Source organism: Schistocerca serialis, chromosome 5 (genome assembly GCF_023864345.2).
Source record: "Schistocerca serialis cubense isolate TAMUIC-IGC-003099 chromosome 5, iqSchSeri2.2, whole genome shotgun sequence".
Taxonomy (NCBI): Eukaryota; Metazoa; Arthropoda; class Insecta; order Orthoptera; family Acrididae; genus Schistocerca; species Schistocerca serialis.
This window is the reverse complement of record NC_064642.1, coordinates 532,680,066-532,968,423: the sequence shown is the minus strand read 5'-3', so window position 1 is coordinate 532,968,423 and position 288,358 is coordinate 532,680,066.

The following is a 288,358-nucleotide window of genomic DNA, read 5'->3' as shown; positions in this document are numbered from 1 at the left end:
GGATTGGTACTCAAGCGTCAATTTCAGGTTACAATATCTCCGGATGTAATTAACATTTTACATTGCAACAAACGGCACTGATTACGTATTTGTTTATATGTTCAGATGTGCTAACAAAGCTAACGGGGTTCCATTTAAAAAAACGTAGGTTTGTGTTAAAAAACATACTTCCGTGCATTTTTTATGGTTTGCATTAACCAATTACACTAGCCCCTCTCCTCACGTGCGGTCTGTGGAATCGATTCGTCAGTATTTGATGTGGTTTACGAAATATATCCAGCGGTAACGTTAGGTGACTCACCCTGTATATTTGTTACGACAGTCACATTAAAGTGGAATTTATCAAACACGGTTTTCCCAAATTCCTTCACCAAACAAGATACAGTAAATATTTCAGAATTCAAATCAAGGGTAAATGCCAGTGTAACCTAGATGTAGATACCCTCGCTACAGCGAAGCAGCTTAAGTCGCTTAATAAAGGTAGTCTTCTGATCCAGATTGAGTACCAGTAAGGTTCATTTCGGAGTATGCTGATGTTTATGACATTTAGCAATCACATATAAGCGACATTATGAAAAACCTCGAAGAAAACGCTCTATTGATACAAAGCCAGCAGCGATTCACAAAATATCGATCTTGTGAAATGCAACTGGCTCTTTACTCACACGAAGTAAAGAATGATATGGACTTGTGATCTCAAGTTGATTCAATATTTTTTGCGACTCGTTCCTCGCAACTGGCTTCTAATAAAATTGCACACCTATAGGGTATGCACTCAGTTGTGCGAGTGGATTCTTGATTTCCTGTCAGGAAGGTCACAGTTTGTAGTAACTGACGAGAACCCATAGAGTGAAGCAGAGGTGATACCTGGGATTCTCCAAGGAAGTGTTATAAGCTCTCTGTTGTTCTTAATTTATATAAATGATTTCGGTGACGATCTGAACAGTTCTCTTAGATTGTTACAGATGACGCTGTCATTTCCCGACTAGAGAAGCCGTCAGACAATCAAACCCAATGGCACTTGATCCTGGACTAAAAGAAGTGCGAGTTCCTCTGCATGAGTATGAAAACAATTTTGTCAAATTTCGGTTATACGAAAAATCTTACAAACCTTAAGGTTGTCGATTTATCTACAGGGTGGCGCACGAAATGTGTTACCATTTTGTTTTTTAATATAAACTTTATTGTCAATACAATCTGAAAGGAACATATACTGCAATGAAGAGCCGTCCATGGAGATTTGTTCTAACTCAGCACATGCTCAATATGTACACAATTTCGTTTCCTAACGTCCTTCAAACGAACACTGAAGTTAGTGATTACCCTACGGCACATATCTTCCGTAATTTCACTGCAAGCTTGAAGAAGAATAAGTCTTCTGAGCTCCATTAAATCCCGTGGACGTTTCGGGAAATTTTTTTTCCTTTAGGTACCCCCAAAGAAACAAGTCACATTGATTGATGTCTGGACTACTGGAGGGGGCCAATTTTGTCCATCATTGAAGAGACCTGGAAATCTGAATGAAATGATCCGCATGTCGAAATGCTCGTGTAAAAACTCCAACACAGTGTTTTGCAGTATCTGGCCTTGCTACATCTTGCATGAACCACTGCGTGTTGAAGTGCAAGGCAGTAGCAAGAAGCTGTGGAATGAAGCTATTGCGAAGCATGCTCAAATAACGCTCACAGTTTCTTCAAAGAAAAAGGTCCAATAAGTCCGTGACTGGAAATTGCTGCCCACGCTGTAATCCTCTGAGCATAATTTTGTCGTTCATGAAGCACGTGTGGGTTTTCAGTGGCCCAAAAGCGTACATTTTGTTTGTTAAACACACCGTCTAAATGAAAATGCGCCTCGTCTGAAAACCAAACGACGTTGAGAGTTTCTTCCCTATCCTCTGCCCACTGAGCAAACAGTAGTCGCTGCTGCTTGTGTTCTTCAGTGAGCTTCTGTGCACAGGTCTTCTTGTATGGGTACATATGGAGATCACTTTCAAGAATGCGTTGAACGGAGCGTCTGGATATTCCCAGTTGCACTGCTGCCTTTCTACACAATTTCCCGGGACTTCTCTCTGCAGCAACTCGTACCGCTTCAATATTCTCCGGCGAACAAACAGGCTTAGGCCGAGGTCGCTTCGCTTCCAATACTGTTCCTTCCTGTACAAATTTATCGTACAACCTGTGGATGGTCTTCTTGCAAGGCACCCATCGTGTGTTAAACTGTTGTCGAAAACGCCTCTGAGTCACAACAAGGCTTTTCGTTTAATGAAAAAGTAGCAGAATTGCCGATCGTTGCTGTGTCGTCAGTCTTCCATTGTCAGCCATTGCTGTTTACTAGTCTCCTACCAGCGGTATCGTGAATTACACGTCATTTCGTAACTCATTTGTTTTTCCAAGCTCTGCTGGTACTGCTGTAGAGATCCCAGCGGGATAACTAATGTGCGTCGTAAATTGTGGAAGAAACAATTGGCAACACATTTCGTGCGCCACCCTGTACGTACCTAAAGGTTACAATTACGAATAACTGAAGCTGAAACTACGATATAGATAAAAATGTGGGAGAAGCGAACCAAAGACTGCTTTTATTTGCAGAACAAACAAATGGCTCTCAGCACTATGGGACTTAACAGCTGAGGTCCCCTAGTACTTAGAACTACTTAAACCTAACTAACCTAAGGACATCACACACATCCATGCCGGAGGCAGGATTCGAACCTGCGATCGTAGCGGTTGCGCGGTTCCAGACTGTAGCGCCTAGAACCGCTCGGCCACACCGGCCGGCATTGGCAGAACACTTAGAAGATTGACACACATACTAAGGACACTGCCTGCATTAGGGTTGTCCATCCTCTTCTAGAGTATTGCTGCGCCTGTATGGTACATTGAAAAAGTTCAGAGCCGGCAGCTCATTCTGCGTTATCGCGAAATGGGGGTTAGAGTGTCTTGGACGTGATATGCGAGTTGGGGTGTCAATCACAAAAATAAGGGCGTTTTTCGTTCGGTGGTCTTTTCACGAAATTTGAATGACGAACTTTTTCTTCCGAATACGAAATATTTTGTTGACTCCGATCTACATAGAGAGATATTCGAGTATGGTACGGTCGAAAAATAAGTCTGAAAGTTGTTCTATAAACCTTCAGCCAGGCACTTAAAGTGTGAATCATGTAGACGTCGATGTTAGCAGTGCTTTCTCAAAAGCGACGTTACTCAGAATGTAATGGGGAAGACCGCACATCGGAAAAAGAGACTCGGGAGTACAAACATTTCCTCTTGCGCTGTAGCGGTGGAGTACGGAGTGCATAATTTTCCGCTCGCGGACGGGGAAGGTTTCTGTAACACGACACCGCAACGAGACACCGCCACCAGCAGCAGCAGCACACCTGCGACATGAAGCTGCGGCGTGTACTGCGGCTGCAGTGGCGGGTGCTCCCAACCCGCTCACCATACTCCGCCACGTGCCGTGCTGCTGGCAAACAACCTAACCTACACCGTATATTCAGCTGCCGACGTAACCACCGATCGCGGTTGTTCAGGAGGACCAACGCTCAAATCGCTGTTCGGCCATCCAGATCTGGATTTTCCGTGCTTTTCCTAAATCGATTAAAGAAAATTCCAGGCTGGTCCATTTGAAAGTAATACGGTCAATTCCCTGAGTTATTCTTCTCCTGCCCAGAAAGCTCTCTGTCTCCAATGACCTATTCAACGATGAGATGTGAAACCCTAATGTTACTTCCTTCCTTTCAACTTGTGAATGTCTGCGAAGTTTAGAAGAAATGGGACCGTTTGCTGGTGAATAATTTACGCACGTTACTCTACAGACCTTTCGTGCAAAATGTTACACTAATTACCAACAGCATTGACAGGTTCGTTCAGGTCTCGATAAATTCAATATAAAATGCTAAACGTAAATACTAACAAAGAGTTCATTTTCTATTAGTATAAAAGAATAACGTTGTTTCATAAAATAAATTCATATGTTAACCAGCAAACACATAATAGTATCATTTATTGATTTTAGAAAAGCATTTCATTCGGTAGACTGAGAAACAGAACAAGAAGAAATGTATATCTAGAAAAAGCAGAACCGAAACACTATTGCACAGTGGTAGGACTAGAATGTTTATATGGATGTGAATGTCTAACGGTGAACTAAAAGCTGGACAGAATAGAGGTACTTGAAAAACGAGTTACTAGAAAAATAATGAGTGCAATGCAAACTGCAGATGGTTGGAAAATGAGAAGTAATGAGGAGATCTACAAAAACATGGAAATAATATCAGAAATAATGGCTAAGCGAAAATTTATCTTTTTGGACACTTCTACAGAATGAGTGAGAACAAAATGGCTCTGAGCACTATAGGACTTAACTTCTGAGGTCATCAGTCCCCTAGAACTTAGAACTACTTAAACCTAACCAACCTAAGGACATCACACACACCCATGCCCGAGGCAGGATTCGAACCTGCGACCGTGCGGTCGCCCGGTTCCAGACTGTAGCCCCTAGAACCGCTCGGCCACTCCGGCCGGCGAATGAGTGAGAACAGGCTAACGATACAAATATTCCTGTATTCCTGGAAGAAGAAATCGACAAGAGCATGGATTACTGAAATAATGAAAGAACTAGAGAGAAACAGCATCAAAGAATCGGAAATAACAGATAGATGTCCTTTTAGCAATGAAGTACTAAATTTAGAAGGTTTTCAATGTGCAAAAGAAATAAGAAATCGGGGACAACATGGACAGAAGAAAGGAAAAGACAACATGAGGAGAAGATGGAGTACTGGAAAAATAGGAAACAACAACAAGGAAAGAAGAGGAATTGAAGTTGTTGGTACGCTATCATGTTTGGACAGTAGAAAATAAAAAGAAACTTCATACGTATTAATATTGACACTGAAATGTTTTCATCTGGTATAAACTACTATGAATAACTAATGTAAGGACTCAATAGAAAAGGCGAACGCTTAACCATTACGAGCTCTTTGCTAGTGTAAAAATAACGAAACGTTTTGCATGCGGTCCGCTCCAGCCATATACAAGGTGAACCAGAACCTCACCGCGTTTTCAGAGATGATAGTATGGACAAAAAAAAAAAAAACCGACAAGTAGACATGGTCCCTAAAATGCTTGCATTTAGGGCTATGAGTACTTGTTCATCTTTACTAGTATGAAAGGCCTCTCTTCTACTGAATAAATGCTTATACTTCTAGGGTATGCATTTTAGAGCCCATGTTTATTAAACATTTTTGTGTTGTTCTGGTTCTTGCTACCACCTCTCAAACTTTGTCGATAGAGTTCTGGTTCAGCCCGTATATGAATCGCGGGAATTTGAGCACAGCAGTTGGTCGGCAGTGAGGATACACCGAGTCTATGTCGCTCGATTCTCTGATCCACGGAAGGTTACAAAGTTATGACCAGTCATACCTTGAAAACTTTTCAGTTTCTGTTTCTGGCGAGCTGCATCGAATAGACATTTAGAGCAGATCTGTGGAGCGAACTTTGATTTCTGTGTGTAGACTTTGGTTCTGAACAGTTACAATATGTCGGAAGTAAATTATTTTGATTAGATGTGCTCAAGTTTAGCGCCCAATGGAAGGGACACGGTTTCGATTCCTGGCCGGATCGGGGATTTTCTCCGCTCTGGGATTAGCTGCTGCGTTGTCCTTACGTTCGTATCACCATAACTGACATTCAACTGTCGAGATGGTTGTATGGGAATCTACCGAAAGCCAATAATTTTTTTAAAAAAGTGTGACGCTCTGAACACTACGTTCTGTGCTACAAAAAACACTTGGCCGCACTATAACATTTCGTTCGTATTTTAATGACGAGCAAACGTTTTATAGAATTTTACTGTTTTATATTCTTCAGCTGATGGGGTATTAGTATTTTAATATATTTTACATTAAGTTGTTCCGAGTAAGAATTGATAGTATTGACGAATATACGAACTATTTTACCACAAAATGTGCTTTCCCTCACAATCCTGAGTCGTTATCCGCATCCTGTTTAATAAGTTCCAACACAAGCATCGTAGTTCTGGCTAGGCACAGCGTTTTGCCGTTTCTTCCTATGCCCTTGTTAGTTTGGAAGCATACATCACACGTCTATTGGAGAGCTGAAGATAAACTGAGAGAGATAATAGGTAAATTAATAATTATTATTACAACTGCACCCCCGTCATCAAATGTAGAAAGGACGGGGACAGTGCTTTCAAAGAATCCATCCCGGCATTTGCCTTAAGCGATTTAGGGATCACGGAAAGATTGCATACGGATAGCCGCACGAAGATCTGAACCACCCTCCTCCATAATACGCGCCCATTGCCAGACGAGAACACCACCGTCCTCGTTGCGCGTGTATTTGGACCCTCGGCTGAATGCTAGTAACCAGAGCAGTACCGACAGCCACGAAGTTTCTGAGATCAACATGCGCGAGAGTAGCGTCTATGAGCTCATACTTATTTTCGTCTACAGTGTTTCCGTAACGAATTAAATTCGGCACGAGGCGTGGAGCGCGAGGCAAAGGCAATAACAGCTATTTTACCGCGGTTAGTTACGCTCAAAGTCTATCTTAAATACGAAGATATTTACTATAAAACACCGTAACTGCACTCAATTTCTGCAAAACACTGTCAAAGGAAAATGGAGAATGTCATTAGTACCCGTCTTATGCTAAATGGCTTGCCTGTTATATCTCCGTCTTCGATCCAATTGTGCACTTTCAATCGCAGATGATAACTTCTTTTCATCAAACCATATAGTCTATAAACAACATAGGTTCTGTTCGGCTAATTTTCCACCTTCGTCTAATAAAACTTTAAAATTTTCCAGTATTATCAGTAAATAAGGTTTTGAGGGTTTCGTGGTTGTATGGTAAAACACATCTTCAAACAGCCGCCACCCTCAAAATTTATGACATACATTTTAAATATTTTGTTGTTATTTGTCCTTGCCGGTTTCGAACATTTGTTTATCATCAGACAGCTGCATGGCAGGTATTATTACTCAAGCGTTGAATATTTGAAGTGCTGTGATGTCCTATAGCTAGAAACTATTTCGAATTGAGAAATATTCGAAACGAAAGTTAAAATCAAGGGTAAATTAAATGAAAAACATTGCCAAAGATGGAAAAGTTTTGAGCATGGCTGCTTGGTTCAGTGACCGTTTATAAATTAAGTTTGAAACAGATGAGCCCTCGGTCACAATTTTTTAGTCTTATTTACCGGGTTACAACACTTGTATCGTTAGTCAGTACTTACACTTTTTATATAAAAATTTTTTTCTTCCCACAAATTTGTAATTATGTTTAGACCACATTAAATTCTGATGAAGGCACTCTTAAAAGTGTCGAAACCTGATAAATAAGACAAAAAAATTGTTGCCCAGGGCTCATTTGTTTCAATTTTAATTACTAAAGGTATTTAAAATCCTTCTGTTTGTGAAACTACTGGAAAATGTGTATTTATATTATCATACGTGCGTTTAGTTTTATTTATATTCGTACGAAGCATCGTCAATGGTAGCACTTCGTGTTCGACTTTCGCTTACGTCAGCCTGCTTCTATACTTTTTTAAATATTTCTTCGTTTGGGGCCCATGTATTTTGTGCAACCTCACTTTGGTTTACAGCACTACACGTTTTCTGATTTGAAATACGACACAATATAGAGCCACTAATGTTTGTTTGCACACTCGTTGTACGGTTCTTACAGCTTAGATGTCACCTCACATTTGCGTTGACTGACGCGTAACTGAAACTGTAGTGAAAAGCACAGCATGCGATGCCAGGCCACAAAACCGCTAGAGAAGGGATGCTGGAGTAGCGTTACTAGAATCAGAATATAACAGAACAGAGGGGTGCGACTGGGAGTGAGGACTGCGAAAGATACTGGAGTGTTGTATAAACACTGAAGTAATTAACAATTCTAGGCAGAGTACTGAGGGCACAAGATAGAAGTGACTCTTGAATAAGAAAGGTATTGCATAGGGTTTATTTTAACGTAGTGATGAACAGAATGAAAAAATGTAGGGTAATTAATGGAAGTCGTTTCTAAAAGTATGGAGTGTAGCCATGTATGGATAACATTGGTGCGAAAAACAAACTGGAAATGGTAAGTGATAACTCAAAAGATTTTAGATCTACATTTAGTTTAATCGCTTACCTTCGAATCAGGTTCAAGAAAAGATCGATGGCTCCAAACTGAGTTCGTCTTCATCTTAAAGGTAGCTCAGAGCAGTTTACATGCACGTGTGGTAAAACGCTGTTTGAACATAAAGACTCGGGAATTTCAGTGATCCAGACAGCAGTTTGCAGGTAGCAGATTCTTTCACAAACATTGCATAGCAGTCAGATTACATCATACGAACAGATATAAGAATCCACTGTACAAATAAACATCTTAAAAGCATCACTTAAAACTTCAAAAATCTTAAAAAATCAATAGCATTCATGTTACACATGATGTCACAAGCTAGGATAAGGAAATCTATATATGGCGTCCTATGCCACTATAGGGCGGATTATATTTTATTTCCCGTGTTAGAATTTTAACACAATTAAAAATTATAAACAGTTTATAACGAAAAGGCACGTTATATCACTTCTAAATGTCTCTCATATTTCACGTCTGAAAACGTGTAGTGTTGCAGACTAAAGTGAGATCAGGGAAAAAATAGCAATGCTAGACGAAGGAATATCTCAGCAATATTGTGTTGAAGTAACTTCTTGATGTAAGCAAAAATGGCACATAAAATGCCGCCACTGATGATATTTTGTTCCAAAAAATTCACATGTGAATGGTGATATAAATACACATTCTCCATTGGGTGCCCAGATGTTGTGTACATACTTGCAAAAATCGTAAATCAATTACGGATACTGTGTCTACACACATTAATGAAAAGCAGTAAGATAAATATCTTGGACGCAATGTAGGAAAGGTGCTCGTGAACGCGAATTAAGAATGCATTTCCTCTATAGGCTGCTGAAGAATATCCCAACGACAATACGGCACAGCATTCATACACTACTGGCCATTAAAATTGCTACACCAACAAGAAATGCAGATGATAAACGGGTATTCAATGGACAAACATATTATACTAGAACTGACATGTGATTACATTTTCACGCAATTTGGGTGCATAGATCCTGAAAAATTAGTACCGGGAACAACCACCTCCGGCCGTAATAACGGCCTTGATATGCCTGGGCATTGAGTCAAACAGAGCTTGGATGGCGTGTACAGGTACACCTGCCCATGCAGCTTCAACACGATACCACAGTTCATCAAGAGTAGTGACTGGCGTATTGTGACGAGCCAGTTGCTCGGCCACCATTGACCAGAAGTTTCCAATTGGTGAGAGATCCAGAGAATGTGCTGGCCAGGGCAGCAGTCGAACATCTTCTGTGTCCAGAAAGGCCCTTACAGGGGCTGCAACATGCGGTCATGCATTATCCTGCTGAAATTTAGGGGTTTCGCGGGGATCGAATGAAGGGTAGAGCCACGGGTCGTAACACATCGGAAATGTAACGTCCACTGTTCAAAGTGCCGTCAATTCGAACAAGAGGTAACCGAGACTTGTAACCAATGGCACCCCATACCATCACGCCAGGTGATACGACAGTATGGCGATGACGAATACACGCTTCTAGTGTGCGTTCACCCCGATGTCGCCAAACACGGATGCGATTATGATGATGCTATAAACAGAACCTGGATTCATCCGAAAAAATGACATTTTGCCATTCGCGCTCCCAGGTTCATCGTTGAGTACACCATCGCAGGCGCTCCTGTCTGTGATGCAGCGTCAAGGGTAACTGCAGCCATGGTCTCCGAGCTGATAGTCCATGCTGCTGCAAACGTCGTCGAACTGTTCGTGCGGATGGTTGTTGTCTTGCAAACGTCCCCATCTGTTGACTCAGGGATCGAGACGTGGCTGCACGATCCGTTATGGCCATGCGGATAAGATGCCTACCATCTCGACTGCTAGTGATACCAAGCCGTTGGGATCCAGCACGGCGTTCCATATTACCCTCCTGAACCCACCGATTCCATATTCTGCTAACAGTCATTGAATCTCGACCAACGCGAGCAGCAATGTCGCGATACGATACACCGCAATCGCGATAGGCTACAATCCGACCTTTATCAAAGTCGGAAACGTGGTGGTACGCATTTCTCCTCTTTACACGAGGCATCACAACAACGTTTCACCAGGCAACGCTGGTCTACTGCTGTTTGTGTATGAGAAATCGGTTGGAAACTTTCCACATGTCAGCACGTTGTAGGTGTCGCCACTGGCACCAACCTTGTGTGAATGCTACGAAAAGCTAATTATGTGCGTATCACAGCATCTTCTACCTGTCGGTTAAATTTCACGTCTGTAGCACGTCATCTTCATGGTGTAGGGATTTTAATGGCCAGTAGTGTATATCAGCTACTACTGTTGTAATTTCATCCTCTTAATGCCCACGATTGTTCACATTATTCTCTCATGGCAACCAGTCAGTTTAAGAGTCCCAGTGATAAAGCGAATCCTGCTTCTCCTCAGTTCGAAAATAAAATGCACAGTTGCCCCATGAAAGAGACCTCTCTCTCTGCAGACTGACTCCCCCCACTTCCTCAACGCCCCCAGCTGCGCCGTTCGTTATATAATTATTGTGTCGCTTCTACATGATCGCATCCACTTGGTGACACACAGCCTCTAAATCGCAGTGATGCGATATCGCCGTAAGTAGTTGTGTGAACTGTAGTGTCCGGTATTGAAGAAATTTGTGACGCCATCACAGTTTAGTAGGCAAGGGAACGTACACTCCTTTATCATCATGTTGTGTGGCAATGTTTTAATTTAAATTACAAACTCTTTTGTATTGTTGTATAAACTAATCCCGTAAATCATTCTTTCTTCTTATTTCGTCTTCCTTTCCGGTCATTTGCAGTTAACTACTTTTCCAAATGTTGCGTTACTTTTCCATATGACACCGACTGGTGAGTGCCTTGGGATACGTACAGTACTAGCATAAAATTATTTTGCAATCGAATACCTTAGGACTCTTCAATACATTTTACTGTTAGCTGCTTGACAACGATTCTTATGCAATTTCGTTCACGTTACCGGTTTACAAAAAGTTCTTCGCGGTGTAGCAATTTTAATGGCCAGTAGTATATTTGCTATTACAGCAGAACCTCAATTATTCGATCTTCGATTAATCGACTCCTCGGATTATCCGACCATGTATTCGACCACCTGTCTGCGCTCTGCATCGAACAGCGTGCCAGCGCTATCGACAGATTTTACTGCCGTCACTCCAGGTGTCCGTCTGAGTCACGCTCCTCACGCCTGCTCAGTAGACAGTTTACTGAACTGCTTGGTTGTACGCAATACTGTACTCTTTATTTTGCTGTTTAATCTGTGCGCTTTGTAAGTTTATTACTGTATTCCTTTTAATTTTAAAGTTGCAGTGTACTTTTATACAGTTCTAAGTTGCGGTTAAGATATGTAAGGGCTGCAGAAAGAATAAAAGTAGATACAAATTGGAAAAGGAAATGTATTAAGTGCACAATCGAACAGAAATTAAGTGTTCTGCAAAGACATGAAAAAGGCAAGTCAGTAACTAAATTAACATCTGAAATCGGTGCTGGAGTGACAACCATTAAAGATTGGAAAAAGAACCGAAGAGATCTCGAAGCTCCTTCGTTAACTGTAGATGGTGAAAATAATTTAAAAACTGGTAAAGCACTGAAAAATCGAAACTTAATTTCTTGGATAACGCCTTGTGGACTTTATTTTGTCGGGAAAGGCGTAAGGATACCCCACTTTAAGTTCCTATTGTAAAAGAAAACGTTTTCTAATATTACTTATAATCCGTCGTGATTACAAATTTTTTTTTATTCATATAACCGGTTTCGGTTCATTCAGAACCATCTTCAGATCTGACAGTTCAGTTACAGGAGTAACGCGTCCAAATTCAGCAACTTTCATATGCTGCGTGTCAAAGTTGCTGGATTTGGACTGGTTACTCCTGTAACTGAAATATCAGATCTGAAGATGGTTCTGAATGAACCGAAACTGGTCATACGAATAAAAAAAAATTTGCAATCAAGACGGATTACAAGTAACATTATAAAATCACTGATTGCTGTTATCCCATCAGACATTATATCTGTTTTTGGAAAACGTTTTCAGTTCCACGAAAAATTGGGGGGCAAATTTCAAGCAACTGAAGGTTGGCTTCATGTGTGCGAAAATTGTTACGGTGTTAGGCAAGTTGTTATTTCGGGTGAAAAACTTTCTGCTACTGATGATGCATATAGGGTATAGTTGAAAGTTTGAAAAAATAGATCATAAAATAAACTCCTAGATGATCAATAGCACAACTTTGACGAGAAGTTGCTAAGCTATAAAATGCTCCTAAAAGAAGGAAATAGTCACAGGCACTATACAAACAAAGACAGGCCGACCATTGCAGCAACATAAAGTCCAACCCCGACTAAAACTACTAATAGACTGCACCTTCTACTATGAACCTCACCTATGAAAGTCTCATGTGCCCGCCGAGTAAAGTGGCGCAGTGGTTATAGCACAGCCACAGTGGACTTGCATTCGGAAGGACGACGCTTCAAAGCACCCTTGATGTCCCTAAATCGCTCCACGGAAATGCCGGGGTGGTTACTTTGAAAAGGCACGGGCGATTTCCTTTCCCCATGCTTGACACAATCCGAGTTCGCACTCCGTCTCTAATGACCACAACGTCGACTAGACGTTAAACCAATCTTCCTTCTTCATCCGCCCCATTTTAGCGTACGCCAACAGTGTTTGGATTTCCCCTAAATGCTACAAGTCCCCTGAAATCCTGAGAAGAATGCAGCCTCGCCTTCTGTACCCGCCTACCTTCCGCAAGTCGCATAGTATGCTAACTTATCCACTTCCCACACCTTCTCGTCTTGTTAGAGCGCCGACCAGAGTGGCCGAGCGGTTCTAGGCGCTACAGCCGGGAACCGCGCCACCGCTACGGTCGCAGGTTCGAATCCTGCCTCGGGCATGGATGTGTGTGATGTCCTTAGGTTAGTTAGGTTTAAGTAGTTCTAAGTCCATGGGACTGATGACCTCAGAAGTTAAGTCCCATAGTGCTCAGAGCCATCTGAACCATTTTTTTTTGTCCCGAGATATATCCTCCCTTTCAGCCGTTCAGTGCACACCGTTCTTCCACTTTTCTCCCTCCTTCGTCGTTCCCCTCAGTGACATTAAGTCGCTACCTGGGGTTCCACAGGGCTCCATAGTCATACTCATCAATTCACCTCCATCATGAAGATGAGTATTTCATACACTACAAGTATCACCGGTATACCATTAAAGTATTATCATCAGTCATTTATTTTAACTGTAATATAAAATCGTCCAAAAAGTTTCAAAAGTCATTAAAATTGTCTACCAAAGCATTTTTACATCATTTATTTTCTTCTGTTTCTAACGTATTTTTAAATTTCTATTAGTATATAAAATCTTTGGCTTAAGAGTGGGTTTATCCACTGTCAGCCCGTCGCTTCGTGGGGAACTGAAACGCGCCATACGAGCCCATTGTTGACGATGTCGATGTCCCTTGGATTCTGTATTGGATTCTCCTTTGGATGGCTTGGTACTCTGTTCTTGACGGAATTTGCTGTGTTTACAGAACGAGTGGCTCGCAACTTCTCCTGTGAAGTCTCTTGCCACAGCTCCGGGCAACTCTGAAAGAAATCCTTTACATTTTACAACTAATCCTTGGAGGTTTAGTGGATGTGGACTCCAACCAGAGCACCGCTTTCTCCGCCTCAAGTTCTATCAGCTATGAATTTGGATCTGAGCACTGCTTTTCATCACTTTGGTTCAGCGCACTTAACGGACAGTGTTTGTTTCTATGTTGCAGGATACGCAAACTGCAATATTTTAACCATCCTTGTGCCAAATCTGTCTCAGCTGGGATGCGCTGCGACAAATAGTATCTGACAAAAAAGATACGAGTGTGGTGCTTTGCACACTCTCGTAAGTTAAGGGATCTCCGGGATGTTCAAAATGGCTCTGAGCACTATGGGGCTTAACATCTGAGGTCATCAGTCCCCTAGAACTTAGAACTACTTAAACCTAACCAACCTAAGGACATCACACACATCCATGCCCGAGGCAGGATTCCAACCTGCGACCATGGCAGTCGCGCGGTTCCGGACTGAAGCGCCTAGAACCGCTCGGCCACCGCGGCCGGCCTCCGGGATGTATAATCAAAGATGATTTCATAAATACTCTGTCCATCATAAACTGTGTCAGGACGAAACTGAAATATGAATGTGAGAAAAAGTCTTTAGCATAGTAATATTGACTGCATGTTCTGTCTTGTCGACAGAGATTCTGCAAAACGGAAAAAGTTCTCTACTCACCTGCTCGCATTGTGGCATAGATGGCCGACAGAGAAATTACTACAAAAACATCCACTTGTCTGTGTCCCATGTGAAAAAGGAAGACGCGATGCAGCGAAAGGCCAGAGATTGTCCACCGTATCAGCTGTTATTAGATCGACAAATTCAAATAATTGACTATGGATAGAAGGTGATACAAGGCGTATAAAATGGCCATTCGTATAAGACAGCGGGCACGTTGTCACAGCAACTGAACAAAAGTACTAACATTCAAGAAAATAGTCACTACACCAGATTCAGACAATTATAACGAATTAAAAATAACCTGTGGCAGGTACAGCATATACAAGGAACCGAAGGGGTGCACCCAGAGATGAAAGCTGGAAGTAGGTGTCCGCAAAAACAAGCGTAATCTACATTGAATAAAAACGGAATAAACCGAGCCCTTGGCACTGTCTTGCGGGCGGTAAAAAGCCCAAAAGGAACAACCAAAAGAAATAGGAGGGTTTCCCATAAGTTCAGCACCAGAAAGATATCCGGAACTTTAAGATCTAGAAACTTTGCTACCTTTTAGGTTATTATTTTTGTATTATCTGACATGTCCGTAGAGATCAGTTTTAAAAGACACGTGAAGTACTACTAAATATATCTAATAAAATGTGCTATTATCTATAAACCAGTCAAAACTTTTGTAATTCCAATGAACATTTACGCTGGTGGTATCTTCCAGAACTGTAGCATAAGCTAAAGCAACTTCGCTGAGAAAAAAGATAGAGACGATTTCACTATTCTTTGATCTTCCATTTTTGTCTTTCCTTGATAGTAGCTTATACGTAATAGATGTAAGTCGAGCGTAATTCTGCTGGCTTAATAATTATCTATTTCGCCACAATTAGTGGAGTTCATTATGTCACAAGGATACCCAGCCTGTCTCGACAAAACTTGATAAATTTATTTTCTTCTTTTTAAAATGTGTTTCTGTGTAAAAATGAGACAGGCGATGGATTGTTCGGAATCGGGCAACCGAACACTATCCGGGTTCTTTCGTCAACTGCCTTACAACAGGAAGTCAGAGCCCCCTGAGATACATTATGCGAACATTTCCATTGCTGACGTAAAAATGTATTGCGAGAATTTGGTAGGTCTGATCTGTTACCGCTTTCTAACAATGACGCCGGGCAGTCTGTTCACTGGTCCGATACAATGTCAATAAAAGGAAGCCTTCTGATGATGGACCATAATAAGGTAATGTTTCAGTTAAAGTAAGAGAACTATTATCTAAAGAAATTGTCCATCATCAACGTGGGTTGCCTCCATGTCGTGACTGTTGAGTTATGCAGAGTCGTCATCATCATCATCAGTGTTCTGCCAAGAGGCAGGTTTTCACATGGTAGTTCTCCAGGCTGTCCGGTCTTCTACCACCCTCTTCAGGTCCGCGTAATTTCCTCTTCCCTTTATGTTGCCTATCATTTTCTATCTCCTTCTTCTTGCCCCGTTAGCTGAGTGGTCGAATGCAATAAGTACTTGCCCTCGGCGGCCGAACTTTCCCGAACGCTCATTTCCTTCTTCCTCTCAGTCTTCTCCCACAAATCAGTCCTTCCAAAGCACCTGCTAGCAAGCACTCACTTCTCAATGAATGTCCCAACCAGTTCTTTTTCCTTTCTCTTATAACCTTCAGCAGGCATCTCTCACCAACCCTTTCCAATACTCTTTAATTACTCACTCTTTCCATCCAGCTTATTCTCTCCATTCTCCTCCACATCCACATCTTAAATGCTTCTAACCTTTTTTCATTATCTCGTCTCAGCGTCCATGTTTCTGCCCCATATAGTGCCACAGTCCAGACAAAACATTTGCCAAGCCTTTTCCTTAGACTTTATCTAATTTGCGACACAACAGTCTCTTGTTTCTGTTGAATGCCTCTTTCGCTATGGCAATTCGAGTTTTCACCTCCTGGTGACATCTCAAGTCTTCAGTTATTGTGCTTCCAAGATATTTAAATGCACTTACTTGGCTAATGGTAGACTGTCCTATTTTAATATCGGACAGTCTCCGTCTTGTACTGATGACCATACTCTTTGTTTTTGCTGTGTTTATTTGCATCCCATATTCCACACAAGGTTGTAAGAGGTCCATGATTAACGAATTTGTTGCTAGCACACTCGAGCAGATGTAATTTCGATGGATTGCTCACGCGCTGTCTGCGATATGTAAGCTGCAAGAGAATCTCAGACCAAAGAGCAGTGTTGGCTGCAGTAGGAACTGTGTGGTAGTAGGAGTAAGACGTTGCTAGCAGTTGTGTGTATGGAGTTGGCTGAGCCGGTCGTGGAGAGCGATGGCGGTGCCTCAGCGATGTAGTATAAGGTAAAAGCAGTCTCGCGCATATGTACTATTGTTATATCAATTCCCATGTAAATGTTTTTAAAAAAATCTCTTAATAATAATCTTTCTTATAAAAATTAACTTTTGACAATCATTCATCTCAATTTAAAGAATTTACTAATTTCTCCAATCCATGGTCATCCCGATTATTGCAAAGAAAAATCAGTTGTTTCTTTTTATACATTACAAATCTATCGACCAGCATTGCACTGGGCTGCGCCAGAAGAATTTCCTATAGGAGTAGATATATGCACGTTACCCGGGGACCTTATTGAGGTAAGAGTTTTCAATTTATTCAGAATGATCTTTCAGGGCCATGACGCAGCACTGCTGACGTCCAAATTTACCGGTTTAGATTCACAAATGGTTCAAATGGCTCTGAGCACTATGGGACTCAACTTCTGAGGTCATTAGTCCCCTAGAACTTAGAACTAGTTAAACAGTTAAACCTAACTAACCTAAGGACATCACACACATCCATGCCCGAGGCAGGATTCGAACCTGCGACCGTAGTGGTCTCGCGGTTCCAAACTGCAGCGCCCAGAACCGCACGGCCACTTCGGCCGGCTTAGATTCACAGTCAGTTAATTATTGAAAGGTTGTAAGTGAGCCACAATTTTATTGAGAGGTTAGTCACGTTATTATTCCCAGGTTATGGAATAATAAACTGTTGGTAGGTTACGGAATTTATTTATTGGGAGATTACGTTAAATGTGTCTGTTATACTTATTTTAACTGTTGGGAGGCTACACTTTTTTTGGGGGAGGTTACAAGCTTCATTCAGATCTTTCAACATGTTATTTACTGTCCGCTCACTTTCTGCCATTAATACCATGTCATCAGCAAATCTTATACATTGTATTCTATTTCCACCAATACATATTCTTTTCCCATCTAAGCCTTTCGCAATAATCTCTTCAAGGTATGCCTTAAACAACAGTGGGGAAAGGCAACAACCTTGTCTAACACCTCGTCCAATGCTGTTTCCTTTTGACATTTCATTTCCAACCCTTATTCTGCAGTCATGTATCTTGTTAAATACTACCTAATGTTGCCCCCTTTGAGAAACCTTCGCAGAAACTGACAAACAAACAAGTGGAGGTTGCACGGTATGGTATACGGAAAGGAAATGTTCAGTGTTAGTATGCGAGAGGCCGAAAATAGGAATATACCCAGTGACCTGGAGTCTCTGAAATTTTACGAACGTGTGTCAGTTTTCCGCAAGTGTTGCTTCTATTATCAGGTGGATCACCGGAACTGCGTCTGGTGTCTTTATCTTTCATAAAGTCCAATCAACGTCATCTAACAGGACCTCGAATTTCTTAACCATACTGCTGTATATTATTCTGATCAACAACACGAAGGTACGCGTTCTGAAGCCGACTGTGCAGTAGCTCTCGCATTTATCTGACTTGCTATCTCTAGGGCGGCGTGGATGATAGTCTTCCGGAAGTCTGATGGACTGAAGAACAACGTTGGGGGTCAAGAACAGCTCTCAGTTACGCCATGTATCCATATAACTGCCTCGTATGTCGTAATGTTGCCGGAACACATTTTAGTAGTACTGTGCTTCAGACGCGAAGAGCTTGAGCAGTTTACGTCTCTGCTCGAAAATCTAGGTTATTGCTCGACCTGTCGATCGCTCCGCGCTCAAGCGACTTCTGTTGGTACTAACTCCACGACGTGTCTCAGCGTTAGTAATGCACTATGTATTTTAACAATACAAATAGCTCTGACGCATTGGCTGTAATATCTTCTAGAGCCTAGATCATACGAATAAAACAGCAGCTAATAAATGAATAAAAGATCTAAATCACGATCCAAGGCGATTCTAGAGCTTTCGCTCATCCCGCAGTCTAGTGATATTTGCTAGTGCTATATCCACGACAGGTCTTGTTTCTGTAACTTATTCTTGCGATCACTATTACGTCAGTTTAAAATGATTTATTTCGTGTATTAGACATTTAATTCATAATTAATTTCCTTCCCTGTTTCACATGAATATTACCATTTTGCTTCCAAGCTTTATTATCACTTATTCGAAGAGGTGAAAATGATCGAATGCTCTTTTGTAACGCACATGGTAAATTATTATAGTCTCTAATAATCAAGTAAAACATCGAACTGTGTTCAGAATCAAGTAATATATTTTGAAGGGTAGCATTTTCTCGTTTGACTATCAGCTTTACTTAAAACCACCATAAATTTTTGCATATAAATAAGTACTGCAAGAGAAGTTTTATTGCAAACTTATTGCAGCACAATAAGGGTTTGTACAGTGGCACGATTTAATGCTGTTTACTCCCGCGTTTCATGGATTTGTCAGATTCTAGACAGAGGCTTGCTGTCATGGTTAATTCGTAGTTTCTTGCGCATCGCTTCCACTCGCGCAGGGCGAGTCAAATGTCACGTGACTGTTCGATTAGCGCTCGATTCCATATGCACATGCTCGTATCCTGCAATGGGGTGGTGGGGGGGGGTTGGTCCGCTGGTCCAGCCCAACGTTTGAGAACCGTATTGCAGGAACGACTTTCTAGTCAAAATCGACTACTCGAAGTGCCTGCATGTAAATCAGCAACCAACCACTTAGCGAGTTTGCGAGGCTGTGGAGCGTACGTCACAGCACGTGACACTGCACGTCTTACGAGTGCCAGCAGCCGTCTATGGCGGGGAGAGAGTGACTATTTCAGACGAGTCTAATAATTCTTGACTGCATGTTTGGACGCATCCAGTCTCTCCATATCACAAGATAAAGTTAAGGTCTTTAGCGGGTACATTTTCATGTACATATTGATTTCCCGTGGGTCCTGCACGAAGCCGAGCGTTCGCGAATTATGGCGGACAAGGCGACTATTGTGACGTCACAAGTTCGTTACAGGACCTGTATTTCTCGTGCGCCCCGGCGAGTTTGTCTACGGAGTCAATTGTCTATAGATTGTGGAGTTCTAAATTTCCAAGTATGCTACACACAGCGCATGTGCACAAACAGGTTACTGTGGCCGCGTCTCCTAACATTGGAAGTCAATCTATTGCGGCCCGGCTCACTGATAATATAGAAATGGAGTTTTTGCTTTTGTGTCTTCCTAATCTTTATCGTGTTGTTTTCTTTTTTCGTGAAAAGTTAAAAATTCCAGGTCTCTTACAAGAGAGATGAAATATCTGAAGGAAAACAGGTATTTACGTTTTGCAGAGAACAGTTCTACACTACTCACAAATAAGAACGTGATGAAAAGTATTTCAACAGTAAGAAGTCAGAATTATTTGACGAGAAAAATAAGTTTCGATGTTATTTGGTACTCAGCAAGAAAACAAAGTGCAATTATTTGTTCTGTTCTAAATCCAGATAATTAACATTGATCTAAATTAATTACCTGATAATAAACTTGTTATTCGTTACTGAATTTACAACAACAGAAAATATACCCTGGATCGGCGTGAAACCATTTGCGAATGTGTTGAAATACGTTAAAACGCAACTCATAAAGCAAAAAGGAGTTCTAGATATTGTATGATGTATTTGAAGGTATACACACTGATAGAAAAAATATTGCAACAGAAATAAGGAGTAGTGCGATATAACGGAAAATCGATAGACGCGCTTCTACATCTAAAATATGAAGTCTATTTAAATTGCTCGCCAGTCTCGTAAGAGTGGCACTATTAGCGCCAGTAGGGGGATGCAGTTTTGCTTTAAAAACAAGCTGTAACGATTGTGAGCATTAGTTACCTTTGAGATTGGACTTGGTGAGTTAATGTTAACCGGCTGGAGTGGCCGTGCGATTCTAGGCGCTACAGCCTGGAACCGAGCGACGGCTCCGGTCGCAGGTTCGAATCCTGCCTCGGGCATGGATGTGTGTGATGTCCTTAGGTTAGTTAGGTTTAATTAGTTCTAAGTTCTACGCGACTGATGACCTCATAAGTTAAGTCACATAGTGCTCAGAGCCATTTGAACCATTTAGCCAGTTACTGTTAGTCAAGAACGCCTCTAAGGCGACGTACAAGCCATTGTCATCACCTCACTGAGTTTGAACTAGGTCGTGTCATAGGGCCACGAGAAGCTGGATGTTCCTTCCACGATACTGCAGAAAGTCTTGGTAGGAATGTAGCCACTGTACATGATTGCTGGCAGCTGTGGCCGGCTCTGGACGGCTATGTGGCACTATCGAGAGGGAAGACCATCGTGTTCGGCTTGTGGCTCTGGCGCACCACCAACATGAGCAATAGGTGGCACAACAGGGAAACAACGAACTGTTACAAATCGATTACTTCAAGGACAGCTCCGAGCCAGATGAACCGTAGCATGCGTGCCACTGACCCAAACCACCGCCATTTGTGACGTTAGTTGTGTCAAGCAAGAGCTCATTGGAGGGCAGGGTGGAGGTCTGTCGTGTTTTCTGATGACAGCTGATTCTGACTCGGTGCCAGTGATGTCCGTGTGTTGGTTAGGAGGAGGCCAGTTGAGGACCTGCAACCAGCCTGTCTGCTTGCTAGACGGACTGTACCTACACTTGCAGTTAAGGTCTGCAGTGCTATTTAGTATAACAGCAGAAGGACTTCCGTGGCTATCCCAAGCATCCTGACTCCAAATTTCTGCATCAGTCTGGTGATTCGGTCTGTGCTGCCATTCATGAACAGTATTCCAGAGGGTGTTTTCCAACAGGATAACGCTCGCCCACATATCGGTTTTGTAACCCTACATACTGTACAGAGTGTCGACATGTTGGTTTCGCCTGCCTGCGCACGAGATCTGTCTCCGATAGAACACATATGCGACATCATCGAACGGAAGCTCCAGCGTCATTCACAAATAGCGTTAACCGCCCCCGTATTGACCAAGGAAGTGCAGCAGGCATGGAACTGCATCCCACAAACATCCCACACATGTACTACACTGTGGATACACATTTGCATACCTGCATTCAACACTCTGGTGGTTACACCGCTTATTAATGTAGTAGAATTTCACATTTGCAATGCCTTATCTCGTGCTTACATCAATCTGTGATTCTGCCATTTTAGTCACTCAAGAATGTTACGTAGACAAACGTATCCCGGGAATTTTATTACTCTACATTGATTATTTTTTTAGTGCTGCGATTCCTTCTGTCAGTATTTTTCCTCGATCAAATAAAATTATGTGTTTTGTAATATTTAGCCGACACTTTTTCTATTCTTTTAGTCCTCAAGGGTGTAGAGAATTTGCCGCACGACATTTCACAAGAACATCCACTATGAATTTTGCTTTGGTCATTAATAATTTCTATTACCATTGCTTGTTCCTATATTTCGATTTTTTTGCAGAAGGGACAGTACATCTTAACCTAGATGTCAAACTGCACAGCAGACAGCTCTCAAAACACACGCAGTTCTGGCGCGGACGTGTAAACGACAATGACCACTCGAAACAGGCGAGACTTAGTGCAGGAATAATTTGCCAGGGGCGCTGCAGTAGTCACGATCCACGAGTAGTCAAGCCTGTAAACGGGGCTTTAGTACACACAGTCTGTTATGTAAGACCATGATCGCCTTAATCAGTCGAAAAACGTATTTGACAACAAATTAAAACATATACATAAACCATATATGAACAAAAGACAAATGCGATTACGATTACTAACGCGTCCAGTCAGCCGTAGTGTCCCTAACTGCTTGGCATTCGCGGGGTATGCTCGAATCCAAGTTTTCCACGCACTCGCGTGGAAGAGAAATACGTCGAATTCGCGTTGACAGCTGTTTGAAGGTGAAGATCTTTTTTCCTTGCAACTTTTTTTTATGTAAGACCATACATTTTCAATAGTATTAGCGTCAGACGACTGTGAGGGCCAGTCCAGTCGTACCTGCAAACCTTTCTCCTTTTTTTCAGTCGCTGCAAAGCCTGCTGCAGTGCTTCGGATCATTGTCCTCTTGCAGTATACAATCTTCATTTTTGTCGATGAACAAACTTTTGGCAGTCGACATAAACGCGACGCGTAACCTGCACTTATGTCTCTTCTTGCGTATCTCAGTCAAGCATTGAAACTAATGCTTTATGGACATTTCATGAAGGACAAAGGTCCCTTCTGTTGGGTTGTGAAAGAACTAAGGCGATATATTTTATCTGTGTTTAAGCCAACCGCGCTCTTACATAAAGACTTGTACCTATTGTGTGTTACCCTCCTCCTCTAGCTTACTCCTATTTTTCTCGGATTTTCGAACACGTTGCACAAATTTACGTTGTAGAATGCTTTTTCTAGGTCAACAAGTCATACGACATTGTCTTATTTTATCTGATGTCTAGCTTCTATTATCAAGCGCAACATCGGGACTTCTTCTCTGCTGCCTTTACCTTTCCAAACTGATCGTCACCTAACAGATCCGCAGTTTCCTTTTCCGCTCTTCTGTATATTATTCAGCAACTTGGATGCATGAGCTGTTAAGCTGATTGCACGATGTTTCTCGCACTTATCTGCCCTTGCGATCTTCGGGATTGTGTGGATGATATTTTTCCGAAAGTAATGGTATGTCTCAAGATCCATAGATTTTACAAGCTTTTTCACAAAGGTATGTTATTTATGCCTTTCGCCATATTTGATCACAAGTTTTCCAAAGCTGTGGTAACTTCTGACTTCGAGAGTAGATCCACTATGTCTGCCACATCGACTCCTATTTTCTCATCATGTCCGCCTGCTTAGCTGTGTGGTAACGCGCTCGCTTCCCAGGCAAGCGTTCAAAAATGTTCAAATGTGTGTGAAACCTTATGGGACTTAACTGCTAAGGTCATCAGTCCCTAAGCTTACACACTACTTAACCTAAATTATCCTAAGGACAAACACACAACCCATGCCCGAGGGAGGACTCGAACCTCCGCCGGGACCAGCCGCACAGTCTACGACTGCAACGCCTCACACCGCTCGGCTAATCCCACGCGGCCCAGGCAAGCGGGCCGGGGTTCGAATCCCGGCCGGGTTGGAAATTTTCTCTGCTCGAGGGCTTCGTGTTGTCTTGTCCTCATCTTTATTTCACCCTCATCACCGGGGCGCAAGTCGCCCACAATAGCGTCGAATGAAATAAGACTTGCACTTGGCGGCCGATCTTCCCCGAATAGGGGCCTCCAGGCCAACGATGCCATACGCTCATTTCCATTTCTCATTTATGTTATTGAACAGTTTCTCCCCGTCGGTGACGCCTTCAATGCTTTCTTTCCATTTATCTGCTGTCTCCTGCGCGTTTCACAGTGGGATTGCTCTTGCGCTCTTAATGGTGAGGCCTTTGCTTTTAATTTCACTGAAAGTCGTTTTGACTTTTCTATATACAAGTTCCGATCTTCCGTCGACCACTTCTTTGTCAGCTTCGTGGCATTTTTGCTGCAGCCATATCGGCTTGACATCTCTGCTCTTCCTATTTATTTCACTCCTTACTGAATTATAACGTTGTATTATTTTCTTTTGCTGAATACTTTTGTACTCCTCCTCTCATCGAGCAATCGGAGCATTTCTTCTGTAACTCAAGGAAACCTGTACTTGCATTTCTATGATTCATGAATCCAGTGCTGTCTGTTCCTCTTCAGCTGAACTGGTATTCATTATCTACAGCCTTAGGGAACTACAAACACACCTTAACATTGTTGAGGACTTCACTATCCAACTTAGTTCTACAACGAATCATCCAGGCGATTCTTCCAGACGATTCATACAGACGATGGAACGTAAACTGCAAGCTCCAACGTCAATTGGCGAAAACTCTGGGCAGGTACAACTCTAGCCTCAGAGCTCCAGCGTACTAAAACCGATTAATTTACTTCACAAAATGTGAATAGACGTTGATGACAATAAGGAACATGGAGACGCGGTTGGCATTTCTCGTATCCGGCCAGCTCTCTCTGCTAATGACCTTGATATCAAAGGGAGACCGAGCGAGGTGGCGCAGTGGTTAGCACACTGGACTCGCATTCGCGAGGACGACGGTTCAATCCCGTCTCCGGCCATCCTGATTTAGGTTTTCCGTGATTTCCCTAAATCGCTTCAGGCAAATGCCGGGATGGTTCCTTTGAAAGGGCACGGCCGACTTCCTTCCCCATCCTTCCCTCATCCGAGCTTGCGCTCCGTCTCTAATGACGTCGTTGTCGACGGGACGTTAAACACTAATCTCCTCCTCCATCAAAGGGAGATTACCGATCGAGGTGGCGCAGTGGCTAGCACACTGGACTCGCATTCGGGAGGACGACTGTTCAATCCCGCGTAAGGCCATCCTGATTTAGGTTTTCCGTTCAAAAATGGCTCTGAGCACTATGGAACTTAACTGCTAAGGTCATCAGTCCCCTAGAACTTAGAACTACTTAAACCTAACCAAGGACATCACACACATCCATGCCCGAGGCAGGATTCGAACCTGCGACCGTAGCGGCCGTCGGTTCCAGACTGTAGCGCCAAGAACAGCCCGCCACACCGGCCGGCAGGTTTTCCGTGATTTCCCTAAATCTTTCGAGGCAAATGCCGGGATGGTTCCTTTGAAAGGGCACGGCCGACTTCCTTCCCCGTCCTTTCCTAATCCGATGAGACCGCCCGATGACCTCGCTGTCTGGTCTCATTCCCCAAATAACCCAACCCAACACAAAGGGAGATTAAACACTAATTTATTTACTTATTTTCTTTTTTTAATATCAGCTGCGAATCCTCGCAGCCACGTGCTCCCTCCCTTCGCGAAGCCTCGCGACATGGTGCGGTGGTCAGGCCCGCCAACGCACGTGCCGCCTGGTGGGCGTATTGGAGGGCCGGCTCTGCTACAGACCGGCCGCTGCCAGCTAGGCCCTGAATCAGCTGGCAGCGCGCGGGCCTGCTGCTGACGTCACAGCCGGCCAGCGTCCTATGTGGGACGCGCTCCCGATTCCTCCCCCACACGCGCCGCGCCGGCCGCGTCCGCCACGCCTGACCTGCGTGCTCTGCTCTGTCACCGCACCAGCGCGCAAGTCGTTCCACTGTACATTCGTGCAGTGTGCGATTTGCAGGGGGAGGGGGGGGATTTACCCCCCCCCCCTCCTCTGCATCAGACCATCCCCTCCTCTTGTTTTAGTTTATGCATCCCTACCTGGGATGTTTATTTCCCACGCACTGGAGTAAAACGTTACATATAATTTAAATTTGTGGAGCCCAACACTTAAAGTTTTTAATAAGTCTTACTATTAATATTATTAATATGTTTCAGTTTTCTATCATCAGAATAAGTACAACTTTTCACAAATGTGCCTCTACTTTTTGAATTCCCCTCGTATATCTGTACCCGTATGTAGATGATTTTCTAAATAAGCTTTACTTATATGTACTTTTAAAGATATAACAAGGGATGGCTTTTCTGATAGTGCATACGCGTCAATAGTGAGTTTCGGCATTAACATCTATTTATAAGTAGCTGTTTAACCACGCGTAACGCCACGGTCCAAGCTAGCTAACATATATAATTCTAATAACCCCCTAAGACATCGCCCCCACTGGTAAAAGCACAAATCGCACCCTGCATTCGTGTATATGAGTGGAGGGTCTTGGAGATGTGCGAAGCAACTTGAGTAAAAAACTATTCAGCAAAAGACAAGAACACAAAATTATAATTCATTAAGGAGTGAAATAAGTAGGAAGATCAGAGCAGCCAAGGCGAAATGGCTGCAGCAAAAATAAGAAATAGAGGATGTCAAATTACATACCTTTCAGCCGTCAATTTTCAACCTTATTTTACACTACTCGCCATTAAAACTGCTACACCAAGAACAAATGCAGATGACATGGGTATTCATTTAGACAAATACATTGTACTAGAACTGACATGTGATTACATTTTCACGCAATCCTGAAGCCACGTCTCGACCCGTAAGTCAACAGATGGGGACGTTTGCAAGACAACATCCATCTGCACGAAAAGTTCGACAACGTTTGCAGCAGCATGGAATATCAGCTCCGAGACCATGGCTGCAGTTACCCTTGACGCTGCATCACAGACAGGAGCGCCTGCGATGGTGTACGCAACGACGAACGTGGGTGCATTAATGGCAAAGCGTCATATTTTCGGATGAATCCAGGATCTGTTTACAGCATCATGATGGTCGCATCCGTGTTTGGCCACATCGCGGTGAACGCGCATTGGAAGCGTGTATTCGTCATCGCCATACTGGCGTATCACTCGGCGTGATGGTATGGGGTGCCATTGGTAACACGTCTCGGTCACCTCTTGTTCACACTGATGGCACTTTGAACAGTGGACGTTACATTTCAGATGTGTTACGACCCGTGGCTCTACCCTTCATTCGATCCCCGCGAAACCCTACATTTCAGCAGGATAATGCACTACCGCGTGTTGCAGGTCGAGTACGGGCCTTTCTGGATACAGAAGATGTTCGACTGCTGCCCTGGCCAGCACTTTCTCCAGATCTCTCACCAGTTGGAAACGTCTGGTCAATGGTGGCCGAGCAACTGGCTCGTCACAATACGCCAGTCACTACTCTTGCTGAACTGTGGTATCGTGTTGAAGCTGCATGGGCAGCTGTACCTGTACACGCCATCCAAGCTCTGTTTGACTCAATGCCCAGGCCAATCAAGGCCTTTATTACGGTCAGATGTGGTTGTTCTGGGTACTGATTTCTCAAGATCTGTGAACCCAAATTGCGTGAAATTGTAATCACATTTCAGTTCTAGTATAATATATTTGTCCAATAAATACCCGTTTATCATCTGCATTTCTTCTTGGTGTAGCAATTTTAATGGCCAGTAGTTAAGCCCATGGATTCAAGTTCCTACCAAAAATAATACGCTGAAGGACGGAAAAGAAAACAGGTAATGTTAGGTAGATCTTCAGGAAAGAGAAAGACACCAGAGACGCAGCCCTGATGCTGCGCTTTATAACAGAATCTAGACTTCAGAAAACCAAAACATACTCATATGATTGGTTGACACATAAAGATCGTTCGACAATCTAAAATGCCGCAAGATCTAAGAAATCCTGAGAAAAATAGGAGTAAGCTATAGAGGAACGGGAATAATGTACAATATGTACAAGAGCCAAGCGGGACCAATAATGCTGAAGAATAAGAAAGAAGTGATAGGATTAAAAAGGGTTATGGATTTAGTTTTTCATCTCTGCTGTTCTATCTATATTACGAAGAAGCAATGAAAAGAAGTAAAAGAAAGGTTTAAGAATGGGTTTAAAATTCATGGAGAAACGATATCAATGATGAGATACGCTGATGACATTGCTATTCTTAGGGGAAGTGTAGATGAATTACAGGATCTGCTGAATGGAATGAACAGCCTAATGAGTACACAATATGGATTGAAAGTAAATCGAAGAAAGACGAAAGTAATGAGAAATCGCAAAAATAAGAATAGTGACGAATTTAACACTAAAACTGGTGACCACGTAGTAGAAGATGTTAAGGAATTCTGCTACCTTGGAAGTAAAATTAGCCATGATGGACGGAGCAATGACGACACAAGAAGGAGACTATCACAGACAGAGTGCATACCTGGCCATAGGCTTTCACAGTTGGCAACATCGGCCTTAATTTGAGGAAAAAAATTTTGAGATTGTATATTTGGAGTACAGTATTGTGTGAAAGTGATTCACAAACTCAGGAAAAACAGGAAAAGAAAGGAATTAAAACATTTGATATGTAGAAATACACTCCTGGAAATGGAAAAAAGAACACATTGACACCGGTGTGTCAGACCCACCATACTTGCTCCGGACACTGCGAGAGGGCTGTACAAGCAATGATCACACGCACGGCACAGCGGACACACCAGGAACCGCGGTGTTGGCCGTCGAATGGCGCTAGCTGCGCAGCATTTGTGCACCGCCGCTGTCAGTGTCAGCCAGTTTGCCGTGGCATACGGAGCTCCATCGCAGTCTTTAACACTGGTAGCATGCCGCGACAGCGTGGATGTGAACCGTATGTGCAGTTGACGGACTTTGAGCGAGGGCGTATAGTGGGCATGCGGGAGGCCGGGTGGACGTACCGCCGAATTGCTCAACACGTGGGGCGTGAGGTCTCCACAGTACATCGATGTTGTCGCCAGTGGTCGGCGGAAGGTGCACGTGCCCGTCGACCTGGGACCGGACCGCAGCGACGCACGGAAGCACGCCAAGACCGTAGGATCCTACGCAGTGCCGTAGGGGACCGCACCGCCACTTCCCAGCAAATTAGGGACACTGTTGCTCCTGGGGTATGGGCGAGGACCATTCGCAACCGTCTCCATGAAGCTGGGCTACGGTCCTGCACACCGTTAGGCCGTCTTCCGCTCACGCCCCAACATCGTGCAGCCCGCCTCCAGTGGTGTCGCGACAGGCGTGAATGGAGGGACGAATGGAGACGTGTCGTCTTCAGCGATGAGAGTCGCTTCTGCCTTGGTGCCAATGATGGTCGTATGCGTGTTTGGCGCCGTGCAGGTGAGCGCCACAATCAGGACTGCATACGACCGAGGCACACAGGGCCAACACCCGGCATCATGGTGTGGGGAGCGATCTCCTACACTGGCCGTACACCACTGGTGATCGTCGAGGGGACACTGAATAGTGCACGGTATATCCAAACCGTCATCGAACCCATCGTTCTACCATTCCTAGACCGGCAAGGGAACTTGCTGTTCCAACAGGACAATGCACGTCCGCATGTATCCCGTGCCACCCAATGTGCTCTAGAAGGTGTAAGTCAACTACCCTGGCCAGCAAGATCTCCGGATCTGTCCCCCATTGAGCATGTTTTGGACTGGATGAAGCGTCGTCTCACGCGGTCTGCACGTCCAGCACGAACGCTGGTCCAACTGAGGCGCCAGGTGGAAATGGCATGGCAAGCCGTTCCACAGGACTACATCCAGCATCTCTACGATCGTCTCCATGGGAGAATAGCAGCCTGCATTGCTGCGAAAGGTGGATATACACTGTACTAGTGCCGACATTGTGCATGCTCTGTTGCCTGTGTCTATGTGCCTGCGGTTCTGTCAGTGTGATCATGTGATGTATCTGACCCCAGGAATGTGTCAATAAAGTTTCCCCTTCCTGGGACAATGAATTCACGGTGTTCTTATTTCAATTTCCAGGAGTGTACTACAGAAGAATCTTGAAAATTAGATGTATTGGTGAAATAAGAAATGAGAATGTTCTCTGCAATGTAAGCGTGTAGAGAAATATGTGGAAAACACTGAAGAGTCTAATGATAGGACATGTGAAGGCATCAAGGAACAATATTAAGAGTACCAAGGAAACTGCAGAGGGTAGAAACTGTACAAGAAGGAATATATCCATCAGTAACGGGGACTTAGTGCGCAAGTGGTGCTGTGAGATGAAGCGGTTGGCATAGGAAGGGAATTCGTGGAGGGCCACGTCAAACATATCAGACATTGATGACATTTTAATATTTCGTAGCCTGACGCATTTTCTAAGCGTTCTATACGTTACAGTTTGCTGTCGTTATTACTTTTTTATATGCAGATGACATGGGTATTCATTTAGACAAATATATTGTACTAGAACTGACATGTGAATCTCTCTGCCCAACATTTTAGGAAAATTGTGACGTGAAAAGTAATCGTTACCAGTTCAGTAATATCAAATGTTTGTGATGTAGTTTGGTATCAAACGTTCGTTAATTCATATGACATTAAATTAGATTAACGTGCTACTCTTCTGAATGAAATAAGCGTTGCAGTGTGGCGTTGGAAACATATTTAAGAGGGATTAACTCACTTACATCGTTTATTATTTATGTTATATGTGAAACACAAACAGGAATTAGAACATGGAGTGATAACTGCAAACTATGGAACTACAAACTATGGAATGTCTTGAATAGATTCATATTGCTTTGTGGCAGCTTTTACTAACTGCATATGACATAAATGAAAGAGGAATAATTTGGATATAAATGCAGCTGCTACTACGATGAAAATAGGATGTACACGTAATAGCATGGGAACGCTGGAAGGAGGACATGTCCTCATCTTTTGGCCCTGCAGATTTCAACAACATATATGTTCTCTTGAGGACGATGTGCGTTACAGTTGAGATAATGGCACTCCGTCCCGAATGGGTACGATAGTGATCTCTTTCTTAATAATAAATTTAAATTTTTCCAACTTTTTAATTGCTTCCCTCACCTGACAAGGTACGTATCTCAAATGAAAGACATAATGTCCACAGGGCACCATGAACAATTCCAATGTACAGAAATACAAATACCTAGGTCATTATTTATTTCATTGGATAATCTAGTCGACTTTTATCGTTTGGGTGGGCTAGGTGTTATGATATGGGGAGCCATAATGTTCCGTGTGCGTATTGACCTCCAAATCTTTGAACATGGTACTCTCACAGGCCAGTGTTACTGTGACACTGCTTCTTCCCTGTGTGCGTCTCTTCAGGGGTGCATTCAGTCCTTTGGATGACAATGCGTGGCCGCAGCGAACTGCGTAGATGGAGGAGCCCTTGGGAACGGGAGGATATTCGGCGAATAGACTGTCCTACCCGTTCCCCCGACTTAAATTCAACCGAGCACGTGTGGCTCGCACTTAGGAGACATTGCACCAACGACCATCTACCACTTGTCAACTACACTGATCGAGGCATGGAATGTCGTACCACAAGAACTCCTTGTGGCCAACATGCGAACACGTTTCAGATTTTGCGTTGCTGTCCATGGTGATCAGACACTATTAAGTACCATGTCTCGCCATTTGTAATGTCCAGAAGATCATCGCCAATCACGGTGGCTTGAGTGTTTTATTGTCTTTGAATAAAAGTGTCATGCCTGCTTGTCTCATTGCCTATTTCTTTTAGTTTCCTTCTGTACTACAATTTAGCACTTCTTTTTATGTATGGTTCAAGTTTCATAGAGCTATATTATTTTGTAGTGGCACATCATGCGAAAGTTACTTTCGTCATTAAGTTGTGCATACCAGAGTACACAGGTAAACAAAGCTGAGGCATTTTCAGGAAGAAGGGTGCCCTTTTCGGGAAATTGTTTAAAATTAATCATGGTGTTATGAAGAATATTCTACCAAGGTTTCGTTTCTTTATCTCAACGCTACGTGTCAGGGCAGCGTTTTCTCTATGCGTGTTCTCGTAGCACATGTCATTGAGTTTAATGTAGCTAATGCTTATATGCAGATGATCTTATTTGGAGCATCGGCAGCTTGTTCACTACTAGACACATTAACATTCTGAGGTCCATATACATCGTTTCGACATTGGAAAAAGAAAAAAAGTACTGAAAAAACTCTCAAAAGTGGCATTTAATCTAATGAAGTCAGAAAAAGGAAAGTAAGTCGTTGATTTATTTAAGTACATTGTAGTTACACAATATGCCTGCAGATAGTCAGCAGCAATCAGATGTTTTTTAGAGAATAGGCATCCATGCAGGACAAGAAAAAGAATTAGACGAGAAACAAGGTCCTTCAGCAGCTAGAAACTATACCAGAGAAACTGTCGATCTTAATGTATGGAACACATTTGTGTAGTTGTTGATCAATTTACTTTCTGTTATTTTATTTTTGTATCTTTATGAGGGTCGTCTGATCGTAGGCGTTATTACTAATAATATTACTGCTATGTTTCAACGTGTTATGAGAGTAAAAATAACATTTTATGAAAGAAATGTTTACTAATTATAACCTACTGACACTGGCTAATACGAAACGAACGTAAAGAATTTCCAGAAGTAGTGACAGATGAGGTGTATGATGTATTCGAGCTTCGGCGCCGAGAGGTCAAAACAATGGTTCAAATGGCTCTGAGCACTATGGGACTTAACATCTGAGGTCATCAGTCACCTAGAACTACTTAAACCTAACTAACCTAAGGACATCACACGCATCCATGCCCGAGGCAGGATTCGAACCTGAGACCGGAGCAGTCGCGCGGTTCCAGACTGAAGTGCCGAGAACCTCTCGGCCACGCCGGCCGGCACCGAGAGGCCATAATGATGTCCAAAAATAAATATTTATTAGAAATATTACTTTCCATCTTAAAAAAACTTGGTTTAAAATCTAGTACTACGAAAAAATTTACTGAAAAGTAGTACACCTCCTATTAAAATATGCTTGTATATCATAATCATGTTATTATTCAAATATATTGAACGTAAATATTTAAACTGTCCTTTCTCAAATAAAAATTTTTCCTGTTAGCCTTTCTTGCGGAAAATACATCACTTCTTATCTGTAGTATTTTTCTATTTATTGTAAACATAATGCACACAGTTAGGTTCTGTACTTTGTTTTTAGAGCTTAAGTTGGTTAACTTCTGCAGAAACTAGTCGCAGCGAAGAAAACAGAAAGTGCAACTGAGACTGCAGAATAGACATTTTAAATATCAAAACATTTGCTGAAAGTATAGCGACGAATGTGTCGGCGATGGTACTTCACATTTATATGCCCAGATGTTCCACTATACACCTTTAATTCCAGATGTCTCCCTGATTCTGCAGTAGTGGGTATGTCTGTTTGTTGTGTGGTCTGCACGACCGGCCGACAGAATGTAGCAAACACCTTTCTCAAGGCAACTAGAAACAAGCACGTTTGCACGCTCAACCTGCTACAGGTTGTGTCATCTTGTGACTGCCGTCATTCGGTCTTCTGTAAGCTTGTCCATTTTAAAATTTTTGTAAAATGTTGCATATTAATTTTAATCTTTTAGGTATATATGAATCTAAACTTTATTAATCAAACAAATGGGATATCAAATTGACCAGCATGGGGGTCTACTTTTGCAAAGCAAGTTTTAATTGCTTGAAAGTAATTGGGGTAGTTAAGAAAAATTTAATTAGTAATTAGAGGGAAAATTGTAGTATTTCATAAACAGCTGCTGCTATCTATGTAAATGAAGAGGCAAAAAATGTGTCTCTTCAAGTCATAACCATTTTGTGCGTAAATAGTTACATTGTTATACAAATTGTGAAATTCTTTCTTTCGTGTTGAAAATAGTAAATAAATATAAAATTTCAGCATGAATGGAAATTTCTCTGTTTTCTCTTTGAGTGTGCGCTTTCAATAACAATATTTTATGCTCTCTGAACAAAACCTGAAAATAAAAAAAATTTGAAAAATCGCCCAAATTCAAAACGCATCGCTTCATGTTGTTTCATCTTTATTTTGGATTCTGCCTTTGTATTTACTTTTATGGCTCTTACGACTGCCTTTATACAATTGCGCACCTTTTTCTTTCTTTTGAGTAATTAATGCATCTGAGGATGACCTAAAAAAGGGTGAAACCGGTAATCAAATTTAAAGGAGTGAGCTAGAAAGTATTTGTTTTCTAGTAACAGTGACTTAAAACATTAATAACTGTTACCAGTTTTGCAAAATTGCCTTCTTTTATAGACAATCAATAAATAACTACACAAGTTCCTCTTGTTTTAGTTTACCTACAACTTTCACCATTTCTCCTGAGACATCATCATGACCTCTCGACGCCAAAGCTCGAATACATCATACACCTCATCTGTCACTACTTCTGGAAATTCTTTACGTTCGTTATTAACTGTCTGTGAACGTGATTGACGTCTTTAATTACACAAACATTTACAGGTATTAGTCAACAGAATTCAGTAAATGCTGAAGATTGTACAATAAATTTAAAAGAATTATGAATTTTTGATTACTAACAACATCAAATAATTAGAAACAGAGACTGACTTCAAATGGACAAGGGTAGAGGGAGATATCAGTCGTAGTACTGTAAGGATCATATCCGGATGAACTACACTACTGGCCATTAAAAATGCAACACCAAAGGGATAGCAAATAACGAAATTTTACTTATTCTGCGTACACAGTGCAGTATTAACCACACTAACCCGAATAGGAATGTAATCGAAGAGAGTTTAAAAGATGTACACTGATGAGCCAAAACATTACGGCCACTGCCAACCGCGAGGTTGAATGCTTCCTGATGGTGTTGCTGGCACGTGACGCAGTAAGGAACGGACGTAAGATGAAGAGAGACGGATGGGTAGTCACTATAGCGGAAATCCTATAAGCGGTTCTGACGAAGGGCACATTGTTGTGGCACTGCGGCTCTAAACGAGAATCTCTGAAACGGCGAAACCGCTCGGCTGTTGGCGTACTACTGTCGTGAGCACATACGGAAAATGGGTGAATATGGTGAAATAACGAGAGGCCATATCGTATTGGACGACCACGTTTCATCACAAAACGTAGAAATCGGAGAATCCCCCCACTGTGTATAGGCAGCGATCTGTGGAGGACCTAACGGCAGGCCCTAGTGTTTCGGAACACACCGTTCAAAGGCCGTTGCTAAATATGGAGCTCCAAATTATACGGCTCGTACGTGTTCCTGGGTTGACCCAACGACATCGTCAGATATGAATATCGCCAGTTCTGACTGCAGTGGGCACAGTATCGCTGCGTTTGCACCTTGGATCAATAGAAATGTGTCACCTGCCGGATGAATCGCACTACTTGTTGCACCAGGTTGAGGGTCAGGTCCTTACATGCAGTCATGCAGGCGAATCGCTGCAGGGAACGTGCACCACACCACAGATGCAGGCCAGTGAGGGCAGAATTATGCTACGAGTTACACTGAGTTGTGCTTCCATGTGTGCTGCGTTGGTAACCGGAGGCATCCTGACAGCAGACCGCCTGCGAACCGCCTGCATCTCTTCATGCTTGAAGTTTCCTCCTACGGTGATCAGATCTTCCAGCAGAATAGTTCTTCGCGTTGCAAGGTCAGAATCGTACTACAGAGGTTCGAAAGGCATAGTGAACTCGCATTGATGTCTTGGCCAGCAAATGAACCTGATCTGTATCCACTGGAACACATACTGGGCGCCAGCTGCGTGCTCATAAACCACCATCCCGTAATTTGCGGTAATTGCTTGACCTATGCCTGGACACCTGGTGCCACATACGTCTGGAATCCTGTCAAGCACTTGTAGAAACCATGCCAAGTAGAATCTCTGTTCTACGCTATTAAACAGTGGGTCATAATCTTTTTCACTCATTGGTGTTCAAATGGTTCAAATGGCTCTGAGCACCATGGGACTTAACATCTGAGGTCATCAGTCCCCTAGAACTTAGAACTACTTAAACCTAACTAACCTAAGGACATCACACACATCCATGCCCGAGGCAGGATTCGAACATGCGACCGTAGCGGTCGCGCGATTCCACACTGAAGCGCCTAGAACCGCTCGGCCACACCGGCCGGCGGCTCGTTGGTGTAAATAGGCCTTTCTCGTAGTGGCTGGCGAGTTGTATCAGTGTCTCGGCGGTTCATGGGTGAGAGACATGGAGAACCTATCGGCCAGGACAAAAGTCGACCACCCTCTGTGTTGAGGTAAGTCAGGACTTGACCCAAACAAATACAGTCTGGCAACACTCCATCTCCGTGGAGTCCTCATACGTGGATAGGTTCATCGAGATATTGTAGACAGTACCGAGTCTCGTCTGAAAATACAACGTTGTGCCTCTGCTGTGTCCAGTGTCGTCAAGAGAAACCAGAATAATGGATCCCTTTCAGGCAGTCCGTGGTGTTCCAGGCGTCATCGCAGTGTTCTTGTGTGCACTTGTCTTGCTGCAATCAAGACCATTTTCTGACTCCAAGTGGGATCCTGTATGGCTTAGTGAACATTCTGTCTCCTGTTATGGGTACTGTACACATGAGACTAATAAATACCATGTGGTTAGAATTAAAGAGCACCTATTCACTGATGTCCAGTGTGGGCTGTGATTATCATATGGCAGCGAAACTTGGTAGATATTCTAATGAGTAAAGCGGCCCCGATTTACGCTGCAAAAAAATTAGTTCCAATTTTGGGCGCTACGTGCAAATCTGGCCCTGTGAATGTAAGAGAGACATACAGAAATATTTCTGTATGTAATGGATTAGGAACGGGACGTGGAAAGTAAAGGCCAAACAAATGAGAAAGGCATGATGTTTGTTTTATTATCAACTGCTGCTTACACAGTGTGTTCACTGTGAGCACTGGACACGTCTACGAGATGCTGTACAGCACCAGTTTCGCGCCTGGTGCCCAAAATTGAAACTAATTTCTTTCCAGTTTGAATTTCCAAATGAACGCATTAGAATATCTATCAAGTTTCGCTGCCCTGTGATAATTACAGCTAACACGGCACCTCCATGAGTGGCTGTACTTTAATTGTAACCACCAGTTACAAACTGCTCACAAAGATTACGAAATGTTGCCACAAATGAGAATATATTTGACTTCAGCTATATTAGGCATGGAAATCATACCTATTGATGAAACATGAACATTTATGCCGGACCGAGACTCAAATCAGCATTTCCTCCTTATCACAAACAGTCACCTTAACCATGTCGGTTACCCCTGTACGCTGCCAGGACTGATTCAAACCTCCACACGTCACAGTGTCTATGCCTCCATTGCACACATCTTACCTTGATTCCTGCGACGGGGTTAATGAGACGAATGTGTTCGACATTAGTATTATCGTCATTTTACCTGTATAGCCTGTAGTACTTACTACTACAAAGTTTGTTCCTTCAGACACGCATCCATTTGGGGAAACGTCGGAAAGCTTAAATGAGAAAACGAGTTCCATCCAAATACCAGAACAATATCTTACAAGGGTATCCCTCTATAGATCGCTCTCTGACTCAGTCGAAACTTCGCAGAGTGAAAGGAAAGTGAAAATAAAGCGAAACTATGTTGAGTTAGGTGGCAACACCCCCGCACTTTCGGACAAATTTCGAGGCCGCTTCGTCATTCCGCTCGCTTGGTGTATAAGAAAGTGAGTCGGTAATGCTAATGCCGAGAGTAGAGTTCCGAATTTTCGCGCCCTGTGTTCAAATATCATGGTTTTTTTCTTTCCTTGTCACGAAAGTACATGACCACATAATGAAATACAATGAAATTATTTACAGAAGAATGAGCATTTAAAATCTTAAATTTTCCCGGCGAATTGAATGTTCAAATAACTTACGGGTTTGACGCCGGCTGACGTCGTCGACCACAGCGGATATTTCGACAGAAGCACACCCTGCCACTCTCAAGGCGCAACTGCAGGGAGGAAGCAATGTGCAAGGGAATTTAATACCGCGGTTCACAGAGGAGAAACAAGGAAGAGACCATACACAGAACAAATAACCGCAGAGTCAAGACACAAGCAAAGATACCAACGTCAGATATATCGATAGTGACTATTAATCAACATGTGAGGTAGCACTAATTCTGTCCCTCTGCTTTTTGATGAGAGACAGAGCCGAATTCCAAGAAACATTTAAACAAAATCCACCATCTCTGTTTATAAGGTTGCTTGATAGTTTGATTTCAACAGCTTCCTTTATAACACTATCCCAATAACTGGACGTGCAAGCCGGTTCTCCGTGTTGTTGTATTCCATAGAATGAGCGGTGTCAAGGCAATGTTCTGCAATAGCGGATTTGCTCGGCTGTTGTAAGCATGTGTGACGCTTATGTTCATGACACCGGTCTTCCACAGTCCTGATTGTCTGACCAATATATGACATGCCACAACTGCAAGGAATACGATAGACACCAGCCTTACGTAAACCAAGATCATCTTTTACGGACGCCAACAGGGCCATAATCTTAGAAGGTGGTCGACAAACACATTTCACATCATATTTCCGCAAAATTCGGCCAATCCTGTTGGAAATGCTTCCTGCGTAATGCAAAAAGGCCGTAGACTTAGGTGCCACTTCGTTGCTATCGTCACTTACCCGTTGCACAGAAGGCTGATAGCGCAACGCACGTTTGATCTGCCTCTCATTATAACCATTCTGACGAAAGGTGACTTCAAGATGTGATAGCTCAGTTGCCAAACTTTCAGGGTCTGAGATAACGTGGGCCCTGTGAACCAAGGTACGAAGTACTCCTTCACGCTGAGCTGGATGGTGACAACTATCAGTTCGTAGATGCAAGTCAGTGTGAGTAGGCTTCCTATAAACAGAATGTTCCAACGTACCATCAGTCACATTCTTTTGTGTGAATGTCATTACGAATAGTAGCCTCGTTAACGTTGCTAAATATCTCGGGATCTGGCGATAATTTTGCGACAAAACGTCAATAGCGAAGCATTTTCTCGAAATCTGGAGTCTCCAGTTGATAATGGAGAAACGTATGAGTTTTAATTGTGTAGCTTCTAGTTGTGATTTCCCTTCACTGTGCGATGAGAATTGGCCACTTCTGTAATCGGCAAGGGCACTTCTTCACCTATCGGTAATAGTATATGTCGCACGGTTGGCTGAGCAACATACGATCTGATGGAATTATTTTCAGTGAACATATTGGTAATCCGATTTCGTCGATGTAGACTAATCGCTTAAAGAAGGGAATGCTTTACGCTTCTCACGAGTCTAAAACAAACGGAAACTGCTCCACCTTAACCTAAGTTCGCAAAATTTTGTCCATGAACTAATGAACTTTCCAGATTTTGTAGCTTCAGGATACACACCCTGAAGCTGTTCCATTGATTGGTACTGGTTTTGTTGGACTTTATATGGGATGCATTCAGCTTCGATTATGCCAACTGAGGAGCTACTTGACCAAACAGTAGCGGCTCCATGGTCCTGAATTTCTGCAAATGACCGGGAAAGTGATGTGCTGACCACATGCCCCTTCCTACCGCATTAGCGGGACGCTGCAAGGCTGAGGATCAGACGTTGTCTTCACGACATAGATGAGGAGCTCGTTGTTGGTCTGGAGGACCAAATTTGCCACTGACTTGTTGGTGAGAAACAAAAACTGTTGGCAACAGTTTCCTGTGAAGTGTTAATCTGTGCTGGACAGCGTATCAGTGCCGGCCGGTGTGGCCGAGCGGTTCTAAGCGCGTCAGTTTGGAACCGCGTGACCGCTACGGTCGCAGGTTCGAATCCTGCCTCGGGCATGGATGTGTGTGATGTCCTTAGGTTAGTTAGGTTTAAATAGTTCCATGTTCTAGGGGACTGATGACCTCAGTAGTTAAGTCCCATAGTGCTCAGAGCCAGAGCCAGTGTATCAGTATACAAACTCACGAGTATAAAACTTCTATTGCAGCGGATGAGTCACGTAACAAGAGGCGCACTGAGTCGAGGTAAACAATAAATGACCATTTGGTATATAAAATCTGTGACGATAAAATCAGTTTTTAAAGGATTTGAAATGCTTCTTTCTTTTGTCAGTAATTCTGTTGTATGTCACGAAAAAGTTGGTTTGAACACGGGGCGCAAACATCCGATACTGTGCTCTTAGGCACTGCACGACCGACTCACTTGTTCGAGCGAACTGCTGAAGTGGCGTTGTAACTTGGACAGTCATTTTGTCAGGAAGTGTCGAGTGCTGGCATCTAAACCAGAACAAGTGTCCCCTTAGCCGGCCGGGGTGGCCGAGCGGTTCTAGGCGCTACAGTCTGGAACTGCACGACCGCTACGGTCGCAGGTTCGAATCCTGCCTCGGGCATGGATGTGTGTGATGTCCTTACGTTAGTTAGGTTTAAGTAGTTCTAAGTTCTAAGGGACTGATGACCTCAGAATTAAGTCCCATAGTGCTCAGAGCCATTTTTTTTTGTCCCCTTATTTTCACCATTCTTTCACCCTGTGAAGTTTGGATTGTGCCAGAGAGGGAGCTATGGTGGGTTCCATTGTCAGTCAATGTGTCAACTCGACCGGAAAGAAGTTGTTATATTTAATGCATGAAAATCGTCTGTGAGATGCCCCCCGTTAGGCAGATGGTTTTTCTCCTGGTGGTCGCGCTACTAATATTCGTGACAGACGCAGCCGTATAGGCAGGAAACGAGCACCTTGTGTAAGAGAAACATGATGGAGAGTAGCGCGGGCGGATTTAAGCAGTGGCGTCAGCGGAACGTGACTGGCTTGTGAAGGCAGGCCAAGGGTCAGCTGCAGCGGCAGCAGCCGCGGCACTTTAAGCGGATAACCGTCTCTGATGCCTCTGTGGATAGGGGCCCCGGCTCGACATAAAGGGACTGGCCGGACAGGTCGTCTGGCTTGTTCAGGGCCTCCTCAAAGCGGCGGTTACAGCTACCGCTGTGTTCGTATTGGGTCAAGGGTGTTGTCAACAACTTAACACTGTGAAACTATAATGACTGGTAGAAAACCCGCAAACAAAACGAGTCTAACAAATACAATAACAATAATAATGTCAAAGTAAGCTCATCAGACAAAAATTAGTTTGTCATAATGGCGTAAGTACCTCCAATAATGCAATGCACCTTTTACGTAACTTACGCATGATTCGTGATGAATTAGACTTCAGTTATCTGGAGCAAACTGTATGTAAATCGAAGAAAGTTGTGCAACAGGGACCGACCGAATGAGGAAGTGAAATTGCTAAGAAACTGAATTGGGTTTCCGAGGATGGCGTTAGCTCTGTCCGGCTACCCTGATTTAGGCTGTCCTTTATCTTCCCCAGTCATTTCAACATGATCGCGGGCGACCACCTGTCTTATCCTCATATAAACATTCTTTTATATTCTGGATGTGTATGTACATATAGAGTTATTTGTTCCCAATGTATCATGATGATAAATCCTGTATCACTGTGAGACGGTCCGTGGATGAATAAGCAATTGAATAAATAAATATACCATTCCAGCAGGAACTAATGGAAGATGACAGCAACATTGATCGACTGTCGTCTTAGATGTTTCACTTGGTGCTCCACGTAGCGCTTGCCTGAAGATCATACACCGTAGAGCCAAAGAAACTGGTATAGCCATGCGTATTCAAATACAAAAATGGTTCAAATGGCTCTAACCACTATGGGACTTAACATCTGAGGTCATCAGTCCCCTAGACTTAGAACTACTTAAACCTAACTAACCTAAGGACATCACACACGTCCATGCACGAGGCAGTATTCGAACCTACAACGGTAGCACCAGCGTGGTTCAGGACTAAAGCGCCTAGAACCGCTCGGCCACAGCGGCCGGCTATTCAAATAAAGAGATAGGTAAACAGATAGAATACAACACTGCGGTCGGCAACGTATATATAAGACAACAAGGGTATGGCGCAGTTGTTGGATAGGTTACAGCTGCTACAATAGTAGGTTATCAAGATTTAAGTGAGTTTGAACGTGGTGTTATAGTCGGCGCACGAGCAATGAGACACAGCATCTCCGAGGTAGAGATGCAATGAGGATTTTCCTGTACGACCATTTCACGAGTGTACCGTGACTATCAGGAATCGGGTAAAACATCAAATCTCCGACATCGCTGCGGCCGGAAAAAGATCCTGCAAGAACGGAATCAACGACGATTGAAGAGAACCGATCAACGTGACAGAAGTGCAACCCATCGGCAAATTGCTGCAGATTTCAATGCTGAGCCATCAACAAGTGTCAGCCTGCGAACCATTCAACGAAACATCATCGGCATGAGCTTTCGGAGCAGAAGGCCTACTCGTGTACTCTAGATGTCTGCACGACACAAAGCTTTGCGTCTCACCTGGGACCGACAACACCGACATTGTACTGCTGATGATTGGAAAAATGTTGCCTGGTCAGATGAGTCTCGTTTCAAATTGCATCGAGCGGATGGACGTGTACGGATATGTACACAACCTTATGAGTCTGTGGACCCTGCATGTCAGCAGGTGACTGTTCAAGATGGTGGAGATTCTGTAATGGTGTAGGGCGTTTGCAGTTGGATTGATATGGGACCCATGGTACATCTAGATACGACTCTGGCAGGTGACACGTACGTAAGCATCCAGTCTCATCACCTGCATCCATTCATATCCATTGTGCATTCTGACGGACTTGGGCGTTACCAGCAGGACAAAACGACACCCACACGTCCAGAATTGCTATAGAATGACTCTAGGAACACTCCTGTTTCTTGTTAGTTTAAACACTTCCGCTGGCTGCCAAACTCCCCATACATGAACGTTATTGAGCATATGTGGGATGCCTTGCAATGTACTGTTCAGAAGAGATCTTCACTCCCTCGACCCCTTCGGTTTTATGGACAGCCCTGCAGAATTCATGGTGTCAGTTCCCTCCAGTACTACTTCAGATATTAGTCGAGTCCTTGCTACGTCGTGTTGCGGCACTTCCTCGTGCTCGCGGGGGCCCTACACGATCTTAAGCGGGTGTACCAGTTTCTTTGGTTCTCCACTGTATATGCTTCACAAGCGAGGGTATGATCTAGATTAATGGAAAAATAGAAATACAAATAGAAATACAGTTTCAAACAGCCAAGGTCGCTGTTGTACAGCCACTATTGTGATGACCGGTTTCAGCAAACTACGTTGCCATCATCAGATCTCCTGCACTACATTTCACTTAATCTTGATCAAACGCATTTTATGTCGTATCATATTACAGAATCCTATTTCAGTGAAATGTAGAGCAGAAGATCTGATGACGGCAACGTAGTTCGCCGAAACCGGTCTTCACAATAAAGGCTGTACAATATCGATCTTGGCTGTTTGAAGTCCAGTCTGAAGGCCAGTCCACGTGTGCAGCTGTATCTGTATAGGACTTTTACTAAAACGATGAGTGAAGAACACCTCTTTCACAGAAATCACTTTTTTTAGTGGCGAATTGACCACTTAGTATCAAGCTACAACTTCATTTTGTCCTCCTTGTCCGTAGTTTTCCTCGCGGTGGATTAGTTATTCCGGAGGTAATGAGAGATTTATTTGGGTAGTCTCATTTTGTCCATTCTATACAGGTATGTATTAGCTTCCTTTTCCTCATGGTCTCCGAAACCCTGTCCACATTCTGCTGGACTTCTTTCTTGTTTGAAGTTTCCAGCCGGTCGCAGTCTGGACTGCAGACACGATTTTTCGTAGGATTATTTTTCCATCATTTCCAACTTTTCCAGTTTGTAATTCATCGAGAGGCAGTCACTGGCTTACAGAATTCTGCGTTGACAGCAGTATTATAGTGTCTTAAACTGACATTCTAGGGCGTAGACTTTTAGTTATAAAAGTTTTTAGTCAGCGTATATGATTTCTCCGCTTTTGAGACCCGATCCCTATCGCAACTGTTTCTACTCCATTTCGTAGTATGGTCTCACAGCGCTGCTTGAATTTCTTTGTCGCAGTAAGTTGTCCTATTCTCTTTCAAGGAAATTCGTTTTATTGTTCCTCAAAATGATCGTTTGTAAAATTTATACACTTTTGCAAGCGTTCGAGTCACTTCTAGGTACACATTTTCTACTCTTACATTGGTACCTCAAATTTTGGAATGAATAAACAGCTTTTTGAGATGGTGAAAATCGTATTTCATGTATGTAGGATGTAGAGCATCGTACATAAAATCAGTCAGACTGCTACACAGTTGTACAGCTCCTTCCCTCGTTAAAGAGTATACAAACGAAGCTTATCCGTTACAGCACAGTTATAAAAACATCGTATCGCACTTCTGACCACTCTGATATCCACTAATGAGATACCTGTCAGCGTTAACATCAGACCATAGTCTTTCTTCCCCTTTTTCATCGTCCTCAGGAAATAATGAACAGAGGAAGTAAGAAGAGAGTGAGTAAAAGAATTGATTCTCTTTTTATAAATGCCACTTTACATGTAAATGTCGAACTTATTTAGATGAGATAGATAAATCCTGAAGGCATCGTCAGTTTGGTAATGGAGGTGAATGTGGAGGGTAAAATTGTGTACAGTGAGACCAAACGTATGCAGGTTACAGCAGTTCAATGGCGATGACAAGACTTGGGCAGGCCACAGTAACATGGAGAGCTGCGTCAGACCAGCCTTCGGGCTGAGGACAGCAACAACAACAATAACAAACAGACGTCAGACCTAGTCCCAGATGAAAACGAAGTGCTATTTTGGTGTCTGAGTACAAATCCAGTCATGAACCTAGTACGTCTTGTTGACCTACATTGCGCAGATGTCTGCAGAATAAAAGCTTGTCGAAGACAAATAATAAATGGATACTGAAGTGTTGGCGGAAGAGCCAACACCGTGTTGCTAGAGGAGGCCGAAATGCACGCTTTTAAACTCACGCAGTCTGGCGTGAGGTCTGGAACAGGTCAGAGAAATAAGACTAGCAAAACAGGAGGTAACTGGTAGAATACTTAACTTTAATCCATAAGTGGTGTACATCGGTCTGACGGTACAGGCATCACAAATTAAATATCTATTGATAATGGCGCCTTGCTAGGTCGTAGAAAATGACGTAGCTGAAGGCTATGCTAACTATAGTCTCGGCAAATGAGAGCGTATTTGTCAGTGAATCTTTCCTAGCAAAGTCGGCTGTACAACTGGGGCGAGTGCTAGGACGTCTCTCTAGACCTGCCGTGTGGTGGCGCTCGGTCTGCAATCACTGACAGTGACGACACGCGGGTCCGACGTATACTAATGGACCGCGGCCGATTTAAAGGCTACCACCTAGCAAGTGTGGTGTCTGGCGGTGACACCACAGATACATCAACGGCTTCCAGATATCCTAGAAACCAAACATAACTCCGATAGAGCAAGAATGCTTTCCGACAGAAACTATCTTCGCGGGTGTGTATGTCTTTTCATGACGAAAAAGAGGACGTTACAGAATAGCACCAAAAGTTTCTTCCATGTAATACACTATGTGATTAAAATTATCCGGACACCTGGCTGAAAATGACTTACAAGTTCGTGGCGCCCTCCATCGGTTATGCTGGAATATGGTGTTAGCCCACCCTTAACCTTGATGACAGCTTCCAGTCTCGAAGACATACGTTCAGTCAAGTGCTGGAAGGGGAATAGCTGCCCATTCTTCACGGAGTGCTGCACTGAGGAGAGTTATCAATGTCAGTCGGTGAGCGCTGGTACGAAGTCGGCGTTCCAAAACATCCCAAAGGTGTTCTGTAGGTTTCAGGTCAGGACTCTGGGCAGGCCAGTCCATTACAGGGATGTTATTGTCGGGCAACCACTCCGCCACAGGCCGTGCATTATGAACAGGACCCTGCCATCGGATCGCCACATTCCGAGCCGTAATCCGTAGGTAGCGGTCATCCACTGCAGTAGTAGCCCTTGGGCAGCCTGAGAGAGGCATGTCATCAACAGTTCCTGTGTCTCTGTACCTCCTCCATGTCCGACAACATCGCTTTGGTTCACTCCGAAGCGTCTGGACACTTCCCTTGTTGAGAGTCCTTCCTGGCACAAAGTAACAATACGGACGCGATCGAACCGCTGTATCGACCGTCTAGGCAAGGTTGAACTACAGGCAACGCGATCCGTGTACCTCCTTCCTGGTGGAAAGACTGGAACAGATCGGCTGTCGGACCGCCCTCCGTCTAACAGGCACTGCTCATGCATGGTTGTTTATATCTATGGACGGGTTTAGTGACATCTCTGAACAAAGGGACTGTGTCTGTTATACAATATCCAGAGTCAACGTCTATCTCCAGGAGTTCTGGGATCTGGAGTGATGCAAAACTGTCTTTGATGCGTATATTAAATAGCGATTTTCTGTAGTGAGCACCAAGTAATAATTACCACAGACCTGCTTACAACATGACAGATTAAAACATTGGTTAGGTTACAACACAACAAATTAAAATCCAGATTACTGAAATTAAGAGTCAGGTTCCAAATAATAACACACATATACAAGTCGTCAAAGTGGCCTCTACAGTGTGTTAACAAAAAAGGGCATTTTTGTAGAAACATAGATTTGTTACGACAAGCAGCCAACATAACTAAAACATACACATTTGCTACGTGCAGTAGATATTGATTCGAATGTTAACCAAACACGACCAAAGTGTGGTCACAGCAGTGTTCAGAGACTGACATGAGAATGCACATAACTCGACTTTCAGATGTAACCATGGCGCGTGAACGATATAAGTAGTACAAAAGTTCTCACTGCTTTGTGGAGGACTTGGTAGAAGAAAACCACTGGCACGTAGAATCTAGAGAGCTTATCTCTACACCAGCTAGATTTCACACGGTGGTGACAGGATACTAGAGTAAGAATAACTGACAAGACTTCTGCAATAGTCTGCTGCAGTGTCACCAATTCATTGCAGACGCCGGCCGCGGTGGCAAGCGGTTCTAGGCGCTTCAGTCCGGAACTGCGCGACAGCTACGGTCGCAGGTTCGAATCCTGCCTCGGGCGTGGATGTGTGTGATGTCCTTAGGTTAGTTAGGTTTAAGTAGTTCTAAGTTCTAGGGGACTGATGACCTTAGAAGTTAAGTCCCATAGTGCTCAGAGCCATTTGAACCATTTTCATTGCAGGCTCCACAAGAGCCCGCTCCACAGAATTCAGAATTAGCACACAGCTCTTGTTGTTGTTGTGGTCTTCAGTCCTGAGACTGGTTTGATGCAGCTCTCCATGCTACTCTATCCTGTGCAAGCTTTTTCATCTCCCAGTACCTACTGCAACCTACATCCTTCTGAATCTGCTTAGTGTATTCATCTCTTGGTCTCCCTCTACGATTTTTACCCTCCACGCTGCCCTCCAATACTAAATTGGTGATCCCTTGATGCCTCAGAACATGTCCTACCAACCGATCCTTTCTTCTGGTCAAGTTGTGCCACAAACTTCTCTTCTCCCCAATCCTATTCAATACTTCCTCATTAGTTATGTGATCTACCCATCTAATCTTCAGCATTCTTCTGTAGCACCACATTTCAAAAGCTTCTATTCTCTTCTTGTCCAAACTATTTATCGTCCATGTTTCACTTCCATACATGGCTACTCTCCATACGAATACTTTCAGAAATGACTTCCTGACACTTAAATCAATACTGGATGTTAACAAATTTCTCTTCTTCAGAAACGCTTTCCTTGCCATTGCCAGCCTACATTTTATATCCTCTCTACTTCGACCATCATCAGTTATTTTGCTCCCCAAATAGCAAAACTCCTTTACTACTTTAAGTGCCTCATTTCCTAATCTAATTCCCTCAGCATCACCCGACTTAATTCGACTACATTCCATTATCCTCGTTTTGCTTTTGTTAATGTTCATCTTATGTTCTCCTTTCAAGACACTGTCCATTCCGTTCAACTGCTCTTCCAAGTCCTTTGCTGTCTCTGACAGAATTACAATGTCATCGGCGAACCTCAAAGTTTTTATTTCTTCTCCATGAATTTTAATACCTACTCCGAATTTTTCTTTTGTTTCCTTTACTGCTTGCTCAATATACAGATTGAACAACATCGGGGAGAGGCTACAACCCTGTCTTACTCCCTTCCCAACCACTGCTTCCCTTTCATGTCCCTCGACTCTTATAACTGCCATCTGGTTTCTGTACAAATTGTAAATAGCCTTTCGCTCCCTGTATTTTACCCCTGCCACCTTTAGAATTTGAAAGAGAGAATTCCAGTCAACATTGTCAAAAGCTTTCTCTAAGTCTACAAATGCTAGAAACGTAGGTTTGTCTTTCCTTAATCTTTCTTCTAAGATAAGTCGTAAGGTCAGTATTGCCTCACGTGTTCCAGTGTTTCTACGGAATCCAAACTGATCTTCCCCGAGGTTGGATTCTACTAGTTTTTCCATTCGTCTGTAAAGAATTCGTGTTAGTATTTTGCAGCTGTGACTTATTAAGCTGATAGTTCGGTAATTTTCACATCTGTCAACACCTGCTTTCTTTGGGATTGGAATTATTATATTCTTCTTGAAGTCTGAGGGTATTTCGCCTGTTTCATACATCTTGCTCACCAGATGGTAGAGTTTTGTCAGGACTGGCTCTCCCACGGCCGTCAATAGTTCCAATGGAATATTGTCTACTCCGGGGGCCTTGTTTCGACTCAGGTCTTTCAGTGCTCTGTCAAACTCTTCACGCAGTATCATATCTCCCATTTCATCTTCATCTACACCCTCTTCCATTTCCATAATATTGTCCTCAAGTACATCGCCCTTGTATAGACCCTCTATATACTCCTTCCACCTTTCTGCTTTCCCTTCTTTGCTTAGAACTGGGTTTCCATCTGAGCTCTTGATATTCATACAAGTCGTTCTCTTATCTCCAAAGGTCTCTTTAATTTTCCTGTAGGCGGTATCTATCTTACCCCTAGTGAGATAGGCCTCTACATCCTTACATTTGTCCTCTAGCCATCCCTGCTTAGCCATTTTGCACTTCCTGTCGATCTCATTTTTGAGACGTTTGTATTCCTTTTTGCCTGTTTCACTTACTGCATTTTTATATTTTCTCCTTTCATCAATTAAATTCAATATTTCTTCTGTTACCCAAGGATTTCTACTAGCCCTCGTCTTTTTACCTACTTGATCCTCTGCTGCCTTCACTACTTCATCCCTCAAAGCTACCCATTCTTCTTCTACTGTATTTATTTCCCCCATTCCTGTCAATTGCTCCCTTATGCTCTCCCTGAATCTCTGTACAACCTCTGGTTCTTTTAGTTTATCCAGGTCCCATCTCCTTAAATTCCCACCTTTTTGCAGTTTCTTCAGTTTTAATCTACAGGTCATAACCAATAGATTGTGGTCAGAGTCCACATCTGCCCCTGGAAATGTCTTACAATTTAAAACCTGGTTCCTAAATCTCTGTCTTACCATTATATAATCTATCTGATACCTTTTAGTATCTCCAGGGTTCTTCCATGTATACAACCTTCTTTCATGATTCTTAAACCAAGTGTTAGTTATGATTATGTTGTGCTCTGTGCAAAATTCGACCAGGCGGCTTCCTCTTTCATTTCTGTCCCCCAATCCATATTCACCTACTATGTTTCCTTCTCTCCCTTTTCCTACACTCGAATTCCAGTCACCCATGACTATTAAATTTTCGTCTCCCTTCACAATCTGAATAATTTCTTTTATTTCATCATACATTTCTTCAATTTCTTCGTCATCTGCAGAGCTAGTTAGCATATAAACTTGTACTACTGTAGTAGGCGTGGGTTTCGTATCTATCTTGGCCACAATAATGCGTTCACTATGCTGTTTGTAGTAGCTTACCCGCATTCCTATTGTCCTATTCATTATTAAACCTACTCCTGCATTACCCCTATTTGATTTTGTGTTTATAACCCTGTAGTCACCTGACCAGAAGTCTTGTTCCTCCTGCCACCGAACTTCACTAATTCCCACTATATCTAACTTCAACCTATCCATTTCCCTTTTTAAATTTTCTAACCTACCTGCCCGATTAAGGGATCTGACATTCCACGCTCCGATCCGTAGAACGCCAGTTTTCTTTCTCCTGATAACAACATCCTCTTGAGTAGTCCCCGCCCGGAGATCCGAATGGGGGACTATTTTACCTCCGGAATATTTTACCCAAGAGGACGCCATCATCATGTAATCATACAGTAAAGCTGCATGCCCTCAGGAAAAATTACGGCTGTAGTTTCCCGTTGCTTTCAGCCGTTCGCAGTACCAGCACAGCAAGGCCGTTTTGGTTATTGTTACAAGGCCAGATCAGTCAATCATCCAGACTGTTGCCCTTGCAACTACTGAAAAGGCTGCTGCCCCTCTTCAGGAACCACACGTTTGTCTGGCCTCTCAACAGATACCCCTCCGTTGTGGTTGCACCTACGGTACGGCTATCTGTATCGCTGAGGCACGCAAGCCTCCCCACCAACGGCAAGGTCCATGGTTCATGGGGGGACACAGCTCTTCAGGATGCTAAATAGGGGCCTTCGAGACACACGTACCTCCAGCAATGGCACGTCGGACCACGCTACTAGACAAGTGCAGTAACAGCCACCTTAGACCCACTGCAGCCGACTGCCCTGGCGCCTGTCGTCACAGTCTGTGTCATTTCCGGCATCTCGACCAAGAAGTTAGAAGGCGCAGAAAAACCGTTGCAAAAGAATTTGATAAAAGCAAGCCGAACGGCTCAGTCCACACGGCTAACAGCCGTGTTAATCCAGGGTTGTAAAACGTCCACAAATCCCACGTGAGTGTGTGCGCTTGCTGCTCCTACTTTCTACAGGTCACATATTATACTCTAAGTTGATATCCAGGCTCTTTCCTGCTGCTCTTACTGTAAGTGCCTGGACCTCTCCGACGCTGAGAATACAGAACATCTTCCATGCAGTGGCTTTCTTCTCGAAGAAGAATAATAAACCTAAGGGACATATGTTGTTGTTACAAGTATTAGTTTTTCTCTCTTGAAATGATTTTTTTTTTTTTTGTTCCACAAATAGGTGACCATTTAAAAGAGCGTCTGTTGAAATAACGAACGACCGATGACAAACTGAGAGTATTATTCAATTAACTGCTATAAGAAACAATACTACATTTCACAGGTGAGTCGTATATGTCTTCTCTTCCTACGAAAATTCAAAATTGAACAGTTTTTAGTTGACACTGCGTGACTTCTACATTCCTTGTCTCACCTCCAAAGATGCGGGCGCTGACGACCACGCAGTTGAGCGCCCCACAAACCAAACATCATCGCCATCATTACCATCCAAAGATGCTTCTTTTCCTTAGTACAGAGAAAGTGGAACGACAGATCAGCACGGGTCAAAAAAAAAAATGGGTCAAATGGCTCTGAGCACTATGGGATTTAACTACTGTGGTCATCAGTCCCCTAGAACTTAGAACTACTTAAACCTAACTAACCTAAGGACATCACACACATCCATGCCCGAGGCAGGATTCGAACCTGCTACCGTAGCAGTCGCGCGGTTCCGGACTGCGCGCCTAGAACCGCTAGACCACCGCGGTCGCCGATCAGCACGGAAATGAAAGTGGACCTACATACCTGGTGCACGTGGCTCACAGTCACCGGTGCTGCTTCAGATTACGAAACAGAAGGTGTTTCCCTCCCACTGCAGTCCTCGAGTTCGAAAGGAAGATCTTGGTTTAACGTTCTGTGGATGACGAAGCCATTATACTCAGAGCATAACTTTGGACTTGGGAAGGATGGGAACGAAATCGCCCGTGTCCCTTTCATAGGAGCCATACTTTCCTTAAGCAACTTAGGGAAACCCGGAAAACCTAAATCTGTATGACCAGAAGGGGAATGAACTGCCGTCCTGCCGAATGCGTTCGTCATACCTCTACAGATTGTCCTCGATTCTTGTTCCAGTTGCTCGAGCCGGTCGTTGTGATCGAGCGGTTTTAGGCGCTTCAGTCCGGAACCTCGCGACCGCTACGGTCGTAGGCTCGAATCCTGCCTCGCGCATGGATGTGTGTGATGTCGTTACATTAGTTAGGTTTAAGTAGTTCTAAGTTCTAGGGGACTGGTAACCTCATATGTTAAGTCCCATAGTGCTCAGAGCCATTTGAACCCAACAGCCGGTATGTCAAATTTTGGCCCAGATAACAGCGGCGACGCGTCGTGGCATGGAAGCAATGAGGCCCTCGTAGGTCGCTGGAGGCAGTTGGCACTACATCTGCTCACACAAGTCCCCTGATTCCCGTAAATTCCGGGGAGGAAGCGATGAGCTCTGACGCCACGTTCAATAATATCCCAGATGTGATCGATCGGGTACAGATCTGGTGAGCTGGGGAACAGCACTTCAGATGGAACATGCCACTGTGTTCCTCGTTTCACTCCCATCACACTTCTGGCCTTGTAACATGGCGCATTATCTTGTTGAAAAATGCCACAGCCGTCGGGAAACGTGATCGCCATGAAGGGGTGTACGTGGTCTGCAACCAGTGTGCGATACACCTTGGCCGTCATGGTGCCTTGCATGAACTCCACTGGACCCATGGCTGCCCACGTGATTGTTCCTCAGAGCGTAATGGAGCCACCTCCAGCTTGTCTCTGTCCCAAAGTACAGGTGTCGCGGAGCTGTTCGCCTGGAAGATGACGGATTCGCGCCCTCACATCGGAATGATGAAAAAGGTATCGTTATTTATCAGACGATGCAGCGCACCGCCACTGTGCCAACGTCCCGTGCCGATGCCCATGTGCCCATTTCAGTCGTTGTTCCCAATGTCGTGGTGTTAACATTGGCAGTTGCATGGGTCGTCGGCTGCGGAGGCCCATCGTTAGGAGTGCTCGCTGCACTGTGTTTTCAGATACACTTGCACTCACCACGTATTGAAGACACTCTCCAAAGCAGAAATTGCAAGTCTAGCAATTTCCGAAATGCTCGTGCCTTGCCTCTGGGTCATCGCAATCTGCCCTCGGTCAAATTCGGCCCTCTTCATTCTACACACGGACAGCACGCTCACTCATACTACAAAAGGCGTTCAGAAAGTTTTGCCCAGTCGTCTCTACTTTTATTATTTTTTGCAGGAGGAGAATGAATTTTTTTGTGAACATACTTGGAGTATTTAGCTATACGTTGATATACAAAAGTATTTTCTTTTATTTAAAAGGGAGCCATAATGAATCGCGAAATAGATGTCAGGTTGCGACAACGGTCGGTTATGAGGTTCCTCTTCAAGACCGGCGATGACTCTGCCACATCGATTCACAGGAACTTGCTCCCTGGTTATGGGGAGGACACAGGGGATCGCAGCAGTATTCAGCGGTGGGTGCAGAGGTTTAAAGAAGGTGATTTCTAACTACTGAATAATTCACGGTGCGGTAGACCATCGACGGCGGTGAGTGATGTGAATAAGGAGACCATTGATCAACTCATCCAAAATGACAGATGTGTGACGACACGACAGCTTGCTGAAATGACTCGTTTGTCATTGGGTAGTGCGGTATCACTGGTACAGTCACAAGGATACAGAAAAAACTGTGCACATTGCGTGCCTAGATTATTGAAAAAAGAAATGAAAACGATGAGGAAGAAAGTGTGCGAAGGTGTCATGAAGACGTTTATTGAAGAGGGGAAACAGTGTTTTGACGGCGTCATTACCAAGTATGAAACATGGTTGTTTTTGTCCAAACCTGAGTGCAAAACCAAATCTATGGAGTGGCGTCATCCGGGTTCCCCTCGGAAGAAGAAACCAAGACTTTCACGAACAGCAGGCCGAAAGGTGATGGTCTCCTCCTTCTGGGATCAGTGGTGTCATTTCCATTGACTTTTTGGAACCTGGCTCCACAGTTAACAGGGACCGTTACTCTTTGCCACTGTACAAGCTGCGACGTGCCATCAAGAACCACAGACCACAGCTTCAGGATCAGCTCATCAGACTACACCATGACAATGTCAAACCTCATACAGCCCTTATGACGCAGGAGAACATCAGGAAAATTGGTTGGAAAATGGTTCCTCATCCTCCCTACAGTCCGGACTGGGCTCCGTCTGATTTTTACCTCTTTCGTCGTCTAAAAGCTAACTTGCGCGGTAAAACATTTGATAGTGAGAAAGACCTTATTTCCTGTGCCAAGCGATTGTCTAAAAGTCAATCCCCAGAATCTTACCAAAGTGCGTGTACATCCTGGAATAACGTTGGGCCAGATATTTCACAGCTGATGGAGGCTACACTGAGTAGGCTCAATGTATAGGTAAATCTCCTGCAAAAAATAAAAAAATGAGGGACGACTGTGCAAAACTTTTTGAACGCCAATTGTACATGCACCGTGGGTGTGTCTGACTTGCAGTCATTTTTCGCGAGGTGACGCTGCTATCGCCTGGCTGGGCTTATATCGATAGTAGATCGGTGGTCATAGTGGTCTATCTGATCAATGTATTTCATGTTGCGGTGACCGTGTACTGCCACGTCTCCGCCACAAGTTCTAATGATGTTTAATTATTTTTTATTGTAAATCGTTAATTCTATAATGGTTTATAGGTTCACCTCATTCGAGGAAGAGTAACGTGGGTAAGGAAAAATACTTTTTGTTATAATCTTTAGCAGAATTTGTCGTAATATAGTCGTTGATTTTGTTCTTGCGTAGACAAGCAACGATCATATCTAATCAATCGCGCAGCTAAATTGTGTGAATCACTGGTTTTATCGCTATCACTCACATCTGAAATTAAACGTTTCCACAGTAGCGTACTTTAAGATAGTGTTAACAAATTTATTTAATCCACATTCAGTTATTACTTCACTCTGTTCTCTTTAAAACAGCAAAATATTCGCTTTGCAGTATGCTTCGGCGAATTATTTTGAAACCATAGATATCATTTATCACTTGTAGTGTTTCTCTCAATTTAAATTCTTTTTCCAATATAAGTTATCATTTGATGAAAACTTCCTTTTAAACTATATTTTAAAACAAACTTCTTCGTCCGTACACCAAGTGATATGGATAGCTCAGTGACAGTTCATTATCTTCACAATAATTATAAGTGGGTTTGTTCTGCACCAGATTTTACAGTGTAAAAACTTCAGTCAAGTAATAAAACCGAAGTTGGCTCTAGCGTGGCCAAAATGGAATTTCTTACAACGTAATGACATTCAGTACATTCACATATATTGCAATTATTTTTATTGTATAATCATAATCGTCACAGGAGGTGTGATACAGCTTCAGATTTCATGTTGCGGTGGATGACCGCAGATCAGGTGAATGTTGAATCCAACGGCGTAACATTCCGTCGCCGCGCCAAGATCATTCTTCAGCGCTCGCAGACCTCTGCGGTGTACATGCAAAAATAAAAAATAAAAAACACCTTTTATTTTTTATTAAATAATTATAGCTACCGTAAAACTACTATTTCTTACACGACAAAGAGAGCAGAGACAAGGAAAAATTCAGTTTGCAGCAGAACAAGCAATACTCGTTAAGGAGAAAGTTATCTGATAATTTTATCTGTTCTGCGGACAAAAATAAATTTAGGTTAGCTCAAAAATATTATCGATAGGCAGCATGAAGTGTAACCGGTCTCTAAGACAGATGGACGTTGCGTTCTCTAAGGAATACGAAATTGTCCCAAGTGCGAAACCGAGCTCACGGAATAGTAATCGAGCTTTATACTTCAGAATATACTTAAGAAACGGGTAGTGGGTCCAGTTAATGGTTGTCAATCAGTGCCTCCCAGGCGAATCGTCGACGATGATTCGTTCGCAGACACAAAACACACTTTGAACTAAATTACATCGTCGGCTAAGGTAAACAGTCCAACTGACACAATTGACTACAGAGTAGAACATACAAATTAATAACGCCTTGGAAATTAAAATGTTAATTATTATTTCAGAACAAATACAAAAACATTTTTACAACAGGTGCTGTGCCCAAATCGTTCTCGACAAAAGAGTACAATAGAATAGTAACAGTAATTCACATGTTTTTAGATCAAATGTGATGCACCTAAGCCACCTCAAAGATCATAACGAAAGTGCAATCTATGCTCTCTTTGTGAAAGCGAAATGGTTGTATTAACATTCAACTTTGAAAACTTCTTGGAAGAATAAAATACTGTCCTATGAAGCTTTACTACACTATGGTAAAATCGTTTTGAAAACTTCTTGGAAGAATAAAATACTGTCCTATGAAGCTTTACTACACTATGGTAAAATCGTCAACTCGACAATATACTACATCGTTCCGAGTATGATGTAGGCGGCAAAGTACTCGGTGATGCAGCACATCTTTTACATGGCTGTAAGGTACATAAGTTGCTGTAGAAATGGAAATTTCACAAACGCAACAATATATCTGGGATGGGTAAAGCGGTTGGCAACAAAGCTGAACATGATGTACGAGGATGGTTTGATAAGTCTGGTAAAAAGCAAGAAAAATTTGTTTCGTAAACAGCTACTCTTATTTTTCGACAGTCTGTTTTGAGGGATATACAGGGTGAAAAGTATTTAAACCGACAAACTCTGGGAGGTTGTAGGGGTCATCAAAACCAATATTTTTCCCTAACGTCATTTTCTCCTATGAGGAGTATTTAAACCGGTACAGGAAGATTTCTCTGGCGACAAATTAATTAAATCAACAAAAAAGTCCAGAGGGGGACATATCTGTGGATCGAGCAGGCCATGGTACCGTACCACCTCCGCCAATCCACGTTTCTAGGAACCGTCGGTTCAGGGATCGACGCACACGACGACTGAAATGTGCCGCCGCCCCGTCATGTTGGAACCACATGCGTTGTCTTGTAGGGAGCGGGACGTCTTCCAGCAATTCTGGCAATGCCCTGGCGAGAAAATTGTAATAGTGCCTGCCATTTAATAGCCTAGGTAGCAGATACGGCCCAGTTAAACAGTCCCCAGCAACACCGACCCTCACATTAACGAAGAACCGCACTTGATGAGCGCTAGTAACTGTGGCATGTGGGTTATCCTCACTCCAAACATGCGAATTGTGCATGTTGAAGACTCCATCACGAGCGAACGTTGCTTCATCAGTAAACAATACAGAGGATGGAAATGTAGGATGCATTTCACATTGTACCAGGTACTACTGCGAAAACTGTGCTCTTGGTGGATAATCAACTGGTTCCAGGTTGTGGACACGCTGTAAGTGTAATGGACGTAACAAAAGCTCTCGAAGGACTGTTCTTACATTCGTCTGATTCGTCCCCATGTCACGTGCAATTGCACGAGTGCTGATTGAAGGATCCCGCTCCACATGCTGCAAGACAGCTTCCTCAAATTTCAACGTTCTTACCGTGCGACGGCGTCCTGTCCAGGTAATCTGCTAAATGACCCGGTCTCACGCAGACGTTGGTACACAGCAGCTAAGGTCGTATGATGCGGGATACGGCGATTAGGATATTGTTGTTGATAAACCGGCTGTGCAGCTCGTCCGTTGTGGTGCGCTACGTAGTACGCACCAAGCATGTCAGTGTACTCACTCCAGGTGTATCGCTCCATTAGTAAACAGAGACTATGCACTTCTACACTGGTGGACAGCAGTTGCCTACAACTGAAGATCGTAATACGGCCTCTAACAACTGAAGAGCGTAATGCGCCCTCCACGGGTTTAAATACTCCTCATAGGAAAAAATGACATTAGGGAAAAAATTTTGTTTTGATGTCCCCTACAACCTCCCAGAGTTTGTCGGTTTAAATACTTTTCACCCTGTACAGGGTGTAAATTTTAAGATGGCAAACCAGAATAACTCGAAAAATAAGCTTCACACGAAAAAATGAGCAGAATCCAAAGTTGATTATTTTCAAAGGGGACATCTGCTGGTGCTAAAATTAGCCCGCCACCCCAGCCCCCTGGGGTGGGGCGGGAGGCAACTTTAAAATTTCAATTGGGAACCATCATTTTTATTTGCAGAATCAGATTCTACACAAAAAAACTACGTACAACTTGTCTTAAAAATTTGTTTTCATTCTTGGTAGTTGGCGCTGTAATTCAAGAAAATTCACTTTCTCATTTTTACGTGGAAAATGATTACAGATAAATAAAAAATACTTACTTACTTCGTAAATTTTGATTCCCTAACACTAAAACTCTCCCTCTCTCCCCATAGGGTGGGGTTTGAGAGAGAGGAATTAGAGTTTTACAAATGTTGACCCAAATATTAATTTTTTCCGCAGATTCCGATAAGTTTTGTTTGTTTCGTGGTCATTAGGTCACACAACTTTTAATTATCAAACAAAGCATGTGACTAGCTAACTAACTAACCTAACATCCTCATGACGTCCAACACACCATTTTCATAGATCTAGGTTTAAAAATACTTTAGTAGGTACTTCTTTAATAATGATTTATTTCCAAAGAGTCGTTCACCTCCTGTTTTACTCCCATAGGGGTTAAATTTCAACAAATGCTGAAACACGTATTTATTTATTTCCGACCGAGAAACCAAATACCGATTTTTGTCCGTCTAGCTACAAAATTACCTTAATAGCGACGTGTTTCCAAAAAACCATAGCGGTGGAATTTCGAAAAATCCCTTCTTAAACGACACCTACAATATAAATCAAACCCTCTGCAAATTTCAAGTTTCTATCCTTAGTGGTTTGAGCTGGGCGATGGTGAGTCCTTGAGTGAGTGAGTCAGTCGGGACATTATCTTTTATATATAGAGTTTATTGGTTTTATTCAAATCCGTAGAACTTCAGATGTAAAGTACCTGTATGACTAATCTTCCCGGACTACCGCATTTACGTCTTCTGAACATATAAAAAGTATTCACATAAACTTTAAATCAGTCGGCAAATGACCGAGTCGATCAGAAATAAAGGGCTCCCCTGCCAAAACCTTCGCTTAAGAAATGAGGCATCGGTAGATTCAATACTGGTCATAGAGCATCAGCCTAGCATCAGTACAGCGTGGAAATACGAAATGAGCAAATGTCAGAAGTTAAGCTGTAATGAGGGGTAGTGACTTGTGACTATACAACTCGAACATCGTTTTATGCGCCCCAGTTGTATCACAATATAGACACAGTAAAGAACATGTTACGTCAAATTAATACAGCCGAAGAACCTGCAATAAGAGTTAAATGCCATCTGTTATAAAAGTCTATCATGTTAAATATCACTACACGAGTGGTACGTCACTAGTAGGGTGCAAAGACTCTCTATGCACTATTCTCGCCTGCTAGGGAAATTAGATCTTTGACTGCATAGTAAAAGCATGTCTGCACTGTGTATTTTGAGCGCAGAGCCCTACTTACCAATCAGTTAAAAGTTTGATTTCACTGGGCCATGCGTACCACACAAAGGTACTCTTCCACTGACCCTGGAACCTGCATGTACGCTGTTTCTTCGAATGGACACCACTTGCAGCTAACGGTTCTATTTGTTAAGTTTAGACAGTACTGTCTCGCGTTTTGCAGAGGCGGCTGCTTCTGAGCTGTAATATTCAGGAATTTAAGATGAGAGCGTTGCTTGCTAAGAGTGCATTGGCGTAATATTCGATTACGTGGTTCTTCACCTCGGCAGATGTGTTGCATTGTGACCAAAGGATAGGCCTGTTGTTCCGATCGAGACTTCGTTCACTGTGCAATATCGCTCCTTCATTAAATCATCCATGGGTATAAGCTATAGTTCAATTTATGTTGCAACTCATTTAATAATATCGCTGGTATTTGAGAAGATGTGAGGTGGATATTTGGTTCTGATTTTGATAATGCGCAGTAGTGTATTACAGCATGGTCCCTTGGAGGACACGTCCCTACATGTTACTGGAATTTCATGCTTATCTACTGAATAACAAAAGGAATTTATTTCAAATTTTTACTTAATTATTTTACCCTTAAATTGTTTGTAAAGTTTTACGATTTTTATGGTCACTTCCCATTAATACGTTGCCCACATCCGTGGTTGGTGCGAGCTCAATTCGTTGAATTCACTGTGCTTTCGGCGGAACTGCTATCACGATAACTGCCATAGAATTACTTGACGTGGGCTTTACTAAATTGCAGCGTCGGGTTATTTGTGAGATCGTTGCTCGCTTGCACTGCATTGGCATAACGCCTTATTAAATGATTTCTCCTTTGCTGCTGGGAGAAATGTTTTTCAGTATCCATGTCTTTTATGTATCCATGTGAGCAAGATTACGTCTTTGTACAGTTTGCGCCATTGTTTGAATACGATAGATTCAGTACCTATTTTTCAGTGAATCATCCGCAGATAAAGGTCACTCTCTATGTATTATTACGGGGATTGTAAAACATATGAGATTAATTTTCTGTTCCTTGTGTGTGGGTGGAATTTTCTGCCCATGTGGCGCATTAGAAGGGAATTTGCATCACTCCAGATCCCAGAGCTCCTGGAGATAGACGTTGACTGTGGTTGTTGTATCACAGACACATCCCTTTGATTGTTCAGAGATGTCACTAAACCCGCCCAAAGACGTAAACAACCATGCATGAGCAGCGCCTATTAGAAGGGGGGGTCCGACAGCCGATCAGTTCCAGTCATTTCACTAGGGAGGAAGTGCACGACTCGTGTTGTCTGTAGTTCAGCAACGCCTAGACGGTCAATACCGCGGTTCGATCGCGTCCGCATTGTTACTTTGTGCCAGGAAGGGCTCTCAACAAGGGAAGTATCCAGGCGTCTCGGAGCGAAACAAAGCGATGTTGTTCGGACATGGAGGAGATACAGAGAGACAGGAACTGTCGACGACATGCCTCACTCAGTCCGCCCAAGGGCAACTACTGCAGTGGATGGCCGCTACATACGGATTATGGCTCGGAGGAACCCCGACAGCAACGCCACCATGTTGAATAATGCTTTTCGTGCAGCCACAGGACGCCCTGTTACGACTCAAACTGAGATCAATAGGCTGTATGATGTGCAACTTCCCTCCCGACGTCCATCTTTGCAACCACGACACCATGCACCGCGGTACAGATGGGCCCAACAACATGCCGGATGTACCGCTCAGTATTGGCATCACGTTCTCTTCACCGATGAGTGTTGTAAATACCTTCAACCAAACAATCGTCGGAGACGTGTTTGGTGGCAACCTGGTCAAGCTGAACGCCGTAGACACATTGTCCAGCGAGTGCAGAAAGGTGGAAGTTCCCTGCCGTTTTGGGGTGGCATTATGTGGCGCCAACGTACGCCGCTGGTGGTCATGGAAGTCGCCGTAACGGTGTACAATGCCTGAATGCCATCCTCCGACCGATGTAGAACCATACCGGCAGCATATTGGCGAGGCATTCGTCTTCATGGACGACAATTCGTGCTCCCATCGTGCACATCATGTGAATGACTTCCTTCAGGACAACGACATCGCTCGACTAGAGTGGCCAGCATGTTCTCCAGACATGATCCTTATCGAACATGCCTGGGATAGATTGAAAAGCGCTTGTTATGGACGACGTGATCCACCAATCACTCTGAGGGATCTACGGCGAATTGCCGTTGAGGAGTGGGACAATCTGGCTCAATAGTGCCTTGATGAACTTGTGGACAGTATGCCAGGACGAATACAGACATGCATGATTGCAAGAGGACATGCTGCTGGGTATTAGAGGTACCGGTGTGTACAGCAATCTGGACCACAACCTCTGTCGCTCTCGCTGTTCGGTGACACAACATGGAATGTGTGGTTTTCATGAGCAATAAAAAGGGCGGAAATGATGTTTATGTTCATCTCTATTCCAATTTTCTGAATAGCTTCCGGAACTCTCGGAGCCGAGGTGAGGCAAAACTTTTTTTGATGTGTGTACATACCTATTTTTTGTGCAATTTTTCAGTCAGACAAGATAATTATGACTTGCAGAGAATTTCAAGACACGTGCTGCACAAGTAATGCTTCGAGACAGTACATCGCTATGAACTATTTGTTTGTCGTTAGATTTTACAACGTACCATGCACAGTTATATCTGCATTTACGCAGATAGGGTAGTATTAGAATGGTTTAAAACCTTTGTTGCAAATTACTCTCCTTTAATTTTCGTTAAAGGCCCGTTTTACAGTTTCTACTGCACTCTGAAAGTTTGCCAAGAACCTCTTATTTCATTAACTGTTGATGGCGTTATTGTCCATTCATGGGTCCAATTTCATACAAAGGAGACTAATTTCAGGTAGGCAATACCGAAGTCGTAATTTACTATATACTAATGATACTTTATTACAGGTACTAACGGTTTTCAAGTTCTAACATAAGGTCTTTTTTGTGGATACGTGCTTTTTATCCTTGTGATCTTATCTAAGGTGCATCACATTTAATACGACGCTTTTATAATTACTGGAAATTTTGCGACTTTTACTTCCATGTAAACTAGTATTTCCTTAGCATTAAGTAGCAAAGCTGGTTGGGCGTTGTGGACGAAGCTGATTGTTTCATGAATTCATAACGTATAAGGAATTTGCGGACAGGAGTGCGTTTCCATTGTGTTCAAGAAACTGCCACAAGATTCATTTAGGCCTGAGACAATAGGCAGCTGTCGCTGACGCAGAAGGCAGTTGCGTGTAACCGGTTACCGCGTATGGCGGCGTGTGCGGCGGACGCTGTGACAGTCCCAGAACCTAATACGACCATATGGACCCAGAGACAATACATCTACATATATGCTGCACAAGCCGCCCTGCAGCGTCCTGTGGAGGTTGCTTATACCAGTATCAGCGATTTTCTGCCATGTCCCTGTCGCGTACTAAGCAAGGGGAAAATGCCTGTCGGTGTGCTGCTGTACTAGTCCTAAGCTTTATCACCATAGCCTCATGGCTGGATATGCGAAGGTGGCAGCTGAGAAGTCGCGTGCTTTTCCTCGAATACTAATTTTGAAAATGTAGGCAACAAGGATTCGCGACAATTACACCACCCTTTTTACAAGGATTCTTGTTTAAGTTCCTTGAGCATCTCTATTACAGTGTCATTTGTCACCCTGCCTGGAGCGTGCCTCTGAATTCGTCCAGTCTCTCTTCATACCTGCTTGAGAAGATCTCCAAACGCTAGAACAACAAATTATTATATGAATGCGGGGTGTCTGTTCTTTCGAACATGTCCGAATAAACAGACACCTCGCATTCGTGTAAATGAACTGCCTCTATGGGCAATGAAGCCACCACCTTCAGTCCGGATGCAAAACTTTACGGTCGACCTCCTGTGGGAATCTCAAAGTAGCGAGCATGGAGAACATCGGCGGGGTCTGCGGATACGTGGCGCTAGATGGGAATGTGGGTCGGCCTGGTGGCTTTTCGAGATGGTACGCGGAGTGGGACTAAACACTGTGTCTGGATGGTGCAGTTGTTAAGGCAACTGAATAATCAGCAGGAGATTCTGGGTTCGAATGCCGGTCCGGCATGCATTTTCACTTGTCGTCGATGATTCCGCGTAAACTCTCTCCTCCAACCTCAGTTCACACAGTGGAACTGGTTGCGGCAGATTGCTCTATGCGATTTTCTTTACAGATGCATGCTACGTCCCCATGAACGTTCTGACAAATCTGAGTCTCCCATTTGTCTTCTCCGATAGTGATTTTACGTGTTCGTCCCGTTACATGTAGTTTTTTAGTATCCGTTTTTTTATCTATACGTCAAAACGCTTACCCAATCACTCCCCCCAACCCCTCCCCAGTTGCGGGTTGCCTATATAACGTCTTCTAGGGGCACAAAATTTTAATTTTCAGTATTTCGTATAACTATTAACCGAATTTAAAAATTAAAAATGCTGTAACAATCTATCTATTCCTTTAAAGGTTTAATACACTGAGAGAAGTATTAAAGCCAGAAACTGTGTATGTTTTGAGGCAGCGAATCTCACGGCGCACACATTACCCAGACTACGAAGGTCGCTCAGAAAGTGATGCCCCTTTTTTTCGCAGGCGACATCAATGTTGCGAATGCTAAACGTTAGGTATGAATTCTTTAAAGCTCCTGAGCGCACGCCCAATATTTCCATTTGCCCGATAGTGTAGCGTGTCGTCATAGGATTTCTCAGTGCGGAAAAAAAACTGTGAGGAATACACAAATGTGTGCGTTAAGTCTATGGAGCATTCACAGTCAACAGGAGTACAGCTGATCGTTGAGACAGAGTGTGAGGCCATCAGGAAGCCGTTCGGTGCATCGTGATTTGAAGCAAGCGGGGAGACCATCCACGATATTCCGTCAGTCTGGACTTCATGACTGTGTAATTGGTACTACTGCTGTCAATCAGCAAAGGAAGTTTTGATGCAAAAACCATTATATTTTTCATCCTCTACACCTACATCTACATGGATACTGTGCAAATCACATTTAAGTGCCAGCAGAGGATTCATCGAATCACCTTCACAATTCTCTATTATTCCAATCTCGTGTAGCGTGCGGAAAGAATGAACACCTGTATCTTTCCGTACGAGCTCTGAGTTCCCTTATTTTATCGTGGTGATCGTTCCTCCCTATGTAGGTCGGTGTCAACAAAATAATTTCGCATTCGGAGGAGAAAGTTGGTGATTGGAATTTCGTGAGAAGATTGCGTCGCAACGACAAACGCCTTCCTTGTAATGATTTCCAGCTCAAATCCTGTATCATTCCTGTGACACTCTCTCCCTATTTCACGATAATACAAAACGTGCTGCCTTTCTTTGAACTTTTTCGATGTACTCCATCAGTCCTATATGGTAAGTATCCCACACCGTGCAGCAGTATTCTGAAAGTGGAAGGACAAACGTGGTGTAGACAGTCTCCTTAGTAGGTCTGTTACAGTTTCTAAGTGTCCTGCCAATAAAACGCCTTTGGTTAACTTTCCCCACAACATTTTCTATGTGTTCCTTCCAATTTAAGTTGTTCGTAATTTTAACACCTACGTATTTAGTTGAATTTACGGCTTTTAGATTGGGCAAATTTATCGTGTAACCGAGAAGTTTAACGAGTTTCTTTTAGCACTCATGTGGATAACCTCACACTTTTCGTTATTTAGGGTCAACTGCCACTTTTCGCACCATTGAGATATTTTTTCTAAGTAGTTTTGCAGTATGTTTTAATCTTCTGATGACTTTATTAGTCGATAAACGACAGCGTCATCTGCGAACAACCGTAGACGGCTGCTCAGATTGTCTCCCAAATCGTTTATATAGATAAGGAACAGCAAAGGGCCTATACCTTGGGGAACGCCAGAAATCTGTTTTACTTTCCGTCAATTACTGTGACCTCTCTGACAGGAAATCACAAATCCAGTCATATAACTGAGACGATATTCGATAAGCACGCAATTTCACTACGAGCCGCTTACGTGGTACAGTGTCAAAAGCCTTCAGGAAATCCAGAAATACGGAATCGATCTGAAATCCCTTGTCAATAGCACTCACACTTCATGTGAATAATGAGGTAGTTGTGTTTCACAGGAACAATGTTTTCTAAACCCATGTTGACTGTGTGTCAATAGACGTTTTCTTCGAGGTAATTCATTACGTTCGAACACAGTTTATGTCCTAAAATCCTATTGCATATCGACGTTAACGATATGGGCCTGCAATTTAGTGGATTACTCCCATTTCCTTTCTTGAATATTGGTGGCAGCTGTGCAACTTTCCAGTCTTTGGGTACGGACCGTCCGTCGAGCGAACGGTTGTATATGATTGGAGCTAATGCATCAGCATACTCCGAAAGGAACCTAATTGGTATACAGTCTGGACCAGAAGGCTTGCTTTTATTAAATGATTTACGAGTAAGTTGCTTCACTACTCTGAGGATATTTAATTCTACGTTTCTTATGTTGGCAGCTGTTCTCGATTCTAATTCTGGTATACTTGTTTGACATGCTCAAAATGTTGACCACTAATCTTGTGATCGGATCCATCGGGCTCTCTCTCTTTATTTTGGGAATTATTTTAAATTTATATACATTTGAAAAGTCCAGCCATTTGTTAAACCAAGTGGAAATTTTGCTACAGTATTTCTACTTTTCCTTATGATTGTCGAGTGACATTCCTGTAGACAACAGCACTTTCGCCGAACAATTGTAAGGTCTAGCTTATTAAGGTCTAGCTAATTTTTAATATCCAATGTAAGTCATATCAGCGCTATTTTTATTCGATATGTCATACTTCATATGTGTACACTGGCTATTTTTCAAACAGAAGTTTTCAATAGTCTGTATGTTACGCCACAGAGGCTGAGTATAAGCAACGTGATCTGTGGTTGTCAGTTGCTCTGTCGCTCCCAGTGGTACTCAGTGAGAAGTAAGTGTGGGAGTTGGATGTTGCTAATGAGCGGTCTGGAAATAGCTAGCAGAACTCAGAGATGCAAATGCAAAAGATGTTAAATTTTAGAAACATGTTCTTGTAAAGATTGATATGTGAAGCGTGAAGATTGCCACGTAATGCTTTCGCTATATTGCTTACTTGCGCTTAATTTATTTGTTTGAAGAAGGCAAGGTTTTAGGATTTTTCTTTAGTGCTTCGATTGTCGAACCGTGATTAAGGAATGTTCTGTTCACACGGCTTGCACCTAGAAGATATAAATTTACTACTTCTTTATCATTTCAACGTCTAAGCTCATAGCAGAGTAATATATTTTTGTATAAGTGATTTTTGTAAAGATGATCGCAAGTGTTAATAAATATGAGTTTCTACATAGTTTTTGAATACTAGTCTCTTTAAGGCATTTAATAAGTCGCTCTTCTATCGCCGCCTCCTCCCGAAAATTGTTTTGTAAATAAGTGTCGCTGCATTGCGCTGAGTGGAACACAGTCATCTAAAAGTAAAGAATGGTATGCTTAACACAACTGCATGTCCTATCGTTGCACTTGGGCAAGGCCTTCTTTCCTTTAGCTAGTTTTCTGCTGCGCAGTATTTATAAAATGGCTCTGAGCACTATGGGACTTAACATCTATGGTCATCAGTCCCCTAGAACTTAGAACTACTTAAACCTAACTAACCTAAGGATAGCACACAACACCCAGACATCACGAGGCAGAGAAAATCCCTGACCCCGCCGGGAATCGAACCCGGGAACCCGGGCGTGGGAAGCGAGAACGCTACCGCACGACCACGAGATGCGGGCGCAGTATTTATATTTTCATCACTTTCGAGTAGTGTCGAGTTTCCCTTGCCTGAGGTAAGTCATGACAATTTGGTAGGGCCAGTTTAACACAAGTCAGAAGACATTTAGATCATATGTAAATTTACAGGGTATTTTTACAGAATCATTTTGAACATTTATTCTTCCAGAATTCGATCCGTAATATTATGAAGCATTTTTACACTGTTGGCTTTGTGTGTTGAAACTCCAACTCACACACGGTGGCATTACACGTCGCAGCAGTGTTCACTGTACTGCACAATACGCAATCTCATACAACAGCTTTTTTAAGGTACAGTTATACGTTTTCTGATTATTTCTGGCAAAAATTCATTGCAACACAGTTATAAGATTTGACATTTGTCGATTCTTTATCAGATAGGAGTTTACGCAATTAGACCAGTTGCACTGTTCATAGATGTGATACAATGTCAGCTTCACTTAGGAAAGTGGAAAGTCAGGAAAACTAGGAAGACACAGTCTATCTGCTCAACTGCATCTACTGTTCGCAATATATCGTATACGAATAAAGAAATCTGTGTTTCAGACGACCTATTCTTCCTGTATCCCTGCTGATTCCTTGCAATGAGCTTCTGTTACTACAGAAGCGACGAATATTTGAACTTTTAGTGTGGTCTATGATCCTGCAACAAACGGACATCAATGATATTGGCCTTTACTTCAGTATGTGCAATCTTCAGCATTCACTTTTTTAAAAGGAGGAAACTATGCTGTTTTCCAGTCACTGAGGTTTACTTGCTAAGCAAGAGAATCTTGATAAATCATGCATAGGAAACGGGCAGTCTCCAGTGTATTAAATGTAAAATCTAACTGGAATTCCATCAGATCTACTGCCTTGTTGGGTTTGGGGAATGTTAATTACTTTCCAGTACCTGGCATTCTTATATCAGCATCTCTCACTGCTGAGTCTATGCACTGGTCAAACATCAGTATAGTATCTGTGGGACGATGTATCGATACCGCCTCAAAGGCGTCTTGGCAACAGAACTGCAAGTTTCCGCCTGACGCCGGTAGCAGTCGCGCAGGGTCTGGCAGGCCTAAAGCTCTGTATAAGGAAACTATAGCCATCCTTTCCCCTGTGTTTGCGCAGTCCGCAGTTCAGAATTGGCTGAAACCGCGTCACGTGACATTAACAGCCATTGTAGGCCCAAGCATTACGTGTGAAGCATAGGAAGTGTTGCGTATCTTCGAAGCCGCTGTGGCCGAGCGGTTCTAGGCGCTTCAGTCTGGAACCGCGCGACCTCTACGATCGCAGGTTCGCATCCTGCCTAGGGGCATGGATGTGTGTGATGTCGATAGGTTAATTAGGTTTAAGTAGTTCTAAGTCTAGGAGACTGATGACCTCAGATGTTAAGTCCCATAGTGCCATTTGAACCATTTTTGAACTGACCTCAGGAGAAAGCCATAGCATTCGTCTGCATTGCCTCGTCCAGTGAAATTTCCTACATGCTGATGTGCGGCGTCCAATGAATTGAAACTATTGGGAGATGCTTTCTCGGTCTCAGTTCGTTGTAGTTTCTGATACGTATCAGTTAGTGATTAGCATTATTGCGGTACTTGCCGCCTTCTTCGCGATAAAGGTGATACTTTCAACCAACTTCGAACAAATGATGCACATTCACGTTCATTCTTGGTGTAATGGTCGTAGCAAATCCACCCGTGATTAAGCAGCAAATACGCGCTTGGCAGCGCGAGAAATTAGCGTCACGCTACCTTTAATATTAGAGCAATGATCTTTGTCGGTCTTCCCCTGTCTGTATGCTCGCAGTTCGTGAGTACTAATGACTCATTACTTTCGCTATTGATTCTAAATTCTCAAGATTCTTCTCTGATTTTCTGACCAATATTCTGTCTAGGAACATGACAAGTTATTACTTGCAAGAATTAGCGGAGGAAATTGTAAATAACGTCTTTCAGAAAATTGTTAAGGGTCGCTGCAAATGTATCACTAAATTTTGAGAAAGCACAGTATTACAACTCTGTACAGTACACGCATAGTACCATTGATAAATATGGACTTTGAAAAGAAATCTGTTGCTAAGGCAGAATGTTCAAAATTTCTGAGTATATGCATTTATGAGAAATTGTATTGGGAGAAACACACTGATGATCTGCTGAAACGCTTACGTTCAGCTACTTACGCTATTAGTATTATTACCAATTTTGGTGCTAAACATATAGTAAATTAGCCCACTATTCCTTTTTTCATTCGCTGCTTTCATATGGCATCATATCTTGGTGTAATTCATCATTAAGGGGAAAAGTATTCATTGCACAGAAGTGTGTAATCAGAATAACAGCTGGAGCCCGCCTAAGATCACCTTGCAGACATTTATTCAAGAAAAGCGGGATATTCGTAGTGCCTTCGCAATACATGTATTCACTTATCCAGTTTGTTTTAATACCCTATCTCAGTTCATAAATAATAGCAACCTGCGCAGCTACAACACTAGAAGAAGCGATAATCTTCAAAATTCTGGATTAAATCTGACTTTGGCATAGAAAGGGGTGAATTATACTGCCTCAAAATTATTTGGTCTTCTACCAAATAGCATTAAAAGCCCTGCATATAGCCAATCATCATTTAAAAACAAATTAAAAAAGTTTCTGAATGACAACTCCTTTTACTCAACAGATGAATTTTTAGATATGAAGTAGGATAAAGACTTATTGTGTAAAGAAAGCTTACGTTAAGCTGACACGTTCCACACTATTACCAAATTCGTAGTGGTGATCTGTGCAAAAAGTATTAATGTAATGTAATGTAATAATTATTTCTAAAATGTTTTTGTGTCTTTTTATGAACGTTTCGCTTGCCTGCAGATAGCTGTGTAGTTCACAATTGTAGGCTGGCAAATTCTCATTTTATATAACGAGACTGTCTCCAGTTTCTGTGTTTCAGTAAGAATATACCAGATTTAACTACAGTTGTCAATCTGTTACTGGTCTGCAGTCTTCCCCTGATTCCTTCGATAGAAGATCTACTCTTTTATCTCGGCAGTTGAGTCCCCTGTGGTAAGAGGTCAGACACCTCCGCAGTCCAGGCAGTAGAAGATTATCCGAAAAAAATGGCTCTGAGCACTATGGGACTCAACTGCTGAGGTCATTAGTCCCCTAGAACTTAGAACTAGTTAAACCTAACTAACCTAAGGACATCACACACATCCATGCCCGAGGCAGGATTCGAACCTGCGACCGTAGCGGTCGCGCGGTTCCAGACTGCAGCGCCTTCAACCGCACGGCCACTTCGGCCGGCGATTATCCGATGAGGTTAATTTAACCTGATGGTAGACAGAGCTCATTTACTTCATTCCGTTCAAATATCTAGAATTTCTTTTGAACCCATCTGCAGACACGAATATGTGTAGGTTGGTCTGAAAAATTTAACCCTTGAACAATAAAAAGTTTGCAAGGATGCAGCTGCAGATCCTTTTTGACAGTGTTCCGACATGACGATGTTTTATGTCCCACTTGCACAGCAACATAGCGTTACGAAATTCTGAGACTATCGTACAGGCTAACTTCCACTTGAGCAATTTTTTCTCGTACTCGGGCTCATTTCGGGTGATTACAGTTCCTACTTTTAACTTTTCGGATTACGTCCCACGAAATTATGAAAATATTTTCCGGCCAGTTTTATAGTACGTTTTTCATTTTCCGGCAGTATATACGCACATACAGTCTAATCCGCAATAAGAAGAAAAGTTATTCGACTAAATGGTAATGGTAATATACTTGTCTTGGTTGCCAGCTTGTTTTTTATTTATCTACTCACGACGCGTTTCGGGAGAAACGCATAATCTATTCTGAGGTATCAAACATACCATATAAGTTATTAAAAGGTATTCATCGCAATCGCAATAAAACTGATACACATGGCTATTAAAATCAATACAGAGTATCTTGAAGCTTCCTACTCCGTTCCGTAATACCAACAGCGCCCAAACTGACATAGGGACTGACATGGTACAGGGTAAACAGTTTTGCCAGTAGGTGGCATTAGCGACAGTAATGGTTATAACATCAGGAATAACTGTAATACGACAACGTTTATTAAAAATGTACATGTTTTACTTGATTTTATATATACAGAGTGAATCATCTAAAACTTGTACCGCAAATATTGCGGAAATGAAAAGTGCTATTAATGTGCGGTTTTCACAAAATGGTTCAAATGGCTCTGAGCACTATGGGACTCAACATCTTAGGTCATAAGTCCCCTAGAACTTAGAACTACTGAAACCTAACGAACCTAAGGACATCACACACACCCATGCCCGAGGCAGGATTCGAACCTGCGACCGTAGCAGCCCCGCGGTTCCGGACTGCAGCGCCAGAACCGCTAGACCAGCGGTTTTCACAGAATTGATTAGTAGCCAGGGGCTCGTATTGTAAGTCAATCAACAGATTGTAATAATAGTTAGAAAGTGTATTTTTTGTGCAAACATATAATTTGCCAAATGGAACAATGCCTACTGACATTAACAAATTAAAAATAGGGTAAATTTGAATGTCAGAGATGTTTCTTGCAGGATTCTAGTGCGAGTCGTTTACGAGACATCGTATTTGGAAAAGTTTCCACACTGGCACTTGTTTCTACCATTCTGCCTGCATAGAGCTTGGTATGATGTCCTTACGTTTCCTTATAGTGTGCTTGTGTGTTCCTTGAGAACAATGCGACTTAGTAGTCAGTCTGTGGCAGTCCAAGCACCAGGTTGTGAGTGAACGAGGGATTTATCTACATCTACGTGATTACTCTGCTATTCACAATAAAGTGCCTGGCAGAGGGTTCAATGAACCACCTTCAAGCTGTCTCTCTACCATTCAGCCCTCGAACGGCACGCGGGAAAAACGAGCACTTAAATTTTTCTGTGCGAGCCCTGATTTCTCTTATTTTATCGTGATGATCATTTCTCCCTATGTAGGTGGGTGCCAACAGAATGTTTTCGCAATCGGAGAAGAAAACTGGTGATTGAAATTTCATGAGAAGATCCCGTTGCATCGAAAAACGCCTTGTTCTAATGATCGCCACTCCAATTCACCTATCATGTCTGTGACACTATCTGCCCTATTTCGCGATAATACAAAACGAGCTGCCCTTCTTTGTACTTTTTCGATGTCATCCGTCAGTCCCATCTGATGCGGATCCCACACCGCACAGCAATATTCCAGAACAGGGTGGACAAGTGTGCTGTAAGCAGTCTCTTTAGTAGACCTGTTGCACCTTCTAAGCGTTCTGCCAATGAATCGCAGTCTTTGGTTTGCTCTACCCACAATATTATCTATGCGATCGTTCCAATTTAGGTTATTTGTAATTGTAATCCATAAGTATTTAGCTGAATTTACAGCCTTCAGATATGTGTGACTTATCGCATAATCGAAATTTAGCTGATTTGTTTTAGTACTCATGTGAATAACTTTACACTTTTCCTTATTCAGGGTCAATTGCCACTTTTCGCCCCATACAGATATCTTATCGAAATCATTTTACATGTCGTCTTGATCATCTGATGACTTTACAAGACGGTAAATGACAGCATAATCTGCAAACAATCTAAGACGGCTACTTACATTGTCTCCTATGTCGTTAATATAGATCAGGAATAATAGAGGGCCTACAACACTTCCTTGGGGAACGCCGGATATTACTTCTGTTTTACTCGATGACTTTCCGTCTGTTACTACGAACTATGACCTTTCTGACACGAAATCACGAATCCAGTCGCACAACTGAGGCGATACTCCGTAGGTACGCAGTTTGGTTAGAAAACGCATGTGAGGAACGGTGTCGGAAGCCTTCTGGAAATCTAAAAATATGGAATCAATTTGACATCCCCTGTCGATAGCACTTATTACTTCATGAGTACAAAGAGCTAGTTGTGTTTCACAAGAACGATATTTTCTGAAACCGTGCTATGTGTCAATAAATCGTTTTCTTCGAGGTACTTCATAAAGTTCGAATACAGTACATGTTCCAAAACCCTACTGCAAATCGACGTTAGTGATATAGGCCTGTAATTCAGCAATGCAGAAAAAGCCGACATGCTCATGGTGTGCGGAGACTGTATGAAAAATTCAGTTCGTTCTTGAACGGTGTATGCGGCAAGAGTTCCCAATAGACGTCAACCATCTCGGCTATGATTTATCAACCTCTTCAACGAGTTACCTGAAAGTGGTAGTGTAACACTTAGATGGTTCAAATGGCTCTGAGCACTATGGGATTTAACATCTGAGTTCATCAGTCCCCTAGAACTTAGAACAACTAAAACCTAACTAACCTAAGGACATCACACACATCCATGCCCGAGGCAGGATTCGAACCTGCGACCGTAGCAGCAGCGCGGTTCCGGACTGAAGCGGCTAGAACTGCTCGGCCACAATGACCGGCTAACACTTAGACAACGTAACAGAAGGAAATGAGCGATGGCAGAAAAGGGAGAAATTGAAGTTCTCGCTGCTGTTACAGTTGATCCGCAAGTTAGTTTCCGCACAATCACATGAGTCAGCAAGTATTCTACACATTCTCTATCGACAGAGGTTCCATCCCTAACGCATCTCTCTGCATCAAGAGCTGTATCGAGACGATTGTGAGAATCGTGTTGACATCTGTACATGGGCATTAAGACAGGATACTACAGATGTATCATGTATCTTGTTTAGTGATGAAGCCACATTTACCAGTTATGACCATGTAAACCGCCGAAACTTGCACTACTGGTCTGTTGACTGTCCACGTTTGGGATAGCGAACCATTAGCTCATAGGCCCGTTTTTCATAGACGGAACACTGAACACGCACAAGTATCGCAACCTATTAACAGACCATCTTCCACGGATGCTAGAAATCGTTCCTCTGCATATTATGAAAAACCTGTCGTACCAACAAGATCGCTTGGCCCACAGTGCACGAAGTACTACAGCATGCCTTCACGAATTGTTTCAAAATCGTTGGATTGGACGCATAGGACGTATGCCTTAGCCGGCGTACCCCAAGATTTGACGTCTGTAGACTTTTTTCTGTGGGGAAAGCTGAAAGACGCCATCTACAGTACAAGGACATATCAAGTACACCTGGTGAAATGCAATGACGAATTACTGCAGCCCGATCGGATATCTCTGCTGAAATGTTAGCACGTGTGCAACAGTTGTTTCGTACCAGACTGGAAGCGTGTGTTTCCGCTGCTTTGGTTATTTTGAACACAGCATGTGATGGTCAATTGTCTCGTTAATGGTCAGGATCCACATAACTAGTGTATGCACTTCTATTGATCTTTAGTTTGTGTTACCACAGATATTATACGAGATTTGGTATGGGAACTTTTCTGAATACGAAATCTCGTAAACGTCTCGCACTACAATCCTGCAACAAACACAACTGACATTCTAATTTACCCTGTTTTTTGTGTGTTAATGTCAATAGGCACTGTTCAGTTTCAAAGAATGTATGTTTGCTCAAAATATGCACTTTCTAAGTATTGTTACAATCTATTGATTAGCTAACAATAGGGCCCCTAACTATATCAATCCATTCTGTGAAAACCGCACAGTAATAGCACTTTCTAAATGGCTCTGAGCACAATGGGACTTAACATCTGAGGCCATCAGTCCCCTAGAACTTATAACTACTTAAACCTAACTAACCTAAGGACATCACACACATCCATTCCCGAGGCAGGATTCGAACCTGCGACCGCAGCGGTCGCGCGGTTCCAGACTGAAGCGCCTAGAACTGCTTGGCCACACCGGCCGGCAGCACTTTCTATTTCCACAATATTTGCCCTGCAAATTTTAGGTGATTCACCTTGTATATACAGTCATCAGACGCATTTTCTCAGACATTTTGCCAATATTTGCAATTTCGTTTCTGCAGTGTGTACCGGCAGTCATCGTAAACAAATACCGCTCACTATACCTTTCATGTGGCGCTCCTTGTCGACAGAAAGCATCGGTTTGTTTGCCGTTACAAACATGACGATATTTAAAATGACATTTTACGTACCCATTCTATAGAGCGGTCCAAAATTAGTCTAATGCGACATTTGTTTTATCGACATGTACTAACAGGGTCAGTAGAGCCCGAACAATAACCAGTACTCCAACAGCCACAGCTCCACCATGCAGTATGCTGCTCAGTGACTGCTGCGATACTGATTATTCTTTGTGTTTTTCTTTCCTTTCTGATACATATCGGTGTAACAATTTGGGTTAGCTCTATCGAATGAGCACGTAAAATGCCGCTTTAAAATACACGTTGTTTGTAACGGGAAACAAACTGACGCTTTCCGTTGGCAAGCGTCGTCGCGTCAAAGACGGAGTCACGGAATGCAGCAGAAACCGACAAGATTTTCTGTGCTGATTTTAACAGCTTGCATCTCAGTTTCATTGCAACAACGCATGCCTCATAATATCTTGTCTTAAATGTATGTTGCACACCACAGATCTGATGACGAGTCTCTCCTAAAACGCGTCAAGAGTTGGTAAATAAAAATAAAGTTTTTGGTAAGTACGACGTGTTGCTACTTAGTGTCAAAGACGGTCATAGACCTCCAGAGTAGCTTGAAGTCTAAAGCGACAAAATCTTTAAGTGCTGATATGTTAACCGGAGCAGTATATGGAAAAAAAGTTCAAGTTTAAAATACCATGCTAGTTGAACATCATTGTCTTGGTACAGAAATAATAAAAGCGTCAAGACACACGTCGCTTCCAGGATGCCACAGTGTCGCTGAGCGGTCCTTTCTCCTACAGGCACGACTGATATCCGCCGGCATACCTCGCTGGCAGGATGTAAACTCTGCCAAGAGATGCTCTGCGTCGTTGCACCTTATTATTCGACAAAGCCAACTGAAGACCTGCCCTGGATGAAAGCACCATCGTGTTTATGCTACGCCTGTAAAGTAAACATGCAAACTGAAGCAACGCATGAAAATTTATACCGAGGCCCGGATTCGAACCCAGGTCTCCTGCTCAATAAGCAGATGCGCTAACCACTACGCCACCGTTGCACATCGGCTTTACATGCCTGCGTTGACTACCCTAGCAAGCTTCCAGCCTCGATCCAAATTCCCATTCATGCCTCAGCTGACTTAGTATTCCCGCTAATGGGAATTTGTATGGAGCAGGGAGGCGTGCTAGAGTAGTCTGTGCTGCTGCGTGCAAAGCCTCAGCGCCGGGGTGGCGTAGTGGTTAGCGTAGCTGCTTATTGAGCAGGAAACAAGGGTTCGAGTCCCGGCCTTGCCACTAATTTTCATTCGTTGCTTGAGTTTGCATATATACACACGATAAATGTTCGTCACTTGAAAAGGCCTCTGGAACCATATTGTTTCGTCTCACTAAAATTTTGTGCCATATATATAGATACTGCTTAAAGATATATCCCTTAAAAAGTAATCAAACTTACCAATACCCCAATAAATATATTTATTTTACCTAACGTCATTACTGACACACTAATAACTTTTCTTATGTCTTGACCACACATCATAGGTAAGATACACAGTGCAACGGCTAGAATATAGCTTTCTAGCTTACCAGTGTTATGTCAATCATATAAAATTGTTCATTAGATACAATATATCACGTCAACATTCTCAATCAAGAGACAAGCGCAAACTGCTACCAAGGGAAGATTTTGGAATCCAAGTGAACTAAACCGCAAGGCGACATTGGATACGTGATATACGCTGCATTTTGCTTTGTTTACAACCACGATTTTCATCGTTACATCGTATATAACAATTTTTATCAGTAAACATGGAAATCAGTTTAAATGTTTGACATAGGGTATAAGAATTTACAAAATATAAAACTACCAACTGATGCATATATCATTCGTTTATGAGGAATTGGTGGGGCCCATGCTGTTTCCCCTAGTGGGAGCAAATGCATGTCTACGTAGGAAAATCAAATAATTTGAGGCGCTATCTTGCAGTCTCATACATCAATTTCGCCAATAATAAACTGCAAGCATCCCAGATTTCCTTACGTAACTGAAACGACTTAACCCTCAGAGTACAAAGTACCATCCACAAAACGATAGCCGTGCTGCACCCACGTATAGGTTAAATAGGGCTCTCAATGAAAGACTTGAAGAGGCCTAGAGTTTTGAGAGGTGCTTTTCTTTGAGGCGCTCATGCCATTTTGTACAAAAGACAAAAGATTTAGTCCTTCCAGAAAATGCTTACCTACCCTCCTTGGATATTGCTAATCTACATACTAGCATACCATTGATATTATCAACTGTAATTTGTTAAAACATAAAAAAATTCCAAGGTAAGATAATAGAATTGGTCGATATAACAGTTTCCTTTGTGTTTCATCTTACCTCTGTTTCAGTGGTAAGTATTTTAATCAACCAGTAGGCCTTACTATGGGAGGCAGTTTGTCAGGCACAGTGGCGGAGATTTTCATGGGTCGCTTAGAAAACAGTTTGTTTGCCGAACAGCCAGCAACGTTCTCAATTAAAGTAGACATGTGGGTGACACCTTCCTAGTAGTAAACTGAAATGAGGAAGCGAAATTTTGCAGTATGCACCCCAACATAGAATTTACAGTTGAGTACGAAGTTGGACAAGATACAAATTTTCTCGATTTGACTATAAATTACTCTACCTGAAAACTGACATTTGGCATTTTTAGGAATCCAACGTTTACAGATGCCATTATAACAGCGGACCCATTCCACCAAGAAGTGTGTAAATAGGCATGTTTTTGGGCTATGCTAAATACCGGGTGATCAAAAAGTCAGTATAAATTAGAAAACTTAATAAACCACGGAATAATGTAGACAGAGAGGTCAAAATTGACACACATGCTTGGAATGACATGGGGTTTTATTAGAACCAAAAAATAAAACAAAGTTCATAAAATGTCCGACAGATGGCGCTGGACAGCAAAACGTCAGTGACTGCGCATGACAGTCGTGTATAAAAGGAGCTGTAATGAGAATCAGATGACCCAGCAGTCGCACCATGTTGACGTTACCTGAAAAGGCGCTTTTAGTGTAGCTGATTATCAGAATGGGGAATGTGCTAGTTCAGCGTTACGATCCTATCGCCATAGGAAGGGGATTGGAACGGGTAAACGTCGGTTGACAAATGCAGCTGTGGCGAGAATGATTTCGAAGTTCGAAGCCACGGGATGTTTAGACGATAGACCCCGTAGTGGCCGACAGAGCACAAGGCGTAATGCTGCTGAGACAGTTCAGGAAGAAATGGAGACTCTATCGGGTTCGTCTATGCACGGGGAAGTCAGCGCTCGTACAGTCGCACGTCGCACCGGCATCCCATACACCACTGTTTGGTTGGCACTTAAGCGTGCCCTCCGATGCTATCCGTACAAAATCCATCGGCATCATGAACTGTTACCTGGCGATTTCGTGAAGCGGAGAGCATTTGCCGTGTGGCGTTTCAAAAGATGGCGGAAGACGACGATTGGTTGAGTAACGTGTTGTGGACCGACGAAGCTCGTTTCACGCTACGAGGGTCTGTCAACCCCCACAACTGCAGAATTTGGGCTACCGAAAATCCTAGAACTGTCGTGGAAACTCCATTGCACGACGAGAAAGTCACGGCATGGGTTGCATTTACCACATCTGCCGTTATCGGGCCTTTTCTCTTCAAGGAAATGCGTGATTCTGGTTTTGTAACTGCTACCGTGACGGGTGAGAGGCACGCCGATATGTTACAGAATCGCATCATCCTCAGCCTGGCTGATAAACACCTGCTGGAACGTACGATGTTTATGCAGGATGGCGCTCCACGCCATATTGCTACACGCGTGAAAGATCTCTTGCGCGCATTGTTTGGTAATGATCGTGTGCTCAGCAGCCACTTTCGTCATGGTTGGCCTCCCAGGTCCCCAGACCTCAGTCTGTGCGATTATTGGCTTTGGGGTTACCTGAAGTCGCAAGTGTTGTAAGTAAGCTGTTTATGTTTTCTCTATGTAAGTAGGCTGTTTATGTTTTCTCTATGTAAGTAGGCTGTTTAGGTTTTTTATTGGTAACGCCACCTCTGTATGACAATCACTGGCTGTGCTGTGTGCAGTCTGTGGCTGCTTTGCATTGTTGTAATACTCGCCATTGTAGTGTTAGGCAGCTGGCTGTGAACAGCGCGTAGCGTTGCGCAGTTGGAGGTGAGCCGCCAGCAGTGGTGGATGTGGGGAGAGAGATGGCGGAGTTTTGTAATTTTTCATGAACTGATATATTTATATGTGATGATATTAAGGTAAATACATTGTTTGTTCTCTATTAATATCTTTCATTTGCTAACTATCCCTATCAGTAGTTAGTGCCTTTAGTAGTTTGAATCTTTTATTTAGCTGGCAGTAGTGGCGCTCGCTGTATTGCAGTAGCTTGAGCAGCGAAGATTTTTGTGAGGTAAGTGATTTGTGAAAGGTATAGTTTAATGTTAGTCAGGGCCATTCTTTTGTAGAGATGTTTGAAAGTCAGATTGCGTTGCGCTAACAAAATATTGTGTGTCAGGTTGAGCACAGTCCCGTGCATAATTGTTCAAAGGGGACGTTTCATATGGCGACCCTGCCAGGATACCTCACTGGAATCTTCTGATTTTTTCTTGTAGTTTGTGTAATTAGTGTAGATTTTGTTTATTGCTAGCGCGTAATTATAGAGAGAATTTCCTTTGTAGTTGTAGTTTTTCTTTGTTGTACAGTAAAACAGTTGTGGCATGCATGTAGATTTGCAGCAAGTATTTCGCAGCTGTAATTAACTAGATATTATTTTCAGTGTTATGTTAATGTGTTCTCTTATTTTTGCTCTTCAAATTGTGTTTTTCTGTGTTATCGTGTGAAATATTGTGACAATTATGGCGTGTGAAAAACGTAACACTAGGCTCCAAAGTAAACTGAGAAATGACAGTGAAGACGAAGGCAGTGTGTTAGCGCCGCAGAGTAATGAATTAACAGACATTCAAAGTAGTAATTTGGTAACTGTTCATAGGGAAATGGAGCAGGCGGCAAACAATGGCACGGACAGTGAAACAATTAGTGAAGAGGGAAGCATTATCGATCGATCGGTCGGCAACAGCTCGCCTCAGGAATCGGGAATGACAGGACACAATTTCGCAAATACTGTAGATTCAGGTTTTGGGTTATCACCGTTTTCTCAAATAAGTCAAGACGCATTTTCTGCTTGTCAAAATGTGAATGTTGCCGGTGCAAATGCACTGCCGAAAAGCGTAGAGAAACAGATTCCAGACACTAATACATTATTATTGCAATTAATGCAACAAATGGAACAAAATCAGAGACAAATGGGACAAAATCTTAAAAAGTTAGACACAGTGGAACAAAATCTCAAAAAGTTAGACACAATGGAACAAAATCAGAGACAAACACAGCAAAAGCTTCAAAAGTTAGACACAATGGAACAAAATCTTCAAAAGTTAGACACTACACTTGAACAAACACGTGAAGATTTAACCACTGAGTTACATAACATTGAATCGAAATGTCAAAAAGTCTGTAATGACGTAAAAACACAAATTTGTGAGCATTTTCAACCTATTTTTTCGCGGCATGAAAATGCATTACAGAATCACGAAGCAGCCATAAAAGAACTGCAAGCCATTGTTCATGAAAATCATGAGACCTTGTGGGCTAAAATTGACTCAGTTGCATCTACCGATTCGGTTACGCAACTTGCAAAAACTCAGGAAAACTTAAAGGACACAGTAGATACTCTGAAACTTGGTTCAGAAAAACACACTGAGGAAATGTGTTCACTATCGGAGAAAGTAGCCGAACTTTCGGATCAGGTCACTAACTTATCTACAAAGGTAGATGATGATCTGAATGACACAAGACCTGTAGCCTTCACTGACACTGAAGAGTGCGAACAAATTAGGAAATTCAAACAAAATCAGAATCAGATTAATACGCAACACCAAAGAGAAATCCGGGAAGTACAAGATCAGCTGACACAGTTAATACAAGAATTACGTATTTCAGAGGATACTCGTGCCCCAACTTGGGAAGAGGGACTTAGAAACACGGAAAAGCCACAAAATAATAACACAGGGCATTTCGGTAATTATGAAAGAAATTGGCAAGGTACACCGAATTTTGAGATGGAACCGCCGAAACGACGTAACAATGACCGATATGCGACTCGCCGACATGATGACTTTGACTATAAGCTGTTCATTACTACACGTAAATTCAAAACATTTAAGAATTCTGGCAACGACATTCATCCACAAGCATGGCTCTATCAATTTTCTCATTGTTTTCCTCCCAACTGGTCATTGGAGCACAGATTAGAATTTATGTGTGGCTACTTAGAGAATGAACCAGCTGTAAGAATGCGATCGGTCATTCACGATTGTCACAGTGAAGGAGATTTTTACCATGCCTTCCTCTCAGCATATTGGTCTCAAGCCACACAAGACCGCGTAAAACATGGCATCATAATGATGAAACATTTCGAACAATCTGAATTCTCCAGTCTTGTGAAATATTTTGAAGACATGTTGCACAAGAATCAGTACCTGTCAAACCCATACAGCCCCTCAGAACTCATCCGCATTTGCTTAATCAAATTACCTGAACATTTACGACACATTATTTTAGCAGGACGTTGCAAAGACGACATTGAAGCTTTTCAGGGACTCCTACAAGAATTAGAAATTGACACAGACCGTCGCAGGATGCGAAAACAGGAAAACAATCACTGCAGGTCACATCCGTCACAATTCCATGACGACAGAAACGATAACTGGCCACGACAAGCCTATTCTTACAACGCAAATCGTGACCAAAACAGACACCACCCATATGACAACCATTGGCAGAGTAATAGTTACAGAGAAAGATCGCATTTCCGTAGTAATGAATATGACAGAGATAACCATAGAAATAGACAATGTGGTAACCAAAACAATTATTATCAAGGGAGGCAGAATAATTTCAGACGCAACAGTTCGGCGCAGAGTTACGATTCAGGGAGAAATTCTCCACCACATGACCGACAAACAAGAAACTATGTAAACTACCGACATAACGACAGACCTGAATTCCATCAGAACTGGCGAGCTTTAAACAGAGCTGGGCCCTCTCGGCAAGGCGAATTTGTGGAAGTTAGGTCTCCTAATCCCAATAACAACGCGCGCCAACAAAGAGACAGACAATGACTCGCACCGCAGGCAGCCGCGTGCGCCAGCTGACTCAGAGAAAAATAACATAGACGCTAACCTTGAGAAAAGATTTAGCATTCCTTACCGACGTGTAAAACATGACAATTGCTTTGCAGTTGAAAGTCTGCGTACTAGGAAGAGTAAAGGTTTACACCACATTTCACATGTAAAACCATTTATTGACAGATAATCTGCCTTTTAACTTTGTCTTTGCCATAAAACGTTTCACTTCACGTTACTAGTATGCTTTAGAAACTGTTACCATGCAACAATGTTTGAAGTTAAACATCCAATCAAGAACCAAGAGAACTTATTTAAACAGAAATGACGAATGCATTGTTATAGTAAACAGACGTCACAGTGTTATTGTATGTGTACATTCTTTCTTGTTTGTTGCACGATTACGTAACGACTATAAGGCTCACATACTTAGAACATTTACCAGTACTGCTAATGAGATTTTAATGCAACATTTTGGTTTATTTGAAAATACATTCTGAATTTAAAGTGCTTTCTGAGAGATACCAGATGACACAGAGGTTAGTTTATGTGACAGCTACACGATTTTTATCACGACGCTACTAATGAGTGACAATTTACAATGTTGCTTTTGCGGTGTATCTGTTTTATATCTGCACAGTTTTCTGAATTCTTCTGGAAATCAAAACATGTTTTATTAGTAACTTTTGTGGTATAGCTACAAGGAGACAGCCTTTTCCATAGCACAACAATACGTTACAGCACAGTACTTTCATCATCACAACAATAAGCGTAATAACTAAGATATCTCTACGCAAAGCATTTCACTTTTGTTTATCATGAGGTAAGTACATTGGCTTCTGCAGAACTTAGCTTTTGGAGGAAAATAACTACGACACTTTCACAGAGATTATCTTACAACAATATGCACATTTAGCGCTACAGGACACGCATTTCAGTGATTAATTTTGTACTTAAAACATTTATTTTTAAAGATTTTTGAATTACAAAGAAAGTTTTCAGTGATACATTTCATTTCATTGCTGTAATCTGTAACACCTGAGGGTATAATTACATTAATCCTCAGGGGGGTACACGCCTACTTTGTGTACCATGTGTGTGGCAACCACAAGGAACCCTAGCTAATATGGTATTTGCTTATACAACTTTACACATCGGTACCATATTTCTCTAACACACAAATTACACAGCTATCTGATCATGTAACTGAGAGATAAACTTTTTTATTACATCAGTGACATATGTTTACGCAATTACAGAGTTGGATTACTTCACACTTACGAAATTGTATTTTGTCTGTACTGTGTGATCTGTACATATTTTTTTCGGAATCATTGTGATACTATGAGAGCTTTGAATGATGTATTTTGTATGGATTCATGATTTTTAAAGTACTTTTGAGGCAGATGACACTTTTGACATGAGCAGAGAATTTTTTTTAATTATTGGAGGAAGCTACGACGATTTTGAGATTTGACTGAGGTGTTATGATGTTATTTTTACGACGACGATGTGTATTATGCTGCTGAGGTATGTTTATGATTAATAGACTGAGGCTATATGAGTTATTTGAATATGCTTCATATTTATAATGACGAAATATTGACGAGTGTCGATGGATACGTATATGTGTAATAAGGTAAGGAGTAATGAATAGTGGGTAGGGACTCTTGACTTGTGAAACAGGATGTTGGAAACCAAGAAACGTACTTTAAGAGTTATGAAATGTGTGACTGTATCACAATGCTGACGAATATTTTTTTTTGGACACTTATATTTATAGGATTTGGTTTCTACAGATTTGCAACGCTAATTCTTGACCTGTGAAATATTTTTAAATGAGACTCCAACGGTAGCAGAAACTGCTGTCGTAAATATTTCCGTACGAAAGTTAAGTGACCACCTGCACGTAATGCGTCGCGGGCACCCAGCTGTGTCAGACGCCTGGAGAAAAAGCCATTATTGCGAGCCCTTTTCAGCGGCACAGGTAGAAAAAAAAGGGGGCGTGGGACGTGTCAAACACCTGGAGAACAAGCCATTAGGGTGTGCCTTTCATCGCTAATGCGACACCCTCGTTACTTGAAAACATATGATTACTCGCACTTTGTGCTAATTGCTGAAATGCTTATGAATTGATGGGAAATATTCGTACATCTGCACACCTGATTATGACAAGTGTCTTTCTATGAGAGTTGAGAGCTACTAACTTACGAAATGCCACATGATTATTGAATGATGTTTTCATGCTTTGGTTTGCGTAATTGCTTATTTCATTTGATATCTGGTTTCCAGCTGTGTTGCAGCATTGCTTTTATAAAATAAAATGCATTTGCTAATGTGAACACTTTCTGTCAACAGATCTATTAAATAATTATTTTATGATCCACATTCTTTAAAAAAGGAGCACTTGGAAAGGAAAGAACAATAAGAAGGAACTAGTAACTGCATTCATAATTTTCTTTTCAAGTAATTGGTAACTTTTTGGTAGAATAACTTCTTGTGGTGCACACTTTAATTACATAGACATTAAGATGTGAATATACATTTCCCTTATCTGCATTGTTGTTTAGTGTAATATTTTTTCTGCTTGCGCTATGTCATGTTTAGGTATAAGTTGCTGCTGTTTGCCAGGCATAGTGTTATTGAATTTGACTTTTGCTCATTTATGCTGCTAGCTTTACCAATTTGCATTTTTTGCATTGCTGTTTGTGTTGATTTGTTATGTGATGCTGCATTGCCTCGTCCCTTAGTTTAGCATCTGAGCTCAGTAGATTTAAGTTAGCTTAAGAGGGGGTAGCCTCTAAGAGAATGAGTTGCGATGAATTGGAAGAAATGCATTGAGAAAACCGGTTTAGGTAGGATTTTCTTGGAAATAAATGTTGAGGTAAGAAATGTGTGAACATATAAATACAGAAAGCATGCTTAGATAGAATTTTTTTGGTGGAAACAAAGGATGAAATAAGAGGAAAGATATATGAAGTTTTGGGTTGGACTGCAGTACCAAATGTTACACTGAAAACGAACCCTGTCCTTTCCTATTGGTGTTATCCCACTATGTGTTTGTGTACCCTTGTGTATTTGTTTTCTTCCTGTCTCTGTGTAGTTTCATAGAATTTTTTCTTCTTTTAATATTAAGCTACATTCACTATGATGAGGAATACTGTTATCCTCAAATATAAGTTGCATTAATAATATGTTATTTTCTTTGTAAAGTTGTTTACAATTCTGTTCTGTTTCAATGTTCATGTGTGAAATTAATGTTTCGAAAACTATTCTCATTATTTTATGTATGTACTTATGTCACTATTTTTGTAACACTGATGTATATGTCTATTTCTATTCATTTGTAACGCCTGTTTTACTACAAATGTTATCTGTACTGTTATGTTCTTTAATGGTGTATTTTGTACCTTTGTAATTGTATTCTCATGTTATAATATTGTAATTGACACCAGTTCATCAAATTAAGTAACTTGTAAGCATTCCTTTCACTGCACACGTTTCTGTTGGTCATAGTATGTGGACAATATGTGAGAAGTAGGGACTGTTAGTGTTTGCACATGTGTTAATAATTCAGCAAGGGACTGGATAACAGCATTGCTGGTTCTAAGGACAATTCCAAAAACTTAGTGAGTGCACAAGTGGTGGTTTATGGACTTGCTATATTCTCCGCAAGACTCTTCGATGGTGAATGTGCACCTGCACAATCGCAACAGATTGCTGCTGGTCATCTCTACAAGGACTGCAGTGGGTCTGCACCTCTGGTGGCCCACCAATACCATACTCTCTACCAGGACTACAGTGGGTCTGCTCTGTGGTGACCTACCTACCAATATTCATCAAAACTTCGACTGACTCTGCAGTGGGTTTGCTCTGTTGTGGCCCATTACCTGTCAGCATGTCGAGAGTCAGCACTGTCTTTCCATTGGAAGGACAACACTACTTCTTCAAGACTGCATGGAAATCCACTACTTCCGTGTGCATTTTCTTTTACTGCTCAGACTTTGAGACAAACACTGCTATTCTCCTGTTATGTACGATTAGGACTGTCTTTAGGGACTGTGAGAAAATTTGAGCTTTTGACCAACGTTGTATCAATAAGTGTGTGCATTTTATATCTTTGTTACTGTAATTGTGAAAAATTTTTGTCAAATCTGTATTGGCCAGTGCCCAACACCATTTGTAAAAATTTTTGTGGGGAGCATGGGGGCTATGTAAGTAAGCTGTTTATGTTTTCTCTATGTAAGTAGGCTGTTTATGTTTTCTCTATGTAAGTAGGCTGTTTAGGTTTTTTATTGGTAACGCCACCTCTGTATGACAATCACTGGCTGTGCTGTGTGCAGTCTGTGGCTGCTTTGCATTGTTGTAATACTCGCCATTGTAGTGTTAGGCAGCTGGCTGTGAACAGCGCGTAGCGTTGCGCAGTTGGAGGTGAGCCGCCAGCAGTGGTGGATGTGGGGAGAGAGATGGCGGAGTTTTGTAATTTTTCATGAACTGATATATTTATATGTGATGATATTAAGGTAAATACATTGTTTGTTCTCTATTAATATCTTTCATTTGCTAACTATCCCTATCAGTAGTTAGTGCCTTTAGTAGTTTGAATCTTTTATTTAGCTGGCAGTAGTGGCGCTCGCTGTATTGCAGTAGCTTGAGCAGCGAAGATTTTTGTGAGGTAAGTGATTTGTGAAAGGTATAGTTTAATGTTAGTCAGGGCCATTCTTTTGTAGAGATGTTTGAAAGTCAGATTGCGTTGCGCTAACAAAATATTGTGTGTCAGGTTGAGCACAGTCCCGTGCATAATTGTTCAAAGGGGACGTTTCAGTGTGTCGTGATCGACCGACGTCTCTAGGGATACTGAAAGACAACATCCGACGCCAGTCCCTCGCCATAATTCCGGACATGCTTTACAGTGCTGTTCACAACCTTGTTCCTCGACTACAGCTATTGTTGAGGAATGATGGTGGACACATTGAGCATTTCCTGTAAAGAACATCATCTTTGCTTTGTCTTACTTTGTTATGCTAATTATTGCTATTCTGATCACATGAAGCGCCATCTGTCGGAAATTTTTTGAACTTTTGTATTTTCTTGGTTCTAATAAAACTCTATGTCATTCCAAGCATGTGTGTTAATTTGTACCTCTCTATCTACATTATTCCGTGATTTATTCAGTTTTAAAATTGATACTGATTTTTGGATCACCCGGTATGTTAATAAAGCTGCTCTTAAATGAGAATGACATTGAGAAAAAACTGAATATTTTAGAACAGATACCAATGTCGAAAGGTTATAATAGTGAAGAAGTTAGGTCTCTGTAGAGTAAGCCTGTAAACAGTAACTTCCAACAGTTTAGAAAAAAATAAGGATGAGTATGACATATAATGGAACATTCATTGAGTGTGTAGTAAACAGATCCAGGTAGCACAATATCAGTTTACGGCTAAAAACTAACAGTAAATTAGGGAACAAATTGCAACATTCGACTGATGCCAAGTGTGAGAAGTATGAGGGCATGGGAGTTTACAGGATTATGTAGGGAGACTGCGAAAAATTTCACATATGACAGACGGATAGATCCTTCAAAAAACGGTTTAGGGAGCACAAGTATGACAGTTTTTTTTATTTGTTGTATTTCAATTCCCCATCTGGGGCGGGCTGGCAGCAGTGTAGGCCCTACTCCTCAGCCAAGAGACATTAATTATGTAACAGGAAGACATTTAAAATAAAATAAAAAAGAAAACAAGGAAGAACATAGATATAAAAAGTGGGAACGTAATGGAAGAGAGCATACAAAAGAGGGTGACTGTAAGAATAGAGATAAAAATCTAAAAAATTATTTTGCACAAGAAACCACACTCTGTAAGGATTAGAAGAACACAAGGCGAAGTACGGCCGGAGCATAAACGTTGCAGGATGATTAAAACAGCCATGCAATGTGCAGCGAGCACAGAACAATCACAGACAGCAAAACTACATATACAAGACAAGCAAACAATTAAAACCACAGCACTTGACATCACTGTAGAACTGCACCAGACGGAACAGTAACGCAGCACACTAATGACAAAGAACGAACTGTGAGGATCTGCCAGGGGTAGGGAGATGAGGGAGAAGGTAAGAAATGGGCAAGGCTAGAGAGGGGAGAGAAGGGGGCATGGGGTGGGGGGCGCGCCGAAGGGGGCCAGGGAGGGAAGGACGGGACAGGAAAACAGTTGAGGAGGGAGTGCAAGGACTCTGGGGGGGATGGGGAGGGGAAAAAACCACTGTAGGGGAAGGAGGAAGGGGAAAGGGGTGGCGCTGGGAAGGGGGAGACAAGGCCAGGCAGGCTACAGTTGGTAGGAAGGGTAAATGTCACAGTGAACATCATCCAGGAGGGTGAGGTGCTGGAAATTGCCCTGATGAAGGATATGGAGGATGTGAAGGTGGAGAGAGGGGGGGGGGGATGCAGCGATAGATGTGCGGCAATGGATGGGGAGGGGGGAGGAAGGAGGACACCAGGGCTTGGGGGGGATCAAGCCTGCAGACAGTGTAAAGGACATGGATATGTTGAAGGAAAACTAGGAGGTGGGGAAAGGGGATGAGGTTGTACAGGAGCCATGTGGGGGACCGAAGGTGGATATGGAAGGCAAGGCAGAGTCCATGGCGTTCAAGGATCTGGATGGCCTTGTAAAAGTGGGGGGGGGGGGAGGAGGTAGATAGATATCCAGGCAATACTGGAATAACAGAGGATAGGGTGGAGGAGGGATTTGTAGGTGTGGAGGATGGTGGAAGGATGCAATCCCCATATCTGGTCGGACAGGATTTCAGGAGGCAAAGGTAGGTATGGGCTTTCTGCTTGATGGTCAGGAGATGAGGGGTCTAGGTGAGGTGACAGTCGAGGGTGAGGCCAAGGTATTTTTTATTTAACGTAGAAAAATAGTTGCGCACAGAAAGGCATTATTAACTCTTCGGAAACGTTAGAAGCTCTGGTAATAATTGGAACTTAAGATTTCGCTAATAGAAGAACTCTACTTACATCGCAGTCAGATCGAAAAATAGGGCCAAATCTTAACACGTCACACAATTGGGCGTTTTATGGGGATTTAATCTTAGGCCTATATTGTGAGCGGACTCGCCTGGAATGGAATGTAATATTCTTTGAGGGACCAAACAAACTACACGCTGCAATGTTGATCGAGGTACAGCAAGTTGCCTAGATGCTTGACGAATTGACTTACGTGGGCTTCTGAGAAATATTTGTCTGATACGCTCAACTGTCCCTTCTGAAACTCCGTAACGTGCACTGCCAGAATGTTTCAGAACACTTCATGTTGCCAGAAACTTCCTATACCATTCCTTAATTGTTTTCACATCAGGCGGATCACATTCATACACACGACGATAATTTCTTTGCACAGTAATCGGCGACTTTGTTTCTGAAAACCACATTACTGCTTGCGCGCGCTACTGTGGAGTTTTCACTTCGTGCGACCATGCTGCACTCTGGCGACGATACTTGGCACTTCTGACGCGGGAATATAAATTCTTTGTGATCCTCTACAATGTGGTGCATTTTTCACTGTCGTATCTACTGTGGTTTGTCTCTCCTGGGTCCTTGAAGTCAGGGAGGTTTCAGTGGGACACCCTGTACATTCCCAATCACTTCATCTCGACAAGAGAAACACCATAAAGCAGGCACGTCAGTGGTGCCGTACAGACACCAGACGCAGTGGCTATGCTCCGGCCCTGTTCAACATTATGGGCTACTGAGAAACTATAGATGTCGGAAACGAAGGAAATGGAGGATAACGAAACTGCCGGCGCCGCCTGAGTCACATACGATTTGCACGTGGGAAAGGGAACTTGACGAGTGGCGATAAAAGAAACTTCGTGTCACTAAGGACTTACTCCACTGAAAATTAGAAATGGGAGGAATACGAAAGCTAATGTGTCGGCCCGAACATGCGAAAAGGAAGGCAGGTGCGTAACGAAATGAGCCCCTGAGACACAGTCCGCTGGGGATAATGAATTGAAGGAATACGAAAACTTCCGATTTGGTCCGTGTGGGGAAGAGAACGTGCGAACGACTAAACCTTCCAAGCAGTAATGAAGACATACTTCGAGTCTCGTGCAGTTACTGAGTAACGAATACATATGATTTGCAACAGCCCTTGTTTAAGTCGGAGAAAAAGAGAGGAGAAGTACATCTACATCTACATCTATATGACTATTGTACAGTTCACACTCAACTGCCTTCCAGAGGTTTCATCGAATCACTTTCATCCTATTTCTCCACACTGACTAACAGCGCGCGGAAAAAATGAACACGTACATATTTCTGTGGAAGATCTAATTTCTCTTATTTTATCACGATGATTATTTATCCCTACGTAGGTGGGCGCCAAAAAAAATATTTTCGCATTCGGAGAAGAACGCTGGAGACTGAAATTTCGTGAAAAGATCTCGCCGCAACGAAAAACGTTTTTGTTCTAATGATTGCAACTCCACATAGCTTATTATATCCGTGACATTCTCTCCCCTGTTTCGCAATAAACGAGCTGCCCTTCTTTGAATTTTTCCGTATCTTTTAGGGATCCCAAACCTCACAGCATGCTCTAGCAGAGGACGGGCAAGCGTCGTGTAGAAAGTCACTTCAGTGCATTTGTTGTTTCTTCTAAATGTTCCACCACTAAAACGTAGTATCTGATTCACCTTCCCCACCACTTTATCTGTGTGGTGGTTCCCATTTAAGTTGTTTACAGTTGCCATCCTTACGAATTTAGTTGAATTGACAGCTTTTAGGTTTGTGCGATTTTACGTGTAACCGAAATTTAACGGATTCCTTTTAGTACTCATGCGGATGACTTCAGACCTTTCATTATTAAGAGTCAATTGCCACTTTTCGCAGCAAACAGATGTGTTGTCAGAATTATTTTGCAGTTGGTTTTTGATCTTCTGATGACTTCACCAGTCAGCCAATTACAGCAACATCAGCAAACAATCTAAAATGCCTGTTTCTTAAATCATTTATATAGATTAGGAACAGCAGAAGGCCTATAACACTTCCATGGGTACTAAGAGCGTACACCGTTTCATTCAGAAGTTTCTCTTTAGCCCTGACGTCCAGTCGTGCACAGCCTGTGTAGTTTTCGCGAAGTTGCTGTTCCTCTTCGTAATACTTGTAATATCGCAGAAATTGCTATCCTTATCGTCAATAGGATATTCGTCGTGTGCGCTTTATTTCTTCTTTTTTGGTGTAGATCAAGGGTGTCGAACCTCTCAGCTTACCTGGGCCACATTTGGAGAAAACGATTATTTTTGGGTCGCACATGTTACACCAACAACAGCTTAAAAAAAGGGAGGGATGGACCAATGAGGGAATAGCATCGTGCGGCGAGAGTTTCATACTGAAAATATTCAGTTTGTCATAAGTTTATATTAAAAAAATTTAATGTTATTTTTACCGATTGTGTAATAGATGCTCACTTCTTGTGTCCATATGGCTCGCGGGCCGCGGTTGGACACCCCTGTTGTAGATAGTTGGATCCCATTCCACTCGGCATCATGTCCCTCGCTCCGTAATTTGCACGCCGTCGACCTTCTCATTTTTAATATTTTGCTTGTACGTGCAACTACGTTTCCGCCAATAGTGCCACCCTCCTCCTCATCTTTAACAAATTTAAAAATGTGAACAGCAAGCCTTGTCGCCTGCCTGCGAAGGCATTTGTCCCGGTCACTTCTCATCCTTGCAGTACGAAGTAATACGCGCACTATATTGAACAAAAACGTAGCGGCTGTAGCTAGTCACGTGACCAAGTTAACTGCCACTCGTGCCGGTTCTGTTGTTCGCTTCGTCGACTAATAACTGTTTCGACATTCACAGTTACAAAATATTTACTAGCGCCATCATCAGAGCAGTAAGTTCCATGGAGAACGGTCACTAGCCAGTAATTAACGCTTCGCTTCACTCTTGGGCACAGCCGCTGAAAACGAAAGGTCACGCAGCTTGCTCCCTGCGGTTCGTGCCAAATGGCGCAGCTTCATCAGGGCCACCATAACAATGAGGCTTTGCGAGATCGTCTGATATCCTGCCAAGAGATAGCCCAGGTTCGTTCGAGATGCGTAAGCTCCATCTCCTCTAGGAGCTGGGAATTACAGGCTGTCGACGTCTTCCAGAGGTAGTTATCGTAAACAGTTATTAAGAAACACACATTCTTCAGGGATGCTGAAGAACGCAGCACCACAGCTTTCACAGACATCACAAGTGTGGTGGTCATGACCCTTTACCATAAGATCATTAGTACTTAAACAGAACAACATGTTCCTTCTTGTAAGATACGAAAATGCAATATTATTAAGTGTATCAAATGGTTCAAATGGCTCTGAGCACTATGTGACTTAACTTCTGAGGTCATCAGTCCCCTAGAACGTAGAACTACTTAAACCTAACTAACCTAAGGACATCACACACATCCATGCCCGAGCCAGGATTCGAATCTGCGACCGTAGCGGTCGCGCGGTTCCAGACTGTAGTGCCTAGAACCTATTAAGTGTATCGGGTCGGGTAGTACACTAAAGGCTGTAAAGAGGCACACTGACATATAACGCACTAGGGGGTGCGGATGTTTGGAAGACAAAAGCACGACCTGAGTTCTAATCTGCGATTAAACCATACTTATTATAAATAAGTTTCATAAATGAATTAAGTTCCTGTAAAACAATGACGTTCAACTATGTAGCTATTCCAGAATGAGATTTTCACTCTGCAGCAGAGTGTGCGCTGATATGAAACTTCCTGGTAGACTAGAACGGTGTGCCGGACTGAGACTCGAACTCGGGACCTTTGCCTTTCGCGGGCAAGTGCTCTACCAACTGAGCTACCCAAGCACGACTCACGTCCCGTCCTCACTGCTTTACTTCTGCCAGTACCTCGTCTCCTGCCTTCCAAACTTTACAGAAGCTCTCCTGCGAATCTAGCAGAACTAGCACTCCTGAAAGAAAGGATATTGCGGAGACATGGCTTAGCCACAGCCTGGAGGATGTTTCCAGAAAGAGATTTTCACTCTGCAGCGGAGTGTGCGCTGATATGAAACTTCCTGGCAGATTAAAACTGTGTGCCGGACCGAGAGCATTTGCCTGTGAAAGGCAAAGGTCCAGAGTTCGAGTCTCGGTCCGGCACACAGCTTTAATCTGCCAGGAAGTTTCATATGTAGCTATTGTTGTTATTTGTTAATCGATAGGAATGGAATAAACTGTTTAGTAATATAAAATATTTAGTACTTCTGTAGTTTTTACACCGAATTTGGAAATAATCGAAATGCCGTTAGAATTTCAAGGTTAGTGAAACTTTAATAAATGAAAACTAAACCATACATATTTTTTGTAAAACAATAAACCGGAAACTAACGGTCCTAAATTAGTATTACGATCACATTAAAACCCTATAATTTAAAATAAAATTGTATAATATTTGTGTATATTTGGTTTGTCTTGAAGGATGTCTGAAAACCAAAAGTTCTTACACAGAACTCAATGTGATAACTTCCAAGCTAGACCTTGTAAATGTCCTTGTCTGGGGCTTGTGTGGAGAAGATAATAAAAATGTTCACATAGAAATTTTGAAAGCCTCCAAATACAGATATTATATTGAATTTTGTGTAAAAAGTGACCAGCAAAGTGTTAACTGTAATACATGGAAGATGTATACAATTGGAACTTTGATTTTTCAGTGACATAATGAGAACTCGATTCCTTGGATTAATAATTATATTCCCTGCAGCTGGGAAGAAGTGGTTTCAGCCTGAACTACAAGACTGTAAGGGAAGCAGATAAAAAAGCACTTTTAAAACAAATGTAGACTTGAAATAAAAACTCTATTAGCCAAATTCATGAATTTGAGGAAAATGATTTTCAAATATTTTAGCCAATTAATGGTCATAATTGGACTATTACTGAGTTTTATTTGAAACTTAAGGAGTATTGTGGTTCTATTCGCCAAAGGAAATTACAAAAAGTATATTATAATAGTATGAAAAAGTTACTGAAAGTGGAAATGCAGTGAAAAGTTCTAAGTGACATAGTTCAGTATTCAGTAAAAAGGCAGTAAAGACAACAAACTAATGAAACCAAAATGTTTTATTTCATAGGTTAGAGGTTCATTTTGTTTTCGTAACACTGCACGTGGTTATTAGGTATGAGGTCCTGCATCATTTCAGTCAAATTTTTATTTATTATTTTTTTTCTTAATACATGAGGCTTATAATATCCAGGGCAAGTAGTCGCATTTTCTTGATGTCCCGTATTCGTAAAATTTTCTCAAAATAGAGATACCTCAATTTCATTCAAGCTTCTCCTGGTCTTAACTTCATGACGCTTATGTTTCCCGAACCACAGTCCTGTGATTTGAACGTGTTTTGATTTGCTGTGTTTATATTACGATCTGCTGTTTTCTTGAAATCTAAAAAGTCAGATGCATTCATATCACTGGCGATAAATCATTTTCTCTGTTTTGATAGCTGCATCATGTCCTTTGCTCCTTCTGGAGCAATAATTTGGTAACTGAAGAATAAACATTCTGTCCAGTTATGGTAGATTAGCTATAAGTAATAAAACTTACCTCTTGTGTTGGACGAGCTTTTACAGAAACACGTTTATTACTTGAACTTTCGTATTTATTTCCTCCATTTTCAGCTATTTACTCACTGCTGCCACCGTACCTTTTTTTGTTGATTGCATTTGGTACTACATTTTTATTCGTGGCAATTTGAGCTTTTGTACGTTATTGGGCTTGGTATGTAGATCCCATTTCAAACAAAACAAAATTTCATCTTTTATACTTAGAGCCCTTTTTGTTTCAAGTCTTCAGTTGTGTTTTTGAACGTTTTAAATTTGAAAAATTTCGTCTACAGGCAAGTGTTCAGAATATTTGCAATTGTATGTGATATTTCCTGTGTAAGAGTGCTAGTCCTCCGAGTTTTATCGAGTAAAACAAATAGTCAGGGTGAACGAAACCAAGCACGGCCAGGGGTGGGTCAAAAGCCTTGGAGAAGGCAACGCCTCTAGGAAGGGCATTCAAACATAATTCCACTGGACCTCCAGGTTAGGGGTTGTGCAATGTGGTTACCCCCCCCCCCCCCCCTTACATAAAAAATGCATTGGTCAGGTCTCCCTGCAGAAGCCTCAGATTAAGAGCTGTCTCAACTGGAATCGGACACAGCGACGGACATTGAACTTCTGTTTCGGAACCTGGAATATAAGAACCCTACATAGGTCGGGAAGTGCTCTAAATATGAACAGGGATCTAGAGAAATACAAGATGAAAGTTATAGCTGTCTAGGAGATTAGATGGAAGGGAAAGCCATGGGAATATCCTGTATGAAGACTGTGGCTAGTGTCATATTAGGTAACGGTTTTTATAGTTTAAATCCATTAACAACGAAATCTCCTACATTACAGTCGCATTCTCGAATGGAGCTGTGTGCCTGATTGATGCACACGCAGCCTGCGAGAATAAGGAGGAATTTTTATAGGACGGATTGTACACTGAATTGGACTATGCATATAACTCATTGCCAAACCATAATGTTGCCCACTTCACTCAGAAATAACTTGCACAACTCTGGATGCTTTAATTCATGCACGCCCGTTAGTTTGTAAGGATAGACATGTAAGTCCTTTTTGATAATATTTTGACACGATGATCTCGTAATTACCACTTGCACAGATAAACCAACACTGAGATTTCGTCGGGCTTTGTTCCAGGCTTTCCTTCGTTCGAGCAACGTTTTCTGGTGTTCAACTGTTTAGGGATAGTTAAGATTTTTATTGGCTGTGCAGCCCATTTCGCACCATTTTTCCGCTACGTTTAGCATTGCGGACTCTACTGGAGGTCTGGTCAAAACCCTTCCAGTCTTAAACTCTTGTGCAACCAGTTCCGGGCAAATATTTCAACAATTGTGCGTCGCATAACAAACGACAGTGAACACGCGCTGTTTCATCGCGAGAATCATTTTGTGTTGCATTTAAATGGGCAACAGACTTGTCTGTTCCTCTCACTCAAACGTAATGACACAGTGAAGTACGGGGGCAGAGTTCGTGGGAGATGTGCATGCGCAGACATGTGATAGCAACCAAGTGGTGCCTCAAGATCACGGTTTCGAGGATTTTCTGCGGTGGGCAGTAATCCTGTTCATTAACGAGGGTCAATTTTACGTCAGTCGTATAAATAATTTCCGGGTCAGTTTTATTTTGTTCACCCCGTATGAAGTTCCTCCTAATATCAGCGATTGGTATAAATGTTTGTATTGAAAAGTCTTCGTTACAGATCAGTCTTACGTAAAACAGCACGGTAATGATTATTTTAGCTAATGCTCTGCACCGTTCCAGTTCAGGGCACCAAGAACTCTGAAACTTCAGCAAGGTTTGAGTTAGATGGCCTTCTGAAGTGGCAGGCCAGGATCAACAGCGTCCAGTATCAGGGTCCATCTGATGGGGCAACACAGGTGGTAAGCTGAAAGGGGCACAATACTCTTAGGATGGCGTTAGTAAACTCGTGAATTACCCATAAGTGGCAGCTTCAGTACTGGATTGGTGGTTAATACATCAGGCAGCAAAAGTATGACCAATACTGGAACAAGCTCACACAAGATGTTACAGTATAATAATCAAACAATCGCGTGTGAAAATCATTAAAGTCATCGATCCTACTGATCTATTCTCTCCAGGCTAGTGGGCTGGAGTATTTATGCTGTCGAGGAGCAGCTTTGATGTAAAATGTCTGTTGTAATGACCAATCAGTCTCGCTCACTACAAATTGTCAGTAGTCTTTAGTGTTTCTGTATTGGCCCAATCCATTTGTTTCACTATCATAGCTTCTCAGACCCCTGATAGGTGTAGTGTCCTACACAGCAGCAGGTTGATCTGCATTTGTCATGTACTGTTCTGCTGAGCTCACTCGCCGCGCGGAATGGCCGCGCGGTTAGAGGCGCCATGTCACGGATTGCGCGGCCTCTCCCGCCGAAGGTTCGAGTCCTCCCTTGGGCATGGGTGTGTGTGTGCGTGTGTGTGGTGTTCTTAGCATAAGTTAATGTAAATAGTAAGTCTAGGTACCGATGACCTCGGCAGTTTGGTCCCTTAGGAATTCACATACATTTGACCAGTTTTCTGAGCTCAATCGCACTCACACAGAAGTGATGATGTCGGACTCTTGATGACTGAAATGGCTGGCTTTGTGTTGATACCTCTGTGTGCCTGAGCTCTCTCCCATTCCCTTACTATCTTAGTGCGCAACTGTTTACTTTCGTTTTCATCTCTTATGATAACTGAGTTTTCTTCTCTGTGTGCTGCACATCAGCTAGTAGTTTTTCCCGAATTTTGGAAGTTAATTTATGGTTTTTCTCAGCACTGTGTGCGAAACTCGTCCGCCCCAGCTGCATATCGTTATCCACGTATAACAAACGCATGTAATTAAAACTGAAGTATTCAAAAAACAAACGCAGTTGTAAAATATTTTGGAATACAAATAACCACAGAATTTGTAGCGCAGGATTTCGACCTCAGCCTCCATTGACAACGACACTGGGAAGGAAAAGTAAACACTTTTTGTTGTTGTAGATATTCTGTCAATGAAATCTAAACATGTCCAGTGAAACAATTTCTCAGTTTGTTGTACAATTATAGAGAGAAAAGGAACCAATAATTTGTAACGACTGATACAGAAGATAAACAAACGTAACGGTAGTCTGTGTTTTTGTTTTTAAAATTATTAAATCAATTTCATCAGTCTTAACAATATTTTTGGAGCCTTTTGGCCTACTGTGGTGATGCCTTCCACTAATCCATCAAATAGACACTAGAAATACACAATGCTTCCTTGCTAAATGTCACTGTTAGCATGTTGATATGACTGACAATTTATCCTGACATGGAGAGCGTTATCACACAGTGTTTCTGCTCAGAAAAATGGCCTGCCTCAGATAGCGTGCTAGTTCCAGGTCTATGTAATGCCTGTAGTGTTGAACGGGCCAGTTTGACTCATAAGTCTCTCCACCTACCATCCACATGCAAGGACAATTTGGTCTACTGGAAGTGATAAATGGCTCAGCACATTACCTCACTCCATTCAAAATACTGTATATTTGAACCTCGGTACATGGCATCGACGCTCTTTAGATTATAATTGATGGTGTTTGCAAGTGTGAAAATCGCCTTCCGGCTAAAAATGTTTAGTTTCATCATTTCATGTCGGATTCTGATTACAGAGTCATGCAGACGCAGATAATGATTTCATTTATGGAGCCATTTATCTAGTGTTCGAAGTTCTCGTCAACGGACAACTAGTTCTCGGCAAGAATTATTCTTTACTGATCATTTCCTGCCACGTGTCGCGAACAACACATAGATAAAATCACTTGGGACGTTGTTCCTCTCGATACACGCTAGGCAGGAAGATCAGTACTTAACGTTTGGTCCGCAATGTCGTCATTAGCGATGGAGTACAATCTCGGACTGGCAAAAAATGCGCAAATAAATCAGGCATGAACTTTTCAGAGGGAATAGTCTAATATGGAAAACGTAAATCTAGATAGACCAGTTGGGCATTTGAAGAAGGTACTCCAAAAATCGAGCCCCGTTTCATTACCACTGCGGCAGCTCGCTCGATCGATTCACATTTCTGCCCTGCTTCAAAAAATTAAATTACGTAACAGAATCCGGCAACAGTTCATACATGGTGCTGACGCTAGTGACATGCTCATTTCAGGGATTATTTTTAACAGTGTATAAACATTGATGCCTGTAAAATTATCAGGAAATCTGTGCTCTGGACTGCAGCATCTGCATGAAATGACTGTGTTGATCATTTGGGCACTACGCCTTCTTTTTTTAAATTTTGATGGAAGCTAGTGTGCTGTTCATATATGTGCTGTACACATTCGTTAGTGCATTTGCGGTGAGACAATATGGAGATCAGTACAAAACAACGATAGCTTGTAGGATCACTATCAGTTTGAATTCTGTAGTTATCTGTCTAAATTTACGTTTCTCGTATTAGAATGTTTCGCTTGAAAAATACAAGGCCGTTTTCTTTATCCATCTTTTACGAGTCAGATTTTGTGCTCTGTCTCCAACGCAGGCAATCCGCAAGGCCTGCGAGCGCCGTCCTGAACATGGACAGAAGAAGTCCAGGAACCCTGAAATGTCAACGACAGCGGAACAAGGCCCTACTACAACACAAGAAGGCCTTCGATGAGACCAAGGTTTTATTCTACACTTCGTCTTACAGAAAAGTCGCAATAAAGTATCCAGTAGAAGTTCAAATACGCACTAATAAACTTAACAGTCTTTTGCTTCCTTACTTTCTTGCCTGCGCAGACCTTGTCCTCAACTGCACATATCAACTGGTTCTATGACTTCATAGTGGGACTGCACTGTTTTTTCTGTGTATTATACTTTATTTTACTCTCACTACCATCTATTTTAAGCCCTTCTTTGGAAACTCCCACACTGAGTTACTGAAAGTACGAATTATAGGAATGTTTTCTAAATTACGAGCCTTACACGCCGAACGTTCGAAGCACAACTTTTGATGCAGCTTTTAACAATTAGCACAAAATACCCTATTCTTCTTTCCGCAGTGTGACAATTTATGCCCTCTTATTAGGCGTAAAAACCATCTGTTAGTACTTTTCAGTCACTGTTTTCATTCGCTGACGGCAGTAATTTTTTTACACTCTTGGGCGCAGAGACCATGTTCTTTGCAAAAGACACAAACTGGACAGTAATTTTTATTTCCCTCGGGTAATGTTTGTTTCTCATTAGCGCGGACATTAAGGACCGCAGCCGTTGGAACGTAAGTCGACGTTTTATTCATCACAGCGGACCTTCTGCAAGGCATGCGCTGCGTCTGTTTCCGTTCCTATAAATTCCATCAGTTGAAGCATGTCATCTTCTGAAAGACCAGTTTGCTTGACATGATTAGCTAGCGTAGGCAGATTTCATCAGGAAGAGTTCTGAGAATTTTTGGTACTAGCCTTTACGTCTTCGCCGTGCTCGCGCCAAGTTTGGATGCGGCGGTTGCAATCGATAAATACACTCCTGGAAATTGAAATAAGAACACCGTGAATTCATTGTCCCAGGAAGGGCAAACTTTATTGACACATTCCTGGGATCAGATACATCACATGATCACACTGACAGAACCACAGGCGCATAGACACAGGCAACAGAGCATGCACAATGTCAGCACTAGTACAGTTTATATCCACCTTTCGCAGCAATGCAGGCTGCTATTCTCCCATGGAGACGATCGTAGAGATGCTGGATGTAGTCCTGTGGAACGGCTTGCCATGCCATTTCCACCTGGCGCCTCAGTTGGACCAGCGTTCGTGCTGGACGTGCAGACCGCGTGAGACGACGCTTCATCCGGTCCCAAACATGCTCAATGGGGGACAGATCCGGAGATCTTGCTGGCCAGGGTAGTTGACTTACACCTTCTAGAGCACATTGGGTGGCACGGGATACATGCGGACGTGCATTGTCCTGTTAGAACAGCAAGTTCCCTTGCCGGTCTAGGAATGGTAGAACGATGGGTTCGATGACGGTTTGGATGTACCGTGCACTATTCAGTGTCCCCTCGACGATCACCAGTGGTGTACGGCCAGTGTAGGAGATCGCTCCCCACACCATGATGCCGGGTGTTGGCCCTGTGTGCCTCGGTCGTATGCAGTCCTGATTGTGGCGCTCACCTGCACGGCGCCAAACACGCATACGACCATCATTGGCACCAAGGCAGAAGCGACTCTCATCGCTGAAGACGACACGTCTCCATTCGTCCCTCCATTCACGCCTGTCGCGACACCACTGGAGGCGGGCTGCACGATGTTGGGGCGTGAGCGGAAGACGGCCTAACGGTGTGCGGGACCGTAGCCCAGCTTCATGGAGACGTTGCGAATGGTCCTCGCCGATACCCCAGGAGCAACAGTGTCCCTAATTTGCTGGGAAGTGGCGGTGCGGTCCCCTACGGCACTGCGTAGGATCCTACGGTCTTGGCGTGCATCTGTGCGTCGCTGCGGTCCGGACCCAGGTCGACGGGCACGTGCACCTTCCGCCGACCACTGGCGACAACATCGATGTACTGTGGAGACCTCACGCCCCACGTGTTGAGCAATTCGGCGGTACGTCCACCCGGCCTCCCGCATGCCCACTATACGCCCTCGCTCAAAGTCCGTCAACTGCACATACGGTTCACGTCCACGCTGTCGCGGCATGCTACCGGTGTTAAAGACTGCGATGGAGCTCCGTATACCACGGCAAACTGGCTGACACTGACGGCGGCGGTGCACAAATGCTGCGCAGCTAGCGCCATTCGACGGCCAACACCGCGGTTCCTGGTGTGTCCGCTGTGCCGTGCGTGTGATCATTGCTTGTACAGCCCTCTCGCAGTGTCCGGAGCAAGTATGGTGGGTCTGACACACCGGTGTCAATGTGTTCTTTTTTCCATTTCCAGGAGTGTATAAAATAAAGCGATTCTGGATGCAGGAAGTGTGTGGGTTTAATAGCTTCCAAATAACCCAGGTGAACTTGAACAACTCTGTTTTTATTGCCATAGCTTAATGTGATGATTCTCTTGGATTTTTCATATGTGTCAGAGATCACAGCGATACCTTCAGTTCCGCGCGACTGCTACGGTCGCAGGTTCGAATCCTGCCTCGGGCATGGATGTGTAAGATGTCCTTAGGTTAGTTAGGTTTAAGTAGTTCTAAGTTCTAGGGGACTGATGACCACAGCTGTTAAGTCCCATAGTGCTCAGAGTCATTTGAACCATTTGATACCTTCAGCTAAATGCTTTGGTTCCCTTCCAAGAAGTCACGCAATATGTGTTTCTGAACGGTGGATGTCGTGGATTATGATCAATCGATTACTGACACTGTTCCCAAAAATGAGTCAATGTCTCAAAATCTCAAGAAAACGTCTCACGTTTCATAGTGACAAGTATAATATTTGGTAGTGGAACGACTGAATTGACGGTCTTAGCGGACTGTCAATCATTGATGGTAGTGTGTCCCATGGAATTCTTCAGTTTCCCTTTTATTCTCCGTGACACGCGTAAATAGCACCCTTGGCTGTGTCTATATATTCATCACATTTGGACGCGTAGACATCGTAATCAGCGTTACTGAGACGACAGTGTATTTTTTTATCAACGTTGTTAGTGCACACAATAGATCCTCCGTCGATTTTTAGAATATACATATCTGCATCGATGGTTGTGTCATTAATGTTGTGTACTTCGTTCAAAATGAGTGTATCATTATCTTTTGCTCTTTCCAATGCTCTTTTCAGGCGCTGCAACTAAATGTCGCTATCAGTTTTTTTCTGTGTCAGACATCGTGAAGTGATTGATGTTGTCTCAGCGGGTCAATGTAGGACGTAATTACATAAACAATTAACAGGTGGCAGCATCGTGAAGTGATTGATATTGTCTCAGTGGGTCAATGTAGGACGTAATTACATAAACAACTAACAGATAGCAGCATCGTAAAATTATTGATATTGTCTCAGCAGGTCAATGTAGCACATAATTCTATAAACAGTTAGCAGATGGCAGAACCAGTCATAAACAATCTACAGGCATACTGTAAAATCTGACAACCTATTAAAGTGCCAACCGATCGACTACAGTAGAATAATAATGGATTCAATTGGATTTACAAATGACACTACAAAATGTGTGGCGTCATAATTCAGTCAAACTTAGCTGTATACGCGGGCGGTCGTCGCTGGGAGAGTTTGTTGCTTGACGTGACAAATCACTGCAGTCTGCCCCCGTCGTTACTGGGCGCAGAATAACGTGGCCGATTGCTGCACCTGAACAATCGGTAGGGCACATGGGAGGAGAGTGATAATGGTGGGGGCTACAGGAGGCGCTGTAGGGGAAATGCCGAGCGCTGTAGATGAAGTGCTGTTCGAAACTGAAGTCTTTGCTCACATTTATTATAAATATTAAGTGGAGCCCCTCCACTCCTGCAGTTGCATGGTGAAGAATCAACACCATCTGTCACCTCTACTTTGGTTAGTATCGAAAAGAACTCCACTGAGAATGCAAAGAAAACAGCGATTTATTTTCGCCTGGCTTTTTAACCATTTGTAACTTCCAGAGAAGCGTCATGAATGGCGAATTTTGTGTACAACCTACACATTTCTCTTGTTACTATGTTAAAATTTGCTTCTGTTGCCAAAACATAGTGGAGTTTTCACAGTGTCAACTCACTAACACGCTATTCAGACGCAGCTGAGAGAGAATTCTGAAACAGTGGTTTATTAAGTTGTTTAAGTGAAGGACTGCGGAAAAATAAGGTCAATAACTTATGAAAAAGCATATCCTCGGTACAGAAATAACGTGTTATGAAATGATCATTAAATCAAGACCCTAAACTGTCGACAGGCGTTGATATACATTAACAGAGACAGTTGAAAATGTGTGCCTGGCCCAGGACTTGAACCTGGGATCTCCTGGTTACTTGGCAAATACTATCAATTTGAGCCACCGAGGACACAGAGCATAGTGCGACTGCAGGGATTTAACTCTTACACGATCCCTGTGAGACCCACATTCCGAACTTAATGTTCACACACTATATTCGTAGTACCCTTGGCCATTACACTCATTACTCGCGGCAGACGATCTTACCGAGTACCGTAAGGGTTCAGCTAATGCGTGTGAATCCAGCACAGAAGAAGAAGGTCAATGGCCGGTTAGCCCTCAACTATATGAAGACGGTGTCTGTTCTTTCGGACATGTTCGAAAGAACAGTTACCACAGTGACCATGCACGTCTCTTACAAGGGGAGGCCGGCAGTTGTGAAATTCAGCTTCGATTCATACTGCACATAATAAAAGCTCAAGGCCAGAGGTGTAATGTGGCAAAGCACCAAGATACACTTCTCAGCCGTTGTCGAGAAAATCGACAGTTAAAAGAAACCTTTGTGGTGAAATACTCTCTACCATTAATAATGTGCTACAGCGTCGTGGCGCAGCGGTAAGCACTCAGGTTCGTATTCCGAAGGTCGCCGGATCGAATCTCGCGCCATGCAACTTTTTTTTTTAGTATTTGTTTTTAATAATTCATATATATATATATATATATATATATATATATATAAATAATTAATTCCCGGCAATCAGTTGCAACAATTATGCATATAATAAGTTGTTGAAAGTCGTTTGTCGTGGAAAAACTGGCGACTGCGAACATCATTATGTTTTCCGCAAACAAAGTTGTATTTCACAGATGTTATTAATTGTCTACATACTGTTAACCACGTATAGTTAACGGAAGACGTAGAAACGATATTCCGAAATGAATACGTATAGCGTAAGTTAAACGTTCGAATTAGAATAGAGACAACACGAACACAAATTTGCTGTGGCAGGTGTGAAATATAAACACCGTTACTCGCTCGTTACACTTGAAGGTCAGATGTTGAATGGGCCGAAACGAGCCGCCGCATAACAGCGTAGTTGCCTGCTAACTTCGAAAGAAGGTAGATGCGGTCCCTAGCGCAACTTATAACTTCGTCGAAAATCAGTGCGGACGGGAGAGCTTTGGTACACCCTGTTAAAAAAACGGAAAAATGGAGGCGGTACAATTGGAGAGCGATCCGCCTTCACCAACATGCATAAGCGATTCATTTATATATATATATATATATATATATATATATATATATATAAATTACAAAAAACTAATAATTAAAAAAAATTGCATGGCGCGAGATTCGATCCAGGGACCTTCGGATTACGAACCCGAGCGCTTACCGCTGCGCCGCGACGCTGTAGGAAATTATTAATCGTAGAGAATATTTCACCGGAACGGTTTCTTTTAACCGTCGATTTTCTCGACAACGGCTGAGAAGTGCATCTTGGTGCTTTGCCACATTACGCCTCTGGCCATGAGCTTTTATTATGCGCAGTATGAATCGAATCTGAATTTCACAATTGGCGGCCTCCCCTTGTTAGAATGAAATGATTGTCTGCCGCGAGTATTGAGTGTAATTGGCAGGGGCACTACGAATGTAGTGTGTGGACATGAAATTGGGAATGTGGGTCTCACGGGGAGCGTGCAAGGGACAAATCCCTGCAGTCGCGCTATTCTCTGAACCGTCAGGAGCTCAGATGGATAGAGCGCCTGCTACATAAGTAGGAGATCCCGCGTTCCATTCCTGTTAGAGGCACACATTTTCAACTGTCCTCGTTGATGTATATCAACCCCTGTCGACGGCTTAGGGTCTTGATTTAATTATCATTTCATTCTAAGAGAGAGACATGTCCGAAAGAGCAGATACCATCTTCATATAAACGTGTAATGTCTTCACCAGCCATCGGTGGCCCCCAAAAAATTACATTCTTTCATCAAAAATGTCTTTAATTAGTGGAATGACATAGTAGAAAATGAATTTTTGCATGATAACTGTATGATAAAGTACTCTGCTCTTTGCGTGCTATCATTTGCCGAAATCTCACTTTAATATCACAAACTATTTATAAATAAGATTAATGATGTGGATATTTTACTCCTGCTCTATTGCGCCAGCAGGCGTACGCGATTGTAAATGAGTGTCGTACATCAGACCAGTTTCCTCTAGAGTAGTAACACCCAAGTCTATAGAGAAACTTAGTACGTTAGCTAAATTTCATATGCAGCGACATATTATGTAATACGCCCCAAACGCAAAATCATAGCGTCCCTTATTTTTCATTGCAAAGTTCTTCGAATTTCGGGCAGTGTCTTACTTCCATGGAAATATCACAATTACTATGACCATTAACAAAATGATGGACACATCATCAGAAAGCTGACATACATAATTATAAGTAATGAAGAAAGGATTTTTTTACCGAATGGTTTCTGTAAAATCATTTGAGAAAGAGTGCAGAGCGTCCGCCTCAATTCTGTGATCGTTGACTGTCGGAAGGGAACAAACACGGTAGGTATGCCCTTCCGAACAGGCAAATGAATTCGCCCAGCGCTTTGGACGAAAGCTGGTAACTGCGCACCGGCTACTGCGTGGACTCCACTGCCGCGTGAAGTGCGTTCAAAAAACCGTGCCCCACGACAGCAATCGTGGAAATCTTCCCCGATTTCCGCACCAACTTTATGTCGTGAATGACATTAGAGGACAATGATTTCAGTCTAACACAGCACTTAGTTACCAGTCACAGGACATATATAACAAAAGAGTTAAGAACAAATCATCTCTTAGGAATCAGTATTACCAATCACAGATTTAAATGTCTTCACTACATCAATTTCCAACACAAGTAATAGTTAATCTGTAAAATGGTTCAAATGGCTCTGAGCACTATGAGACTTGAGATCTGAGGTCATCAGTCCCCTAGACTTAGAACTACTTAAGGGGGTAGGACGTCACACTGGCCGACCTGGAGCAGGAGAGGCACCACAGGACATTTTAATTTCCACTGTCTATACTTTTACAAATAAATTCATAAACCTTGATCAGCATGACCAGTAAGGATTCAGGATTCACGCTCATAGCAGTGGAAGTTCAAAAATATAACAAAATATATTTTTTTACGTGTGAAATTTCATCATTTTTTCACTTACTATTGGCTGCATTCGTTGCTATAGGTACACTTTTCTTCATAAGTAAGGGAGATTCTTCGATGAATTTCGCACAGCATACAAACCATATTTACAGGTGTATAAAACTCTAGAATTTTCCAAATCTATTAAAAACTATGCTAAAAATTGAGATAATTAACCATAAAATTTGAGTTTTTTCTAAACGTGAAGTTTAAAATGTAACAGCTCATTCATTTTTTCATTAATTAAATAAATTCTAGTATGTAAGTATGGTTTGTATGCTGTGCAAAATTCAGCGAAGAATCTCTCTTACTTGTGAAGAAAAGTGTACATATAGCAACAAATGCAACCAATAGTAAGTGAAAAAATGATGAAATTTCACAAGTAAAAAAAATTTATTTTGTTATACTTTTGAACTTACATTGCTATGGGTTTGAATCCTGAATCCTTCCTGGTCGTGTCGACAAAGTTTTATGAATTTATTTGTAAAAGTATAGACAGTGGAAATTAAAATGTCGTGTGGTGCCTCTCCTGCTCCAAGTCGGCCCGTTTGACGTCCTACCCCCCTTAAACTTAACTAACGTAAGGACAGCACACACACCCATGCCCGATGCAGGACTCGAACCTACAATCGGAGCAACAGCGCGGTTCCGCATTGAAGCGCGTAAAACCGCTCGGCCACAACTACCGGCAGTTAATCTGCAAACGAGGGCAGAATGTTGTAGAGGAAGACAACGGCTTGACTGCAGTAAACAGGTTCAAATGCATGTAGCACGTATTACATAGACAAACCATTGTCCGGACTGAAGCTGACAACTGCAACAACAATAATGAAGAACGTAGCTGCGCACTCAGAGTATAAGAGTATGGAAAAGCCAGAAGTTGCTTTAGTACGTCTGAATCGACCTATGCGTCAGAACACAGCTCCTGTGTGAGGGTGTCTGAGCGGTCGATATGGTCCGCATCCCACGCAAGGTGGCTGCCGGCGTATTACGTCATCGGTCCTGAGAGTTATACGTTGCAACAAATACGCACTACTCGTACATACACAGATATGCATAACGGTGTCATCGCACGCACTGTAATTTCGACCTACAGCCGTTTAAATATATTGAGCAGGTGCAATATTTTCCGAGTACGCCCCTGCAGCGGTTGTGGATCTGCGAGAATTGCGCACGCCACTCTGCCTGTGCCTGAGGCGGCAGAGGCGTGGGCCGGCTCGGCGGTGCGTTTGGCCGTCGGGCTCTGGGCAGGCCTTGACACACAGCGCGGCGTAAACACTCTCGGATAAGCCGTTTATAATTACCCGTAAGGTCTCTGCACAGACACCAAGTTCACGGCGACACACCAGTTGCATTTCCCTCTGGCGTAACGTACCGTCTTGACAAGCTCGTGAGGACTCAGTGTACCATCTCTGGTAACTTTTCTACATCGTTGTCTACATACGTACTGCACAAACCACTGTGAAGTGCATAGCAAGGAGTACTTGGGTTGGAATCACGTGTTAGTATCTCCTCCCGTAACAATCACGTAGCGTGAGTGAAAATGCTTAAATGCCTCTGCGCTCACTGTAACTAGTCTTATGCGGTGCTTACGGTAGTAATGCGTAGAGGGCTGTATGATTTGTAAGCAGGTTATCACGAAATAATTTGCATCCATTTTCAGTGGTCTACAAATTCAGGTTTTTCAAGTTTCCCGTGGAGCTCTCCGAAAAATCAAACCACACCTTGACCTTTCGTGCCGCCTGTAGCGTCTAAGTCAGACAAAATTTGAAAAGATATAACATGCTTCACGAGAAAATAAACTATGTCTCTGGTATAGCAGTGCATGCCTGCTACACTAGAGACGCAGCGCATCAACTTCAATCTCTGGCATCACACATACTTTCGTTTGCTGACTTTGATCTCATGGAACAGTGATTCCCTGATGGGTGAAATGGAAATGTCTGAGAAGAAAAAACAAATGTGTTAGATGAAGGTTTAGTGAACTCTCCAAACTAATTTGTTAAAAATAATCCATTAGCAGAATTTCGGTAGACTCTAATGTCAAAGTTGATTCTGCTGCCCCTACCACAGTTGTTTTATGCAAACTGCAATGTTACGCCTGGCTTTCATAAGCCACGAGCGAGATTTTCACATTCTCTCAGTCACTACGTGCAGACTGTTAGTCCTATAGAGAAAATGAACGGCACCTTTTTGAAGGAAATTTAAAATAGTTAAATTTTGTACTGCGATACATTCTCGCTGGAGGTTACGGTTTTCGAGTTATTCACGAAAAATTACTCTCATTCCTTACCAGTCAAGATTTCTAGCACGTATGTTGTTCGTGGCACTCCATCCTACCACTGTACAGGAATTTCCGATTACATGAACTATTCCCGATATGCGACATCTTTTGGTCTCTGACTGACCTGCCTATTGCGCCACCACCAAAGTTGCTATTTCGTTAACATTGTTAACTTAAATGTGCCCGTGAGCGCAGTCATACTAAAAGTTTCTTGTAAATGTTACGCTGTAGCTAATTAGGTTGAAAACTCGATCCAAAGTTAAACCATCCTGACGAATACAATGACTTAATTGTTTATTTTAGCCGGCCGAAGTGGCCGTGCGGTTAAAGGCGCTGCAGTCTGGAACCGCAAGACCGCTACGGTCGCAGGTTCGAATCCTGCCTCGGGCATGGATGTTTGTGATGTCCTTAGGTTAGTTAGGTTTAACTGGTTCTAAGTTCTAGGGGACTAATGACCTCAGCAGTTGAGTCCCATAGTGCTCAGAGCCATTTTTTTTTTTTTTGTTTATTTTATGCTGTTAAGTAAAATGTACAGAAACGTCAATTTTACAATCTGTGAGTACCCGATTAAGCCGGTGACCTAATAAGCCCAGCAAAGAAAAGGTCGAATGTAGTAAATAATTCGTGCAGTCGCAAATTTTTATACAATAGTACGATAGAGGGCCATGAACAACATACGTTTGGGGCTGAGTGTGGGAGTGCGGGTGAGTTGGAAGGTTAGTTTTGTACGTTTTTCTTCAATAACTCGAAAACTACGGCCTCCAACGAAAACGTAATCCAACACAAAATTTAATTGTATTAAATTTCCTACAAACAGAACCTTTTCATTTTCTCTGCCGCGCCAGGTAGCGGTGTTCTCTAAGGGGGCCTTGCTACGGTTCGCCCCCCCCCCCCCCTCCCTCCCCCTTCGCCCAACGAAGGTTCGAGTCCTCCCTCGGACATGGGTGTGTGTGTTTTCCTTAGTGTAAGTTAGTTTAAGTTAGATTAAGTAATGTGTAAGCCTAAGGACAGATGACCTCAACAGCTTGGTCCCATCGGAACTTATCACAAATTTCCAATTTTTTTTTTTTTTTTACTTTATCGTTATTTTGACACCTGAACAATCAGTTACAACATTGCGGATTGAATAATATTACAGAGGTAGGGGCAGCTGAATCATCCTGTACAGGGTGGTCCATTGATCGTGAGCGGGCCAAATATCTCAAGAAATAAGCGTCAAACGAAAAACCTACAAAGAACGAAGCTTCTCTAGCTTGAAGGGGGAAACCAGATAGCGCTATGGTTGGCCCGCTAGATGGCGCTGCCATAGATCAAACTGCTATCAACTGCGTTCTTTTAAATAGGAACCCCTATTTTTATGACATATTCGTGTAGTACGTAAAGAAATATGAATGTTTTAGTTGGACCACTGTTTTCGCTTTGTGATACATGGCACTGTAATAGCCACAAATATATGGCTCACAATTTTAGACGAACAGTTGGTAAAAGGTAGGTTTTTAAAATTAAAACACAGACCTTAGGTACGTTTGAACATTTTATTTCGGTTGTTCCAATGTGATACATGTACCTTTGTGAACTTATCATTTCTGAGAACGCATGCTGTTACAGTGTCATTACCTGTAAATACCACATTAATGCAATAAATGCTCAAAATGATGTCCGTCAACCTCAACGCATTTGCCAATACGTGTAACGACATTCCTCTCAACAGCGAGTAGTTCTCCTTCCGTAATGTTCGCACTTGCATTGATAATGCGCTGACATCTTGTGAGGCGTTGACGGTGGATCACGATAGAAAATATCCTTCAACTTTCACCACAGAAAGAAATTCGGGGACGTCAGATGCGGTGAACGTGCGGGCCATGGTATGGTGTTTCGACGACCAATCCACCTGTCATGAAATATGCTATTCAATACCGCTTCAACCGCACGCGACCTTTGTACCGGACATCCATTATGTTTGACGTACATCACCATTCTGTCATGCAGTGAAACATCTTGTAGTAACTTCGGTAGAACATTGCGTAGAAAATCAGCATACATTACATCATTTAGATTGCCATCGATAAAATGGGGGCCAATTATCCTTCCTCCCATAATGCCCCACCATACATTAACCCGCCAAGGTCGCTGATGTTCCACTTGTCGCAGCCATTGTGGATTTTCCGTTGCCCAATAGTGCATATTATGCCGGTTTACGTTACCACTATTGGTGAATGACGCTTCGTCGCTAAATAGAACGCGTGCAAAAAATCTGTCAGCGTCCCGTAATTTCTCTTGTGCCCAGTGGCAGAACTGTACACGACGTGTTCAAAGTCGTCGCCATGCAATTCCTGGTGCATAGAAATATGGTACGGGTGCAATCGATATTGATGTAGAATTCTCAACACCGACGTTTTTGAGTTTCCCGAATCTTGCGAAATTTGTCTGCTACTGATGTGCGGATTAGCCGCCACAGCAGCTAAATCACCTACTTGGGCATCGTCATTTGTTGCAGGTCGTGGTTTCACATGTGGCTGAATACTTACTGTTTCCTTAAATAACGTAACTATCCGGCGAATGGTCCGGACACTTGGATGATATCGTCCAGGATACCGAGCAGCATACATAGCACACGCCCGTTGGGCATTTTGATCACAATAGCCATACATCAAGCCGATATCGATCTTTTCTGGAATTGGTAAACGGTCCATTTTAACACGGGTAATGTACCACGAAGCAAATACCGGCCTGCAGTGGTGGAATGTTACGTGATACCACGTACTTCTTCGTTTGTGACTATTACAGCGCCATCAATCACAAAGCGAAAAAAGTGGTCCAACTAAAACATTCGTATTTCTTTACGTACTACACGAATATGTAATAAAAAATGGGGGTTCCTATTTTTAAAAAAACGCAATTGATATCCGTTTGACCTATTGCAGCGCCATCTAGCGGGCCAACCATAGCGCCATCTGATTTCCCCCTTCAACCTAGACGAGTTTCGTTCTTTGTAGTTTTTTCGTTTGATGCTTATTTCGTGAGATATTTGGCCCGGTCACTATCAATGGACCACCCTGTATAATACATCATGATCCATTTGATATCCGCTGCTGGATAGATATCTGCATGCTCTTCAACGATACCAATTAGTTTTCCTCCTGCATATCATCTGTTATCCACCCACCCATCGTAAGTTGATCTTCTCACTCTTTTCTTATTTCTTCCGGCATCTACCATCCATTTTCCTGGGTACTGTTCAACCCACTTCCTCTTTTTTTCTCTCACTTCCATTCTAATGTATCCCCAAACCCGTTTTTTTCCTATCTCTCTCAGTAATTCGCAACTTGCATCTCTCCATTATTCGACGAATCACCCTAAAATTTTCAAAAGTATTCGTAGTAAAAGATTACGTTTCAGCGTCATGAGTGGAAACTGTCAATACGAACTTTCGTTAACGTTGAATTTCACACACATTGAAAGCTTCATTTTGAACATGTATTTAGCTTAGATCAACTTTACTTGTCTATTTATTGTCTTTGCTGCACATTCAGTGGTGTTACTCACTTGCCATGAGGAACAAATTCTAATAGTAACGGTTTTTCGAAATTTGGAATATTGAACGGGGCTCTACGACCAGTTTCTATGTATGAAGAGACATTTTCAGTTACTGAAATTCGATCCAAAGTATAATTCTTTAGACCCAGCAAACGCAACACCGTTTTCATACAACAGAAATGGCATTGTTTTAGCGACCTCTCTGTCATTAGCAACTGCTATTTCTGGAAGAACTCTTAAGGATACCAATACCATTCGCCACGACTTGCAAATGAGAAAGTAGACTTTCTACTGCGCTAGCACTGAAAACAAAAGAACTTGGTACATGACTTCCGATGTGCAGTGGAGGACACCAAATCAAATATGAAAAAAGGATTGATAGAAATAAGCAAAACCAAGCATCCCATTGACTCATTATATTTGGTTTACTGCAAAACATAGAAAACACGTGAGCGTCTGTGTTTGAACATTAACTAAGTATTACAAATAATTTGTCATTTTAGTAAAAGGACTTATTTTTGACGGTGTAATGTTTAATTAGATCCCAAACTTTGCGTAGGGTACTGGATGACATATGATCTCGTTGAGCGGTAATGATCTAATGGTCTCATAACAGTTGTGAACCAATGTCTTACAGGAAGACGAAATAAATTTTATCACATCTTCATGTACCGGCATAGCAAGACGTTTATTAAGACACCGGTCTTCTGACTGGTTTGAAGAGACCAGCAACGAATTGCTGTCCTGCAGCGTCAATCTCTTCATCTCAGAGAAGCACTTGCGCCCTATGCCCTCAATTATTTGCTGGGTGGATTCCAGTCTCTGTTTTTCCCTACAGTTTTTACCTCTATAGCTCCGTCTAGTATCATAGAAGTCATTCCCTGATTACCATATCACATGTCCTATCATCCTGGCCATTCTCCACCTAATTTTCAACATTCTTCTGTAGCACCACATCTCAATCGCTTCGACTCTGTTTTGCTCCGGTTTCCTCACTGTCCATGATTGACTGTCATAAAATACTATGCTCCAAACGTACAGTCTCAGAAATTTCTTTCTCAAATTAAGGCCTGTGTTTGATACTAGCAGACATCTTTACCCAGGAAGGCCCTTTTGGCCAGTGCGAGTCTGCTTATTACGTCCTCCTTGGTCCTTCCGTCTGACCAGAGATCCTAACCCTCTTTCCATTTCACTTCACTAACCCCCCAGTATACCTAGATTAAGGATTTACGATTTCCTTTTCAGGTTTTCTAGCTTTCCTACTACGTTCAAACTTTTTGTATTCCATGGTTCGACTAGTAGAAATCCCGTTATTGGTTATTCCATCTTTTTGTCATGGTCACCTCCCCATTGGCAGTCCCCTCCCGGCCCAAATGGGTAACTAATCTGAAATTTATTTTCCAATGGAGAGATCATCATAACACTTTTTCAGGCCACATGTCCAGTGGGTACACAGTATCCATCTAATTAACGCACTGGTTTCCAATGTCTTCCTCATCCTCATACCGTTGATCAATGCTGCTTCGTCCGCGTTTTAGCGGCAGTTTCCCAACTCAAGAGCAAGAGAGTGCCCTGAACCTCTTTTCGCTCCTCCGACCGCTTTGACAAGGCCATCGACAGAACATGGCTTACTTCTTATATCGGAAGTCTTCGCCGCCATTGATTATAATATTTACTCAAAATTAAGCAGTGGATGGAGTCGAACCCAGGACGTTATGATTAGTAGTCAAGGACTCTACCGCCTTCCTTGTGGCTGGACTGAGATTCAGTCCAGAGACCTTTAGGACTCCAGACACGCACTTAACCCTATTTTTTGTGCGTCTATCTCGTTATTTAAGTTTAATCTAAGAAAATCGAATCTACTCTTACTTGACACCGCTACTTTTACCCTACCCTACCTCTTCAGACGTCGTCCAGAGCTGTCGGCGTGTATCCTTCCTTTCCCACCAGTCGCACAAGTGAACATCGTGAATAATCATACCTTGTCCTGGACAAAACGTGTAATGCAGGATTTGGTCCTTGTAATGAAGGACGCAATTAAAATTGCCGGCGAACACGCTGTGTTCATTCTTTCACTGCAAAATGAGATCGAGAAGAACTTGGCCTGGTCCGGCGCTTGGTGGTGCCCGGCGGTGTATAAGCGTTAATGGATCTCGTGTCGAGTGCTGTGACCATTGATCCTCGTGTGGAGAGGAGATACGTGATGTCGGTGGCTTCGGTGCCTTCACGCACCAAAATCGCCACCCCAGTGTCTGTGGGGCCATCAGACGTCATGTGTAACCATAAAAGCTCGGCAGTGCGTTCGTTCGCACTTCTTGCAGGAATGCAAAGTATGGTTTCTCTTAAGAGTTGTACCTTGGCTGGAGAGCTAACCATGTTGATACGCATCTTGGCCTGGCGGGGGTTGGACAGGGTTATCCGTGGTGATGCTGGAGGAAGCATACGTCTCGAGTGACGTCACAACCCCCTTCCCCCCTCCCCACGGTGTTGCTCAAACCTCAACGGACCCTGGATCGGGGTCCTGCCGGTCTCGACGTCCTCAGCCCACATTGTGGGAGCGGAAGTCTGTTCATGTTCATAAGGTCGTGGTGATTCATAGGAAGGGAGCGAGTGGTTTCACAGTCTACACTGGAACCTTCTCGCTGATCACTGTTCATCACAGAGTACTGACAGATGGACTCCCCCCGCCCCGCCATCCTTTCTGCAAGGATAGAGTCAGTGGCAATGGTCTCATGAACAGCGCCCTGCAGGATCAGTTCTTCTTCCTCCAACGAGTGGGAGGTGCCGTCTTCCGACATGGTCCAGCGGCGTCCCTTTCGGCTTTTCGGTGGACGCTGTTTTCGTGTGTGGACTTCTGTGTCGGACGATGGCACAAAGGCTTCTGTTGATACCATAAGTTTATCGAGTGTCATCCTGCTGTCAACGGTGCCTGCAGTATTTGTTGTATCGATGGCTTCGTACGGAGGTCTACCCATGGCCAGGCTGACTGATCGACCAGGCTTCAATTCGCGGACGGAGGTCCGGTTCTGCGACGGTCTGTCGCGTCTAGACAGGCGAAGACGTCATGAGCGCCGCCGCAATAAGTTGCTGTGAGAACTGTCGGCGTCGTTGGAGGTGCCACATTCTGGGGTGGAAGTTGTGTGATCCACCGTTAGAGGCACTCGAAACACAGTTGACTTTCCTCGCGTCCTATTTGGAGGTATGATGATATGTCGTCGAATTCAACACTCACCTGTCGTACTCCGATGAGGACTGCACGCGTCTTAAATTGAGTCCACTTTTCTGCTACATGTTCTTGCACTGCACAGTAGGGGAGGAGCTCCGCCTCGATGTCTGCCGCCGGGAGTTCAAAGAGTAGGTCAACATCGGCGTTGCCACCATTTCCGCCTGCGAGGCAGAAACCGAGTACTTGCTTCATCTCTCGAAGAACCTTCTCGCATGTAGCGTCGTTAACAACTTTCACATCGAACGAAAAGTGTATACCGATGATGTCGGCAGTCGGGATCTTGGCCTGTTCCTCTAAAAAGCGCTCGACATCGATTGCTTTTCGTCTAGCAAAGTCTTTTCTAAAAGCAAATTTAACTGACTTGGGTACAGACTCGCAATAATCTTGTCGCGCTACACCGTCACGTCATTGTCGACCGGAGGAAATAAACAAGGCGAGCGAGCGACAAAGCACGTCCGCTCTGCTCGACTGCTAAAGCCTCAGACCTTTTACAACTGGGCTACTGCTGCCTAAAAGGCAGTACAAGGAGCGGTCTACAGTATGAAAGTGGGACATGTGATCAGCATTTCGCCAGTCCCTCCCGCTGCTGTTGGCAGTAGATGAATCCTAGCGTTGCTGCTGGTTCTTTATTCAGGCAGCTCCTCATTTAGTCTCACTATGCTGAGTGGACGCCGTTTCAGACCTCTCTGCCTCAGAAAAAAAATCTGAGGGGATACTGGAAGTAGAGCCCACCCCCTTCCGCGCTGACGACGGCGACGTCAGCCGTTCGGACACGGAGGCGGCCTGTTTTACAAACTCATTCAGCTGCAATACCGTACGTAATTTCTATTAGCTTTTACATAGCTTCGTTTATTAGTTAAGATATTTTAGATATATCTATGCAACTACTGAAATTGGGCATGTTTGTTTCGTTGGGGCCTCTGTAGGACCATGTGCAGTTCCTTAGGTTTTGTCTTTTCCTTCCACTATCTCTTCATCCTTTGTCTTCTTCTTTCCCTCTCTTCTCCTGAGATATATTGTATCCTCTTCTTCCGTCTCGACCACCTGGGACAACCATTTTTGTACATTCTTCTCTATGAGATATTAGTCAGTGTGTACTTGTTTCATCAGTTTTCCTTCCTTTCCACTAACATTCCAGTCTCGGGCCAATTTTTCGTATATTCAACAACCCACTGATTCTTGTTTTTCCTCTTGTCCTACGTTATATCCCTAATTCAGTCCAAATTCATTCCGATTACATCGACTGCAAATCTTACCATTCTATGTCTGATTTTTTTTTCTGACGTCATTCTAAAGCTCCGATAGGGTTCTTCGTAGGACTGTATATCCATCTCCCACCACCTCTTTAAGGACCCTGTACTTTCCTCAGTATTTTTCTCTCTTATTTTATTTTTTGGTTGTTATGCACATTTTCATCTCATCCGCATATAGTATCGCATTTCTTTCCTTGTGGTGTCTGATCTTTCTGTCCGTAGATACGTCATTTACACTGTACGCTTCTCTGTTCATACAAAAGGCTAACTTCATCTTCCTCACCATCTCTATTGTCCCCTCACAGTTCTAGTGTGTGGTGCAGTGGTTAGCACACTATACTCGCATTCGGGTGGACGACGGTTCAGACCCGCGTTCGGCCATCCTGATTTAGGTTTTCCGTGATTTCCCTAAATCGCTTCAGGCAAATGTCGGCATGGTTCCTTTGAAAATGCAGGGCCGATTTCCTTCCCTAATCCGAGCTTGTGCTCCGCCTCTGACTTCGTGGTCGACGGGACGTGAAACACTATTCTTCTCCTTCATCCCGATATTGCTTATCTATCCTACCACAGGCGTCTCGGTTTTATTATTATTACTATTAACACATCATCGGTGGCCTGGAACCAGAGATATCTACAATTTTGATTAGGTTGTCTATTTAAAAACTGTTTGTTCAATAAACTACCGAAGGGCTAATTTTATTTTTTACTTACTGCAGTTTTGTTTCCTCCTTAAACGATGAAGTGTCTTCTGCAGACAACATTTTGAGGTATTCCTGTCTCTGGCGCAGGTATTTATTGGCTATTTTTCGTTACACTTGCAGCGCTACACGCTTCCTGATGTACTACTGCATATAAATATTTATGTTTCTCTGATTAAATCTACAACTGTGTAACAGTAAAAAATTCACACATCAATAGCTTATTAAACGTATTGTTTTTAATCCACCAGGACCACAAGTGTTCGGCGTGATAAACTAACTAAGCATTTTTATTCGTTACATAGACGGATTTAAAATACCGTAAGTAAATATGAAGTACTTACAGGCACCATGTCCAGACAAATGAGTAATGTAACTCCATTCATAGCTGGTAATCGACACACAAAACAATTAGTCGTATTTACTGCGACATTCCGGCATTTGGAAGTTTCGTGTTTCATCATCAGTTGGATTGATTAAAAGAGAAAGATGTGGAATTGAGTGTTCTACCCATATGTCCGTGAGTAACGTTGTATAACATTACGAGGCATCTTCAACGCCGATAAAAGATCTTCTCGAACACTCACCACAGAGTGTCCACTGAATAGCTGGTGGTGACGGCTGAGAGCGAGCAGCTGTTACAACTAAGGCTGTATGGAGTCACAGGCCTCTCCGCCCACACTGGCGTCATCTGGCTGCTACAAAAAAATATCAGGCCATGATTTCACCAGTAGAAGTTTGTTACTGAAAGATGTCTCAAAAAGTCGAGTCAGTTCCGTTCTAAGGAAATAAGCGTTGGGTTCAGACGCGTGAATTACTCATTGCTAGGCAAGCACTGAAGGTTGAAACAGAGAAATTTTATTACAATGTTTGCATTGATCCGTGCACGGAATCATTTCTTTATCCTCGAATATTATTGATTAAAAATCCCTTATTATGTTAATGTATGTTTCTGACAAACTGGATACTTGTATACTGTTTTTCACTTGTGTAAATATTGCCTAGGTTCAAAATTGTTCAAATGGCTCTGAGCACTATGGGACTTAACTTCTGAGGTCATCAGTTCCCTAGAACTTATAACTGCTTAAACCTAACTAACCTAAGGACATCACACACATCCATGCCCGAGGCAGGATTCGAACCTGCGACCGTAGCGGTTGCGAGGTTCCAGACTGTAGCGCCTAGAACCGCTCGGCCACCTCGGCCTATTGCCTAGGTTTAAATATAATATGACCTAATATAATATCTCTATATATGAAAGGCAATGACCCGAGTGTCTGACTGACTCACAGACTCACCGACCCCCAACCCAAACTACTGAGGATAGAAACTTGAAATTTGGAAGGGGTATGGATCTTATACTATAGGCATCGTTCAAGAAAGAATTTTTCGAAATCTCACTTCTAAGAGAGTTAAATAAGTGATGAAAGGCATTTCAAGTATGTGTCGCTATTAAAGGATATTTGAAGCTAGATCTACGAAAGTTGGTACTTGGGTTCTCGGTCACAAATAAAGAAATATGTGTTGCAGCGTATCTGGAAATTTACCCCCTGTGGATGTGAAACAGTGGGTGAAAGTTTGTTTTGGAAATAACTCATTCTTAAAGAACTACCAAAGTGTTTTTATAGCTACATCTATGAAAATTGGTATTTGACTTCTCGGTTACAATTTAAAAAATACATGTTTCAGTATTTTTGGAAATTCAACTATTAAGGGGGTAAAATAGTTAGTGAAGAACTTTTTGAAAATAAATCGCTATTAAAGAACTACTAAAGCATTTTTATAGTCACATGTATGGAAACTGGTATTTGACTTCTCAGTTAGGATTAAAGTAACACGTGATCAGTGCTTTTGGAAGGAGGTGAAATAGGGATGAAAATTTTTAGGAACCCATTTCGTTATATTAACAAAAATTTTAATACTATATCTATGAAAATTATTTGCTTCTCGGTTAGATACAAACAAAATTCTTTTAGGGGGTGAAATCTTCTATGGAAATATCGCCACAAGAACGCAAAAGGCACGATTACAAAAAACTTGGACTCCAGCCACCAGAATTGTTTTTTGCTCAGAAATACATTCAGAAAATACCATGTTTCTATGGCCTCAATTAGCGTGAGAAGTTTAGTAGATGTTGCAATTTGTGAAAAACATAAAAATTCGATTAAAGAAAAACAAAAAGAAAATCTCTGCTGACCATACCGTCTACGCGAGCGAAGTAGAGGGCGGTAAGCTAGTTTTGTGTAGAAGATACTGCAATTGCCCAGTTAGGAATGTATTTCATCGTTGTAAAATGTTGTCAGAATTGAGATTTTCCTGTTCAAACTAGAGAATTTGACTGGCCGTGTCGGGAAGAGGTGTATGCAAACGGGCTATGTGGACATTTTAATTTGATTGTGAGAACTATTGCAATGTTTTTGAGCTTAGAGTGTGAGTAGTTTTGGGAGCGTTCTTGCAGAGACCTTTCGGTTGTGCTTGGCTAGATGAAGCCGACGTGGAAGCTGTGGGACAGTAATTTCGTACGCCGTAAAATTATGCAGTCGGAGTTTACTGCTGTGTTAAAACCCAAGATTACGCTCTTGGATTTGAAATGCTCAGGAATTGAAAGTTTAATAAGTGAGAATTCCTGATAAGAACTGTTAGTTGCCTTAACTAGATAATGAAGGTATGAAACTTTGATTTTATTCTTCAGGGCCGTATTAAGGAGAGACTAAAATTCTGAGCAATCGACAGCAAAGTGAAGTTCAGCTAGACAAAAATTGACTGATTATATGAGACATTCACACATTCTACTTGTGTGTGTGCCTGTGTGTGTGTGTGTGTGTGTGTGTGTGTGTGTGTGTTCGTGTGTGCGTGTGTTTGAACTAAAATAAGCGCTCATGCTTTGATAAAACTGGAACGAGCGTTTGCTGCTGACTTTATTACTCGTGTTTTACCTTCATTGGGCATCGGACTCCTATCCTACGGTTCTTCCGTGACTCCCAGCGCAGAATTCAGTAACCTGAATTATAATTTTATGTCTACTGATATTAAACTTTCGAGTTATGGCATTATGATGATCGTCCATTTTCTCTTGGTGTAGTGTCAGTTGCACATTGCATTGCAGCATCAGCGAAATTACGACATCGCAAGTACTCTTCTCTGATTTCTCTCTCGTCTTTGACAGAAGTCAGTAGTAACAAGAAATGAGGAAGCAGCTATTGAAAATCGATATTTATTATTACTAACTTTTATGGAAGTGTTACCTTAACTTTGATATGTTATTTGAATTTCTTATTGTGTAACATGACTGAAAGAGCGTATGGCTTGTGTGTGTACAAGTTAAACTGACCTCTGACAGATAGGAAGTGAGCCTGGCATTTTTGTGTAAGAGAACAATTTAATGCAGACAACAGAGTTCCTGCTTACTCGTTAATATACTGTTCTGTGCGATTCTTTTCATCCAAAGCAGGATAGCTAGAATAAGCTCTACTTCAGTTTGCGTAACAACTAGATAATACATACAGAGACTGAATACAATATCAAGTTTTAAAGCAGTTTGCTGCTTCCTTTCGCCGAGTGGTTAAAAGCGTCAAGTCCGTAACTGTGTGCTGTGGATGAATGCTTGAACAGTTCAGTTTTTTGTTACTGTTATAATGAGTGAGTGGAAGGTAGAGAGTGAAACCCGTTGTTGGCGCATAACGTACTGCTCTGGAATAGCACCAAGGGGGCCGAAGGACGTATCACAGCCAACAGTGTCACATGCCCTCACTCAGTGAGACAATGAGGGGAAGTTCGGAATTTGGTACAGGAGACTGGAGATCAGGAAATGCAGGCCACCACCTCTCCTACCAGTGCCGCCCCCTCCCCCTCAAAAAAATACAAGATAAAAAAATTTCCTCCAGCACCCAGATTCGAACCGACTACCTCAGAGTCTTGCGCCACGGTGTATGTTTACGTTAGAGACCTCTGTTTCGGAAACGCAAAAAGGAGGTTTAACACTGCAAAACATACACCTTACTTTAAAAACGAAATTTCTGAGAGTGTGCGTCTGGGGCACAGCACTCTACTGAAGTAAATTATGGTTCTAGGAAAATCGGAAAAGTGTTTTAGATGTGGTGATAGTTAAGTGGATTAATGAGGCACGAAACAGAATGTTCTTCGCAGAATCTTCGATGAAACGATTAAGTGGAAAACTACCACGGCGTGCCAAACTTCAGTGCCCCTACTTTCAAATAAAGCTAACTCTATTAACATTCTACATCTTTATTTATCGTGTTTACATATGTGTTTCTCATCGTAGCCACGCTGGCGATGAACATTTCACCCGACAGAGACCATTTTGCTGATATCGTCACCACAGAATGTTTGACTTTGTCGACGGAGCCACTTACCTCACCTCTGCTTGCACCGCTTCGCCACTGTAAGGGAAGTCATCGGAGGTGTTCTTTAAGTTTTGGAAACAGATGAAAATCGAATGTGGTCAAGTCGGGACTGTATGGAGGATGGTCGATGAAAGTGAATCCAAGGAGTCGGATTGCTGCAGTGTCGCAGGGCTCGTGTGCGGTCTGGCGTTGTCATGTTGAAGTAGAGGATACTCCATGTGTGGACGATCACTTCGAAATCGAAACTCGGTTATAGCACGCTATTTCTCAGGCATCGTAATAGTTACGTTACGCACCTCCATGTTCCACGCTACTATTCGGAACAGAGGACTGGAAATATGTAGACATGGAGAATAAAGATATAAAATGTTAACAACGCTTGTTTTATTTAAAAAGTCTTAACAGTTTTCCCACACAAAATTCGGTGGCATTACTTTTCAGCATGCCCTCGCAGAAGGAAGGACTGGCTGATAGGATACATTTTACGGCGGAAGGAAGAACAAAATGGTTCAAATGGCTCTGAGCACTATGGGACTTAACATCTATGGTCATCAGACCCCTAGAACTTAGAACTACTTAAACCCAACCAACCCAAGGACATCACACAACACCCAGCCATCACGAGGCAGAGAAAATCCTTAACCCCGCCGGGAATCGAACCCGGGAACCCGGGCGTAGGAAGCGAGAACGCTACCGCACGACCACGAGCTGCGGGCAAGGAAGAACAGTCATGGTACTAGAGGGACCCTTAGACGACGAAAATTGTAGAGGAAGACCGAAAGTTCTTCATACAGCTCGCTCATGTTCAACAACAGAGCTCTTCCTGTCATTTCGCTATGGTATCCAGGATCTTACAAGGTCGGCGAGCACATGCACAAGTAAAAACGCTATTTAGCAGAAAGATTCTCGATTTTTTGTCAAATCATTTCTAGGAGCGAAGCGGTACCCCAAGGTGAATGTAGCTTTGTAAACTAAGGCGGAAGGATACGTAACTTCTTTGCTCCTCCACCTAATTGTTTGCCGTTCAGAAGTTATAGTGAATATTTGCACCCGATATGGATGCCAGAAACTGCAGATGTATTGGTATAGTGGAGCTAGTTAACGAAAGAGCTGTTTACAAGTTCTGTGTGACTTAGGTAATGAAGAGCACTGATACGCTTCCCAGTTGGATGTTTTGAAGATTTTCCAACGTATGGGTGAACAGATGCTAAGCTAAACATCGAATTAGCTTTGAGTATATTTATGACAATGACAGTAACTCAGCATCTTGTTAACACCGTTCGCCAGCCGCTGTAACCGAGCGGTTATAGGCCCTTCAGTCCGAAACCACGCTGCTGCTACGGTCGCAGGTTCGAATCCTGCTTCGGGCATGGATATGTGTGATGTCCTTACGTTAGTTAGGTTCAAGTAGTTCTAAGTCTAGGGGACTGATGACCTCAGATGTTAAGTCCCATAGTGCTCAGAGCCATTTGTAAACATCGTTCCAGTAAGTTAATTACGACAAAAATCTAGTTCAGCGCTAGTATGGAAAAAAAAACTGTCAGCTTCGGATATCTTTCCGCTTCGGATATCTTACGGACAGAAAACAACAAAACTTTTAAACTTGACCTCAGTGGCATAATTAATGAGTTTACTTCGCTCAAAGCAAGGAAATAAATGCAAAGAAAATTATAATAAACTAGCGACCTGCCCTGCCTTCGCACAGGTAGCACTAATTATCAAAGACTACACGACTTGTGCCCTGTATTTGAAGAAGTGTCATGATGAAGTGTCATGATGATCTCCGGGAGGGGACTGCCAAGGGGGAGGTTACCATGAGAAAAAGATTGAATAATCAACGAAAGGATAACGTTCTACGAGTCGGGGCGTGGAATGTCAGAAGCTTGAACGAGGTAGGGAAACTAGAAAATCTGAAAAGGGAAATGCAAAGGCTCAATCTAGATATAGTAGGGGTCAGTGAAGTGAAGTGGAAGGAAGACAAGGATTTCTGGTCAGATGAATATCGGGTAATATCAACAGCAGCAGAAAATGGTATAACAGGTGTAGGATTCGTTATGAATAGGAAGGTAGGGCAGAGGGTGTGTTACTGTGAACAGTTCAGTGACCGGGTTGTTCTAATCAGAATCGACAGCAGACAAACACCGACAAAGATAGTTCAGGTATACATGCCGACGTCGCAAGCTGAAGATGAATAGATAGAGAAAGTGTATGAGGATATTGAAAGGGTAATGCAGTATGTAAATGGGGACGAAAATCTAATAGTCATGGGCGACTGGAATGCAGTGGTAGGGGAAAGAGTAGAAGAAAAGGTTACAGGAGAATATGGGCTTGGTACAAGGAATGAAGGAGGAGAAAGACTAATTGAGTTCTGTAACAAGTTTCAGCTAGTAATAGCGAATACTCTGTTCAAGAATCACAAGAGGAGGAGGTATACTTGGAAAAGGCCGGGAGATACGGGAAGATTTCAATTAGATTACATCATGGTCAGACAGAGATTCCGAAATCAGATACTGGATTGTAAGGCGTACGCAGGAGCAGATATAGATTCAGATCACAATATAGTAGTGATGAAGAGTAGGCCGAAGTTCAAGACATTAGTCAGGAAGAATCAATACGCAAAGAAGTGGGATACGGTAGTACTAAGGAATGACGAGATACGTTTGACGTTCTCTAACGCTATAAGGAATAGCGCAGTAGGCAGTGCAAGTGAAGAGGAATGGGCATCTCTAAAAAGGGCCATCACAGAAGTTGGGAAGGAAAACATAGGTACAAAGAAGGTAGTATGAAGGCTTTCACGACCGGATGACATATCTTCTGGTAAACCTTGCGGGATGTAAGGCCGTGGTCCATGAAACTCTTCAGCTCCTAACGTTTCGTCCAGAGCTGCGCTGGACATCTTCAGAGGGGTGTTTCTCCTCCGGTGAGTCTTGCCGACTGGAGCAAGACTCACCGGAGGAGAAACACCCCTCTGAAGATGTCCAGCGCAGCTCTGGACGAAATGTTAGGAGCTGAAGAGTTTCATGGACCACGACCTTACATCCCGCAAGGTTTACCAGAAGACAAAGAAGGTAGCTGCGAAGAAACCACGGGTAACAGAAGAAATACGTCAGTTGATTGATGAAAGGAGGAAGTACAAACATGTTCCGGGAAAATCAGGAATACAGAAATACAAGTCGCTGAGGAATGAAATAAATAGGAAGTGCAGGGAAGCTAAGACGAAATGGCTGCAGGAAAAATGTGAAGACATCGAAAAAGATATGATTGTCGGAAGGACAGACTCAGCACACAGGAAAGTCCGCGTCCGGCCATCCTGATTTGGGTTTTCCGTGATTTCCCTAAATCACTCCAGGCAAATGCCGGGATGGTTCCTCTGAAAGGGCACGGCTGACTTCCTTCCCCATCCTTCCCTAATTCGATGAGACCGATGACCACGCTGTCTGGTCTCCTTCCCCAAACGACCAACCACCCAACCAGGAAAGTCAAAACAACCTTTGGTGACATTAAAAGCAACGGTGGTAACATTAAGAGTGCAACGGGAATTCCACTGTTAAATGCAGAGGAGAGAGCAGATAGGTGGAAAGAATACATTGAAAGCCTCTATGAGGGTGAAGATTTGTCTGATGTGATAGAAGAAGAAACAGGAGTCGATTTAGAAGAGATAGGGTATCCAGTATTAGAATCGGAATTTAAAAGAGCTTTGGAGGACTTACGGTCAAATTAGGCAGAAGGAATAGATAACATTCCATCAGAATTTCTAAAATCATTGGGGGAAGTGACAACAAAACGACTATTCACGTTGGTGTGTAGAATATATGAGTCTGGCGATATACCATCTGACTTTCGGAAAAGCATCATCCACACAATTCCGAAGACGGCAAGAGCTGACAAGTGCGAGAATTATCATACAATCAGCTTAACAGCTCATGCATCGAAGCTGCTTACAAAAATAATATACAGAAGAATGGAAAAGAAAATTGAGAATGCGCTAGGTGACGATCAGTTTGGCTTTAGGAAAAGTAAAGGGACGAGAGAGGCAATTCTGACGTTACGGCTAATAATGGAAGCAAGGCTAAAGAAAAATCAAGACACTTTCATAGGATTTGTCGACCTGGAAAAAGCGTTCGACAATATAAAATGGTGCAAGCTGTTCGAGATTCTGAAAAAAGTAGGGGTAACCTATAGGGAGAGACGGGTCATATACAATATGTACAACAACCAAGAGGGAATAATAAGAGTGGACGATCAAGAACGAAGTGCTCGTATTAAGAAGGGTGTAAGACAAGGCTGTAGCCTTTCGCCTCTACTCTTCAATCTGTACATCGAGGAAGCAATGATGGAAATAAAAGAAAAGTTCAGGAGTGGAATTAAAATACAAGGTGAAAGGATATCAATGATACGATTCGCTGATGACATTGCTATCCTGAGTGAAAGTGAAGAAGAATTAAATGATCTGCTGAACGGAATGAACAGTCTAATGAGTACACAGTATGGTTTGAGAGTAAATCGGAGAAAGACGAAGGTAATGAGAAGTAGTAGAAACGAGAACAGCGAGAAACTTAACATCAGGATTGTTGGTCACGAAGTCAATGAAGTTAAGGAATTCTGCTACCTAGGCAGTAAAATAACCAATGACGGACGGAGCAAGGAGGACATCAAAAGCAGACTCGCTATGGCAAAAAAGGCATTTCTGGTCAAGAGAAGTCTACTAATATCAAATACCGGCCTTAATTGGAGGAAGAAATTTCTGAGGATGTACGTCTGGAGTACAGCATTGTATGGTAGTGAAACATGGACTGTGGGAAAACCGGAACAGAAGAGAATCGAAGCATTTGTGATGTGGTGCTATAGACGAATGTTGAAAATTAGGTGGACTGATAAGGTAAGGAATGAGGAGGTTCTACGCAGAATCGGAGAGGAAAGGAATATGTGGAAAACACTGATAAGGAGAAGGGACAGGATGATAGGACATCTGCTAAGACATGAGGGAATGACTTCCATGGTACTAGAGGGAGCTGTAGAGGGCAAAAACTGTAGAGGAAGACAGAGATTGGAATACGTCAAGCAAATAATTGAGGACGTAGGTTGCAAGTGCTACTCTGAGATGAAGAGGTTAGCACAGGAAAGGAATTCGTGGCGGGCCGCAACGAATCAGTCAGTAGAGTGATGACCAAAAAAAAAAAGACGACTTGTCTGGCGTAGCGGTAACAAATTACAAACACAAACCTTCCTAGTGAATCCGTCTATTTGTTGATTAGATTAGATTAGATTAGATTAGATTAATACTAGTTCCATGGATCATGAATACGATATTTCGTAATGATGTGGAACGAGTCGAATTTTCCAATACATGACATAATTAGGTTAATTTAACAACATACTTAAGTTAATATAACAACTTTATTTTTTGTGTTTTTTTGTTTTTCTTTATTTTTTATTTTATTTTATTTTTATTTTTTTTATTTTATTTATTTTTTTAATATTTTTGTTTTTTTTTTCTTTTTTTCTTAATTTATATCTAAAAATTCCTCTATGGAGTAGAAGGAGTTGTCATTCAGAAATTCTTTTAATTTCTTCTTAAATACTTGTTGGTTATCTGTCAGACTTTTGATACTATTTGGTAAGTGACCAAAGACTTTAGTGCCAGTATAATTCACCCCTTTCTGTGCCAAAATTAGATTTAATCTTGAATAGTGAAGATCGTCCTTTCTCCTAGTATTGTAGTTATGCACACTGCTATTACTTTTGAATTGGGTTTGGTTGTTAATAACAAATTTCATAAGAGAGTATATATACTGAGAAGCTACTGTGAATATCCCTAGCTCCTTAAATAAATGTCTGCAGGATGATCTTGGGTGGACTCCAGCTATTATTCTGATTACACGCTTTTGTGCAATAAATACTTTATTTCTCAGTGATGAATTACCCCAAAATATGATGCCATATGAAAGCAATGAGTGAAAATAGGCGTAGTAAGCTAATTTACTAAGATGTTTATCACCAAAATTTGCAATGACCCTTATTGCATAAGTAGCTGAACTCAAACGTTTCAGCAGATCATCAATGTGTTTCTTCCAATTTAATCTCTCATCAATGGACATACCTAAAAATTTGGAATATTCTACCTTAGCTATATGCTTCTGATTAAGGTCTATATTTATTAATGGCGTCATACCATTCACTGTACGGAACTGTATGTACTGTGTCTTATCAAAATTCAGTGAGAGTCCGTTTACAAGGAACCACTTACTAATTTTCTGAAAGACAGTATTGACAATTTCATCAGTTAATTCTTGTTTCTCAGGTGTGATTACTATACTTGTATCATCAGCGAAGAGAACTAACTTTGCCTCTTCATGAATATAGAATGGCAAGTCATTAATATATAATAAGAACAACAAAGGACCCAAGACTGACCCTTGTGGAACCCCATTCTTGATAGTTCCCCAGTTTGAAGAATGTGCTGATCTTTGCATGTTACGAGAACTACTTATTTCAACTTTCTGTACTCTTCCAGTTAGGTACGAATTAAACCATTTGTGCACTGTCCCACTCCTGCCACAATACTTGAGCTTCTCTAGCAGAATTTCATGATTTACACAATCAAAAGCCTTTGAGAGATCACAAAAAATCCCAATGGGTGGTGTTCGGTTATTCAGATCATTCAAAATTTGACTGGTGAAAGCATATATGGCATTTTCTGTTGAAAAACCTTTCTGGAAACCAAACTGACATTTTGTTAGTACTTCATTTTTACAGATATGTGAAGCTACTCTTGAATACATTACTTTCTCAAAAATTTTGGATAAAGCTGTTAGAAGGGAGATTGGATGGTAATTGTTGACATCAGATCTATCCCCCTTTTTATGCAAAGGTATAACAATAGCATATTTCAGTCTATCAGGGAAAATGCCCTGTTCCAGAGAGCTATTACACAGGTGGCTGAGAATCTTACTTATCTGTTGAGAACAAGCTTTTAGTATTTTGCTGGAAATGCCATCAATTCCATGTGAGTTTTTGCTTTTAAGCAAGTTTATTATTTTCCTAATTTCAGAGGGAGAAGTGGGTGAGATTTCAATTGTATCAAATTGCATAGGTATGGCCTCTTCCATTAACAGCCTAGCATCTTCTAATGAACACCTGGATCCTACTATATCCACAACATTTAGAAAATGATTATTAAAAATATTTTCAACTTCTGACTTTTTGTTCGTAAAGTTTTCATTCAATTTGATGGTAATACTGTCTTCCTCTGCTCTTGGTTGACCTGTTTCTCTTTTAATAATATTCCAAATTATTTTAATTTTATTATCAGAGTTGCTGATTTCAGACATGATACACATACTCCTGGATTTTTTAATAACTTTTCTTAATATAACACAGTAGTTTTTATAATTTTTGATAGTTTCTGGGTCACTACTCTTTCTTGCTGTCAGATACATTTCCCTTTTCCGGTTACAAGATATTTTTATACCCTTAGTAAGCCATGGTTTGTTACAAGGTTTCTTACGAGTATATTTAACTATTTTCTTAGGGAAGCAGTTTTCAAATGCATTTACAAAAATGTCATGAAATAAATTATATTTTAAATTGGCATCAGGTTCACGGTACACCTCATCCCAGTCTAACTGCTGTAAGCTTTCCCTGAAATTTGCAATTGTTAAATTGTTGACTGAACGTACTACTTTGGAGGACTGTTTAGTATTGCTGAATGGAGCTATGTCACATATTGTAACTAGCTGTGCACCATGAACAGAAAGACCATTCTCAACAGGCTGAGCATTTATCTGGTTAAACTTATCTTGGTCTATAAAGAAGTTATCTATCAGTGAGCTGCTATCCTTTACCACCCGAGTAGGAAAATCAATAACGGGTGTCAAATTGAAAGAACCGAGTAATACTTCAAGGTCATTTTTCCTATTACCCTCTTTCAGAGAATCTACATTGAAGTCCCCACAAATGATAATTTGCTTCCCCCTGTCTGACAGATAGCACAACAAGGAGTCCAAATTTTTCAGAAATAGATGAAAATTTCCTGATGGGGACCTATATACAGTTACAATTATAAATGTGCCTTTATTTAATTTAAGCTCACAGGCACATGCTTCTATATGTTTCTCTACACAAAACTTTTTTGTTTCTATACTTTTTGCACAATGATAACTTTTGACATATATGGCAACTCCTCCTTTCTCCATATTTTCTCTCATTACATGTGCAGAGAGCTTATAACCACTTACATTTACCTTATCCATATCAGTAACAATGTGATGTTCAGACAGGCATAGTATATCTATTTCATTCTCAGCTTCTAAATCTTCCAAACAAACCAGAAGCTCATCTACTTTATTCTTTAAACTCCCAATATTTTGATGAAATATACTTACATTATTTTTAATTATACTTTTATGAGAACCTTTCCTTATTCTAACATTTGCAGTACTCTCCTGTCTGAGTTTCTCATTGTGCTTAGGCCTAGTTCCTATACCAGTGGTCACATGGTGTTCAGAGAGGCAGATTATGTCAATTGGGTTTGGTGACTTTAGTTCATCAATGCAATTACCTAGGACTGAGATACAACTTGGTGGAGATAAAATTTCTGGTGATTGGTGAAAATTTATAATTGATAGCTGTGATTGGTGATCCAATGTGCTAGAATTGTGCTGTTGATGAAGACCTTGTCAAAGTCCCTTTTATAGTGGCTGAGAATAGCCTTCACATACAGACACAAAACGCTGCGGAAGAATTTAAATTATAAACATGATGTCCTACGAGGAATGGTAAATATTCAGGGTCGTACAGGATGGATCATTTGAATCACAAAAATGTAGTAAACATGGGCTCTAAGACGAACACCTTAAGAGCTATGAACATTTCTTCATCTTCGATACTGTGAAACAAATCTCTTATACTACAATCTCTTTCTTTTCCTCAATTTGTGAGGGGGTAACAAGGACCAAAACAGAAAAAATGTCTACTAATGGGCTCTTAAGTGCACATCTAAAGCTTTGGGCACCTGTTCATCTTAAACTACCGTCAAACATAACTCTTCTACTGAACGAATGTTCATAGCTCTTAAGGTATACAGTTTAGATCCCATGTTTGCTAGACATTTTTGCTTCAAATGGGTGTTACTGTTGGATCCCCAATATTGACCATTCCTCCTGGGACTCTATGTATATTTACAGAAAAACAGTTCCTGGAAACTGATGGTTTCTCAGCTCTTAAATGTAGCCCATTTGCCTGTATTTCTAATTATAATTTATGAGCTATTAGTGAATTATGTCCAGCAAATAAAATCTGTTCTTTATTAAACGTTACATTAAAATAATTGTACAGTTGCTACCATAAACAGTAAGATACACTGAGGTGATAAAAGTCATGGGATACATCCTAATATCGAATCGGACTTCCTTTTGCCTGCCATGGTGTACCAACTCGACGTAGCATGGACTCAACAAGCCGTTGGAGATCCCATGAAGAAATATTGAACCATGCTGTTTCTATAGGCGTCCATAATTACGAAAGTATGGGCAGCGCAGCATTTATTTCATGAACTAACTTCTCGATTATGTCCGATACATGTTGTCCGGGATTCATATCAGGCGATCTAGGTGGCCAAATTATTCGCTCGAATTGTCCAGAATGTTCTTCAAACCAATCGTGAACAGTTGTGGCCCCGTGACGTGCCGTATTGTCACCCACAAAAATGCCATCCTTAACTGGCTGCAAATGGTCTCCAAGTAGCCGAACATAAACATTTCCCGACAATGAACGGTTCAGCTGGATCAGAGGACCCACCCCATTCCATGTAAACACAGCCCACACCATTATGGAGCCACCACCAGCTTGCGAAGTGCCTTGTTGACAGTTTTGGTCTGTGGCTTCGTGGGGTCTGCCACACTCGAACCCTGCCATCAGCTCTTACCAACTGAAATCGGGACTCATTTGAACCAGGCCACGGTTTTCCGGTAGTCTAGGGTCCAACCGATATGGTCACGAGCCCAGGAGAACTGCTGCAGGCGAAGTCGTGCTTTTAGGAAAGGCTACCCTAACCCATTAACGCCAGATTTCGCAGCACTGTCCTAACAGATGCGTTCGTCGTACGTCACACATTGATTTCTGCGGTTAGTTTAAGCAGAGTTGCTTGTCTGTTAGCACTGACAACTCTATGCAAAGTAAGCCAGTGTCAGTCGTCATGTGAAGGACGTTGGTTGCTGCGTTATCCGTGCAGAAAAGTAGTGCCGGAAACTTGGTATTCTCGGCGTACTCCTGACACAATGGATCTCGGAATATTGAATTCCCTAACGATTACCGAAATGATATATCCCCTGCGTCTATAACATTTCGCGTTCAAAGTTTAATTCCTATCGTGTGGCCATAATCGCCTCGGAAATCTTTTCACATGAATCACCTGAATACAAATGATAACTTCTCCAGTCCACTACACCTTTATGCAAATCGTTATCCCATGACTTTTGTCACATCAGTGAACAGGTTTCCTTTCACTTTAAATTTTTTTGGTAGGTTCATACCATGTGTAGCTTATTTACTACCGTCATGCATTTCATTTATTGTGTGCAATATTTTTAAGGATATAGTTCATTTAGGTATTATTTTTCAATAAAGTTTCACTCTTATTAAACGTGCTTAAAAATTTGTTACTCTGAGTAGGAAAAATTCATAAAGTTTATTATCCCGTGAGGAAGAGCGGAGGGAGGGGAGGGGAGGGTGAGGCAGCTATGGTAGTTATGGTAGGGGCTCAGGATCACCCAAACAAGGCTCTGGTGCTCGTAATAGATATTGACTTTCCGTGGAGCACGACACTTTCCCTCTATGCGATCCCGTTCTCTTTGCAGGTCTGATCGTTTCGAGGACCTGCCCGAGAAAGGGCAAAATATCGGCTCGGCAGTGACAGCAGCTCTCTCGTATCGTCTCGTCTGCAAGTTTATTAGCGCCTGCCGATGTTGGCCATTGACAGACTGGTGGAAGCAGGTGACGTGTACGGATTGCGTCCCCTAGCTTCATTAGTGTGCACCTCGCACCGTCTGTGAACACGAAAGGCTGTAAATATTCCAGTCTCGCTGCTGAGGCATATCCCGTCCCATTAGTAATGCTTTAATTACAGATACAATGAGAAAATTAACGAGGTATGATGGAAATATAAAGAGAGAATTGTAAAGTACTGTGCGTTTTAATAAGCTACAAATCAGTTCTAACTGTATCAAAGCAGTCATTTTGGAATGTACACCGTACCTAGTACATCAGCACCAACCTCTTATAAGGTAATGGGACTCTTAATGAGAAATTTAGTTTTTACGATCTGTCACTTCCACGCACAACATTTTTACTTTATATTACGTTACACGTGCATTATATCGTTCTTTAGTGGTAATGGATTGGTACACTGAGGTGACAAAGTCATGGGATAGCGATATATACATATACAGATGGCAGTACTCCGCGCACAGAAGGTATAAAAGGGCAGTGCGTTCTCGGAGCTGTAACTTGTACTCAGGTGATTCATGTGGAAAGGTGTCCGACGTTATTATGACAGCACGACGGCAATTAACAGACTCTGAACGCGGAATGATAATTAGAGCTGGAATCACGGGGCATCCCATTTCGGAAATCTTAAGAGAATTCGATATTCTGAGACCCACAGTGTCAAGAGACGAGAACATCAGATTTCAGACATTACTTCTCGCCACGGACAACGTAGTGGTAGACGGCCTCCACTTAACGACCGACAACAGCGGCGTTAGTGTAGAGTTGTCAGTGGTAACAGACAAACAGTACTGCTTGAAGTAAACGCAGAAATCAATATGGGGCGTACGACGAACATATCCTTTAGGACAGTGAGGCGAAATTTGGCGTGAATGGGCTATGGCAGCAGATAACCGGTGCGCGTGCCTTTGTTAATGGCATGATATTGCCTGCAGTGCATTTCCTGGGCCCGTAACCATATCGGTTGGACCCTAGACGACTGGAAAACCGTGGCCTGGTTCAAATAAGTCCCGATTTCACTTGGTAAGAGCGTATGGTAGGGTTCGGATGTGGCAGACCCATGAAACCATGAACTCAGGCTGTCAACAGGGCACTCTGCAAGCTGGTGTCGTCCCCATAATGATGTAGTCTACGTTTACAAGGAATGGACTGGGTGCTCTGGACTAACTGAAGAGGTAATTGTCTGTTAGTGGCTATGTTCTGCTACTTGGCGACCATCTGCAACCATTCTTGTACTTCGTGTTCCGAAAATACAATGGAGTTTTTATGGATGATAATGCGCCATTTCACTGGCCACAATTGTTCGAGATTGGTTTAAAGAACAGTCTGGACAATTCTAGAGACTGATTTGGCCACCCAGATCGCCCGACATCGGACATAATGGAGAGTGCAGAATATGCTGCAGCGGATGACTCTTCGAACGACCTGTTAAGTCCAAGCTACGTCGATTTGCTGCACTACGCCGGGAAAAATGACATCCGACCCAAAATTAGGAGGTATCGTTCGACTTTTTCCATCTCATTGGATATAATGAGGATATAATGACCTCTCACAGAGTAGATTCTCACTGCAGTCGGAAGCTGCAGCTGCCATGCATAAGGTAAACTAATTTAAGAAATGAGAGCACATTTTGAAAAACACAACGATGCCCATTCTGTACACTCTTGACGGTCAGACTACAATAAAAAATCGAACTTTCGATGTTAATCTGCATCGTCTCCGTCAGGAAGAACTGACAGTTGTCATGATGAAAGAAACCGCTTGTCCCGCGCATCGACTTACAGGGACTATGTCATTGTAACTTTCAATCGATTTTATAGTTATTGCAATAACATCACATATCCTCTCAATCCACGAAGTTTCAATACGTTTCCTCATCCTCTTCTGTGTGCTTCACTCCTTTTGCCAGGTAGTGCACGAAAGCGTTGCTCCATTTGTATGGTTAGAAGATGCAAGTTTTGCACTTCGTACAGATAATAAATGTGTAGCAATAAAGGTAGCTCCCGGCTCTTTATTGAAAGAGCAGTTAAAGAAAAATATTTCGGAGACGTTGACGTGAAAAGAAGACAGGACGTGCTTACGTCTATCAAATAAGCAACATTCCGTATCAAAATTTCTGCCCTTTCACCTATGATACTGTTCGTTTTTTTATGATTCATCAGTCGTCTGACTGGTTTGATGCGGCCCGCCACGAAGTCCCCTCCTGTGCCAGCCTCTTCATCTCTGAGAAACACTTGCAGCCTACGTCCTCAATTATCTGCTGAATGTATTCCAATCTCTGTCTTCCTCTACAGCTATTCCCCTCTACAGCTCCCTCTAGTACCACGGAAGTCGTTCCCCCATGTCTTAACAGATGTCCTATCATCTACGTTATCCTTTCCTCTCCGATTCTGCGCAGAACCTCCTCGTTCATTACCTTATCAGTCCACTTAATGTTCAACATTCGTCTGTAGCACCACATCTCAAATGCTTCGACACTCTTCTGTTCCGGTTTTCCCACAGTCCATGTTTCACTACCATACAATGCTGTACTCCAAACGTATATCACCAGAAATTTCTTCCTGCAATTAAGGCCTCTGTTTGATACTAGTAGAATTCTTTTGGCCAGGAATGCCCACTTTCCCAGTGCTAATCTGCTTTGATGTCCTCCTTGCTCCATCCGTCGTTGGTTATTTTGCTGCGTAGGTAGCAGAATTCCTTTACTTCATCTACTTCATGACCATCAATCCTGATGTTAAGTATCTCGCTGTTCTCATTTCTGCTATTTCCTATTATTTTCTTCTTCCTAAGATTTACTCTCAATCCATATTCTGTACTCATTATACTGTCCATTACATTCATCAGATCTTGTAATTCTTCTTCATTTTCATCCAGATTAGCAATGTCATCGGTGAATCGTATCATTGATATACTTTCACCTTGAATTTTAGTTCCACTCCTGAACCTTTCTTTTATTTCCATCGTTGCTTCTTCGATGTACAGATTGAACAGTAGGGGCGAAAGATCACATCCCGGTGTAGACTCTTTTTAATCCGAGCGTTTCGTTCATGCCCGTCCACTCTTATTATTCCCTCTTGGCTCGTACATATTGTATATTACTCTCTTTTCCTATAGCCTAGCCCTATTTTTTTCAGAATTTCTAACGGAGTTCGAAACAAAGCGTCTTTCACTAAGACCTGATTGCTGGTAACGCTGCACTAATATCATTCAAGACGCCTTTCATGCCGAACTGAAGAAAAAAAAAGAAAAAAGCGCATCGATGGACTCTTGTCAGCGATTTAAAGCCGATTTATTCAAATTTTCATGTTGTGGTGGTGCCGCCACAACGTGGGTGTAGAGCTGTAGTCTCTCAGTATAGGACTTCGCCTACTTGCTGATTTACACAGTCCAACATGTTGTAGCTGGACAAAAAGTTCGATTTTTGTGTAATTTAGGATTATTTAACCATTTCAGATTATAAAGCTTGGGTGACGGGCTACAACAGTAACTGAAGTAAGGGATTATAGGACCAGCAAGATATTGAGATATTCCAGTAGAAGAGGCGTACTTAAACAGAATACTTCCTTCAAGTTAGTTACGAATCTTATAACCTGTTTATTGGTTTTATTCCTGCAAATCGTAACAGAAAATTTAAGCTCCAGAAGTGTTTCGTACACTTCATATTTTTTCTGTGGATATCCTGCAGAAAACTAACAAGCACCTCCTCCAACATTCCCTAAACCTGGGTTCTCAGAACTTACTGGGACGTAGCACCCATAATTTTCCCGAAAACTCAGTACTTGAGCCCTGTTGAGGGAAATATACTGCCGAGTTTGCAATATATGTCTTTATGACGCACTGGCAACATAAATGCTAGTAGACAAAGCACCACGACAGATATCATGTAAAAATCTATTCCATTTAAATTTAAATATGCTAATAGGTTCAGCCTCACATTTTAATATTAGTTTACTGCCTCAGTCCCCTTGATTCGGTCGTGTGGACTGTATGGTCTCACAGACTTTTCTTTGTTTTTCTTTAATCGAGTTTTTTGTTATTCACAAATTGAAACAGCTTCCAAACTTATCACGCGGATTAAAGCCATGGCCTCTCCCGAATGTACTTCTGGCCAAAAAGCGATTTTTGTAGTTGGAGTCGAAGGTTTTTAATATATAAGAAACTATCAGCTTCAATTGCGGTGATGAAACCAACCTTTACCGAGGTTTCAGTCCAAGTAATTGAGCCTTCTTCAGAAGATATACCTGAATCTATAGTAAGTCCAAAAGGGCATGGTCAGGAAATAAAACTAAAACAGCCTGAATAGACGTAGTCACATTTTAAAAATGCGGTACATAAGTACTAAGTCAACACGAAGACTTCATTTAAGCTCTGGCGTGCGCCTCGTCTCCATGTAAGCCGTGCGGTGGGCCTCGGGAGCTTAGGCTGATATCTTCGTATGTATTAGATTATCCCGATTGCTGACCGTGCTGCAATGTTGAAAATGCAAAAATCGAAGGTTTTTGTTAATGATGCCTATGCGTCCTCGTATTGAAATTTCCATTGAACGTTTAATCCCATAACATTTATTTCTTTACGTCTAACCGAGAAGTGAAATACCAATTTTCATAGATCTAGCTTTAAAAACTTTTTTTTAGTAGAACGAAATATTTTCTTAAAAATTTTCATCTCCTGTTATACCCTCTTAGGGGTTCAATTTTCAAAAACAGTCAAACAAGTATTATTTTAATTTCTAACCGAGAAGTCAAATACCGGTTTTCACAGACGTAGCTTTCAAAATGTTTTAGTAGTTCTTTAATAATCTATTTCCGTTAAAGCTTTTACCCACTGTGTTACCCACTGTGTTAGCCCCTTAGTAGTTGAATTTACAAAAGTGCTAAACCATGTATTTTTTTATTTCTGACTGAGAAACCAAATATTAATTTTCGAATGTCTAGCTTAAAAATAATAGGGACATACTTTCAAAAAAGCTTTTATCCCCTTTTTTCACCGTCTTAGGACTGAAATTTCGGATAATCCCCTGTTGAACTATGTCTTCAGTATAATATTAGCACCCTCTCCAAATTTCAAGTTTCTAATCTTAGCAATTTTTGATGGGCGATGATGAGTCTGTCAGTCAAGACATTGCCTTCTATACAGTACATACAGAAGTTTGGTAACTACAGTTCTTTTTCATCGTAATATTCACTGGTAGAGCCATGTCTCAGAAAAAGATGTTAACTTTGTTCCTGAGCCGTCTCCATTGTTTCCAACACATAATTTTTCGAATTGAACGTACGCTGCCTGGCAGAAAACAATGAACCACCAGGAAGAAGACATGATCGGGTGTCAGTGTATCTTCGTACAGGTACACAGCATCAACGGGTAGGTAAACGATTACGCCTCCATTTCTGTGTGTTAGCTAGAAATGCCTCCAGAGTACATTAGTGTCGTCCGTGCATAGTGTTGTTACCAGGCTTGCTATGCTATACAAGGGGCGAGAGCAGCGTCAGATGTTGAGTGAATACTGTGAAGCCGGCCGCTGTGGCCAAGCGGTTCTAGGCGCTTTAATCAGGAACCACGCTGCTGCTACGGTCGCAGGTTCGAACCCTGCCTCGGACATGGATGTGTGTGATGTCCTTGGGTTAGTTAGGTTTAAGTAGTTCTAAGTCTAGGGGACTGACGACCTCAGATGTCAAGTCCCATAGTGCTTAGAGCCATTTGTACCATTTTGAATACTGTGAAGGACACGGAGACGCGGCATATTCGTGAGAGACAGCGTTATCAGCACGTGACAGAGTTTTAACGACACCTCTTTTGGCCGTCTGATCTAATCGCATTGATCTAATCGCACAATATTCAGATTTGTGGTCATTCGCATTTGACAGAGGCCCGATGTTGGACTACATGGGAAGGTGAGGGCAGGCACACTCTTCGTCAACGTTCCTCTCTGCCACGTCTGGCCATCAGAAGGAAGAATCGCCATTTCGTGCACCTCCTATACCGCAACCGCTTCACATCTCTGCCTGACATCCAAGGTCTAGTAACTGACTTCCTGCAACGCTCCTTGTCACCCCGCGCCACTGTTTGGAGAGTAGCAGCAACCGTACTTGGGGAAATACTGTCCCTTGGTTAGGCTACTGTTGACACCACGATTGGACTGATGTCATGACCGTGAAGCATCGACTGCTGAAGAATCATGCAGCAGTGTGGCCAACGGTGAATCGCGGTTCTGCACTTCTTGGCTCATCGCCGCCGTCGAATATGGCAGCGACCTGGGGAGACGTCCCATTCTTCCAGTTTTTTGGAGACTCGCAGCGGTGTTGCTCCTGGTGTCACGGTGTTGGTAGCCATTGCATATGATTTCAGGTCACGGTTGGTAGTGAACGAAGGAACTCTGACGGCACAGTAGTACGTGACGGATATCCCGCGTCCTCGTGCGTTACCTCTCATGCTACAGTATCACAATTCCATTTTCCAACAGGACACTACTCGTCCAAGCGTGGTACATGTCTCTATGAACTCCCTGCATAACACTTCTGTGCTCAGTAAGATCCTCAGATTTATTGCCAATACAACATGTGCGGGAGGAGATTGGACATCAACTGCACCAATCAAAGTCCGGTTACAATAGTTGTGGGCCAGTTTACCTTGGGAGAGGATACAAAGACTGAGCCGTGCGCGGCTCGCGGTCATGCCGTTTGTTGCTCGTCATCTTCTTTTTGTTGTTCTGTCGCCTTGTTTTTCTTTTAATTCGATTTACTGGCGATTAGGTTGCTGGTTTGCTTGCCCATGAGAGGCAGCAGCAGCGTCTATCGATAAGGGCACTGTCGTACCATCTCTGGAGCGACCACTTGTATTTCCGGGCCGTCGTGTGGCGGGAGTTCAGTGGCGGACGGACCAGCAGTGGAGTCAGTTGGGGGACGGACCAGCAGTGAAGCCGGGGACGGAGCGCCAGTGAGGTGAGGACAGGCAGTGCTCACCGACCGCTGGCGACACACATTAACTGTCCGACGGAAGGAGATTGGAGCGGGACGATCGTTGGTTGGTCGGCTCATCGGGCGACGTGTATTTGATCATTTGACCCTTTCTGGGTTGGTTTGTTTGTTTGGGGGAGGAGACCAGACAGCGAGGTCATCGGTCTCATCGGATTAAGGAAGGGCAGGGAAGGAAGTCGGCCGAACGAGGTCATCGGTCTCATCGGATTAAGGAAGGACAGGGAAGGAAGTCGGCCGAAGGACAGGGAAGGAAGTCGGCCGAACGAGGTCATCGGTCTCATCGGATTAAGGAAGGACAGGGAAGGAAGTCGGCCGAAGGACAGGGAAGGAAGTCGGCCGTGCCCTTTCACAGGAACCATCCCGGCATTTGCCTGGAGCGATTTAGGGAAATCACGGAAAACCTAAATCAGGATGGCCGGACGCGGAATTGAACCGTCGTCCTCCCGAATGCGAGTCCAGTGTGCTAACCACCCGTTTCTGGGCCTCGTCAGTTGGTCATCTTGCCGGGCATGTGTCGGTTCCTTCCTTGTGCAGAGATGTCGTAGCCAATGGGCAATAGTTACCGCTGCATGGTTGGGTCCGAGTCAATGTGCCCGGGTCGCCGTCTCTCTGAATTCCGAACGGACACCGAGTTGAGTCGGGTTGGAGCTGCAGTCAGCTTCGGACAGCCAAGACTCGCTCGACCGTTGCCGACACACGTAACTTCAGTGAGGACGACCTGGTATGGTCGTTCGATCGGTCGTCTCATCGGACGACGTGTATTTGGTCGCCGATCGCTTGTGGAAACTCTCTGTGAGTCGAATTGATTCGTCCTTGTTGTTCCACAGTGATTGCCTTTACGATTTTTCGAGTTCTTGTGCAAGTGTGTTTACGTGGAACCGTGTGCAGTTTCTGTGATTTCTACTGAGCAGATGAATGCCGTCTGCGTACTGGAGTAATCAGTCGGTCGGTTGAAATAGAGCAGCGAGTTTGTCGGGTGGAAGGGAATTGATTAGGCTGTTGGTTGTTTTTTCAGCGGTCCCTAGGCCGAGTTGCCACCCGATTGTTTAATGTTACGCTTAGCTGCCTGTCTCATCTAAACTGTGCTTAGAGTTTCCTCCCCAGGCCGACCCTAGGAACACTCCTGAGCACCACCGTTTGTTGTTTATGATTGTCATTTCATTTGGTAGCAGGCCTCAGGCGTGTATTGATGTTCTCTGTTTTATGTTTAGTATATGGCCATCAGCCGAACTTCATGTCAACTATTTTAAGATTAGGCCTTCAGCCGTGTTTTATTTAAAATTCTTGTTGCTCTATATTTAGGCGTTCAGCCGAGTTTGTTTCAGAATCTGTGGCTTTAATATGTAATTCCTTGTCTGTAAAGTTTCTCTTTAATTATCTTGAATTCTTGAAACGGCCTTCAGCCGTGTTCTGTAAATGTTTATCTTATGGTTGTCTTTAATTATTCTTGAGTAATTGTTGGAGCCTTCAGCCAACAAGATACTTCAGGTTTTCTTAAGATGTTTTTCTGTTGTACTGTGTAAAAGGTTATCTTTAAAGCCTCTCCTTTATTAAGTATAAAGCCTCTCCTTTATCATGTAAAAAAAAATTTATTGTGCTTTCAGCCGAAGAATTAATTTGGAATTGCCTTAATATGGCCTTTAGCCGAAATTTGTAAATGCTTGGCTCTTAAAGAATTTCCTTGGCTGATCTGAAATATTATTTCGGCCTTTAGCCGAGAAGAATTGCAATTTTACTTAAGTAAGGCCTTCTGCCAGTGTAACCTCCCCACAAAAATTTAAATATATGACAATATTTAATTATGAATGCTAATGGACATTGCGCTAAGTGTAACCTCTCCACTGAAATTTTAAAGACAGAAATAATAAATGAATGGGAGCCAAGCGTAACCTCCCTAGCAATTAAATTTAATGACAATAAAATGAGAATCGCAATCTGACTCAAGGTGTAAGCTCTCACGAAAATAATGAAAAACAATTCAATGTTAATGAAACTTCAGTGACAATGAAAATTCAATTAAACCGAAATATCGGTCTTTGGCCCTTGTGCAAAAATCAGAATTAATTTCTTACCTCATTGAAACTGCTTGTCAAATTTCTGCTCTTATTGTTGCGCACGGCTTGGAGGAACTGCATTGCAAATAATATTTTTTTTTTTTTTAAATTTAACTGAAACTTTTCTTTAAGGGAAGTGGAACGAAATCGTTAGTTCAATTAAATAATTTTTTTTTTTTTTGTAAAAATTGCTTTGAAATCAAAATTATTATTGGGGCACTTGTTGGAAATTAACTACAATAAACTTTACATTATCTGATGATTACCTACATTAACAATATACCTCATTCAGCATCTTGACCAGAATGCCATGTGAATGCTCGCCGACTGCGTCCCGCTCGCGACCGTGACAGGACTAGACCACTACTGCTGACAGACTACATCACACAACCGCACTGGGCTGCTACTACCGACAGAGCGTACTGCTCTGCATGACGACTACTAGCGTACTGCTCGCAACTGTACTGCATGACGACTACAGGCGAACTGCTCGCAACACTCGCGCGGTCAAGCGCATACTAACCACGATAATAGGCTCTCTGGTCAAAGATTTTAACGTGCCTCACCATCGCTGCTATGTTACATACGTGTTTCATAACCCTCCACTGGGGGGGCAAAAATTTGGCAGCGATGGTGAGTCATTTGGACTTGCCATCGCAAGAAATTTTTACAATTTGCAGAATATTCAAATGTAGTACAAAGAGAAAAGTGCACAGGCACTGAAGTTCAGTAGAAAACATATTAACACCTAACATAAGTGCACATGCACTGTAGTTCAGAACATATCATCAAAATAAAAATGTATATACAATATAAAAGACAAGAGTGCACATATACTGTACTTCAGAACAAATCGAAAAAATGTCTTTAGCATTTTCGCAATAAATAAACATAATGGCAAAAAAACATGTCGACAAGTGCCATAAGTGTACTCGCACTGGAGTTCAGCGGATCGAAAAAAAAATGTATAACCCATGAACATAAATGATGTTAGCAAAAAAATGATTTTCACTATGTGACAAGAATTAGGATAGGAAAGGGACGGATTGCATCATGGTTGTAGCACTTTAAATTGCACACAGCTGTTCTGAAAGTCCATATCTTTCCACAGAAGTACAACACCAAGTGACACAACTTGAAGTTCTTTTCCCATCAGAATTTATCAGCGTAGCCAAGACACTGAACTGTCGTAGTAATATTCCATGTTCTCATTTTGGCAGTACTCTAGGTACACCAAACAGTGGGATCATAATAACGTCTTCATCGCTCAAGGTGGTGGACAGCATGTCGTGTCAACACCACGCTCTTACCAGGCACACCAACGTAGAATTAGTGCAAAACCAAAGATAGTGCTCCATGATCACTAGGATAGACAGGACAAATGGACATTGCAGTAATTCAGGGTAGTTAGCTCATAAGGTGAAGGACATTAAGTCACATAATATTGTCAATTACAGTAGTAGTTTGCGGCATTCATATCCCAGTTATTGAACATTTCTGTACCATGTATGTAGTATTACAGAAAAATGTTCATTAATTGTTTTACATAGAATCAGTAGCCTTCTTTTCCTAGTTACAAAGCATTATTAAATAATCACATTCTTTTCCAGTTACAAAGTATGGCATAGTTAATTAATTATTTGTCATTCCAATATAGTAATAATCATTAGCCTTCTCCTAATTACAAAGCATTATTAAACAATCACATTCCTTTCCAGTTACAAAGTATGGCATAGTTAATTAATCATTTGTCATTTCAATATAGTAAGAATCATTAGCTTTTTCCTAATTACAAAGCATTATGAAACAATCGCATTCCTTTCCAATTACAAAGCATAATTAAGAATCATTAGCCTTCTTCTAATTACAAAGCATAGCATCATTTGTCATTTCAATATAGTAAGAATCACATTCTTTTCCAGTTACGAAGCATAATTAAGAATCATTAGCCTTCTTCTAATTGCAAAGCATTATGAAACAATCACATTCTTTCCCAATTATAAAGCATAGCATAATTAATTAATCATGTCATTCCAATAGTAATAATCATTAGCTGGCATCATGGGTAATCGTATTACAATAAACAGTGGCAGTCCTTGGCCAGTTACAAAGCATTATTTTATATATATATATATATTTTTTTGTATCATTAAAAAGTCATTACTGAAGTGACATACTATTCAGAGCTAATCAGCATTACTCAGAACTTTCCCAAACTGGAATCACTATTTGGGACTGGTAATACATTTTTTTGTTAGCAATGCATTGCATTGTGATCGATAATTAATTGCTGAGGCATAACACTATTTGCTTTTGACCTATTGCTGCAAATGAGGATAGGTAACGTCATTCGTCATGAGTCAGCTGTAGCAAGGTTATGTAACAAGGCAGTATATGTGATCACATTTATAAATGATAGACACAAATGGGTAAAAAAAATAAAAATGCAAGTACTAGAACAGGTATAATAAGTAACAGGTTTAGTAAGTATCATGAAAAGCTTCTCCTGGAAAAAATACAAAATGGATTATTGACCTGAAAGAAGAAACGCACACTATGCTGAAAAGTAGTGAACTTCGAATTAACAGGTGGTGAAATGTGTATAAAAATGTGTTCCATAGCTGTCCTTTCCAAAACTTTCCGTCATCCTACTATGCAATATAACACCTGCTGTCAAAACAAACTGCAACAAATACTTAAATAACTACATAGCATAAATACATAACTTCAACATTATCCTCATCTGTAAAGAAAAAACTTCATTATCAATCACTTCATTATCCATATTATCATAACTTCATTATTATCATCACCTGTAAAGAAAAACTTCATTATTCATAGTAGCATATTCTTCATCATTATTCATCAGCATTCATTATCATCTGCAGAAATCACTTCATTACTCATTACACAACTATTCCTTATCTCTAGCATATTTCATCACTAAAACTAAGATGTGTAGTTCTATCTGACAGCCTGCATCAATCACCTTGTATTCTGAAAGAAAAAATTAGTTAAGACTGCTATTCTACGATGAGTATAGTATATTCTTGTTAATGCTTGTTAATCCTGATCCATTTACTCTTCCTCATAAAGTTATTGCATCTTCTTTCGTTTATTCCGTAGGTGAAATTCCCATTTCTGTTGAATTTATTTCTTACACGCATCATTTCTTTCTGAAATTGATGAACAAAGATTAATGTCTTGCATTTAAATCATATACCCACTAAATAATGACTGGTTAATGGTGACACAATGAAGCATACAGCATTACATGACAGAAAACGTAATATGTCAAAAACATTGACAGTGTTCAGATGCAAAATGTACAGAGAATATCACAATGTAGCAGCAAAAGAAAAATGTAAAACAGTCACGATCTTGTGATGTCATAGGGCAACAAAAATGTCAAAGTCAACTGGTGTGTGTTATATCTTAGCTATTTCACAATGCATATAAACAAAACATGAAAACAATCGTACATAAAAAGACAAGATGTGACGTTCGTTGTGTTCAGCTTGTATGTAGTGTAGTTAATAGAGGCGAGAATTAAAGACTTTAATGGAGAGAGAATTTGATGAAATTACTACTTCATTACATAGAATTGCATAATTATTCATAAAATACGTAAGTTCATCTGGAAAAATATGCACGGTCTGATGTGTAACGACAAGAAGAGCGACCTGCTAACCTTACCTTGCCGGGCACTTGCCAAGAAAAAATACGATAATCATCAGTAATTAGTCATGTGAATATAATTGCATAAAAATTAGTAAATGGCATCATAGTGTGTCGAATCATAAGGTGTCTTCATTCAATAAAGGGTTTAATATTTGACCAATGGTGGTTGCCTTTCGATTTTCTGGTTCTCAAAGTTTCGACGTGTACATTGGGGTGAGGGATGCTGCGAATCCGACATGGACCTGCGTATAGAAGTTCAAATTTACTGCACTTACCTTTTAATTTGTTGGATAAATAGTGTGTACGTACTAATATTTTCTGTCCAACGTGAAAGTCGCGGCGTGTACAAACCTGTTTTTGCTGTCTTCTCCGGCGCTCTGCGGCACGTTTGATGTTGTTCAGCGCAATGTCAATTATTTTGTGGTGTCTTAGTCGACGACATTTAGGGAAGTTTACTAATTCTTTAATTTTGTTTGGTGGTTCAACGTTTTTCAATATAACAGACGGAGATAGCATAGTGGATTCATTTGGAATGGAATTAATTACATCTTGGAATGAGAGTATGTGTGTGTCCCAATCAATATGTCTTTTGTGGCAGTATATTCGACACAGCTTACCAATTTCTTTCATTAACCGTTCACAAGGGTTCGAAGAAGCATGGTACTTGGATACATAGATCGGAGAAATGTTTCTAGCTCGTAACATGCGTGTCCATATAGCTTGCTGTAAAAGAATTTTGGGTAGTTGCGTGCGTTCGTCGTCTGTATTTGCACTGCTTTGTTTAACTTTATCAGAAATCAATTGCATTACGTCGTAGTCAGCTTCGTCTGGAGTATTATAGTTGTGTACGTACGTATCTGTGGACAATGTGGGATTACAGTCTAGGTTACGTGTTGCGGAAATGACCTCTGTGCGGTTAATTGTTTGTTCTTCCGCAGATAGTGAGTGCTGAAATTCTAAAGCAAGTTGTACGTTTTCATCCTTTAACATTAAATAAGAATTCTGAAAATCAATGACTGCGTCATGTTGTACCAGAAAATTCGTACCTAAAATAACGTCTGTTGTCAATAAAGGAACAATCCAAAAATTAGAGTGGAAAGTATGACCTCCAATACAAAATGATAAATGCGTCTGTAATTTAACGTCTACTCCTTTACTCGATACTGCTCGCTTCACTTTTGTTTTGCCTAAAGGTAAAGTCGGGTAGGTATTCTCTTTGTTACACTCGTTAAAAGTTTCTTCATTTATTACTGATATAGGTGATCCGGAATCGATTACTGCTGAAAATTTCAATGAACCAATTTTAATTTCGATGACAGGATGTGAAATGGTTTTCTGAACAACTGGTCTTTCCTGCAAAAGAGTGTCTCTGATGTCGTCAAAAGTAATTACATTTTCGTGAATAACATTCTGCGTGTCTAAAGTAGTGCTTACGTTACTGGAATATGCAATCTGTACTGTGTCTGGTCAAATTCTGTCGTACGTGCTATTATTTACGGGAGGATGCTGTGGCATATCCACTATATGAACTGCTCTGTTATTTCTTACTGACGTGTTACGCTATGGATGACACCTATTGTCTGTTTCATTCATAATTATTTGTTGTTGCTGATGTTGTTGCTGCTCATAAGATCGACTGTTATTAAATGTACGCTGAAAATTGTGCTCATCATTTTTTTTACGTCTGCCATGATAGTAATTTCTATACGGCGCATTGCGATACGAGTTGAAATAGTGTGTTGTCTATACGTAGTTATTTCTTTGCTGCCATGCGTTATTATTTGTTGGAGCTGGGACTATACGTGCACGCGGCGAAACATTAAAGTTTGGTTGACCTTGTAGACTGCATTGTTGGTTAGGTATGCTAAGCGGCTAACTTTCATGCTGTTGTGGTGAAAAGGTCTATTGTTACCAAAGAATACGTTTGCTGTTAATTTTACACATACTGATGATTACGATTTTATCTGTAATTAAAATTACGGCGGTAGTTCTAGAGTGCTTAATAAAATTGTCACATTCGGTAAAGATTTGTCATATCCGGTTTTCATTACATATTCTTAATCCTAGGTAGAGCAATAGTTAAAGAGCTATTTTGATAGATATAAAGGATAGTAGAAGAGAAGGCAGCAGTGCAGAAAACTAAAGGTGAAACAGCACTACTACAGCTCGGGGCCCTATGCTCGCTACGGCACATATTCATTAAAGCGTAATGAATCCCCTGAGGTCTTTTACGCACTGCAAATAAATTTTAGCTTTTGCGTTACGGGCAATAGCGGTATAAATTCAAAAGCAAATAGTTGTATCCATGTTAATTCCAGTTTCTTCATCAAAGGCAATGCTGATGAAAATACAATAGCAAGTTGTCGCATCAGGTTCAAAGCTAGCTTCTGCATTACAGGCAATAGCGGTGAAGGTACAAAAATAAATTGTCTTATACAGTGCAAATCGTGTACCTGTGTTCTGTCATTATTAAATTCTTTAGATTTTTTTACAAATGCAAATTGCTTATTATCAACGTTCTCGTCACTGAATTTGAGAACACGTTCAGGTTTGTATGTGAATCTGTTTGTCTGTGTCATTTCGTACTTCAAGTTGCGTAGCTTTTAAGATTTTAAGTCGCGTAGCTTTTCGGATTTTAATTCGCGTAGTCTCTGTAAATTGTTCACATTGTACACGCTGCGTAACTCTGAGAAGTGCTCGCAACGTGGCGGATTCTGTGACGTGTTGGTGACTGAAATAGTTTTTAATTCTGTTACTTTAAAACTTTCGACATTTTGGTTGTTCTGACGTTCACTTTTATTATTGACTTCCGTATTCGGAGTGTGTGAAACTTCCAGTGACTCTAAATTAAACTCGTCGCGAATCTGTACTGCGTTTTTAGGGCATTGTTCAGTGATTGCATTAATTTCGTGTATCTGTGTTTCGTTTGCTGAACATTGTTCGGTGACTGCATTAACTTCGTCTTTATGTGATTCTGTTGTGCCTACACGTGTACTACTTAATTCTTGTGCAACAGTGCCAACTTCTTTATTACTGTTTTTAGCACAAGCCTTAGTATTCACACGTAATGGTTCTTTAATGTCCTGACATTGCCCGGTAACAGCTGTAATCTGCTCACTAACTTGTTTGTTCTGTTCTTTAAGGTCGTCTTGTTTTTCGCCTGTGAGTTCGAAACTTTTATCAATTGCTTCGCTAAGTTGTTTGAAATGGTTGTCTAATATTTTATTTAAGTGTTGTTTGAGTTTTTAGTTATCTTGTTTGACCTGTTCACTAAGTTTGTCTTGTTTTTCGTTCTGTTGTTTGACCTGTTCACTAAGTTTGTCTTGTTTTTCGTTCTGTTGTTTGACCTGTTCACTAAGTTTGTCTTGTTGTTCGTTCTGTTGTTTGAAATTGTTGTCTATTTTCTCACTTTGCTGTTTGTTTGATTCAAGAATTTGTAGCAACAATGCCTTAAGTGGATCCGATACAAAATTAGCATTTCTATTCTCCGTGCTATTTAATGTTGGATCTGGAATTGTCTCGTTTTCTGTAACCATTTGGTTATTCTGAGATTTACAAAAAGGTTTGCCAGTCGAATTTACACTGTCAGAGATTAAATGAATCCGTCGTATTTTCGGTACACTGTCCATTCTTATTAGAAACATTTGTCTGTACGTTATTTGAATTTTCCAAATCGGGTGTGTTAAGCTCGGCAGCGCTCATTACAATAGAGCGTCCCGCGTCATCAATTGTCGTCAAATTAACAGACGAGACAATTGAGTTCGTTTGTTCATCATTAAGATAAAAGTCATCATTAATGATTGTAATGCACTGATTGTTGGTGAACGCAGGATTGTCATCATTACACTGCGTGTCACAATTACTATCGGTCACGCTGTTTAAGTCGGTAATTTCATTCAAAATACCTCGCGATACACTATTCATAGTCTTTCGCGGCATTTTCACAATAGTCACAAATATTCACAAAACAATTAAGCACATATGCAAAAGCAACACACAAATACAACAGAGCAACGAATTGCCGTTGACCTGTAGAAAGAAAGTTACAAGTTAATAAAAGCGTTGCGCCAAATCCTAATTATATTTAAGCAAATAAGAGCAGATATCTGACTGTTTTTCAAAAGACTCTCAACGAAATTCGATCCTGGACTGGGTGTCGCCAAGTGTCACCTCCCCACAAAAATTTAAATATATGACAATATTTAATTATGAATGCTAATGGACATTGCGCTAAGTGTAACCTCTCCACTGAAATTTTAAAGACAGAAATAATAAATGAATGGGAGCCAAGCGTAACCTCCCTAGCAATTAAATTTAATGACAATAAAATGAGAATCGCAATCTGACTCAAGGTGTAAGCTCTCACGAAAATAATGAAAAACAATTCAATGTTAATGAAACTTCAGTGACAATGAAAATTCAATTAAACCGAAATATCGGTCTTTGGCCCTTGTGCAAAAATCAGAATTAATTTCTTACCTCATTGAAACTGCTTGTCAAATTTCTGCTCTTATTGTTGCGCACGGCTTGGAGGAACTGCATTGCAAATAATATTTTTTTTTTTTTTTTGAAATTTAACTGAAACTTTTCTTTAAGGGAAGTGGAACGAAATCGTTAGTTCAATTAAATAAATTTTTTTTTTGTAAAAATTGCTTTGAAATCAAAATTATTATTGGGGCACTTGTTGGAAATTAACTACAATAAACTTTACATTATCTGATGATTACCTACATTAACAATATACCTCATTCAGCATCTTGACCAGAATGCCATGTGAACGCTCGCCGACTGCGTCCCGCTCGCGACCGTGACAGGACTAGACCACTACTGCCGACAGACTACATCACACAACCGCACTGGGCTGCTACTACCGACAGAGCGTACTGTTCTGCATGACGACTACTAGTGTACTGCTCGCAACTGTACTGCATGACGACTACAAGCGAACTGCTCGCAACACTCGCGCGGTCAAGCGCATACTAACCACGATAATAGGCTCTCTGGTCAAAGATTTTAACGTGCCTCACCATCGCTGCTATGTTACATACGTGTTTCACCATTACTCTAAATCTTGGTGTTTTAGAAGGAATCTTATAAACTTATTTTGGAGAAGTTACTTGGGCCCTCATCCGTGAATTGATTTTTGTTGTTTTAAAGAGAAAACTGTGCATTGGTTTCGAGGAATAAAGTTATGTGTTCTTGTATAACTAACAGTAATTGACCTTGGCTCCTTTCTACAACATGATCCGCTCTGTCCTGCAAAGCCAGATTTCAAAGACTTTATGACACTCTTCCCAACAGAATCAGTGTATGCTTCCAGGACAGAGGTGGTACATCGTTATAACGATAAGTGAGCTTAAGTTTTGTATAAATTTGACTCGACATTGTAATCATTGAAATAACATCACATACCCTCTCAAACGGAGAAGACTCATATCGTTTTCTTTTCCCCTTGTGGGTCCCCACTTCTGTCAGGCAGTGTATTTAAGGTTGTGGCTAATAAACAAAGTAATTTATTGAATTCTGCTGCATCTCGTGGCACTCTTCTGCATGGAAATGCACTGTATGAATAAAACTTAAGTGAAATAAAGTGTATTCAGTTTTCTGATCATCTTCCAATTTCCGGATCACAGGAGATTTTTGAAATGATACAGCAGAATTTTCGCCGTTTTTCCTGCAACAGTCTCGAAACAGTCCATCTCGTTCTTCTCCCGAACTGTGAAATATGCGATGCAGTAGGCTCCTGTGAGTAGGATAGTATGTTCTTTTGTATTCGTGGTCGCCATTTTATAGGCAACTGGTTTTCGACATCCAATTTAGACAGAGATCACTCTGTACCGACCACAACTTACCCCCTTTGATTGGATGATTATCTGTATGTGATTGTTATTTGAAGCTTTACTAGCGTATCCAGAATGAAACTTTCACTCTGTCGCGGAGTGTGCGCTGATATGAAACTTCCCGGCAGATTAAAACTGTGTGCCGGATCGAGACTCGAACTCGAGACCTTTGCCTTTCACGGGCAAGTGCTCTACTAACTGAGCACTTACCCGCAAAGGCAAAGGTCCCGAGTTCGAGTCTCGGTCCGGCACACAGTTTTAATCTGCCAGGAAGTTTACTAGCGTAGTCTGTCTCAGCTGCTTTCATGTAATGATTGTACTGTATGGAACTGGGGACCTAGAACTGACGGAGAGGTTTCGTCCCCTCAGTAGCCCTCAATGGTACTCAACCCCACAACAGCCTACAACAGCCTGCAGCAGTCCACTCACTCCACCGCCGCCCCACACCGAACCCTGGGTTATTGTGCGATTCGGGATGGCTTGAACGGGAGACAGGCAGAGTCTGCCGAACGCTGTTGGCTAGTAGGGTGCACTCAGCCCTTGTGAGGCCAATTGATGAGTAATTGATTGAGAAGTAGTGGCTCCGGTTACGAAAGGTGACAACAGCCGTTAGAGCGGTGTGCTGATCACATGCCCCCTCCATATCAGCATCCAGTGACGTCTGTAGGCTGAGGATGACACGGTGGTTGGTCGGTACCGTTGGGTCTCCCGAAGCCAGTTCGGACGAAGTTTATTTTAGTACCTGTGTTGTAACTAGTGGGACGTGACTTTTTTGTCCCTTATGAGGACCGGAGCCGCCGCCGCAGCTGGTGTGCTGCAGAGCTCTCGTTAGCTGGACGGCAGCAGGTGCTGGGGCGGTCAGCCGGAGCGGAGACGGCGTTGGCCGGCGCGCCGCTGCTGCATTCTCCGGCAGCGAGTCGGCCGTCGCCGCGGCGCGACGCTTCCAAAATAGCGGGCGGCCCGTGCCTAAGTTATGCGTCGGCACGCGAGCTATGTGGGCCCGCCAGAGGTCACGGGGCGTGACAGCTGGGCCCGTCCACAGTGTACCGTCACACTATTGCTCTCTGTAACAGAGCTGAAGGTCGAAACACTGATGCATTCATCTGCAGTGATTTCTGTCTGATGACACATGTCACCTTATTTGACCAAATGTTGTGAAGTCCACTGGGATCCGACTAAGGTAATGACGGTCTTCAGTGACGTTGTACTGAAACACTAGCAGACAAAAAAGGTGAATCACCCGGAAGGGGAGGAGGTAACGAAATTACCTACGGAGGGTAGGTTATGTTATCTCAGTGATCACAAAATCGTGTCAAATTTACAAAGAACTTTATAGTAAGAGCCCATTTACCAGTATTACTTTGCACCCTGTATGGCTTGGATGCATGCACTGATTCGGTTGGTAAGTGTGTCATAAAGCCGTTTTCATCTCTCCTGAGGCAAACTGGCCCATACGAATAGAATCTGGTCCTTGACATCCTGTACACTGGCATTGGGTCGAAGCTAACGTCCGACCTGGTCCTACACGTGCTCCACCTGGAACAGGTATGGGCCACGGTACAAGCTCAATGTCACACATTGACCAGTGATATTTGTGAACGAGTATCAGGACATGAAAGGGAAGCAGTGATGGGGAAGGGAGTGAAACAGGGTTGTAGCCTCTCCCAGATGCTATTCAATCTGTATATTGAGCAAGCAGTAAAGGAAACAAAAGAAACATTCGGAGTATGTATTAAAATCCATGGAGAAGAAATAAAAACTTTGAGGTTTGCCGATGACATTGTAATTCTGTCAGAGACAGCAGTTGAACGGAATGGACAGTGTCTTAAAAGGAGGATATAAGATGAACATCAACAAAAGCAAAACAAGGATAATGGAACGTAGTCGAGTTAACTCGGGTGATGCTGGGGGAATTAGATTAGGAAATGAGACACTTAAAGTAGTAAAGGAGTTTTGCTATTTGGGGAGCAAAATAACTGATGATGGTCGAAGTAGAGAGGATATAAAATGTAGACTGGCAATCGCAAGGAAAGCGTTTCTGAAGAAGAGAAATTTGCTAACTTCGTGTATAGATTTAAGTGTCAGGAAGTCGTTTCTGAAAGTATTTGTATGGAATGTAGCCATGTATGGAAGAGAAACATAGAAATAAATAGTTTGGACAAGAAGAGGATATAAGCTTTCGAAATGCGGTGCTACAGAAGAATGATGAAGATTAGATGGATAGATCACATAACTAATGAGGAGATATTGAGCAGAATTGAGGAGAAGAGAAATTTGTGGCACAACTTGAGCAGAGGAAGGTATCGGTTGGTAGGACAGTTCTGAGGCATCAAGGGATCACCAATTTAGTACTGGAGGGCAGCGTGGAGGGTAAAAATCGTAGAGGGAGACCAAGAGATGAATACACTAAGCAGATTCAGAAGGATGTAGGTTGCAGTAGGTACTGGGAGATGAAAAAGCTTGCACAGGATAGAGTAGCATGGAGAGCTGCATCAAACCAGTCTCAGGACTGAAGACCACAACAAGAACATATCGTGTTATTGAAAATGGAACCATGATGATACACAAGAGAGATAACACAGGTGGGTGAAGGATCGTAACACATCGTTGTGCTGTCTGAGGCCGCTCAGACACTACCAGCTGTGACCTGAAGTCATAACCGGTGGCTCCCCACAACATAAGGCCAGAAGTAATGTCGCTGTACCTCTCTAAAAGACGGGAAGGATGGGACCTCTTCCCAGGTCGCCACCGTTTTTGCGACTATGGTCATCCGTGACAGTGCCAAACCGCAGAACGTCAATCCATATATCTGGAGTCCATGCTTCCATGCCACGGCCCCACTCCATACGCAACCGTTTGTGTTGTTTTGTTAAGGACAGCTACAATTGGGATGGTAATTTCCTAGTCCGGCTGCTATTAGTCTCAGACCAGTGCTGCAGGATGACGACACAGAACGTTGCAGAGTCTCCACTATTTGTCCTCGGATGCCAGGCATGAATACGAGTGGGTTATGATGAGCTTGGCACAGGAAAGGGAATCACTAGTAGTGGTGTAAGGTACCCTCAGCCATGTTGTAAGAACTCCTTGATATCGTGGATACTAACACTGAGACACATCTGACATCATATTTCGTTCCACACATGTTTCATCGGGGACGGATATGGGAATCTCGCTGGGCACTGGTGTACTTTCACATCATGCAAACAGTTCATAGAGACATGTGCCATGTGTGAATAAGGCCTGCGTCACATTGATAAATGGTATAACGATACTGTCGCCTAAAACGTAACACATCATAATGCAGAATGTCCTTGATGTACAGTTGTGCCATCAGCGTCCCGTCAGCCATTACCTTCGGTCTTACTCAGTGGCTGCCCACACCACAACGCCAGGAGTAACACCGCTGTGACTCTCCAAAACATCGGAAGAATGGGACCTCGCCCTGTGTCGTTATCATACTGACGATGCTTGTTCGTAGTAGTGTGGGATCGTGGTTTGTCGCTGAACGCAATGCAACGCCAGTCATTAGCAGTCCATAGTCTCCGTTCACGGTACCCCTCCAAACGCAGCCGTTTATGTCGTGTTGTTCTCCGACCAGTGATGCGGGATGATGCAGAAAGTTTCAGGAGATCCTTTACTTCGTCTCGGATGACAGATGCAGATATGCAGCGGTACGACGAAAGATGTGCTTAGTGCACAATTTGGCGATCCTCACTTGTTGTTGTCTCAAGTCGTCCACCGAAACCTTGACGACGAGTATGTCGACTGTCACAATCCCATGCAGTCCACCATCGGGTCACAGTCACTTCCCATTGCCCCAAAATGCTGGATATCGCACGTTTCGACCAGCCAGCTAAATAGAATGCCAAACTGAGGCTCCTTTCAAATTCTGTCATGTGCTGATAACGCTGTCTCATACGAGTTGTAAGTAGGCTGTTTATTTTTTCTCTATGTAAGTAGGCTGTTTAGGTTTTTTTATTGGTAACGCCACCTCTGTATGAAAATCACTGGCTGTGCTGTGTGCAGTCTGTGGCTGCTTTGCATTGTTGTAATACTCGCCATTGTAGTGTTTGGCAGCTGGGCTGTTAACAGCGCGTAGCGTTGCGCAGTTGGAGGTGAGCCGCCAGCAGTGGTGGATGTGGGGAGAGAGATGGCGGAGTTTTGAAATTTGTCATGAACTGCTATATTTATATATGATGATATCAAGGTAAATACAATGTTTGTTCTCTATTAATATCTTTCATTTGCTAACTATCCCTATCAGTAGTTAGTGCCTTCCATAGTTTGAATCTTTTATTTAGCTGGCAGTAGTGGCGCTCGCTGTATTGCAGTAGCTTGAGCAGCGAAGATTTTTGTGAGGTAAGTGATTTGTGAAAGGTATAGTTTAATGTTAGTCAGGGCCATTCTTTTGTAGGGAATTTTGGAAGTCAGATTGCATTGCGCTAACAAAATATTGTGTGTCAGTTTAAGCACAGTCGTATATAATTGTTCAAAGGGGAAGTTTCATATGTCGACCCTCAGCCTAGGATACCTCACTGGAATCTTCTGATTTTTTCTTGTAGTTTGTGTAATTAGTGTAGATTTTGTTTATTGCTACTGCGTAATTGTAGAGAGAATCTCCTTGGTAGTTGTGGTTTTTCATTGTTGCACAGTAAAACAGTTGTGGCATGCATGTAGATTTGCACCAAGTATTTCGCAGCTGCAGTTAACTAGATATTATTTTCAGTGCTATGTTAATGTGTTCTCTTATTTTTGATCTTCAAATTGTGTTTTTCTGTGTTGTCGTGTGAAATACTGTGACAATAATGGCGTGTGAAAAACGTAATACTAGGCTCCAAAGTAAACTGAGAAATGACAGTGAAGAAAGCAGTGGGTTAGCGCCACCCAGTAATGAATTAACTAATGTTCAAAGTAGTAATTTGGTAATTGTACATAGGGAAATGGAGCGGGCTGCAAACAATGGTGTAGACAGTGAAACAATTAGTGATCAGGGAAGCATTATCGATCGATCGGTCGGCAACAGCTCGCCTCAGGAATCCGAAATGACAGGACACAATTTCGCAAATACTGTAAATTCAGGTTTTGGGTCATCACCGTTTTCTCAAATAAGTCAAGACACATTTTCTGCTTGTCAAAATGTGAATGTTGCCGGTGCAAATGCACTGCCGAAAAGCGTAGAGAAACAGATTCCAGACACTAATACATTATTATTGCAATTAATGCAACAAATGGAACAAAATCAGAGACAAATGGGACAAAATCTTAAAAAGTTAGACACAGTGGAACAAAATCTTAAAAAGTTAGACACAATGAAACAAAATCAGAGACAAACACAGCAAAAGCTTCAAAAGTTAGACACAATGTAACAATACCAGAGACAAACACAACAACAGTTAGACGCAATGGAACAAAATCTTCACACCACGCTTGAACAAACACGTGAAGATTTAACTACTGAGTTACATAACATTGAATCGAAATGTCAAAAAGTCTGTAATGACGTAAAAACACAAATTTGTGAGCATTTTCAACCTATTTTTTCGCGGCATGAAAATGCATTACAGAATCACGAAGCAGCCATAAAAGAACTGCAAACCATTGTTCATGAAAATCATGAGACCTTGTGGGCTAAAATTGACTCAGTTGCATCTACCGATTCGGTTACGCAACTTGCAAAAACTCAGGAAAACTTAAAGGACACAGTAGATTCGATTTCAACACAAATGGACACTCTGAAACTTGGTTCAGAAAAACACACTGAGGAAATGTGTTCACTATTGGATAAAGTAGCCGAACTTTCGGATCAGGTCACTAACTTATCTACAAAGGTAGATGATGATCTGAATAACACAACACCTGTAGCCTTCACTGACACTGAAGAGTATGTAGAAATTAGAAAATTCAAACAAAATCAAAATCAAATCAATACACAGTACAAAAGAGAAATCCGGGAAGTGCAAGATCAGTTGGCACAAGTAGTACAAGAATTACGTATTTCAGAGGACACCCGCGCCCCAATACGGGAAGAGGGACACAGAAAGACGGAACAGCCACAAAATAATAACACAGGGCATTTCGGAAGTAATGAAAGAAATTGGCAATGTGCACCGAATTTTGAGATGGAACGGCCGACACGACCTAACAATGACCGATATGCGACTCGCCGACATGATGATTTTGACTATAAGCTGTTCATTACTACACGTAAATTCAAAACATTTAAGAATTCTGGCAACGACATTCATCCACAAGCGTGGCTCCATCAATTCTCTCATTGTTTTCCTCCCAACTGGTCGTTAGAACACAGATTAGAATTTATGTGTGGCTACTTGGAGAATGAACCAGCTGTAAGAATGCGATCGGTAATTCACGATTGCCACAGTGAAGGAGAGTTTTACCATGCCTTCCTCTCAGCATATTGGTCTCAAGCCACACAAGACCGAGTAAAACATAGCATCATAATGATGAAACGTTTCGAACAATCTGAATTTTCCAGTCTTATGAAATATTTTGAAGACATGTTGCATAAGAATCAGTATCTTTCAAACCCATACAGCCCCCCAGAACTTATCCGCATTTGCTTAATCAAATTGCCTGAACATTTACGACACATTATTTTGGCAGGACGTTGCAAAGACGACATTGAAGCTTTTCAGGGACTGTTACAAGAATTGGAAATTGACACTGACAATCGCGGAATGCGGAAACAGGAACACAACAATTACAGGTCACATCCGTCACAATTCCTCGATAATAACTGGACGCGACAAGGCTATTCTCACAACACAAATCGTGACCAAAACAGACACCACCCGTATGACAACCACTGGCAGAGTAATAGTTACAGAGAAAGTTCGCATTTCCGTAGTAATGAATCTGACAGAGACAATCATAGAAACAGACAATATGGCAACCAGAACTATTATTATCACGGGAGACAGAATAACTTCAGACGCCACAGTTCAGCGCGCAGTTACGATTCAGGGAGAAATTCTCCACCATGTGACCGACAAGAAAGAAACTGTGGCATCTACCGACATAACGACAGACGTGAATTTCATCAGAACTGGCGGGATTCTAACAGAGCTGGGCCTTCTCGTCAGAGTGAATTTGTAGAAGTTAGGTCTTCTAATCCCAATAACGGCGCTCGCCAACAAAGAGACAGACAATGACTCGCACAGCAGGCAGCCGCGTGCGCCCGCTGGCTCCGAGAAAAATAACATAAGACGCTAGCCTTGAGAAAAATTTTAGCATTCTTTACCGATGTATACAACATGATAATTGCATTCAATTTCAAACTCTGAGTACTATTAAGAGTAAAGGATTTCACTACACTTCACATATAAAACCGCTTATTGAGAGATAATCTGCTTTTTAACTTTGTCTTTGCCATAAAACTTTTCACATTTCTAGTATGCTTTGTCAGACTTAAGAAACTGTTAACATGCAACAATGTTTGAAGTTAAATATCCAATCAAGAACTAAGAGAACATATTTAAACAGAAATTACGAATGGATTGTGATAGTGAACAGATGACACAGTGTTGTATTTGTACACTCTTGCTTGTTAGTTGCACGATTACGTAACGACTATCAGGCTTACATACTTAGGACACATACTGGAACTGCTAATGAGATTTTAATGCAACATATTGGTTTACTTGAAAATACATTCTGGGTTTAAAGTACTTTCTGTGAGATACCAGAGGACACAGTGGTTAGTTTATGTGACAGCTACACGATGTTATCACGACGCTACTAATGAGTGACAATTTACAATGTTGCTTTTGCAGTGTATCTGTTTTATATCTGCACAGTTTTCTGAATTCTTCTAGGAAGAAAAACATGTTTTAGTAGTAACTTTTGTGGTATAGCAACAATGAGACAGCCTTTTTCGTGGCATAACAATACGTTACTGTACAGTACTTTCCTCATCACGGCAATAAGCGTAATAACTAAGATATCTATACGCAAAGCATTCCACTTTTGTGTATCATGAGGTAAGTACATTGACTTTAGCAGAACTTTGCTTACAGAGGACGATAACTACGACAGTTCCACAGAATTATCTTACAGCAAGACGCGCATTTAACGCTACAGGACACGCATTTGAGTGATTAATCTTATACTTAAAACATTTATTTTTAAAGATTTTTGAATTACAAAGAAAGTTTTCCGTGATACATTTCATTCCATTGCTGTAATTTGTAACACCTGAGGGTATAATTACATTAATCCTCAGGGGGGTACACACTTACTTTGTGTACCATGTGTTTGGCAAGCACAAGGAGCCCTAGCTAATATGGTATTTGTTTATACAACTTTACACATCGGTACCATATTTCTCTAACATAGAATTACACAGCTATCTGATTATTTGACAGAGAAACAAACATTCTTTTTACTACGTCAGTGACAAATGTTTACGCAGTTACACAGTTGGATAACTTCACACTTATGAAACTGTATTTTGTCTGGACTTTGTGAACTGTTCATATTTTTTCGGAACCATTGTGATACTATGAGAGCTTTGAATGATGTATTTGGTATGGGATCATGATTTTTAAAGTGCGTTTGAGGCAGATGACACTTTTGACATGAGCAGAGAATTTTTTTAGGTTTTGAAATTATTGGAGGAAGCTATGACGATTTTGAGAGTTGACTGAGGTGTTATGATGTTATAATTACGATGACTATGTGTATTATGCTGTTGCGGTATGTTTATGATCAGTAAGCTGATGCTATATGAGTTATTTGATTATGTTACATATCTGTTATGATGAAATATTGAAGAAGTGTCGACGAATAAGGTAAGGAATAATGAGTAGTGGTTAGGGACTCTGGTTTGTGAAAAAGGTTGTTGGAAACCAAGAATCGTACTTTAAGAGTTATGAAATGTGTGTATATGCGTGAATGTATCACAATGCTGGCGAAAATTTTTTGGATGCTGTTATATTTATAGGATTTTGTTTCTACAGATGTGTAACCCAAATTCTTGACCTGTGAAATATTTTTATATGAGACTGTCACTGTGGCGGAAACTGCCGTCGTAAATATTTCAGCAAGAAAGGTAAGTGACCTTGGCGTAATGCGTTTTGGGCGCCCAGCTGAGAGGTAGACGTCTGACAAAAGAAGCCATTAGGTGCAAAAAAAAAAAAAAAAAAAGAGGCCATTATCCTCGCTATTGACATTCCTTTGTAGAAAGCATCGTAAATACGACACCCTCAAACTTGGAAACATGATTACACTGTAGAGTTCTTAATTTATGATATTTACTGAAATGAAATAATGAGAAACATTTTATGTCTATTGTCTTGCTAGTTGAAAGATTGTTTACTGCATTACGAAATGCCATATGGCTAGTGAATGACGTTTGATGCCATGCTTTGCCCATTTTGTTTAATATCTAGTTTCTAGTGGCACTGCAGCATTGGTTAAAATAAAATTTTATAGATGTACTAATATAAATATTTTCTGTCTACAGATCGAGTAAATAATAATTTTTTCAAAAAATGAGGGAGCACAAAAAGACATTTACCTTCACAGGAACTGCATTCATAATTTTCTTTTCAAGTACTTGGTAACTTTTTTGGTAGAATAACTTCTTGTGATGCACCACTTTAATTACTTAGACATTAAGATGTGATTATACATTTCCCTTATCTGCATTGTTATCTTTAGTGTACTATTTTTTCTGCTTGAGCTATGTCCTGTTTAGATATAAGCTGCTGTTTGCCAGGCATAGTGCTACTGAACTTTAATTTGTGTTACTCTGCTAAGCCAGATTTATTTTTCTTGTTGCTGCAAATTGGCTCCTATTAGTTGTAATGTTGAATTGCTTGGTAATTTAGATTTACTGTAGCTTGCTTTGCGATTTTCCATTTTTTTTTCATGTTGTTGTTGTTGTGGTCTTCAGTCCTGAGACTGGTTTGATGCAGCTCTCCATGCTACTCTATCCTGTGCAAGCTTTTTCATCTCCCAGTACCTACTGCAACCTACATCCTTCTGAATCTGCTTAGTGTATTCATCTCTTGGTCTCCCTCTACGATTTTTACCCTCCACACTGCCCTCCAATACTAAATTGGTGATCCCTTGATGCCTCAGAACATGTCCTACCAACCGATCCCTTCTTCTGGTCAAGTTGTGCCACAAACTTCTCTTCTCCCCAATCCTATTCAATACTTCCTCATTAGTTATGTGATCTACCCATCTAATCTTCAGCATTCTTCTGTAGCACCACATTTCGAAAGCTTCTATTCTCTTCTTGTCCAAACTATTTACCGTCCATGTTTCACTTCCATACATGGCTACACTCCATACGAATACTTTCAGAAATGACTTCCTGACACTTAAATCAATACTGGATGTTAACAAATTTCTCTTCTTCAGAAACGCTTTCCTTGCCATTGCCAGCCTACATTTTATATCCTCTCTACTTCGACCATCATCAGTTATTTTGCTCCCCAAATAGCAAAACTCCTTTACTACTTTAAGTGCCTCATTTCCTAATCTAATTCCCTCAGCATCACCCGACTTAATTAGACTACATTCCATTATCCTTGTTTTGCTTTTGTTGATGTTCATCTTATATCCTCCTTTCAAGACACTGTCCATTCCATTCAACTGCTCTTCCAAGTCCTTTGCTGTCTCTGACAGAATTACAATGTCATCGGCGAACCTCAAAGTTTTTATTTCTTCTCCATGAATTTTAATACCTACTCCGAATTTTTCTTTTGTTTCCTTTACTGCTTGCTCAATATACAGATTGAACAACATCGGGGAGAGGCTACAACCCTGTCTTACTCCCTTCCCAACCACTGCTTCCCTTTCAAGTCCCTCGACTATTATAACTGCCATCTGGTTTCTGTACAAATTGTAAATAGCCTTCCGCTCCCTGTATTTTACCCCTGCCACCTTTAGAATTTGAAAGAGAGTATTCCAGTCAACATTGTCAAAAGGTTTCTCTAAGTCTACAAGTGCTAGAAATGTGGGTTTGCCTTTCCTTAATCTTTCTTCTAAGATAAGTCGTAAGGTCAGTATTGCCTCACATGTTCCAGTGTTTCTACGGAATCCAAACTGATCTTCCCCGAGGTTGGCTTCTACTAGTTTTTCCATTCGTCTGTAAAGAATTCGTGTTAGTATTTTGCAGCTATGACTTATTAGGCTGATAGTTCGGTAATTTTCACATCTGTCAACACCTGCTTTCTTTGGGATTGGAATTATTATATTCTTCTTGAAGTCTGAGGGTATTTCGCCTGTTTCATACATCTTGCTCACCAGATGGTAGAGTTTTGTCAGGACTGGCTCTCCCACGGCCGTCAGTAGTTCCAATGGAATATTGTCTACTCCGGGGGCCTTGTTTCGACTCAGGTCTTTCAGTGCTCTGTCAAACTCTTCACGCAGTATCATATCTCCCATTTCATCTTCATCTACATCCTCTTCCATTTCCATAATATTGTCCTCAAGTACATCGCCCTTGTATAGATCCTCATTGCTGTTTATATTAATTGTTTTATGTGCTGCTGCATTGCCTCGTCCCTTAGTTTAGCATCTGAGCTCAGTAGATTTAAGTTAGCTTAAGAGGGGGTAGACTATATAAGAAACTGACTATGGAAAATAGGTAAAGAATGCATTGCGAAGTTATATGAAAAAGATTTGGGCCCAAATGAGTATTGTACAATGAGCCATAAGTATTTTGAATGAAATATGGTTAGAATACAGAAAAGAGGTATAGATAGGACTTTTTGGGAATAATGACGAATGAAGGGAGATCTCCGAGAAATAAAGAAAGTTTTGTTTGCAAAATACTGCAGTACAACAAACCCTGTCCTTTCCTTTTGTATTATTCCGCTATATGTTTATGTACCCTTGTGTATTTGTCTTTTTCCTGTCTTTATGTGTTTAGCTAATAAGATTTATGTTGTAGAATTTTACAAATACCATGTTATTTTCTTTGTAAAGATGTTTATACATTATTTATTCTGTTCTGTCTTAATGTTCATGTGTGAAGTTGGTGTTTCGAAAGTTATTCTGATCTTTTATGTATGTACTCATGTCATAATTCCTGGAACACTGACGTATATGTTATTTCGATTCTTTTGTAAAGCTTGTACTACAAATGTTCTCTGTATTGTTATGTTCTTTAATGATGTATTTTGTACCTTTGTAATTGTATTCTCGTGTTATAAAATTGTAATTGACACCAGTTCATCTTATTATTAACTTGTAAGTTACATTTCACTGCACACGTTTCTGTTGGTCATAGTATATGGACAATATGTGAGAAGTAGGGACTGATAGCGTTTGCACGTGTGTTAATAATTCAGCAAGGGACTGGATAACAGCATGGCTGGTTCTAAGGACATTTCAAAAAAAATTTTTTGTGAGTGGACAAGTGGTGGTTTATGGACTTGCTATATTCTCCGCAAGACTGTTCGATGGTGATTGTGCACCTGCACAGTCGCATCAGATGGCTGCTGGCCGTCTCTACATGGACTACAGTGGGTCTGCACCTTCGATGGCTCACCAATACCATTATTTCTACAAGGATTGCAGTGGGTCTGCACCTCTGGTGGCCCACCAATACCGTAATCTCTACAAGGACTACAGTGGGTCTACTCTGTGATGACCTACCTACCAATATTTTTCCAAACTACGACTGACTCTGCTGTGGGTTTGCTCTGTTGTGGCCCATTACCTGTAAGCATGTCAAGAGTCAGCACTGTCTTTCCGTTGGAAGGACAACACTACTTCTTCAAGACTGCATGGAAATCCACTACTTCTGTGTGCATTTTCTTTTACTGCTCAGACTTTGAGAAAAAACTCTGCATTTTTACTGTGATGAACAATCTGGACTGTCTTTATGGACTGTGAGAAACTTTTAGCTTTTGACCAACATCAATAAGTGTGTGCATTTGATTTCTTTGTTATTGTAATTATGAAAAATTTTATCAAATCATTATTGGCCACTGCCCAAAAAAAATTTGTAAAATTTTTTGTGGGGAGCATGGGGGCTATGTAAGTAGGCTGTTTATGTTTTCTCTATGTAAGTAGGCTGATTAGGTTTTTTTTATTGGTAACGCCACCTCTGTATGAAAATCACTGGCTGTGCTGTGTGCAGTCTGTGGCTGCTTTGCATTGTTGTAATACTCGCCATTGTAGTGTTTGGCAGCTGGGCTGTTAACAGCGCGTAGCGTTGCGCAGTTGGAGGTGAGCCGCCAGCAGTGATGGATGTGGGGAGAGAGATGGCGGAGTTTTGAAATTTGTCATGAACTGCTATATTTATATATGATGATATCAAGGTAAATACAATGTTTGTTCTCTATTAATATCTTTCATTTGCTAACTATCCCTATCAGTAGTTAGTGCCTTCCATAGTTTGAATCTTTTATTTAGCTGGCAGTAGTGGCGCTCGCTGTATTGCAGTAGCTTGAGCAGCGAAGATTTTTGTGAGGTAAGTGATTTGTGAAAGGTATAGTTTAATGTTAGTCAGGGCCATTCTTTTGTAGGGAATTTTGAAAGTCAGATTGCATTGCGCTAACAAAATATTGTGTGTCAGTTTAAGCACAGTCGTATATAATTGTTCAAAGGGGAAGTTTCAGAGTGTGCGCATCTCCGTGTCCTTCCCAGTGAGCAATATCTGACGCTTTTCACGCCTACCAGGCAGGTACCTGCACTAAGCACTAACAACGCTAGTGCACTATGATGGCTTTTCTACGTGTCACACCCAATTGCAACTCTGTTAATTTACAATTCTGCCGATGGTGTGTACTTGTCGGAAGTTACTTTGACATCCAACCACGTCTACCGGGTGGTCCACTTTTTTCGTCAGGCAGCGTAAATCTATGAACTTTCGGCGCTTTTCAAAAATTCGATATCGGTTTTGACCACTCGGCCTATTCCAAATCGGCTGCTTCAGATGAAAACACCTTTGTAAATTATGACCTAAAATTCTTCTCAATGGAAGATTGATCTGACGTTACAATACGAAATACTGCTTCACCATATCGATTTTTCTACTTATATTTACTTCTATCAGCATTCTTTTTGTGGTTAAAGCTTCGTTTAGAAATTGTACACAGCTTTGCTAACACGTATTAAACATCACCACTACCGCAGTAACATATTGGGTTTTGTGGCGAATAATTTCCATGAACTACTATTGCAATCCTGATACGAGAACACTGCTTGTCTTAATTTCCATACATTTTTAGAAGAGTCTTTTTAATCCATTGATGTATTTCAGAAAAAACGTTCAAATGTGTGTGAATTCCTAAGGTAACAAACTGCTGAGGTCATCGGTCCCTAGACTTATGCACTACTTAAACTAACTTATGCTAAGAACAACACACACACACACACACACACACACACACACATGCATTTCAATTTGTATGTGAAACGCAATATTGTGTCTGTCAACCTCTCCTGGACATCTGATAAAGGATAAATTCCGAAACGCGTCATATGAGGAAGACGGTAATTCCTCGCCTGATGTTTGACTTTTGTGATCCAGACTGCCTGAGCAGAATTACTGATTATTACAATAACGGTCGCCTGCCTCCTGCGTGACATTCACGTCACATTTACGTTAGTATTACGCTGTTCGAGTTCGAGTGACAGTTCGCAGGCAGCGGGACACACGTGGGCGGTGGTGGGTGAATAGCTGATGTGCAGCAATCGAGCAGCCGTGCTGTATTGTGTGCGACCGTGCTGCCCTGACCTTTAGCCAACGGGCGTGGCGGTCAAATGATTTGCGCATGCGCAAAACGCGTGCAATATCGCTATCAGGCAAGTGGTCTGTCATGTAGCCTATACTGGATGCGTCTGCCCGCGAGCAACATGACCGGCGCTTCCCAGCGGCCGTGCTCGGTGGCGCAGCGTAGGAAAAAAATGGTTCAAATGGCTCTGAGCACTATGGGACTAAATACCTGAGGTCATCAGTCCCCTAGACTTAGAACTACTTAAACCTAACTAACCTATGGACATCACACACGTCCATGCCCGAGGCAGGATTCGAACCTGCGACCGCAGCAGCTGCGCGGTTCCGGACTGAAGCGCCTAGAACCGCTAGGCCACCGATGCCGGATCGCAGCGTACGAAAAGCTGTTATTCACTACAAAAACAAAGACATCTTGCAACTAGCATAGTCAAGAGTTTCCAACACATTATGTAATCGAAAAATGAGAATTAGTGTCCCAAATAGCTCAACACTCTCCAACAATGTCCACACAACTGCTCATCTTCAGCTGAGGTTGCCTCTGTTATTGTGGCGGCTTCTCAAGTCATTCTCATAGTGTCAAACAAGACTTATGTCAGAACTGTGAAGTGTTGGTGGCCAGTTGTGTGAATAATTCAATGCATGTGTGTGACATCTGGATTCCTTCAAAAATATGCAGTTCTCTTCTCACACAAATTGTGTTGTTAATGCATTGACTGAACCGTGTTAGAAGTGAGCTGAAAGAGGTATAAATATACAGAAACAAAAATCACTTGACAAATGCCAAAAAAAAAAAAAAAAACAATGTTACTTTGATGTATACCACACGACTCTCTTTGATCAATGGATTACGAAATTGAAACTGGTACTTGTCTTGGCAAAGTAATAGACAAGTTATCGCCGTATATCGAAGTGTTAATTAACTAATTAAATGATTGTTTTTTTATGAACAGTTTACCTGATTCGTGCTTCTCGTCTCGTGCTTCGACTGAAATACATCACCGAGCGGAGTGGGCGCGCGGTTTGAGGCGCCATGTCACGGACTGCACGGCCCATTCCGCCGGAGGTTCGAGTCCTCCCTCGGGCATGGGTGTGTGTGTTTTTCTTAGCATAAGTTAGTTTAAGTCAGTTAGTTGTATCTTAAGTGTGTCTGTTGAACGTAGGTGAGTGTAATGTGTGTGAGTGTGTGTGTGCGTGTGTGTTTGTGCTAGTGTTGGTGCGCGCGCACGCTCAGTGTTGGTGTAGTATGTTGTACGATGATGAGAGAATGGACAAGGTGAAACACGTTGCCAGTACATAGTACACAAATAGCAAAAAGCATCAAGGGGGCCTTGGGCTTATCGTTCCTATCAGACAGACAGATCGACACCAACAGCATGCCGCACTGCGAAGAAACCTGGATTTTTTTCCAGGCAATTGATGTGAAATCTGGTGATCAGGAACTTAAAACCACCAACTCTCCTCGGCTAGCATGCCAAATACTGATGGTAATAATTTCTTCTGTCACCAGAACGTCTCTGACATGTTGCGGAGCTGATCGAATACACGCGGCATACATGAAGTGTTCTCCGACGCATTCGGACCTGCCGACATTACAAAAACACTTTCACAATTTTCCCGACGTGTAGCAAACGTGTTCACGAGGAAAGGGCATAGCCAACAATGATTTTGCAGGATATTTTGACAGCGGCAGTGACAGTGGTAGCGACGTTTTACCTCCTGTACGAAAACGGTGTAAGCGGCTGGTGATTGAAGATGATACTGACGAAGAGGAGTAAACCCACCAGCAACAATCAGAGTCGTGGATGTAGCAAAAGGAAGACAATGAACCAACAATCTGGACGTATACCGAAATTCGCGGAATTAAGGAAGCAGCTTTACAGCACGTGAGTACAAGCATAAGAGAATTAGACGTTTTCTATGTAATATTTAATAATACATTTTGGGAAAACATCGTAACTGAGACGAATAGATATGCACAAGATGTACTCAACAATGAATAGAAGAGACGAAAAATAGACCAAAAGTGGTCTCCTATCGGCTGTAATGAAATAAAAATATGCATTGCGCTATGTATAATCATGGCTGAAGTAAGGAAACCGTCGATTCAGATGTATTGGTCTAGGAGGGCCGTTATAGAAAGGTCAATATTTATGGAAGATGATGCCATTCAGGAGATATTTCTGCACATAAGTCGATTGCATCTAGCGAATAACAGTTTAGCCAACAACACAGATAACCTGTACAAACTGAGGCCAGTCATAGATATGTTCAATCAAAAATTTAAGGAAGTGTACACAATGCAAGAGAATATTGCCACTGATGAATCATTAATGAAAGTTAAGGAGCGCTTATCCTACAAACAATTTAACCCATCAAAAAGAGCGAGGTTTGGTATTAAAATTTATAAATTTTGTGCGTCAGGTTCAGGATACTGCAATGATTTTGAGATATACACGGGTAGTGAGAAACGTGATGCTAGTGCCAGTGCCTCTGAAAGTGTAGTTCTACAACTATCACAGTCGCTATTACATAAAGGGCATACTCCATATTTAGATAACTGATTTTCTTCACCGAAACTTTTCAAAACTCTCCTCACCAATAAAACTAATGTGATTGGAACGGTGCACTCAAACAGAAAAAATATGCCCACAGACTTCCTGAAGGCAAAATTAAAGAAAGGAGAATATACAGTGAGGAGCTGTAGTGGAATATTGGCACTAAAATGGAAAGATAAACGATACGTTTACATGCTTTCCACAAAACATTCAACAGCAGAAATGATTGCCACAGACACAGCCCTCCGCAATGCGGTCTGGAAACCGAAATGTGTCGTCGAATACAATAGAGGTATGATTGGAATTGGTCGCTAAGATCAGATGCTGGCATGCTTCCCTCTGATGAGAAAATGTATGAAAGGATACCGCAAAATATTCTTTTACCTATTTTATGTTTACCTTTGTTTAAAACGTACATTTTGTATTACTTAATACAATGCGGCAAACGACAGAGCTACGCAGAATATAGGATTTACATTGCAAAATCATTGTTGAAAACTACACCTTTACCGGAGTAGAATCGGGAGGGACGATTAGCATCCGGCGATATACCACAAAGACTGCACACGCAACATTGGGCACATTTTCCCAAACATATTGATCCAACACCATCAAAAGTAAATTCTGCGAGAGCTTCTGTAGTCTGCAGAAAGCATAAAAGACGCAACGAAACAACGTGGGAATGCAAAAAGTGCCGGGTTGCATTACATGTGCCAGATTGTTTTGAACGATATCATACAATCGAAGACTATTAAATTCGTGTACATGTCATTGTGGAGGTGTTGCGTTTGAAAATATGTTTACCGCGCGGGATTAGCCGAGCGGCCTAGGGCGCTGCAGTCATGGACTGTGCGGCTGGTCCCGGCGGAGGTTCGATTCCTCCCTCAGGCATGGGTGTGTGTGTTTGTCCTTAGGATAATTTAGGTTAAATAGTGTGTAAGCTTTGGGGCTGATGACCTTAGCAGTTAAGTCCCATAAGATTTCACACACACTTTTTTTGAAAATATGTTTGCCAACGCACTAATGTAACAGGTCCCAGAATGTTTTGAACAAAATTTTATACAGTCTTGCATTGTTGTGAATATTATTATTAAGATGTAGGCCCTAATTGATCAATGTATGTTTGCTTATAAAGGGAAATAAAACTTTTGTGAATATATCGTTGCGTTTGAGACAATGAATGTTTTGTTTCCAATGGGCAATTAATCGTCATTATTTATGATACCTGTAGAAATGTCACGTTACGGGTATCTCATACACGTACTACGAGGGCGTCTGCACGACTTCGGACGCCTCCAGGCGTAGTGCACCACAGCCTTAGCGTGTGTGAGCACCTCGTAAGGCGCATCCGTACCTTGCAGCCACTTATGGCTCACGCTAACGGAACTTAAATCGTAAGGCAAAGGGTTAATAAAAATATTCTTTATTTGCTTATTATTATAAATAAATATTCTTTGTGTGCTTTTATTGGTTTAGTTATTGGTTTAGTAGTGGCTTAGTAATTGGGTTAGCTTAGTTCCCTATTTCCTTTTATCCTTATTCTCCTGAAAACCTGGAAAATATAACTATTTCGTTTTAAATACCACAGGAGAGCAAGAGATGCATTCCGCAGCTGCGCCCTCGCGGAGATTCCTCGACGTTATCTGCTCCACCTGAAATCTCTAAAATCTTTACTCGCTGCGGAGATCGTTCGGCACAACTATGTGCTGCGTTGTTTGATGAGTCTGGATGACAGGTACAACAATGTAGCAAGTTAAAGTTTATTAATTCGGAGATCATCTCTCGACGAATTCTGACCGTGGAAACTGCAGATTCGCACTATCGTTCCAAACTTCACTTCCGAGCGATCTACGTCTCGTAATATCCGTACCGTGATAATTAACTAATTTCGGTATGGAGATATACACTCCTTGAATACTTGATGTTAGTTATTGGATTTTATTTTGTGCAAAAAACTATTTGAACATTTACTATAAACCGTAATGGCGTCTCACAACAGTACGATCTCTCTCCTAATCTCACACGTCCGATCTCTCCAGTTTTTCACAAAGAGTCGTTAAAACAAAATACTTGGTCCGGTAAAACCCAGAGATGCCTTCGTAGCACGCAACATCCGATTCTCGCGGTCGGTACATGCCGTTCACCACAGTACCAAATCGTCGCACCCTGGTAAGAGTTCTAACATCTTAGCCACCTTCCCAGCACACCACTGACCTTGTTCACCAAGATTTTAAATTGTTGTCTTACATCTGGCCTTTTCCCCCTCAGTGGAAACAAGCCAAGCTGATTGCGATCCCAAAGAGGTTCAAGGACCCTACGGTCCCCATCAACAACAGCCCCATCAGCCTTCTACATACTATGGTGAAGGTCCTTCAATCTGTGATCCTTCACCGACTTTCCCAACCTCTTGCAGCGGCTGGGACGATCCGTCCTGAACAGTTTCGATTCACTTCGCACCTCTCTGCTGAACTTCGAGTCTTACGGATCACTGAACAGATCAGCAAAGGCTTCAACACCGCCAAGTCGACAGCTGCCGTTTTTCTGGACTTGCAAAACGACTATGACAAGATCTAGCAAGACAACCTCGTACACAAGATGCTGACACAGACCCCTATACCGGATATTTATGTCAAGATCGTGGATGACTTCCCCTGCAGTAGGACTTTCCTAGTGGCTCAAAGGGGAATGCATTCTGGCATTCGCCAATTGTCGGCAGACACTCCTCAAGGATCGGTGTTATTTCCCATCCTTTTTAATATCTATGTAAATTATATGCCGGTCATCCCCGAGTGCCACCTGACGACACAGCACTTTATACCACTGGCCGCATTACTGACGCCGTCGTCGCCCGCCTCCAGCGACAGGTGGACGCCACCATCACCTGGTGCCAGACAAACAAAATAGCTCTCAGTGCCGCCAAACTACAGCAGTCTATTTCACGAAACGGCACCCAGTACTCCGCCGCAATATTTCCTTTGCAGGCGTGCAGGTGCCCTGGTCCCCGACAACCACCTATCTCGGAGTCCAGATGGACCACAAGTTGCTCTTCCACTGTCAGGCAGAGTGTGTCGCCAACAAGGGGCAAAAGCGGACCAGTGCTTTGTACCCACTCTTCCGCAGTAGGGAACTTAACCTGCATACCAAGCTCCGCATTTACCGAACAGTTATCCTGCCTGCCCTCACGTAAGGATCTGCTGCATGGGCCACGATTAGTGTCACCAGGATGCGGACGTGGAGCCTACACGCTGCGCCACTCACGAGAATTGTCCTGTTTAGATATAAGCTGCTGTTTGCCAGGCATAGTGCTACTGAACTTTAATTTGTGTTACTCTGCTAAGCCAGATTTATTTTTCTTGTTGCTGCAAATTGGCTCCTATTAGTTGTAATGTTGAATTGCTTGGTAATTTAGATTTACTGTAGCTTGCTTTGCGATTTTCCATTTTTTTTTCATGTTGTTGTTGTTGTGGTCTTCAGTCCTGAGACTGGTTTGATGCAGCTCTCCATGCTACTCTATCCTGTGCAAGCTTATTCATCTCCCAGTACCTACTGCAACCTACATCCTTCTGAATCTGCTTAGTGTATTCATCTCTTGGTCTCCCTCTACGATTTTTACCCTCCACGCTGCCCTCCAATACTAAATTGGTGATCCCTTGATGCCTCAGAACATGTCCTACCAACCGATCCCTTCTTCTGGTCAAGTTGTGCCACAAACTTCTCTTCTCCCCAATCCTATTCAATACTTCCTCATTAGTTATGTGATCTACCCATCTAATCTTCAGCATTCTTCTGTAGCACCACATTTCGAAAGCTTCTATTCTCTTCTTGTCCAAACTATTTACCGTCCATGTTTCACTTCTATACATGGCTACACTCCATACGAATACTTTCAGAAATGACTTCCTGACACTTAAATCAATACTGGATGTTAACAAATTTCTCTTCTTCAGAAACGCTTTCCTTGCCATTGCCAGCCTACATTTTATATCCTCTCTACTTCGACCATCATCAGTTATTTTGCTCCCCAAATAGCAAAACTCCTTTACTACTTTAAGTGCCTCATTTCCTAATCTAATTCCCTCAGCATCACCCGACTTAATTAGACTACATTCCATTATCCTTGTTTTGCTTTTGTTGATGTTCATCTTATATCCTCCTTTCAAGACACTGTCCATTCCATTCAACTGCTCTTCCAAGTCCTTTGCTGTCTCTGACAGAATTACAATGTCATCGGCGAACCTCAAAGTTTTTATTTCTACTCCATGAATTTTAATACCTGCTCCGAATTTTTCTTTTGTTTCCTTTACTGCTTGCTCAATATACAGATTGAACAACATCGGGGAGAGGCTACAACCCTGTCTTACTCCCTTCCCAACCACTGCTTCCCTTTCATGTCCCTCGACTCTTATAACTGCCATCTGGTTTCTGTACAAATTGTAAATAGCCTTTCGCTCCCTGTATTTTACCCCTGCCACCTTTAGAATTTGAAAGAGAGTATTCCAGTCAACATTGTCAAAAGCTTTCTCTAAGTCTACAAATGCTAGAAACGTAGGTTTGCCTTTCCTTAATCTTTCTTCTAAGATAAGTCGTAAGGTCAGTATTGCCTCACGTGTTCCAGTGTTTCTACGGAATCCAAACTGATCTTCCCCGAGGTTGGCTTCTACTAGTTTTTCCATTCGTCTGTAAAGAATTCGTGTTAGTATTTTGCAGCTGTGACTTATTAAGCTGATAGTTCGGTAATTTTCACATCTGTCAACACCTGCTTTCTTTGGGATTGGAATTATTACTGTCTCATTAACACAAAAAAATCAAATGGCTCTGAGCACTATGGGACTTAACATCTAAGGTCATCAGTCCCCTAGAACTTAGAACTACTTAAACCTAACTAACCTAAGAACATCACACACATCCATGCCCGATGCAGGATTCGAAACTGCGACCGTAGCTGTCGCGCTGTTTCAGACTGAAGCGCCTAGAACCGCTCGGCCGCACCGGATGGCCTCACAGTTTGACCGCAAAATACCGGTGATGATGTATTGTAACATATATGGCATTCAACCTGTCGTCTCATATACGACGTCGGGTTAGCTATGACGTCCTGAACTCGATTACGTTCTTGGTTCCATTTCTGATAAGCTAAAGGACGGTCATATTGTATATCCAAGTGACTAAATGCACCCTTGATTGTGGAAAATTCGCCACGTCCGGACAGAGGAGCACATCTGGGGACGATAATGTGCTATTGGTCCTGGAGATAAAGGGCCAGTATCTGCTGGATAGCCGGCCGCGGTGGTCTAGCGGTTCTAGGCGCTCAGTCCGGAACCGCGCGACTGCTACGGTCGCAGGTTCGAATCCTGCCTCGGGCATGGGTGTGTGTGATGTCCTTAGGTTAGTTAGGTTTAAGTAGTTCTAAGTTCTAGGGGACTGATGACCACAGATTTTAAGTCCCATAGTGCTCAGAGCCATTTCTGCTGGAGAAGGAACCATACGTCCGCCGCCTCGCCACAGAGGAGAAGGTACTCGTCCGTGTCGTCCATATTACAACTGAGGCAGTGAGGGCTGTCCGTCAGGGCGATGGCGTGGAGTATCTGTCTCGTCGGTTATTTACTGGTAACGACGATATACGCCGGCCGAAGTGGCCGTGCGGTTAAAGGCGCTGCAGTCTGGAACCGCAAGACCGCTACGGTCGCGGGTTAGAATCCTGCCTCGGGCATGGATGTTTGTGATGTCCTTAGGTTCGTTAGGTTTAACTAGTTCTAAGTTCTAGGGGACTAACGACCTCAGCAGTTGAGTCCCACAGTGCTCAGAGCCATTTGAGCCAACGACGATATACCAGGTGACGCTCGTTTCCTTTGTAAAATATGGTTGATGAGCTGCTCCCAACACTGGCGGCTACCCAACCTCCGGATTACGCCCTTCGGCACTATACCTGGGGTGAGTGCCACTGAGAGATGATACTGTAAATATCTCGCGTAGTGGGAGCCCTAGCACAAGGAAAGTCTTCATGGACGTAACTGTATTCCAGAAGGAAAATTTTGATATGTGATAGCGCTGGTGCAATGTGGGCCAGGGCGACCGGCGGTTTACATGAACAAGGTGCGAGTTCGTCAACCGTCCAGTGATACTGCTGAGACTGTGATACCAGAACTTCAAACTTTTTATGTAAAGAGCTGTAGCGCGAGCATGTACATTGATCAGTGCGAGACCGCCTCTTCGCCTAGGAAGTTTGAGGGTGTCATACTTGGCCTTGAATATGTGACAGTACTGACAAAATAACCGAAGGCCTGTTGGACCCGACGAGCCATGACTGTAGAGAGGTAAAGTTTTTGCGATGTGTGTTATGTAGGATGCCATATAAATACTAATAAACTACACCTTTTTAACACGTCCATTGCTCGCAATAACTGATAACAGACGCCCGTCCTGATGTTCTGAAGAAGACGCCAGAAGTCGATCGTCGTGTTGCGACGGATGTCTCGTGTAAGAACTATTCCTAGACAGCATAGAGTCTCTATCGACCTAAAAGGATCCACCTTTTCATCGGAGAGTCATCGCGCAGGATTTGGTGATATTAACATAACTGCCTATACTGCTCCCGTGTTGTTCGATCCACCGTGTTGCCACTTGAACCTCCTCGTTGATACGTACGATGAGAACGTCTCTGTAGGTGCGGCATTTGAATGTGTGTCCTCGCAGAGTGAGCCCGAATAAACGACGTTGTAGGCCTCAGAGAAGCGTTTCTAGTGCTATGTCGTACATGATGGTTGGAAGGGGACAACCCAATCGACTGACCGTGAGATCGACATTGGTGTCGTCATTCGTCCATTGTCCTTCACCCATGATCAGGCGTTATGAAACAGGCGCATGTGTAAGAGACGGAAGGCAAGTGGGAAAGCCATCCGATCCATCATCTTCGCGAGGAAGGTGTGGTTCACGTGATCGAATGCCTACTCGAAACCGATGGAAATCATGGCTCCCTGAATCGACAGACTGTTGCAGTGCCGGTGACGTCTCTACAATCACATAACGTTGATGGTATATTTGTATCTCTGCTCAAGGACATCTGTGCGGGCGACACGACTCGTCTGAGACACATCGCGAGGAGGCGATAAGTCCTTGAACGTCCTATAAAATGCTAGTGGCAGGCCGTCTGGTCCTGGCGATCGGTAGAGAGCCTCCTTGGCGAGAGCATCGGAGATGTCTTCAGTGGTAATGTTTTCTAAAAGAGAGTCCGCGGCCTGGCCATCAGGGTACAGTAGACCGTCTGTAGTACGCTCGTAAGTGCCTCACGATAGAAGTGATGATACTGAACTTCGAAGGCTTTTGAGACGTCCGCGTGTGATACCAACCGTCGGCCGCCAGGCAAATCTAAAAGAACGGATCAGAGCTTGTCGATGACGCCTGAGATCTGCGACGACATGATGGACTGAGGATATTTCTCCGTTGATGCTGTCTCGACATCGAGCTACCAAACGGCGCTGATTAAGGGCCAAAATATTAGCCTTGGCGCATTGAACCTCAACATTCTTGGGATGGCTGGTGCTCCACAAGGTCCTGGAGCATCTGGTAGTATAACTCTGTCGTGTCTCTGTGCCACTGCATTCGTTCCACGCCGTACAAGACCAGCGGGGGGGCGTAAGGCTGCCTTTACTCATTGCACCCACCACCAAAGTATGATGCATTTTTTTTAAAGGGGTCGCATGTGGTCGTGAGCATTCATCGACATTACAGTTCCTGCAAGTAGGCACCGTTAAATTTCCACTGATTTCGACTGCGCCATATTGTTTTTCGTCGGTGGTTGATAGTGAATGCATAAACACTATGGTCTGAGGAGGTCAAAGGCCATTTTTCCGCTTCAGGACGTCTGAAGCGAGAGGAGGTCACTTAGACTTGAGCCAATCGACTGGCTGCGTGGTCAGTGACGTATGCATAGCCCAGGCGAACGCCCTGTACCACCTCCCACGAGATAAAGTCGACGAAGTAAATGGTAAAATTCGGATATTGGTCCTTCCTCGCGAGAACACAGTTGAAATCTCCACTAATAATATGTTCTCGTGTCGACCCAGAAAAAGCGGTGAGATTGTTTCAGAATAAAACTGTGAGAGCTCTCGACCTTGGACGTCGGTCTGTGCCACATGGCGCAGAGACATTCGCTGGTACTGTTAGTGCTAGACATCATTCTGGCTGCAAGTGAGTGACGCCTTCTACTGCAATGCCGTCGCGCAAAAATCGCTGTATCACTATCTCCGTTGGCGGCGGGGGAGACGTATGCCGTTAACCATAAAAATCGGACCAAGTCTCTGTCCGTAACTATTGGAACAGGGCAGTATCAACGTCCGCTGTTCATAATGTGTCACGTAAAAATTGAAGTTTAACTTAGGAACCGATCATGTTTAAACTGATGGTGGCAATTCTGTACGCCTGTATCGGCAGCACGTTGCCCTGCGCGCTCATGTCGGCAAGAATGAACGTAGTAGGGTGCCTGGATCACTTGAGTCTTTAAAATATGTCGTCTTATTCCGAACTTAAATTCTCAGAAATTTCTTCCATGGTTTAAGACCTATGTTTGGTACTAATAGACTTCTCTTGGACAGAAATGCCCTTTTTGACAGTGCTATTGTCTGTCTCCTGAGCATGACTGGTTCATCGGGGCGGTCTGTGGCATTTCTTTGTCAGGAGGGGTTCAGGAACAATATCGTCCGCCCACGAAACGTAGCAGTCAGGTGCGATTAGCGCCGATGCAGGAAGAGCCATTGTCTTCTGGGTGTCCACGCCGGCGGCCTGGTAAACGTTGCCGTTGGGATCTTCAGGGTGTTGCTGTGTTCCAAAGTCACTCAGTAAATCGTCCTGCCCTTGACGGGAGTGAGCATCGGCAACTGCGCATGTGACCTCCTCTTGGGAATCATCTGGTGGGCGTGTTACGGTTTCATCCTGGAAGTACGAACCCCGACTCCGCGGTCGGTGTCATCTTCATCTTCTTGCGTCGTTTTCGTGACCTCTGTTTTCGGACATGTGGTTCAGAGTCGGACGATGGGATTGAGTCGCGACGTTCAGGAACGAACTCGGCAATAGGCACAACCATAGCATCGAGAGCCATATCTCCTTTACGTCTGTCATGATCTTTACCCGGCACCTGGATCTCCAGGGAGGGGCTGGTGGCTGTAGGATGTGGTCGGCATCGTCTCGTCCGGTTTTCGCAGGTTTTGAAACGTCATTTGGTACTTGTTTCGCAGGCGTCTGAAGTGCAGCTGGTCTCAGTGCTGCCGCGTTGGTCGGAAGGGGAGAAGCTTCGTCCGTCCACAGCTGCGTAATTCTGCTTTGGAAGCATTCCTTTAGCACATATCCTTCTTTATCACATCCAGAACAGGTCCTTGGCTGCACCTTCGTACATCTACGTCTACATCTACATCTACATTTATACTCCGCAAGCCACCCAACGGTGTGTGGCGGAGGGCACTTACCGTGCCACTCTCATTACCTCCCTTTTCTGTTCCAGTCGCGTATGGTTCGCGGGAAGAATGACTGTCTGAAAGCCTCCGTGCGCGCTCGAATCTCTCTAATTTTACATTCGTGATCTCCTCGGGAGGTATAAGTAGGGGGAAGCAATATATTCGATACCTCATCCAGAAACGCACCCGCTCGAAACCTGGCGAACAAGCTACACCGCGATGCAGAGCGCCTCTCTTGCAGAGTCTGCCACTTGAGTTTGCTAAACATCTTCGTAACGCTATCACGGTTACCAAATAACCCTGTGACGAAACGCGCCGCTCTTCTTTGGATCTTCTCTATCTCCTTCGTCAACCCGATCTGGTACGGATCCCACACTGATGAGCAATACTCAAGTATAGGTCGAACGAGTGTTTTGTAAGCCACCTCCTTTGTTGATGGACTACATTTTCTAAGGACTCTCCCAGTGAATCTCAACCTGATACCCGCCTTACCAACAATTAATTTTATGTGATCATTCCACTTCAAATCGTTCCGCACCCACACTCCCAGATATTTTACAGAAGTAACTGGCACCAGTGTTTGTTCCGCTATCATATAATCACATAATAAACAGGATCCTTCTTTCTATGTATTCGCAATACATTACATTTGTCTATGTTAAGGGTCAGTTGCCAGTCCCTGCACCAAGTGCCTATCCGCTGCAGATCTTCCTGCATTTCGCAACAATTTTCTAATGCTGCAACTTTTCTGTATACTACAGCATCATACGCGAAAAGCCGCATGGAACTTCCGACACTATCTACTAGGTCATTTATATATATTGTGAAAAGCAATGGTCCCATAACACTCCCCTGTGGCACGCCAGAGGTTACTTTAACGTCTGTAGACGTCTCTCCATTGATAACAACATGCTGTGTTCTGTTTGCTAAAAACTCTTCAATCCAGCCACACAGCTGGTCTGATATTCCGTAGGCTCTTACTTTGTTTATCAGGCGACAGTGCGGAACTGTATCGAACGCCTTCCGGAAGTCAAGGAAAATGGCATCTACCTGGGAGCCTGTATCTAATATTTTCTGGGTCTCATGAACAAATAAAGCGAGTTGGGTCTCACACGATCGCTATTTCCGGAATCCATGTTGATTCCTACAGAGTAGATTCTGGGTTTCCAAAAACGACATGATACTCGAGCAAAAAACATGTTCTAAAATTCTACAACAGATCGACGTCAGAGATATAGGTCTATAGTTTTGCGCATCTGCTCGACGACCCTTCTTGAAGACTGGGACTACCTGTGCTCTTTTCCAATCATTTGGAACCTTCCGTTCCTCTAGAGACTTGCGGTACACGGCTGTTAGAAGGGGGGCAAGTTCTTTCGCGTACTCTGTGTAGAATCGAATTGGTAACCCGTCAGGCCCAGTGGACTTTCCTCTGTTGAGTGGTTCCAGTTGCTTTTCTATTCCTTGGACACTTATTTAGATGTCAGCCATTTTTTCGTGCGTGCGAGGATTTAGAGAAGGAACTGCAGTGCGGTCTTCCTCTGTGAAACAGCTTTGGAAAAAGGTGTTTAGTATTTCAGCTTTACGCGTGTCATCCTCTGTTTCAATGCCATCATCATCCCGTAGTGTCTGGATATGCTGTTTCGAGCCACTTACTGATTTAACGTAAGACTAGAACCTGCTAGGATTTTCTGTCAAGTCGGTACATAGAATTTTACTTTCGAATTCACTGAACGCTTCACCCATAGTCCTCCTTACGCTAACTTTGACATCGTTTAGCTTCTGTTTGTCTGAGAGGTTTTGGCTGGGTTTAAACTTCGACTGAAGCCCTCTTTGCTTTCGTACATGACTGTAGACCGGCAGCCGCCAACAATGAGATAGGATGAAATGTTTCTTTAGGTCAGTGCAGACTTGCCGCACTCCGCTCAAAACTGGATGTGTAATGAAGTGTGTTCATTTCCCTGCTACATACTATTCCATAAGGACGAAGTGCCTCCATCACATCTTCTGTCGGCATTTGGAACGGAAGTTCGAAGATGCGGATTATGCATAATCCCAGACCAGTATGTTAAATAAGTACTGGGCCGATGTGGCCGTCCAAATCTGTAATTTGAGGCCATCATTCGTCCGTTCTAAGTTGTTGTCGCAAGCTGCGACGTTTGTCAAAAAATGGTTCAAATGGCTCTGAGCACTATAGGACTTAACTTCTGAGGTCATCAGTCCCCTAGTACTTAGAACTACTTAAACCTAACCAACCTAAGGACATCACACACATCCATGCCCGTGACAGGATTCGAACCTGCGACCGTAGCCGTCGCGCGGTTACAGACTGTAGCGCCTAGAACCGCTCGGCCACCCTGCCCGGCCGTTGTTTGTCAGTTTGATGTGGCCCGCAGCTCGTGGTCGTGCAGTAGCGTTCTCGCTTCCCACGCCCGGGTTCCCGGGTTCGATTCCCGGCGGGGTCAGGGATTTTCTCTGCCTCGTGATGGCTGGGTGTTGTGTGATGTCCTTAGGTTAGTTGGGTTTAAGTAGTTCTAGGGGACTGATGACCGTAGATGTTGTCCCATAGTGCTCAGAGCCATTTGAACCATTTTTTTCAGTTTGACGTAAACCACGCTACTAACTATGCACAGGTGTATTTCGATCATGTCTTCACGGGTGATCTTCGCTTTGTCACGTAGAAACTGTCGACAGCGAGTGCTTTTGGTCTCGCCTATTCGCTCGAAAAGTGAATTCATTGTCGTCTTTTGGTAGGAGTTGGCCATTCTATCGTTATCGTAACACGCGCGCATACCGCTGTGAAGTAAATAACCGCGAGGCACACGCACGCGGCGAGGACGTAAACAGCTCCGTCCGCTCTGCTTCGCTACCGATGGCGAACTGACAACGGGTGCAGACGTATTACTTATGCGAGAACACTAACGCACCTATCCGAAAACAAGGCAAGAATAATAGGTGGAGTCTCAGGCTGAATTTCTAAAGGATCCGCCCACAGAATAAGCCACTTTTTTCAGTAAAAAATGTGATTATGTTAAATTTAAATTTACGTCTGCATGATTACTCTGCAACTCAATATTAAGTGCCTGGCAGAGGGTTCATCGAACCACCTTTAACCAACTTCTCTAACGTTCCAGTCTCGAACAGCATGCGGGAAAAACGAACACTTAAATCGTTCCGTGCCAGCTCAGATTTCTGGAACCGCACTGCTGCTACGGTTGCAGGTGGAATCCTGCCTCGGGCATGGATGTGTGTGATGTTCTTAGGTTAGTTAGGTTTAAGTAGTTCTAAGTCTAGGGGACTGATGACCTCAGATGTTAAGTCCCATAGTGCTTAGAGCCATTTGAACCATTATGATGATCATTTCTCCCTGTGCAAGTGGGCGTCAACAAAATATTTTCACACTCTGAGGAGAAACTTGGTGATATAAATTTGATGCCGGCCGGAGTGGCCGAGCGGTTCTAGGCGCTACAGTCTGGAACCGCGTGACCGCTACGGTCGCAGGTTCGAATCCTGCCTCGGGCATGGATGTGTGTGATGTCCTTAGGTTTGTTAGGTTTAAGTAGTTCTAAGTTCTAGGGGACTGATGACCTCCGCAGTTCAGTCCCATAGTGCTCAGAGCCATAAATTTGATGAGAAGCTCCAGCCACAACGAAAAATGCCTTTGTTTTAATTATTGCCAGCCAAATTCGTGTATCATATCCGTGACACTCTCTCCCTTATTTCGCGATAGTAGAAAACGAGCTGTCTTTCTTTGAACCTTTTTGATGTCTTCCGTCAATCCTATCTGATGCGATCGCACACCGCACAGAAATACTCCAGTAGAGGCTGGACAAACGTAGTGTAGGAAGTCTCTCTAGGAAACTTGCTACATTTTCTAAGTCTGCTGCCAATAAACCGCAGTCTTTGATTTGCTTTTTCCACATCATTATCAGTATAATCGTTCGGATTTAAATTACTCGTAATAGCTAAGTATCTAGTTGAGTTTAGAGCCTTCAGACTTGTGTAATTTATTGCATAACTGAAATTTAGCGGTTTAGTTTTGGTGCTCACGTGGCTGGCTTTAATTCTCGTTATCTAGTCAATTGCCACTTTTGCTTCACACAAATATCTTATCTAAATCATTTCAGAATTAGTTTTTATCAAATAGTTCAAATTGCTCTGAGCGCTATGGGACTTAACATCTGAGATCGTCAGTCCCCTAGAACTTAGAACTACGTAAACCTAACTAATCTAAGGACATCACACACATCCATACCCGTGACAGGATTCGAACCTGCGACAGTAGTGGTCGCGCGGTTCCAGACTGCAGCGCCTAGAACCGCTCGGTCACACCGGCCAGCTCGTTTTTATCGTCTGATGAACTTACAGCACGGTTGATGACAGCATCATCTGCAAATAATCTAAGAGGTTTTCTCAAACTGTCTCCTAAATCGATTATACAGCTCAGGAACAGCAGCGCGCCTGCAACACTTCCTTGGGAAACACCAGATGACTTCCCGCCAGTTACTATGAACTGTGACCTTTCTGACAGGAATTCACGAATACAGTCCTACAACTGAGACGATAGTCACACAAGCACGCAATTTAATTAGATGCGGCTTATGAGGAAAGGCGTCAGAACTCTTCTGGAAATCTAAAAACATGGAATCAATTTGACGTTCCGCTGTCGATAGCACTCATTACTTCGTGAAAATTAAGATCTAGTAGTTTTTCACAAGAACTATATTTTCTGAATCCGTGTTGGCTACTTGTCAATGAATCGTTATGTCCGAGGTAATTCACAAAGTTCGAGCACAGAATATTTTCCAAAATCCTACTGGAAACTGATGTTAGTGATATGGGTCTGTAATTCAGCATATTCCTCCTGTTTCTTTTCTTGGGTATTGATGTGACTTATGTAAGCTACCAGTCTTTGGGTACGGATCTTTCTACTAGCGAGCGGCTGTACATCCTTGCTGTGGATGGAGCTATCATATCAGCATACTCTGAAAGAAACCTGACGGTATACAATCTGGTGCGGAGGCCTTGCCTTACTTTAGTGTTTTAAGCTGCTTCGTTACACCGAGGATATCTACTTCTAAGTTACTCATGTTCGCAGTTGTTCTTGATTCGAATTCTGGAATATTTACTTCGTCTTATTTTGTGAAGAAATTTCGGAATACCGTGTTCAGTAACTCTCCTTCATTGGTACTGTCATCAATAATATCACCATAGTTATCGCGCAGTGAAGGTATTGATTGCGTGTGGCCACTGGTGTACTTTACAAACGATCAGAATATCTTTAGGTTTTCTTCCAGATTTCGGTAAAGAATTTCGTAGAAACTATCAAAAGCACCTCGCATTGAAGTTCGCCTTTGATTTCGAGCTTCTGTACAACTTCGCCAGTCTTAGGGATTTTGCTTTCTTTTGAATTTGGCATCCTTTTTTCGTTTCTTCTGCAACAGTGTTCTGACTTGTTTCGTGTATTTGGTGTATATCTTTCAACTGCCATCGATGCTATTTGTTTGAATTTAAATTACATCTGGCCTACGCTTAATAGTCAGACTGGAAGGATTGGAAACTGTTTCTTACGAAAGTGTTAAGCGAATTGTTATCTGCTTTTTTAAATAGATGTATGTTACATTTTTTGGTGGGTTTGGATGTTACGGGATGCAGTCTAGCTGCAACAACCTCGTGGTCACTAATCCCTGTATGTACGACGATGCTCCCTATTTCCTCAGGATTATTTGTTGCTAAGAGGTCAAGTATATTTTCGCAACTATTTACACTTCGAGTGGGTCCTGAAGACAAAATATTACCAAATGGCGTCTTCCCTGACTAGACAAATACATTTGTGTAGGTAGTTCACACTATTCCCCACCAGAAGCTGAAACGTTACACTGTCGAAACTCTTGCTGATAACTGGTTTTCATCGTATCTCACTAAACGAACGCAGAGTTAGGAAACGTTAGTAAACCCCGGGTGTGTATACAACGAAATAGCATCTTCACGTAAAGAACAATCATCACAGCTTTACCACTGGGAAAGATTTTAGGTCCTCTTACGTTCTTATAATAGATAAATATTGTGCAATTATTACCATCAAGCATAATGAAGAACGTTTCTGACGTAGATTAAATGTTCCTGAAAATTATTGATCGGATCTCTGCAGATGGATTGTAACTGTTGGTCAAAATATAAAGCATTTAATTCTGTACTGCATAAGGCTTAACCAAACCAGTAAAAAATAATATATGAGGGCAACTGAATTAATGAAATATAATTATTTGTTTATATTGAGCAGAAACCGAATTAGACGTTAGATGATATATCGTAGATTTTCTTAAGCAGTGAAAATTTACCAGTTTTGCATTACGGCTACTAGCAAAATTTCACACACTAATGCGTAATGGCTTAGTGTAAGATGAACTTCCTGGCAGATTAAAACTGTGTGCTGTACCGAGACTCGAACTCGGGATCTTTGTCTTTCGCGGGCAAGTGCTCTACCATCTTTTTTTTTTTAATCTCATTTTGTTCCTTTCTGTTCGTTGTATCTGCTGTGGACGGACGTCGAAAGACACCCGTTTCAGTTCGGTGTAGATCCATTAGCTCAGTTTTTTTTATTACAGAGGGCAGCTAGCCCTCTGACCGAACACGCTGAGCTACCGTGCCGGCTACCATCTGAACTACTCATGCACGACTCACGACCCGTCCTCACAGCTTCACTTGCGCCAGTATCTGGTCTCCTACCTTCCAAACTTCACAGAAGCTCTGTTGCGAAGTGGTGGAAGTGAAGCTATGAGGACGGGCCGTGAGACGTGCTTGGGTAGCTCAGACGGTAGAGCACTTGCCCGCGAAGTCAAAGGTCCCGAGTTCGAGTCTCGGTCCGGCACACAGAAAATCTGCCAGGAAATTTCATATCAGCGCACTCTCCGCTGCAGAGTGAAAATTTCTTTCTGGATAGTGTAAGATGTTTGCAACTCTGAGGAAAATAGAGTTAAGGTATAGGGAAAGACGGGTAATATACGATAAGTACAAGAATCAGGAGGGAACAATAGGAGTGGAAGACCAAGAACGAAATGTACGGGTTAAAAAGGGTTTATGATAGGGATATAGTCTTTCACCCCTGCTGTTGAATCTATACGACGAAGAAGTAATGAAAGAAATAAAAGACAAAGTCAAGAGAAAGATTAACATTCAAGGTAAAAGGATAACAACGTCATGATTTACTGATGACGTTGGTATCCTCAATGAAAGTGAAGAACTGCATGATCTGATGAATGGAATGAACAGTCTAATGAGTACAGAATATGGATTTTGAGTAAATCGAAGAAAGACGAAAGTAATGAGAAGTAGCAGGAATGAGGTCAGCGAGGAACTTAACACCAGAATGGATGATCACGAAGCAGATGAAGATATGGAATTCTGCTGCCTAGGCAACAAAATACTTCATGACGGACGGAGCAAGGAGGTCATAAAAAGCAGTCTAGCACTGTGAAAATGGGAATTTCTGTCCAAGGGAAATCTATTGGTACCAAGCATAAGACTTAAACTGTGGAAGAAATTTCTGAGAATTTAAGTTCGGAATAAGACTTCATATTTTAGAGACTCAAGTGATCGAAGCACAAATGTTAAAATAAAATGTCGCTCATTGCACATACTTTTTTATAATTTTTTTATTTTTAGGCGCACACTAAAAACACCACGAACAGTTGTCACAGCCACATTATGAGTACTCTGCTGAATTCAATTTTCAGGCCCTCTTTTTTGTTTTCGCTACACAATGTCCATCTTCAGTATCTCTCTTCATCATCCAACAGCAGTCTGTCATCGTTCTTCTGCTCCACCTTCTTTGGTACCTCTTCTCTGTCTCTTTAACGTCGTTGTGGAAGCGTTCTTGTGGAAGCTTTCTCCTTGCTCTTCAGTACAATGCCCCAGTTTTTCTGGAAAGTAGTCAGTATGTGAGTGTAGGAAATGGACTTGTACACTCCTGCTACAGCCCAGCTTCTGACAGTTTATAACACGGTTTTCACAAAGTCCTTGAAATTTGATGTTTTCTTATTCCCTAGAAAGATCTCACTAACAATCATGAAATCAGTACGTGTATCTTTTTGTCTAACATTTATTGTATTGTTATATTCATGATCCTTCATCAGTTCGTGAATTTGAAGACAAGAAAATTCAGAGCTAATTTTTTCTTGACTCATAGAGAGGTTCTTAAACAATCTTACGGAACACCAATAATAAAAGTAAAAAATGCTTGTACACTCCTGCTACAGCCCAGCTTCTGACAGTTTATAACACGGTTTTCGCAAAGTCCTTGAAATTTGATGTTTTCTTATTCCCTCGAAAAAGATCTCACTAACAATCATGAAATCAGTACGTGTATCTTATTGTCTAACCTTTATTGTATTGTTATATTCATGATCCTTCATCAGTTCGTGAATTTGAAGACAAGAAAATTCAGAGCTAATTTTTTCTTGACTCATAGAGAGGTTCTTAAACAATCTTACGGAACACCAATAATAAAAGTAAAAAATATGTGTGGTTAAAAATCGTACGTCAAATTCGCAAATTTTCTTTATTGATTACCGGTTTCGGCTCGTTACCGCGCCAGCTTCAGATCTAAAAATACAGAAAACTGAATATAAAAAAAATGAACAGTAAAACATATATTCAATACCTGAATTTCCGTTATTCATTACATACCAGTCTAAAATGTTGTTCACTGTGTGACAATCACTATACATCGTCATATTGTTTTAGAGCTAAGTCGGCCGAGTTAAATAAAAACTCCTGTAGTCATAAGGGGAATACATTAAAACTCGCCACAATAAAAACATATCGTAAGTAATATGAAATATGCTACCTAAAACGAAAATCGTAGTTGGTTATGTGAATTGACAACGTTAATGACTAATCAAATAGTACTTTAAACATAGCTGCGCTACAGCAACGGTTCCACGTAAATCAGACTAAGAGCAGCCGACCAGTTGCAAAGGATAAAGTAATCTTTACCTAGGTTTCAATAGATATAAATCTATCTTCTTCAGAAGACGGCAGTATTATAACAACATGAAGTGATATGTCCTTATCGTTTAGGCAAACATCTGCATAGTTACATTAATCATATAAAATATAGCCCTATATTTTATATGATTAATGTAACTATGCAGATGTTTGCCTAAACGATAAGGACATATCACTTCATGTTGTTATAATACTGCCGTCTTCTGAAGAAGATAGATTTATATCTATTGAAACCTAGGTAAAGATTACTTTATCCTTTGCAACTGGTCGGCTGCTCTTAGTCTGATTTAATCAAATAGTGTTACAGTGGCAGTTTTGCCGCAGACATATACAAACAATTGACAGCAATGACAGTTGCATTGCCCATGAGTGGATGTAAACAAGATATCATCTCTAATATTCATAACAGGAATAGGGAAGTGTTTGTGCGACAGCTGCCAGCCAACTGACTGATGTGTAGCGTCATGGCTACACTGCCACATATCGCTACCCTCCCACTAATTTAATACAGACGCGACTCTAATAAGATGAAGGATGTTAATACAGTGAATCTTTTTCTTATAAATTTACATTATACTGATACGAGAAATCACGTTCACATCAGTATATTTGTAGTAAATAAACACAGAGTATCATCTGTCCGTTAAATAATAAAAACAATAAAACAGGAAGTAATTAACCTCAGGTAATTACGACTGATGAGAAAACATTATTTTAAATACAAAAAGTACAGCAATATTAACGATCAAAAAACATAAATTCGTAGTATTGAATATTGGGGGAGAAATAACATCGTCGCCCAAGGTCTTGGTGCCAGATGCTACCAGGTCGGTCAATGGCTATGGCAACCAATCAGTATATACTGTATATACTGTATGTGACTAACCCACAGTAGTACAGTAGTGTTTCAGAAGATAGAACATAATCTCGGAAGTTATGAATTTTATCAAAGTGACCTTATGTTTAACTACTTGTTGTAGAACATAGCACGAACTGATGACAATTACAATTTGTGTCAAAATACATTAAACCGCTTACTAATGAGCAATATTCCAGTTTATCTTGTAATATATTCATCAAATCAATCACATTCGAAGACGGAAATCCGGATATCATAAAAGACAATATAACAGACATCAAGCTTAAGGTCTAGGCATAGGCTACCGTGTAAGGTACATCTGGAATTTATTCTTCGTATAAATGTAGTGAATAGTTAAAAGTTACGTAATGTTGTAACCTGAGGTCTGGGTGCCAAGTACAATTGGCACTATATATGCCCATTAATGAAACACCTAAAAACATCATTGACAATGTCAAAGAATAAAAACAACAGTAAAGTGTCTCCTTGTGTTGGAACATAATTCTTACCCTCATTATAACTGGTTATACTCTTTTGATAATCCTTCCCAGATTGCCAAAGCCATTAGCTAAAGCAGTCAACGTACATTCCTTTCACCTAAAACTCATTTTGTCACAATGTTCTATCATTTACACATATTTTGTGTTTACATTGATACTTCAACCATTTTCTACACCGAATTGCACTATCGTTACTGTTATTAATTAGCTAATAGTAGAAAGATTGTTATTATTATTATTACTGTTATTAACTGCAAGTAAATTCTGTTGCACCAGACGGTCATTACTGTAATGACATTGAGCTCACAAGAATTGTTTCAGTCTTAAATATACCTAAAACTGATTCCATTCAACTGTTCGCTAGTATTTCAGTATGATGATATGATGATGTTTATCATTATTCATATTAAATACATTATTTAACTGAGTAGTAATGGAAAACAGTTTGTATCTTCTTATGTGAGAGAGAACCAGAAGAAACTAATCTGATTACACTGCATAACTGACGTTTCTTCCAAATCACTGAATCTCAGGTGATGAGCACTTTAACATTCTACCTGTTTCCCGCCAGCAAATGAGGTGCTTATGCCTGTACGTTTACAAAAGAACTATAATATAACACCTTGTTATTGTTATTAATCATCGAACTACGAAATATAGATCACTCTAAATATTTATGGAAGGAATTAGTGCATGAAGTACAGTTTGTACCCCACAGATGGAGACGTTGCGCAGCTGTTTACTTCCATATAGCGATCAGGGACCTTGGTTCGCCAAGAATGGGCCTATCCAAATACAGAACATAGAGCAGTGGGCGTATGATGGCACTGACAAATGTGACTTTGGAGAGATAAATGCGCAGGAATCCTCAGCCACGAACCCAGACGTGTACAGACCCCTCCACAAATGTATTTAATTTTTCTAGATAGAATATGTAAGGGCAGTAAACGAGAAAGATCGTTTAAAATATTTGATGTTTGGAGGGCGATGTAAATACAGCCACAGTTTTTCTCATATTAAAGCCTGTTCTACTAATACTCTAGAACTGATTAAACTGTAAATTACGTAGCAGAAATAGTGCAGTTTTTACACTTTATGGATGCATCGTTCAATTGCAACACGTAAAGCACAGCAGTCGGTACTTTAGATGTACTGTTTCAGGTAGGTGTCTTCAGCGGCTAAGCTGGTGACAGTAATTGGATCGATCAGGGACATACAATATTCTGCTAAAAGTTGCGTACTGGCTTATCAGGCAATATTTTGACTTATTGGTTTATTGTTCAATTACTTTAACAGGGACAAATTTAATTCTGTTTTACACACCAGAGGTCCCATGTAACACCGAAATATATAATTTGTAATATTATTATTGTGATCATTATTTTTAAATTGGTTCTGATATCTATAGAATACGCATGGAAACATCTAAAAAAACTAAAAGTTTGTCCATGTGAATTCACCTTTCTCGATCTGCAGGCCAAAGGATCTTTGTTTTGCCGCTGCCAAACTCACAAAAATAGGAAATCACCGTTTAGTGACATTAATATCTGGCGTTCACTTAAAATCAACAATCAGTCAAGTCTTTAAAGAATTAACATTTTAAGACACGTATTTTCTCCTGTGTAAATTGTTGTTGTAATTAATTACAGTTCAAAAAAATAATTACAATAATAAAAGACAAATGACATTTATTACTGATCAATAATGTTGATTCTGCAATACAGACTCTCATGAACGGTTTGTTGTTTGGTGATATTAATTTGTGAGCATTAGGTTGAGGTTCAAGGCAAATTAATTTTCTGACCAGCGTTTCGTCTGCCAATGCTGCGGGTATTAACAAAGACGGCTCATATGTACACATATAAACATACACCTCTTTCTGAAAAATATATAATCAGAAAGAGACAAATGATGTTGCCGACAAAATCTATTATTACTTACGTAACGATATAGCATCCTGCTAGATGCAAAAGCTAACTAAAAAGATCCTTCTAAAATTTATATTGCAGATGAAATTTATACATACTTAAAGTAAATATTTTTTACTGTTTTGTGTGTTCATATACGTTGTACACACATAAAACTGAATAGTTATACGTTCCATAACACTACGATGCATGACACAAATCGTCAACCTACCCTGCAAATAACTCAACACATGGCACGATATCTAGAAATAGTACTAAGTTCCATTGTATTAATAAAATGCAATGAGTGTTCGAATTCAGAACAGTTCGTCGCGCTTAGAACCATTGAACGCAAAATCACGTATATTGCACATCATTTCTACAGTTAGATAAATTTAATTCCATCAAATACTATAATTCTACGTCCGCCATGTTTGTTGCCCCAACCACTAGCTTCTGGTGGGAGTGTTTTGATAAACAAAATGCCAGTTTGCGTCATTTGCGGGTGTATTAACTAATCTAATTATAGTCTACCTTTTAGATTACATGGGCCACGTTTGAGGAAAACGGGTATTTTTGGGCCGCGCATAATATACTGACAATAACCACTAAAAAAAGGATGGATCAATGAGACAGAGAATAGCATCGCCCGGAGGGGGGGGGGGGGGGGGCGGCGGTTCAAATGGAAAATATTTAGTTTATCATACTTTTACATAAACAGAATTTTATGGAATTCTGATACATGCTCACCTCTCGGGCCATACTGATACTTGCTTTGGGGCGCATACGGCCCTCGTACTTCGTGTTGGAAGTAATCACATTTCATTCGTAAGTGGACTCGTTCAAGCGATATTTTCTTTGATATGCACGAACTGTAGTTTCGCTGCTTACTTTTACTGGTTGTAATACTCATCTAGACGCAAAATCAGAACTAGGGAGACACTCTTCTTTGTTAGTAACGGTATTATGCGTTCCCGTAAAAGAAAGGTCTTAGTCGAACTACAGAGTTGCTGGAACGACATTTAAATAGTGGATGCTTCGTATAATAAACGTTTCTATGATCAACACAACAGAATGCTGCGTACTTCCAAGTGGATATTCATCGATAAAAATATTGTTTTTAGCTGTTTTCCTAATTTAGATCCGAATATTTGTCATCAATAAACACACTTTACGACTTATTGATGATAATTTGTCTCTGTGACTAAAATACAAATAAGCTTACGCAACGAATGTACATCTTTGACTGTGGTCTAGATTGTTCAAGATGACAGACGTGAAAATAAACATGAGAAAAAATTATGTTGCCTGATGTACGTATCATATTAGTCAACTGTCGTTCAAATTGTCATTCTGAGATAGTCCATTTAGAACGAGCTTAAAAGTAAAGCCAGCCGCCCGATTGGCCGACCGGTTCTAGGCGCTTCAGTCTGGAACAGCGCGACCGCTACGGTCGCAAGTTCGAATCCTGCCTCGGGCATGGATGTGTATGATGTCCTTAGGTTAGTTAGGTTTAAGTAGTTCTAAGTTCTAGGGGACTGATGACCTTAGATATTAAGTCCCATAGTGCTCAGAGCCATTTGATTTTTTTGTGTTAATGAGACAGTAAATTTATCCTCAGGGCAGTGACACTGCGTCACTGCAATACACTTTGGAGGTGTGGACTTTTAGTCCTGTACCACCCTCCGACGGTGACAGTACTACATCTGTCATGCAGAAAAATTTAGCCTAACGTGGGCAGTTAGGGTGGGAAAGTATTGGACGCAGAATGAGGGTTAGTCCCGCCAAAGGATGCATCCGTGGTGGGTGTGCCAGGCCTATCGTTAGCCATGGTCGGAATACGATTCCTCTAGGATGGTTAGGGGAACCGGATGTCGATGCCAGAGGCGTGGAAGTGTGGTCCAAACGTGGCGTAACCCATAGACAGTGTCCCGCAAGGCATCCACTTTCTCACAGAGCCGCCGCGCGTTCTTGCGTATGGTCGTCTTGAGGGGGACGATATCTGCTTCCTGGTGGAGAGTGACAATTCTCGTGAGTGGCGGGGCGTGCAGTCTCCACCGGAGCACCTTGTTCTGCAGGCGCTGCAACGTCCGCATCCTGGTGACACTAATCGTGGCCCATGCAGCAGATTCCATAGTGCTCAGAGCCACTTGAACCATTTTTTTAAAAGTAAAGCTACACTATATTACAAGTAAACTGTTAATCACCTGACAAATATGAATTTGTAAAAAAAACTAGTAAATCAAATCATAAACAGTTGCATCGCCGTTATTGCGCCTCTCAAAGGCACACATTTGTTTCTCACTTAGTCAAAAGAGTAAAAATCACTGTCATCGCTGTATATCACTATTCTAACAGTCCAAAACCGCGAAAAATAATAATAAAAAGATTTTATTTGTTATTGTGGCTCTACCACACTGTATGGAATCTGCAGTATGTGTGTTCTCACTCTACGAGTCTACGTGGTTCAGTACACGTGCTTCTGCGCCTGTATACCTTTTCCTGACGTTATACTGTCACGTTGTACAGGGTGTTCCGGAACCTTTAGTCACAGTTTCAACGGAGAACACACATTAGTACAGACAGCAGACTGCCATAAACAAACTACTTTGAGATGAATAACCACCGATCGGAAATAAATATTTCATGCAGTCTGATTTCTTCAATGAGCAAAGCTCGTTACGCACGCGTTTTGTTTCATAACAAGCCAATAGCGTCGTCGTTGTTGATGTCACCAAAGAGGTTCTTTTTATTTAGCTAGGTTTGTTTTAACTATACAGCCAACAGCTTGGTACAACTATAAAAACATTGTATAGGGAAATCACAACATAAGCTTTTTGGACGACGATTTAAGGATGATAAAGATTTGGGTAATTGTGCGCAGCGGATACTCGTACGCATTCAATATTTGGAGCTTGCGACAAACATGGCGATTTCCGACTACTGTAGACCTCTTCTCACTCTTGGACGTAACAAACAGGAACCAAATGACAGGCACCACTTGAGCTGTCTATTGCGTGGACGTCACTCACATATAACAGGTCAGTTTCTTGTTATTTTCAGCAGACAGAAAATAAGACAAGGTTACGGTTGTTGCTGAAATAAGAACTGTAATTCATTGTATAAATGTATGGATTTCTTTTCCAAATAAAACAATTTAACATAAAGAATCCAATTGCATTACTGTAAAATAACGGACTGGCGTAGTTGTGCGCTGAAAGAGAACATGTGCACAACACCGTGAAAAAGAAGTTGAAATAATCTGAAATGGAGAAGGAAGTGCGAAACAAAGAGATACAGCAGACTGGGCTGAAGAATAAGAGTGGACAAGATGTATGTGGGTGCTTTGCTGAACAACCAGGAAAGGAGAATAAGAAACTCTAATACTTGCAGAAGGTAAGTAAACAGCCACTGCACTATGAGCTTAACAGTTCACACATCTGACTTACTGAGAAGAATAATGTAGAGAAAAAATTAAAGGAAATAGGATATGTTAGATGTTGATCAGTTTGGCTTTTGAAATGGCAAAAGCACCAGAGAAGCAGTTCCGACGTCGTACTTGACAATGAAAGAAAGACTTACGAAAACTCAGGACACGTTAGTAGGATTTGTCGACCTAGAAAAAGCGTTCGACAATGTAAGGTGATGTAATATCTTCGAAATTCTGAGAAAAATAAGTGTAAGCTATATGAAGAGATGAGTAATACAATCTATGTAAAAGAACCAAGAAGGAAAAATAATAACGTAAGATCACGAAGTGCTCGGATTAAACAGGGTGTATGACAAGCAAGCATTCTTTCTCCCCTACTGTTCAATTTCTGCATTAAATAAGGAATGACGGAAGCAGGAGTGGGATTAAATCCAGGATGAGACTATCAACGATAAGAATCGCTGGTAACATTATAGTTCTCAGTGGAAGGGAGAAAGAAATGCAGGAGAAAACATAACAGACCTAAACGAAATGAACAGTCAACTGTGTACAGAACATGGATTGAAATTAAACCGAAGAAAGACGAAAGTAATGAGGAGAAGCAGAAATGAGATTAGCGATAATGTTAACTTCAAAATTGAGGACAGCTAAGAAGATTTAAGCAAAATAAAGTATGGTGGACTAAGAAAGAACACAAAAAGCAGGTTACCACAGACGAAGAGAGCATTCATGACCAGACGAAGTCTATTAGTATTGAGAGGCACCCACATGCCTTGCTCATACTGTGGCATCAAGCAATCAGGCCTGCAAGATGAGTGGTCTGCCAAGCGAGTGGATTTATTCTTATTTATCGCAAAACATCAATGACTGATTATGAGCTCTAGTACTCACAATTAAGCTACAAATTATTCTCATGTTTGAACATTACGCAACGGAAACGGATAACGCACATGTGACTATTAAAAATTTACACAACTCTGATTGTTCACTACGCATTGGCAATACCACATTTTCTTTCTCACCCAACGGCTTTGATCAACTCGTGGCCATCGCACTGAATATGAATGGCGCACGCGTTATAAATTCTGGATATCATGACTACACACTATTCGAAGAACAAGGCCACCAATCTTTTTCTTTTCACTATCTTTTTATTCAGATAAATTCTATTACGATTCATAGATAACCTAAACACACCATTACATTTTATACTACAATTACGCATGAGAAACTCCTCCCAGTGGGCATGGCTTTACATTGGTGATTCTCTATCTTATGGTCTCGTAATTATCTAACGCTACAGTGCACTTTCTGGATAGGATGGTGGATCTTTTGCTACATCTCACACTTCGACTCTCAAACCCATCATCACGAAAATTTACTCCAGACCGAGCGGTACAAAAAGGAACATGCATAACCCACTGCCTCTGACCTATCTTGCTACTCTCCCATGCAAACCACGCATACTTATATTACATGAAATACATCACAGTGGCAACATACAATACAACACAAAGAATAGTCACAACGTTAGAATCACATCACTTTCAGCTTTCCCACTGTAATCAGTATTCATCCCAGTTTCACACGACACTGCCCCACTTCGTAACTTTTCTTTCCTACTACGAACTCTGGATGATATATGCACGTCTTCCTGTGCAATGCAAGCCAAGTGCCGTTGCTGGATAGACGGCTGATTCACCTTGCTTCACTCTCAGAATATTAGAGTTTGAATCCAGCGTCACACGGAAACATAATACGCAAAGTAATATTAAGAACATATTCGTCACACACGCGAGTCCTCAACTGATACCATGGACGAGTACTTCTCTTTATACTTTGTCTCATACACAGATTGAGACTCACACAGTACTCACCACGTGGAAGTACTCGTCTCTAATTTCAAGTCCTGCACGCTCCATTTCTTAAATATTTCCAAATTATAGTACACTCGCCAGTAATTCAGCTTAACTTTAGCACTCGGAAGTATTTCAAGTTAGTACTAGCACTCGCAAGTACTCCAACTTAGTACTGTCACTCGCAAGTATTTCAACTTATTGCTACACGTGGTTTCACTGTGACTGTTGGTCACTTCCGAAGATTACTACGATCCCCTTAATATTACCTGCCAGTCATTTAATTCTCCCCCCAAAAGTTCCTGAAATAGAGAAATAATTATTCCAAACTACTCTTAAGTATTTCACATGCATACGATTTTCTCCACTCTTTTGTCTTTACGGAGCACACCTAAGACAGGTCTTACCAACACAAGATCCAGCGCCAGAGTGCTGAAACATGGCCGCTCTTCAGGTCATCTGGCACCTCTGCCGAAGTGGAGGAGCACCTTGCTACCGTATTGGTCAGCCACATTTCAGGCGCTCAAAGCTCAGGTAAATTTCATCTCTTTGGTTCCACCAAAGGTGACCAAAGGACCGTCTCAAAGATGATCATATATTGCACATTCACTATCTGCAGTTAGCAGACGACCATAAATTCATTCATTTCACAGATCTCGCCAAATTGGGTGTAGGGATTTATTTTGTGGGAGTGCACATGTGATCAATTAAATAAATAAATTGTCATTCTTTCCTACACTGGTGTCCGGCTTCGGTGTATTAAGTGAAATTGAGTTATTATTATAAAAAATATGTTGATCTGACAAGAATAACGAAGAACGTTGTACCTACGATTTTCAATGTCGGGCAGTAGTGTACCCTTTCAGTATCAATGCTTGGCCTTGATTTTGAGTAAAAAATTATGGAATATACGTCTGCAGGACATAATTGTATGGAAGTGTATTGTGAACTGTGCAGGGAGATGAAAAGAAGACAATCGTAGCATTTGAGATTCAGTTAGAGAACCGTGTTATTATGATGAGATGATAGATACTTCTCTGTGAAGCGATGTACGGGGGCGTTTCTTCCAAAACTATGAGGACGTGCTGAAAAGTAATGCCTCTGAATTTTTACGTGAAGACTCTTAAAGCTTTTTAAGTAAAGCAAACATTCTACATCCTTAGCCTCCATTTGCAGCCCTATACCGCTAGAGGGCACCGAATTCTAACGTGTAACATGGCGGTATGCAACGTAACTACGTCGGTGCGTGCAGAACAGCGTACCTTCAGCGAGTATCGTCCACACATGGAGACCATACACGGGCGCAGCGACAGCGGCAACAATGCTACACTGTGAGTTCACTCTCATCGATCATCCTCCATACAGTCCCGCCTTGGCCCAATCTGTTTTCATCTTTTTCCAAAACTTACAGAACACCTTCGTCGACTTCACTTTGGTAGATATGAAGTGGTACAAGCAGAGGTGAGGTTGTGGATTGGTCAACAATGTCAAACATTCTACAGTGACTGTATCATCTCGTTGGGAAACATGGAGAACAAGTATAAAGGATGTTAATAACGTTTGTTTTATTTAAAAAGCTATAAGAGGTTTCACAAAAAATCTGCAGGCATTTTTTTCAGCACACCCTCTATTTCACTGAGTAAAATCACACTGTAGTTACCTCTTTAAAACGTCAAAATCGTAGATATTGAAATTGGTGACCTTTGGATACAAAAACAGCTGAAATCGCTCAACAGATAAAAGGTCAATGAACCTGACGGGAAACCAATACAATTCTAAATAGAGTATGCGAAATAACTTCTTCCTCTTCAAGGAACAGTGTAACATATGTCGCTGAAAGAGTGAAGCGTTCCTAATTATTGGAAAAAAAACTCAAATCATTCCCGTTTTCAGGTTGACTATAGGTCTATTCTCTCCAACATCGATGTGTTGTAGAATTTTGGGACATGTTTTATACTCACGTATTATAATATTTCTGAAGACCGAAAAATCTGTTCTGCATGAATCAACGTGGGTTCGGAAAAAATACATCGTGTGAAATCCAGCTCGCTCTGTTCGTCCACGAGGTCCCAGAAAGTTGCAGATATCGACGCCAAGGTTCATTGCGCGTTCCTTGATTTGCGGAAGGTTTCTACACCCTTAAGCCCAGCTGCCTAATGAACAAAATACGAGCGTACAGAATAGCAGACCAACTGTGTGAATGGCCTGAAGGTTTTCTATCAAACAGGACACAGCACTTCATTCTCAACCGAGAGAAACCTTCAGAAATAGAAATACCTTCAGGAGTACCCCAAGGAAGTGTTATTGGACCAGGACATTCCACAAAGTGTATAGATGACCCTGTGGATGACGTCAGAAATTCTATGAAATTTTCCGCCGATGATGCTGTTCTATATAGAGAAGTTGCGACGCTAGAAAATTGTAGTGAAATACAGGAAGACACACAGAGGACTGGCACTCGGTGCAGGGATTGGCAGTTAACCCTCAGCAAGGTTTTTGTAGCGAGTCTAAATAGTGTAACATCAAAACCCAACAAACATGACAGCAAAATACATCTACTTAAAAAAGCAGATCAAAATTCGTTTGCCGCGCGGGGTAGCCGCGCGGTCTCGGGCGCCTTGTCACTGTTCGTGCGGCTCGCCCCCCCGCCCCCTCCCCATCTGGAGTTCGAGTCCCTGCTCGGGCGTTGGTGTGGGTGTTGTCCTTAGCGTAATTTAGTTTAAGTTAGCTTAAGTAATGTGTAGGCTTAGGGACCGATGACCTCAGCAGTTTGGTCCCATAAGACCTTACCAAAAATTTCAAAAAAAAAAATCGTTTGACGCCTTCCTAACAGACTCTCCCCCTCTTTCCATGTGATCAAAAGTATCCGGACACTTGGCTGAAAATGACTTGCAAGTTCGTGGTGGCCTCCATCGGTAATGCTCGAATGAAGTATGGTGTTGGCCCACCCTTAGCCTTGATGACAGCGTCCACTCTCGCAGGCACGTGTTCAATCAGGTGCTGGAAGGTTTCTTGGGGAACAGCAGCCCCTTCTTCAAGGAGTGCTGCACTGCGAGAGGTATCGATGTCGGTCGGTGAGGCCTGGCATGAAGTCGGCGTTCCAAAACGTCCCAAAGATGTTCTGTAGGGTTCACGTTAGGACTCTGTACAGACCAGTGCATTACAGGGATGTTATTACCGTGTAACCACTCGGCCACAGGCCGTGCATTGTGAACAGGTGCTCGATCGTGTCGAAAGATGTAATCGCCATCCCCCAATTGCTCTCGAACAGTGGGAAGCAAGAAGGTGCTTAAAACATCAGTGTAGGCCTGCGCTGCGATAACGCCACGCAAAACAACAAGGGGTGCTAGCCCCCTCCATGAAAAACACGACCACACCATAAAAACCGCCGCCTCCGAATTTTACTGTTGGCCCTACAAATTGGCATTGGCATTCGCCATACCCACACCCTGCCATAGGATCGCCACATTGTGTACCGTGATTCGTCACTCCATACAACCTTTTTTCCACGGTTCAATCGCCCAATGTTTACGCTCCTTACACCAAGTGAGGCGCCGTTTGGCATTTACCGGCGTGATGTGTGGCTTATGAACAGCCGCTCGACCATGAAATCCAAGTTTTCTCACCTCCCGCTTAACTGTCATAGTGCTTGCAGTGGATCCTGATGCAGCTCGGAATTCCTGTGTGATAATCTGGATAGACGTCTGCCTATTACACATTACGACCCCGTTCAACTGTCGGCGGTCTATGTCACTCAACAGACGAGGTCGGCCTGTACATTTTTGTGCTGCACGTGTCTCTTCACGTTTCCACTTCACTATCACATCGAAAACAGTGGACCTAGGGATGTTCAGGAGTGTGGAAATCTCGCGTACAGAAGTATGACACAAGTGACACCCGAACACTTGGCCACGTTCAAAGTCCGTGAGTTCCGCGGAGTGCCCCATTCTGCTCTCTCACGATGTCTAATGGCTACTGATGTCGCTGATATGGAGTACCTGGCAGTATGAAAAATATATTTTTTGATGGTGTCCCCATATTTCTGATCATCACACAGTATATGTAAGTGGAGACCAGTTGTGGTTTAAATTCAAAGAAATAGTTTCGACGACAACTGATAGATATAAACCGCATAAACTACTAACAGATGGTACACAAAACAGTTCAGAATACTGTTGCAGAAGCAACGAAAAACGCATTGCACATTTTAAAAAAAAGCAAAATCCACAAGATTGACAAAGTCATAACAGAAGCTCAAAGTTTAGCGCGAATTCCAATGCGACATGCTTTTAATAGTTTTCATAACCAAACTCTGTCTCGAAATCTGGCAGAAAATCAAAAGTGATCCTGGTCGTACGTAAAGTACACCAGCGGAGAGACGCAATCAATACCCTCACTGCGGCAATAACAATGGTGACGTTACGGATGAGAGCCACTGAAGCAGAATTACTAAACACAGTTTTCCGAAATTGCTTCACCGAAGAAGTAGGAGAATTCGAAACAAGAACAACTGCCAACGCAAGTAACTTAGAAGTAGATATCCTATTTTTAGGGAAGCAGCTTAAATCACCTAATAAAGGCAAGGCCTCCGGTCCAGATTGTATACCAGTTATAGCAGTCATGTTCCCATCAGAGTATGCTGATACAATAGCTCCATACTTAGTAATCATATACAACCGCTCGCTCGCCGAAAGATCCATAGCGAAGGACTGAAACGTTGACCAAGTCACACCGATACCCAAGAAAGAAATATGCTTTATTACAGACCCTTATCACTAACATCAATTTGCAGTGGTATTTCCGAACATATGCCGTCTTCGAACATTACGGGTGAAGTCGAAGAAAACGATTTTTTGATAAATAGCCAATGTGGGCACAGAAAATGTCGTTCTTGTGAAACACAACTAGCTCCTTATTCTCATGAAGTAATGAGTACTATCGAAAGTGGATGTCAAATTGATTCCATGTTTCTAGATTTCCAGAAGGCTTTTAACGCCGTTGCACAGAAACGACTTGCAATCAGTCTGCGTGCCTATGGAGTATCGTCTGAGTTATGCGAATAGATTCGTGATTTCCTATCAGAAAGTAATTGACAGAAAGTTATCGAGTAAAACAGAAGTAATATCTGGCAAAAACACACAAATCTAAAGGCTGTAAATTCAGCTAAATAGTTACGGTTTAAAATTACGAATAATTTAAATTCGAACGATCACATAGATAACGTTGCGGATAAAGCAAACGAAAGACTACGATTTGATGGCAGAAGACTTAGAGAATGGAACAAGTATACCAAAGATATTGTTTACACCAAGCTTTATTCAATCCATTACATTATACATAATAACCCACTACCTGACTACATTAGTGGGTCCTTATAATGATACAGAAAATATGCAGCTTTCTATTCTACACTACAGGTAATTTTATTATTATTATTATTATTATTATTATTTACTCTAATCTTACCGCTATGAGGCTCTAAGCTACTTAATCTTCGAGGAAACTACATGCTACCTGCAGCGTTACAAGTGTGCCAGTGCTACTATAAACCTACTAGTTGTTGGCCAGGCCCACTGAGCTAATCCCAGTGGGCATGCCCCTGGCACTGGGCTGGCCCTTAACTTGGTTTCGCTGCAGTCTATTCTAAGGTGTTATTCTATCCTCTACATCTACTCTAATTACATAAGTCATAATCGGTGTGCATTTTAGTCTGGTGTTTATGTACCCCCCTCCCTCCTAGTCCAGAGCAAGGCGGATTCCAGCCGTGAAGCGGCTGGCCAGTCCCTACCCGGCGGTACAGGAAGGGTGCACGAAGTCTAAGTCGGTGAAAGTTTTTTTTTTTTTTTTACCTTTAATGTTGATTGTCCCTTAAAAAGTTCTTAAGTTCCTTTTTTGATATCTCATCTGTGAGTTTATTTAGAGTGTTAAAGGTGTTGTCGTGCCTTAATAAGTGGTACGTGTCATTGTTTGTTAGCTGTTGTCTTAAATCATGGGCTACATCATCGAAGAGGTGGCATTCATACACCACATGTTCTGGGGTGCCTTGCACTGCACCACAGTGACACGCTGGTGTAGCCTGCTTCCCAAACCTGCATAGCTATGTTGGATATGGTCCATGTCCAGTAAGAAAGTGCAGCATTCCTCTCGTAGGAGTGAAAAATGTAAGTTTTATTCTTTCCTCTATATCCGGTAGCAGCTCATAGGTTCTGCGTCCCGTATCCTCATTGTTCCATTGTTCTTGCCACAGTTCTATCCCTCTCTCTTTGATGGCGTACTTGTCCCCAGCATAAACCCCAAGTATCTCCCTGATTTTGTCCCTGTTCTCCTTTTTCGCCCAGTACCAGGCAGCCTGCTCCCGAATTTTTATGTCCAATGGACAGATTCCCATTAGCACTAACAGCGCTCCCCCAGGTGTTGTCCTGTAGGCCCCTGCTGAACGTAAAAGCATGTTCCGCCGCACTCTTCTTACGGCCATGGCAGGCATGACCCTCGTGAGTCTGTGTGCCCAGACTCCTGATCCATATCCTACTATTGAGGTCAAGATGCTATTGTGGTATAACTTAATTAAGTTAGGTGGAAGGTGAAACCGCTTATGACCAATTCCGATGAGATTGTTTAATAGAACCAAGGATTTCTGAGATACGGTATCAATGTGTGATGCAAAGTTCAACCTCTCATCGATGATTACACCCAAGTATCGGGCCTCGCGGCGCCGAAAAACTGGCGTGCCATTAATTCTTACAGTGGGGTTTCTGACCAATTGGCCTTTGAGGAGTAGGTATGTGGATTTATTGGGCGCAATCGTCATTTTGCTTTTCTGACACCACGATGTAAGTACAGTTAAGGCTCTTTCCACTTTCGGCTCTAAGTCCTCGCGGCTTAGGCCGCCGACCAGCAGGAGGAGGTCGTCAACGTATGCTATGACCTCTAGCACATCGTCACAGTTCTTTAGATCTTCAAGTAGTGGCTCCATATTGATGTCCCAAAAGAGAGGTCCTAGGACAGAGCCTTGAGGACATCCTTTGGTAACAGTCTTCCTGACTATGCCGCTAGGGGCCGATAGCCAGACCTCCCTATCTACACAATAGCTCCTCAGACAGCCGTACAGTAGCCCTGGACAGTTCTTCTCCCGCAAGCAGGAAAAGAGTGAGGGCCACCACAGGTTGTCGAAGGCGCCACTGATGTCCACCATGATGCCGACGACATACTTGTGCGGGGTGGAGCCACAGACCTCGGCAGCCAGGGCGATTGCGTCAGACGCAGAACGCCCAGACCGAAAACCGAATTGTCTGTCACTCATCCCGCACAGCATGCGGTGTGCTGTCAGTCTGTTCGCCAGTAGCCTCTCAAAAAGTTTGCCCAGTATGTCTAACAAGCAGATGGGTCTGTAAGACTTAATTTCTGTGGGATCTTTGTCTGGACTCTTTTTAATGATGATTACATTAGCTTTTTCCATATTTCTGGGAATTTCCCGAGTTTCAGACACTCGTTGTATAACTTAGTGAGAGGAGCTACGAGCTGGGGGGCAAGGAATTGCACCACTTCCGCAGTAATGCCGTCCGGGCCAGGAGCTTTTCCTCTTTTGAGGGCCTTGATCTGGGCAGCAACCTCCTCCTCAGAGAAGGGGTAAGTTCTAATGTTATTGTTGTAGTCCCTTTGGTCTTCTCTCCTTATTCTTTTTTGATCATCTGTCTCGTTTTCCTCCACATCGTCAGGTAACAGGACCCAAAGGAGGGCCTCAGCAGTTTCCTGCCACGTGCCCGTTATCCGGTCCCCGTCCCTGACAGTGGATAGCACCATAGTTGATCTTATCTTTTCTCGTACCAGTTTGTACGGGACTCCCCATGGGTCTGTAGCCAATTGGCTTTTTACGTGACTTTCCCAGCTTTTAAGTCTGACTGCCCTTAGCTCCTGTTGAAATTGCTCCTTACTTTCTCTATAGATCTGCAGCCATCTTTGTTTTTCTCTCCAGACGACACTCCGCTGGTAGTACCTCCTTGCCCTCCTCACAGCCTGGCGCATCTGTCCTAATTCGACCGACCATGGTGTGGGGGTGGCCGCAACGGCTCTCCTCCTGGTTGGTACAGCGGCTCGCACCGCCCTGGTGATCGCCTGTACCAGTTCTTCGGCGTATTCTTCCACGTTTTCGTCACCCTCCAACAATGTCTGGATGTTGCACTCTTCAGCGAGACGGTCCCAGTTGGCCTTGTTGTAGTTGAGCTGCAGCTCCCACCCCATGTCCCAGGGGCACTCCCTTTCCCCAATAGTGAATGTAATTAAATTATGATCACTGGTGGTTGCTCTGTCCCACACTTTCCAGTTGTCGACTTTTGTGGCCAGGTTTGGTGTTACTAACGTAACGTCAATGTTTGTGCCTTCTCCCCCGCCGCCAATATAGGTGGGGGGGGGGTTCCCTTGTTGGTTGGCAACCACCAGTTGCAATGCCATGATAGTCTCCTCAGCCTTTAGCCCCCGATCGTCGTGCGTGCCACTGAACCATAGGGGGGACTTTGCATTTATATCCGCCGTCACGAGCATCCTGCGTCCCCGCAATGCCGTGGCAACTTGCATGAATTCGTCTATTTCTCTTCCATATTGGAAGTATATGTTGGGGATGTATATCATCCCTGTAGGTGTTTGAAGTTCCACGACATTGCAATGTCTGGAGTATTGCTGTCCGGCGTGGGGTCCACATCAGACAGGATCGACGAAGAATATTGAAAATTTTAAAATAAGGGCAGCTCGTTTTGTACTATCGCGAAGCAGTGGAGAGAGCGATACGAATATGATACGTGAATTGCCTAGCAGTCATTAAAACAAAGACGTTTTCCATTGCGGTAGGATCTCCTCATGAAATTTCAATCACTAACTTTCTCCTCAGGGTAGGGAAATATTTTGTTGGCGCCCACCTAAATAGGGAGGAATGATCATCACAATCAAATAAATCAGAGCTCGCACGGAAAGATTTTTCCTGTTCGCGGTTCGGCGATGTATCGCTAGAGAAGTAGCTTAAAGGTAATTCGATAAACCCTCTGCCAGGCATTTAATTGTGGGCTGCAGTGTAATCATGCAGATGTAGATAAACAAACTTAACGCATTGCATATAAACAGGCAGCAAGACACATTACTGTATAACCACACTGTTGTGAAAAATCATTAGACGAGATCTTATCCACAGAATGCCTAGGAGTATATGTACGGAGCGATTTAAAGTGGAACGACCACAAAACTAATCGCAGATAACTCAGATGCCAGACTGAGATTCGCTGGAAGAATCCCAGCACGTTTAATCCACCTACTAAGGAGATAGCTTACGAAGCCCTCGTTCGACCAATACTTGAATGTTGCCCGGCCATGTGAGATCCATACCACATAGGACTGATACAGGAAATAGAGAAGATCCGAAGAAGAGCTGATTCTTCCGTTACAGGTTCATTTAGTAAGCGCGAGAGCATGAAGAAAATGCTCATTCAATTCCAGTGGCAGACGCTGTAAGAGAGGCGTTCTGCAGCATGATTTATTTTATTGTAAAGTTCCGTGAGCGTACATTCCCTGAGGAAACCGCCAATGTATTGCTTCCTTCTACTTATATCTAACAAAAAGACCATGAAGGTAACATTAGAGAGATTCAAGAACACACAGTGGCTTACCTGTAATCGTTCTTCCCGCGAATCATTCACAACTGGAACAGGAAAAGGAGCAAACGACAGTGATACAAGAAGTACCATCCGTAACACATCGCGAGGTGTCTTGCAGAGAATAGATGTAAGACAGAGCAAACTGAGAAATCGATGAAATTGACGCAGTCTATGATAGTCTGGCCGCAACCAACCTAGCTGGGAGTAAGAAGCACTGAAAGGGTCAAACAAACAGATACAGTGGAAGTAACAAACACAAGCGTTTTCGAGTTTTCATTGCTGCCGTGTTGGATTACGCCGTAAAAGTGAACGGTTGAAAGAGCGAGTAATGGCCCAAGTTTATGTTCCTCATGCTTAGGAATACAGCAAAACACTCGACCCTTTGCGTTCGCAAAACCCTCGTTTATATTTTCAGGTGAGTCCAAGTTTAAAGCTAGACCCTGTACTGGCTACTACAACACAATACAGAAATTCCCCTCCAACAGGCATGTTGATCAAGTTGACCGCGAAACGTCAACGGCTCGGAAAAAGAGACAGAGCACTGCGAAAAGTTACACATTGTTTAAGAACAAGAGTAGGCCACATGCACGCGAAGCCATGAACCGCCTTCGCACCAGAGTGGCAGAGACTAGATACCAGATGACCAGATGTCTTAGTGGGACTTCTGCCAGGATACATAAAGTTCTGTGTCGAAAATTACTGACTGTGCCCCAGACAATGTGTTGCGGCCGGTGTTCACCATCTGGCGCCAAGGACGCCGGAATTTTCGCAAAATCTTGTGCCACTGATATTACCAAGTTCCTGTAAAAATTATTTCGGACAGCCTTTTATTTGATCACCATCCCTGATACTCAGCTGTATCCATAGATGAGTTTTTGATCACTGTTACTAAGTAACGAACCATATCTTCTAATTAGACTATACGACGGTAATTTCTTTGGAACAAGAAATAAATAAGTTAATCAAAATTTTCTAGTCCATTACAATGTAGTACTGCCACAGGTACTCAACCGTCGTACCTTTCTACAGAAGACATCTTTTGGACATGGGGAATTGGGAGTGGGGTAGACGGGATCGTGGATGGCCTGGATTTTCTAGAGAGATCACGAAAACACAGGATGTTTAAAAATGGTGTTTATAAGTATGGTTACATGTATTTCAGGAATGGGGTTGGGTACAAAGGTGCGGTTTGTAGCACAACGTTTACACACACCTAAAGCTTTAGTAGCCGAGAACCTCCTCATTCCTTACCTTACCATTACTCCTAATTTTCAGTATTCTTCTGTAGTACCACATCTCAAATGCTTTGATTCTTTTGTTTTCTTGTCCGGTTTTCCAACTGTACATGTTTCACTACAAACCAAAGCTGTGCTCCAAATGCACATTCTCAGAAGTTTCTTCCTCAAATTAAGGCCTATATTTGATAGTAGTAGACTTCATTTGGCGACGAATGCCCGTTTTGCAGTAGTAATCTGCTTCTTAAGTCCTCCTTGCTCCGACCGTCATGGGTTATTTTGCCGCCTAAGCAGCAGTATTCCCATCCATTTTGTGATCACCAAACGTGATGTTAAACTTCTCACTGTTCTCATTTCACCTACTTCTCGTCTTTCTTCGATTTACTGTCAATCCATATTAGACTGTTCATTCCTTTCAGCAGATCCTGTAATTCTTCTTCAGTTTCACTGAGGATAGTAATGTCATCATCGAATCTTATCATTGATATCCTTTCGCGTTGAATTTTAATTCCACTCTTTAGCTTTTCTTTTATTTCAGTCATTGCTTCTTGGATGTATAGATTGCATAGTAGGGGTGTCCCTGTCTTACACCCTTTTTAATCCGAGCACATCGTTCCTGGTCTTCCATTCTTATTGTTTCCTCTTGGATCTTTTACGTGTTGTATATTACCCGTTTCTCCCAATAGCTTACCGCCATTTTCCTCAGAATATCGAACATCTTGCACCACTTGACACTGTTGAAAGTTTTTTCCAGGTTGACAAATCGTATGAACGTGTCTATATTTTTCTGTAGCCTTGATTCCATTATCAGTCGCTACATCCTAACTGCCTCTGTTGCCTTTACCTTTACTAAAGCCAAACTGATCGTCATCTAACGTTTCCTAATCTTCTTTTCCATTCTTCTGTACATTACTCTATTCTCGCACAATCGGGTCTTGAAATCCGGAAATGTGTGGACGATGTTTTTCTAGAAGTCAGATGATATACTGCCAGTCTCATACATTCTACAAACTAAAGTGAACAGTCGTTTTGCTGCCACTTTTCCCAATGATTTTAGAAACTCTGATGGAATGTTATCTTTCTCATCTGCCTTATTCGATCTTAAGTCTCCCAAAGCTCTTTTCCGGTTCCAGTACTGGAACCCCTATCTCTTCTATATCAACTCCAGTTTCTCTTTTCTATCATGTCATCAGACAAATTTTCCCCTTCATAGAGACCTTCTATGTACTTATCCACTTACTCGCCCTTTCCTCGCCGGCCGTTGTGGCCGAGCAGTTCTAGGCGCTTCAGCCCGGAACCCAGCTGCAGATACGGTCGCAGGTTCGATTCCTGCTTCGAGCATGGATGTGTGTGATGTCCTTAGGTTAGTTACATTTAAGCAGTTCTAAGTCTAGGGGACTGCGGACATCAAATGTTAAGTCCCCTAGTGCTCAGAGTCATTTGAAGCCCTTTCCTTCGCATTTAGCAGCGGAATTCCCATTGCGCTCTTAATGTTACCATCCTTGCTTTTGATTTCACCGAAGGTTGTATTGACTTTTGTATATACTCATTCTGACCTTTAGAGAATTGTTTTTCTTTCGATTTCTTCTCTTTTTCATGCAACCATTTCACCTTAGCTTCCCTTCACATCCTGTTTAAATTCAATTTCCACGAACATTTGTGTATTTCCTTCTTTCATCGATCAATTGAAGTAAGTATTTCTTGTGTTACCCATGGTTTCTTCGCTGTTAACTTATTTGTACCTATGTGTTTCTTTCCAATTGTGACTGCCGATTTTAGAGATGTCCATTCCTCTTCAGCTGAACTGCCTACTGAGCAGTCCCTGATAGCGGCATCTATGGCCACAGAGAGCTTCAAGCGTCTCTCTTCATTCCTTACTACTTCCGTATCCCACTTCTTTCCAACTTGATTCTTCCTGACTAATCTCTTAAACTTCAGCCTACTCTTCACCACTATTGCAGTCTATATCTGCTCCTGGGTACGCCTGACAATCCAGTGTCTAATTTCGGAATCTCTGTCTGACGATGATGTAATCTAACTTTAATCTTCCCCTATCTTCCGGCCTTTTCCAAATATGCCTACTCCTCTTGTGATTCTTGAACAGAGTATGCGCTATTACTAGTTGAAATTTATTGCAGAAATCAGTCTTTTTCCTCTCTTTCCTAGTACCAAGCTCGTGATTTCCCGTAACCGTTTCTTCTAGTCCTTACCCTACAACCACACTCCGGTCCCCAATAGCTATCACATTTTCAATCCCCTTTTTCAAACCCCGAAAGGAAATAACCTGATGGGGTAGGGTCTGGACGCTTTCCTGGCTAGGATGCCCAGAACTAGTGCTCTTCACATTTCCGGATTCGTTGAACCACGTGTGCCACTTTCTGACGATCGGACGTGATGGTGATGGTGATGTGTCCGAAAGTTGCACTGGACCTAAGTGTCAGATTTGGTCTGCACCACCCACTCCACACAAAATTAAATGGCTCCAAGCACAATGGGACGTAACATCAGAGGTCATCAGTCCCCTAGACTTAGAACTACCTTAACCTAACTACACTAAAGACATCACACACATCCATGCCCGAGGCAGGATTCGAACCTGCGACCGTAGCAAGCGCGGTTCCGCAGTGAAGCGCTTAGAACCGCTCTGCCACAGCGGCCGGCCCACTCCGCACATTGTGCCATCTGTTAGAAGATAACCATCTTCGTCAATAACTAACCACCAAAAACAAAAATTTTGGTGTGTGTGTGTGTGTGTGTGTGTGTGTGTGTGTGGACATATTGCCGCAAACTGCACCTTTCTACCAATCACCATTTCTTAAATAGGCCTATACATGATCGAAGTTGTAATCGTTATTTTGGAACACCCTGTACAGGCTCTCCTAATACGATAGTTTCCAAGTCTCAGGCGCCTTGCCATGGTTCGCGCGTCTTCCCCTGTCGGAGGTTCGAGTCCTCCCTCGGGTGTGGGTGTGCGTGTTGTCCTTAGAGTAAGTTAGCTCGAGTTACATTAAGTAGTGGTTAAGCCTAGGGACTGATGACCTCAGCAGATTGATCCACAAATTTCCAATTTTTTTCCAAGTTATATTTACAAGTCGGGAGTTGCGTGTTAATTGTAATTCACGCAATGATCTGAACCAGGAACATACGACAGACAATTTTTTTTCATATTGTTTAAGAGTTTTGTACAGCTTAACCAATGTTTTCTTACACTGACGGAAAAAAATGGCAACACCAAGGAGTTGTGCGGCAAATTGAAAGCTGGCAGTCGTGTTTCTATATCTGAAAGATGATTTCTATTAAAGTTTCACGCCAGTCGCACAAGAGTGGCGCTAGTAGCGCCATTATGAGGGTGCACATCAGGTTTGCTTGTAATAGACTCTGCAACGGTCAGGAGTGTTAGTCACCTTTGAGACTGGACGTGGTGAGCTGATGTTAGTCAAGAATACCTGAAAGGTGACGAAGACGCCATCATCAACACCTCATTGAGTTTGAACGAGGTCATGTAATAGCGCTACTTGGCAGAAATGTAGCCACTGTAAATGGTGACTAGCAGCACGGTCGCAAGAAGACCGGGTATCCGCACGACGACGTAGCACTGGCGAGAGGGAAGACCATCGTGGCCAGCATATAGCTCTGGCGCGTCGTACTGCACCTGTAGCAGCAATCTGAGGATCAGTGGGCACCACTGTGACGCAACGTACTGTTACAAATAGATTACTTCAAGGACAGCTCCGAGCCAGACGCCTTGTTGCGAGCTTTCCACTGACTCCAAACCACCGCCATTTGCGACTTCAGTAGTGTCAAGCGAGAGCCCATTGGTGGGCAGGGTTGCCAACGCTGCTTCTGCCTCGGTGCCAGTGATGGCCGTGTGTTGGTTAGGGGGAGGTCAGTTGAGGGCCCGCAACCAACCTGTCTGCGTAGCTACAGCTGAACACGTGGTCTCGGTTGTGATTTCGTATGACAGCAGGAGCACTACCGTGGTTACCCCTTGCCCCCTGACTGCGTTTTTGTACCGCATTCTGGTGATTCGGCCTGTTGTGCAGCCATTCATGAACAGCATTCCTGGAGGTGTTTCCCAACAGGATGACGCTCGCTCTCATACCGCTGTTGTAGCTCACCATGTTCAACAGAGTGTCGACAGGTTTCCTTAGCCTTCTCAATCGCCAGTTCTGTCTCAAATCGAGTGCATATGGGACATCATCGGACGACAACTTTAGCGTCTTCCGCAAACAGCATTAACCGTCCCTGTTTTGACCGACCAAGTGCAGCAGATAGGGAACTCCATCCCACAAACTAACATACGGCACCTGTAGTACAATACACAGGCACTTTTTGCATGCTTACATTTAACATTCTGACGACCATACCGGTTATTCATATACCAGTATTTCACGCTTGCAATGACTTATCTCCCGATTACATTAACCTGTTACCTGGCAACATTAATCACTTTCATACGTTACGTAGATAAATGTATTCCAGATATTTCATTACTCTAAATTAATTATCTTTTGGTATTGCGATTTTTTCCGCCAGCGTATTTTCCTCTATACACTCAAGAACGTCACATCTACAACATGCGGAGATTAGTGGGCCTTGAGTCAGATAAGTAATGGGACAGCGCGTGCCATCAGAGGCAATTAATTGATACTACCCGATTACTAGCGCTCCCTGTAACAAGTACCATGTGTGAAAGCGTTGAGATTTACGAGACAAATTATAATTTATGTCGTTACCATTCAAAAGTAATTTAAAAAGAAACGAACTATCGAATATGTTATCTGGTACTAACAAGAATAAATAATGTTCGCAGTTCTCGCCTTGTCCAATAAATCACAATATGTGTTGTGATTCTATGGTCTGCATGTGTTAGTCTCTGGCAGTTAACAAAGCACACCATGAATACTGATTTATCTGAAGGAAAGCAGTTAATGAATTAATATCTTCTTAATTCTTTCATCGTGTAAAAAAGTTTCTGAACCAAACGAATTCATGACGTGCTACTTCTACCGAAAATATAACACGAAATATGAAGAAACGTTCAAACGAAGGAAATAATATACTAAAAGGGAAGAGTGTGGTGAAAAGTCGATACGAATACGAAACACTTGGTTGGCAGAAGATCTTCGCTGCTAGCACAGGAAGCATAATAATTAACAAACTAATGACTTGTTATAAAATGGTTCAAATGGCTCTGAGCACTATGGGACTTAACTTCTGAGGTCATCAGTCCCCTAGAACTCCCTAAACCTAACTAACCTAAGGACATCACACACATCCATGCCCGAAGCAGGATTCGAACCTGCGACCGTAGCGGTCGCGCGGTTCCACACTGTAGCGCCTAGAACCGCTCGGCCACCCCGGCCGGCTGACTTGTTATACAAGTCAATGAAATTTCCATAAGAAAATAATTGGTAGCTTTGTGATACGGTTAATATCAAGGCAAATTTTCCTAAGTTTAATAGTTTCCACGAGAAAGTTTGCTCTCGGCAACCCCGAATTTCTTTTAGGGGAATTTCCCATAATACGAAGCAGTGATGAAGGTCACTCTGCAGCGGAGTGTCCACTGTTTTGAAACTCGCTGACAGATTAAAAGTATGTGCCGCATCGGTCGTCTTTCACGGACAATACTGTTACCGCCCAAGCTATCCAGACAAATCTGCATTTGCCGACTGCGATTCTACTTCCCTAACTACTGTTCTTTCTTTTCTATGTTTTAAGAATAGAGATCCTGCCTCTCACTCACGCATCATTAACGCGTCTGGTTACGGCACTCGGTGCGAAGGATAGAACGACAAAGCTACGACGGATGGTCTGACCTGTTGACCTCAGGTTTAGGTGCAGTTATCCTGAGACGAATACCAAACCGCAGTGTTATACGGGTTGTAGCATGGAGCCCTGCTTTTCATGAGATGTTTTCTAGCTGGTTCATCCTCTCTGATCGGCATAAAAAATTAACTTACGAAGTAGTATTTTGTTTAGTTTAGAGTTACTGCATTTTTTCTAACTGGCGTGAGAGGTACCCTCCCATATCGTTACGTGCAGTAGTTTACCGGGTGTTTAAAATGTCTCTCGCACTGTAGGACATAAATTAAAAAACACTAGAAACCAAAATGTGGAAAACAATCTTACTGAAATGTACCACTCTGTCCTATGATGACCGGTTCTCCGTTGGCATTGTAGGAAGATTTCTAAGTGATTACACGTCATTATAACACCTTCTTCAGCCCTCTTTCTCATAGACTCTCAATCTCATGAAGACGCTGTTGATTCACGTAACTTGTTGATGTGCCGGTAAAGTCCCTATTGTGGTATCGATAGCTGCGATAAATTGGCACTAAGACACCGACACCGACGACGGCACCCTATAGCCCGCGCTGTGCAGCTCTACGAGCGCCGCTCCAGATTCTACTCATTTGATTCCGAGACGACGACCAAGCAACTTAGCTTCTACTTCATAGGGGGCTAGCCATTACAGACTTTGTTGCTTCAGTTACTTCATTGATAGTGTGTCCAACTACTAGTAGCTGTTAGCGTTGATACCTGTACGGGTTCGCACCAATGTGCTCATCTTCGCCAAAGTCAAGTAACCATTATGTAATCACAATTTTGACTATAGTAAATCCTATGTCACCATCCATAACACGGATTCCTACACCTTCTACACCTCCGCCGGTGTGCCCCAAGGTTCCGTCCTCTCCCCTGTTCTATACCTTCCGTATAAGGCGGACATGCCGCTGCCTTCACCCCCCATCCACTTTCTCCAGTACGCCGATGACACCGCTTTCCTTGCCCTCGCCCTCACCCTGCAACGCTCCTAATACCTTCTCCAATCCCATCTTGACCAGTTCACCGCTTGGTGTAACCAGTGGTTGCTCAAGGTCAATCCTACCAAGGCCTAGGCGATCATTGTATGCAAAACCACCCTCGACTTCTATATCACCATTTATGGCCGTCCTATCACCCTCACTCCCACTCTCAAGTATCTTGGCGTCACCCATGACCGTCGCCTCTCCTGGACCCCCATCTCTGGACTATCCAAGCCAAGGCACGCTCCCAACTCCGTCTCCTCAAGCTCCTTTCTGGCCGCACATGGGGTCTGGACCCCTCCACCATCCTCCACACCTATAAATCCCTCATCCACCCTATCCTCTGCTACGCTCATCCCACCTGGATCTCCGCCTCTCCTACATTTTATAAATCCCTTCAAATCCACGAACGCCATGTGCTCTGCCTCGCCTATCGCATCCGCTTCCCATCCCTCACACAGATCCTCTATGACCTCATCCTGTTCCCGCATCTCCTCCTTTTCCTCAAACGGATACAGATCCTCTACACCTCCCGCAAACTTGATCCCCCTCACCTGCTTGTCCCTCCCATCCTCTCCCACCCCTGTCCACTGCCACTCATGCATTTCCACATCCCACCTGCTCTCCATCTCTCCACTCTCCATACCCTCGCCCAAGGTGGCTTCCACCAACTGCCCCTCCCTGATGATGCCCTCCTCCCTTCCATCTACCCCTCCTACCAACTTTGATCCTCCCCATCCACCCCCTGTGGTTTTTTCCCAAGGGCACCCTCTCTCACCTCTCTCCCTCTTCCCTTCCTCCCTCCCTGCTCTCCACTGGGCTTCCCCTATCCCCCTACCTCCTTTCCGCCCCCTCCCATCTCCTCTGCCACTGGAATCTACACTCTCCCCTCTCCCTCCTCCCCCACCTCTCACCTTTTGGCAGGTCCCCGGACTTGTACACGTAATGGGAACATTCGCGCACCGGAGATCATCACCAGTGTTTTGCGCGTGCCATTGTGTTAGTAATTCTGTGTTTCATCATTTGTACTCCTTCGTTCACATGTGCCGTTTCTGTCGTCTCTTTCAGTGTCCGAGTGCTGCGCGTATTTCTTTGGACGCTACACCTGTGAACGACTTCATGTATTTTGTGTGTCTACTATTTTCTATCCACCATGTTGTTTCGTTTTTCGATGTCTCAACTTGAAATAAATGTATTATCTATGGCCGAAGAGCGGCGTAATATTGCTGCTGCCGGCCTACCTTTGTATAAGGCGTCAAAATAACAATAAAGGGAAAGAAAACTACAGTAAACTTGTAAAATCTACAAGCAGTACCGAAGTACTTCATTTTTTCCTTCTGCTATTCGCTTCCTACATTCGGCCTACCTTTCAGTTTACAGGAGCAGACCCACTCACCGCCTATCCAGTTGGGATACAAAACCTATCCCTAAGTTTATTTAGATTAAAGTTCAGTCTTGATCACGTTATGTCTGTTTTAATGAGTAACCGGTTTCGGGTTTTTCTATAAAACCATCATCAGACCCATTGGCTCCCTTGGGTTGGTAGGTGGAGCTCTCCTTGCTGCTGTGCAGTCAACTGATCAGTTGACTGCACAGCAGCAAGGAGAGCTCCACCTACCAACCCAAGGGAGCCAATGGGTCTGATGATGGTTTTATAGAAAAAACCGAAACCGGTTACTCATTAAAACAGACATAACGTGATCAAGACTGAACTTTAATCTAAATATAACAATTGATCACTGTATTCCAAAAATGTTTACCAAAACTATCTCTAAGTCTTGCCCACATACTCATAACAAATGGTTCAAATGGCTCTGAGCACTATGGGACTTAACATCTGTGGCCATGGGTCCCCTAGAACTTAGAGCTACTTAAACCTAACTAACCTAAGGACATCACACACATCCATGCCCGAGGCAGGATTCAAACCTGCGACAGTAGCGGTCACGCGGTTCCAGACTGAAGCGCCTAGAATCGCACGGCCACTCCAGCCGGCAGGGCTTCATCGATGCCGTCAATATGCTCTTCTTTAGCCAAATGGCAACAAAAAGTAAATGAAAAGAGAAATAAGAAACAGAAAGGTGAGATATTTACAACAAATTTAAAACTTTTTAAAGGTGAAAATAAAGCGGAAGTTCTTACTTACACAGGAGATACAACTTCTCGCACTTAACATTAATAATAAAACCTAATACGCAACACAATAATAGCTCATTTAAAGTGTGATTCTGAAACACTAATATTTAAAAGAAGCACTTTCCTGGCATTAAAACGGAAGAACCTGCCCTGGCATAGGGAGTCTGTTCTGTTGTTTAAGGACGGTGAGGACGGTAGGAATGAGGTGTTTAAGGATGGAGAACTGATGTGCAGAACCGATGGCGTACCAGTATCTGTTGGGACAGAAGAGAGGGCTGAGTGGGGGGTACTGGTGGAAGGGGATAGGGAAAAAAGGTTGGGGGGTAAGGAAATACAGGTGGGGGGGAGGGGGAGGTAGCCCTGATGAGGTGGAATGGGTGGGGTGGACTTAGACTGCTCGGATGCGTAAGTTGGGGACCCTGATTTATCTGTGTGTATTTGGACTGATCTCAGATACTACTGTAGGGATTTAGATATAGTTTGCACTAACAGATATATTGATTCACAAGGAAGGTTTATGTGTGTAATGTATAAATATTTAGTGCACATTGAGTGAACACTGATGAATTCAATACCCCAGCCATTATGAGAAAGATGCCATTGCCTCTAGTGGTAAAACTTACACACATATTGGCCACCTGACTGCGCTTGCCCAACTGCACCGCCCAGCTACTGCCGACTTCCTCAACAGGACCTACAATGCATACCTGAGGGCTTGTGTATAAATTTTCTAAATATTTCGTGCAATCGGACTGATCTACGACGAATCAAAGTTCTCCGCAGCTGTGATAACCATGCCATTGCCATGTAGTGGTGAACGGTATAAATCCTTGGAATCATCCATATACTTTGGTTCCTCAAATCTAGTGCCAGCCAGCAAGAGCTGCCGCTGCTGGGGGGGGGGGGCATCGTGAGATAGCACAGGCTTCTAAAACTACCTTCAAAGTAGAACGTGTCAGATATTAAGCTGACAAGAACAGATTTTTCGTATTGGGTTAATATCTAAGTGGTAGGAAGGGAAATGAGGGAAAAGGTGACACAAGAGATGTGTCTTGTGGGCGGTAGCTAGTAGTTTCCATCACTGTCACTTGATGTGACTTCAAACGCCAGTTAAATATGGAGCGGATAACATTCGCGCCTCCTGAGACCTTTTCTGGCGTGCCCTTCTTAAATTATTTATGTACATGAAAGTCATGGTATTCAGATGCCTAACGTTGTTCTCTGAATGTTAATCGTAACTCTACGGAGGAGGCCCGTAAACAAAACCACCGTTACACCAAACAAGTTGTCTGGCAGTAGACACTAAGTGCAACCCATGCACAGCCCTAGCGGGTCTCTGGTCTGTAAATAAATTTGAGCTGTGAACTGGATTCAGCACCTTTGTGTACGGAACTGCTACTGTAAGAAGCATTTTTAACTTGAGGCGTTACTTTCGTTTTTCCTCAGGTTACAGTAGGAAGTAATTATGTTTTCTATATCGAGATATAAGTTTTTCTTTGATCGCTAGCAGCTTCAATACTTCGCTGGGTGAAAGGAATATTTAACGCATTTGTTTATTTCTTTTCATAATTTCACAAAGAGATCACACGCCGTTTAAATGTATACTCCTTGTCCCATGCTGTATGAGTGTGCATGGGTATGAATGGAACTCAAATGTAGAGGGAGCATGGACCAAAGGGAACAGTTTAAGGGAATACCAGTCATTGCCAGCGTTACAAGAATAACGGCAGGTAGGCCAGAGCAGCAAGCAAAGATGAAAACAGGCACGAGGGTAGGTTACAAAGTTGGTGCGGGGGTGAGGTGAGTCTCCCCACCTCCGCGTTTGAATAGGAACGTTGGGTGCATTTTGGAGCGTGGAGAGCACTGTGGGGCCAGCCATGAGACGGACCGGACGCGGGAGCACAGCAGCTCGCAGATTTGGTGAGATAGAAATGAGGTAATATGGCTAAAAATTCACGAAGGGTATGCTCATAGCACGTATTCAACATACCTTCATCGGTACAGGTTACGGTTTTAATTTGTTTGCAATAGTTTTCTCTGAAATGTGTTCGTGAAATTTTGCTTTGTGGTAGTGAGCATGCAACAGGAACCATCAGTTCATGTAGCTATTTCCCGAGTTATAAGCTTCACTTTTAGCTCAGTGAGTGCAGATTGCGTATCGGATGGTAGATCGAGAAATTTCTGTCGCGAAATTTAATTATTTTTGGTACTTTCTTTGTGAGTTCAGTTCGCACTTGATTTTGGCGCCAATAGTACATTATTTTTGCCCAGAATCTTTTCTTTGATAGAGATTTTCTACCTTCAGCAGTGGCCTACCTTAAATTTCTAGTGGTGTAATTCTTGCATGATGATAAGTGAGTCTTAAGGAATGAATGACGATTATCCCGCTAAAGACGGTGTGGCTTACTTATGTATTTTTTGTGTTATGAGACCATAATGAAATTATTCGTGTAGTGTTTTCGTTTTGTCATTGTTCTATCCATGAGAGGTAACGCTCATTCAGACATAAGTTTCGTAACTGAAGAAAAATTCTAACGTTTCTTCTAGAATATTTGCATCAAAGAAAAAAAATAAATGTATTAAATGAGAGTCAGCATTTCAGTTAAGAAATATTCCCCCAGTCACTTGATACATGAAATGGATAGGATGTATCTTATTCGGTTCAATTAAACCTGGCAAGCCTTTTCAGTTCGAGCTTCTAAATTTAATAAAAGATAGAAATAATCTGCAATTGGAATTTAGATAGGCTACCAGCTGCTATAGTGACGGCTTTGAATTCAACTATCCCAGAACGTGTTATCATAGAGAAACTCGCACCAGTTTCCGTTGCGCACATTTCTAAAATAATTAATTTGTTTACCAAATAATCAAATAAGGGTCAAAATATAGATACCATTTCTTATGGGCCTGGTATATTAGCAGCCAGGACGCAAAGTCAAGTATAATTCTCTAAGGTAACGCTAGGAGATGGTCACACAGGTTCAATATAAATTTAAAAAAATATAAAAAAAACAGCATACAGCCAACGAGCAGTCATATAGCAAACTGTTCAGACTATGATCACTATCACAACTGGCACTATAGAAGTAACATAACTAACAAGAAACATTGAGGAACAAAATTGAAGAATCACTTTTTCAATACCCTTAATTGTCTCAAATTGCCACACACGAGTCTGTAATTTGGCTCAAAGGTGGCTGTAACGTTCCTCTGTAACGGTGCAAAAGCGTGGCACCCAGCGATCTAACCCTCGGGCTCGGCTACGCATCAGACGGCAAGTTGTCGACACATGCGGTAAAAAGGCCGCAGCTCAGGTGTATGGTGAGTTAATGATGTCACATTGGCCCCAAATTTGACCACGATTCTGCGCAACGTCACCGTGACGTGTCACATGATGGGAGGGTCGTAACAGCTCCTCTTACCCAAATTTCAGCTCTTCTTCTGACGTCTCTGCAATGGAGACCACAATCGCGATGTCCAGCGCTGAAATCACTTAGTTTTATTATGGGCGGCCGAGAAAAGCATTTCAGACACACCGCCGGTCAGAAACAACACGAAAAGCTCTGGGTGGAAAAAAGGGCGTCTATGAAGCCACCCCTTTCCCTCTGGCGTTGATTTCCACACATTTTGAGGTCGAATAGGACAGGTCGGAGTGTGATGAGCAACAGGGCCTTTCCACCCTTTTCTAAAAACATTGTGAGGCTGCATTTATACGTAGGCAAACACCACCGAAGGGTGTCGAAGGAGTTACCTAAAGCCTAGTTTACACGACGACATTGGGTTGCGCCACTTGTTGCGTGGAATGAGTTGCACGCAGGTGGTATCATATATGAGTTTAGACACGGCGACACCAGTATACACTTCAGTTTCGTCGTGTCTGAAACGAAAATTTTGGCAGTTGCACGTCGCACGAGTTGTGATGGAGTTAAAGCTTGTTGTGTGGAATCGCTGCATAAGAAAAAAATAAGAACCTTGTTTCGATTCGTGACTGGATGAAGAAAAGACGTCAGCTCGGTTGTTCAGCATCCTTGCTGAAGTAATTTATAACGGAAGATCCAAGAAGTTCTTTTGATTATCTTAGAATGTCACCAGAACTGTTCACGTTTCTTCTAAATAGACTCAGTTATGCGGTAAGGTATAACGGTACTGTAATGCGTGAAGCACTGTCGTCAGAACTGAAATTTTATATCATATTGCGTGCATTACAATCGAGAACACTCGGCATGCTATAAGATACGGTTATAGTTGGTGACGCTTTTTCATTAATACCAATATTACTAACATTAACAGTAATAATTATTAACATTAGCAACAATAATTATTCAAATCAGGCTACATTAGGAAGAGAATGGTTTGCAAACTACTCTCTTGAAGATAGATCTATACAGAGGCAATATTTCAAAATTCTAACATATGTGAATGGGGAGCACTGCAGCTACGTTTTAAACAGATGAATATTGAATAAAGAATACAGCTTCTTGAATTTGTATAGCCTTCCATCCTGTCAATAGTAGTCCTTAACAAAGAGTTGGCCAACACGAACAATGAGATTTTAGTCCTGTAGACGAGAGCATTGCCACAGCTACAATTACACTTCCTTGTATTTTTTTAAAAATTCAATTGTATATGAGCTCCTACCTGAATAAATTTTGTCCTGTAGCTCAGATACTATCAAACCATCCATGTTATGATCACACATTGCGGTCTCAGCGGCAGCAATATGTTGCTTATTTTTGTAATCAGCATCACTAAAATCCCACAAACACCTATGCAAAGCATAGATATCCAAAAAGCGAACATTATTCTTCGTTCCCCACTTCATGTATCAGTTGGTCTACACTCTACGAATAGACGTAACCTCAAAACTGATGCAACCAGTGTCGCCAAAGTTGGAAGACGCCGAGTGTTTAGTTTCACCGACGAGTTGCGCAAACGCGCGGCGCGCATGCGCATTGGCCGGTAGCGCAGTTGCCTGCAACCTAGTGTCGTCGTGTAAACTAGGTTTAACTCTCAGGAGCTAGAGCAACCATGACGTTGAATTAGTTTCGAAATTTCTGACTGGTACATTTGTAACGTGCTTAAAAAAGGTTCGTGGGTGTCACCTAGGGTGTTGTCGAACTGGGGGTCTTAGAGGGACCCTTTACCATTTATTTCACGCACATGTTAATGTTGCACTCCCTCGTGATCATGCCACGGGAGGAAGGAAAACAGGAGACCTGAAAAAGCGTAAGTACTCGTATCCTTCGCTGGTTTGGATCACATTCAAATTTCGTCGAATAGTTTTGAACGGTCCCTAGCGGCTCCAACCTGTACACGAAAGCAAAAATGCGGTCGCACCGCACTCGAAAGGGATGAGACCACATTCAACGGGGTTGAGCTCCACAATGTTTTTAGGGAAGGTTGATAGTCCAAGGATGTCAGCAAATTCAAGGGTTGTTGAGAACTACTTCCTGTTGCTCATCACACTAAGAGCTGTCGTTTTCGACCACTAAATGTGTGTTAATCGACGATCCAAGGGAGGGGTGAGTTCATTGACGCCTTTATGCCACCCCCTTTAGGCCTTCTGAGCGGCGCAGTGTCTTGTTCAAATGGTTCAAATGGCTTTGAGCACTATGGGACTTAACATCTGAAGTTATCAGTCCCCTAGAACTTAGAACTACTTAAACCTAACTAACCTAAGGACATCACACACATCCACGCCCGAGGTAGGATTCGAACCTGCGACGTAGTGGTCGCGCGGTTACAGACTGAAGCTCCTACGCTCGGCCACAGCGGCCGGCCGCAGTGTCTGGAATGTTATTCGCGAACACCCATAACAAAACCGCGTGATTTCACCGCTGAGTGTAGCGGTTCTGACTTCCATCACAGAGGCGTCAATAGAAGGATGAAATATGGGTAACACGAGATGTGAAGACCTTCCCTTCCCTTTTTTTTTTTTCTTTTTTTTTTTTTTTCTTGTATCGACATCTTGCTATTTGATGCGTCTCCGAGCCCGTGGGTGATGTACGTCGGAGGGCGCCACGCTTGCGCACCATTACAGAGGAATGAAATGATAATTAAATTAAGACCCTGAGCTGTCGACAGGCTTTGATATACAACGGGGACAGTTCAAAATATGTGCCCCGATCGGGACCTCCTGCTTACATGGCAGACGCTCTGTCCATCTGAACCACCGAGGGCACAGATGATAGTGCGACTGCAGGGATTTATCCCTTGCACGCTCACCGTGAGTCCCACATTTCCAATTTAATGTCCACTCACTTCATTCGTAGTGCCCCTGCCCATTACACTCATTACTAGCGGCAGACAATCATACCGAGTCCCGTAAGAGTTCGGGCAATGTGTGTGTATCCAGCACAGAAGAAGAATGTCAATGACCGGTTAGCGTTAACTATATATGAAGATGGTATCTGTACTTTCGGACATGACGTTCTTCTTCTGTGCTGGATAACACGCATTGCCCGAGCTCTTGCGGGACTTGGTAAAATTGCCGCGAGTAATGAGTGTAATGGGCAGGGGCACTACGAATGTAGTGTGTGGACATTAAGTTGGGAATGTGGGTCTCACGGTGAGCTTGCAAGGGATAAATACCTGCAATCGCACTATACTCAGTGTCCTCGGTGGCTCAGATGGATAGAGCGTCTGCCATGTAAGCAGGAGATCCCGGGTTCGAGTCCCAGTCGGGGCACACATTATCAACTGTCCCCGTTGATGTATATCGACGCCTGTCGACAGCTCAGAGACTTGATTAAATTATCATTTCATTCTAAGAGAGCTGCATGGTCACTGATGGTATCTGTTCTCTCCGACATGTCAGAAAGAACAGATATCATTTTCATATATTACAGAGAAATGTTATAGGCACCTTTGACCGAAATTCCACAATTACGCGTCGCAATGGCTGGCAAGCCTTTGGAAAAAGTGATTAATTCTGTAGCGTTGTGAATGAAACCAGCTTCAACAGGAAGATAATCTGAAAGCTCCAATACAGTGTCAGTAAGGCCTAAATGCAATGCTTGTGATCTTATCATGTCCAGAGGGATTCGACGGAGCAAATGTAAAGGTCTGGACAGGTACGTCTCCACAACAATGACACTGAAAGTTAGCGGTGCGCGAATGCGCCCTGGTCGCAGAGAACTGAGAATTAGCCTGTGGACGCGTCGTTACCGTTACGATTCGGCTGCAGGACGGAGTTGTAAAATGGCGGACTCCGCTCGCATGCGTTTGCGAGTTGCAATTTAACGGTATCAGAGTTTCTCGCAAACGTGACGCTCGTGGTTTTGTTGTGAGCAGGGAAGGAAAGCCGGCCGCTGTGGCCGAGCGGTTCTAGGCGCTTCAGTCCGGAACAGCGCTGCTGCTACGGTCGCAGGTTTGAATCCTGCCTCGTGCATGGATGTGTGTGATGTCCTTAGGTTAGTTAGGTTTAAGTAGTTGTAAGTCTAGGGGACTGATTACCTCAGATGTTAAGTCCCGTAGTGCTCAGAACCATTTGAACCAAGGGAAGGAAACTGTGATGTCGGTTTATGCCGCAGCACAATATTAATGGCTGCATATTTCACATATAGAGCACACTTGGGCCGTTGTCGCCGCTTACCGACCTCGCCGCAAGATTATTTCGACCCCACCAGAATCACGAGTTTATAAGATTGCCACATAGTATCATCACTAATTCAAATTGTAGATTTCGTGGACTTTTTTAAAAAACAGTAGTTTCTCCAACGTTATGTGTGTTGAATACATGTAGTTTGTTTATAGTACACTACACGGTTACCGGCCGGGGTGACCGAGAGATTCTAGGCGCTATAGTCTGGAACCGCGCGACCGCTACGGTCGCAGGTTCGAATCCTGCCTTGGACATGGATGTGTGTGATGTCCTTAGGTTAGTTAGGTTTAAGTAGATCTTAGTTCTAGGGGACTGATGACCTCAGAAGTTAAGTCCCATAGTGCTCAGAGCCATTTGAACCATTTTCAACTACACTATCGACGTACATCATTGTTACCGGGGATAAGTTCCTGATTCTAAGATTAACATTTATTTAATCGACTACCACAAATGTGAAACGGAATTTAATGCAGTTATATAAATTTCTTTCCATCGGGAAATTCATAAAAAAGTCTTAATTACTATACTATGCACATCGGATGCAAAGGGCGAAGGAGAAGCAGAGTTCTTGTTTCTCGAAATAAATACATCAAATCAGAAACTGCTAATTGGAGTAATCTATAAACCTCCAAACGTCGGTACTATGTCCTCTTTTCAGTCTGCCCTGTCCTCGCTCGTAGCACTGGATGAACACATAATCATTATGGGCGACACAAACATCGACTTACAGTTAAAATCTGCCTCTGCAGAAAAACTAAGGAGACTGTTCCACTCCAATGATATGAGTTTAACACCGCTGGACCCAACTCATCACACGCCACACAGCCATACACTCATAGATATAATAGCAACAAAGCGACCAGATAAAATAATTCGCGCCAATCAGACATCCGCTCCAGGACTCTCTGTTCATGACGTGATATTCTTAAATTACTCAGTACATACTACCAAAGAAAAATCTCACCTGGTAACCTACAGAAATCTAAAAAATGTTAATCATGACGCTCTTCAAAAGGATTGCTCAGACATCCCTTGGCATGATATAAGCAATGAACCGACTTTAGACGGAAAAATCCGGTAATCATGTCGCAAAATTATTGCACTGTATGATAAACATGCTCCTCAACGCACTGTCAAGGTAAAGAGAGCTCCCGCTCCGTGGCTCACCACTGCATTACGCCAGTTAATGAATAAACGTGATGCTGCACATAGGGCCTTCAAGCATAACCCAACTCCCGAGGCGTACGAAGCTTATAGGAAACTCCGAAATAGAACCAAGCAAAGCGTGAGGAATGCCAAAATCAGACACGCCCGCTCTGTCGTATGCGGCATATCAAAACCTGCTGCACTGTGGAAAAAGCTGCGCAGTTTCGGTATAGGGAAGCGAAGATCTGACGCTGTTTATCAAGCGTCTGCAGAAGAATTAAACGATTTCTTCTCAACAGCTGTAAACTGCCACGCAGCGACAAATTACCAGCCCCAAGATATCAATCTCTCGAGAGACAAATTTTTCCTAAAACATGTCACTACCGGCACAGTACACAAGGCAATTATGAGAATCTCTTCCGAGGCAGTAGGAAATGATGGAGTGAGCATTGGCATGATTAAGAACGTCGTAAACACTATTACTCCAGTTATCACAGACATCTTCAACCTGTCTTGTCAGTAGTACATATCCTACTGAGTGGAAGCAAAGTTTAATTCAACCTATACCCAAGACTGACAACCCTAAGTCGCCTGGTGACTACAGGCCGATCAGCATAATTCCTGCAATATCTAAAGCCCTAGAATACATCGTCCATGAACAGCTGACGGATTACCTCAAAACTCATAACATCCACGACAAATATCAGTCAGGCTTTCGAAAGCACCATAGTACAGCAACTGCATTAATCAAAGTAACTGATGACATTAAACATGCTATGGACAGACGTGAAGCTACCATCCTAACACTGCTTGACTTTAGCAAGGCTTTTGATACAGCTGACTTTGATATATTACTAATTAAAATGAAGCAGCTGAATTTCTCAAACAGCGCAATACACTGGTTCGACAGCTACCTCAAAAACAGAAGTCAACAAGTCATTTGTGGGTCGGAAAAGTCATCATGGAAAAACGTGCGCTCTGGAGTTCCCCAAGGCTCCGTCCTTGGTCCATTACTCTTCTCACTGTACATTAATGATATTTCTTCAGTGATTCACTCCTGCAACTACCATCTATATGCCGACGACATCCAACTGTACATAAGTGCAAGCCCCAAGAACATTGCTGACGCAGTAGCGAGTATGAACGCAGATCTTTGCTCTGTTTCTCGATGGGCACAGAACCTAGGTCTGAAACTAAACCCCAAGAAGTCCCAGGTCATACTTATATCTCATACAAAGTTAATCAGTCGGTACTTTCGCGAAACAGTCCCTCAAATACTCCTGAATGGTACCCAACTACCATACCAAAAAACAGTAAAAGACCTTGGAATAATCTTGGATGAACACCTAAACTGGGAAGAACAAACAGTCACAGCTTGCCGGAAATCGCTCTCCTCCCTACATGCAATTCAAAAATTTAGAAAAATATTTCCAACCCATGTTAAACAAAAATTAGTCCAAACACTAGTCTTGCCCAATCTTTACTACTGTGATGTAGTTCAACACGGCACAAATAGTGAAAATTCGAGATGCCTCGAGCTAGTGATGAATGCTTGCGTTAGATACGCATGCAATATACGGTTGTATGATCATATCAGTCCTTCATACTTCCAGCTAGGTTCGATACGCCCACATAAGGCACGCGGTCTCCACACGATGTGCTTACTTCATCGATTTCTTAGCCACTGGTGCCCCCAATACTTATCTTCTCACATTAAACACCTATCATCATTCCACAACCGCAATACCAGATCGGATACGTCTAGCATCTTGGCTGTACCTTTACATAACACAAAATCTTTCTCCGTGTCATTCTCCATCTCAGCCATACGACTATGGAACGCACTCCCCTGTGATCTGCGTCTTATCCAAAACCACTCAACATTCAAGAGGGAACTCAAGACTTACATATTAGGGACGGTATAGCCACCATTGTTGTGCCCCTCTCATCTTTTTCTTTCTCCTCTCCATCATAGCTTCGAATTTTACCATTCTATTTCTCTTCCTCTAACCTATCTACCTCTTCTATATCTCTTTCAACCCATTCCATCGTCTTATGTCTCTGCTTGATGAGAATAACTCACAAGCTGCAAGAATATAACGAGAAAATTCCCAACTAGCAATAGGACTGACATTCATAAAAGAAAAATATGTTTACTTTCATATACATAGTCATTATTATTATTATTATTATTATTATTCTTGATTGTTATAATTATTTTTTGATTGTTATAATTATCATTGTACTACTTTTATAATCTCTATTTTTTTCTTTAACATTATATGTCCTTAATGTTCTGTAGAAACTGAAATTTGTTGAATCTGAGTATGCCTGGTTAGGTGTAAGAGAGGGCCTGAAGGCCCTAATCTTGCCAGGTAAAATAAATGCATAAATAAATAAATTAATTTACTCACAATTAGTCTGCACAGCCAACATTCCTTCACTGCAGTACTCTTTTTTTGCAAGTAATTATTTGATTTAAGAGGAATATTTTGGAAGTCCTGCACCCTGAGCATACGTGACCTTTACGGTAGCGTATCAAGCTGAAATTCATGTCAGCCGTGAGCGAGACTTTAAGCGTGACGTTCGTATATGTGTTTGCTGGCTCGCGTGACTGTGGGGAGTTATCCAGTTTTAAAATGGAAGCTGAAACCGAGTCAAGTCCCATTACTCAGCGACCAGCGTTCCTACATCAAATCGAATTACTACGTGGAAAGAACACAATGGACGCTTTGAGAGAGGTATGTGGGAATTGTGTAGCGAATCGCAGCACAGTTCACTGTAGTCTGTTCGTTTCCGTGAAGGTCGGGTTAGCACTGAGGACAACCCAAGAAGTAAAAGGCCATCAACTGCAACAGACTACAACTCTCAGGTTATTTTTAATGGCATTTTGAGACAGGGTCGACGAAAAACTCACGAGGAAATTGTATATGTAGCCAGAATGACTGTCACTTCAGTTTACAGAATCATAACGAAAAAGTAAAGACGAGAAAAGTTGTTGGCAGTTGGGTTCCGCATAATCTGAGTGAAGAGCAGAAAGCAGGTCGCAAAACAATCGCAGAAAGAAGAACTGCTTCAATGTTATCGAACAGAAGGAGAACAGTTTCTGCAGAAATTGTTGCACGTGATGAAACCTGGATACGAGATTTTGAACTAGAACTGAATGTAGCGATGCAAGGGGCACCAAATTTGTTATAAAAGTCAGTAAATTACTCAACGGACAGTATTACAGTATTTTTCAGTACAGGTATTTCGTTCATTCCAAGCAAGTGTCGATTCGTGATGTCATTGTCCAGACACGAGTTGACTGTAATCTGAATCCGTTTTAGCAAACTAATAATTTCTCTCAGGCGATAAAATTTTATTGATTATGAAATACAAGTTCAAGAAGTTTCACTGGAATCGGAAACGTTTAATTAGTAATTTATTTCTTTAATATAAAGGTGTTTTGAATTGTGTATGCATAAAAAGTGTGAATTTATGTGCGGCTTTACTCTGAGAGGAGTTATCACTTAAAGTGATAAAAGTGCGCGTGTACATTTCGCTGACCTATGTGGTGAATTTTATTTTGTGATCTTGACCCGAATGGAGAGTAAATCTAGTTTCATTTAAACTTTACGTGAGATAGACACATCACGTTATTGCAAAAGAGTCATTTAGCCCATTAGGGAAAACTGAAACCTGAGCGCTCGATTTGAAATAAGTTACACGCCGTGCGTGATCCAGCTGTCCAGTAAATCGTATACAATTGTTACAAATGCGTTTACATTTAATGCACGAAGCTGGAATTTAATTTTGAGACAAGCGCTGATTTTGACAAAAAAGAACCGAAAGATTATTCAAAATATCCAGGTCTAGTTTTAATGAGATACGTATCACCTTGTTGATTACTTTGCCCAGTAACACTGTAAAGCTGCTTAATTAATTCATTAGAATGATTTGCAACGTAGTCAGGCCCAATACACACACAAAACGTTACACGAAGTTTGCTGACCGCATGAGAGTATGAAAGTGTTTTTCTTTGCATAAATCCCAATAAACCGACAGTTTCAAAAGTTAAATTATTAACCGTTGTGTAACTTCATTGATTGTCCTACACCACTACGGAACTTGTTGCATCGTGCGTCTCTTCAAAAGAGATCTCGAGAAGCCGAGAGAAACAAGAAGAAGAAAAAGACTAAAGAAGAGGCATCGGAACATCAAGTCTAACTCGTCAAAGTGGTAAAGTCCCTCCTCTCAATGCCTGAAAAAATTCCGCCGCCAACAAAGCCGAAACTCATGATGATCTTTGCGTATGACATGAGTGGAGTCATAGCTACAAATAGCGTGTTCCAGGGAACGCATGAAACAGGCCCGTACTACAGGTTGTTTCTGCGCACGAAAATTCGCCAACAAAGGCCTGACGTCCTTGCGCTGGTGTCCTCATTTTGCTCGATGGTGGAAGACCGCACGTTGCCTTACTGATGAGAGAAGCGCTCGACAAATATGGATGGGAAATATTTCCCCGCCTACCGTACAGTCCTGGTAAGACCCCACCAGATTTAGATTTGTTTCCCAAGTTGAAGGAACTACCTCGTGGAAAACATTCTCATACAACTGATGAAGCATTGAGATGATCCGAGTAGTGAAACACCTCACCTCAACAACGAGGGCACCCTATCCTGAATACAGAACTTATCATAACGTCGGGAAGCTGTCATAAGCAAGAATGCATACTACATTTAAGACCTGCAAAGGTATTTTGTAAAATAAATTATTTTCTTCAGTTCTGTCTTACAGTTCGCAGAACTTTTGAGATGACCCTCGCAATCTGAATGCTGGCACAAAACAAGATAATTATTGAAAAAAATGTGCTCTTGCTTGTGTATTGATGTGTGTTGTTCGCTTGGTGTGTAGTACTTCAGCGTTTTGTCAACAGTTAACATTTTATAGTGATTTTCAGTGGTCTGAAAGCTTAATCTTCCTGTTCTGATTGATTCATAAAAAAATCAATTTGTGAAGATAAGTGTTAATGCGCTGTGAAGGTTATATACTATCGCGTTCAAGCTCATTTCGAAGTTACAATAGTCACGTTTCATTATAACTCTAAGAAAACAAAAAAGGCACACGACGAATGAACTATCCAAATAGGACGAAAATTGGCAGATGTGATGTACATATACAGACAAACAAATGATTACAAATTCACAAAAATTGGATGATTTATTCAAGAGAAACAGCTTCACAAATTGAGGAAGTCAATAACGCGCTGGTCCACTTTTGGATCCTGTGCAAGCAGTTATTCGGCTTGGCATTGATTCATGGCGTTGTTGGATGTCTCCAGGCGGATAGCGTGCCAAATTCTCTCCAATTAGCAAATTATATCGAGAAAATTCCGAGCTGGTTGGAGGACCTGCCCATAACGTTCCAAACGTTCTCAGCTGGGCAGAGATCCGGCGACCTTGCTGGCCAAGGTAGGGTTTGGGAAGCACAAAGACGAGAAGTAGAAACTCTCGCCGTGCGCGGGCAGGCATTATCTTGCTGAAATGTAAGCCTATAATGGCTTGCCATGAAGGGCAACAAAACGGAGAGTAAAATATCGTCGACGTACCGCTGTTCTGTAAGGGTATGGTGGATTACAACCAAAGGGGTCCTGCTATTAAGTGAAATTGCACCCCAGACGATTACTACTGGTTCAGGCCGAATGTGCTCAAAACCATTGCGAATGGGCTTGTTGGTGTACAGAGGCCAATGGTAGTAGGCGCAAGGGGCGCCGCGAGCTGAGCCCCCCTTATGTGAGCAGCCAATTAATGATCATTGTGGCCACTGAAGCACCAATTGAACATCGGATCGATGATAATGATGAACTCGGGGCTGTGAATGGCTCTTTGATCATTGCTCGGTCCTCACATTCTGTCGCCTCTCTAGGTCGACCACTGCCTTCTTGACGCCATGGTTCACCCATCCCTGGCAACATCACTGTATAATGGTATCGCTCCTAGTCAAATGTCGAGCGGTTCGCCGATTACTCCTGCGCCGGGGCGCCATATTTTACTTCGCTTCGGTCTTGTCTGGCGCCACTGGCTCGAGTTTGCTATCGATTTACTATTCGTTCAGTAAGCATCTTCGGTCGACGTCTGCCTAGGAGGAAGTGCTGGCTGTGTGGTGTGTTTCTGGGTGGGAAGGCAGTTGGTCTGAGACAGCAGAGTTGCACGGTTAGAGCCGAGCTGTTTTGTGGCGTCGGGTTGCTATGTCAGAACTGAGTTCGACTGTTGAGCCAAGTTGGTCTGCGAAAGCCGCATCCGTCCGACACAGGATATTGGCTGTTGGACGAGTGGTGTGAGGGGTGTGTCGGTCGGTTGGTGGGGTCTGCCTTCGTCACGTCCGCCAGCTAGTGCGGGCCTCCGGCTGGGGAAAGGGGCAACTTTGTGGCCGTCCGATCGTTGGCTAGTGACACCGCAATTCATCAGGTTGTATTGACTTCCGCTTCACGTTGCTCTCAGTCTGGTTCGTCTGATTCAACCTGAAATGATGTACCGGATACGCCACGCGACTGTTTGTTTAAAAATTACCATCTCAAGGGACGCCTTGCATCCATGCAGCGCTGACGCCCTACACAAGAAGAGTATTAAGTGTGGCTTCGTTTGACCACAGTAATAATCTTGCAGTCATATTTCTCCAAACTGAGGCTTTAAGATTTACATTGCAACTTTCACCTGAACTTTTAGGTTGTAAGTAGGCTATTTAGGTTTTCTTATTGGTAACGCCACATAGCGCTCTGTATGAAAATCACTGGCTGTGCTGTGTGCAGTCTGTGGCTAGTTTGCATTGTTGTCTGCCATTGTAGTATTGGGCAGCTGGATGTTAACAGCGCGTACGTTGCGCAGTTGGAGGTGAGCCGCCAGCAGTGGTGGATGTGGGGAAAGAAATGGCGGAGTTTTGAAATTTGTAAGACTGGATGTCATGAACTGCTATGTATATTATGATTTTTCAACACTATTAAGGTAAATACATTGTTTGTTCTCTATTAAAATCTTTCATTTGCTAACTATGCCTATCAGTAGTTGGTGCCTTCAGTAGTTAGAATCTTTTATTTAGCTGGCAGTAGTGGCGCTCACTGTATTGCAGTAGTTCGAGTAACGAAGATTTTTGTGAGGTAAGCGATTTGTGGAACGTATAGGTTAATGTTAGTCAGGGCCATTCTTTTGTAGAGATTTTTGAAAGTCAGATTGCGTTGCGCTACAAAATATTGTGTGTCAGTTTAAGCACAGTCTTGTATAATTGTTCTAAGGGGACGTTTCAAGGTAGCTGGCCATGGCATTTTGTGACAGGGTGGACGAAAAACAAACGAGGAAATTGTACATGTGATCAGAAAGACTGTCACTTCAGTTTACAGAATCATAACTGAAAAATTAAAGACGAGAAAAGTTGTCGCCAGATGGGTTCCGCATAATCTGAGTGAGGAGCAGAAAGCAGGGACTAGGGGATGTGTCATGAGCCGCAGACAATGCAGAAGCTTCCACATGGAAAATGGGCAGTTGCAATCTTCATCAGAGGTGGACCGGAAGTCCAAACTACACCTCTCAGCAACCGCTCTAGGGCGCTGGAAACCTGGATCCCGACTGGCTGTTAGAGTAACTGTGGCAAAATAGGCCGCCATAGTCTGGGCAATGTCTCGCGGATTCGTTTGGAGAGTGTCATTTCCTACTGCAGCAGCCATGGGGCATCGTCCTCCTCTTCCACAAATTCTCCTGATACAATGAACCTCTTAGTGGAACGATTGATGGTTCAGGAACTGTTGCCACGACCTCTTCCTGCTCTCTCGAATAATTTGGCGACACTTTGTCCTCGCCAGCCGAAAGACTGCAACATTATCTGCAGTTGGCCTTCACTTGAATCGACGCAGAGCCGCATGCCTAGTCCTGATTGCAGAAAGGCATTCGTCATTCCACCAAGGGACAGGTTGCCTCTTCTGTAGTCCCATGGCCTGGGGAATGGATGCTTCACCAGCGCAGTGGATCATTGTGGTGATATGGTCGACCCATTCCTCGAACTTGGCACAATGTTCATATTGGGCCAACTGGCGATAAAGCGTCCAGTCAGCTCTACCGAGCACCCATCGCGGCGTTCCACTCCACCTGGTAGGTGAATCCAGACTGTGAAGTGGTCAATTCCGCGCAAGTCACTGACCACTTCCCATTGAACAGTGTGAGCAAGAGCTCGAGAGCAAAGTAAGATATCAGTGGCAGAAAACGAGCCACTTGCTGTGCAGAAATGCATGCTCTGTCCCATATTTAGCAAGTATGTGCATGATGACATGAGAAGCCTCTCCGTTGCTCTACCCATGGGGCAGGTAGTAGCACAGCCCCAAACCACACTGTGCGCATTATAATCACCACAGAGGAAGAAGGGACGTGGGAGCTGTGTAATAAGGCCAGTTAGGGCCTCTTCATTGAGCACATCATGTGGGGACAAGCAAAGGGAATGTATTGTTAATAGATGACGCACGTGAACTGATACGGCAACTGCTTGTAAAGGCGTTGTAAGGGACATAGGCGAGGTGTGTGAGTCGGTACTGATGAAAATACCTACACCTTCTCTAGCTCTCTCTCCACTCGAGTCATCCTTTTTGTGTAGGACATGGCCTCGTAGCTCAGGGGTGTACGATTGATGGAAATTAGTCTCCTGGAGATACAGACACAGTGGTCTACCCTGAGATATGAAACGAAGTTCCTCCACACGCATCCTGAACCTGTACAAGTTCCTCTGTAGAATGGAAGCCATTTCATCGACGATGGTTACTGTCCAACTCCTGGGATGAAACTGGCAAAGAGTTTATGTCCAGGTTTAGACATGGTCCCTTTTCACCATCCTTGCCAGCTGCGTGTTGAAATTGCGCTGCAGCTCTTTCCGTTGATGCAAGTATGAATTTTTGTCTTAGAGAGTATTTCCATCATTGATTTTTCGATGTACAGATTGAACAATAGGAGAGGAAGGCTCTATCCCTGTCTTACACACTTTTCAGTCCGAGCACGTCGTTCTTGGTCTCCCATTGTTATTATTCCCTCTTGGTTCTTGTACATATTGTCTATTACCCGTCCTTCCAGGTAGCTTTCTCCCGTTTTTATTAGTATTCCGAACATCATGCTGCATTTTATATTACCGCACACATTTTTCACGTCAACAAATCCATTGAACATGTCCTAAGAATGTTTCATCACAGTACAGCCGTTTAAAGCAAGCGTTGCGGAAACGAAATATTGGTTTGAAAATAATGCATACAATCGATAGATTTTTTGTTGAAACTATTCAGATTTCTTCTCAGACCAATACATAATATTATCTAATGGTGCAGTCTCATAGTGAAATATGACTTCTTTGATTGTTTAGAAGGAATTCGTGTGTAGCACTGTTTGGAATTAGAGGATTCGTGTCTACAGCTCAAGGGATAAATAAAAGGAACGTGTTCAAGATAAAATGCTTTTTTATACTTGAAAATCCAAGTACAATCACTCCAAGCCCTGTCTTTGGCCTGGAATTTCAGTGACTGGAGTGAAATTGTCTTCAGCGATGAGTCCTGCTTCGAACTGAGACCTAGCGACCAGCGACCACGCTTCTGGATACGCCACAGAGAGTGGTGGGATAGCAACATGAATGTCACCCATGATACCCTGCGACAACCACGACTAATGGACTAGGGTCCCATTTCTTTTCGTATTAGGACGCCTTTAATTGTCGTCTGCAGCACCCTTACATCACAGTGGAACGATATTCTACTCCCTGTTTTGTTGCCCTTCGTGGCGAGGCACCCTGGGCATACATTTCAGCAAGACAATGCCCATCCACATGACGAGAGTTTCTCCTGCTTGCCTTTGCGTTTGCCAGGCCCTACCTTGGCCAGTGAGGTCTCAAACTGAGAGCATTCGGAGCATTATGGGCACGTAAATTCCACCTGCTCGGGATTTTGACTATCCAACGCGTCAATTGAACAGAATTTGCCAGAATACCCCTGAGGAGCACATCCAACAACTCTATCGACCAGTGCCAAGTCCAACCCCAGGGGCCACAGCTCTTTTGCTGGCAGGTGAGTGATGTGTATGTGGCCCCGATCAATTACGGGCTTTCTTCTGCTCTCGTCTGCACTCCCTTCCCCTGGCTCCTACATTTCCTGCGCTCCTCTAGTCCTCCCTCAGTGTTTTCTTCTATATATTTTGCTCTTGTCTCGTGTTTCCACTCTCCCTTTTTTCGGTTTTTCCTGGTTCCCCTTTGGGTTTGACCTCCGTTTCTAAATTGTTTCCATAGTGTGAGACATTTGAAGGAAAATTCCCTCCCTAGTGTCTCCAGCATGTTTTCTTTTCGCCTCCCTACCATCCCTCCATCCTTCCCTCTCTCCTTTCCAACTGTAGACCCTCCTCCCTCCCTAGATCATCAACTCATGTAGCCAGACCATGTGCTGGAGCTATTATGTACCCATCGGTCTGAGACCCCCGACAACACATGGATCATACGTCTGGTATCTGAGCTGTCACAAATAGTGTATGTCAACGAAAAGTGCCAGGCGGCCCTTGCCATTGCTGGGTGGCGCCCACGGCGTGAGCTCCTGAGAGTGGGTGATACCAGGGTTGACAGTCTGCATATGAAGTGCACTAAGCTCCATGCATCTGGCTGCTCTCCCATCGCCATCTCGTCAGACATGACGGTTCTCTCTCTGCTCCTAGTTTGACTTTCTCTGACTTCTCCTCCCCAGCAATGCCCTGGGAGGAGGGCCAACCTACCTGCTTGGGGCAAAACCCTTTCCCCATTACTTGGCTGATTCCAGGGCAGACAGGGAGACTTTCGCCTTTCACTGCTGCCTAACTGCTCTTTTCTTGGAGAAAGTATAGGAGACAAGTTTGGTGAAATGGACTCATTTAGTAAGACATGATCTGGTTACCTACTGATTAAGATCTCTTCTTCCAGCCAATCAGCTTCCTTTTGTGCTTGTGAGCGCTTAAGAGACACCCCAGTGAGAACAACTCCTCATCAGTCCTACAATAAGACCCACGATTTTATCTGCCATACAGACCTCCTTCTTCGATATGACATGGAACTCAGGACTAATCTGGCATAGTTTGGCATTCGTTTCATTGAGCGAGTCCAGAGAGGTTCTAAGGACAATTGCATTAATATCCTCACTTTCATCCTGCCTTTTGAGGGGGATATCATTGTGTAAAATGTCGAAGTTATGTTTACTGTTGCGATGTGAAGCCCTATATCCCACCTCGCGTGCACTGTTCCCATTGTCTCCATTTTGGTCACATGTCTTCACAAATTGCATTAACTGTCCTGGCCCACACACTCCTCACTTGGCGGATTGCCCTGTCTGTAAAAAATAAAAGGAAGATTCAGGAATTCATAACTCTCGACTGTCTTTCCTAATCTGAGGCCTGGCAGAAATTCGAGCATCTCTACCCAGTATCTTTAACACCCGTCTTGCTTCTAATGTGGCATTTCCCCTCCTCCTCCTTCCTTCTCATCTCTGTCCTATCCCCCTTCCCTTTCCTCCTCCCTGTTAGTACACTCTTACCACGGAACCACCCCTCCTTAACAGGAAAAGAAACACTCTTCTCTGGCACCCGCTGGGGATGGGGCTTCCTCTAGGTGCCCCCTTCCCTGGCGTCTTCAGGACAAGGAGCCTGTTATTTCTTGTCATTTGCAAGACCCTCTTTGGGCCTCAAGGCCACTTATTCTTTTCGGATCCTGATATTGCTGCTTTTCTCTCGCCCTCTGAAGGAGAACTAGAAGATGCATAAGTTTCAGGATGAACCCCCCCCCCCTCCCCTCCACACCACCACAACATACCATATCGCCCCCTTCCTCTCAATCAGGGTCTGGTCTTACGTTCATGAATGTCGCTTGGTCCTTCCCAGGGACAGACACTGACTCGGTAGAATTTTCAATTCTGGCACAATCGACATCCATCAGGACTCTTGTACTACACTCCTCTAATGAAAGTGCAATAGTTACTATCGTCATCTTTCTGAATTGCCACCTACTTTCTCTCTGCCCTGTAGCTTGTATTGTATTGCAGGAATCTCGTTTTGTAGATAGTTGCTGACTCTGTGGTTTCCAAGCCTTCTCCCAGAAACAGGTTGGCCCTTTGCAAGTCTTTGGTGGTATCTGTTCGCTGGTCCACATGGGCGTTGTTAGGTCTTGGTTCTTTCTCCATATTATACTGGAAGCGGTGACAATTCCAATCCGTTTAACTGTGCAGTAATAAATCGCAATCTTTACCTTCCCTGTGTTGTTCTCCTACACTTCCTGCTCTTCTTTCCCTCCTTCGACGGCTCCTTCCCCCTTCCCATTCCTTGGGAATTTTAGAGCCTATAACCCTCTGTGGGGCAGCACTGCAGTCACTGACTGGGGCAGCATTGTTGGAGACCTGCTGGCAGAGGTGGATCTCTGCCTCCTCGACCTTGGCGCCCCTGTTCACTTTAGTGTGGCACACGGTACTTTCTTGGTCATTGATCTTTCCATCTATAGCCCTGGATTCCTCCCCTCCATTCAGGGGAGAGTTAATGACGATTTGTGCAGCAGTGTTCGTTTCCTGTTTGTCTTATCATTCCTCCAGCGTCACTTGCCTGGACACCCTTCCACGCAGGGCGTTACTAATACAGATTGCCTTCTCCTCGGCTGCCATCCCAACTGCTCCACCACACGACAACATTGATGAATGTGTAAAGAGTTTGACAGACACCATACTCGTGGCAGCTGCTTTGGTGATTCCTTCTTCGTTGGGTTCTCCCCGCCGGAAGATCGTCCCTTGGTGGATCCTCAAAAATTGCTATGGCTCTTAAAGACCGCCATCGTGTCCTCTGGCGGCGCTACAAACGGCATCCAATCTCTTGACCACCTCTTAGCTTTAAATGGCTTCATTCCCTGGTCCATTGTGTTATCAAATACAAGAAATGGATTTGTTGGGAACGATAAGTCGCTGCCTTGGGCCGTATACTACCTCTTCCCAAATATGGGCAAAGATCTGGCACATTTTTTGCCGACATCCTCCTACACGTGCCTCAGGAATTTCCTTGAATGGTGTTATCCTTACCATCCCAGACTGAGCAATTTACACAGCATTTCACCAAGGCCTCAGTGGCGGTCGATCAGCCGCATGCTTCTCAAACACTGTCTGGAACAATTCCCTCTAGCTTCCGTTCCCCATCACCTGGAGCCTTGTAACGCCCCATTTAGAGAGTGCGAATTAGCCTGCGCCCTTTCTGTCTGCCCTGACATGGCTCCTGGGCTGGACCAGGTACACAATTGAACGCTTAAGCAATTTATTGGTGCGTAGCAGACGTCATATACTTTTCCTTTTTAACCGTCTCTGGAGCAAGAAAGAATTCCCAGATCGAGAAAGCGTCTCATTCCACTTTTGAAATAGGGTAAACTGCCTCTTCAGATGGGCAGCTATCGTCCAAACGGTTTAAGCAATATCCTCTACAAGTTACTTGAATGTGTGGTGAGTCGAAGGCTGTATTGGATCCTTGAATCCTAGGACCTTTTGGCTCGACCCAGGGTGATTCTCGCCGAGGACGCTCTGCTGCAGATAATTTAAATCACCTGGAGTCCTATCCAAACTGATTTTACCCAGCGATAACATCTTTTTGCAGTCTTCTTTTGTCTACACAAAGCTAATGATGTCACTTGGCGCCACCAGCGCCACCAGCTCCATGGCCCACTCCTGATTTTTTCTGAAACTTTCTTTCATCTCATACTTTTCAAGTACAGGTTGATGCCTCCAAAAGCACCCCCTATATGCAGCAGAATGGAGATCTGCAGGGTTCTATTCTGAGTGTCCCTCTCTTTTTAGTGGCTATCAATCATCTGGTGGTGGCTGCAGAGCCTATGGTGTCACACTCTTTGTACGCTGATGATTTTCAGGTTTGTTTCTGTTGCTGAACTTAGATTGCAGGGAGTAATACACCAAGTGAAATCTTGGGCTCTCACACATAGCTTGAAGTTTACTGCTGCCAAGACCTACATTATGTAATTCCGTTGCTGCCATACAGTCCATCTCTACCCAGATCTGTACTTGATGGCAAGTCCCTCAATGTGGTAGACACTCATCGTTCTGTGGGACTGGTCTTTGACGCCCGATTGACATGACTTCCCTATCTTTGCCAAACTGACTTGTTGGTCGCACCTCAGTGCTCTCTGATGCCTCAGCAACACCAACTGGGGCATGGACACCATAATCTGCTATGGCTCTACAAAGTATTGGATCACTCCCATCTAGATTAAGGGAATCTTGCATACAGCTCTGCATCACCTTCGACATTACAGATGCTGGATCAGATACACCATTATGGGGTATGGCTGGCAACTGCCACCTTTTGGACTAGTGCCATGATCAGCCTCCTATTTGAAGCAGGGGTTCCACCATTGAGGGTTCTGCACCACCAACAGCTGATTGCTTATGAAGTACCTATCCACTAATTTGGAGTATCCAAACTACTGTCTCCTCTTACCAGATATGGAGATCCACCTCTCACAACAGTGGTCTGTGGTACAATCGTCATCCACATCCAGTCCCTCTTTTCAGAAAGCCAGCTTTCCCCTCTCCCACCTCTTCTTCAGGTCTTCTCACATACACCTCCTTGGTGCATCCTCTGTCCACGGCTCTGTCTTGACCTATTACAGGGTCCAAAAGACTTGGCTCAGCCTGGTGTCCTCCGCTGCCAATTATTCTCTGTTCTTGGCACTTTCCAGTGTTCAGAAGTAATCTATACTGATGGCTCGATCGTTATTGGCCACACTGGCTTTGCTTACATTCATGTCATATGTAATGAACTGCACTCCTTGCTAGTTGGCTGCAGTGTTTTCACTGCAGAGTTGATACCCAAATATAATGCTCTTGAGTACATCTGTTCCTGCTCCGGCGAGTCTTTTCTCAACTGTAATGACTCTATGAATGGATGCTCGTTGGTTTTGTCTGGACCTTGGGTCGTATTGGGATCCCAGGGAATGAACTCACTGACATGCAGGCCTACTTGGCTACCAGCAAAAGAACCACACCTTGGACTGGTATTATACTGACAAATTATAAGGATATGGAATACGGAATGGTACAATCTGACTATGCCAAACAAACTACAGGCATCAAAAGAGAATTTATGGAGACCCTACGTATGGGCTTCTTGTAAGGACTCCACCGTCCTTTGCCAGCTCTGCATCAACCATACTGAGCTGACTGATGATAATCTCCTGCTTCACGAGGATCGACCCCACTGTCGTTGTGGTGCTCGTTTAACTGTAGTCCACAGTTTTTGCTGGATTATCCACTCTGCAGCAGATTCTTAATCTTCCTGACTCGCTACCCCTGACGATGCTTCAGCATCTGACCTGGTTTTGCGGTTTATTCGTGAAGGGGTTTTTTATCACTCTAATGGAGGATGCCTCAGCCCTATCAACCCACTGTTGGGTTGGCAGGACGCCACATCGCCTCCGCTGTCCCAGTCGAGCATTGGCTGTCTGGGCTTGGTAGTCCGCCCTCGCCCCCGCCCTATGCGTTCTTTTGATCTTCTTCTCTCTCCTCACGTGTTCTGTTCGACTTGGTATTCTCCCTCTGTTTTCGTGTGCTTCTCTCGCCCCGTGTATTGTTGAGAGTGGTGCCTCTGACAAGTGGCGAGGGGTATGTCTCTTTCTGCATTTTGTGCCTTTAGGGGCCTCCAGCTGCATCCTCGATGGGGAGCCTTGTCACCTTTCTTCTTCCCTCATTTTTTCTTCTTCATTGGCTCTTCACTGGCTCATTCTTTCTCTAGGCTCTGTGAGCGTTCGCTAGACGCTGGGAGTTTCTTTCCTTGGGTTTCGCATTCTAGGCCCTTCTTTGGTGTTTAGTTTGTTGACTTGCCTGTTCCAGGTAGAAGGAACTGATGACCTCATATGTTGGTTCCTTTAATCATTAAACCAACCAAGCCAGTGCCAGGCTGAATGACTGCTTGCATAAGGGTCTGAAGAATACCAGTGCATTATTGCTTGCTCAATTTGTGAAGCTCTTTCTCTTGAATAAATCACCCAGTCTATCCTAAATTGCAATCATTTGTTTGCCTGTACATATACAACACATCTACTAATTTCCATCTTATTCGAACAATTACTTCATGGTGCGTCTTTTTTTATTATTTTTATTTTTAAGGGCATATTACGAATGTTCTATTAACATTATTCAGATGAGTGATTCCCACGTTCTAAACTCAGTAATTGCAGGAAATATTTGCGTCAGCGGGCATGATACAAAACTACGCAATCGACATGTACACACAATTGTAGATTACATTCGCCATTGCTGCAATAATTTTTTTGTTTGAATTAGTACAATTGAACCAGCGACCATATCATTTTAAAATTATAGCAGTTCATTTCAAGTAACTAAATTATTCAGTCAGTTGAAGTTTTTATTTCCACGAATGATCAGTGCCAACTCAAATATTTTTATTCATTAATAATTGCGTATCAAAACATTATCGTGAGTAAGCTGTTATTGCCATACTCGGCTGTGAGTTACACATGTTTTCCCATTTCGATTCAGCAGTATTCGGAATCTATTACCTTACTTCCAAGATTCTTAGGTAAGCGACCACAGAGTCAAGTGGTTTCACCAGTCGGTCTGTGGGGACTTCTCAGGTCTACGCAACTCTGAAGGCTATTGACAAGTGAAAGATTCCATACCGCAAAAGGTATTCGTTCCATGGATATGTTTGACGTTTCTCCTATTTTGATCGGCAATATCTTCTGTAGCAAGATGAGACACAGTTTTTGAACACCCGATATAAATTCTATGAACTACAAGTGCACAATACACCAAACGAAGCAGTGCAGTGGCAAGGCACTTGACTCGAATTCGGAAGGACGGCGGTTCAAATCCTCGTCCGGCCATCCAGATTTATGTTTACCATGATTTCCGCAATTCACTCAAGGCAAATGTCAGGATAGTTCCATTTGGAAAGAGCATGGTCGATTTTCTTTCCCACCCTTCTCCAGTTTGTGCCCTATTTCTAACGACTACGAGTTAAATAATCAAATTCTTTCCTTCCTTTCTTTTGTGTGTGCAATGTAATCACCCAGAACTGTTTAAGAATAACCTTACTGAAGGTCAGGTTCCTTATTTGCGGTTGCGCAGCTCTAGTGGTATCGATTACAACCTACGAGGTTAACTTTCTCTAATAGCTACGAAAGTCATCGCTATTTGTCGACTTCACTGCTGCACACGAAACAGCATGAAAACAGGGCGTAGTATGTAACATACCTCAAGTGGTATAATGCAAAAGAGTCCTTACTGTCTTTTTAAAACGCTAAATAATGAAAATTTTAACCTTAATTTAGAAAACAAGAATGCGCCAACTCGATGCTTAAATAATTTTTTCCCACAGGGCACGATTCTGTCTCCGCTACTCTTCAGCTACTACATCTCTGATACGCCCAGCAGCCGGCTGGTGTGGCCGAGCGGTTGTAGGTGCTTCAGTCTGGAACCGCGCGACCGCTGCGGTCGCAAGTTCGAATCCTGATTTGGGTATGGATGTGTGTGATGTCCTTAGGTTAGTTAGGTTTAAGTAGTTCTAAGTTCTATGGGACTGATGACCTCATATGTTAAGTCCCATAGTGCTCAGAGCCATGCGCCCAGCACACTGTCAAGAGATCTTAGAAACCCTCATGCTTAGGCTCTTCACATATGGTATTCTCACTGGTGGTGTCGTCACTACGTAAGAATGGAAACTCTTCCCTATTGAACCCAACACAGAAACGTAACCACAACAGACTTATAAACATAGAAGCCAACACCTATATAGGTAACAAATATTTAAGCCACAACAAAAACCCTAAATATTTTGCTGTAACCTTAGGAACACACTGACTTTCGAGGAGAAGTTAGGCAGTTACTGTCAAACTTTGAACCTGGAGCAAAGTCCTGAGTTATGAGGCCGCAAACGGGAATCTTTATCACGTCAGTGGTGCTACAGTCTGACTGAGTCTTAGTAAATACAGTTTCTGATGAATGATCTCTTTTAAGTCGTCAAAGTTTCCTTGTAATCTTAATGTACAAGCAAATCAGCGCTTAAGTCCGGATCGACAATAGAAGCATAGCTTCTTCAGGTTCTAGACGTGAGGTACGCCGGACTCCCGCTAGAGAATGCACTGAAACAGGGTCGTCAAATCTTTTTGCTCAGGTGGGAGTACCGGGTATTGTGGGGCGACACTTTTTCGACACTTCAGACCGCATATGTACCGATCTTGTCACCAATAGGTACCCTGCATAAATTGGTATGTTATGAGCCGCCAATAGACGAGATACAGTGAGGGAGCGGTAAGTTGGCCTCCGGTGCGCATGTACTGATCGTTACAAGTGGCACCATTCGGAACCTTCGTGTCGGCTCTTCTGTTTCAGACTGCATGTTAATGGCAGTAATTTCACTTATATTTAAGTGCATTATGCAATACGAGAACGATCACAAACGATCACCAAACGTCTTGATTGTAATTTTTTCTGCTCATTGCATATTACAACTGCATTAATTAATTTAATGTTCTTTGCCATAAATAAAATAACATTTGAAGATGACTATCTCTATAACGAGCATTTACGAATCCACGTTACTTCCGTGTCAAAATTTGTACTACAGCAGCTGATCAACCACTAAATAGGAAAATGTTTCTCGTTGCGCGAGTTACTTCCATGAAATTTCAGTCACTAACTATCTCCTCCGAATGAGAATACGTTTTTTTGACGCCCACTCACGCAGGAAGAAATGGCCGCCATGATAAAATACTCGTAAGAGAAATCACAGCTCGCACAAAAAGATTTAAGATTTCGTTTTTCTCTCGAGCTTCTCGAGAGTGGAAAGGTAGATAAAAATTCGAAAATATTTCTATGAACCCTCTGTCACGAATGAACTGCAGAGTAGCCGTGTAAATGTTGATGCAGATCTGCACGAGTCACTCACATCTGTGATTTGTCAGTGCTGGACAACAAACAATAAGACATTTCTCCCTCTCACACCCCCTGATCCCACAGTACCCCTTTCTCCTGAAGTAAGCGACCCAATTTCTTTGCTTATGGCCGAATTCATCAACTAAAATTAAGCACATCCGAAGATATTACTGTCTCTATATTTTTGTAATTCTGTCAGGGACAGCAAAGGAACCGGAAGACCAGTTGAACAGAATGGACACTGTCTTGAAAGGAGGATATAAGATGAACATCAACAAAAGCAAAACGAGGATAATGGAATTAGTCGAATTAAATCAGGTGATGCTGAAGGAATTAGATTAGGAAATGACACACTTAAAGTACTAGATGATTTTTTTTTATTTGGTGAGAAAAATAACTGATGATGGTCGAAGTAGAGAGGATACAAAATGTAGACTGGCAATGGCAAGGAAAGCGTTTATGAAGAAGAGAAATTTTTTAACATCGAGTGTAGATTTAAGTGTCAGGAAGTCGTTTCTGAAGGTATTTGTATGGAGTGTAGCCATGTATGGAAGTAAAACATGGACGATAAATAGTTTGGACAAGAAGAGAATAGAAGCTATTGAAATGTGGTGCTACAGAAGAATGCTGAAGATTAGATGAGTAGATCACGTAACTAATGAGGAGGTACTGAGCAGAATTGGGGAGAAGAGGAAATTGTGGCATAACTTGGCTAGAAGAAGAGATCGGTTGGTAGGATGCGTTTTTAGACATCAGGGGATCACCAATTTAGTACTGGAGGGAAGCTTGGAGGGTAAAAATCGTGGATGGAGACCAACAGGTGAATACACTAAACAGATTCAGAGGTATGTAGGCTGCAGTAGTTACTCAGAGATGAAGAAGCGAGGACAGAGTAGCTTGGATAGCTGCATCAAACCACTCTCTGGACTGAAGACCACAACAAAAATAACAACAACAAACATATCTTTGTTTGTTACTGAACATGAAGAAGTACGGTCTTCAGAACAATTAATGTTTAATGACGTTTACGGATTCGGTTGTTGTTGTTAGAGGCATATTAACATAAAATACGGCTTAGAACTGACGGCCACACGAAGACGCAGGCCGCAGTTCGACGACCACTGCACTGAAATATTCATAAGATTGGCAGTTTCCAAAGACATTTACAATGTCAAGGTTAACGATTTTAGCTCAAGACCACCATATACAGAACCATTTCCATATCTGCAGAGAGAGAATTTTATCCCTGAAAAATCCTTTGAATCGTTGCTGATCGCCTCGCTCACATTCTCACAGTCAGCTCACTTCGCGCCTCAACGTGATTTCACCAAGACTTGGTTCACCACAGAAGGTGTGGTCTGAGGTCAATAGTGTGAGAACTAGACGTGCGAATTTAGCTGTAAATGTGAGAGAAACGTAAACCCCAACTGTGACTGTGTGACGCAGAAACAGGCAGCCATATTGTGGGAGTTTCCATTTGTTCCAAGTGATCTGAAAAGAACGAGAAATGGGCATGAGGAATGTGCACATACAGTATATGCTGTACAAGTGAGGTCAGACTGACTTCACCAAATTTCACCGGCAATACAAACAAACCATGAAACATATTGCTGAAGAGTTTTCCTTAAGAGCAAACGAGACCCGCGTTAGCAATATCTTAGGTTTAGATTCAAATTTAGAGACTGTTATTTTATATACAAACATCAAAAAAAGTTTTGCATCACTCCGGTTCCCAGAAAACCTAAAGATAGACGTTGACTGTGGATATTGTATCACACAGTCCCTTTGACTGTTCAGAGATGTCACTAAACCCGCCCAAAGATGTCAACAACCATGCATGAGCAGCGCCTATTAGACGGAGGGGGTCCGACAGCCAGTCAGTTCCAGTCATTCCACCAGGAAGAAAGTACACGGCTCGTGTTGTCTGTAGTTCGACCATGCCTAGATGGTCAATACCGCTGTTCGATCTCGTCCGCATTGTTACTTTGTGCCAGGAAGAGCTCTCAACGAAGGAAGTGTCCAGGCGTCTGGGAATGAACCAAAGCGATGTTGTTCGAAGATGGAGGAGGTACAGAGAGACAGGACTGTCGTTGACATGCCTCGTTCAGGCTACTACTGCAGTCGATGACCGCTACATACGGATTGTGGCTCGGAGGAACCCGTACAGCACTGCTACCATGTTGAATAGTGCTTTTCGTGCAGCCATAGGGCGTCGTATTACGACTCAAACTGTTCGCAGGAGGCTGCATGATGAGCAATTTCACTCCCGACGTCCATGGCGATGTCCATCTTTACAACCACGACGCCATGCAGCGCGGTACAGATGGGCCCAACAACATGCCGAATGGACCGCTCGGGATTGGCATCACGTTCTCTTCATCGATGATTGTCTCATATGCCTTCAACCAAACAATCGTCGGAGACGTGTTTGGAGGCAACCCGGTCAGGCTGAACGCTTTAGACACACTGACCAGCGAATGCAGCAAGGTGAAGGTTCCCTGCTGTTTTGGGGTGGCCGTATGTGGGGCCGACGTACGCTGCTGGTGGTCATGGATGGCGCCGTAACGACTGTACGATACGTAAATGCCATCCTCCGACCAATAGTGCAACCATATCAGCTGCATATTGGCGAGGCATTCGTCTTCATGGACGACCGTTCGCGCCCATATTGTGCATATCTTGTGAATGATTTCCTTCAGGATAACGACATTGCTTGACTAGAGTGGCCAGCATGTACTCCAGACATGAATCCTATCGAACATGTCTGGGATAGATTGAGGCCGGCCGGAGTGGCCTTGCGGTTCTGGGCGCTACAGTCTGGAACCGAACGACCGCTACGGTCGCAGGTTCGAATCCTGCCTCTGGGATGGATGTGTGTGATGTCCTTAGGTTAGTTAGGTTTAAGTAGTTCTGAGTTCTAGGGGACTGATGACCTATGATGTTAAGTCCCATAGTGCTCAGAGCCATTTGAACCATTTGAACCATTTGATAGATTGAGAAGAGCTGTTTGTGGACGACGTGACCCACCAACCACTCTGAGGGATCTACGTCGAATCGCCGTTGAGAAGTGGGATAATCTGGACCTCAGTGCCTTGGTGAACTTATGGATAGTATGCCACTCGAATACAGGCATGCATCAGTGCAAGAGGACGTTCTATTGGGTATTAGAGATACCTGTGTGTACAGCAATCTGGACCACCACCTCTGATGGTTTCGCTGTATGGTTGTAGAACAAGCAATGTGTGGTTTTCATGAGCAGTAAAAAGGGCGGAAATGATGTTTATGTTGATCTCTATTCCAATTTTCTGTACAGGTTCAGGAACTCTCGGAACCGAGATGATGCAAGACTTGTTTTGATGTGTACGTATTCCGCACCTCTTTATGAGACGTCGCTGCAATTTATTCTCTTGTGTTTTATTGTGAAAAAAGCGTTTCTGCAACCGTCATGCGATGAATAATCAAAATCACATTCATATAATGTAAAGAATCGATTCTCTGTGCCTGATGGAAAAATTCTTTCCCAACAAGGTTGCTGAATTAACCTTCTATGTGCATCAGCCAACGGCGGCATGTAAGAGTCTCTTTCCTTACAAAATGAGATCAGTAGTACACGAAATGTTACACGTGCGGCAGAGTTGGCTTGGGAAGCCAGTTCCAAGTATTTTGCCATTAAGTTTAGAGATATAATCCCGCGTTGGCTCTCCGCGCAAAGAAATTCTTATTCGTAAGACAGGAAACTGCCGTTAGTAAATCATATACACGTGCACGTTGGGGTTTCCTCAGAGGAACGGCGGGCGCATTGCCAGACATTATTTTCGCATAGTGGTAGGTATCAGGCAAGAATTCCCAGAGCAAAGAGCGTAAATCAAACCAAGACTTACTAATGGAGAGGGCTGATACACTGGAAGGCTGCAACACTTTATTATGAAATATCGCAGGAAACAGTAGGTACTATTTACCTGGAGCCTACAGAGGATACCATGTGAAATTACAAAGGCTTGTCATCTGTGTATTTTCCAGACTACGATGCAATTCAAAAACTTTTGTATGAGGCATAATGTAGACACCATTGCAGTAGCAGTAGTGGAGGAGGACTCATATACTGTTCAAATAGCCCACTGCCTTCCACACCTACAGGCTGATTTTAAATTCCTATAACAGGCACCCGGCCCTGGCTGTATACCAGTTAGATTCCTCTCAGAGTATGCCGATACAGTAGCTCATATCTAGCAATCATACACAACCAATCGCTCTTTGAAATATCTGTACCTAAAGACTGGAAAGTTGCACCAGTCACACCAATATCCAAGAGAGGGAATAGAAGTAATTCGTCAAATTACAGACCCATATCGCTAACGTCAACTTGCAGTAAGATTTTGCTATATATACTGTGTTCGAATATTATGAGTTATCTAGAAGAAAACGATTTATTGACGAACAGCCAATGCGGATTCAGGAAATGTTCTTGTGCAACACATCTAGCTCCGCATTCTCACGAAGTAACGAGTGCTATTGACAGGGGACGTCAAACTGATTCAACATTTTGAGATTTCCAGAAGGCTTTTGACACCGTACCTCATTAGCGACTTCTAACCAAAGGACTATTGTCTCAGATGTGCGACTGGATTCGTAATTTCCTTTCAGAAAGGTCACAGTTCGTAACAACTGACGAAAAAACATCGAATAAAACAGAAGTAATATCTGGTGTTCCCCAAGGAAGTGTTACAGGATCTCAGCTGTTCCTGATCTACATAAAAGATTTAGGAAACAATTTGAGTAGCACTCTTAGCTGTTTTACTGATGATACTGTCATTTACCGTCTAATGAACTTATCAGATGATCAAACCAGATAGCAAAACGATTTAGACAGGATATCTGTAATGGTGCAAAAAATGGCAGTTGACTCTAAATAATGAAGAGTGTGAAGGAATTCACAGGAATACCAAAAGGAATCCGAAAAATTTCGGTTACACGATAATCATACAAATCTAAAGGTTGTAAACTGAGCTAAATACTTAGGGATTGCAATTACGAATAACTGAACTTGGAACGATCACACAGACAATGTTGTCGGTAACGCAAACCAGAGACTAACATTTATGGGCAGAACACCGAGAAAATGGAACAGATCTGCTAAAGAGACTGCCTACGCTACCCTCGTACTCCCTCTTGTGGGGTACTGCTGTGCGGCGTGGGATCCACATCGACAGGATCGACAGGAAGTTCAAACAAGGCCGTTTCGTTTCGTATTTTTGCGAAATAGGGGAGAGAGCGCCACAGTTATGATACGTAAATTGGGGTGGCAGTCATGAAAACAAAGGCTTTTTTCGTTGCAGCAGAATCCTCTCATGAAGTTTCAATCACCAACTTTCTCCTCAGAGTGTGAATATGTTTTGTTGGCGCACATCAACACACGAAGGAATGATCATCACAATGATTTAAGGTTAATCAGAGCTCGCACAGAAAGATTTAAGTGTTCGTGAAATCCCCTTACATAAGATGGGAAAGGAAAATGACAAATGGACGGTCAGACCCACTATAGTCACGTCATTTTTCCTTTGAAAGTTCAAATTTATTTATAGAACACATCTCGCTAAGAACCGAATACAAAATTAACCATGCCAAAGAGCAGGACTATTATTTTTTTTCTTTTTTTTTCCACAAATAATTGGTTTAAGCCACTGATCAAAGACCGCAAACCACAAGCAAATAACCAATAACAAATACAATTTTAAACATTGCAGGTAACAACAGGAACCAATTTTAGTGTAACGACGTAAGTTTTGTATAAATGATTTTCTTTTAACATATGTCCATGTGCAGACTTCGTCACCTTCGTCAGTTACAAAACACTTCAAAATTATTTAAATTCTTTTTAAAGTTGCCTCTGAATGGTTCTTGAACGAAACTGTAATTAAAACCTCATCATTTGAGTCGTATGCGCAGAATTACGTCACTCAGTCCAATTGGTTTGCGCAAACTTTATTCAATTTAGATGTAGTTTGTTTCTTCTCAGAAATTATATTAATGCAAGTTATCTACTTTAATAAATATTAAAACCACATTGAATAAACTTTTAAGACTCAAACTCGCGATGAACGTTGTCAAAAATTAATAATCTTGTCAAATAAATCAGTAATACTTCTTCCTGAATATAATTCTTCATAAATAAATTCTCGGAACACGTATTTAAACTTTTGTAGTATACACTAGTTTATTATCTTCATATATACTACATGTAGACGTGAACGTGAGCCTTGACAAGATAGGACTGAACATTTACAACATGATTAAACTTTATATGACGTCATTGTTGTAGAAACATTACAAATTCTTATTTTTTCAGTTTTTAGAAGCGCGACGCAACAACTCGGTTTCAGGATCTTCTGTTGCTCTTTGGCTGTCGACCCGCGACGTATAGTGGCCAGCAATTTTCTCTCTGGTCCCGGCAGTGAAGATGCTGTCTCCGTTCGTTGCGCCGCCCTCTCCGTACATGAAACGTAAAAATAAATACAGAACTTTAGATAATTCACAAACATTACAAATATTTCAAAATACATAAACAAAACACTAAATTAAACTTATGTTCACCTGCAAACTGGGCTGACACTGGTGGATGGGTGACGCTTCAATTTCGCATCCCACTACACAATGCATGAAAGTTAGAACATATCATAGCAGTCTTATTTTACAAAAGAAAATACAGTTCAAGTAATGTACAGAGAAAACATGAAAATGGAAGGGGAAACGATGTTTAAGAAACTACATTGAGGAGAGTATCGGCATTCAGACGATTTTTAGGTAGCGGCTCTCTACCGTGAAAAAAGTTTTCGTTGCCTAATTGCAAATGTTCGCTAAAAATGAGACCGTCCTTCGGAAGTAGGTGTTTAAAAATCTCTTGCTCTTCTAAGATGTTAAGTCTAAAGCTTTTTTTCTCTGAGTGTAATATCTGGACGTCTCTCACATCTTTAGGATTATGCCCTGTGGTTATGAAATGGTCAGCGAAAGTTGAATTGTGAACATTGGTGCCTTTTTTGCCTAGAAGGTGTTCCTTGAATCTTATATAAATAGCTCAGCCTGTTTGGCCTATGTAATGGCGGAAATAATTTTATAAACACCAGAATTTCGCAAAGGGGAAAGCGTAGGTTTCAAGTTATGTATGATGTTACTTTTTAAAGAATTATTAGCGGAGAAGGCTACTCTACAGTTACATTTATTTTGAAGCAGACACTGTAATCTGTAGGAAATTGGATCCAGAAATGGTGTAGACACAAATTTTTTCTTTCCATTAAGTTCATTATTAGAAAGGCCTAGCGTGGTGATTCTCTTATTGGTTTTCCTACCAAAAATAGTATTTACTGTAGAAGGATCATAACCATTATGGTCAGCAACAGTTTTAATCAGACTGATTTCAGAATTGAGATTTTTACTAGAAAGGGGGGTGGAGGTGGCTCTGTGAATAGCTGAATGAAAAAAGGCCATCTTATGAGAATGCGGGTGTACTGAAGTGAATGGTATAATTTGATCAGATCTGGTTTCTTTACGCAAGATATTGAAACTAATTTTGTCGTTTACTGTCGTAAGAGTGCGATCTATAAAGTTTAACTGCCGAAGCTCATTTTCGAGTTCACAGCAGAAAGAAATATTTCCATGGAATTCGTTGAACATATTAAAAAGTCGATCAGTACCGTCGTTGGGCCCTTTGTAAATGATCAAGATGTCATCGACGTATCTAGCGTATGAAGAAATGGCTATAGCTGACGATGAGAAATTATTGAAAAATTTTACTTCTAAGGAATTTATGAACACATCTGCAAGGATTCCTGCTAAGGGGTTCCCCATTGCAAGGCCATCTAGTTGTTGATATAATTTTCCATTAAACTCAAAATAATTGTATTTCACAACAAAACGAAGTAAATTTATAAGATCGGTGATTTGCTCATCAGATAAATCGTTTTGAAAGAACGTAATTTTTTTTCTACTATGTCTAAGGTTGCAAATACCGGCACATTTGCGGAAAGATTTTTAATGTCAAAGAAAATTAATTTCGTATCTTTATCGCAGTGAACGTCTTTAATTTTATAAACTAAGTCTTGACTATGAGAAACAGAATAATTGCTGTGGAAAACGAACGATTTTGCACTATATCTTGCAAGAATTTGGCTAAGTCGTGATAGGCACTGTTCATTCTGTTGTAAATGGGGTGGATTGGATAGTCTTTTTTTATGAACTTGAAACCGAGCTCGTACCTTAGGCGGCTACGGATTCATGTTGATTAGCTGCTTTTCTTGAAAAGGTTTAAGAGCTTTGGCATCGTTAATAGCGGTTCTGGCCTCTTTCTGCAAAGTTGGCGTGTGGTCCTCGTGTAGCTCGGAAATGTCGTTTTCCTGAAAGAAATGTAGAGTTTTTGTAACATATTCCTGTTTGCCAGCAATGACAATGGTATTACACTTATCAGCCTTCGTTACCAAATCATCTTTTTCTACATGCTTGATGTTTATGGTTTTAATTAGTTTTTTGTCGGAATTAACAAATTTTATTAGAACTGGTTAGGTTTTTGCTGACAGTATTACAAACTTCATGTGCTAATGCAGTCTGACAGGAACTGTCCACTGTCTAGGCCTGATTTTAAATCAACAAGAAAATTTTCAAGTACATTTTGCTTAGATAATTGAGGCATGGCATTATACTTTAAGCCTTTCTCCAGTAACGACATTTCAGCTTTTGTAAAGTTAATGTCAGTCTTATATAAAACCCTGTCATAGAATTTACGATCGCTTTTTTTAAAACTAGGCGGATAACATGATTCTACAGCTAGAAGGCATTGTAGTTTGCTTAGTTTCTTTTCATGTCTAATGAGAATGTTTTGTCTACAGCTGTCTAATCTTTCGTTAATGTGGAACTAAAAATCATCAATTTGAATATTACAATGTGCCTTAGAATTTTTTGTTCATTCTAAATACAAATGATATGCTTTTTTCATTTAAAACATCCTTCTTAGCATACAGGATACTTATTTTTTCAAACATGATTTTTAGCGCTAAACATTTGAAAATATTTCGTTCTTTTCTACTTCACATAATTAGGTACAAGCGTCCGTACGTTAATTTAAGTGTCAACAATTACAGTCCAGCAAGATTTTCCTTTACATGCGTGGAATGAATAAAATACGGAAATGATGGTAAAATAATTAGAAAAACATCTTCAACATTGACCGCTAGAGAAAATAAGCTCAGATTTGCCAAATATTAGCACAATACGTCCAGGCTGTGATAATCTGATACAGAAAGTCTGAAGAATAATCATAATTTGAATAATATTACCCATTTCAGGAGGCGTAAAATATTTAGCGGTAAATACACATATCAAAAAAGTTTTGTATCACCCCAGTTCCCAGAACACCTGAAGACAGACGTTGACTGTGGATATTGTATCACCGACACAGTCCCTTTGACTGTTCAGGGATGTCACTATACCCGCCCAAAGGTGTAAACAACCATGTTTGAGGAGCACCTATTAGATGGAGGGGGTCCGACAGCCGATCACATCCAGTCATTCTACCAGGAAGGAGGTACACGGCTCCTATTGTCTGTAGTTCAACCATGCCGAGACGGTCAATACCACGGTTCGATCGCGTCCGCATTGTTACTTTGTGCCAGGAGGAGCTCTCAACAAGGGAAGTGTCCAGACGTCTCGGAGTGACCCAAACCGATGTTGTTCGGACATGAAGGAGATATAGAGAGACAGGACCTGTAGATGACATGGCTCACTCAGGCCGCCCAAGAGCTACTACTGCAGCGGATGACCGCTACCTACGGATTATGGCTCGGAGGAACCCTGACAGCAACGCCACCCTGTTGAATAATGCTTTTCGTGCAACCACAGGACGAATGGGCCGCTCAGGATTAGCATCATGTTCTCTTCACCGATGAGTGTCGCATATGCCTTCAACCAGACAATCGTCGGAGACGTGTTTGGAGGGCACCTGGTCAAGCTGAACGCCTTAGACACATTGCCCAGCGAGTACAGCGAGGTGGAGGTTCCCTGCTGTTTTTGGGTGGCATTATTTGGGGCCGACGCACGCCGCTGGTGGTCGTGGAAGGCGCCCTAACGGTGTACGATGCGTGAATACCATCCTCTGACCGATAGTGTAACCACATCGGCAGCATACTGGCGATGCATTCATCTTCATGGACTACAATTCGCGCCCCCATCGTACACATCTTGTGAATACTTCCTTCAGGATAACGACATCGTTCGAACAGAGTGGCTAGCATGTTCTCCAGACACGATTCCTTCGAACATGCCTGCGATAGATTGGAAAGGGCTGTTTATGGATGACGTGACTCATCAACCACTCTGAGGGATCTACGCCGAATCGCCGTTGAGTAGTGGGACAATCTGGACCAACAGTGACTTGATGAACTTGTGGATAGTATGCCACTCGAATACAGGCATGCATCAGTGCAAGAGGACATGCTACTGGGTATTAGAGGTACTGGTGTGTACGGCAATCTGGACCACCACCGCTGAAGGTTTTGCTGTATGGTGGTACATCATGCAATGTGAGGTTTTCATGAGCAATAAAAAGGGCGGAAATTGTGTTTATGTTGATCTATATTCCAATTTTCTGTACAGGTTCCGGAACTCTGGAAACCGAGGTGATGCAAAACTTTTTTGATGTGGATATTAATATAAGAGCTTATAATAAGAACGTAAGCTAAACAAACTTACCGTAATAAATACGACACTAGCACAGACAGCTCCACTCAAGTTATGTCGTGCGGCCAAATACACTCCCAAAAAACACCATGCTGGTGCATAACAGCAACTGGTCCCCGCGGCCAAGCGCCGCCCCAAACAGCGGATCCGCAACTCGTAAAACTAAGAGCTGTTAACAATCGCCATTCAGTTGAAACATGAGCTGAAGGATACAAGTTAAGAAAATGTAATTTTCCCACGCCTTAATAAATTAATGGCATAAAATTTTCAAATCTGCCATAATAATCAAACCATAATGCTAATCAAAACTGCAGAGAGCAAAAAACGCTTAATAACATAAAACGGTAAAATAATGGGTTAATAAACGTCTGCCAAAAAACACCTGAACTGAACATGGTGAAATTGTTACTCTCATAAATTGAAATAGAAAACAGTCAATCAGTCACCTAGGCTACACAGACAAGGACTTGTTCGCGTCAAACTGAAAGTTCCATGAGAAAAGGAAGCTTATCTCTAGGTAGTGTTAGTTAATTGATAGCATTGACAAATAAGGCTCTCTTCTATGGCACATAGATTTCAGAGGTAAAACACAATTTGGAAAGCATACAGTAGTTCGTCAAATTTCCTTAAGAAAATTTCCTTAAGGAAATTAAACCACTTAATAAAGCAGACTTACAACAGACCTTACGAGCAATTTAACAGCATTAAATACCCAAGTTTATCAGAAACTAGGGTAACAATGAACTGCTTGACTGCTCACAGGAAAATAGCTCTGATTTGAAAGCCACCAGATTTAAAGAACCAGGCAGCTTGTGGCGTAAACAAGTAACACAAAGGCAAAAGTTCAAGTTCAAATTGGTTCAAATAGCTCTGAGCACTATGGGAAATAACATCTGAGGTCATCAGTCCCCTAGAACTTAGAACTATTTACAACGAACTAACCTAAGAACATCACACACATCCAGGCCCGAGGCAGGATTCGAACCTGCGACCGTAGCGGTCGCGCGGTTCCAGACTGAAGCGCCTAGAACCGCTCAGCCTCACCGGCCGGCTAAACTTCAAGTACCACCTGTGATGGCAAGCAGCCACCTTTACAAGTTCGAAACAAGCAGTAACCATTGAACGAATCATATTCAAACATACTAGTTGTGGTTAACAATAATTACTGTGGGTGAAACATTTTTTGAGATCCACAGTGTCACAGTGGCGGTAATATCCTAGCGCAGGCGATACCAACCATTGCTACATCAAAAAGTCGCTATTCCATCATTTCAGCTAAACGCAGCGCATAAAGCTGACATAAGGGAAGACAATTCAGCTGAAACACACTGAAGGGCATGGTGAAAACTTCGATGCAGCCACTAATGGTACACACGTAACTAAGCAGTCTCTGCACAAATACGAGGGCCGTTCAGAAAGTAACCTCCGGTTGATTTAAAAAAATACACCAAGTTAAATAAAAATATTTTAATATATACATCTTACAACTACATCTTTGCACTATTTTTCTACATAGTCTCCATAGCGATTGAGGCACATATCGTATCTCTTCACAAGCTTTGAAATTCCTTCTGCATAAAAATCACCCGCTTGTGCCTGGAGCCAGCCTGTGACCGCATCTTTGAGCTCTTCGTCGTCATCAAACCGCTGTGACCCGAGCCATTTCTTCAAATGCATGAAGAGGTGATAATCACTTGGCGCCAGGTCTGGGCTGTAAGGTGGATGGTTGATAACGTCCCACTTGAAGGACTCAAGAAGGGCCGTTGTTCTGCGAGCAGAGTGAGGACGGGCGTTATCGTGCAAAAAAACGATACCGGAAGTCAGCATACCACGGCGTTTGTTCTGTATAGCCCGTCGTAACTTTTTTATTGTTTCACAGTACACGTCTTGATTAATGGTCGTACCACGTTCCATGAATTCAACCAACAACACCCCTTTGGCATCCCAAAATACCGTTGCCATCAGTTTTCTGGCAGAAAAATCTTGCGAGGCTTTTCTTGGTTTGGTAGGCGAATTTGAATGTGCCCACATCTTTGATTGTTCTTTTGTCTCAGGGTTCACGTACTTAATCCAGGTTTCGTCACCGGTCACGATTCTGTTTAACAATGGTTCTCCTTCGTCCTCATAACGTGACAGAAAGTCTAATGCAGAGGCCATTCTTTGAGTTTTGTGGTGGTCGGTAAGAATTTTGGGCACCCATCGTGCACAGAACTAACGGTAACCCAATCTTGCTGTCACTATCTCGTACAAGAGAGTCTTAGAAATCTGTGGAAAACCAGTAGACAACTCCGACATTGAGAAATGTCGATTTTCACGAACTTTTGCATCAACTGTCTGAACGAGTTCGTCAGTCACCAATGATGGTCTACCACTCCTCTCTTCATCATGAAAGTTTTCTCGTCCACTTTTAAATAAACGTACCCATTCACGGACAACTCCTTCACTCATAACTCTTGGTCCGTACACGGCACAAAGCTCACGATGAATAGCTGCTGCAGAATATCCTTTGGGTGTAAAAAACCTTATGACAGCACGCACTTCACATTTGGCGGGGTTTTCTATTGCAGCACACATTTCAAACTGCCACAAAAACTAAACTAGCGCAGGTACGACGTTCACTCGACCACAGCTTGATGCCGACTGACCTGTTGAGTGCGTGAACGCACAGATGGCGTCGCTACTCCCCCCACAACCCGCACTGTGACCAATCGGAGGTTACTTTCTCAACCGCCCTCGTAGAATGGCCCACACAGCTGACGGCGTTGCCCTCTCACCACGTACCCAGGCACTTCCTAACTTCCCACGCTACGAAGTGTTTTCAAGACTCCGCGCCACCGATAACACACAGGAAGCGAAGGGTAATTCATGCCACCTAGTGGGGCGCCATAAATGAAGGGGGAAGAAAAGGTGAAACCGCCACGGCTCAGTTAGACTTACCTGCTCGTTGTTCGAGACTGGAACGGTAAACAAACAGCTTCAAGGTAGTTCGATGAACTATCTGCTAGGTACATTGTGAACTGCAGAGTAATCATGTAGATGTAGCTGTAGATGTAGGGGGCTGTTGAGGAAACTTAGTAGATGAAGTTGTGATAAGGAACTCATGTCCGGAAATGTAACGTTTCAATATAAAATAAGTTTGAAGATCGTATTATTTTCGATTCTCCCACTCCACGTTACGCTCATAAGATGAGCAAGAGGGAGCCGCTGCGGGTTGCTTTTGTAAGTATGACATTACGTAACACATTCGTCCGACTGCAACACCGACTACGAGAAACTGGTACGTTCGAAACTAGAAGGATTGACTGTAGTGTTTCAAGGTCGCAAGGCACGTTTGACTTTGAAAATGACGTCCTTCGTCTCGTAGTAGAGTATCCGAAACGTGGCCCGCCCGGTTAGCTGTGCGGTCTCGCACACTGCTTTCCGGGTGGGAAGGCGTGCCGGACCCTGGCACGAATTCGCCCGACGGATTAGTGTCGAGGTCCAGTACGCTGGCCAGTCTGTGGATGGTTTTTAAGGCGGTTTTCCATCTGCCTCGGCGAATGTGCGGTGGTTCCCCTTATTCCGCCTCAGTTACACTATGTCGGCAATTGCTGCGCAAACACTTTCTCCACGTATGCGTACACCACAATTACTCTACCAAGCAAACATTGAGGTTACACTCATCCGGTGTGAGACGTTCCCGGAAGGGGGGCGTGGGAGGGGGGGGGGGGAGGGGTCCACTGGGGGCCGAACCGCACAATAACCCTGGGTTCGGTGTGGGGCGGTGGGGTGAGTGGGCTGCTGTAGCCTGTTGTGGGGTTGTGAACCACTGAGGGCTACGGCGGGGATGAAGCCTCTCCGTCGTTTCTAGGTCCTCAGTTCCATACAATACAATACAAAGAATCCGAAACGTTGTCCATACCACTGATCCTACGGCACATAGGTCAGAGCTCATTGTCTCCGATGTGTGTTCACCGTGACGCGGAAGATTCTGAAATGATCCCATCCTCAAACTGATATTACATCCAAAAGAAATTTTGAATTACTCTGGATATCTAGATTCATACTCGGCAAACCACTCTGAAGAGGGTTCTTCATAATATACCAGTAACTAGGGCTTCTTCCCATTTCATTCACGTTAAGCGCAGAAAAAATGATAGTTTAAATGTCTCTATGAGTGCTGTAATTACGTTAATCTTGTCTTCGCTATCCTTACTAAAACGTTTCATGAGGGGAGTTTACTATATTCCTACAATCACTTAAAACTGGTTCTAGATAATTTGTAAGTAGTCTTCCACAGGAATGTTTTCGATTATCTTCAAGCGTCTGGATCTCCGTCACGCTTTCCCATGGGATATACGTACCTGTGACCACTCATGCTGCCGTTCTTTGTATATGGTCAATATGCATTGGTAGTAATGGCCCAGGCATAGTGTTTTCAATAGTAATCAAAGCGTCCAGGGTTCGTTCCTAGCATTTGTTTAATTTTTGAATAAAAATCCCCACCAATGGCAGCCGGAGTCTTTCTGCCAATGGTCTTCCAAAGAGAGCGGGGGAGTGGGCAGAGTTTAAGAGCAAGCTCTTGTCATTTGTGTGGGAAACCTCCTCTAAAAGGCGAGTGAACCAGCAATGATCAACGGTGTGGGGTTGTATAAGGCAACGGAAACCAGCGCATTAAAGGCACATAAATGTCTATCCACTAGACGTGCTGCCTGCAAGTGAAAAAATGTCATGATGGTCTCTCCGCTGGAAAAGGATTCCGGGTAGTTCCCACTCAGATCCCTGGAAGAGGATTCACAAAGGGGTGAGGGAGGCGGTAGGGGGGTGGTAATCGTGGGAAACAGATTAAACAATCAACAAAAAGTACAGTTCTACGAGTCGAAGCGTGCTGTAAGAAGTTTGGACGTGGTAGGGAAACTACAAAAACTGAAAAGCGAATTGTGAGGCTCAGTTTAGATATAGTGTCGGTCAGTGATGTGAAATTAAAAGAAGATCAGGATTTCTTGTCAGATGAATATAGGGGTAACATCAACAGCAGCAGAAGGATTCTGCATTCTTTGAAGAGGAGCGCTAGCCTCGTAAGATGTGCAGGAGAACTTCTGTGAAGTTTGGAAGGTGCGGGAGCTTAAACAAAAATACGGAAACACCAAAAACAAGGCACATTAGCGTGTCTAATGTGGTGTAGGAAACCATGCTATTCAAAACAGCTTCCAGTCTTCTTGGAATGGACACATGCTCAACAGTACTTAGATCTGGTGATGGTGTTGGCCAGGGGAGATTCAATAATTCATCGTCGTGCTAACACAACCAGTTCTCGACGATGCGAGTTGTATAGAAAGGGGACCGTTCGTCTTGGAACAAAGCATCACTCTTGCAGAACGAACATTGTACCATGGGATGGACCTGATCTGCCAGAAAGGTCAGATAATCCTTGGCAGTTATGCGACGTTGCTGACTAACCATGAGGCCCATTGGATTACAATGATATGGGTGCCCAAATCATCACCTAAATCTCGCTATGTTTCAGTCTTGGGACGAAAACTCGACCAGAAGTTTGAGACAGATACAACAAGATGGCCAAACAATTTCTTGCATTGCTCCATAGTCCTGATTTTATGGCATGTTTGGACCTGCCACAAAAAATGAACGTTAAATTTTATTTCAAAATCGCAAATTCCCAATATTTCGCGCAAAGCTGAAGTAGTAGCACTTCTAAAGACTGCAGAGAGCGAACGGAACCAAAAAGCTTTCGTCCAGTTTCACTTCTCTGCCATTTCTATAAGGAACTAGAAAGGCTGATTCTAAATCGAATCCAGAGTATGTCGATAAAATCCTCACAAAAGAGTTTTCACCCAGGAAGGTCTTGCTGTGGACAGAGGATGGTTACGAAAGCGGTGAAGTTTCATTGAAGTCATAGCAGCCTGTGATACGGTCAACCACAAAAAGTTGGTTAGGAGCGTATGTTAACCACAAAAGATTACCATTTAACACTGTACATCTCATGTTTGCTGCAAAATGGGAGATACTTTTTCACACCCTAAAACAATAAAAATCGATATAAGAATCAGAAAAAAAGCATCCCCCTGGGAAGTGTGCCTAGGATCTCCACAAACGATCATCCAACTAGCTCCGGAACTAAAGTACTTATTTATGCTGGTGATACAGCAGTTACTATCCAAGGCAAAACCTTTGAGGAGGTGCAGATAAAGCTGACAAGAGCTATCGAAAAGCTGGCCAAGTGCTGTTATGTTAAGCATCTGAGGCCATATTCCGGAAAGACACAAGTTTGTGTATTTCATCTACGAAATAGGAAAGCTAAAAGAAAACTGAACGTCACCTGGAGAGGAGAATGACTATTCCACTGCGATGCTCCGAGGTACCACGGAAAAAAGACGAACCGCTTCCTTACATTCAGAGCCCATCGAAGAAGTAAGATGAAAGCATCACAGTTCCGCACTGTCGCCTGATAAACAAAGTAAGAGCCTACGGAATATCAGACCAGCTGTGTGGCTGGATTGAAGAGTTTTTAGCAAACAGAACACAGCATGTTGTTATCAATGGAGAGACGTCTACAGACGTTAAAGTAACCTCTGGCGTGCCACAGGGGAGTGTTATGGGACCATTGCTTTTCACAATATATATAAATGACCTAGTAGATAGTGTCGGAAGTTCCATGCGGCTTTTCGCGGATGATGCTGTAGTATACAGAGAAGTTGCAGCATTAGAAAATTGTAGCGAAATGCAGGAAGATCTGCAGCGGATAGGCACTTGGTGCAGGGAGTGGCAACTGACCCTTAACATAGACAAATGTAATGTATTGCGAATACATAGAAAGAAGGATCCTTTATTGTATGATTATATGATAGCGGAACAAACACTGGTAGCAGTTACTTCTGCAAAATATCTGGGAGTATGTGTGCGGAACGATTTGAAGTGGAATGATCATATAAAATTAATTGTTGGTAAGGCGGGTGCCAGGTTGAGATTCATTGGGAGAGTGCTTAGAAAATGTAGTCCATCAACAAAGGAGGTGGCTTACAAAACTCTCGTTCGACCTATACTTGAGTATTGCTCATCAGTGTGGGATCCGTACCAGATCGGTCTGACGGAGGAGATAGAGAAGATCCAAAGAAGAGCGGCGCGTTTCGTCACAGGGTTATTTGGTAACCGTGATAGCGTTACGGAGATGTTTAATAAACTCAAGTGGCAGACTCTGCAAGAGAGGCGCTCTGCATCGCGGTGTAGCTTGCTCGCCAGATTTCGAGAGGGTGCGTTTCTGGATGAGGTATCGAATATATTGCTTCCCCCTACTTATACCTCCCGAGGAGATCACGAATGTAAAATTAGAGAGATTAGAGCGCGCACGGAGGCTTTCAGACAGTCGTTCTTCCCGCGAACCATACGCGACTGGAACAGGAAAGGGAGGTAATGACAGTGGCACGTAAAGTTCCCTCCGCCACACACCGTTGGGTGGCTTGCGGATTATAAATGTAGATGTAGAATGTAGATGTAGATCAGAAAACTTAAAAAAAAAAAAAAACTTGGGGCGCTCAATCAAAAGTGCTTCGAGCATCTGCCCTCGCGTTATGTTTCTCTGCAGCAGAATATTGTACACGTCTGGCAAAATTTTGTGCATGTGAAACAGGTTGATAGAGCTTTTAACAAGACTGAACACATTGTGACAGGCTGTCGACGACCAGCTCCCGTCAGTAACCGTAACAAGGGTGCAGTGCCACTGAGTTTTTGCAGAAAAGCAGCTGCAGAAGTGGAAAAAAAAGAAACGGAAGCTGATCTCAGACATCCATTGTTTGGACACGAACCGCAACGACCGAGTCTCAGATCAAAAGAGAATTTCATGCAGACAACTACAGCAATTACTTCATCTCGCGGAACTTGCCGAGTGGAGCTTTAGCGAGATGTGTCGGAGACTCAAACCTGCCTTACAGGACACGAAAGACGCTGAACCGATTGAGAACTGGGGTATCATCAAGCAAAGTCAACCACAGCAAATGGGGCTTCAGTAGTCGTGACCAGCAGGAACAACAACATCTGCTCGTCTGCAGGAACCTGCTGGATACCTGTGCTATTACGTGGAACGTACTGGCAGATGCGAATATGGACAGCCACCAGCTGTATAGTGGAATGATGACAAAGAAAATTTGTGTCGGACCGGGACTCGAACCCGGATCTCCCGCATATCGCGAGCTTTCGTCTTACCATTAGGATATCTGTGCACGACTCACGGGCAGACCCCCCCCCCCCCCCTCCCAAAAAAAAATGGCTCTGAGCACTATGGGACTTAACTCCTGAGATCATCAGTCCCCTAGAACTTAGAACTACTTAAACCTAACTAACCTAAGGACATCACACACATCCATGCCCGAGGCAGGATTCGAACCTGTGACCGTAGCGGTCGCACGGTTCTAAACTGTAGCGCCTAGAACTTCTCGGCCACCTCGGCCGGCGCCAGACCGAAACTTCCATATGTCTTCAACCATGAGTCTACAACTTGTATTGGTATATCCACTAAGCATATTCCTGTGTGGTAGTATTCTACTTGAAAGTCACGTGCCCGGTGTCAGAGAATAAATACGATATTGCAGTGTTCTTATTACTGCGAGTTACTATACAATGTTGCTTTGGAATACTGTCGCCTTACCATCAGGAAATCTGAGCACGGTTCATGGCCGACCCAAATTCACATATGTCTCCAGCCAAGTGTCTACAACTTGTACTCGTATATTCGTTATGTATATTTCCCTACAGGGAAGATATTTTATTTGACAGTCGCTGTGTTTCATAAAGGCTGTTGTCACCGCAATGCCTTTTCCTTTGGCTATTCGTGCATGTCCAAAGGAACATTGTATCGTAAATAGGAATAACACAGGAACTACACTATCGTACCTGTACTGTTGGTGATCATGCTGCAGCTAACAAAGTAGCAGTCAGAAGTACCGAATACTGGGTCCTCCTCGTAATCTTGCTTTTTTTGTCATCATTTCATAAATCTTATTGTACACATAAATCGTTGTATTTTTGTTGTTATTACTTTCTCGCGTTACTTTATCTAATTTTCTCCGTAATGAATACCTTGTAAGTAATTGATTCCTGTATGTTATTCATACTCTAGCAGTACTGTAATAATTTCATGTCCTGTACAAGCAAAATACAATAAAAGTGACATCGGCACCAGTTTTCCTGTTATGGGCACTTGCATCACTGATGAGTGTTTTGGAATTCCAGCTCGTCCTGCAGTTCTCAGCTCTAGGAGCTTCGTGTTGTTTTGGTGCTGACAGGGATCGCGAATGCGACATTCGGTTCTGCGGTGGAAGATACAAGATGAACATCAACAAAAGGATAATGGAAGTAGTCGAATAAAGTCGGGTGATGCTGAGGGAATTAGATTAAGAAACGAGACGCTTAAAGTAGTAAAGGAGTTTTGCTATTTGGGGAGCAAAATAACTGATGATGGTCGAAGTAGAGAGGATATAAAATCTAGACTGGCAATGGCAAGGAAAGCGTTTCTGAAGAAGAGAAATTTCTTAACATCGTATAGATTTAAGTGTCAGGAAGTCGTTTCTAAAAGTATTTGTATGGAGTGTAGCCATTTACGGAAGTGAAACATGGCCAAGAAGAGAATAGAAGCTTTCGAAATGTGGTGCTACAGAAGAATGCTGAAGATTAGATGGGTCGATCACATAACTAATGACGAGGTATTGAATGGAACTGGGGAGAAAAGGAGTTTGTGGCACAACTTGACTAGAAGAAGGGATCGGTTGATAGGTCATGTTCTGAGGCATCGAGGGTCACAAATTTGGCATTGGAGGGCAGCGTGGAGGGTAAAAATCGTAGAGGGAGACCAAGAGATGAATACACTAAACAGCTACAGAAGGATGTAGGTTGCAGTAGGTACTGGGAGATGAAGAAGCTTGCACAGGATAGAGTAGCATGGAGAGCTGCATCAAACGAGTCTCAGGACTGAAGACCACAACAACAACAACAGGGATCGCGAATGCGACATTCGGTTCTGCGGTGACTTTTGCAGCTTGCTTTTCGTCAAAATTCTCTTCAGTGACCATCCGTCATGGAAACGTTCTTTCGTTCGCATTCCGACTTAGCGGATGATTTTTTTGCTTTCCCTGTATGCGGTATAAATCTCAAATAGGATGTCTCGTGGAGCACCAAACAACTGGGCTACGTTGATTACGGAAGCACCGACCACACGATCACGAAAAATTTGTCAACGTTCGAATTCACTTAGCTGTGACATAATGTGAAAACAGAACATTTTTCACAGAACATTTTCTGACGAAATAAGAGACTAGCAACGTACTGAGGACATCGCACAGGTGCTGTTCGTGGTCACACAAAACAGCGCTACCTGCATGCTTAACTAGCATCTGCGTTTACGTTCAAAGCATACAGTTCTCGTGGGGTTCCCACATTTTTGTCCAACCGCTCTAGAAGATGAGGTATTGGTGGAAGTAAAACTGTGAGGACGGGTCACGAGTCGTGCATGGATTGCTCAATCGTCAGAGCCGCGAATGACTACGGTCTCAGGTTCGAATGCACTCCCTCTCCGTCTTCAGGCCACGAGTGGCCTACCGGGAGCATCTGACAGCCATGTCATCCTCAGAGGAGGATGCGGATAGGAGGGGCTTGGGGTCAGGACACCGCTCTATGATGGTATTCTTGCCCGAGGCCGCTACTATTCGGTCGAGTAGCTCCTCAATTGGCATCACGAGGCTGAGTGCACCCCGAAAAATGGCAACAGCACATGGCGGCTGGATGGTCACCCATCCAAGCGCCGGTCACGCCCAACAGCTCTTAACTTCGGTGATTTCACGGGAACCGGTGTATCCACTGCGGCAAGGCCGTTGCCCTCGAATGCACTCCCGGAAAACATTTTTAATCTGCTGTGAAGTTTCAAATCAGCGGACACTCCGCTGCACAGTGAAAATCCATTGTTGATCCTGACATCTGCCTTGATGGTTCAAGGTGCAGGAGACTAATACCAGGGCATTCAGATCGGGTTTTTAACCCTGCATCTCTGGAATACAGGTCCTGTGCTTTAAGCAGTGCATCATTCGTCTCGGCTGTTAAAAGCTCCTCCAGGCACGACGAGTTTTAAAAGTCCTCGGCCCGGAGGCGGGTGTCCTTGCCTTCCGCCGTGGGCGCGGCTGACACGTGGGCGAGGGGTCCTTCCTCCGCGCATAACGGCAGCCAGGCAGGCACGCGGTATAGTAGGACCTCGCGCCCACAGCGAGGCCCCTACGCCAGTGCTACTGGGGAGGGCAGTGTGGTGCTTATCCTCTAGCATGGCCTGGCCGTCTGCATACTGCTTCCTCACGACTTCCAACCACAGGCTAACACACCCTATGAAATGCCTTCCTGTCGTGTACTGGAAGCCGTGTTCGAACCTTGAACAATTCTGCAATTGTTTTCTATTTTTCCATTGTCTTTGTTTTCATTTACGAAAGATTATTTGATGGTGAATAGAAGAATACCAGCTTCAAGTAAAACATACAAGAGTATACGGAAGTTCTGACACTGGAACTGATCACCATCTTTTAAGATGTCAAACTGACGCTTTTGGTAAATGGAAGCAGAAGAAACATTTTACTACACAAAAGCAAGAAGAGAAAGTATTAAGGACCTATAGCAGAATAGATTAAGAAAGTAATTAGAGCAATTATCCACTATTCAGGAAGAATGGACAAATATTGAAAATGTAATAAAAATTGTAAAACAGATTTTAGGAAAGAAAAATTATCGCAGAAGCCGTAAATTAAATGTGGTTAACAGAATCAATACAAGAAAAACAAACAGCTTATAAAAAAATCTTTCGAAGCCTATCCTAGGAAATAAAGAATTCTATGTAAAGAAAGGAATTACACAAAGCGAATTGTGGAGAGAGCGCAGCAGCAAGCCCAGAATAAATTCATAAGTGACATAGAACATGTATTCATGCTCCTTAGCAGATTGCAGATAATTCATAGAAAACATCAAATAAAGTAGGATAGAATTCGTTTGAATAACATTAAGGAAGAAGAGAGAATTAAATGCTGCAAAAACGTATGGTATGACGTTAAAATTGGAGAGATGAAAGAAAAAGATCCAGAAATAGAACTAAAATGCGTAGATGACATACTAACAATGAAATAAATCACAATAACTTTGGAGACCACAAAAAATTGAAAAGCTACATGTTTAGACGGAATTAGCGCAAAGTTAACTAAATATGAAGATTTATCACTACACATTATTACTACAAATGGTTACATTTGTATGCATTGTGCTGGAAGGAAAATGATGTATCAGGAAATTGGATGAAAGAAAAAGTAATATCGATATATTAGAAAGGGAAGCAACATAAGGAAAAACTACAAAGGATAAGCTTACTTGACACACCATGCAAACCTTATTCAAGAATTTCAAGCACAAGACTGAAAACAATAACAGAATGTTTACTAGTGGAAGAATAAGTCGGATGCGGAAAGGGACTATCAACGATTGATACAGTTTTTATTTTACAACAGGTTACTGAAAAGCAGAAACAGTTTACAGAGGAACATATATTGCTTTTGTAGATTTTGAGAAGTCGTCTGATAATGTGATTGGGGAAAAGATATGATAAATAACGAAGCACAGTGATTATCTTTTACAGATTATATCAGCTATCGAAACTCTGTACAAAGAAAAATCAGTCATGTCATCAGGTGAGACAAGGCTTTAGTGTATCCCTACGTTGTCCAACATTTAAAATGGCGCAGTTTGCATGAGGAATTGTAGGATAAACACTGGGTACAGTTAAACAATTCTGTAAATCTAAACTCACTCCTGCATGCTGATGATCTTACACTAATATTTCAAGAGACAATGATTTACAAAAAGAAATTTTAGATTTGAATAAACAATATCAAAATATCTTCTACTAAATCTAAGACAATGGCATTTCGTGGAAATTATTCAGTGAGAACTAAGATATTAGTTAATGAAGAAACGATTGAGTAGGAAACATATTATAGCAATCTTGTATCTAAAATATTGCATTACTAAGAATAAGATATGCATATTAAGTAGAATAGATTTGTAAGTAACTGTGGAAAAGTTAAAGGATTTTCAAAACATAAAACACGGAGACACGCCTGAAATGTTTTTAAAGGATTGCATTGCCGATTGGCCTCATTCGGAAAGCGCAGGAGAAAAAGAGAGAACCTATCGACCTTTCTGTTTCCATGCTCCACGTTTTCCGTCTTTTTTTTATTTTGTACGGAATTCATTCCGTAATGCCATAAGGTACGATATTTTGGGGTAATCCATTTATTAAAGCTAAGGATTTTCGTATGCAAAGGAGTGTGAAACGAATTATTTGCGGTGTGACTTCAAGAACACCTAGCAGAGCCATGATCAAGGAAAAGGTGATAACAACCACGGCACCCTGATAAACAGAGACAGATATATTCTGCTGTTCACGCCAAACTGGCACGAAGCGTACTACATTCTCTGTCATTCAAATAATTAGCATTTCAGCGCAAATGCACATGCAGGTAGGTGTTACGACTTCGAAATCTTGTGTATAAGGAAAGATAATGCAGCGGGTTTCTCACATCTCTCCACCCCAAAAAAAAGTAGCCTCCCCATCACGGAAGTGGCAATTCAATCGGATGCCCATCCGGATGGGTAGATCAAGCATTCTCCTTGTTGGTCAGAAATCGAATTTGTATGTTGCTTGTTTGCGAGAAGATAATGTATTCCGCCTGTAAGAAACAGAAACTTATGTAGGTACATCCAGTTGTGCAGTGTCAAGAACTTCTCCTTTCTGAACGTGGTTTATAGTTGCATAGTATCGCTGTTAGCACTGGTCTGTATGCTATGATTGCATATGAATATGGAATCGATTTGTTAATACTAACGCTACGCATGATATCAGCACCTCCCAAGTGCCTAGCGCCCGAAAGGACAGATGTATTCTTCTCTCGGCCAAGCAAAGTTCATTGCCGAACAAGGCGAAGCAGTTATATGAATGTGTTGTATCTGTTCTTTCGGACATGGACATGGACAGGGGCTCCAGATACGTGGTGCTAGGTGGGAATGAGGGTCGGCCACTTCCTGGTATTTTCATTGCGACATTAAATAATTCTTAATATACTCTTATCTAATGTTAATAGTTTCTCATCGTCTATTTTCATAAACGACAAAAAGTTATTTTTTCTAGATAACACTTTGTTAGGTGTCTCCAACATCCTATGATCCGTCTACTTAACCTTCTCTTCTTCAACAAATTAAGCTTTCTTTGCCGAATGTAAATTGCTTACGGCGAGTGAGGACTACCAGTTTCGAATAATCAGTTTTTCTTCCAAATCCAGTCCTTTCGGTACCTCCTGTTCATGCCACGTGCACGGTTTTGTCCACTATATATCTTCTTTCTCCCAAATCCATGAAAACAAGTCACAAGTTATGACGTCTGGACTTGTGACCACTTATTAGCTCCTCGTTGTCCACAGCCATGTACGAGACGTCTCATCAAATCAGGCAAGTATGGGACGCAAGTAATGCAGTAGTGCGCTGTCTTGCATGAAAACAATTAACGTTTTACAAACGAGATATAACAGGTCATACATTCTCATTTAACACCTGAAGGAAGCGATAGGCTGATTACCCAACTATCTGCTATTTCGCACCACACAGTCGCTTTCAGCTGTCGCGATTCTCCGACTTCGCTTCTGTGCCTTGTTCGGAACTGTGGTAACAATTTTTTGTGTTCTGGTGGTACTTCGTAGCAGGATGGAAGGCCAGAAACCATTGAGTTGAGTTGTGAATTACAAAAGATTTACATTTATTTAAATAACCACCTTGGAGACGCATAACGAATCGCTATAACTTTAAGACCTGAAACGCCCAGCTTAACCCGCAGGCCAGGACAGGTTGTTTAAATTGTGGAAAGGGGCCAAAATAACGGACTGTCAGTTACACTCGAACATACGACTTTATTACTTGATCAAACATTACAAGAGCCCCCAAAAATTTTTTTTAAACACACAGCTTTAATCTTTGGGACTTAGTTACTGGCTGAAACCCACTTTAATTTAAAAACGGCCGAAGGTCAATAACTTAAAACGTAAGCATAATCAGAAATTTAAAAGGCAAGCCTTATCTTACGATAGTTCTTTATTTAGGCTGAAGGGCCAAAGAATCTGAGATTTTCAGAGCAAATAATTTGAATTCAAAATCGGATGAAAGCCCAACACTTAAGGCTAAACAGCATTAAATTAAAAAAAAAAAACTAGGCCTTGAGTAAAACTTCTTAATTAGGCAAAACCCAACCAAAACAGAAATTTAAAAGACAAAGCCTTATGTTAAAACAGTTCTTTAGTTAGGTTGAAGGCCCAAAGAATCAGACACTTCAAGAGCAAACAAGTTAAATTCAATTCTGGCAAGTTAAATTCAAATCGGCTGAAGGCCTAACACTTAAAACTACATAACTTTTTTTTTTAAATACCAAAGGCCTTACGTGAAACAGTTCTTTAATTTAGGCTGAAGGCCTTAAGAGCAAAACAACTCAAACTCGAAGTCGGCTGAAGGCCCAACACTTAAAATTCAACGACATTTAAACCTTTAAAATGTCAAAGGTCTTACGTGAAACAGTTCTTTAAATCAGGCTGAAGGCCTAAAGAATATTACGCCTTAAGGGCAAAAGAGCCTTAATCTAAAAAATATCTGCTAGAAGCCATACAAGTACCAGCAACAAGAATAAATAAAAAAAAAAAAGGCAGTACACCCAAGGGCGCTCAGACGTTCAAGAGTCGGCCTGGAATTCAGACACAAACGCTCGCTTAGGTGAGACAGGCGGTCGGGCCAACCATTTACGATCCGACGACAACCCAACCGATAGACAGTCAATGGACCCACCGACAAGATAACTTCCACCTCACCCAACCAGGGCACAACAGAGAGTTCAACGGAACAACGTTGAAGACGTTGGAGCCCACAGCCAATCATACTTGGAGCTGTCAAACTACATACCGTGCTGGACAGCAACAACACGATGAGGAAACTACACTGCCTGAAATTTACGTCAACGGCCATGGCAGGTAACCGGAACGTTAACGGCCACAAGGCAGAAGATTCCGCTGGTGCGCTTCAATTCAAATAACCAAATACAGTGCAACTCCACCAGAGGGTGGCTAGAATTTTCCAACTTGAAAACCACGTTCTTGCTCGCGGGATTATCCCAAAAGCCGACAACGAACTCCAAACGACATAATGTGAACAGTCTTGACTTACTGGTAGATTAAATCAAAACTCAACTTTCGTGCCCAGGATCGGTGAGCCACAAACCTCGTAACAATGGGAACAGCCCCACACACTCCGACACCGCGTGGAGACCGCCAGCGGCCCCGGCCAAAATACGATCTCCAGAGAATTCTTCGCTGCTCCACGCGAACCGAACGACTGGGTGCACACCACCCAGCCGGAAACTATAAACGCCAGGTCAAAGATAGTCCAAGGTGCGAATATCGATACACACCGCTGCTGCCACCCGCAGAACGAGAGGATAACAGCATAATCGAGATAACCGTGAGAGACTAAACACAGAATCGCAACGAAGGTTTAATCCAGCGCGTAGCATGAGCCAGCCACGGCTCGAGATCCTTCTTAAGAGCATTTTGTCTCGAAATTTAAGGAGGTCTCAAGTAACCAACAGATTCAACGCTTACAGTTATGAGCGTCGCTCAATAAGTAATGTAACACTTTTTCTGAAAGCAGGTTGGTTTTATCCAAATTCCAATACATCATATTATTACCCACTCTTTTGGCTACAAAACCCTGTTTTTCAACGTAATCTCCGTTAAGAGCGACAGCGCCTTCCAGGCAGTTCCTGTATGCCCCTATGGTACCACTACTGGTCGACGTTGGAGCCAACGTATTTTTACATCAAAATCTCCCCATCATCCACATACCTCTTTCCAAGGACAGATGGAAGTCGGAAGGTACGAGATCCGGGCTGCGTGTTGGATGAGGAAGAACAGCCCAGTGAAGTGTTGTCAACTCCTCTCAGCTGCGCAGACTGTTGTGAGGCTTTACGTTCTCATGGAGAAGGAGAAGTTCGTTTGCATTTTCGTGGCGACGAACATGCTGGAGTTTTATTTATTTATTTATTTATTTATTTTTTCATTTTCTGAAGGTAGCAAAATACACTCCAGAGTTGTTCATTGCACCATAATGGAGGACATCAAACAGAATAACCCCTTCAGAATCCCAGAAGATCGTCGCCTTGACTATACAGGATGCGTGTGCAGCTTTGAATTTTTTTTCTTCGGAGAACAGGTGATGTGGCGCCACTCCATCTATTGCTGTTTTGTTTCCGGTTCGAAGTGACGAACACGTGTTCCATCGTTTGGCGATGTTCGCCAAAAGAGTGTCACGATCAACCTCGCAACGAGCAAGCAACTCCACTCACATGTCCTTCGTTGCTCTTTATGGTCTTCTGTTTGGCAGGGAGGAACCCAGGGGGCACACGCTTTGGGTACCTAAAGCTGGCCGTTGTGGTCGAGCGGTTCTAGGCGCTTCAGTCTGGAACCGCACGACCACTACGGTCCCAGGTTCGAATCCTGCCTCGGGCATGGATGTGTGTGATTTCCTTAGGTTAATTAGGTTCTAAGTTCTAGGGGTCTGATGACCTCAGAAGTTAAGTCCCATAGTTCTCTGAGCCATTTGAGTCACTTGAGTACCTCAACTGGTGGACGAGTATGCCAGCACTACCAACAGACGTCCAGTTGTGCAGTGAGGTGTTTTACTGTGATCTGTAGTACACCTCAGCCAAAAGAAAGTCAGTTACAGCTCTCTGCTTGGAACAGACCTCCGTTCCAGACGCCATTTTGAAGCCTACGTATAGCATCGCCACCAATAGGAACTTTATAAAACCATAGGGGCTGAGGCGGGAGTATTCCACGATGTCTCAAAACAAATGCTGCATTATTTTAACCGAAATTGGCCGACACAAAAGTGTTGCATTACCTTCTGAACGCCCCGCGTGTCCCACAAGATGACTCATAAACAGAAACAAAGTTAAAATAAGGCTCACAAGCAGCTTAGGAACTATTAAAACACCATGCCTAAAAACCACAACCTTTTAAAAATACTGCTTAACGCAAGTAAGACAAAAATTTAGAACAGAACATCAGTATGATTACGGAAGCTTCCCGTCAGTAATGAACTTCGATGGTTTCAAGTTTAGATCCCAGACAGGTTTTGCTAAATTTAATTCCGCTGGCTTTCTTGGCCGTTGTCACTGTAGTTAAAATCTTCTGGGTTATTAGGCCGCCTCATATTTCTACTAAAATATCAGACGTTTCGACCCCTCTGATGGGATCTTCCTCAGGATCTTTTGGTGTCCACTACTGCTGCTGTTCTAGCAGTAGTGCTGCTGTTCTAGCAGTAGTGGACACCAGAAGATCCTGAGAAAGATCCCATCACAGGGGTCGAAACGTCTGTTACTTTTGTAGAAATATGACACGGCCTAATAACCCAGTAGATTTTAACTACAGGTTTGCTAAAATCTGGCTGCTCTTTAGCATCCGTTTGGTCGCATCAGACATATAGACTGGTTAAATCATAATTTTGGCTGAACCGTCATCACCTGTGAATGTAGCTTATATACAATTATCCATTACTCAAAGGTTCCCCTGAAACAGTCCAGTATTAGACACAAGACACAAACTTGTTAATGCAGGCGTGAGAACGGCAAAACTTTGTCACTAACAAGTTTGTGTCTTGTGTCTAATACTCAATTGTTGTTGAAGAGCCCATGACCATACAGTGAATGAAATTGCCTGACTTGTTAGTGTATCAACGAGTCTTATCCAGTGCGACGTGCCACTCTCAGAGCCATGTAAAATGCCGTATAAACAGTGGTTCTACAAAGTTGTTAACCGACAGGAATAGAGAACGAGTGTCGTGCCTCACCAATCGGATTCAAACTCGACAATAACTGCTGCTGTCAGTGAATGCAAATCCATCTCAACCAGTTTCCGAGAGAATATGCAAAGTGAACTGTAAGCAGTGAGACCTTGGCTCACCGTGATACGTAAAGGTGCAGGTCTCCAGTGGGCCAAACAGCACATAAAGTAGACAGTCGCTGCCTCAAGGAGTGTTGTGTTGTCCTCTGAGTCACGGTTTTGCCTCTTTTCAAACTATGCAAGGCGTCAAGTCCAGCGATGGCGCAACGAGGCTTTTACGAAATGTTCAAATGTGTGTGAATTCCTAAGGGACCAAACTGCTGACGTCATCGCTCCCTAGTCTTACACACTACATAAACCAACTTAGGCTAAGAACGACACATACACCCATGCCCGAGGGAGGACTCAAATCTTCGGCGGAAGGGGCTGCGCAGTCCGTGACATGACGCCTCAAACCGCGCTGCCACTCCGCGCGGCAACGAGGCTTTTAATCAGCAGTATGTGCGAAGTGTATTTCAGACTGGAGGCGGTGAGGCGCACAGCTAGTAAGGATCGTTGCTGTGAGCGTGACGTGCTGGGGCTCGGCAGTGGATGTACCATCTGCCTGCCACACTTCTTGCTCATCACGCAAACGATGTCCAAACTCGTCTAAGCTTTATATTGCCTTAACCCAGCAAACTGCTAATCACAGTAATTGAAAAAGGACTGTAGGGGTAACTACTTTGCAACGGAAAGCCACCACAGTGAGTGCACAATTTAGCTACGTAGAAGAAATTGGTCATCTTTATATTTATGGGCCGTAAGACTTAAGAAAAGGGGAAAATAAATCAGTTCTTTTAAACACACTATTTAATTTTTGGAAATTGCTTCACAACCAAAATACAGGTTGTCCCAAAAAGAATGACTCGATTTTAAATAGAATTATTTATTAGGAAGAATGGCTGAACAAAAAAACTGCATACTAAATTACTCAGAAAACACAGATGTTTATAAAAATCCAACATAAATGTTCAATATGTCCTCCATTGGCTGCACGGACGACATCTAGCCGAAAGCCGAATTCATCCCAAACTGAGCGTAAGATGTCTTCTGTCACTGAAGCTACAGCAGCTGATATTCTGGTTTTTAGTTCATCAATGTCACGAGGTAAGGGAGGAACGTAAACACATTGTTTAACATACCCCCATAGGAAGAAATCACATTGTGTTAAGTTAGGGGACCAAGGAGGCCAAGAGTGTAAAGCGTGGTCTCGCTGTCCTGTACGCCCTATCCAACGTTGAGGCACGTTGGCATAGAGGAAACTGTGCTCGTAGGGACATCTAGCGGATTTTTTCTGAAACTCTAGACCATATCGATTACATCTAGCGCTGTTTCAGTTACCTACTGACATTTGTTTCAATATTATTATAAGTTAAAATCGGATCATTCTTTTTGGGAAACCGTGTACATATTTTCTCGAAATGAATCAATAGACAATTCTTCATTTGATGCTCAAATAAAAGACAAATTGTCTCTGCAAAAATCTAACAAATTAATTTTCAGAATGGAAAGCACGTTTACGTGCCCAGAAGTATAATAAATGATCGTCTGAGCGAAGCTCACTTGGGTACAGATTATTTTGCTAAAAAGTGGTGGCTACCTCTAACTGAACAAAAGACTACTATGGAACTGCGACTGGCTTTCCAAAACCTGTGAAGCTCGCAAACGCAAGTTAAAAACTGGATCCAAGACTCAAATAAGTAAAGACACTGTAAAGCAACACAAGATGTGGAATTCATCTCGCAGAGTGTGTGCTGCTCAGAGCAAAAGCAACGCTAGCGCTAAAAGGTCTACACTTACCCTATCGATTGAACGAACACTGCGCCAGGCCGCGGCTAGGCGTCTCTCTCTCTCTCTCTCTCTCTCTCTCTCTCTCTCTCTCTCTCTCTCTGTCTCGTGTGACCTCTTGGTCATGCGTCACCGAACCGACTCCACGGCTGATTAACGTTCCTGTCCACTCCCAGAAAACTACGGCGTGGAGGGGAGGATTTGTAATTGTCGCCACAGTGATGAACAAGAAATGCACTCAACACGCTGAAACACAGGAGATGATGATGAGGTCTCATACTCCGAGGAGCGTAGGGAACGATGCGGGAGACCCGCACCGCCGACTAGGCAAGGTTGTAGCGGAGGTGGTTTGCCATTGCCTTCCTCCGACCGCAGTGGGGATGAATGAAGCCTGTCAAAACTTCTTCACTGCACTGTGCCCATTAACTGATCGGAGGTTGGTACACTTTATATGCTGAGTCGTCCCTCATTAGTTTAGACATTTTCTCTACAGTGCCTATGCTGATGACCCTTCTGATTAGCTGACATCATCCAGACAGTTAGACTCTAGAATTTTTCCACACTGAACACGGGACAATTCGGTATCACGTGCTTGCAATCAACAGGAAATGCCGATTCATCACACCAGCGGTGGTGCTGTTATCTTCCAAAACAGTGCCGCCACACAGACACAAGAAACCAGCCATCGTTTAGTCACGACATTTCTGTGAACCAGCAGCCCAGCAGGGGAGAGCTTGAGCTGTACCATACTCTTAGCGCTGCGCCCAGCTACATGAGTCACTGTACCAGCTCAGGCCTGCCTCAGCAAAGGCAAATTCACAAAACTTACATGATAAACTACTAACAATGTATTTCCCTCCAGAACAGTTAAGAACATTAAGCTGGTAGTTTTACTTATTATCACAAAGCGATGTATGTGATGGTACTGTCACACTAGTGAACCGTGCTGCGGCTCGCGTTGGTGCTGTTTGTAGGTTTCCACCCTCTTCTGGAGGCCAGACCATATCGTTTAGTTGACATGGTTGCGGTTGTTTGCCATTTCTGACTGGCATCACTTGGTTTCGCAAGCGTCGCCTGTCCGCTAGTGGCAACGGCGGCGGTTATCGATATATAGTAACTGTGGCCCTACCTTTGGGGCGATGTCGTGATCCTTCCGGGTCGTGTCAGTAGGCAGTTCGGTTGCGGACTAAGGAGGAGCCAGGTCCGCACAGTGCGAGAACACGCCGGGACCGCTGGCGGCGCACATGGACTACCGGATCGAAAGCCTGTGGTCATGAGGGTGCACGACCTAGTCATAAACCGGATTCTGCAAGCTTTAGTTGAGTGCATTTGGATTCAAGTAGAGAAACCTCCACCATTGCCAGATCTTGCGATTCTCCAGTGATTTGGGTTCATGTTGCTGCTCGTAGTGTTGCCGAGGCGAAGCGCAGCGAGTGGAGTGCTTGGGGAAGGCAGATCTCATTAGCTTTCCTGGACTTCTAATTACTATTTATTGCGTTCAGTTTGTTACTATTTGTTAAGTCCAACCAGCGGTATTTTTCCTGCCTTGTGGCCGCTTATGCCCCAGTTACCTGCCCTGGGGGTTAGTGTATGTAACGGCAGTGTACGTTTCCTCGCCTTGCCGCTGCTGTCCAGTGAGGCGTGTAGTTTTGACAGCTTTCTTGATTGTAGGTTGGCAATTCTTCTACTTTGATGGTAGTGATTCCTTTATCGTTCTGGGCGCTCTAAGCATAGTATTCTGCGGGTGGAGTCCAGACTGCCGGTTCCGACTTTGGCGTATTTTTTACATTTTTGCATTTGGTTTATCGGACGTCAGGTAGCCTCAGCAAGATTATAATTAGTCATTCATTGTACTGCCACTAGTCTGAGTTACCATCTTGTGAAGTGAATACAACTCTTGGTTGCCTAACTCATCGCTCGCGAAAGTGATTTTTTGCCGAACCTACTCAGAGCTCGATTCCTGGTGCACCGTCTGTGACTGGCCCTTATGTTTTGTTATTGTAGTTGCTGTTTTATTGTATGTTTCTAAATGTTTTATACAGTTGCCATTATTGGCGTTATAGCAGGTTTGAATGATTGTGCTACCAAGTTATCATCATTTTGTCTCACCTGTTTGCTTGTCCTTTTAAATTAACCCTTGCTGTTGTATTTGCTGTTTTACTGTATGATTTTTAAATGTTTTATAAATGCCGTTCTTGGCGTTAAAGGCCTTCAGCCGTGACTGTGGTTACTTGCCATAAAATTTTAATTGGGATCACATTGGCTTGTTTTTAAAACATTATTTGCTGTGTCTGTATTTTATGCTCATTTGGTAAATTGTAACTCACTGAAAGCACTACTAATTACACACTTGTTTATTCCCTCATTAATAACGTGTGATATCTTTATTTACTGCTGAGTCTGGAATTACCGTTTTCAAATAAATGTGTGTAATTGCAAAAGGGAACCAATAGTAACTGATTACGGCCTCGTCCACAATCGTAACCAAATCCTGCCTTCCTTGACTAGTTCTGTAATGTGTTACGCGCAATGAGTTGGTCTCACTCATTCAGACTGATGTGAAGATGAACCACTATGTTTATCGAAACTTACTCAGAGACTAAGTGTTCCCAGTCCTTCTGTGTGTTGTAGAAATATGTGATTGGAGGTCTGGCATTATCTGATTGATGCGGTTGAGCTGAACTTTCTTTGTTCAAATTTAGTAAAAGCAGTAGTATCTACGGAGAGCTTCGGGCGCCTCTTCATCCTAGCAACGAGGGAGTAACGGCACCATATGAAGTCACCTGTAATAGTACTTGCGACAGGATCAGCTGTCTAATTTGTTTTCTGGCGTCTGCAATAGAAGGAAGGAGGCAGGTTAAAGTCATTTGCCAAGACACTATGATTTACTAACTCTAGATTATTTGGCAACGATTCCTCCTGCAGCTTAAAATAGCCCACTATTACAATTAAGTGCCTTCAAAATTCTAATCTGATTGTGATATTTAGATCTGGATCTTTTGATTCAAAAATTTATTACTTTAATATGGCTTGCAACCCTTACAATGTTTCAGTAATTAGAAAAGGAACTCTATGACAGGAAAAAATATCATCATAAGATCTCCAACGATTTTAATTACTGTAAATTTCTTAAACCTTGAAACTGAAAAATCAAACTTAACTAACAACAGATCACACTTGAAAGATATTTCTACATATGCTGCTGAGCAAACGCGGCCACCAAGACACATACACAACATCACAACAACGTAACATACGTGTGACTACGCTGATACACAGAGAACCAATTATATCCGACATTCAAACGACACCCAATGCCAAGCTAGTATTACATTTATCAACCTGGGCCGCTAGTATGCTTAGCCACAACGTAAAAGCGCTACTTATACTGGCTAGTGTGTCTTTCAGATAACTTAATACTAGGCAGCTGCATAGGCTATCGGCACTAGCGTTTGTAATAATAAATTAAAAGCAGGCAGTAACCTGCCCACCCTTATGCGGAAAACCCGTAATATACTATCTAATATCTTAATTAGTAATCAGGAGCTAGCTCTATTCACCATTCGGATTTTACACTGGTAATCTTAGAGAACTGCAGAGCTCAGTGGACGTGTTTGAATGTAGCCACACTAGTTGTAGCTTACACTACGGAACCAGGAAGCTTGCGCTTTATTGCGTGTAACCAGGTCAACAGCCGTAAGCTTGGCTACTAACGGCGTTCGCGATACCCAGCACTGAAAATATAAACCAGCATTCGGGCACATCCGCAATGTAGCCTCTCCACGATTACTGCTTTCTCAGAAAATTATTTTGAACAATTAGTTCATGAGCCCACTGCAAACGTAAATGGTTGCGAAAGCATACTTGACCTCTTAGCAACAAATAATCCAGGACAAATAGGGAGTACCGTGACGAATACAGGGATTAGTGACCACAAGGCAGTTGCTGCTAGGATGAATACCGTAACACCAACAACCATCAAAAACAAATGCGAAGTACATCTACTTAAAAAATCCGATAAAAATGCTCTCAACGCCTTTTTAAGAGACAGTCTTCACGCCTTCCGATCTGATCATGTAAGGATAGAAAAGATGTGGAATGATTTTAAACAGATAGTATCGATGGCCGTTGAGAGATATATACCACATAAATTAATAAGTGATGGTACTAATCCCCCATGGTACACAAAACGCGTCACATCGCTGTTGCAGAAGCAACGAAGAGAGCATGCCAAATTTTAAAGAACGCAAAATCCCCAAGATTAGCAAAGTTTTTCAAAGTTCGAAAAATAGCGCGTACTTCAATCCGAGATGCTTTTAATAATTTCCACAACGAAACTCTGTCTCGGAATCTGGCAGAAAACCAAAAGATATTGTGGTCATACATAAAGCACACCACTGGCAAGACGTAATCAATACCTTCAATGTGCAATAACAACACTTAAGTCCCTGATGACAGTGCGCCGGCCGCGGTGGTCTCGCGGTTCTAGGCGCGCAGTCCGGAACCGCGCGACTGCTACAGTCGCAGGTTCGAATCCTGCCTCGGGCATGGATGTGTGTGATGTCCTTAGGTTAGTTAGGTTTAAGTAGTTCTAAGTTTTAGGGGACTGATGACCGCAGCTGTTAAGTCCCATAGTGCTCAGGGCCATTTTTGAACTGATGACAGTGCGACTAAAGGAGGGTTATTAAACACGGTTTTCCGAACCTCCGCCGGCCACTGTGGCCGAGCGGTTCTAGGCGCTTCAGTCTGGAACCGCGCGACCGTTACGGTCGCAGGTTCGAATCCTACCTCGGGTTGGATGTGTGTGATGTCCTTAGGTTAGTTAGGTTTAAGTAGGTCTGAGTTCTAGGGGACCGATGACATCAGATGTTAAGTCCCGTAGTGTTCAGAGCCATTTGAACCAGGATAATAATAATACTTTTAAATACAATTCCTTGCTGATTTGACTTCCATTGCAGCGCTTTACCCCCCAATCGTACAAATAACCATTAGGGGCACGCGTTCAATAAACTGGCTTCTGCTCTGTCACACGTTGCTGAAGTTCAAAAATGGTTCAAATGGCTCTGAGCACTATGGGACTTAACATCTATGGTCATCAGTCCCCTATAACTTAGAACTACTTAAACCTAACTAACCTAAGGACAGCACACAACACCCAGTCATCACGAGGCAGAGAAAATCCCTGACCCCGCCGGGAATCGAACCCTGGAACCCGGGCGTGGGAAGCGAGAACGCTACCGCACGACCACGAGCTGCGGACCGTTGCTGAAGTACAAATTTTATTATCCGCCAGTGTGTCTTGCCCCATGCCAAATTAGTTAATTGCTTCACAAATACTAGAGATATTCCACAATAGATATCGGCACAGTTAAGTCACATATCGCAAAGTAAGTTAATTCCACAGGGCGTAACACGACTGCCCTGCCCGCTTAGCAAGTGGCTACAATTATCAGTGTAACAACAAAAAAACAGTTAAACAAGTCACGACCACATTGCTCAACTGCCTAAAAGACGAAGTAGAATACATTTAATGCGGACAGCGCACATGCTCTTTACCGAGAGCAACCTTCAAGACCGATCTTTACTCAGAGGTTCAAAATAACGCCCTATCGTTCGTCACAGGTACCTGTCGGAATAACCACCAAGTGAATTTAAGAGTTCAATAGACTTGAAGAAAATGAACTTGGCTGTAGTGACCTTCCGTTGATCAGATGCCGAGGACTTCGGCTTTCGGTGCAGTGGGGCTTGCATATCCCGCATCACGGCCGTTTGGCCCTGCAACAACCTGCCTTTTGTATCTTCCGGGCTGCCGATCCAGTTGCCTGCTGGTCTCGGCCATAAAGACCAGCACGCGAGCCAGGGAAACAGCTTCCTCCTCCTGTCCAGGGTACGTGCCGCTCACTCTCCACAGGCAAGACTCAGTTTCGCGCTTGTGCACTGCTTGAAAGCTCGTCCCAAATAGAGGCATCCATCCTCTCGCCACGAGGAGGACTAAATTAGAATTATATTAATACCTTCAGCTGTTGACTGGCGTTGATACATATCAACGGGGACGGGTGAAAATGTGTGCCCTGTCCGGGACTCGAACCTGGGACCTCTTGCTTACATGGCTGACGCTCTATCCATCTGAGCCACCGAGGGCACAGAGGATAGCTCGACTGAAGGGACTATCTCGCGCACGCCTCCCGCGAGACCCCCATTCTCACCTTGTATGGCCATACACTACATTCAAAGTGTCCCACCCCAACACACTCATTACTCGTGGAAGACATTCTTACCAAGTCCCGTAAGAGTTCGGGGAATATGTGTGCATCCGCACAGAAGAAGAAGGTCATGGCCGGTATTGCCAGAACGATATGTCCGAAAGAACAGACACCATTGATGACCTTCAGCCGTCACCGGCACGGTAGCTCAGCGTGTTCGGTCAGAGGGCTTAGCTACCCCCTGTAATAAAAAAAGAAACTGAGTGAACGGATCAACAAAGAACCTGAACGAGTGTCATCGGACGTCCGCCACGAACAAATTCAGCGAACAATATAGAACAAAATGAGATCCACAAAAAAAAAAGGTTAGCTGCCCTTTGTAATAAAAAAACTGAGTGACAGGATAAACAATGAACTTCAACGGGTGTCATGGGACGTACGCACCAAACAAATGCAACGAATAATATCGAACAAAATTAGAATAAAGAAAAAGATGGATAGAGCGTCTGCCATGTAAGAAGGAGATCCCGGGTTCGAGTCCCGGTCGGGGCACACATTTTCACCTGCCCCGTTGATATATATCAATGCCCGTCAACAGCTGAAGGTATTAATATAATTCTAATTTCGTTCGAGACAGCTGCAGTTCATCAATGGTGTATAACGAAGAGGACTAGAGATCCCTTACGCCGGTGAAATCGACCAGGGAGAAATCGATACAGACACATCACTAACTTCAAGCTTCAAACACGAACACAACAAGTTAAGACATTCATCGTTCACCACCAGACTACGCGACCTTGTAGCAGGAATGTACTGCCACACCCTCACACAGCAAGCAACTTAATTAACAGTTAAATGAACGACTGTCCAATCCAGAAGCTTCTTCAGCACATCATCACACGCGTGGTGTCTGAACTCACACAACCATAGTTTCGACTCATATCTCAATTGAACTACGTGATGAGGACAGTAACAACCTACACTGGTAACAGCCAAGGTGAAAGACAAACAATGTAAAACAACACTCACGATTCCCATTTGCCGTGGTGTATTCACCAATAAAATCTCTGCAAGATTCCATTGTCCACTTTGTTCCACAACCACAGGAATCAAACAGCCGAAGTGACATCCAAATTGGAAGGACCTACTGGTGTAATGATGCCGTCTCTGGCATTGACTGCTGCCAACTGCCGCTGTCCTGCAGGAGTTGAACATCCTGGCACACCACACTACGAAGTGAACCTCATACACGTCCTCACGCGTCTCCTCAGCCACGAGCGCTCACGTGTCAGCACGGAAGGGTGCTCCGCGAGAGCGGCACTAACGACACGGCGTCAGACTCCATAAACGCGCCGATTCAAATTGACGGACAGATGAACACCCGGCACAGCCTTCATGATGAGTATGGTCTGAACGTTATCATCTTCCAAGATGACAACAGCCGTGTTCACAGGGCTTTATGGAAACGCTCCTGGACTGAAGAACATTGCTGCACCGTATTGTAGCCCAACTCCTGCTAAATCACCCGATTTTATGTTCAATAAAATCACCGCTGCAGCTGTATGATTACTTGTTTAGAAAATTGCGACCATTTTCGTAAAGTACATAATCAGGTGAAGTCCTACACAGAAATAAATTGTTAAATAATACCAGCAAGTGACAACCGTGGATAAAAAGAACCTCAGATCTTTGTCAAAAATGGCTGAACGCAAGTAGTATAAAATATGGAATGCCCAATACTTACAACAGGGTGCTGGAGCACATTTCATATTAAATTTTTCTACTGATTCCTAGAATTTTACTCCAGTCATGTCACGCATCACAGTAAACTAATGTAGAAGAGGGGCCAATAACTTGAACTACAAAAGGAATATAAATAAACGGTTAAAATACAAGACAATGGGGGGAACGAAAGGAAACAGATAAAACAACAAACCAGAGAAAACTGCACTTTGTTCTAGTGGAGCCAACGCGCGAAGTACAGGGCAGCACCGTGTCTAACTACAGATTAATGCGGAATCATATGAGGTCCACTGGGCAGGTGTTGCATGCACAAAAGCGCAGGGAGGACTCTGAGTGTTAGAAAAATTACTTGGAATTGGGTGCAGACTAGATTACAATATCAAATACTACAATATAAAATATAGAATGGTTGTATCGGAGGGGCTAAAAGCGCACATTGGGAAAACATAAAAAATGTTAAAACTCTTTGAAAACTTAAAGTACAGGGATCCCTCAAATATCAAACTACAAAAAGATCCAAAGATAGAGAGGGAAGGGGGAGGGGGCAGGGGGCGGGGAAAGGAGCACATACTGGCAAACAGCCTGGGTTACCAACTGAGACAGTCAAAACCACCTAAATTCGATTTCTGTTTCAGTTCAACTTGGTAGTTGAGACTACGACTAGAACATTAAGAACGTTGCCGTTAAGTTTATGATAAAACACTTATGTTGGATGAAATACTGGTGACAGAATGACCCGTATCTGAAAAATAGGTACCCAAAACTGAGTTAGAATGTGACCTCATGTGTTCTATCCGTCTGGCCGATATATTCATTATACGTAATTCTGTAAACACCCAGAGACTTGAAAGGATTACCTTTTTTTCACTATGTCTGAACCTCACTCCATTATTTCGTGAATGAAATATGCCGGGATAGTCTTGCGAATCGAAAGTTGTTTGCCAACACGGCGTGAAATCCTAGTACGGAACTCTATAATACAAAACATTCCTAGGGGTACACTTACCTACTGGAACTAATGTACTTACATCCTCCTATTGTTCTAACGATGGAGCCGAGAAACCTTTAAGTCTATTAGGAATACTGCTAATTCCAAGCATTCTTAGGAATTCTGTTAATATTTGAAACGTCGAAACGTCCCCTTAGAAAAATTTATACAAGACTGTGCTTAGACTGACACACAATATTTTGTTAGCGCAACGCAATCTGACTTTCAAAATTCCCTACAAAAGAATGGCCCTGACTAACATTAAACTATACCTTTCAAAAATCACTTACCTCACAAAAATCTTCGCTGCTCAAGCTACTGCAATACAGCGAGCGCCACTACTGCCAGCTAAATAAAAGATTCAAACTATGGAAGGCACTAACTACTGATAGGGATAGTTAGCAAATGAAAGATATTAATAGAGAACAAACAATGTATTTACCTTGATATCATCATATATAAATATAGCAGTTCATGACAAATTTCAAAACTCCGCCATCTCTCTCCCCACATCCACCACTGCTGGCGGCTCACCTCCAACTGCGCAACGCTACGCGCTGTTCACATCCAGCTGCCGCTGCCCAACACTACAATGGCGAGTATTACAACAATGCAAAGCTGCCACAGACTGCACACAGCACAGCCAGTGATTTTCATACAGAGGTGGCGTTACGAATAAAAAAACCTAAACAGCCTACTTACATAGCCCCCATGCTCCCCACAAAAAATTTTACAAATTGGATTGGGCAGTGGCCAATACAGATTTGAAAAAAAATTTTTCATAATTACAATAACAAAGAAATCAAATGCACACACTTATTGATACAATGTTGATCAAAAGCTAAAATTTTCTCACAGTCCATAAAGACAGTCCTAATCATTCATCACAGTGAAACTGCCGTTTCTTTTCTCATAGTCTGAGCAGTAAAAGACAATGCACACAGAAGTAGTGGATTTCCATGCAGTCTTGAAGAAGTAGTGTTGTCCTTCCAACGGAAAGACAGTGCTGACTCTTGACATGCGTACAGGTAATGGGCCACAACAGAGCACACCCACAGCAGAGTAAGTCGAAATTTTGAAGAGTATCGGTAGGTAGGTCATCACAGAGCAGACCCACTGTAGTCCTGGTAGAGATTACGGTATTGGTGGGCCACCAGAGGTGCAGAACCACTGCAGTCCTTGTAGAAATAATGGTATTGATGGATCATCAAAGATGTAGACCCACTGTAGTCCTTGTAGAGATAATGGTACTGGTGGGTCATCAAAGATGCAGACCCACTGTAGTCCTTGTAGAGATAGCCAGCAGCCATCTGTTGTGACTGTGCAGGTGCACAATCACCATTGAAGAGTCTTGCGGATAATATAGCAAGTCCATAACCACCACTTGTGCACTCACAAAGTTTTTGGAATTGTCCTTAGAACGAGCAACGCTGTTATCCAGTCCCTTGCTGAATTATCAACACACGTGCAAACACTAACAGTCCCTACTTCTCACATATTGTCCATATACTATGACCAACAGAAACGTGTGCAGTGAAATGTAACTTACAAGTTAATAATAAGATGAACTGGTGTCAATTACAATTTTATAACATGAGAATACAATTACAAAGGTACAAAATACATCACTAAAAACATAATAATACAGATAACATTTGTAGTAATAGGGGCTTTACAAAAGAATAGAAATAAACATATACATCAGTGTCACAGGAATTATGACATGAGTACATAGATAAAAGATCACAATAACTTTCGAAACATCAACTTCACACATGAGCATTAACACAAAACAGAGTAAATAATGTCTAAACATCTTTACAAAGTAAATAACACATTATTAATGCCAATTGTATTTGAGGATAACAGTATTCCTCATCATAGTAAATGTAACTTAGTATTAGAAGAGAAAAAAGTTCTATGAAACAGTACACAGAGACAGGAAGAAAACAAATACACAAGGGTACACAAACATATAGTGGGATAACACCAATAGGAAAGGACAGGGTTCGTTTTCAGTGTAACATGTGGTACTGCAGTCCAACCCAAAACTTCATATATCTTTTCTCTTATTTCATCCTTTGTTTCCACCAAAAAAATTCTATCTAAGCATGCTTTCTGTATTTATATGTTCACACATTTCTTACCTCAACATTTATTTCCAAGAAAATCCTACCTAAACCTGTTTTCTGTACTTTTGTTCGTATAACTTCTCAATGCATTTCTTCCAATTCATCGCAACTCATTCTCTTAGAGGCTACCCCCTCTTAAGCTAACTTAAATCTACTGAGCTCAGATGCTAAACTAAGGGACGAGGCAATGCAGCAGCACATAAAACAATTAATATAAACAGCAATAAAAAAATGGAAAATCGCAAAGCAAGCTACAGTAAATCTAAATTACCAAGCAATGCAACATTACAACTAATAGGAGCCAATGTGCAGCAACAAGAAAAATAAATGAGTAGTAAAACTGGCTTAGCAGAGTAACACGAAGTCAAATTCAGTAACACTATGCCTGGCAAACAGCAGTTTATATCTAAACATGACATAGCTCAAGCAGAAAAAATAGTACACTAAAGATAACAATGCAGATAAGGGAAATGTATATTCACATCTTAATGTCTAAGTAATTAAAGTGGTGCACCACAACAACTTATTGTAAAAAAAAATATTACCATGTACTTGAAAAGAAAATTATGTGTCCAGTTACTGTTACTAGTCCCTTCTTATTGTTCTTTCCTTTCCAAGTGCTCCTTTTTTTTAAAGAATGTGGATTACAAAATTATCATTTAATAGATCTGTTGACAGAAAGTGTTCAAATTAGCAAATGCATTTTATTTTAAAAAAACCAATGCTGCAACACAGCTGGAAACTAGATATCACATGAAATAAGCAACTATGAAAAGCAAAGCATAAAAATATCATTCAATAGTCATGTGACATTTCATAAGCTAGTAGAAATTCTCTCAACTCTCGTAGAAAGACGCTTGTCATAATCAGGTGTGCAGATGTATCTTTCCAAGTAATGAGCGTATATGTGATGCTTTCTCTAAAGGAATGTCAATACCGAGGATAATGGCCTCCCTTTTTTTTTTCTACCACCTAATGGCTTTTTCTCAAGGCGGCTGGCACACCTGGCCGCTCACGACGCATTACGTGCAGGTGGTCACTTAGCTTTCTTACCGAAATATTTACGACACCAGTTTCCGCTACAGTGACAGTCTCATATAAAAAATTTCAGAGGTCGAGAATTTTCGTTGCAAATGTGTAGATACAAAATCCTACGAATATAACAGTGTTCAAAACGTTTTCGTTGGCATTGTGATACATTCATGCATTTATACACATTTCATAACTCTTAAAGTACGATTCTTGGTTTCCAACATCCTGTTTCACAAGTCAAGAGTCCCTAACTTCTATTCATTATTCATATACATATAAACACGTAATCACATTCCTCATATATGGTAGCATCATCTTATTGACATAAACATACCTCAACAGCATAATACACATCATCGTCGTAAAAATAACATCATAACACCTCAGTCAAATCTCAAAAAGGTCGTAGCTTTCTGCAATAATTTCAAACCATAAAAAATATTCTCTGCTCATTTCAATAGTGTCATCTGCCTCAAACGTACTTTAAAAATCATGATCTCATACCAAATACATCATTCAAAGCTCTCATAGTATCACAATGGTTCCGAAAAATGTGAGCATTTCTCAAAGTACAGACAAAATACAATTTCGTAAGTGTGAAGTTATCCAACTGTGTAATTACGTAAACATCTGTCACTGATGTAGTAAAAACGTTTGTCTGTCTCAGTTAAATGATCAGATAGCTGTGTAATTATGTGTTGGAGAAATATGGTACCGATGTGTAAAGTTGTATAAGCAAATACCATATTAGCTAGGGTTCCTTGTGGTTGCCACACACATGGTACACAAAGTAAGCGTGTACCCCCCTGAGGATTAATGTAATTATACCCTCAGGTGCTACAGATTACAGCAATGGAATGAAATGTATCACGGAAAACTTTCTTTGTAATTCAAAAATCTGTAAAAATAAATGTTTTAAGTACAAAATTAATCACTCAAATACGTGTACTGTAGCGCTAAATGTGCGTCTTGTTGCAAGATAATATCTGTGGAAGTGTCGTAGTTATCGTCCTCCGAAAGCTAAGTTCTGCAGAAGTCAATGTACTTACCTCATAATACACAAAAGTGAAATGCTTTGCGTATAAATGTCTTAGTTATTACGCTTATTGCCGTGATGAGGAAAGTACTGTGCTGTAACGTATTGTTGTGCTATGGAAAAGGCTGTCTCCTTGTAGCTATACCACAAAAGTTACTAATAAAACATGTTTTGATTTCCAGAAGAATTCAGAAAAACTGTGCAGATATAAAACAGATACACCACAAAAGCAACATTGTAAATTGTCACTCATTAGTAGCGTCGTGATAAAACCGTGTAGTTGTCACTTAAACTAACCACTGTGTCGTCTGGTATCTCACAGAAAGTACATTAAATCCAGAATGTATTTTCAAGTAAACCAAAATGTTGCATTAAAATCTCATTAGCAGTACCAGTATGTGTCCTAAGTATGTAAGCCTGATAGTCGTTATGTAATC